The sequence below is a fragment of the Sinohyriopsis cumingii genome, chromosome 7 (assembly GCF_028554795.1).
Source record: "Sinohyriopsis cumingii isolate HCF-2022 chromosome 7, ASM2855479v2, whole genome shotgun sequence".
NCBI lineage: Eukaryota > Metazoa > Mollusca > Bivalvia > Unionida > Unionidae > Sinohyriopsis > Sinohyriopsis cumingii.
In genome coordinates this window covers 111094164-111363960 of record NC_142967.1, presented here as the reverse complement: position 1 = coordinate 111363960, position 269797 = coordinate 111094164, and the positions used below count along the sequence as shown (strand labels likewise).

Below are 269797 nucleotides of genomic sequence, written 5' to 3'. Positions count from 1 at the left end.
AAGAAGAATATATTTGTAAATTATGCTTTAAGAACAGCCTGGTTATATTTTCTATTGACTGTTTCATTAATTAACCCCACCCCCCAAAAAAAGAAAAACAAAAAAAAAAAAACATTCCATTACTGGATTTGTTTTCAGTATACACACTGTACATAAAATGCTCACATTTTGGAGAATTCTTTTAATTCCATGCAATAAATTAAGTTGTTTGCACTTGTTAGGAGCAAAACCCATGAAAAGGAGTATACTTTATTTGATAATTTGTTATTTCTGATGTTCTGACCTTCTCAGAAAGTACCATATTTATTAACCTGAGATGAAATTTTAAATTTGGCCTGTAATCTTATGATGATTATCTGCCAATGTTTCAATATCAGCTGATTTGAAGTTTCATGAGCGCCTCAAGCGTGACACATCTCAACAAATTATCCGTGGAAACTAAAACTAAAATTTACAAAAGAAAGCAAGAAATCGGAATTGATAGGCAGATTGATTCCATATAGAAACATAACATTCTTGACCAGCAAAGTTGTACGCAGCCTATGCAAAGATGCTGAAATGTGTTTATTGGTAAAAAGGTTGTTTACAAATATTCGAGAAAAGATTTAGTAGCATATGTGCCATCTTGTATCATTGTCACATGATCTAGTCTGATGTTTTCATGAATGGCGTGCATATAAGATAATACGCTTTATTATCTTTCAAAGGATATGTCATTGACAACACAATTATTAACTATTATAATGAACGTTAGCTTACAATATTAGCCTGATCTCTGTTTCACTATTACCTTTCAGTCTCACACTCATATCCTTTACAACAGGTGTGTCCAAACTTTTTGCAAAGAGGGCCAGATTTGATAAAGTGAAGATGATCAAGGGCCAATAGTTCCTTCTGAAGTTTTTTTAACCACAAAAGTTATATGCAAATATACACTGTTATAGAACAATGAATAAATAATATAAATAAAAAAAACAATAAAGAAATAAAATAATTTTTATTGTCACAATTATCTTTATTTTTCAAATGGCAATGTAACTAAACATAAGCCACTCAGGCAGACAAGGAACAACTCTAAAAACACAATTCTGCCTTTCATTCATATCTGGAGAGTCAGATAACATTGAACTGTATGTTCTACCTTAAATTTCCATGAGTTAGATAAATATCTTTGCCTCATGGCCATTTTAAACAGGAGTTATAACTAATGCAAAGTGTTCTGTTATCACTAAAGTTGAAAACAAGTGAATTTTGCTTTTGTCTTTTAAAAGATCTTTCAGAAAATAAAAGTTTGTGCCACATATACAGGTACATAATATCAACAGTTTAACCAAATCTTATTTAAGAGTTTAATAAAATAATTATCTTAAGTCCAAGTGCATAAGTGTGCTTTTGGCTTTTCACTGTTACAAGTGAGAGATGTTACCGTTCAAAACACTCAATTTCAGATTGATCAAGAAACCGATATCTTGCTGACACTAATGAGAAGAGTGATACTGAGATCTGGATTTCACTAAAGAGGCCAGGTTTGGTTTGAGGGCAGTGGTTGAGATGGGTAAAATGTCACGTAAGTGGGAGTCACTTAGTCTTGACCTCAATCGGTTCTTGTTTAAGTTCATGACAGAGAATGTCTGCTCACACAAATATGTGGAGCCGAATAAGCTCAGAATATTCTTAGCAAATGTTCGCATTTCTGGAAATCTGCTTTTATCCTGCTGTCCGTAAAAGACAACAAGAGAAAGCTGCTGATGTTTTTTGCACCACTCATCGTCACACTGCAGCTCAATGAGCTCTAGCTGCAGCTGTGGAGGAGCATCATCAGGGTCCACGGAGAAGGGAGAAGAGAAAAGCAACATGTCCTTTTCAATAACAGGAAAATCCTGAAAGCGTTTGTTGTGTTCCACAGAAAGAGATGCGATAGCTGTTGCATAACTCTTCATTTGCACACCGATGTTGTCCTGTGGGAAACTGTCAATTACCTCTTTCAAAGCTGGGAAGTGCGCGGTGCAGGGCTCTGTTTGGGACAAGTGTCTTTGGAAAAGTTGCAGCTTTGTTCCAAAGGCCTTGACGTGAACGTATAACTGGTTCACCACTGCATCTCATCCTTGAAGATTAACATTCAGCCCATTCAGATGCTTCGTTATGTCAACCAAAAAAGACAAATCTGCCAGCCATACAGGATCGGACAATTCTTTCATCAGTTACCCCGCGTCACACAAAAAAATGTCTTATTTCTTCTCTGAGAGAGAAAATTCGCTGCATTGTGGACCCCCGACTTAGCCTCCTCACATCGTTGTGATATATTATGTTTCCGTATTCATCTTGGATGTCAAGCAAGAACTGCTGAAACTGTCGGTGGTGTAGATCTTTAGAGTGAATAGAATTGATTGCCTTTACCACTGGTTTCATAATATGATCAAATTTGAGATGTTTGGCGCAGAGAGCCTGCTGGTGAATTATACAGCGTAGTTTAATAGTGTTACCTCCTTCTTCGCTGACTTTATTGCAAATCAGTGTGGACAATCCACTTCGCTCACCAGCCATGGCAGGCGCACTATCGGTAATGATCCCAGGAACTTTACTCCACGGTAGTTTCATATCATCAACAGCATCACAAACAAAAACGAATAAATTCGTTCCGCTGGTTTGGTCTTTAAGGCTTTGGAGGTCAAGCAGTTCCTCTATTACGTTCATGTTGTCATCAACTCCTCTTAAAAAAGCAAGATCTGTGCAGTATCAGAAGCATCAGTGCTTTCATCGCAGGCTAATGAGAAATAATCAAAAGTCACTCCCCTGTCCCTCAGTTGTCTCTTAATATCTGACGATATGTCCACCACTCTCCGTGCCACAGTGTTACTTGCCAGGCAAACGTTCATAAATTCTTACTTCTTCTCAGTGAAAATGTTCACCACCATTTTCATGACACAGCCTTTGATAAATGTACCTTTAGTAAAGGATTTGCCATGTTTAGCTATTGACATGGCCACTTCGTAGCCTCCTTTGGTGATATTTTCCTTTGACTCACATGCCCGCGTGAAGAATCGCTGTGTGATGCCAGAGCAGCTTGGAGTTGCTTCACATTTTCAGCACTGTTACTCCCTGTTAGCTTGTTTCGTATGTGTTAGCATGTTTAGTCTGGTAGTGTCTCTTTACGTTGAAATCCTTACAAGGCAACCGTCTCGTTACAAATGAGACAAACACAACTGCCTCGATTTTCAGTGAAAAAGTACTGTAATTCCTATCTCTCCTGAAAGCTGCGGCTCTCACTTTCAACTTTCCTCTTTTTCTTTTCAGTCGCCATGGCAGAAATGAGCGGAGAAGGGTTCGTGTGTTAGCGGGCCATAAATAATACATTATATGACCGAAGCTGCGGGCCGTATGAAATCTTAGCATTGGCCGTGATTGGCTCGCGGGCCGGAATTTGGACACCCCTGCTTTACATTGTTCACATATAGATGCATACTTTTAACTTGCACTAGGACATTTAAATCAGCTAAACTATTGTGTTTATAGTGCCAAGGGGGCCCCGAGTGTCCGAGTGGTCTAAAGCGCTCTTCGTTACGGATCACTGCCATCTCACCTCTGTCTGCGGCGGTTCGAGTCAAAGATTCAGCCAATGTGGGCATGTGAGAAAGCTTGCCAGTAGCTTCTCGTGGGTCGGTGGTTCTTTCCGGGGTTTTCCGGGTTCTTCCTCCACCATTAATACTGGCCGCCATGTATAGCCTATCGTGCTGAAAAATGGCGTTAAACCCCACAACAACAACAACAACAATATAGTGCCAAGATTCTCAAGGAGAATTGCTAGCAAGATTACTGACTGATTGTCAAGACATTTATTTTCCCCCATTATATTTGGCCCATTTACATATTAAATTGATAATTGCGGATGTAATTTCATAATGAAACGTGCATAATTAATGGCAAAATAAATATATATGTATGTCATTAAGGATGTCATATCCAACATCTTAATCATAATGTAAATTTTTTATCCTGTCTTCACACTTAAAATAATGGCTGAAAAGTTTTTGTTCATTTCATGTTTGCACAAAAGAGACAATATCTATAGTTTGATCCACACAACACCATGAATGATACCAGTGTCCGTATCTGAGTGAATTATCACATCATTGCCTTTAATTGTAAGTAAAATTGCGTAATTCATTTTGCACATTAACTATTTCAACTACCTAACAACTGACATTTGGTGATCTGTTTACATTAAATTCTTTGATGTTGCCATAAACTGTGATAGAGTCAGTTTGTTTATTAAGGAGTGATCAGCCATAATGAAGTTGTCTCCCTTTGATTTCTTTGCAGTATAAAATATTGACTCCTCAAGAACTTGGGACAAACATGGTGGATTTCATATACGCAGACCAGTCTTTCATAGCATATATTGAATGAATGGTGGTGAGCTGTATGTCAATTTGAATTATATTTACATCATCCATGCATGAAACTAATTCAGTAATTTTAGCTACATCTCAAGACACTTATGTGGAAATTCAATCAGAAACAGATCACAATGCTATGTGAAACAAACTATAGCATCCCATTAGATAACAGGTTATAGGTAATGGCCACTTAAAATTTGCCGAGATTGAGCACAAAATCTAAACTGTTTAAGCTGTTTTATTTCTAAACCTGATAATAGAGATCTCTCAAAAATAAAAATGATTAAAATAACTGGTCTTGAATTTGCTATAGAACAGATACTTTTGGACTTGTATTTTTACTGTTTATCAACTGAACATCAGATATTTATAAAACTTTGCTTTTGGCGTGCATCAGTTTATCTCTTCAAAATATGCTTGAGTTTTCCAAACTTTGTTCAAAATTCAAATATCTAAATATATTTTTGAGAGCCTTTAACCATAAAGAAATGCCACTGTATTTTCTGTAAATATTTGTAAGCAAGGTTGTGCTGTTACCGTTGGAACAGTCACAGTAGCCCTTTAGATTTGTCTCCCTTTTTATTTTTTCTTCATAAATATCAGTTTCCTATTTTGGTTTGTAATACATCCAGGCGGGAAAGTGAACGTGCCTTCACAGTTCTTTTCATTAAATCTGAAGCCCATCAAAGTCATTTTATCCTAATTTGAAGAGAGTTCTCACCTACGAATTAAAATAGTATTTAAACACATTGTGATGTCTTATGTCTTGGGTTATGCTAACTGTAATTCCTCCAGAGGAAAAGTAGTCTTGGTAGAATTGATGTAACCAGTACTTTATTGTTTGTGTGTGTATGTGTTTGTGTGTGTGTTTGTGTGTGTGTGTGTGTGATTCGGATTTTTAATGTAGCTTTAAAAAATTTCAGTCATATTGCTAAGATGTCTGCAGTGTGGCAGTTTATGATGTCTAGCAGAGTTTAATGAAATGTGATCAACTTTAATGATTATAACAAGATACATATATTCTCTAGTAACCTCAATACAATTATTTTTTCTGTATTTTAAATTGGGAATTATTGATAAGATTATGACTTTATTGAATATGACTAGTTTAGTTTATTCAGTATTATGAGTTAAATCTGTGTCAAGATTATGTAGGGTGATTTGCAAGCCATTAATACTAGTCGATAAAATAATACAATGTTAGTAGTGAAGTGGGCCACCCTAGCCTCATGGGAAATTAGCATTACAGAACCCCTTGGGCCACTCTAGCCTCAATGGAAATTTAACATGGGGAAAAATCACGGGCCACTCTAGCCTCAAGGGAAATTTAACATGGGGAAAAAGTCTTGGGCCACTCTAGCCTCAAGGGGAATTTGACATGGGGAAAAAGTCTTGGGCCACTCTAGCCTCAAGGGGAATTTAACATGGAAAAAAAATAATCTTGGGACTGTTGAGCAACAAGGGAAAATGGAACAGGGTCGGGACCCTATTTTAATAGGGTCCCAACCTGATGGGTCTATGGAAATGGAACATACAAAAAGTGAAACAGGGAGGGGGTCTCTATTTTTTTTTTAAAAAAATAAAAAAATAAAATATGGGGTAGGCAATTGAAAGTCTATCTCTTTTCGAGAGATTGGAGTGGCCCTGAAAAGGGCCTTTGGGTTTCATCTTCTTCTAACTCCTGAACTTCTTTATCCATCCCCTTATTTTTTCCATCATTCCTTTCTTCTTATTCTTTTCTGTTTCCGGTATCCAGTCCGGGTGACCCATGGCTCGAAACTTCTGTTGGATTTTCATCCAGTTAGCGTTTAGTTTCTGTAGTTCTTCCTTTTTCTTTCTATTTTCTTCTTCTTTCCTATCTTTTGCCCACCTGTCCTTGATTTTCTGCACTTCTTCATCTATCACCTTTCTCATCTTTTCTTCCCCTTTTTTCAATTGTTCAACACTCCTTTTGACAAAGGGCCACTGTGACTTTTGTTCTATCTCTTCCAAGAATCTTCTTTCTTCTTTTACCTTCTCCATGGCCTCTTTTATTGTCCCCACTCTGATATAAGGGGGATTTATCAGACCTCTCAATCTCTTCACTTCTTCTTCAGTTAATCCCTCTATCATCTCCCTGGCTAATTTTAATTCGTTCACGTAGTGCAGACTTGTTCTTAACCTCCAATCTCTTTCAATCCTTTCAACTCCACATTCCCCATCCACCATCCAAAAATAAGCATGCCTTAAATTGTTAAACAGTTGGGACACTTCCATCTTCGTTTTGTTTATTCCGTGGAATGGGGCGAATAACGAACACTGAGGGTTCTTATAGCTAAAGCGCGTACGTGAAGGAAAACATCCCCCTAAAAAATTTTTTTTTATATTACCTAGATTATCACTTAAAACGCGCGGACGTGAAGGAAAACATCCCCTACTTTTCTCATTTCATATTATCTACTATCCACATGCGTGAAACAGCAATAAACATACCCCAAATCTACTATTCACACACGCAAAGCATTATAATTAAATCCATACTCTACTATCCACACAAACGTATGTGAGCGCTTACAAAACCCCGAAATCTACCATTCACACTAACCTACTTTATCACTTACAAATAAACACATACACTCGCACTAGGAAAAAAGAGTCGATGTTTATATTCACACCACTCTACATACACACATTGGCAAATCGATTACTATTTCTTTTCTAAAGGTTTGGGTAGCCCTGAAAAGGGCTGTTTGTTTTGAACTCCAGGGCACCTGGTTAATGATGGCACCTTCCAGGCCTGGCACCACACACACATCTTCTTCCCCAGTCTCCTTTTACTTTTTTTGTTGGGAGTGCAGAGGCGGGATAAGTGGCTTCAGAATCCCAATCTTCTGTCTCTGGGATTCTGAAATTTCCTCTCTCCTTTTCATCTTCTTCTTTTTTTCTTCTTTCCTCCTCTTTCATCCTTCCATCTTCGACGATGGCCTCCGCGGCCAGTTCATTTAGTATGCGCCTGGCATATTCCAGGTGCATCTGGAGTTCTAGAAGTTTAGCTAGTCTGGTGTTCATTCTGGTGGTGTTGATCAATCAACAAGGGTAGCTAGACTGCCGAGCGATTTTCAATTTATACTAAAAGTGCAGACGTCAAGGAAAACATCCCCCTAAAACAAAATTTATATTACCTAGATCATGACCAAACAACACGCGGACTTAAAAGAAACAATCACTTACTTTTTTATACTACCCATCACTATTCTAAAAAATTTCATTAAACTAATAATATACTATCCACATACGCAAAGCAGTCAAATCGAACCCAAAATCCACTATCCATGCACGTCAAACAGCAAAAAAAAACAAAACATGATCATAATCTACTATCCTCACTAACCTACTTGAGCGCTTACAAACACAAACACATACACTCACACTAGAAAAAAAGAGTCAGTGTTTATATTCACACTACTCTACATACACACACACTGGCAAATCGATTATTTCTTTTCTAGAGATTTGGGTAGCCCTGAAAAGGGCTGTTTTTTTGCTTGCGTGAAGTTGAAGCTAGGGCAATTTTTAGTTTCTAAGAATGCGACGTCCTCTGAGGATAGACTTTCTGACGATAGGTCTGCTTCTTCGGAAAGAGAAGAAAAACTTTTTGGTATCGATACGACAATCGACAAAGCCTCTGTCAGGTTCAGGTTGCTGCTGCTGCTGCTGCTGTTGTTGTTGTTGTTGTTGTTGTTGCTGCTGTCTCTGAAGTCTGTACTTCTATGTCCATTCTTCTTTCTCCCTGTTAATTTCTTCTCTGAAGAGCTCTTCTATCAGGTCTTCAGTGACTTTTGACATTCTCACATTCTCTATCTCTTCAGGCTTCGGTATCAGACTGTGTCTGACCCTAAGTAAATTCACGTAGGCCTCGTTTAGCTTAGCTAGTCTGGAGTACATCTTCATAGGAGGATGAGTTGACAATGAATGGTTAGACTGGAAACTACCCCGGTTCTTAAAGTCAAAGCGCAGACGTGAAGGAAAACATCCCTATACGGTTTTCGAGCCGGAACGTTCAATGAGTGTCATGAGAGAGATAGTAAGAAGTCAAAGAGCATGAATCAAGATCCTTATAGCCAAACAAAAGACAAAGGCATTTTTTTAAAACACAACATTTTTATTCAAAATTACTTAACGCTAACAAACAACTATAACATTTTTAACAATAATCCAACAATATAACATCAAACATTTTTTTCAAATGCCAAACATTTTTTCAACTCACACATTATTTTGGACAGGGCTGACAACGTTATGAATTAAATTGTGATTTCCACCGTTGGAAGTCATTAGGCCATTGATGGACACTACATTTCCTAGCTTGAGACAAAAGACCGGTACAATGGTCACAAAACCATCGATCTACTTGCACATCGTTTCTAGAAGAAGAACGAGGATCAAACTGATTCACTAAATGTTCAAAGGAATAGCCCCGACTGCGATGATGCAGAAAACACACGCAATATTGTCCACACACCAAGGAATCTGTGCCTTGTAATTTCACATTATTGAATCGGGTGGTCTGAGGATTTCTTCTCATAAAGTTAATGATATCGTCTTCCAAAGGAGGCAATCCATAGGAATTGAAATATTCCACACATCCTTCTTGAGGAAAGTAGACGGCTACCCAGTGGGTTCCTGGGAGATGACTGTCGTCCGTGTTGATCACATAAGCTTGATGGTCTTGAGGTTTGCGATGAGGGAGTTCATCTTTAGCACAGACGACAGGATTCCAAGAAGCAGTGTACGAACTGTGGTTTTCAAAAGGTAATAAAGTTCCCAGGTATCCATGTTTTGTGCAGTTTTTATCTTCTTCACAGGTAATAATAAGTCATGAATTCGATCCTGACTTTTTGCTTGAAAATGTCTGACAAATAACCGTTTCTTCGCTTCGTCTCCCCACTCTGATTCAGGAGAGCTTCGATACGATGGATCTCTTGAGCGGTTAATGGTGGACAAGAATGTTCACGCAAGTCTTTATACCACTGGTGCAACACGACTTCGTCCGAGATGAGACTCCAAGCTTCGTCCAGATACTCGTCCAATTTTTCTTCTTGACTCAGCATCAGACATTTATCGTGTTGAATTTGACTGGGATGATCGTTTTGACATCCATAGCAATTTTTCTTGATCAATTCCGTAATTTTTTCGACCAAGTGTTTGGCAAAACAGGAGACTAAATGGGCTTCTTGTTCTGTCCATCTCGACTTCATCATGACAACTAATTCGTCTTTGTCTTGGGATTCTTCCAGGGTCTCCTCACATTTCATCTCCAAAGTTTCTCCACTAAGTAAAGAGGGATAACAGTCTTCCATGGCTTCTAATAGTCTAGAATGACTTCTCTCAAACTGTTGATTTCTATTGTATTATCAAATTTTGCATACAGGATGACGTTCACCGTTGCATCAGGGACTCGGTTTGCAAACTGAATTTCCACTCGAATCCGGCCGGATTTTATAGGGTGGAAATGTCCCTCGTCGCTGCCTTGGTCTGGAGTGAAATCGAAAGCCCACAAAACATAGCCTCCTGCATAATCGTCGTACGTAATACCGTGATTGGTGTTGGTTCCTAACTGTCCGGTGGCTTCGTACAGAGACAAGTACGACCTCAAGTAATTGTTCTTGGCACTAAAGTCAGGTTCAAAAGGTCGGGTACACAAGGTCTTGCCGTCGCGACTGACTTCGATCTTGAAGACGCCAAAGTGTCGAAAGTTGAAAGGATTTTTATCGACAGCTCCGTTGAAGGCCGTATTCTCGACGATACCAAGGATTAAACGTTTGGGTAGCTGTCATTGGAACAGATGATCTTCGATCATGGATCGCTGTCCAGCAGGAATAATGAACGTTTTCACTTCCACACGTCGTATGGGATACTTGGCGGTCGTTCTGCTTAACGTCTGACTGATGTCATTTCCCACTTTAGGTAACACTTCCACGCGTCGCACGTAGAGTCTGGCTTCTTGGATGACAGTTTTGTAATCGTTATTATTGGACAACAAATGGAAAGCGGCACTGCTATGATTCAGTCTCAAGCGGACATCCACTCCGTTCAGCAAATACTTTTCTTGTAACCACATGTCCAAATGTAAACGACCCATCAGTTCTAAACTACGACTTAGTGCAATTTTCTTTCTTCGTTCTATAAATCCCGATAGATTTTGAGCATCCCCATCAATTGTAGTGCTGTCAAACTTTGAACCTAATACGTCAGGCTTCCATACCACACAAGCATCCAGATGAGTGTTCTTGGCTTCTTTTCAGTACGTCAAGAGATTTTCCAGGTACGCTCGGTAAGGGTATCCATGCTGCTGCTGACCAGTTTGTTATTCAAGTACAAGTCCACTCCACTGAACAAGGAATGCATGAAATTGTTGACGGGAGCTACTCTGGACGTGTCAATGAGAGCGTCACCGTCCGCTTCGGTTACTTTGACTTTCAAGTACAGGTAACTGGTATTCAGATCGATGTAATCTTCGGGTTGTCCTTTGATTTCAAACTCGATGGGAGCAGAATCCGTCAAAGAGGAGACGGGATGAAATGCCACCCATTGGGATTCTTGCATCGTCATCATGATGGGTGGCATGGCAAACAGATCTAGTTCCGACTTGGAACAAGCGCAAGACTCTCGGTGCATCATTTTTTGTTCTTTCTCAATAATCGAAAACGTCTAAGTCTCGAACGGTTCTTCTTTTCTTTGCCTTTCTAGTTTTGGACGTGTGAAGTCTGGTGAAAGGGTGTTTTCTTCGTCGTCTCTTTCTGCCTTGTCCTTGCTGAATGCCTGACTCGGTAGCGTGCAGGATATTTATAGGTGTTTCTCATCGGCCCAAAAGGTATTTACCCGTTTGTAGCAAGACATTTTTGCCTGTCCTCAAGAAGGCTTCTTTAGGGTTTTGTTTGTCGATGATGACATTTTGGAGAAATTGTTTACCGTGTGTCGGTGCCGCATCTTTCAAGGCGTACAATCCGCGTGTCACCATCGGTTTCAACACAGGGGCCACCGAACGAAAGCCGATTTAAGCTTATCTCCTAAGCCGTGTCCTCGCTGTCGATCAACGCCTCGGTACACTGGATACATGACTTACGAGTCGTGAGAGAACCGTTTTCGAAAATGGAGTTTCACCGTGACTTTTCCTTTGGTGAATGGAATATTTTGTCCCTGATCTCAATTTATACCAATGTTGACCGTGTCCAAATACGACTTGCTGACAGGCAAATAGTGAGGATGTACAAATTCGCGGTGGACGTGATAAGTGTTTCCACCTTCCTCGTCAGTGGCCGTGGCAGAATCCACTTTGAAAGAAATGACACGCAGTAATGGCACGGAGGTGTGTCCCACCACGTTATACTCCACCACATCGGAGTACACAAACATCAAATTCAGTCCTTGGTTCAGTTCTACTGGGAAACAAAAATACTTGGCAAAAGTTTCGTTGTTGTAAATGACTGCTGATTCGACTTTTTGTTGTTCTACGTTCTTCCTCAGTTCCATGTCCCCGCCCAACATGACAAACAATTCAGGAAAAAATAAGAAAGACATGATTTTACTGTCAGGAAATTTCATCAGGAAGCGACGAGCTGCTTTATGGTACTCCATGGTGATACTTTTTCTAACACTTTCCAAAGCTTTAAGAAACACGACAATAAACCTGGAAGCTATGGTGCTGACCAAATGTTGACCACTAAAATAATAGCCTGCGGGAAGGGTCAAGACATAGCTGGTCCACTTGTGACCTTTGATGCCTATGTTTTTTTTTTTAATGATATTTTTCCCATGGGTATCCAAGTACTGTTGCATTTGTTCGTCATAAACTTCAACCTCAAAAAAAATTTCGACTGGGAAGGACATTGAGGACTTGGGTCGGGTGAATGGTTTCTACCAAAGCCACTTCCCAATGGGCTTCGTGATCTAATTGGATTTCCTGAGGTAATTTGGCCATGTAACAGCACAACGTGTTCTTGGGAAACACCTCCATGGAACTGTCACTGGGTAAGGTTAAGTGAAATTGGTTGTTATTGTTCATAATTCCAGAGTTTTGTGGCTGTCCGAGGGGTTACTGGACGTCAGAGGCGTGTCACCGCCCAAAATGGGGTTGTTGTTATTGGAGTGGTGACTGGCACTGGCACTGGACACAAGGTTCCCGTTGTTCCCGTTTGAGGTGAATTTCAGGGAGGGATTAGGAAGCAGGTAACCGATGCAACTGCTCAATAAAATGGTCCTCAATTGTTTGCCTCCTTGTTGCAAACTCAAATTGGCAGTGGCTGCCCCGATGACACAATACACCACGAAGGTTTGGCAGAAAAAGACGATTTGCGTTTTAGATGCACGTTCTCCACACCACACCCACAAGGGTTGCTTCTGTAAATCTTGCAGAGAAGAACTTGGTGAATGAGTGGTCGACGTAGCTGCGTCTGTGTGAAAGGGCATGATGGTCACTTCTTTTTATAGTCGATGACTTGCGAAGCGTCGATCCAAGAATCAAAACTGGGCGGGTATCCTTTCAAACGTTCTTTGACCTCTTTGACACGTCGTTTGCCCACTTTACGGGTTCTGCGTTCGAGAATGCTTTCGATGTCGTACACGTCGTCTTCTTTTTTGGTAACACGTTGTAACTCGGGCAAATAAAACGTTCCTTTTAGTACTTCTCCGTTCATGTCTTCCAATTTATAGACGGCAGGATCACGACCATGCACTCGTCCAGTGACACGAAACAATTCGGTCGTCCAGTTAGGTAAGTAACCTTTGTCGAAAGTGCGTTTGGTTTTGCCAATGCTTACCCAATCTCCTATGGTTAACACTCCACTTTTCTTGGGGACAGCCCTCGTCGGGGACGTACCAAACAGGCGCTCAAACACTAGCACTTCGTTCTCGGGAGTCACGTCTTGCGGGGCACGTCCAATGCTTCGATGGTAAGATTGGCTGTACGCTTGCACCAGGTGCGGTAAGATGTCGATGTACTTTAGAGTGTGGTGATGCGTAAAATATTTCCACATGCGTTCTTTGAAAGTGCGTTGAAAACGTTCCACGATACTGGCTTTGGTTTCGGGGTTCTCGGTGGTAAAAACATGAATGTCACGTTTCTTTAATTCTTTTTGGAAAGCTTGGTTCAGAAATTCGGTACCTTTGTCCGTTTGCCATCGAAGAGGGTGACGACCGCTTTGTTTCAACACTCGTTGCAGGGCTCGCACTAACTCGCTGCTCGATTTGGAAGTCAAGGGCACGAACCAGGCAAATTTGGAAAAGACGTCGATGACACAAAACAAATATTTGTAGCCGCGATTGTAGCTGGCCAAATGAGAGACATCGGCTAAGTCGGCTTGCCATTGATGATCGATGCCTTCCACTCGGGTACGACTTCTGGAAAACTTGCGTCGAATGGGTTTGTGTAAAGTGTAAGTAGCTTGTTCTTATAACCATCGTTGCACTTGAGGTAAACGGAGACTTTTCAGTCGAGTTTTGGCAGCACGATACAATTTTTGAACTCCTGCGTAACCTGCAGGATGGGAGGGATCGTAATAAATGCTGGCTAACACCTTCTCCATTTTGTGTGTGTGTGTGTGTTAATAAGTCACCCACTCTTCGGTGATGCTACTTTGGGTGGGACGAAAGGGTAGTTTGGAAACGGATTTACGTGTCCGATGGGCTACGGGAGTAGAAGTCGAAGGTAGTGGTGGAGGTGGCAATGGAATGGATTTGGTTTTCTTTTCTTTTTTAACTACTGGTTTCCCTTCTTTCTTTTTCACTTCTGTCGAAGGAGGAGTGGACATCATCTTTTTAACTCAAGCTTTCATTTCTTCTCGTTGGGGCGTGGGGGACGGGGTCAACAAGGGTGCTGCAATCTTACTAGACATGGGAGCTGCTGACGGTGTTTGAAACATTTCTTGTATCTCTTCTTCCTCAGGCCTTCGTGGGGTAGCATCTCTGATGACCCCTGGGGATGGTAGTAGTGGTGGTGGCAGTGGTTATGGTGTGGGGGATGGACTTTTCATCAAGGTCTTAAAATCTTTCAGAGTGAGAAGAGCTGTTTCGTCTAAAGCTTTTTGGTGAAAGAGTTGCAGTCGTTGCAAGAGTTGACCGTACTTTTGCAATTTTTCTGTTTCGGACAAATCTCGGCGATCCATCAAGGACTGTAATTCGTGTTGTAACTGGGACATCTCGCTCAAATTGGGATTGGGAGGTAAATGCGGGGTGCATTGTTCTTGCCAACGATGGTATTCCATCCATCGTTTGTAAGGCACTAAAGCTAGTTTTCGTCCTTCCATGGGATATCAAGGGTCGATTCTGAGATCTTGGGACTCCAGAGGTCCTTTTTATCTTGCTCCCATCAGTCCTCCCAACACGGTTCCCAAGACTCCTTTCAGTAAGGGACCTAGGAAGAGGGCTAAAATTCCTCCACGTTGGACCAACATCTTCTTCTTTTGTCCGATGGGGATTTTCTTTTGATCCATTTGGTGCAGAACGTGACGATGTTTGCCTAAGCATTGTTTCTGGTGTTTGGACAAAGTGATCGTGCCTTTCAACACGTTCAAACAACATTCACACACGGTATCGATGACCTCTTTGGAGGCCGTTTGAATGAGTTTTTTCCGTAGGAGTGAAGAAGCTTTGGACAGGACAGATAACATGTCCCCATGTTTGACTAAACGTGGAGGCAGTCCTTTCCTTTTATTTCCTTGGGGTTTAGAAGAGGAATGTTTTCTGCAGGGGGACATCTTTGCTTGTGGGTTCCGGGACATTCACCAAACAGACACTAACATCGATGACTTAACACACGCCCTTTTATCTTTTTTGGGGTGGGCTATCGCTTTGTCATAAAGGTGACAACGTTTTTTCCAAAATCGCCAAGGAATCCTCCCCTTTGTTGACGCCTCTTTTTCTTGGAACGACTGTATCTTTTCTTAGGGTAACGTCGATGCTCGTATCAACTTCAGGACAGGCATGACACGTCGTTCAGGGGTACGTAACGGACTAAATCGAGCCAGTTCTTGCTTGGACAAATCCAGTAAACTTTGTAACATGCCCGATCTTTCTTGCACTTTGATTTTGGGAGCAGGTACTTTGTGAGCCGCGGCCACTGCCGCTAAACAGGAGGGTCCTGCCACTGGGGAAGTTCTTGGGGTCATCAACGGAGAAGTTCTTGGTGTGATCAACGTCTCCAAATACTTCTCAGTTCTTGGTGTCATCAACGGAGAAGTGACTGAACATGAGGCTACCGGAGACGCGGTCACCGTCGTGGCAGGTCGTGGTTTGCGAGTGTAAGGTTGCGTCCTGGCCGAAGTGCCTCTCTTGCGACTAGTTTTCTTCTGAGGGCTTTTCTTTTTTTAATGGACTTTTTCTGTTTCTTTTTCTGGGGGCTTTTCTTTTTCCGGGGTGGCGTCTGGTAAGAGGAAGGTCCCGCCACTGGAGAAGTTCTTGGAGACACAGGTCTCTTTGGGGACCTGGTCTTTTTTTTTCTTCTTGGAGCTTCATTTGACTTCTTTTTTCTTGGGGAGAACTATGTGAGCATTAGGATCCCATCTTAAGAGAGAGCGAATGATGACCGCAGACCTCAGTTTGGTTACCAACACCGGAGTGTGTTACCCTCGAAGAAGTTATCGATGAATGGACACAAGCACGTCCGGAAACTCCTCTTGATGCTATCCGCGAAGGAGCTCCTGAAATTCTCAAGATTAGACTCAAAAACAGTGAAAGTACAGCGAAAGATCTTGGACGAAGAATAATCGGTAAATTTACTCAGGGTGCAGCATTTGATCATAAAATGCATCACTCGCGGTTGATTATCGATGAAGCTGAATTGGATTTTATAATCGCCGACGCGGTTGCCAGAGACATATTTTGTAATCGGGAGGATGTGTTCTTGTCCGACGGAAAAAAGTTGGGCACAATTGTAAGTTATATCGACGGAGAATCGCCTCAATACACACATTTGAGATCTTCAATGCTGGCATGCTGGCTTATGTTTCTATAAATTTGTTATCGATGGTAAATCGATTTCCAGACACGGCAGTCAGAGTTGCCACGGATTCATTTTATATTGATTAAAATTATTCAGAATCACTGACCGATATAATGAAATTCTGTGGCGGAGATGAATGGAGTTCGTGGAGAATAAAAGTGGAGATGTTACACGAGTATTGTGAATCCGCTGATGTTGCAATAGAGGATAATTATTATAAATCCGAGATGCCAGAAATATCTTCCGCACCGTCTGTATATGATCCAATCACCAGACACAAAACTGTTTATTTGAACGGGCCGGGCGGGTCTGGTAAGACAACTCGAGCGATTGAATTATTTGGAAAATCAGATATGATTGTGCTAACACCTACACACAGGCTTGCCAGGGAGATGAAACAGCGAGGAGTCAATTCTTGTACTTATCACAGTTTTTTCAAATATAGCGGCGGTGTGTGGACGTCAGATCGAATGGGAACAAAATATATCAATGATATAATAATTTGGGATGAGATATGTACGGTGCCGCTGGAAACGTTAAAAACATTTCTTGATTGGCTGTTAACGAAAAATACTGCAGTGATTATGTGCGGCGATCACGGTCAACCACCTCCGTTTGTCGGCGCATCTCCGCATGATTGGCTGAGGAATTTTGTTGATTATTACGAAGAAGTGTCTGATGATTACCGAGCACTTGATGCAACGCTGCAAGAATTTAAAACATTAATCAGGCTACAACCGAATAAAATTCAATGTGAAATCATGCGCAAGATGATTCCTGAAACTTCGATGAGTGACTTTTTACGCGCGTGGAAACCAGACGATTTGATAGTGGCAAGTAGAAAGATAGTCAGAGACACACTTCAACAACAGCTATTTCAATTACAACAAGAAAAGTTTCCAATGCTGCCAACGCCGTTATGTTATAGACCAGCTGATACTCGGTTACAAAATACAGATGTTGATATTCCAGGAAAAACAGAGAAACAGAATTTAGTATTGAATGATATTGTGTTAGTTGACATCGATGCTGTCGAGGATGCACTAAAAATGAATAAATCCCCGTGGACGCTAGGATACGCTATGACCATTCATTGTTCTCAAGGACTGACTATCTCTGATACAACTGTCTGGATCGTTGATGTTCGAATCGAATGGTCGAACTTAGTCTACTTGGCTGTGTCCAGAGTCAGAAGAATATCTCAACTGCGAAGAATTGTCTTAAATGAATCAAACGCTGATAAAATTAATAATGAAAACAACAGCGATGGTGATGTAATAAGAAAAAAACTCGCCGGTTACAAACAAAGTGACAAAAAAAATAATCGCGATTTTGATCTTGATGTTGAATTTATTAACGCGTTGAAACAACAGCAGAATAATCACTGTGCGAGCTGTAATTGTATAATGCTATGGCAGTATTCGAATAAAAATTCAAGACAATTTACCGTAGACAGAAAAGATAACAATCGCGGTCATACACGTGATAATGTCATGTTGACCTGTCTTGAGTGTAATCGACGTCGGGGTGCCAGCGCTAGTTAAGTCATTGAAATCACTTCAGTGATTTTGGCGGCAATTGTGTGTCCTCGGGAATTACCTGAAGTTGTTCACGGGTGAATCCACGTTGAGGAGCAGTTGAATCTAATCTATAGATTGCTGGTCTGCCAGTGGATCTTGTCACGGTGGATATCTTATGTGTGGTAACACTCCAAATGGGATCAGTCGCTCTTCGTTTACTACCTTCAAGTTCACCTGGTTCATATTAATATCTTACAGTAACATTACCCAGTATTTGCTGTTTATCTTTCTTTCGTTGTAGTGGAATATTTTTTTTCGTGATCGCGATGGCAGGTTTCATGTTGGTTGTTCGAGTTATTTCATTATTTAGCGCAGTTATCACACCTGGTAATCTTGCAACCCATTCGCTCGATCTCGTATCTTGAATGAATTCCTTCGCTTATTGATATCCAAATAACCGCTCAGCAAGTGTTCTATTGAATCGCTCAACAATTGCCTGATCACGGTGAATTTCAGTGTATCCTCGTCGTATGGTGACGTTATGTTGTTTCATCAACGATGATACTGCACCTTGAAATTCTTTGCCAGGATCAACTTGTAATAAATTTGGCCATCGTAGGGGTCCTCGCCGATAAATTATTTCAAACGCAGAAGCATCCTCAGATGCTGTTTTAGTTGTTAACGGTTCCGCATCTTTGTATCTACTGGCAACATCAACTATGGTTAACGCGTACTTGTATGTACGTCTTCAGATAGTATCATGTGGCAGAAATAATATATCAGCCTGATGAACCTCATTTGGTACACTAACATCGAAATGCGCAAAGTGAATTTGTTTAGGGCGCGGTAAATAAATTTGCCATATTGCCTGTCTGGATAACCAATTTTTGGCAGTAACTGCTGTAACTTTTTACTGCTTCAGCGAGTTTACTAATTGCTGCGTTACCTCTCCAGTATCCGCTTGGGGAATAATAAATCGACTCCATTGGAAATGCTTGCATTTCTATTAATTACCCAGCGCCTAATACAAGTTTAGATTTCATTGCAGTTTTTATCAACCAGGATGCTAGCCTCTCCTTGAAAGATTTATCAGGGATGGCATTTAACGCGTGAATTAATTTCACATCCGCGAGATGGCGCTGTTGTAAATCCTTGTTTCGGTAAGCTACATCATGAGCATGACACGCCTTATCAATAGCGTTTATCGGATACTCACCTGGTTTTGGTTGATCCTGAGCATCAAGTCTGATATCAAGTCGGGTTCCAGGACCACAGTAATTATATCCTGGAAGATGTTTTTCTCCTGGGTATTTAGCCCACGGAGCCCCTGGCAGCGCTGTTAACTTGGCTGCGATATCACCTCCGTTTTTTTTTTTAATAAATCTAAAAAATTTTATACCGCATCGTTCACACTTGCCTGTAAGCGCTTGTCGATTATTTTTTGTTGTAATTGTTGTTGTATCCGTAGTTGGGGTATGTGCTCGGCATTTCACACAATATAAATTCATATTTATTTTATGATATATCTAATGGAGATCACTGACTTTTCTGCGTCAAAGCGACGAGAGCCAATCAAACATAACTCAGTGCTACCAAATTCTATTCGAATGATTATTATAGGTCCATCTGTGTCGGGTAAGACACAGTTGTTACTTAATTTAATAATGAAGTGGATGAAGTGGGATAAATTATATTTGATAGCCCCGTCTGTGGACGATCAGTGGTGTTATCAGGTGCTAAAATTTTTTAACGAAAATGCAAAATCGATAATGGAAAATCAAAGTGATTTTCACGAAGATGTTATTGATTTTATAACCGATATCAATGAAGCATCGAGTATCGATGATATTGATGGGAGTATTAATAATTTAGTCGTGTACGATGATATCATGCTGGACAAACAATCAAACCCTGCCAGGATATTTTCACGTGGCAGGCATAAAAACACCGATGTGATTTATGTAACTCAACGTTATACACAAATACCAAAAGTGATCAGAGATAACTGTAACATTCTCGCGGTATTTAACGGCGTTGACGCACATACGCTACAAAATATTCATCGAACTTGGTGCAGCGGTGACATGGACATCAATACATTCAGAAATTTCTTTAGTCGTGCTCAGGCAAAACCACACGGATTTGTAACAATAAATTTACATGATCCTCGGACACGGTATCGAGTTGGGTTAGATACAATTTTTAACTAGAAATCCTGAAGGATTAAAAATATTTACATCGCTAGCAGCAGAGAGACTGAGCCCCAAGTGTTTCGTCGACCGTCCCCCCGGTCAAGAAGTATTTTTATAGTGAGTTATCTTTGTCGAAATAACCCTTCTAGCCAGAAAAGAGGATTTAGTCATCATAGTTTTCTGAATAGAAGGATTATTTTTGTGAAATAAGACCTTCTATCAGAAAAGTTTTCGATAGATGGTCCTGGTGGACGAAATAGTTGGTGGGCTCCGTCTCTCTGCTGCTGGCTTTAGTAATTGCAATGATTATCTTAAATAGATAAATCCTCTCGAATTATATCTGGCTTCAGAAACATAAGTGGATTCCCAGAGACTGGCCTGAAACGGGAATGAATTATTTGTTTATCAAATCCTTATTTATACACATTTTTATTTGATTAATAATGTAATGGAATGTGAAGATTTCAAATCGAAACACTTAGTCTAACTGTACATAAGACTAGCAATGGACTCTTCCTACGTCTACGTGTTGTTTACGACTTACAACATTGGACAACACATATGCACACAATATAAATTAAATATAAGTAGTAAATGGGGTGAGATTAGCGTCAATGGGAATTAGCATTACAGAGACCCCTGGGTCAGATTAGCGTCAAGGGAAATTTAACATGGAGAAAAATCGTGGGTCAGATTAGCGTCAAGGGAAATTAACATGGAGAAAAATCGTGGGACGGTTTAGCGTCAAAGGAATTTAAACAGGGTGGGACTTTATAGCGTCAAGGGAAATTGAACATGGGATTTTTTTGTTTTTTTAAATTTTTTTAAAAAAGGGGTAGGCAATGGAAAGGCTATCTCTTTTCGAGAAATATGGCTGGCCCTGAAAAGGGCCTTTGGGTTTATGTTAATATTAATATTAACATAGATGGCATCTGTCACATCTTCTTCTTCTTCTTAAACTGCTTCTAACTGCCGGTCCATACACAAGTACCCTCTTGAGACATCCTTGTCTTTCTATGTAAACTCTCCTCATCCATTGACTAGTATCTGTCCTATCAACAACAGTCCACTTGGACCTGACATACATGAGCATGTCCGTCCTAAACATCATGGAAGACACAAGGGTGGATGACTCAACTGTGGTCCACATCTTGAAGCGACGAGAATAGGTGAATCAATGCAGTGAACTGCGCTTATTTATAGGTACAGGAAGGATTGAAACGGATTGAATTCATTCACCAATCCGAACACGCGTTACAAAATTCAGTCAGCTCGCATCCAATCCGAAGAGAGCGGTCTGTGACGTCACGTGGTCTATATAGATTCGTTAGCGCTTGTGTGCAGTCAATCTATGCGACAGTGATTCAACATGACGGAAACTCGGAAAACGATCCATTGGGGTGCACCAGCAGGGGAGACTGCCCAAGGGAACCCGGACTTACTTTCAGAAGAGGTGAATTGGGATTTTGTGGATTTTCTTACCTCGCAAGAATTTGTTCCGGAACCTTCGTTACCTTCTTCATTACCGCAAGTGGAGAATTTTAGACAGAGACAGAAAGAAGAATTGGAGAAATTTATGCAACGACAAAAGGAAGCGGAACAAGCTTTTCTCCTACAGCAACAGCAACAGCAACAAGAAGAGGTAAGAAAAAAACAACAGCAACAACAGCAAGAAGAAGTAGCAGCAAAGAAACAAGAGGGTGAAAATCAAACGGCTACGGTACTGTTGGACATTTTAGCGGAGTTAAGAAGTCTGAAACAAATGTATCAGACTTCTTTATCACGACCGAAGAGAATACGACCTTCCCGAGCTAAACACGCCAACCCTGTGACTAAGCCTGTCGTACCACCCTTAGTGATTTCAACCCAATCATCAGAAGTAGGCCTTGGCCGTGGCAAAGGCTTAAGGCAGTTAAAGTTGATTGGTTAAACTCACCCCTACACCAAAATAAAAAGGCCCTTTTCAGGGCCACCCACATTTCTCGAAAAGAAATACAATTTCAATTTGCCAATAACTCAAAAATAAACCCCACCCATTTTACCCTTATAGTACGTGTCTGTGTATGAGTGCGTGAGTGTAGCTTCTTATTTTAAAATCAAAACTCAAAGACACTTACCTTATATCATTCATGTATTCTTTTATCCATTTTTTACAATCCAATTCACAGCACAACACTTTAATTAAAAGTTCATTGACTTCTTCTTTCTCCTTGTTTAGTCTCTCTGTTTTTTGAATTTCTTCACCGTTTTTTCCTCATTTTCTTCCCTTCTTCTTTTCTTCTCCTGTTTCTTTGCTTCTTTTAAATAGAATTGTCTTCTTTCTTCCTCTGAAGAATCCCTCTCTTCTTTCGAAGAATCCATCTCTTCTTCCGAAGAATCCCTCTCTTCTTCTGAAGAATCCTTCTTTTCTTCTGACTCCTCTTGTTTCTTTTTTCGGCAATCTGGAGACCAATGTCCTTTTTCTTTACAATAATAACAGGTATCTTGACTTTTGTCTTTTTTAGCCCCTGTTTTTTTTCTTTTTTGACGGTCTGGACACTCTGAAGACCAATGCCCTTTCTTCTGACAGATATAGCAAGTATCTTGACTTTTATCTCGAAAGGAAGGAGAGTAGTCCGTGGGCTGGTCTGAAGAGAATTTTCTAATGACCCCTCGCAAAGCTCTGATGAAACGTTCCATCTGGGTAGTCTCTTCCATCGTTGTGCTCGGTTTGAGAGTGAAATAAATAGTGAAAGGACAAGACACACACCCTTTTATATACGCTGGTTTGTCATGACTATAAATTAGTCTATGGTGTTTAAACTTGAGTCATTTGACGTTTTGCACTGAAGATGAAACGATCCTATTCATTCGAGAAGAAAAAAGAAGAAAGTAAGAGGCAGAAACGTGATCTATCGCCTCGTACCAGAGCTGAAGTCTTGGCACAAATTCATGCCAGTGATTTTGAAGAGGACATGAGTGAACCAGAATCCGAACCCTCTAAACCAAGTTCGCCACTCTTAGTCAACCCTGAAAAATACTATTCCATTCGAGAGACGGAAAAGCGCTCCTCTAGAAAATTTAGAACCACGGCTTACAAATACATGGTGAAGTTTAAAGATTTCAAGGCTGAAGTACCGTTAGAGAAAGCAGAAGGGTTCATCACCGGAGTGTGGGATTCTTTGCTCACCACACTCAAGCGACAATGTCAACCCAAAGAAGACGATCGCTTGAGACTTTCCATACAACACGACTGTTTGAAATCCCCTGTTTGGATCGAGTTTAGCACCCCTGCAGAATTGACCACTTCCAAAGTCATGGACAAAATTCAACACGTACAACAATCCAATGATCAGTTTGACATCACCGATGGAAAAGCCACACTGGACATGACCCACGTCTCTCCTCCTCAAGGGACTGGACGCAAAAAGATGTTACTGGTGGACGACCTTCGCAACACCAAAAAGAGTCTCGTCCGAATTAACAACCCTCAAGACCAGATGTGTTTAGCCCGTGCCATCGTGGTGGGACGAACCTATGCCAACAAGAACGACACGGTAGAATGGAAAAGAACCTGGAAAACTATTCAACAATCCGACCGAGCCAAACAACGAAATGAAGCAGAACTCCTGTTACAACAAGCCGGACTGTCCAAAGACACACCCTGTGGCATTCCTGAGATGCAAAAATTGCAAGATGCCCTAGCTCCACGCTACACCTTGAAAGTGCACCCTCAAGAAATGCGTGGAACTCTGTTGTTTCGAGGCCAAGATTTTAAGGACGGAAAATATATTCATGTCTATCATCACGATGACCATTTCGATACCATTACCAGTATCACTGGATTCCTGGGATACAGTTATTATTGTGAGAAATGTGACTATGGTTATAACAATCGAGAGCAACACAAGCATTGTGGAATGAAATGCCCAGGATGTTTGGCCTCTGCACCCTGTCTCAGCGAAGGACCAGTGCCTTGTTCGACTTGTTTGCGCACGTTTGTCAGTCCTACCTGTTACCAACAACATCTGAAGACGCAAGGTTCACAGCAGAAATGTGCTTGTCAACTCTTGAAATTGTGCCCTACGTGTAGACAAGGCATACGTACCAATAGTACCAAGGCACACGTATGTTCAGGAAAAAAAAAATGTCACATTTGTCACCGCATCGTGGACTTGGAACACCAATGCTACGTGCAAAAATACCAACCCCCACCAGAGAAAGAGGACGGTCACAAGAAGAAAGGCAATTTCATCTTTTTCGATTTCGAATGCATGCAAGAGACCGGCATTCACATTCCTAATTTCTGCGTGGCTCATCGAGCGTGCGAGAAGTGCATTCAAGAACCTATCTTCAGTCATTGCCCTCACTGCAGCAAGATTCCCGGAGGGCGTGAAAAAATCTTTCGGGGACCAAACACGTTAGCCGATTTTACCCAATGGGTCTTAGACCCCATCGACAAGACGTGGAGCCTAGAGGACATCGAACGTTACGGAGATTGTCATCGTCATGCCACGGTGATGGCTCACAATTTCTCCGGATACGATGGACAGTTTCTTCTCAGATACTATACGGAACAAGGCACCGAACGTCCTAAAGTCACTTTGAACGGAGCCAAAATCATTTTCATGCAAGTGGGACAAGTACAGTTTAAAGATTCGATGAGTTACTTGGCCATGCCTTTGAGTCGAATGCCTAAAACGTTTGGAATGACAGCAATGGCTAAAGGGTACTTTCCACACTTTTTCAATACGGAAGCCAATCAACACGCCGTTCTACCCCATTTACCTGAGGCTCACTATTACGACCCCGACAACATGCGTACCGAACAACGAGAAGCTTTCTACGCTTGGTACCAGGCTCATGCCTCTGACCCCTTCGACTTTCAGGAAGAAATGTTAAAGTATTGTCGTTCCGACGTGGACATTTTACGACGTTGCTGTGGAAAATTTCGAGAACTGTTCATGGAACACGGAGGGGTCGATCCTTTGAAAGAAGCTTGCACCATTGCCAAAGCGTGTTCCTTAGTGTACCGCCAACGATTCATGCCTGAAAACACCGTGGCTGTCATCAGTCCTCAAACGACCCACTATGTCAAGCGTCAATACTCGGTCAAAGCCCTACGTTGGTTACATTACTTGTGCGACAAGGAAGACAAATGGATTCAGCATGCCCGCAACGGAGGAGGCGAAAAGACCATCGGAACGTATTCGGTCGATGGCTGGGACTTAGAAAACCCCAAGATCGTGTACGAGTTTAACGGTTGCTTATTTCACGGATGTCCCGTCTGTTACCCTGACAGTGACACTAAAAATCAGTTTTTGCAACGAACCATGGAAGACTTGTACCAGGACACTTGTCAGCGACGCCTAAAGTTAGAACAGCAAGGATACCAAGTGGTGGAAATGTTGGAACACGAGTACGATCACCGTTTGAAAACCGATCCCGAGTTTAAACGCCTCGTGGAAAGTTACCAGTTCATGGACCCGCTGAACCCGAGGGATAGTTTGTACGGAGGAAGGACCAATGCCACCTGTTTGCTGTACCAAGCCGACGAAGAGAAAGGAGAAGAAATCAAATACTTGGACGTGTGTTCGCTGTATCCCTACGTGTGCAAATATTGTCGCTTTCCTGTAGGGCACCCGCAATTGTTCACGGAACACATCGACCTGAAAAACATTCGACAATACGAAGGCTTGATCAAGTGTAAAGTTTTGCCTCCCACGAACCTATACCATCCCGTCTTACCTCACCATTGTCAAGGCAAACTGATGTTTCCCTTGTGCCGTACTTGTGCCGAAACGTGCAACCAGGACCAACCTTGCCATCACAGCCAGGAAGAACGTGCCTTGACGGGAACCTGGGTCAGCGTGGAATTGTTCAAAGCTCTGGACATGGGATACCAACTGTTAGAAGTGTACGAAATTTGCCACTTTCCCAAGACACAACAGTACCACAAGGGTGACCCTACTCAGAAAGGCATTTTCGCCGACTACGTGGATGCCTTTTTGAAACTGAAACAAGAAGCCAGCGGCTATCCTTCCTGGTGTCACACTCCCGAAGACTAAATACAATTCAAAGAGAAATACTATGCACAAGAAGGCATCTCTTTAGACCACATCGAAAAAAACGAAGGCAGGCGATCGTTTGCCAAAGTGATGTTAAATTGCTTGTGGGGTAAAATGGCACAACGACCGTGTTTACCCAAGACGGAATATTTGACAGAACCTTCCCGCTACTTCCAGATGATTTCCGACAAAACCAAATACATGAAACAAGTGGACGTCGTTCGAGAGGATTTGATCTTGGTCAATTACGAAGAAGATCTGGACTTTGTACAAGACGACCCTTTTGGAAATGTCATCATTGCGGCTTACGTGACAGCTCATGCTCGCTTAAAATTGTACGAAGCTTTAGAACTGTTAGAAGAACGCATCCTGTACTTTGACACGGACAGTTGCATTTACATCCATCACCCGAGTCAACAGCACCCTGACATCGAAGGAGACCGTTTAGGAGCCTGGACAGACGAGCATCCCGACGACAAGATTCTAAGTTTCGTCAGTGGTGGTCCCAAAAATTACGGCTACGAATACCGGAACAGACAAGGAGAAGTGCACACGACGTGCAAAGTGAAAAGACTGACTCTGAATCATCGTACCAGTCGAGTGGTCAACTTTGGGGTATTGAAAGAAGCCTTGCAATCGGGAGAGGATGGAAACTTTAAAGTGACCACCTATCAACCGAACAAGATTGTACGTTTACCCACTCATCACATCGTCAGTCGACCCTTGGAAAAAGTCTATCAAATTGTATACCAGAAGCGAGTGCGACTTCCCAATCACTTCACCTTACCGTACGGTCACGTCGGTATTGGTCTGTATATAAAAAGGAACCCTAGGCAAGATCGATAGTTCATTGTTCATTGAAGTAACTTACCATGTCGTTGACGAAGAAGAAACCAGATTGGTTAGGAGTCAAATGTTGGACATCACCGAGACCAGGGTTTTGAGGCTTGGACACAAGAGGTGGCCCAGTATGCACGAGAGTTATTCAAGGAAAAAAGTTACTTTTCAACCTGTGTTAGTGACGGTGCCAGAAGAACCCGTCACCCAGGACAGGACTGTCGTGGACAGGCCTGAAAGACCCTTTCGGGAGGACACTTGTGTGACCTTACCCCCTACTATAGAACTGGTTAGAACTTTACCCAAAACATGTTGTACAGACACTTGTGTTTATTCCACGTTCATGGTTATCATGTGCCTTTTATTCTTGTACTTAAGCCTTTGGCTTTTATGCATTTTTGTCTTTCGTATTCATGTTTGAAACATTCAATAAACGTGTTCTGAAAAAGTATATAAACTCTTGTCTTGTTTGTTTTTCGTGTCACAAGTGACATTTCTCACACCATGGCTACCTCTGCTGTCTCTGCTCCCTCTTCCTCTACTGTCAAAGTCATCGACGAACACTTAGATCGTGCCAGTTGGGAGGCTTTGTATCTTCGCCATCCCTTTAACATGCTCATTGCTGGACCTAGCGGTTCAGGCAAAACCGAATTCGTCAAACGTTTGATCGAACATAAACATCATTTGATCGATCGACCCCTCAACGAATCGTGTGGTGTTACAAAGAGTGGCAATCGGCGTACAGCCTCTTGCGAGAAAGTCAAGGCGATTCCATCGTGTTTGTGGAAGGCATTCCTAAAGAAGACGATGGCATCGTCTCTGACTCCCGTCTAATCCATTTGGTCATTTTCGACGACATGTTAGGAGAAGACGAAGAAGAAATTAAACTGTGGTTCACCCGCAAAGGGCATCACCGTAATGCCAGTGTCGTTTGCATCACCCAAAATTTGTTTCAACAAAGTAAAGCCCATCGCACCCTCAGTCTCAATGCGCATTACGTGGTCTTGTTTAAAAGCCCTCGAGATAAATCGCAAGTGCAAGTCTTAGCCAAACAGTTAGGAACGCCTTGGCTGACTCAGGCGTACGACGATGCCACTCAAACTCCACACGCCTATTTACTCGTCGATTTGAAACCTACGACCCCCGAGGATTTGCGATTTCGTACCCACTTGTTTCACCACTGGTGCCAAGACGGAGGGCCTGTCCTGTACACGTATCCGTCCTCGACTTCATTTCACTCCCCATAAAAAAAATCTATAAAAACCTCAGACCCTTTTTCGTCTGTCTCACTCTCAGTGCGAACATGACGTCCCTTCAGTCGCATCTTCCCGTCAAATTGATTCGTGCCTTGTATGGCATCAGTCGAGAAAAAGATCCACAAACACGAGCTCGTGTCTTAGAAGCTAGTCTCAAAGAAGTCTTACGATGGTTCACGGTGACGGCACGTCAAATACTCCAAGGAATCATTCAGATTCCTCATCAAACCAAACGCTTTTTCGATCGAAACAAAGTCGCTTTGGTCCAACTGGCCGATCCCCGCATCGACACTCAAACCAAAAAGCAAATCATTTTGAAACCTGGAGGGAGTGGTACTCTAGGAGGGGTCATCATTCGCTCACTCTTAAGATGGGATCCTAATGCCCCCAAAGTTATACCCAAGACAAAAGTCCAACGAAGCCCCAAGAAGAAAAAGACCAGGTCACCAAGGAGAACTTCTCCAGTGGCAGGACCCTCCTCTGACCAGACACCACCCCGGAAAAAGAAAAGAAGCACCCAGAAAAAGAAAAGTCCACAGAAAACTAGTCGCAAGAGAGGCACTTCGGCCAGGACGCAACCTTACACTCGCAAACCACGACCTGCCACAGCGGTGACTGCGTCTCCGGCAGCTTCACGTTTGTCCACTTCTCCGTTAATGACACCCAGAACTGAAGAGTACTTGGAGACGTTGATCACACCAAGAACTTCTCCGTTGATGACCCCCAAAAGAACTTCCCCAGTGGCAGGACCTTCCAATTTAGTGGCAGTGGCTGCTGCTCACAAAGTACCTTCTCCCAAAATCAAAGTTCAGGAAAGATCGGGCATGTTACAAAGTTTACTGGATTTGTCCAAACAAGAACTGGCTCGATTTAGTCCGTTACGTACCCCTGCACGACGTGTCATGCCTGTCCTCAAACTAATACGACGTAAAGACAATCAGTGGCGACGCGTTCCAGTATAAAACAGGCCTGTGACCAAGTCGGGTATCAGTGTTTTTTGGTGCTCCTGAAGACTCAAAGATGTCACACTCCAGAAAACCCCAAGGAAAGAAAAGGAAAGGACTGCCACCACGTTTAGCCAAACATGGGGACATGTTATCTGTCCTGTCCAAAGCTTCTCCACCCCTACGAGAAAAACTCATTCAATCGGCCTCCAAAGAGGTCATCGATACCGTGTGCGAATGTTGTTTGAACGTTTTGAAAGGCACGATCCCTTTGTCCAAACACCAGAAAGAATGCTTAGGCAAATATCGTCACGTTCTTCGCCAAATGGTTCAAAAGAAAATTCCCATTCGTCAAAAAAAGAAGATGTTAGTGCAACGTGGAGGTATTTTACCTCTCTTGTTAGGCCCCATACTGAAAGGAGTCTTGGGAACCATGTTGGGAGGACTGGTGGGAGCAAGATAAGAAGGCCTCGGAAGTTCCAAGATCTCAGAATCGACCCCTGACAACCCCATGGAAGGACGAAAACTAGCTTTAGTGCCTTACAAACGATGGATGGAATGCCATCGGTGGCAAGAACAACACACCCCGCATTTACCTCCCAATCCCCATTTGAGCCAGATGTCCCAGTTACAACACGAATTGCAGTCCTTAATGGATCGCCAAGATTTGTCCGAAACAGAAAAATCGCAAAAGTACGGTCAACTTTTGCAACGACTGCAACTCTTTCACCAGAAAGCTTTAGACGAAACAGCTCTACCCACTCTGAAAGATTTTAAGACCTTGATGAAAAGTCCAGCACCATCACCAGTACCAGTACCAGTACCAGTACCACCAGTACCCGTGACCAAGACAGAAAAAGGAGAAGAAGAAGAAGGGTTTCAAACTCCACCAGAAAAAGTACGCAAGTTAACAACACCACCTACCTCCAGAATTGGATGGATTAAAAAGATGATGGCCACCCCTTCTTCCTCACAAGAGAAAAGGAAAGTGAAGACAGAAGTGAAGACAGAAGTGAAACAAGAACCGATATACCCCGCTCAGACATCCTTCTCCTCTTCGACACCTATTGCTGGCCGCACACGCAAAGCATTGCAATCCAAGAAAATACCCCAAGAGAAAAAGAGTAGCATCCTCCAAGAGTGGGTGTCTTATTAACACACCAACCAACACAAAAAAATGGAAAAAGTCTTAGCCAGCATTTACTACGATCCCTCCCATCCTGCAGGTTACGCAGGAGTTCAAAAATTGTATCGTGCTGCCAAAACGCGACTGAAAAGTCTCCGTTTACCTCAAGTGCAACGATGTATACAAGAACAAGCTACCTACACTTTACACAAACCCATTCGACGCAAGTTTGCCAGAAGTCGCACCCGAGTGGAAGGCATCGATCATCAATGGCAAGCCGATTTAGCCGATGTCTCTCATTTGGCCAGCTACAATCGTGGCTACAAATATTTGTTTTGTGTCATCGACGTCTTTTCCAAATTTGCCTGGGTCGTGCCCTTGACTTCCAAATCGAGCAGCGAGTTAGTGCGAGCCCTGCAACGGGTGTTGAAATAAAGCGGTCGTCACCCTCTTCGATGGCAAACGGACAAAGGTACCGAATTTCTGAACCAAGCTTTCCAGAAAGAATTAAAGAAACGTGACATTCATTTTTTTACCACCGACAATCCCGAAACCAAAGCCAGCATCGTGGAACGTTTTCAACGCACTTTGAAAGAATACATGTGGAAATATTTTACGCATCACCACACTCTGAAGTACATCGACATCTTACCGCACCTGGTGCAAGCGTACAACCAATCTTACCATCGAAGCATCGGACGTGCCCCGCAAGACGTGACTCCCGACAACGAAGTGTTGGTGTTTGAGCGTCTGTTTGGTACGTTCCCGACGAGGGCTGTCCCCGAGAAAAGTGGAATGTTTGCCGTAGGAGATTGGGTGCGCATTGGCAAAACCAAACGCACTTTCGACAAAGGTTACTTACCTAACTGGACGACCGAATTGTTTCGCGTCACTGGACGAGTGCATGGCCGTCATCCTGCCGTCTATAAATTGGAAGACATGAACGGAGAAGTGCTCAAAGGAACGTTTTATTTGCCCGAGTTACAACGTGTGACCAAAAAAGAAGACGACGTGTACGACATCGAAAGCATTCTCGAACGCAGAACCCGTAAAGTGGGCAAACGACGTGTCAAAGAAGTCAAAGTACGTTGGAAAGGATATCCGCCCAGTTTTGATTCTTGGATCGACGCTTCGCAAGTCATCGACTATAAAAAGAAGTGACCATCATGCCCTTTCACACAGCAGACGCAGCTACGTCGACCACTCCTCCTTCACCTAGTTCTTCTGTGCAAGATTTACAAAAACAACCCTTGTGGGTGTGGTGTGGAGAACGTGTGCCTAAAACGCAAATCGTCTTTTTCTGCCAAATCTTCGTGGTGTATTGTGTCATCGGGGCAGCCATTGCCAATTTGAGTTTGCAACAAGGAGACAAACAATTGTGGACCATTTTATTGAGCAGTTGCATCGGTTACCTGCTTCCTAATCCCTCCCTGAAATTCTCCTCGAACGGGAACCCCGGGAACCTTGTGTCCAGTGCCAGTGCCAGTCACCACTTCAACCACAATCAGAACCCCATTTTAGACGGAGACACGCCTCTGACGTCCAGTAATATCCACTCGGACAGCCACAGAACTCTGGAATTATGAGTCACCAAAACCAATTTTACTTAACTTTGCCCAGTGACAGTTCCATGGAGGTGTTTCCCAAGAACACGTTGTGCTGTTACACGGCCAAATTACCTCAAGCCATCCAGTTAGATCACGAAGCCCATTGGGAAGTGGCTTTAGTAGAAATGATTCACCCGACCCAAGTCCTCAATGTCCTTCACAATCAAAATTTTTTTTGATGTGGAAGTTCATGACGAGCAAATGCAACAGTGGATGGATAGGAATGTCAAATATGACAAGAAAACCCGTACACAAAAGTACACCACCTATCACTTGTTCATTCCCCCAGACTATTATTTTAGTGGTCAACATTTGGTCAGCACCATAACCTCCAGGTTTAATGTCGTGTTTCTGAAAGCTTTGGAGCATGTCAACAAAAATGTCACCATGGAGTACCACAAAGCAGCTCGTCGCTTCTTGATGAAATTTGAACGAAGTAAAATCGTGTCCATTTTATTTTGTCCTGAATTGTTTGACATGTTGGGCGGAGACATGGACATGAGAAAGGCCATGCTCAAGAAAAACGAATTACCCATCGTTTACGACAACGAGTCTTTTAGCAAGTTATTTCGTGCCCCGGTAGAACTGAACCAAGGACTGAATTTGATGTTCTTGTATTCCGATGTGGTGGAGTACAACGTGGTGGGACACACCTCCGTACCGTTACTGCGTGTCATTCCTTTCAAAGTAGATTCTGCCACGGACGCTGACGAGGAAGGTGGAAACACTTACCACGTCCACCGCGAATTTGTACATCCTCACTATTTGCCTGTCAGTAAGTCGTATTTGGACACGGTCAACATTGCTATAAAAGGAGATCTGGGACAAAATATTTCATTCACCAAAGGAAAAGTCACGGTGAAACTCCATTTTCAAAAACGGATCTCTCACGACTCGTAAGTAAGTCATGTATCCAGTGTACCGAGGGGTTGCTCGACAGCGAGGACACGGCTTAGGAGATATGTTAAAATCGGCCTTTCGTTCGGTGGCCCCGGTGTTGAAACCGATGGTGACACGCGGATTGCACGCCTTGAAAGATGCGGCACTGACGCAAGGCAAAGAATTTCTCCAAAATGTCATCATCGACAAACAAAACCCTAAAGAAGCCTTCATGAGGGCAGGCAAAAATGTCTTGCTGCAAACGGGCAAAGACATTTTAGGCCAACGAGAAACACCTATAAATGCCCTGCACGCTACCGAGTCAGGCATTCAGCAAGGACAAGGCAGAAAGAGACGACGAAGAAAACACCCTTTCACCAGACTTCAAGCGAGAAAGGCCAAGAAAAGAAGAACCGTTCGAGACTTAGACGTTTTCGATCATTGAGAAAAGAGGCAAAAAAAATGATGCACCGAGAATCTTGCGCTTGTTCCAAGACGGAACTGGATCTGTTTGCCATGCCCCCCACCATGATGACGATGCAAGAATCCCAGTGGGTGGAATTTCGCCCCGTCTCCTCACTGACCGATTCTGCTCCCATCGAGTTTGAAATCAAAGGACAGCCCGAAGATTACATCGATCTGAATAGCAGTTACTTGTACCTGAAAGTCAAAATTCTAGATAAGACTGGAGGTGCTATAGACGATGAAGCAGTAGCTCCCGTCAACAATTTCATGCATTCCTTGTTCAGTGGAGTGGACTTGTACTTGAATAACAAACTGGTCAGTAGCAGCATGGATACTTACCCTTATCGTGCCTACCTGGAAAATCTCTTGACGTACGGAATAGATGCCAAGAACACTCATCTCAATGCCTGTGTGGTATGGGAAGCTGACGAACCTACCAAGTTTGAAATATTGGAAACTGATGAAAAGAAAGACAACAATGATGGATTTGTAGAACAAAGAAAGAGAATCACGGGAGCCGACACAAGTTTAGAACTGATGGATCGTTTGCATTTGGACATGTGGTTGCAAGAAAAGTATTTGCTGAATGGGGTGGATGTCCGCCTGAGACTGAATCGTAGCAGTGCCGCTTTCCATTTGATGGCTGATAGTGACGGTTACAAAACTAAAATCCTAGAAGCCAGACTCTACGTACGCCGTGTGGAAGTGTTACCTAAAGTGGGAAACGACATCAGTCAGACGTTGAGCAGAACGACCGCCAAGTATCCCATACGACGCGTGGAAATGAAAACCTTCACCATTCCCAAGGGACAGCGATCCATGATCGAAGATCATCTGTTCCAAGGACAGTTACCCAAACGTTTGATCGTTGGTATCGTCGAGAATACAGCCTTCAACGGAGCTGCCGAAAAAAATCCTTTCTACTTTCAACACTTTGGCGTGTCCAAAATCGAAGTCAGTCGCGATGGCAAGACCTTGTGTACCCGACCTTTCGAACCTGACTTTAAAAAGAAGAATTACTTGAGATCGTACTTGTCCTTGTACGAAGCCACCGGACAGTTAGGAACCAATACCAGTCACGGTATTACGTACGAGGATTATGCAGGAGGCTACGCTTTGTGGGCTTTCGATTTCACTCCAGACCAAGGCAGCGACGAGGGACATTTCCACCCTATAAAATCCGGCCAGATTCGTGTGGAAATTCAGTTTAAAGACCGAGACCCTGATGAAACGGTGAACGTCATCCTGTATGCAGAATTCGATAATACGATAGAAATCAACAGTTTGAGAGAAGTCATCCTAGATTACTAGAAACCATGGAAGACTGTTATCCCTCTTTACCTAGTGGAGAAACTTTTTGTGTTGGATTATTGTTAAAAAATGTTGGAGTTGTTGTTGTTTAGTGTTAAGTGATTTTTGAATAAAAAAAAATGTTGTGTTTTGAAAAAAATGCCTTTGTCTTTTGTTTAGCTATAAGAATGTTGGATTGATGCTCTTTCATTTCTTACTATCCCTCTCATGACACTCACTAAACGTTGCGACTCAAAAACCGTGTGGGGGATGTTTTACTTCACGTCCGCGCTTTGACTTTAAGAACCGGGGTTGTTTCCAGTCTAACCATCCATTGTCGACTCATCCTCCTACGAAGATGTGCTCCAAACTAGCTAAGCTCAACGAAGCCTACGTGAATTTGCATAGGGTCAGACACAGTCTGATACCGAAGCCAGAAGAAATAGAGAATGTGAGAATGTTAAAAATCACTGAAGACCTGATAGAAGAGCTCTTCAGAGAAGAAATGAACAGGGAAAAAGAAGAATGGACAGAGAAGTACAGACTTCAGAGACAGCAGCAACAGCAGCAACAACAACAACAGCAGCAGCAACCTGAAGCTGACAGAGGCTTTGTCGATTGTCGTATCGACACCAAAGAGTTCTTCTTCTCTTTTCGAAGAAGCAGACCTATCGCCAGAAAGTCTATCCTCAGAGGACATCGCATTCTTAGAAACTAAAAGGAATGCCATAGCAAACAAAAAAAACAGCCCTTTTCAGGGCTACCCAAATACTCTAGAAAAGAAATAACGATCGATTTGCCAATGTGTGTAGGTAGAGTAGTGTGAAAATAAACACTAATTCTTTTTAAAAAATGTGAGGGTATGTGTTTGTGAGTTTGTGTGTTTGTAAGTGATCAAGTACGTTGGTGTGGATAGTAGATTAAAATGATGTCTTTATTTGGTGTTTGAGGTGTAGATTTAGGGGTTAGATTGGATTGCTTTGAGTATGTGGATAGTCAATTGAAGTGATTTATAAAAAATTTTAAAATAGTGATGGGTAGAATAAAAAAGTGAGTGAGTGTTTCTTTTAGGTCCGCGCGTTGTTGTTATTTTTTTTTTGGTCATGATCTAGGTAAGATCAATTTTATGTTTTTAGGGGGATGTTTTCCTTCACGTACGCGCTTTCACTATAAATTGAAACTCGTTCGGCAGTCCAACTACCCTTGTTGATTGATCAACACCAAAAATGAACACGAGACTGGAGAAACTGTTGGAACTTCATGTGCATCTGGAATATGCCAGGCGCATATTAAATGAACTGGCCGCGGAAGCCATTGTGGAGGAGGGAAGGATAAGAGAGGAGGAGGAAAGAAGAAACAAAGAAGAGGAGGAGAGAAGATATAAAGAAGAAGAGGAAAGAAGATACAAAGAGGAGGAGAGAAGATACAAAGAAGAGGAGGAGGAGGAAAAGGAGAGAAGAAGAAGAAATTTCAGAATCCCAGAGAGCGAAAATTGGGATTCTGAAGCGACATATCCTGCCTCTGCTCTCTCGCCCCAAAAGGTAAAAAGTAACTGGGGGATAAGATGTGTATGCGGCGCCAGGCCTGGAAGGTGCCACCATTAACCAGGTGTCCATGAAGTTCCAAACAAAAAAACAGCCCTTTTCAGGGCTACCCAATACTCTAGAAAAGAAATAACCATCAATTTGCCAATGTGTAGGTAGAGTAGTGTGAATATAAACACTAACTCTTTTTTAAGATAGTGTGAGGGTATGTGTTTGTGTGTTGGTGCTTGTAAGAGCTAAGGTATGTGAATAGTAGATTATGGGTTTCTTTATTGTTTCTTAGCGTAGGTGAAGAGTATAGTTAGGGTTTTGTAAGCGCTCACGTACGATTGTGTGGATAGTAGATTATGGATTTTGTTTATTGTTTCTTAGCGTATGTGGAGAGTGTAGTTTGGGTTTTGTAAGCGCTCACGTACGATTGTGTGGATAGTAGATTATCGATTTTGTTAATTGTTTCTTAGCGTATGTGGAGAGTATAGTTAGGGTTTTGTAAGCGCTCACGTAAGATTGTGTGGATAGTAGATTATGGACTTTGTTTATTGTTTCTTAGCGTATGTGGAGAGTATAGTTTGGGTCTTATTATATGAAATGAAAAAGTAGGGGGATGTTTTCCTTCACGTCCGCGCTTTTCGTATAAGAACCCACAGTATTCGTCGTTCAAACCACTCTGCAAAGAATAAAAAAAGAAGATGGCTTCTAACCAAATGGACAAAATGGAAAAATTGCTAAACGTCCTCGACAATTTAGGAATGATAGAGCAAATGTTGGTTAACCTAAACGAGGATCACTATTCTTATAGTCCCCATCGAGTGAAGATGGAGATAAACAATTTACGAAAAATGAAGGTAAATCATCAGTGATCTGTTGAAAGAAATAAAGGAGGAGAAGGAGGATGAAGAGGAAAGGATAAGGATGAGAGCATGGAATAAAAAAATTGAAAAAGAAGAAGAAAATGAAAAGAGGAAGAAAGAAGAGGAGGAAGAGAAGAAGAAAGAAGAGCAGGAGAAAAAAAGAAAGAAAAGAAGAGAAAGAGTGTTGGAGATAAAATAAGAACTTGGTGGAGAAAAAGAAGAAACTAGAAGCAGAAGAAGAAGAAGAAAACCCAAAGGCCCTTTTCAGGGTCAGCCATATTTCTCGAAAAGAGATAGCCTTTCCATTGCCTACCCCTTTTTTAAAAAAATTAAAAAAAAAAAAAATCCCATGTTCAATTTCCCTTGACGCTGTAAAGTCCCACCCTGTTTAAATTCCTTTGACGCTAAACCGTCCCACGATTTTTCTCCATGTTAATTTCCCTTGACGCTAATCTGACCCACGATTTTTCTCCATGTTAAATTTCCCTTGACGCTAATCTGACCCAGGGGTCTCTGTAATGCTAATTCCCATTGACGCTAATCTCACCCCATTTACTACTAATATACATACCATCAGATTGTCTCGATTTTATTTATCAGCAATTACTACGTCACGTTTTTGGAGCATCATTTTGAATTTACCGTGTCTGCAACTGAACATTAGAAAGACTAACTGAAAGATATGTAGAACCTAAGCATGTTTCGACTCTATTGCTAGAACTACGTTTTGCTACACGCAAAACAGGGTAACAAATGAGCAATACACAAAGAAAGCAGAAAGAAGAAAAATAGCTTATGTTATCTAACAAATTGAAAAGTAAACAAGCTTCAATAGACGAAAGGGTTTGAAAATGACCAACAATTTTATGTCAGCGCTTTGAATCGGGAAATTGCATGCACGTTTCCATCTTTTCCTCGGCATATTTATATACATACCTTACATATTACCTATATTGGCACTAAGCGATGTATACTGTGACAAGATATTAACTGTACACGTTACTCAACTTTCCTCCGATTTTTTTGATTAATAAATGAGTGCAAAAGCTCGAAATGCAATAAACAGGTTTAAGAGTAAGGTGTTTCTCAGGCTTTAGGTATCCCATGTTTTATATTTTAACGACAAAAGAAAACATCGCCACCTATCATATTGTTCACGTATGTAAGCTATCGAAATTATTAAAACTAATATTCCCTTGTTAAATTGATAGGAGTTACATTTCAAGACAGTTGTAGAAGTAACGTACAAAAACCAAGAAGTTGAACTTCGCAAACGTTAAGTGTACAAGTCCCATAGGATCAAGACCTGTACGGTACATTTATTTGTAAAGAGGAATACACCTACTGCAATCAATTTAATACTTTCTTTGTTTTTGTTTCTGTCTTCGTGTTAAATAAAAGCTATTAATAGGGGTATAAATAGATATCATTTAATAGTAAAATTTCTGAAGGCCGCTCTACCCTCCGTCAACATTTCTATATCACTGTGCGAGTTGGTAAGGCAGCAGACTGTCTAATAGACCAGTAAAAAAAACATAGAAATGGGTAATAAATAATAGTCTTTATGGTAAGTCTCATCTGTCTGTCTGTCTGTCTGTCTCTCTCTCTCTCTCTCTCTCTCTCTCTCTCTCTCTCTCATACACCCGAAAGCAGCGCTTATAGCTTATTTTAGATCCAGGTTCTGGTATCATGTGCACAAAAAAAAAAGCAGACAAATGGAATATTGATATACTTGTACAAATGGAATATTGATATACTTGTACAAATGGAATATTGATAAACTTGTACAAATGGAATATTGATGTACTTGTACAAATGGAATATTGATATAGTTGTACAAATGGAATATTGATATACTTGTACAAATGGAATATTGATAAACTTGTACAAATGGAATATTGATATACTTGTACAAATGGAATATTGATATACTTGTACAAATGGAATATTGATATAATTGTACAAATGGAATATTGATATACTTGTACAAATGGAATATTGATATACTTGTACAAATGGAATATCGATATAATTGTACATATTCTAACAGCATTGATTACATGATACATTTCCAGAGGCACACTAATAAATAAACAAGAACAATATTGTTTTCATTTAATTTCTATCTGATTAAAAAATATTAATGTATTAATACTTCATGAAAATGTCATGACATTTAAGAAGGGATCAACTTTCTTTTTGGTGTGAAAAATTGTATACTGTCACAGCATTATACAATCCTTTTTGGAACAATTCCATTAATAAAGAAATATTAATGATGAAGGAATTAAATAATTGTCTGACACGTCAAGATTTCTATAGCATTTAAAGGCGAGATTCTTTCTATATAAACTGATAATATATTATAGATGCTACGGCAGCAATCAGTCTGCATTTCATTCTAAAAAGCAAATATGTCTTTATAATCAATAGCTATTTACTTGTTCCAACAGGTAAACGTAAACCGAGGCATTGGAATGTGTCATATACTTGCTCTCGATAAAGAGGTGCTTTTTTCAATTTATTACTCATATCGAACACGGGTAAGTTATTTGGAAAATCTTTCTATATTGCTCTAATCGTTTGTCTACACAGTATATATCTTCTAATCTCTGACCGCTCCGGTGGCCTACTGGTTAGAGCGTCCGCCTCGGATGCGGGAGGTCGTGGGTTCGATCCCCGGCCGGGTCATACCAAAGACATATAAAAATGGCACTAACAGCTACCTCGCTAGGCGCTCAGTATTAAGAGGTTAGTGTTAGGACTGGTCGGCCTAGTGTTAGGATAATGTGAATGGGTAGGATATCATCCTACATGTCTGCGGCATGGTGTCCCAGTGCTAGACATTACTATAAACTGCCACACTGCAGACATTGTAGCGATATGACTGAAATTTTTTTAAAGCTACGTTAAAAATCCAAGTCACATACACACACACTCAAATCTCTGACATGTCACTGTGTGGTACGCGTATTGTTGTTATTCAGCTGGTATATATCTGGACAGTTGCCAACTCTTTTATATGCAATGTAAAGAGCAATAAATATTTATCTACGTGACAACCAGGTATCACCCTTTTCTACTTTCCTGTTGTACTACATATTAGCACGATTATAATTGGAAAATTACAAATATAGTCTAGTAAACTTAGTGGGCCTTTAAGCCTTGGTGTACATGACATGCGCAAATAGATCATTCTTCTGCCTATATGTCTGTCAGAGAGAAATTTTAACGGAGCTTACCTGAGGTATGTATATCATAACGATTTTATTTCAGCAAATCAAAGTCAATATATCAACTGTAACGTCTCATGGGTGTATAAAACGTTTACATGTCTCTGTGCTAAATGGAAATATGGTTTGATTATATCTTAATAATATAATTTGTGTTCATGCGGCTAATGCGTCCCTGGCAACGATGACGTAACCATATCTCCATACCATAGTAATAGTATCATCCAAGTGTTCAGAAGTGGTCCCAACAAGAAATAAAAACGTTTCAACATTTCAAGACGGACACATGAGTAGCTGAGCCAAGTGCTAGAGGGGGGTCCAACATTTCAAAAGGACCTTGACTGTCCTCGAAAGGGAAACAAAGCAAAAGTTAGTCTTTTACTCAGATTGTGCATAATACTCAATAAACAATGGTCAAATTCCAAGTCACACGTGATTGTACGAATGTGTTGTTGTTGTTGTTGCTGTTGCAAGGTTTAACGTCATTTTTCAGCACACGATATGCTATATATGGCGGCCAGTATTAATGGTGGAGAAAGAATCCGAGAAAACCCCAGAAAGAACCACCGACCCACGAGAAGCTATTGGTAAGCTTTCTCACATACCCACATTAGCTGAATCCGAGACTCGAACCCACGCAGACAGAAGTGAGTTGGCAGTGATCCGTAACGGAGAGCGCTTTAGACCACTCGGCCACTCGGGGCCCCGTACGAGAGTGTTTGTACTCATGGTGGGGTAGTATGGTCCGGATTCTCTCCCCAGTCCGGCCCTGCCGTCACGCAAGTCTTACTTTTCTTCGAAGGCGGCGCCCTTGTTTTAAACCAGGCCAGAGTCACTCATCCGGTTTGATCTATAATGACAACAATTCTGAAAGTGGTTTATGTCATGAACCAGATCGAAGCCAGGCCGATAGGTGCGGTGGCATAAGTGGAAAGAGCGTTCGCCGTGGTACCTGTCATTGATTGTAACTAGTCTCTCTATCCGTCCATCCGTCCATCCATCCATCTTCTCTCTCTCTCTCTCTCTCTCTCTCACACACACATTTTTATCATAGGTTATTTTAATTTTTGAAAGTACATATTGGCTTACACTTGCGTAATATCGACTCTTAGTTCCTGCTCTGAGTCACATGTCCAAGATTTTAGATTCTCTCTTTATAATTTGCAAATTAATATTTTTAATGTATAATTTTACGAGGACACCATGTACCCACAATAATTGGTAATTGATATCATGTTGAAGCGAATTTTATGAGTACACTTTGTCCTCACAATATTTAACCATTTATAACTATTTCATCGCTTTTTCAATTAATCTTCTCCTTGCAAAATGTTTATGTTAAAATAATGTCCCTTCTTTAAAGACACTTTTATCAAGCAAGTTGTCCTCCAAATGACCTGTATATCGAACGATGTATCCTATTTTACAGATAAAATATTCCCAGAATACAATATTCTTCCAATAATTCCTTGTTTGACATCTCATTCAATGTATAACGTAGCACCTCTTTATCTAATTCATCTATACATATCTCAGATAGTTACAATGATGTAAGCCAATTAAGTTGGTCTTGTCAGAATGTCTCATGAAGAAAATTCTGTCTGAAATTATATATTAACTCAGAATTTAATTACTCACGAAATGCCTGTTTGATCATCCTCAAACGTATCATTTTTGTGTCTCAACTGGACACCAAGGACCGGGACGATCCATTTAACCTTTGATTAATTAAAATGGATCTTGTGTAAGAAATGTTTGAAATATAAGCTGTGAAACTGAATTAAATTGTAAATCCCATGTAAGAGAAAACGTTGTAACAACAAGTATAATAATTAGCTTAACTACTGTGTTGACTCCAATTTTAATGACAACTTTCTAAGGATATCTTGTGTACTTACTAATTAGTAAATTAATACATCAATCAGATTTTGGGATAAGTTAATGTTAAAGTGTTCATCTCATTTATGAAGACAACTTGTACTAATAATAATGTGGATGGGTGTTGTATCTTTAATCCCAACTGAGAGAGCATTTATGAGAATATTTTGTACAAATATTGAGTATTACATTATTAGATAAATCCTGTTTTAAAAGGAACTTTGCATATTACAAATTTTAAGTCATTTTTATCGATACCCTGTCTTTCAAATTGTTTGTACCGTTATTTGAATTTGTATCTCATTTTAATAATAATTTTATAAGGAAACATTGTTCTCGTAATAATGTCCAAATTATAATGTCAATCCGTTTTTGAAATAACATATTCATATTAAAGTGCTGATCTCTTTTAAGAAATAATTTGATTCCGACACACTGTTGCCATAAAACGTTTATGTATGTTGGCTTTACTAATCTACTTGCCTGTTTGAAACAATTATAATTATTTTTATTGTTCAACTTCTTAAGCGTCAACAATAGCATTATATTTAGTGCCACCCCCACCCCACCCCACCCAACCCACACAGATGGCAGAGAGTATGCTTAGATATCATCAGAACGTTTATGGCAGACGGAAATTAAATAATAAATATTACAATAAATGACCCACATAAACAAATTTAGGTTCCTCAATGTCTAGTCTACCGAATGTGCCGAATTTCGCTGCATCTGATACGAGTCAGCAATGTACTTGACACAAATATCTTAGATTGGTATGCCAAAGAAGAAAATGACCTCCATTATGCCCGCTTCGTTGATATACAAAATAAATTTTCCTGTCAGCATAACAATCTAAGATATTCTTTTTTGTCTCTTACATTCTTAATCGTATCAGATATTTGTAAAAGAAATATTATATATTCCGACAGATTATACCCCGCTAAAACTAAATATTCTTTCTGCCAATCACTTTTTGCAACTTTTTTTCTGCATGCGCCTCGATAGCGAATACTTCAAAGTCTTAAAAGGAGACAAGAATAAGTATCTAACTGTAAAGAAATATCAAATTGATTTTAATTTCATTATCTTATTCAATATTGCTTGTAGAAAATCTATGGTCCTTATATCAGTCTAAGCTCTATATACGTTTGGTATGCACGATAGTATGACTAAACAACAGTTCACATACCCTTCTTATTTAAAACTCTTTATAATACAAAAATAATCGTGAGATATGTATGTATGTATGTATGCATGCATGCATGCCTGGATGTATGTATGTATGCTTGCATGTGTGTATGTCTGTCTGTCTGGGTGGATGGGTGGATGGATGGATGGCGTGCTAACAAGCCTCCTACATGGATGTGAGACCTGCACTTCATACAAGAGGCACATCAAGCAATTTGAACACTTCCAAATGACAGCCCTGTGCTTGATCCATAATCCTCTATGTTAGATGGCAAGACAGAGTGACGAACCTAGAAGTGTTGGATAGAGCTGGGTTAACCAGTATTGAAGCGATGGTCACGAGAGCCCAATTCTGGTGGACGGGTCATGTCTTCCGTATGGAGGAGTCTCGAATGCCACGTCAGATTTTGTATGGAGCTCTATCTAGTGGACACAGAAAAATTGGTCGAAATAAGCAAAGATTCAAAGACTCCATCAAGGACAGCCTGGGGTACTGCTCGATATCTGTTACAAACCTCGAGTCCTGCGCCAAGGATAGACATGGCTGGCGTGCAGCTGTTGGTAATGGGTGCAACATCTTCGAGGATTCCCACATAACGAAAGTCGCCGACGCCAGAGAACGCAGGAAGGCCTCAACGCCATGAACCAACCTATGCTTCCACTGTGCACACTGCTCCAGGACATGTGCATCTCGTATCGGACTCATCAGCCACACGAGGACCCATCTGTGAAGAGCAGCGCAGGATTGACTTCTTCGAGCCCGTTGGTCAACCAACATCTATGTATGTATGTATGTATGTATGTATGTATGTATGTATGTATGTATGTATGTATGTATGTATGTATGTGTGTGTATGTATGTGTGTGTGTATGTGTGTGTGTGTATGTATGTATGCATGCATGTATGTGTATTAAAATGTGCTGCTCACTTTTGGGACATTATTACGAGGACACCAATACTTCACAGTAATTTGGGTATCAAGATCTTTATCGAGGTTTATACAAACTTTGTACTTGTGAAATGGTGGTTTCATACGCATGTTACTGATATAGGTCCCGGCCTTCTACCTCCTCCCATGACTTTGACCTCATATCAATGTATATTCATGTCACCCACTGAGTTATAATCCATGAAAGTTACCAGCCGGCGTCCAAAGCAAGAGAATATTAATGCGGGCTAGAAAGCAGTGACCTATATCAAAAACCGATATAATATTAATGTTACTACTAAAAAGGTACACGTCGTTGAGATTGTGACGTGAGGAAAAAAATGCTTGGTTTTGGTATTTATATAGGTCCTTGTTTTTTTAAAAGAAATTACTCGACTTTAAATGCATTTAAACCCCCCACCCCCACCTCCACCCCGGTGCCATGTGTTTGCTCAGATCGTCGAGTATTTTCCATTTCAGCAATCTCAAACTCGGCCATGCTAATTATTGTATCTTTATGATTCATTTCAGTTGTTATTCTTTGCAAAGTAGCTTGTTTTTGACATGGTCTGTATTTAGAACGTGCGCACAACTCTCAAATCTAGCACCATCTTGCCACCTCATCCGTTTGGAAATATCAGTAATACCTCTGCCTAACTGCATTCAGAGTCTTAGCTCTACCAAGATGGTTCTCAATCGTACAGTTATGTAGCTTCTGTACAATGTGTTATTTTATATCGGGGTTTGGTGCTAGTAGCTGGACCAACTGTATATTTTATATAGTGGTCTTGATACGCTAAAATAACATGTCTGGCTGCCTCTACATCATATTTCTGCAGTTCACTGTCTTAGGTATGAAAATATAGGGGACAATGCCCCCTACCCACTCCATGTGTAAAACCATGGAAAGATTTCAAATGATAGGAGCTTTTTAGTGAATAAATACAAATAATTATTTAACAGGTTATGCGAGCTGTTCGCACATTTAATCTTTCATTTGAGACTTTCCATCATATGGTTAATATATCTGTTTTGATGAATTTATGAAAACACTGTTAAAACCTTTTCGAATGCCACATGAAATGTTGGTATGAAGAAATGTTACGAATATTAGCTAACTAATAAATCGTCACCATCAGGAGAAATAGAGACATATAACAAATTTCTTGTTTTCCGTGTCCAAAACATTCATGCACAATAATTCAAGCACAGAAGCCAGAAATATGTTAGTAAAACCTTAACCCCATGTTCATCTGTTTTGAGACTCGGACCTGCCAAACCTACATCATCCCAGGAAGGCAGTCAACATGTTATGTACGTTATGCCAATTGTCAGTAAATTAACAAGTATCAGAAGTCTACAGAGTGGCAACAAGCTTAGCCAATCATATAAATGTTTGCCTCAATGGCATACGTACAGCAGGAACGTCCTCATACTTATCTAATATTTTGATGATATAAAAAACTTTAACAAATTTTATCAATGTCTGCTCAGCATGGTTCTCGGTCATAATTGTACTAATCCGAGACCTTCGTGAATTAAGAATATGCATCAAATCTGATCAAAACGAAGCTTTAATTTATCCCTTGGTCATCCAATCACATGAAAGTTAACATGTGCTAATTTTACAAGCATTTATCAAACTCGTGAAAAATTTTCGTCATGTTAACCAACATTCAATGTTGCATACATAATATGATTCTATGGTCTTAAGATAAGCATTGGAAAATGTGAGAACCAACAAGCTTTGTAAAATTCTGCACATAATATTTTCCCTAGAATACAAAGTGAAATTGATACAAAACACGGAACTTACTGTATAGCGAAATAAATGCAAAATCATCATTGAATTAAAGTAGTTAAGTCCTACTGATTAAAATGTAGAATAACTTTAGTGGAAATCATGATTAAATCCAACGCTGGAAGCGTTGCTATGCCTGTGGTGGCCCGTAAAGTGGTGATATACCTGTACCAATAATATTTGTTTGGATCGAAATCCATGAATATATCCTTATTTTATATTTCACTATAAATTCAGGTCTCTATTTTCTCTATTTCCAAGAATGTTATTTTGATGAGCACGTTATATTTCAAATGAATAAATAATTTTATTAAATAAATTCTAGACCAAATGGAATACTGGATACAACAACTATACGTTTAATGTTGCTGCAATGATTTTTGGACATGTATGGACGTCGAAGGCTTCTTCCATCCAGTTGGGAGCGTATCCGTTTTCGAATGAGAACTTTTTGTCTGCTGATTCTGACGCGATCCCCTACTTTGAATTAGGATCTGAAAAATAAGGCCTCTGCCATCTGTTGATTTGGTCATGGAGAAGGGTTTTGCAAGAGTCATTCGAATAATTCGATACTAGTTATGATTGTAGTGGTCAATGAGGTATGTGAGGAAATCTAATTATCGGTTAGTATTATTGCTTGTGAATCATTTTCACGTGATTTTTGGAGAGAACTGTTAAATCGTTCTACGACAGTGACCAGGAAAGGATTATGGGTGCTGTACAAGGTGATATTATTTTCTTGAAGCCAATCTGAGACAGCTTTGTTATAAAATTAATTTCCATGATCTGCCCAGAGTGTATGAGGCTTTCGTGTACCTGTGTGTTTATCCAGTGCTTCTACAAAGGAAGTTCCTTTTTATTTCTTTTTTGTTGAGAGTAATGACCCAAGCATATTTACTAAAGACAGCAATGACTGTCGTGAGGTCATGAAAACGATTGTTGTACCTGCTATAATTTCTCATATTTACGAGATCTGATTCTGCTGACCATATCTCCTCTACCTCTACGGCGATGACTCTTACGTTGGTTATGCAGTTCCTCTGCAACATAATCTTCTGGATTTTTTTTACACCATTTCTGAGCTTATGTTTAGTGCCAATGATACCTCTGACAATAGATCGGTATACACGTTCTCTGAAATATTTAGGTTTACGTTCTTTTAAGTCCCTCAGCATGACTTGATCACATCCTGCTTTATCCTTGGGATGATCTCTGTAACATATAGCGTGGTGCACAGAGATGGCACAGACACCGTTGTAGGTTTCCTGACCTGTCTGCGGCTGATCGTTTTTATGCAGTTACTGGTCTAAGGGATTCCATGGCCCTGTGTATCTATGTCCTGCCAACATCCATCATCATCAAGTCTTGGAAATTTTCCGATGGCGGCATGAACATCCATGGCTTCTCCGAGAATGTGTCGATGACCACATTCTTTACACTCTTCCACGCAGATTTAGTTTCATGCGAAGATCCTGTCGAGCTCTCAGTGTATGCAATGATGCATTTTGCATACAAAGTCATGACAATAAGCTTTATGGTTGACGATATGTGCTTTTTTAGAACCGCAAACACATATCGATTTGATCTTCTGTCGATGACATTTGTTGACCACCTCGACGTGGTCGACAATATCCGTTTTGGCTTTATACTTAATACACCATGAAAGTTACCAGCCGGCGTCCAAAGCAAGAGAATAATACGAGATCATGATAGTGATATGAGGAGTGATATTATTTTGGAAGCGATAACACCGTCTAGACTGGAGATTGTCCTTTATGACTGCCGTCGAGTCTTTTGAAAAGACCCATCGCAAATTTGCAGACGCCAAGATATATTCGAGATCAAAGCTGCTTAAGACCTTTTTCCCATGCCATTGCCTCTGGCGGTTCTTAGCAACTGGAATCCTTTACCGATACTAAGCAATGCTGGCAGTACTGTTCCAGCGATGCCTGTTTAAAGATGACCGATAAATCCTCCTTGCTTGGACAGCTGCGCCGCAGATAGATTCAGAACGATACCTTTCCAATCTGCCTCATATTTAGCGATACAAGTGGCTTGACGATGGGTCAGTATGATGCTACATGGTTCGATGAGGGCTGAGGCTTTGAGTTGGATGGAGGCAGGTCGTTTATGAGTAGCAGTCACAGCGATACCTTTTTATGCTGTGGCGACAGCGTTACTTTAACTGGAATGTACGATATGGTGTATTATATAAAATGCTATTATGTTTTCATTTCTCGTGGCCTCGATTGGTATTTCCAGTGGAGGAGGTCACGAGAGATCATCTTTGACGTCTGTCGCTGCCCATTACTGCTTTTTTAGTAGCTCTGCTGGTAGCTCATGTCTGCAGCGAGTTCGAAGGGGGCTTGGCTGTTTGAGAATAACGTAGGAGCCATGGTTTTGATGAAGGGAACGATGGTGGTGGCAATGGGGCTTCTGTCTTGTTGTCTAAGTCGATGAGATGTCTTTTTCCTAGGCATGTCTATACAAGAATGTCCATTTTTCCATTGAGGACATCCAGCGTTATGAATCGGTCTGAGGTGACCAGGGCGTAGCAGACATAATCGTCATCTGGATCTCCAGTCGTTAACCTGATTTCGATGTTTGCGGGAAAGTCTTTGAGACGTTCGGTATGTTGGAGATATCGAAGTAGAAGATGGGATACAAGTTAGCAAAGTCTTCAAACGCGATATGTGTGCCCGTATCGACATCTTCGTACTTCTGCATTGCCTTCATCGGCATCTTGTAGGCACCATAGTAATTACTGGTGCCTACAGCAAAGTTGCATTCGAGGTCTCGCTCGGGATACTGTCTGAAGTTGAGAGACCGACTGTGATGCCTGAAGATGTGCTTGTTTCCCATTTGCTTTGTACTCTGATCTGCTTGCTTAAAAGGTGACGAAGACATGCCTGGGAAGCTCGTTACCTGGATTAGTAGTGAATTTCCGCGACGTAGTTCGCTGTGTCGCAGACAACTGCTCCATGTAGATGCGGTGGTATTCGAAGTACAGCTTTTTGGTAAGTCGGGCTAGCTAAAGTCGTTTCTATTTCGAGCATGTGCGTGGTTGCGGGTATGATTTTGGTTATCCACAGCGACAACCACGTCATGGTGAATTATTAATCCGATGTAGAGAGCGGACGCGTCTCTTTTAGCACCAGCGTGTTTTGGTTCCTCTAAAGATGGCATGAATATCTTGACATACACCGGAGATCCTGATAAGAAGAAGAAACGTGCTTTATGGTGAAGCAGGTACATATCTTCGTCGCGAGTCTCTATTTTTCAGTGGGTACTCGTGATCAGATTGGTGATGTTGGTATCCTAATACTCCACGCACTCGTACTAGGCAATGGAGTCATCCACGGGAGTATCATCGTTAAGATCGATATACTCGGTAGTGAATTTCGAATGCATAATGCTATTAATTTGTTTTTACTATTCTTAAGCCATACTCAGACATGAAGGCTCATACCTAAAGCGTACTCTGTAAGGATATGCTGACCTTTCGAACCAGATCCTGTAAATTCTTTCGGATCGTTCGCCGAGGACCCCAGCTGTTTGCTGAAGAGTATGATGCCTCTATGGAGACCGGCATCTCTTCCACGGGAGACCGCACTGCCGCCAGGGGAGTTGTTATGGGCTTGACTTTGCTGGCTAGTTTTTGTCCTTTCGCCATCCCGGTCGCAGAGGCTGCTCCTGTGCCTCACGCTTCGGTTGCATTGAGATCAATTGGGGTGGCTTCGGCGCCAATGCCTGGAAGAGCTGCTTGCATTGAACTAGGCAAGATGGATAATCCACCAACGATTGTACGTCGAAGTACACGTGAAGGTCACGTCGTATCATTATTTAATCTACGAACATTTGTAGGTATTATAGCGACGTACGTGCAGATAATAGATGATTCGTTCGTTGTTGTTACCGACAGCATTGTCGGACTGATTAAAAAGCCACGTGGTGATTTCTGAGATCGCGTTCGTGTTGGTGATGGGATAGTAAATGAAGGGATCGGGACGAAGTTGCATGAGTGAGCCTGGATGAACGGTAGTCAAGGTGGAATAACCACGTTGGGGCTGAGCCTACGGAAGACAAGGATTCCTGAGCGATGGAGTAGTTGATGAGGAGGCTGTTCACATTTGTGATACAAACGAGTAGATCTCCTTCGTACACGCCGTTTTGAGCCAGAGATGTTCACGCTCCGAACCCCATGTGAGATCCGATTGAATGAGCGATGTCAAATCGTACAATATAATTTTAGCGAGAGTGATGCGAGTACGAAGAGTAGAGTAATTGTGTTCGATTTTCATCTTGGCCGAGACGTCTTCTTTAGAGGTGATCAGTAGTGAGACTTCCACGGCAATGTTAGTGATGTTGTATTTGTCAGGAGAGATCGTGGTAGTTTTTTGTTGCTTCCGAATTCAGACGACGCATAATGATCCTCGATTTTAACCACATCGATGAACACTTGCCTATAGAACAGTGTCACGAACTAGTATCGTTTTACCAATATTACCATCAGCGAGTCTACGTCTACAAACATGCGTACCGACGTTACAAGCGCCTCCTGATAATCATTTCCGTTGATCGTGACAACCACGGGAGTTATTTGTACTTAAGCGGTGGCTAATCCGATGATGTTGATTTTGTCCGGAGTTGGACTAGCCGTGCAGACTCTGATCAAACGTCTCGAACCCTGAATGGAGACCAAACAGAATAGTGCCAAACAGGCTATGCTGACCTATCAGAAAATATTCAATAAGATCCTATCGTATCAGCGAGGAGTTCCTTTTAATATGGCGTTACTGATCAGTGAAATGAGAACAGTGAAATATATCATCGTGGACATGGCGGGCAATCGGTGTACGACATGCAGAAAATTCGTAAAGATATATGACCAGAAATATAGAGACTGTCTAGCGACAAGAGGTCTTTGTGAAGGACGTGATCTTGCATCATCCGGAATCGCTCTACGAAGCCATTGCCATGTTCGTACGGAATCACGTGTCAGTAAACATCGAACTGATGCTGACAAAAACAAAAGGATCATCAAGTTAACAGACCTTACTAACGCGAGAGCAAGAATCAGACTTATCCAACGATGGTATCGTACTGATCTACTACGACGATCATCTGATTAGACAGCATTGAATGCTATGTCTGTGTGAACAAATGCTGAAAAGAGTTTTAAATTATCTTAATACAGAACCATGGAGGACGTTCAGATGGCTGAGAGCATATCAGATCACACACGATACCTGACCTATGTCATCGTGGAAAATCGGGGAGACCTCGAAGAGGCTATCACCAATGCAATCCATCTCAGCATCGATAGTGTAGTTCCTTCTTGCTGAAGTAGTAACAAATATGAAATGCATCCCCAACAATTTCGAAAAATACATCGTTTTCGATTGGTCTATTTCGATTCGTCGATTCCTTCCAATTTATGGAGTCGTCGCTAGAAGAGGTCGCTCAAGCCTGTCCTAGGTTTATGCATCTCAAAATAGAATTTGATCGTGCTTCTCTCCTGCAACGAAAATGGGTTTATCCCTACTAATATATCAATGGTCCAGATTCGATAAAACCTCATTACCAGCTCTGGACACCTTCCATTCTCACTTATCACGACCTGTACCTGAAAACAGACGAACTTCAACTATAGGTGTCTTCAAAAATTCCAAACACATGTGTCTAGATCATTTTCAGCTCGATCCACCCTGGTATTTCAAATCACCAGGTTTCTCCTGGGATGCCCTTCTCAAGACGAGTCAAGTGCAACTTGAACTCGTCCAAGATCCAGACATGTTCGTGTTCACTGAGAATTTGATTCAAGGAGGCATCTGCATCACCAGCTAAAATCATGCCATCGCCAATAACAAATACATGTCCAACTACGATCCCACTCAACCATCCGCATACCTTAATACCAATAATCTCTACGACTACGCCATGTCGCATTCCCATCCGTATGTGATTTTCAATGGATCACCTGAGAATAATTCATCCATGAAAGACAAGCAGGATATCAGGATGGCTCAATGAGCTTTTTCGCCGATGCTGATCTGGAGTATTCACCCCATCTCCACAACTCTCATAATGATTATCCCTTCTGCACTAAGCCACGCCTTATCACACACTCGGTGCTTTCTCCCGATAACCTCCAACATAAAATACAATTTGGAATCAGAGATGCCAAGGTCAAAAAGCTCGTACAAAATCTACATCACAAAACACACTACAACACACATTTTCGACTACTAAACAAGCTCTTCAACATGGACTTGTTCTTAAACAAGTTCATCAATCACGTTTAAACATCCTCCATGGATGAAATCGCACTCCGACTTCAATACCCAACAATAAGCTAAAGCCATGGTGGACATGGGTAAAAAATTCTTTAAACTCTTGAAAAACTGCGTCGATGGAAAACATCAGACACAGAAAGAAAATCGAAATCGTCAAAAAAAAACATGACAACGAGATAAGCTCGTAGCCAACGATGCCTTCGTTAGCATGCAAATATTTAAGGAAGAATTTGTCGCTACTGAATCCAGAGAAACACATCGCATGCTCGATAAACCCATCCAAGTCGGTCCAGCCATTCTTGATCTTTCCAAAATGCTCATGCAAGAGTTTCATTTTGATTTCATCAAACAACAATAAGGATATAAATCCAGACTACTCATGACCAATACCGACTCACTCGTCTTTGAAATTCACACGGATGATGTCTAAACTGATCTCTATCAATATCGAGATAGCAATTATCCAGAAACAAGCTCATTTCACTGTAGAGACAATAAAAAGAAACTTGGAAAATTCAAAGATGAAACTGGGAGCATACCCATGACATAATTCATAGGACTGGGATCCAAAGTGTATTGCATCACGCTCGGTGGTGGTACTATCAGGAAAAATGCCAAAGAAGTTTAAAAAGCAGTCATCTGTCAAATTTCCACTATTGATCATTATAAACAGTCATTACAGGGATATCTACAGTGCTACTCCATGAGAATTTTCCCATCACAATGACATCAACTTTCCACCCTACTTATCAACAAAAAGGACTTTGCTCATTCGACCACAAACGATACACCAAAGACGGTTTTTACATAGTCGCCCCCCGATATTATCGCACGGAGTGAGAACAAAAGTAAGCCAGAACAACCCTTTGAGCACATGTGATAAAAATTGAGCCAAAACATTTATAACACAGTAGTTGAGTTCTATGAGGGTTCTCACTCACCTAGACCACGCAGTGGGATCGGTGATCCATAAGCCCAATTCTTCTCTGCTGCTCGCACTTTAATTAGGGTACACATACCATAGATGCGTGAAATGTTCTTCAAACGAACCAAAAAAGGAAATAAAAGCATAAAATCCCATATTTCTGAAAACACTTTCCACCGAAAAATGTCATATTCATAAATTATTTTCATTTCATAATCATATTCGCTCACTTATCATTTATCAGTCTAATATATCAAAGAGTACTGGGGAGAAGAGGATAAACTGAGCACTACGAATATGAAATGAGCTTTGGCATCAGATTACTCTGCAAGGTTGTAATCTGTCTGTGCAAAATTAAAAGTAACTTATTGTATTGTGAATGAAATCCCAAACAGTCGTAGTATTTTATCAGCCTTTCTGTCGTAAAGCAAATAAGCAGTTTTGCTTTACAAAGTAAGGTAACTATCGATATATTTTTCTAATTCTTCTATTTATTTTAAATCACATATTTTTAAATGAACTTTCTGAAATTTGTAATATAAAAAAAAACATTTAGCGTATTTTGCTACATGTTCGTTGTACTGTAGTCTTACATTGTAAATTGCCTCACATTCAATTTATTAAAATAGATTGCACGATTGTCGTGAGAACTTTTCTTTAAACTTAGGACTGTCATCAGCGATGAATATAAAACAACTGTGACTAAAACTATTGTTCATCTCTAATATTTAGAATAATATTTTCTAAAAAATATTCTGGATATTTTTCAATAGAAATGTTTTGATTGCTATTAGTAGACCACAAGTATGTTAGTAGGATTCCATAAAACAGGAACTTTCTTCCAGGCATGCAGTCGTTAAGTTTTCTAAGATACGATTACGTGGTTTTGAAAACGCTGAAAAGGTACTGGAAAAGCATGTATTCAAAAAAGCACGGAAGAAGCTAAGAAAATTGCACATTTTGCAAACGGACAAGAGCTAGAGAGAGATCAGTATTAGATTCAACCAAAATATTATTAGGTTAATACACATTTGGTTGTCCGATTTCGGTCACCAATCGGAACAAAAACGTACTTTACTTAGGTCTTACCAGTCATGAAATGAGTATATGTATTTTTCTGGTGCACTTCGCTAGTAAACTATGTTACGGCCTCTTTATTACCAGAATCGATTTTTAGTTCATTCTTGACAGTATAACGATATCGAGCGAATTGTCGTCTCTACTCGTTTTATCCAATCCAACCTATTAGTTTCTTTTCAGTCATATTTTAAAATGTTTATAAATGCTTTACAATCTGTAAAAATCAAACCCAAACATCTAGGGTCACTCTTCATATTTGGCTAGTTCCCTTTTAATGCTTTTTCTATGCTTGCTTGTCTTTTTAAAGACTTCATCAAATGCAGGTTCATGATAAGAAAACATGTTCTACTAAAGGCTGCGTAATTGAATAAAGATTTCAACAATGATACATATTCATTTATTTGTACAAAAGTATATCCTTCTTTAGTACGTCTAATACTTCTGTGTGTTTTATCACAAAATGTGTATAGCTTTCTATTATGATTCTCAAACATTTTAGTAACAATCATTTTTAACAGTTTTTGCCACTATTTATATTTTCAATTTAGTTAACGATGTTTATAGATCATCAAAATCTCTATATAACTATTTCGGTTTTCTATGTAATTCGTCAAACCTTAATTCTAACAGACTTCTTATTTAGTCCACATACTTTACAATCTTTTATGATTTTCTCACCTTTCATTTTCTTTCTTTAGTCTTACTGAATCAGATTCTTATGAAACTTTTTATTTTTATTTTTTAAATCAGACATAGATGAATGTAGGATGCAATCATGTATCGTCTCATAGTTACACTCAGCTTAACTTTATTCCGTAAGTCATTCTTCTCCTATGGATTTCTTCGAAGTCATTATTCCTTTATGGTTTTAAAAGCCTATTAATGACAGCCGCTGGACATATTTAGACATTAGCACATCATCTTTAAAGCCATTAACACACATTTTAGAGTTTTTGATAGGTTTATTCTTTCTAACGTGATTTTAAAACGTTCTCAACAAACCCTATCAAAGTTGCACACACATCTCGTAAATGCAAAAAACAAAACAACAAAAACAATTGCAGATCGTGTACCTATTTCTTGAACTTCTAAACTAGTATTTGCACCACACATTTCATATCAAACGATTGTCATGCCTATCTCAACGAGTTAGAAATTGTACATGCCGTTTTATTCCATTTTCAATCACATTTGTAATGTTTTATTTCTTTACCTTAACAATTCATTATTTAATTTTTACTTCAACCTAAACAATGATATGTAATGTCTCTACCGATATATATATGAATAAATTCACTGTAAATACATTTATTTAATAATTTCCCTCGTGGCGCCCCTTGTGCTCTGCGATAATTATTGTATTTAATGATGCGTGGTAAATAGTGTCAGTTATGTTGTTCTTTTAGATAGGTATTTATTTTATGATTTTTTTTTTAATCTTTATTCCTAGTCTTTTATCTCACTTTAACATTTCTAATAATTGCTTAATTCATTTATATTCAACTTTATATTTAGTGCATTGTGTTCCGCCATCACTGAGTCTCTTTTACTAATGTCAATATCTTAGACGTGAACCTTCTCTCCTTTTTAACTTTTCCGTGTTGGCTTTTTCAATTTTCTTTAACAGTTGACAAGTTTTTACCAAGTTCAGCTTTATGAATCTTTTATCTCTTGTGAATTTACCTTTTCCGTTGATTTCGGAAACTCACGAGTCTTGAAGGTTTTCTTTCACCATCATTAATTTAAAGAAATTACACGCAGTTAATCATGTTTCAAGTCTTTCTTTTTCAAGTTATCATACATGCTGTTTTATCTGTTCAGCGACTATTTCAACTAATAAATATTGTAAATTATAGTTCAGAAGACTTATTGTAAATGAAGTAGGTTCTAGGTTTGTTTGCTTTCTTAAATAAATGTGTTTACGTTGTCAAGCTTAATGTTGAAGTTGGTCATGCATATGTAAAAGATAAAATCACACTTGCATCTAATTCCGTTTGTTTGTAAATGAGTCTTCTTTCAAAAGTATTCGTAATTAACTGAAATTGGCAGAAACTGACAAAGCTGTCATTTTTAGTATTATTTTATTTAACAATGACTTTAACTAATCTAACCTTTACAAACACTACAGGTTGTCTTCACTAATGTTGATACCGTGTTACCTAAGCCCTTGTCATTAACTTGTTTACCAGACATTTCCATGCATGACTTATCTGCTACACTAATTTGTCATTCCTATTTGCATTCCCCTTATATTACCCCTTCATTAAATATCTTGTTATACTACATTTTCAAGGAAACCTAATTATTTTTCATGTTGCTGTTCTGTTGCTTTTTTCATTTAATTAGTGTACAATATAAAATTCTGGTGGAGATATGGTGGAAAGTCCTGCTTACTGCATTCAAGATTATGGCAAATACGAAGGAGTTATTGCTTAGGGTGGATATTATTTATAAAATGATTTATTTGGAAGCAATTTGAGGACAAGTGTAAGGAACATCTTAATGAACATTTCCATCAAACTGTCAACAAAATTATTTTCTAGTAAAAGAAAGAACCAAGGCCAGAATCAATGACGTAACTAGAATTCAAGCCTGTGCAAACAGGTTTAACCTACATTACATTTGACATATAGGCTCAAATTCCTACCCTCAATTATGCAGAAAGGTCAATCACGCAAAACAAATTAAATCTGTAAAACATAATCAATGACAAAAGCAAACATACAAGACAAATAAAATATACATAACAATATGTATGTATGTATGTATGTATGTTGTATGTATACATAGGATACCATCCTTTGTTCATTCTGGAATGTACACTCGAATTCAATTAATCTGCAACTGTGCACTGATGATAAGAGTTAGGTCAAAAATATTCCTTCCTGTTCAGTACACACCAATGTTGTCACATTCTATTTTTAAAACATTATTTCCTCTCAGTTTGGTGGTGGTAGATTTAGATGTATACATTATATTATATACATTACACATGGTAGAGCTAGATTTATACATTCTTGGTATTTATTTTAAGGTGATTGTTTATTCTTTTGGATATGAAATTTATGGAGTGGTTGTGTGTATTTTTATGACAGTGCTATTAAGTATATCTTTTTTTGTAACTGTGTGACTGTAATGATCATCTATAAACAATATAATACGGAGCTAATATTTTGTCCATGGTTGAAGATTCTATTTTAAAGATATGGAGCGATAAATGATTGACTACAAATTAAATTCAACCTACATACTGAACCTATTGACATGTTTGAGTAATATCTCATTGGTTAGTGAGGTCAAGTGGGTGCTTAGAAGAATTAAATTATTTCCCATTGAATGGCTTGAACATGTGGGTTCTATGGCGATGTGGAATATTTGCAAAATGGCATGTAGTGAGTAGGACAAAATGTGTTTTAGGATTTTATGATGTATATAAACAGGTTGGGCTGGACAACTTTCTTTCATTCTTCTTTCATATATTGTTGTTGTAACATAAGTCTGCAGATATGTTTAATGTTTATAGATACTATTTGAGAGGCAACATTTGTTAGATTATTCACTGGAATAACAAAGTGCTCATTGGACTAAAATTTCATTCTAAGACTACTGTGAATTTGTTCGAAGGAGTTCTGGACAATCTCATTGTGACACATCAGGACATTGGCAGTTTAGTGCATTTAAAGATCTTGAATTCATATAGAACATTCGATTCTTTTGGAAGTGTGTAGACCTTTATAGGATTACATTGGATTTAATTCATAACGCTGTAAGTTCCTCTTAAATTTTCATTTAATAACTTTGATAATTAAATTATTTGTTAGGTTTTACAACACTTGTTGGTTTTTATTCTTTCTGTTACAAAGTGTATGACCATCCTAACAGTGCACAGCGAGTAGTGATGGATTTATTCTGATCCAAGAGTGAACTCTCATGAAAACGCCTGATAAAATTTGACAATAATTTTACAATGAGTTCATCTTACTTATTAGGCGCCTCGGATGTGGGAGGTCGTGGGTTCGATCCCCGGTCGAGTCATACCAAAGACTTACAAAAATGGTACTAACAGCTGCCTCGCTTGGCGCTCAGCATTAAGAGGTTAGTGTTAGGACTGGTCGGCCCGGTGTCAGGATAATGTGACTGGGTGGGACATCATGCTATATGTCTGTGGTATGATGCCCCAGTGCTAGACATCACTATAAACTGCCACACTGCAGTCATCGTAGCGATATGACTGAAATTTTTTTAAAGCTACGTTAAAAATCAAAATCACATCAAATCACATTACTTATTAGGATTTGGACACAGTGGACGCTCATTATATAGAAACAAAGGTAGGAGAAATAATTGAGAGTCCTAGCCCTCCATCTTGTTTTTTTATTGAAGCCCAAATAAAGTGTGTCATGCAAACTTCCAGAGGTTGTTCAACATTTAAGGGGGCAGGGACAAGTTTTTATGTACAAATTTAATGCCACAATCAGTGACCTAGTATAAAAATCTTAAAACATCATATACACAAGTGAGGTCAAAAAGATCCATATTTTTTTATACTTATATTAAAATAAAGCATCAAAATAGTATCCACTTGACCAGAGAAGTCAATAGTAGTTCACAGCAGAAGTTTATGCACCCCAATCCTAAATTTCTATCTCCAATTTTCATGTCTGAAGGTAATTTTTGACACCATGTGATGCTCACAGTACAAACACGAGCCCTTTTCCTAGAAGACAATTATGCAAAACAGTACGTATTAAACATGCTGATGTAATTGAAAATAGTTGTCATCCAAGCTGTTTTTGAGATATTCTATATGCCAAAACCCACGTGCTTAATGCTATGGGAGTCAAGTTCTTCTTCCTAGCCTACTATTGGTATTTCACGACCATCATACCGCAGAGTAGCTATGGAAGGTATACATGCCTGACATCACTTTCAAGAACAACACAAGCCCGCAACACCTAGTTCACAAATATATCCATATCTTTTATTAGTAAACAATAATAGCTGAAAAAGTCACACCATAGCCTTAAGTTAAGAAATTTGCCAGGAGCCAATTTACGAAACTGTACCCTGGCACCTTAAGAATTTGGCTGAAAATGGTTGATGTCAAAAGTTGTGTACATATCACATATTTAGACATTATCTAGTACAATGGCATAAAGGAAAACTTTCTGTGCATAAAACTGAAGATGGTATTATGCTTTTAGAAAAGTGACTACATGTACTTTGCCCCAAACGGCATTTCATTATATATACTGAGTTTTGACTGACTGCATTTCTTGAAAGATTTCAAATTGTTTGCAACCTACAATGCTTTTGGTCTTTGTCTAGTACCATAGCATCAGTACAGAATCAAAATTCCTTTACAATGGTTCATATATGTCAATAAGAGATCTGGAAGTTATAAATTTTAGGAGGGAATAACAGAAATGCTATGTCATTTGTCAGTGACAGAAATGAAAAGTTTCTATAAACTCTTCTAGCAAACTTAAAGAAATCACACACTCAAGTAAATCAGGTGCTTTAGAAGTACTTTTAGACTGATATAAAACAAGCAGTTCCTAACTTTTCATTATCATTCTGGAGATACTTATATCAGCATCAGTGTTGTGTGTGTGTGTGTGTGTGGGGTATTCAGAACACAAAAGTATAACTAATCTGGAGAGATCAAAGTTTAATCAATAACATTAGACCTTGCTGGAGTATTGATATACTGATGCGTGGGACCCTGTTAAACATACAAAGTGACATAATGAATAAATTAATTGAAACATAACCACTGAAACTGACCATACATATACATTACTCAATACAACAGAGAAATTTCTTCTTGGATACCAATTCACTTACAACTGACTTTAATGATTTTTGGAGTTTACAAATTCACAGCAAATAATAAGTTATTGAACAAATATTTACAGTGGAAAATTCAGTTCAAGGTAAAAAGCATTTCACTTGCTTGACTTTTAATAAGCACGTACCATAAAACAACTACTGCAGTAGCTATATCTGTCCATGAAAGTCACTTTCTTGTGTAGTTGATCAGAATGAGTATCTGGATGAGATTCAAGCTATTGTTTCTTTTAGCATGACTATCCGATTAATCCTTATCCTTTACCAAACTGAGACCTGCAAAAAGAAAAGAAATAAGGATAGTGATGTATTTTTAACATTCAGTGAAAACATAATAATTTCATAGGAGAAAATGCATCTGTTTTGTCAAATGCATGAAACTGTCACTTAATTTTAAGTTTTTCCCCCTTTGTTAACTGAACCTAGAAATTTAAAGATATATACATAACATGAAACATTTCCTATTATCACCCAAGTGTGAGATATGAATCTCTTATGTCACCTTCAGAGTGAGGTCATGAAGATAGAAACTATGTTGGTGTGTTACAACTTTCATTTTTCTCACCAAATCATAGCAAGCAATATGCCATATGCAGCATCATTCCACTAGTGACATTCAACATTCACAAAAGTATCTTTATATATGATTCCTCTTAAGTCTTTCTGCTCCTGTGGTGTTAAATTACTTTTAAGAATGCATGTTGACATGCTATGCAATAGTTTGTGTGTGTCTGTATTGAAATGTGAATATTATTCATAAAAACAGGGGTGCAAAACCTTGACAGCTACAGAAAGTGCAAGACAATACATTATTGTTACCATTTTGTTCCTATATTTAGTAAGTTAAGTCCAAAATATGGTACTTTGTCATGATGTAAACAGTTCTCACACTGAGGTACACGAGACATTTACCTCCCTCTCCAAACAGCATTACATACAACACTAAGTGATATATGGAAAAACAAAGGAAATATAATGAAAATAATGCATACAAATTATTTAAATATAGAAAAAGAATCATACAAGTATAATTGATTTGGCTAACTGCACCACAAAAAAGTTATTAAATTTCCTTAAGGGGCAGGGGCCAGTTTTAAAAAGTGAATGATGCAATCAGTGACCTAGTATTAAAAAAATCATAAAAAAATAAAATACACAAGTGAGGTCAAAAAGGTCCATATTTTTAGAAACCTATATTAAAACAAAGCATACAAATATTATCCACTTGACCAGAGAAGTCAATGGCAGTTCATAGCAGAAGAATTTTATGCACCCCAAATCCCAAATTTCTACCAACAATTTTCATGTCCAAAGGTCATTTATGACACCATGTGATGCTCACAGTGCAAACACGAGCCCTTTTCCTAGATGACATTTCTGTAAAACAGTGTGTACTAAACAGGCTGATGAGACTTTAAATAGTTGTCATCCAAGCTGTTTTTGAAACATTCTATTTCGCCCAAACCATGTGTTTACTGCTATGGGAGGCTAGCTCTTCTTCTAGCCGACTATTGGTATTTCACTATCAACACACCGCAGATTAGCTATGGAATGTATACATGCCTGACATCAATTTCAAGAACAACATAAGCCCGAAACACCTAGTTCACAAATATATCAATATCTTTAATTAGTAAAAAAAAATATTATACAAAAGTCACGTCATAGCCTTCAGTATAGAAATTTGCAAAATTTACGAGACTATACCTTGTCACCTAAAATTGGGTGGCACGATTTACCCAAATATACCCAAATACTGTCCAGAGACAAGCAACTGATACATTTACTACTAAACAAATTAAAGTCATTGTCAAGTTAAGTTCTGGGTCAAAAATGAATACTTTAAATGACTAAAGCAATTAGAAATTCGTTGTACGAAACGTTTCATACATCTCCAATTACCATTTGCTCGGAAATTATTGACATAGTCCGGGACGACATATACATGTCCCTAATTTGCATACTTAATACTTAGATATCTATATTATACAATAATGTTAATTTTTATTTGTGGACACACCTTCAATATTTAGATATAATTAGCTATTGGCCTCGAGTGTGCCCCCCCCCCCCCCCCGGCTCTTTTTTCGAAACATTCAAAGACTTATGTGTTCCTGTTCCAACTCTCTGATATTTTTGTGTTGTTTTTTCTTATAAGTTTTCGCTATGTATATGCTCTAATGTTTTATCTGCTATATAGTTTCTGTGTCTGGACTGGCCTTTGTGTGGTCAAATTTTTTCTTTTATTTACTTTATGCTTATTTCTGCTAAAAAAAATATAGACTCTGACCACTACTTTCTATTGCATATCTTGTTAAGAATTTGCTACACATTTGTCTAAATACGATATATATATATATATATATATACACACACACACACAAATCAGTACACAAATGTACGATGCAAGTCCCAGGAGTTTTAGAGTCAACATCGTTGATTTCCAACGAGTATATTGGTTTGGCTTTCTCGCAAGACGATTTTGACAAACAACAACAGGTGACCACTATAACTTTTATATATTTGTTGTAAATCATTTGAACTGTCTTTGTAGCGCCACAATGGTAAATGACGTAACGCGTGTATACTCGGCTACTTGTGGTTGTAACACGCGTGAATCGAATTACAGCAGCACTTCACTACCCTATAGGCATGTTCAATATGGGTTGTAAACAACCACCGGTTTGGATAAATTTGATAGCAACTGATTAAGTTTCTAACCACTTTAAAGCCATCTGTGCCAAACAACATTTGTACAGATGCAAAATAAAAATGTTTGTATTTTTTTAAAATTCATTTTCGCTTGCGAATTTAAATATTTTTATATACAGGCTACGTTCATCTAACCATGCCGTTTTGTGATGGTACCACGTATTTCTAGGCTAAAACTAATGATGTGAAGCGGAGATTTCAAGCTATACAACAGTCTATAATATGTATAGGTATCTTATTGAGTACCTCTTCATTTGTCTGTCCGTGCGCATAACGCCATCTCATAGAACGCTACCGATCTTCATATCCTTGATACATGCGTCTACCCATGCCGTTTTGGGATGATACAACATATCACGATGCTATTCGCGTTTCATGCATATTACTAATGTCTGAAGAAACTCAAAATCTGCATTAAGTCCAGTATTTATCGGCTATTTTAATGCGGTTTTCTTTTCTCTCAAGGCGGCGGCATACAAAAACATAGACAAACTAAAGGAGGCTGTTCAGCATGAGCTAATGTTCAAAGTGAAATTACAAATTCCAGAAGAGCCAACGTCTTATTTGCCAGACGTTGATCGAGTCGCTGCTGAGGTGATGGACAATTACGTCGACCACATAAATGGAATCCCCCTGACGACAAGCGCTGATGGAGACTGCTTCTTCAATGCCGTCTCTATCTTGCTTTGTGGTAACGAAACCATGTCAGTGAAACTAAGGTACCACACGTGTATACAACTTCTTACAAGCGGGGAACAATACATGCTGCATACACAGAGACCTCAAATAAAACTGTTTTCTAGCAGTTACGCACAGTCTTGTCTGGACTCTGCCGTCATCGGAAAATTTTCCAATGCGTGGACAATTATAGCTTTGGCATATGCTGTTAACATGAAAATAAGAGTGACATACCCATATGCAAACGGGACAAATGATATCGCCTACAAAACTCTGAACACCGAATTCAAACCATCTGGAGATTTTGAGAACAGACGGCAGCTAGCAATCCTTTGGTACAAGAGTGGAGATGTATCAACACCAGGACCGGGAAAGTGGTACGCCGTCAATCACTTCTCAACAGTTATTCATGCGGTACATATGATAGCGTATCCATCAACGGATGACAATACTGTTGAATATGGTATTAGCCACAAACGCTGACTTTCATCTTCCAGTTCAGTGGCATCTACAGGGAGTCTACACGCCAAAAGGTGTTACTCTAATGTATCATTAATATCACTGGAAGGTGAAATTTCGTCATCGAACAACTTAGATAATCTTCAAGATTTAACTGATGCGGACAGTGATAATGAAGCAGATATATCTTTTACCAAAGAAAAAGAAGTCCCTTGTCATTGTACCACTGAGTATTGAGCGCCAACAAGTTAAGGAAAATCCAGGAAACAGGTTGTTGGAAAATGGCGAACTATTTAAAACGCTTTTAAGTGAAGATGCGCCAGCAGAAAGAGTACCTTTGACACAAAATCAATGTTCACGTTGTAGTGAGGCATCAACAGAATGAAGGGAAAAACGGAACGACTTTCCCGATGACTGTGGGCCATGAGAATCTGACTCAGACACCACTGCAAACCAGGTATTCGTTGTAACTAAGGAAAACAAATTGAAAAATATTTTCAAGAAAAATGGTCAGTTTTGCCTGAAAAGATCGTGGGAAAAAAATGTAACTTATGTTTCAATTGATCCTCAACCCACATATATATTAACTCTCCATCGCTGCTACACTAAGTTAAAAGACGATGAGAGCTACAGGAAGAGAGTTATTACTCTAACTGAATCACCCAAATGGCTTAGCCATTTAAAAACCCTCGCGGTGATTGAGTATTTAGGTGTAAAGAAATCAAATTCAAATCATCCGCATGGAAACTCAAAAAGTGGCGAATCGTATGCAAGAACTGATCCACGTATCCTCCAAATGGCACACGAAAAAGTGGGGAGGGAGAAGGCGACGGAAGTGGTAAGCAAGATGGCTGATGATGACAGTTTCAAAGCAAGATGGCTGATGATGACAGTTTCATGGCCCCTAAATCAGGTCGCCAACTCCAGGATAAAATCTACAGAGAAAACACAAAGAAAATACCTCTGAGGGTGCCTGGAAACAATATTGCAGACGAGATATTGACAATAATCGGAGAGCTACACGACAACCCTTTCGTCCAGGTTGTTACTATTACGAAAAGCAAACAACCAATTATAAATATGTACACTGACGATCAAATATTAGACTTTAAAAAAAAGACTGTTTGGGGGCGGAAGGCAGTGTGATCGGCATCGACAGAACGTTTAATCTTGGTAAAGTGTTTGTAACAACGTGTTATAAAAAGAGAAGCATCATTAGCAGAAAATCTATGCAATATCCAATTTTTCTTGGACCTCTTTGTCTTCACTGGAATGGTGAGCAGCGTACTTATCACCATTTTTTTCCCCATGTTAGAGAAAAACTAGATTCACAAACTTTGACATTTGGCACAGATGATGAGAAAGCAATACGAAATTCTTTAACAAACAATTTTCCCAAAGCAAATTATCTGCTGTGAACAAAACATCTGAAAGAAAACATTAGGCATTTTCTTCAAAAAACTAGTTCTGATGAAAAAGAGAGAGAGAGATTATAAATATAATCTTCAGTGAAGACATAGACGGATTAGTTTTTAGTAAAGACAACCTCGAGTTTTCAAAGCGAGAAGACAACCTCTCTATCTATTTCGATAAATATCCGAGATTTAAAACCTACTATGAAACACATTTCAAAGGTAAAATTTTAAAACATGTTTACCAACCATTAAAAGCAAATATCATTTCTAAGTTATGGACCAATAACAAAGCAGAGCCCTTAAACAATCGCTTCAAACAAGCCACTGATTGGAAACAGCTAAAGCTCCCAGAACTTGTAGACAGGTTATCTTCCGTTAAAAAACGCAGACCATAGACCTACGTCGAGCTTTGTCTAGTGCTGGCAACTACAGGCTTTTTCTTTTCTTTTGGACAAACAAGCCTGGCACTCAAAGAGTGTAACGGGGAAAGAAAAAAATTTCAAGAGATTTCTTGCTGCTCCGATCGCCACGGTAGCTGAGTCCAGCTATGTCCATTCATCAGATGGAACATACAAGTACAAGCGACCGAAACAAACTGCCAGACGAAAACCGGGACAACGGAAAAGACCAAGAGCTGAACGGGCAACAGATATAAAGCACCGTTAATAAACATTTTGTAACATGCGCATGTACATAATTAATGCATTGTGAAATAAATTATATAAGGTTGTAACCGCTTTTATTGCTAGTTGTATGACAGATACATCTGTATTTAGGAAATAACTGCTATATTAATGTATTTTCGCCACTTCAATAAAAGATAAAACATAACATTATTTTAATTCTAATTTGACTTTACAATTACACCCGTATATGAATGTAGTCACCTTTACAACGTCAAAAGTTACCAAAAAGGTGCAGTACAGTATTGTGCCTTTCACAATACAGTTGCTTATCAGTTGCGACAGAGAACTCGAAAGAACCAAGGTTGATGTCATTAATTCAGCCCATGACTGTCAGTTACCAGATAATTATTTAAATTGTCGGAGCTTGCATATAATAGAACGAAACAAACTGCCGAACGAACTCAGCAGCAGAAAATACAACTTGAATTAATGCGAATAAAGAAATAATTATCAGGCCTATGAAAATAAAGACGGAAGTTGTGACATAGAATAGAAACATCCGAGTAAATTTAGGTATATTTATATATATTTGAGAGCATTTTGATGGTATTGGCATGTTAGTAGTGAATAGGGATACCTTAGCCTCAATGGGAATTAGCATTACAGGACCCCTTGGGATCGTTTAGCCTCAATGGAAATTTAACATGGGGAAAAATCGTGGGATCGTTTAGCCTCAAGGGGAAATTAACATGGGTGGGACTGTATAGCCTCAAGGAGAATTGAATATGGGAAATGGAATAGGGTCGGGACCCTATTTTAATATGGTCCCGACCTGATAGGCCTATGGAAAGGGAACAGGGAAGAGGGGTATAAAACACACACACACACACACAATAAACAAAATAAAAAAATGGGGCTAAGGCAATTGAAAGTGTATCTCTTTTCGAGACCTATGAGTGGCCCTGAAAAGGGCCTTTGGGTTTCTTCTTCTTCTTCTAACTCCTCCACTTCTTCCACCAAGTCCTCACTTTTTTCATTATTCCTTTCTTCTTCCTCTTCTTCTACTCCTCTGTTATCCAGTCAGGATGGCCCATCTCTCTGAATTTCTGTTGGAGCTTCATCCAGTTGTTATTTAATCTTTCAAACTCTAATTTCTTCTTCTTCTTCTCTTCTTCCTTTCTCTCTTTGCTCCATTTTTCTTTTATCTTCAACACTTCTACTTTCATTACCTCTCTAATTAGTTCTTCTGCTTTTATCAACTGGTTACAACCCCACTTTACGTACCACCAGTCAGTCCAATGAAAGCTATTTTCTAGGAAGCTCCTATCTTCTATGATATGATCCAAGGCCTCCTTTAAAGTACCTACTGAGTACTCTCACGTAAGGTGGGTCAATGAATCCTCTGATCCTTTCTACTTCTTCCTCAATCATTCCCCCTATTTGATCTTTTGCTATTCCAAGACTCTTCACATCGTTCAGGCTACCTTCAAATCTTCCTTCCTTATTCAGTCTTTCTACTACATAAGTCCCATCCATGATCCAAAAATAGCTATCTCTCAAATTGTTGAATAATTTTGTCACCTCCATCTTCTTTGTTTATTCCTTAGAAGGATTCGAACATCAAACCTTGTGTGTTCTTATAGTTAAAGCGCGGACGTGAAGGAAAACATCCCCAAAGACATAAAATTTATATTACCTATATCATTACTTAAAACGCGCGGACGTGAAGGAAAACATCCCCTACTTTTATCATTTCATATTATCTACTATCCACATACGTGAAACAGCAATAAACAAACCCCAAATCTACTATTCACACACGCAGAGCATTATTATTAAACCCAATAATGTACCAACCACATTAATGTACTTGAGCGCTTGCAAAACACACACACACAAACACACACACACACACAAGAAAAAATAGTGTTCATATTCACACTACTCTACATACACACATTGGCAAATCGATTACTATTTCTTTTCTAGAGTATTGGGTAGCCCTGAAAAGGGCTGTTTTTTTAACTCCAGTGACACCTGGTTAATGATGGCACCTTCCAGGCCTGGCACCACACACACATCTTCTTCCCCAGTCTCCTTTTACTTTTTTCTTGGGAGTGCAGAGGCGGGATGATTGATACCAACGTGTCCATACAGCAAAGTAAAGTGGTTGGGAAGTCGCACTCGCTTCTGGTACACGATTTAATAGACTTTTTCCAAGGGTCGACGTGGGTAAACGTACAATCTTGTTGGGTTGATAGGTGGCCACTTTAAAGTTTCCATCCTCTCCAGATTGCAAGGCTTCTTTCAATACCCCAAAGTTGACCACTCGACTGGTACGATAATTCAGAGTCAATCCTTTCACTTTACACTTCGTGTGCACTTCTCTTTGTTTGTCCCGGTATTCGTAGCCGTAATTTTTAGGAACACCACTGGCGAAACTTAGAATCTTGTCGTCGGGGTGCTCGTCTGTCCAGGCTCCTAAACGGTCTCCTTCGATGTCAGGGTGTTGTTGACTCGGGTGATCGATGTAAATGCAACTGTCCGTGTCAAAGTACAGGACGCGTTCCCCTAACAGTTCTAAAGCTTCGTACAATTTTAAGCGAGCATGAGCTGTCACGTAAGCCGCAATGATGACATTTCCAAAGGGGTCGTCTTGTACAAAGTCCAGATCTTCTTCGTAATTGACCAAGATCAAATTTTCGCGAACGACGTCCACGTGTTTCATGAATTTAGTTTTGTCGTGAATCATCTGGAAGTAGCGAGAAGGTTCTGTCAAATATTCCGTCTTGGATAAACACGGTCGTTGTGCCATTTTACCCCACAAGCAATTTAACATCACTTTGGCAAACGATCGCCTGCCTTCGTTTTTCTCGATGTGATCTAAAGTGATGCCTTCTTGTGCCCAGTATTTCTCTTTGAATGTCTTTTGGTCTTCGGGAGTGTGACACCAGGACGGATAGCATCTGGCTTCTTGCTTCAGTTTCAAAAAGGCATCCACGTAGTCTGCGAAAATGCCTTTCTGCTTGGGGTCACCCTTGTGGTATTGTTGTGTCTTGGGAAAGTGACAAATTTCGTACACTTCTAACAGTTGTTTTCCCATGTCCAGAGCTTTGAACAATTCTATGCTGACCCACGTCCCCATCAAGGCCCGTTCTTCCTGGGTGTGCTGACAAGGTTAATCTTGGTTGCACGTTTCGGCACAAGTACGACACAAGGGAAACATCAGTTTGCCCTGGCAATGATGAGGTAAGACGGGATGGTATAAGTCCGTGTTAACTTTCCACGAGACGTTTAAACTCGGGATCGGTTTTCAAACGGTGATCGTATTCGTGTTCCCACAGTTCCACCACTTGGTATCCTTCCTGTTCTAACTTTAGACGTCGCTGACAAGTGGTCTGGTACAAGTCTTCCATGGTTCGTTGTAAAAACTGATTTTTAGTGCTGCGGTCAGGGTAACAGACGGGACATCCGTGAAATAAGTGACCGTTAAATTCGTACACGCGCTTGGGGTTTTCTAGGTCCCAGCCATCGACCGAATGCGTTCTGATGGTCTTTTCGCCCCCTCCGTTGCGGGCATGCTGAATCCATTTGTCTTCCTTGTCACACAAGTAATGTAAACAGCGTAGGGCTTTGACCGAGTATTAACGTTTGACATAGTTGGTCGTTTGAGGACTGATGACAGCCACGGTGTTTTCAGGCATGAATCGTTGGCGGTACACTAAGGAACACGCTTTGGCAATGGTGCAAGCTTCTTTCAAAGGATCGACCCCTCCGTGTTCCATGAACAGTTCTCGAAATTTTCCACAGCATCGTCGTAAAATGTCTACGTCGGAACGACAATACTTTAGCATTTCTTCCTGAAAGTCGAAAGGGTCGTAGGCATGGACCTGGTACCAAGCGTAGAAAGCTTCTCGTTGTTCGGTACGCATGTTGTCGGGGTCGTAATAGTGAACCTCAGGTAAATGGGGTAGAACGGCGTGTTGATTGGCTTCCGTATTGAAAAAGTGTGGAAAGTACCCCTTAGCCATTTCTGTCATTCCAAACGTTTTAGGCATTCGACTCAAAGGCATGGCCAAGTAACTCATCGAATCTTTAAACTGCACTTGTCCCACTTGCATGAAAATAATTTTGGCTCCGTTCAAAGTGACTTTAGGACGCTCGGTGCCTTGTTCCGTATATTATCTCAAAAGAAACTGTCCATCGTATCCGGAGAAATTGTGAGCCATCACCGTAGCATGACGATGACAATCTCCGTAACATTCGATGTCCTCTTGGCTCCACGTCTTGTCGATGGGGTCTAAGACCCATTGGGCGAAATCGGCTAGCGTGTTCGGTCCCCGAAAGATTTTTTCACGCCCTCCAGGAATCTTGCTGCAGTGAGGGCAATGACTGAAGATAGGTTCTTGAATGCACCTTTCGCACGCTCGATGAGCCACGCAGAAATTAGGAATGTGAATACCGGTCTCTTTTGCATGCATTCGAAATCGAAAAAGATGAAATTGCCTTTTTATTCTTGTGACCATCCTCTTTCTCTGGTTGGGGTTGGTATTTTTGCACGTATCATTGGTGTTCCAAGTCCACGATGTGATGACAAATGTGACATTTTTTCTTTCCTCGACATACGTGTGCCTTGACAGTATTGGTACGTATGCCTTGTCCACAGGTAGTGCACAATCTCAGGAGTTGACAAGCACATTTCTGCTGTGAACCTTGCGTCTTCAGATGTTGTTGGTAACAGGCAGGGCTGACAAACGTGCGCAGACAAGCAGGACAATGCAGTGGTTCTTGCCCTTCGTTCAGACAGGGTGGACAGGCCAAACATCCTGAACATTTCGATCCGCAATGTTTGTGTTGCTCTCGATTGTTATAGCCATAGTCACATTTCTCACAGTAATAACCGTATCCCAGGAATGCGGTGATACTGGTAATGGTATCGAAATGGTCATCGCGATGATAAAGGTGAATGTATTTTCCATCCTTAAAGTCTTGGCCTCGAAACAACAGAGGTCTGCGCACTTCTTGAGGGTGCACTTTCAAGGTGTAGCGTGGAGCTAGGACATCTTGCAATTTTTGCATCTCAGAAATGCTGCAGGATGTGTCATTGGACAGGCCAGCTTGTCGTGACAAGAGTTCTGATTCGTTTCGTTGTTTGGCTCGGTCCGATTGTCGAATAGTTTTCCAGGCTCTTTTCCATTCTACCGTGTCGTTCTTGTTGACATAAGTTCGTCCCACCACGATGGCTCGGGCTAAACGCATCTGGTCTTGAGGGTTGTTAATTCGGACGAGACTCTTTTTGGTGCTGCGAAGGTCGTCCACCTATAACATCTTTTTGCGTCCTGTCCCTTGAGGAGGAGAGACGTGGGTCATGTCCAGTGTGGCTTTTCCATCGGTGATGTCAAACTGGTCATTGGATTGTTGTACGTGTTGTTGTTGTTGTTGTAGGATTTAACGCCATTTTTCAGCACAAGATAGGCTATACATGGCGGCCAGTATTAATTGTGGAGGAAGAACCCGGAAAACCCCTGGAAAGAACCACCGACCCACGAGAAGCTACTGTTGTACGTGTTGATTCTTGTCCATGACTTTGGAAGCAATGAATTCTGCAGGGACGCTAAACTCGATCCAAACAGGGGATTTCAAACCGTCGTGTTGTATGGAAAGTCTCAAGCGATCGTCTTCTTTGGGTTGACATTGTCGCTTGAGTGTGGTGAGCAAAGAATCCCACACCCTGGTGATGAACCCTTCTGTTTTCTCTAACGGTACTTCGGCCTTGAAATCTTTAAATTTCACCGTGTATTTGTAAGCCGTGGTTCTAAATTTTCTAGAGGAGGGCTTTTCCGTCTCTCGAATGGAATAGTATTTTTCAGGGTTAACTAAGGGTAGTGAACTTTGTTTAGAGGGTTTGGATTCTGGTTCACTATTGTCATCTTCAAAATCACTGGCATGAATTTGTGCCAAGACTTCAGCCCTGGTACGAGGCGATAGATCACGTTTCTGCCTCTTACTTTCTTCTTCTTTCTTCTCAAATGAATTGGATCGTTTGATCTTGAAAGCAAAAAGTCAAATGACCAAAGTTTAAATACAATGGGCTAATTAATAGTCATCGCAGACCGTCGTATAAAAAAGGCTATGTGTTGTCCTTTCACTATTCATTTCACTCTTAAACCGAGCACAACGATGGAAGAGACTAGCCAAATCGAACGTTTCATCAGAGCTTTGCGAGGGGTCATTAGAAAATTTTCTTCATACCAGCCGACGGACTACTCTCCTTCCTTTCGAGGTAAAACTGAAGATACTTGCTATATCTGTCAGAAGAAAGGGCATTGGTCTTCAGAGTGTTCAGACCGTCAAAAAAGAAAAAAAAGGGGTTAGAAAAGACAAAAGTCAAGATACCTGTTATTATTGTGAAGAAAAAGGACATTGGTCTCCAGATTGCCCCAAAAAGAAACAAGAGGAGTCAAAAGAAGAGAGAAGAGAGGGGTTCTTCAGAGGAAGAAGAGAGGGATTCTTCAGACGAAGAAAGAAGACAATTCTATTCACAAGAGGCAAAGAAAAAGAAACTGGAGAAGAAAAGAAGGGAAGACTGTGAGGAGGAAGAAGAGGAAAAGACTGTGTCTGTGAAGAAATTGAAAAAACAGAGTAAATGATGAGACAGAAGAAGTCAATGAACTTTTCAAGAGTGATTTGTTTTGAATTGTGAATTGAATTGTAAATATTGATAAAAGAATAAAATTATAAAAGGTAAGTGTCTTTGGGTTTTTGATTTTAAAATAAGAACCTACACTCACGCACTCATACACAGACACGTATAGGGGTAAAATGTTTTTTTTTTTTTTAGTTATTGGCAATTGAAAGTCTATCTCTTTTCGAGAGACGTGTGTGGCCCTTAAGAGGGCCTTTTTTGGTGTAGGGGTGAGTTTAAGCAATCAACTTTAACTGCCTTAAGCCTTTGCCACGGCCGAGGCCTACTTCTGATGACGATGATTTGGTTGAAATCACTAAGGGTGGTACGGTAGGCTTATTCACAGGGTTGGCGTGTTTAGCTCGGGAAGGTTCTCTTCAGTCGTGATAAAGAAGTCTGATACATTTGTTTCAGACTCCTTAACTCCGCTAAAATGTCCAATAGTATCGTGACGGTTTGACTTTCACCCTCTTGTTTCTTTGCTTCTTCTTCTTGTTTTTTCTTACCTCTTCTTCTTGTTGCTGTTGCTGTAGGAGAAAAGCTTGTTCCGCTTCCTTTTGCCGTTGTATAAATTTCTCCAATTCTTCTTTCTGTCTCTGTCTAAAATTCTCCACGTGCGGTAATGAAGGTGACGAAGGTTCCGGAACAAATTCTTGCGAGGTAAGAAAATCCACAAAATCCCAATTCACCTCTTCTGAAAGTAAGTCCGGGTTCCCTTGGGCGGTCTCCACTGCTGATGCACCCCAATAGATCGTTTTCTGAGTTTCCGTCATGTTCAAAAACTCTCGCATATATTGACTACACACAGGCGCTAGCGAATCTATATAGACCACGTGACGTCACAGACTGCTCTCTTCCGATTGGACGTGGGCTGAATGAATTTTGTAACGCGTGTTTGGATTGGTCAATGAACTCAATCCGTTTCAATCCTTTCTCTACCTATAAATAAACGCAGTTCACTGCATTGATTCACCTGTTCTCGGAGCCTCAAGATGTGGACCGATGTTCAATCTTCAACCCTTGTGTCAACAATGATGTTTCGGACGGACATACCCATGTATGTCCGGTCCAAGTGGACACTTGTCCATAGGACCGACACCACCCTATGGATAAGTAGGATTTACGTGGAGAGGCAAGAATGCCTGAAAAGAGTCCTGATTTACGGTCCTACAGTGAGGCGCAGCCTAAGGAAAAGAAGACCAATGCGGTGCCCTTTATGATAATGGATACATTAACATAAACCTAAAGACCCTTTTCAGGGCCACTCCAATTTCTCGAAAAGAGATTGACTTTCAATTGCCTACCCTTTTTATTTTTTTATTTTATATGTGTGTGTGCGTGTGTGTGTGTGCGTGTTTTATATCCCTCTCCCCTGTTCACTTTCCATAGACCTATCAGGTCGGGACCATAATAAAACAGGGTCCCCACCCTATTCCATTTCCCATATTCAATTCCCCTTGAGGCTATACTGTCCCACCCATGTTAATTTCCCCTTGAGGCTAAACGATCCCACGATTTTTCCCCCATGTTAAATTTCCATTGGGGCTAAACGATCCCAAGGGGTCCTGTACCGCTAATTCCCATAGAGGCTAAAGTACCCCCATTCACTACTCATGTTTTAGTAGCATTTAAACATATATTTTTGGGAGGTCTTCAGAAGTATTTGGTTATATATACATATATTGATCATCAAACAGCAAATTACCAAAAGACAAAATTTGACCACACAATAGCTAATTGTATCTAAATGTCGAAGGTGTAATCCAGAACTTAACTTTTGCAATTAATTTAAAATCTCTTTAGTTGTAATTGTATGACGTGCTTGTTTCTGGACAGTATTTGGGTGTATTTGGGTATAGTTGGGTAAATCGTGCCGCCGCCTAAAATTTCAAATAGCGAAACTTGCAAAGTCAAATTTTGAGTCAAGGATAATTCTCTGATGGCATTGACAATCGACATGAAACTGTTAACTCTTATATTCGTGGTTCAGCAGGCTTATATCACAGGTACTGTATATAGATATGGATAATGGAGAAATCCGTTGTTTTCACGTGACATAGAATAATCTATATCTGCCATTTTGATTTTCTAGCCACGCAAACGGCATATCTCATTTTGTGCGCAAAGTAACACCAGACCAAATGCGTGAAGTTTCTCCTTTTTTCAAGAAAAACATTGGAATTTCAAACATCTTGCTTTTATTCTTTCAAGCCTTATGTAGAAAAGCTGTCATGGCGAGAGTCTTGCGTTATCTTTCCTGACCACAGGGGCTCGTTACAAAGAAAATCAAGGGATGGGGGTTCTAACCCGTAATAATATAACACAAGGGAAGACACCGGTCCGCACCCCTCAGCAGTTCCAACACTGCTATATTATCCTAATTGCGTCTGCTAATTTCGAACTTCGGCCAGTCGTAATCAAGAATAGTTCAATTTTCAAAACAGCTCGACACACTTCGTTCAGTTTGTGACATAATGGAGAAAATGCAATAATTGTTCGCCGATCTTGACGTCTAGACATTAACCCTACTCACAGTGCAATTTTGCATTCGGACAATCTTGGATTTCACCATTGACCGAAAGGTAAGATCCGAACAAACTTACCTTTCGGTCAATGGTGAAAACGCTATTAAAAGTGATGAATTATATCACCAGGACACATGCAAGGAAAATAAACACCGTTATTTTGTGGACCAATTCGCTAAAAAGCAGAATGTGCACAATCCGACATGCGGTAACACTGCTTCTTGGGGACCATCCATAAATGACCTCACGCACCTTGGGGGGAGGGGGTCACACATTTGTGACAATGTGTGACGAGGCCAAGGAATTTGTTTAAAAAATGTGTGACGAGGGAGAGTAGTGGTAAAAAATCGGCCAAAATCGCGTGACGTCATTTATGGATGACCCCTTGGTCAAGTATTCAAACGTCGCTTCCTCTCACAAAAACAAAAATTGGAGTCCCATTTCCTTCGTGCTGACAGAAACAATTCGCACGAAAAGAATCTCTCCAAAACTCGAGATGCTGCATGGGATGACAGTATATTGTGAGATATTTCCTGTTGTTCAAATGGTTGTTGCACAAATGAGTCCGTGCCTTCAGCTTGCTCTTGGGTGGTAGATAGTGGTCACTTGACATCAGAAGCTGAGGAATCCCGAGTCGTGTGAAACGATTAGCCCAATTCAAGGTCAAGTGGGCGTTGCGTAAACTTGGTAATACACAATTCTAACTGTACTGCGTACGATCGTTCTGGTGGTGACTTCAGTCACAAGGATTCAAACAAAGCGAATGAATTTGGGCAAAATAAATACTCAGAAGGTACCGAACGATTTAGGAAAGAAAAAGAACCTGACAAATTCGATGGCAAAAACGTTGAATGGCAAGATTATATTGTACATTTGAGCAAGTTGCTTATTGGAATAATTGGAATAAAAGTAAAAGAGCTCAACAACTTGCAATGAGTTTAAGAGAAGTAGCATAACAGTTACTAGGTGATTTAGACCGAACTAAAATAGGGGACTATGACTTTCTTAAAGCTGGTTTAGAACAAAGATTCAGTCCGATAGAAAGGGAAACTGCTTATAGATGCGAGTTTAGAAACAGACAAAAACCAGAGTCCGCTGCAGACTATGGTTATGCGTTGAGGCGACTAGCCTGTCACGCATTTCCGATGATTCCCGTTTTGGCTAGGGAAGACATATTGATAGATCAATATATATGTGGGCTAGGGAGTCAGGAAATTAGAAAGTATGTTCAATTTGGGCATCCCAAAACTCCAGATGATGCAATGGCCAGTGCCATTGAGTATGAGGCCTTTGAAGGGGCTTGGCCAAATTTACAGAAACCTATAAATAAGGAGATCCCTGTTAGAGCTCTTGGGTCTAAACAGGACCTGCCCCAAAGCAATACCGAGACAGGTAACCAGAAAGTAAAGACAGTAACACGCGTTCGAATATTGATAACCTTACAAGGGTAGTTAAAGCTATCCAAGAATCTGTGGACACTGTGGCGAAACTGTTGACAGAAAATACAAGGACAGATAAATATGGTAATTGGCAATATATAAAAGAAGGATAGGAATACTACCTATCGAGCAGATCGTCAGACTGCCAGAGCCAATCAGATAGAGTGTTACACTTATCATGGATTGGGTCACATGAGTCGAGACTGCCCCATGAAAAAGAACCCGAACAGACCTAATAGTATTTTAGATAATCAGGTGAAGCCGGAACAATCGGCTAAGAATGGTGTAGAGTTAAACTAGAACGGACTGGTCTTGAGGCCAACAGTTTGGCCCACTGTTATAAACACAGTAAGAAGAGTAATAAAGACTCTGAAAGGCCAACTTTAAGAGTAAATGCTATTGCCAAAACCTGTCATTTTGTGTCTGTCCGCATGTGTCAAACGTCTGTGAAATTTTTAGTAGATACTGGGTCCGCTGTAACACTTATTTCTAAACAAGTTTTTAAAAGACTTGTGTCGGGAAAACCTGATTTAAAACAGCTACAGACGCAGGTTTATTCAACATTTATGGGCAAGCTGTCTTCAAATTAAAGATGGGTGGTAGAGCTTTTGAAAGGAACGCAATAGTTGCTGATCTAGACTGATCTAGACGGGTTACCTGGAATAATTGGTTTGGATTTTCTAGAAAAAAAATAATGCCAACTTAAATTTGAAGAATGGCATTCTGAAAATTAGAAAGCTGAAAATCAGAAAGGAAAACAGCTTTTCCTGTGCATGAATAAATGTCACGGACTCGATCGCTATCCCTCCAAAATCAAATATGTTTGTTAAGGGATACATACAGGGAGAATGGGAAATAACCAGAGAGGGCATGGTCGAACCTCTCAAACAATTTTCAGAAGAAACTGGTTTGATTTTGCCAAAGTCTTTAGTAAAAATTGAGAATTCCGAAGTGTTTTATTTCCGTAGTGAATTTTACCTCTGAACCGCTCACACTGAAGAAAGGGGTACCGATAGCTCAAACACATCCTGTGCAATGTTTGCTCTGGGACTGTTTCAAAATTCGAGACACCTTGCAATTCAGATAAACCAGTGCCAAATCATCTTAAACCTTTGGTAGACAGAGTATCTGAAAAGGTTTCATTCGAACAAAAAGAGATCGTTGCAGATACTCATAGCCTAGTACGCCGATGTCTTTGTAGGACCCGATGGTATGTTAGGCAGAACTGATAAAATAAAACATGTAATAGACACTGGTGACAGTAAACCTATAAAATTGCCTTCTCGTAGATTACCATTATCTCAGAAAGAAGTGGAAAAAGATTGAACGCACGCTTGCTGAAGATGTAATATAACCAAGTGATAGCCCTTGGGCTGCACCTATTGTTTGGTAACTAAGAAAGATGGAATGCCTCAATTTTGCGTAGATTACAGGAAATTGAATGCTGTAACTGGTAAAGACGCATATCCGCTTCCTAGAATTGACGATTCCCTTGACGCACTGTCTGGGGCAAAATGGTTTTCCATGTTAAATCTTGCTAGTGGATACTGCCAGGTAACGTTAGACGAAAATGATAGAGAGAAAACAGCATTTGCTAGTTACAAAGGAATATTTCAGTTTAAGGTATTGCCGTTTGGTCTATCTAACTCGCTCTCTTATGCGTTTGGTCCAAGTCATGCTACACGGAATGACTTTGAGCAGTGTTTAGCATATCTAAATGACATTATCATGATTGGTAGTACTTTTGAACCAGCTCTGGAAAATTTGAAATTAGTCTTCGAGTGCTTCCAAGAGGCCAACGTAAAATTTAAACCGTTAAAATGTACTTTGTTTCAAAAGCACATTTCTTATCTTGGACACATTATGTTCGAAGACGGTATAAAATGTGATCCAAAGAAGGAAGAGAGTGTTAAAAATTGGCCAACACCGAAAAATGTGTTGGAAGTAAGCTTCCTTGGTACAGCTTCCTATTATAGGAGGTTTATTAAAAACTTCTCCTCAATAGCATATCCTTTATCTCAGTTGACTCAGAAAAACCAACCCTTTACTTGGTCACAACCCCATCATGAGGCTTCTGATAAGCTGAAAACAATTTTGACAACAGCACCTATTCTGACATATCCCAACAGGGATGGAACATTTATTCTAGACACAGATGCAAGTTCGTATGGTACTGAAGCGGTTTTATCGCAGCTCCAAGATGATAAGAAGAGAATTATAGCTTACGCTAGTAGGACTCTGAATAAACAACAGAGGCACTATTGTATTACCTACAGGGAATTATTAGCTGTAGTTACATTAGTCAAAGAATTCAAACACTATTTGTGGGGAAGAAAATTCATTGTCAGGACAGACCATAGTTCGCTGAAGTGACTTAAAAATTTCAAAGAACCAGAAGGCATGGTCGCGCGATGTTTATCAGTATTAGATGCGTATGACTTTGAAATATAACACCGTAAAGGTTCTTCGCATGGAAATGCAAATAGACAAAGCAGGATCCCGCATAAATGTAAGCGCGACGATTGCCAGGACTGCTTGCGTGTTAGTGCAAAGAAATTGTAAACCGGACTGTTGTTGGAACAGTTTCTCAAACAGTCCGAAGAGACTTCTGTAGAGAATAAGCAAAGCAAAATACTGCACGTGAGGTGTATGGCTCCAGCGGTAAAGCCAAAAGCGAGTCGAATTGGTTAGGCACTTGGGTGTGGAACAACTAAGAGTTTCAACAGAATGACCTTTGTATAGGGTTAGTGTTGCAATTAAAGGAAGAAGGTGCTGAAAAACCTCTTCCCTTTCAATTAGTTTGGTAGAGACAGGAAGCGAAGTCCCTGCTGAGACAGTGGACTAGTTTGGAGGTCCAAGATGGCCTGTTATATAAGCATTGGGAGACCACTCATAGTAAGCAGTCATTGTTGCTATTGGTGGCCCCTCCTGAGATAAGGTGTCACATTTTAAAGAACCTACATGAGTGTAGGACTGAGGGACCCTGTCACATTTTCCTGCCGCGATTACGTAAGTCGAGGAACAAAAGAATGGGTTAGCGCCATGAGTATGTCGACCCTGCACTGTCGTGGCGATTCGTGTTTGTACAAGAGCTGCTTCGTTAGGTGTTAAAACTCACATACAGACGTTAAAAGCTTTGTTCAAGAACAAAGGACCCTCAATGCTGTTGTAAATATCCCTGCATTGACAGATGGCCTGAGGCTCGTCTGTTAATCTGGACCGACTGGGGTAGAATTGATATCCAATCAGAACTGAGAAAGGGTGGGGCCATCAATTCGAACCAGAATTTAACAGTCATTTGGGCTGGGAACGAATTAGTCATTGTGAAGCATCGTGCTGACAAGTTGTAGCAATAACTTTGGGAGCCACTCGTGATTTGGCGGGAAAAACCTTGGTACATTCAAGGACAGAAAGCTTCGTAAAGGTCAGTGAGTTATTTGCTTGATTGTTGCAGATTGTTACGGTATTGTAATTGTAATTATGTGCAGTATGTATATTTACTTACTAGAATTGTTAGTACATAGAATTACCTTTGTATTGTTTAATTTACATGCTTACTTGAGAAATGAGCTATGATTATGTACATTGCTCGCTCGTTAGAATTAATATTGTAATAAGCTGTTTAGTTACTTCGTGGTAAACTAGTGTATTTATTTATGTGATTTTCTAGATTTTGCAACTGTTGAATTAAATTGTAACTTTGGAAATGGTTGCAGTGTGTAAATGTAAATAATATGGATATTTGAATATTTGTGTACACTTGTGGGGGAGTAATGTACAGAAATGCGCCTGTTTTTTGTGATATTGTTGAGAATAATGAGATTAAGAATATATATATATATTGATGTTATGCAATTTAGTGATTTCTGTATGATAATTAGGATACCGCTTTATTGCAACATTGTTTTCTATAAGAACATGTGGGTTTTTTTATGTGCACGAATGCGTGACCAAAGATGTAGATAGCATTGATCTGATGATAGATTGATTGTTGATGTAGTGTGAGGTGAGATGGCTAACACAAATGCTAATGTCCTTGTGTTTTTCGTAGGAAGCTTTTGGGGACAGAACTACCGGGTAGTCAAGTCCCGAGTCTCAGAGAGACAGGATGTAGGCCGAGAACAAGCCTAGTTGCTGGAGGAAGAGAGAGAGAGGAGGAGGAGGAGGAGAAAAGAAGACAAAAGGGGAAGAGGATAGGAAGAATCAGAATACAGAAAATGCCGGAAGGAGGAAAGGAATTGGTGGAGTAACACAGATGAATAGAAACCAAGTACAGGGGAAAGCCATCTCACACTATAATCACGTGATGAAATAGGTTGTCACATGGTCAAGAGGAAGAAGATTGGTTGAGAAATTAATATCGTTTAATTTGTATTAAATTGTTATTCTTTTGGATTTCACCTTTGTGTTCTTAATAATTTAATTGTCAGTATTGCTGACTGGGTCCTTGGAGCTTTACCTCTCTCAATAACTAATTTCACTTCCTACAAAAACAACCCAGGGTGGGAATTCCATAGTAATTCAAATAAATATTGGGAACATTCCACCCCAACGCATAACAATAACAGTAGGTCACATAGAACTTCAAAGACCCCTTGGTAAATACATAAATATATACGCTAATAATCTAAATTTACCATGGCACAATAAAATTGTCCATTTCTTTTTTTGATTTCATCTGCTTGTATTTACCGTGGAATTGCGCACTCGAGTTTGTTCGGATCTTACCTTTCGGTCAATGGTGAAATCCAAGACTGTCATGCTGTGAGTAGGGATGATGTCCATACGTCAAGATCGGCGAACAATTATTGCATTTTCTCCATTATATCACAACCACTCCGGTCGCCTAGTGGTTAGAGTGTCCGCCTCGGATGCGGGAGGCAGAGGCGTAGCTGGGGGGGGGGGGGGGGCAGCGGGGTACATATGTCCCTGGGCGCCAAGGTACAGGGGTGCCAAAATGAGGCTTACAACGTTACATTATAATAAGTAAACAAGGGTAATATTCAAAAATGTGATTAAACGGGAAGGGGGCTGGGGCGCCAATTTTATAGTTCGTCCCAGGGCGCAAAATATCATAGCTACGCCTCTGGCGGGAGGTTGTGGGTTCGATCCCCGGCCGAGTCATATCAGAGAAATAAAAAATGGTACCAACAGCTGCCTCGCTTGGCGTTCAGCATTAAGAGGTTAGTGTTAGGACTGGTTGGCCTGGTGTCAGGATAATGTGACTGGGTGGGACATCATGCTACATGTCCGCGGCATGATGCACCAGTGCTAGACATCACTATAAACTGCCACACTGCAGACATCATAGCGATATGACTGAACAATTGTTAAAGCTACGTTAAAAAAATCAAAATCACATCACATCACATCCATTATATCACAAACTGAAAGAAGTGTGTCGAGCTGTTTTGAAAATTGAACTATTCTTGATTACGACTGGCCGAATTTGGAAATTAGCAGACGCAATTAGGATAAACTAACTGCCGAGGGGTGTGGACCGGTGTCTTCCCTTGTGTTATATTATTACAGGTTAGAACCCCCATCTCTTGATTTTCTTTGTAACGAGCCCCTGTGGCTTCTCGTGGGTCGGTGGTTCTTTCTGGGGTTTTCCCGGGTTCTTCCTCCACCATTAATACTGGCCGCCATGTATGGCCACAGGAGTCTGACGTTTTATCAATAAAGTACGGCGAAATCTCTAACAATATGAAATCACCTTATCGATAATATAAATAAACACAAGGAGTGCAAGCGTGACCACAACCCTTCGCTCGATTCAACTTTTCTCATGAATCTTTTATCGCTTCAGAATCGCAAGAAGACTGAAAAACTACACATATACATTCAAAAGACAGTAATGTACCAACGCATAACTCTTAATTGACCATGTCCTGAATCCAATCCGGCGAATTAACTTTCATTTTTGCCACTTAGGTCAAAATCCCTTTCTATCAAAATCTGCTGGACGGAAGTAGCACATTCTACCACTTTCTAGCCTGCAGTAAATATGCGTTAGGGTCTAATATTTGTACCGAACACGGCACAGAATCTTTCAGTAATGGTGGCGCTCTCCAATTAATTTGAACTTTTGAGAGAGTGACGAAGGTAAGGTGAAGTTGTTTGCGTTTGTAAGATGCATAATGGAGATAATGTTGGCATACCTCTATGTTACTTTTATGTAATGTGGCTAACATTTCTTTGGATACTGTACTTGTGGAAATTGTACATGATCTAAGCACACGGTACAACAAAATGGATGCTCCCCTGTGCTTGACAAATTAACCAGAATTAATCAAAAGTACACTAACTTTAAGCAATTATTAAAATAGGGAAAACGAATTTTGCTGAAGTAGACAATAGCATTTACTGAAAGTGCAGTGAACCAAGTACAAAATATCTGAAAAGTGAAAAAAGTTATCTGCTCTATTTTCTACAATTTACCTCTGAAAGTCCAGAAAGTGAAAATGACCATGAGGAGCTTGCAGTTTTTTTAAACGAGCACATCTTAAGTGAGCCCAAGCTGTATACTCTAGAACCCATAGTGCAACCATCAATCATACGTCAAAATAAAGGGAATTAAAAGTTCTTTTAACAGCACCTAAGATATAAAATACGAAACTGTAGAGCGCCACCTTAAAGAATCAATGAGAATGTGTTGTCAACTTGCAGAAAAATTTGTCTTACTGTGTATTCAATTTCAAATATTTTGATATATTATGCATGGTATTTACTTTCAAGATGACAACTACATAATTAATTTACTTTACCCCTCGGAAGTAGCTTGAATGTAGTTTCATGACGTCAAAACTGTATTCTGATGTCACTAGGAAATGCTGTAATTTGTACATGAAAGAAATATATTCAAAAGTAAAATACATATGAATTATTTGTTTTATTTTTCAATTCCAACATTAAATGATGTATTCTGATCATTTCCCAAGTTGCATACTATACTTTAGTCATGTTTACATTTAAATCAAGAGAGAAAAGTGGGGAAAAGTCCATATAGTTTGAGACAATAGTGCAACAATTTTCCAGCATTGGATTAATAAAATTAAGTCCTTGATGCTATAACTTCATAACCGTAGACAAAAATGTATAATTTTGGTAAATAATTACTTTTTCTTTGTTACTAGGAACCTAATTTAAATCCCTACTAATGCTTTGCATGCCAAAGAATTGAAATGAAAAGTCAGGGGGAATTAACTCCTGGTGAGACCATTCCATGGACAATGAATGTGATTGCTGATTACATACACAATTGATTACAATGAAAATGAAATAAGTTTACTGCATTATATGATCAAACAAATTAAAAACCTCCAAACATGCAGGCTTTTATACATGGGGGGGGGGGTTGCTTCCTAACAATTTCAAGCCCCAGCCTGACAATGATGTCACATCCTGTCTAAGATCCATCACAACCAAGAACAATTGGTAACCATGACGTCACTGATACTACATCAACCTACATTAGCTACTTCCTAAGAAAACATGGCTGCCGGAAGACCTATGAAAAGAGCAAAGCGTCCACAACAGTTCACACAAAAGAGTCAACCATGGAACTATGGTGTACAGATAGCCAAGAATGACCAACCAGGATCTAGGTTGCAATCTGGCTCTGCATCTCCATTAATAAAGCAGCCAAGATTAGATGTTTATGAAGAGTCACTATCATCTTGTGGCCCAAATCAAGTGCCATCCAAGCTTCACCCTGAAAAGGAGAGAAAAAATGAAGAAAACTTCATTGTTGGGTCACATGAGGAGGCAACCGGTGTGGACAACATCAGTGGAAATATAATAATTAACATACAAAAACTTAATATTATATTGGAAAAGTTGCACATAATGCATGATAGAGCTGGAAGTTGCTTGCGATACAGTCCACAGATGTATGCAAGCAAAACTCAAGGACTATGTGTTTTTTTGACCATTAAGTGTACAAACTGTAATCTTCAGGAAGCAGAACAGGCAGCCTTTCCAGAAAAGTGCCCAGGACAGAGAAAGAGAGGCCCAATCACGGGAAATTTAAATGAGATGTTGCCACAAGACCAAAGTTGGAGTGACTGACCTAAGATTTATCATATCATGTCTGAACATTCAGCCTCCTTCTGGCTACTTATACAAGAAACTTAATGAACTGTTTAGTACTATAATAACTGTCAATGAATATGCTTTAGTGGCAAATCAAAAATTTATTCATGAGGTTAATCAGTTTTAACATACAAAGGCATTCGGGTACAGACAGACACTGCATACAGCCACAGACCACAGAGTAGGGGGGAGTCTGCCACACAGTCTGTGGCTATAGTCGTGGAACATTCCACAAGCAGAAAACTTCCCCTCTGTGTGTCCATTGCAAACAAATTATGTGGGAAAAAAACCTGCATACACTTAAACTGCAAAAAAAATCATCGCACAGAAGACTTGATGTCCTCCACAGAAACCAAATTAGCAAAGGAAAATTTAAATAAGCTTGACCTGTTAAACATACTAAAGATTGATTCTTTAACTTGTGATGCAAGCGCTCAGCTTGAAAAGACTGCCCGGGAACATTCGGCTAAGGTTCAGAGACCCATACGACAATTTACATGCTATGTGCACCCTTCAAAAACATGTCAAAAATGTACATTTAATTGGTCCCTTCCCTGGTAAGGACAAACAACTCTTTCAACAAAAAATCGCAACTGCTATCAGGAGAAGAGTACATTTTGAGCTTGTATGCATACAACAACATTTCAGTTCTGAAGAAGCATTTATGGCAAAGGCAAAGGCAGCCGTCCAAAATATTATCCAATGTTTCAGTAATAAGCATGGAAATTGTCGAAAAACATCCTTAGTCTGCCTTGCCCATTTAGCATCCTATTCTTCAAAATTTCTGCCATATGGTAAACACTTAACTCTTTCTTCTGATGATATTGAAAAGCTTGAATCGGTACTAAGACATTTTGTCTCAGATGTCAAGCTAAGTAAAATTTCACGCCTTCTAAACACTAATAAATGTGAAAGCTTGCACAGTAGGATTTTTACATATGCACCTAAGACATCAGTATGGAGCAGAAATTTTGATGCATTGTGTCATTCAGCCCTTCATAGCTCTGTGTATGGTACAGGAAAGTCTACACTCATACTGGCCAAGTCTTGTGGAATTGTTTCTAATAAATCTGATCCAGTATTTCAGCACATGGTAGAACAAGATCAAAGAACAGTAAAAGATAGGGAGAGGAAATTGAGTCGTCAATATAAGTATATACGCTACATAAAACACAAACAAAAATGCAACAGAAAACTTATACAAAATTAAATGTTTGCCAGTTCAGTAAATAATTTTATAACCAATGAACATTCATACACATTAAATCCATTAAATTAACACCATTTAACCAATATTAAATTTACCTGACTATCACAGTACACACCTCCCATAGCCCCTATGGCCTTGGCATTCACCATTGGCTTTACATGATTTTCTAGCCACGTTTACTCTTTTTGGTTCAAGTGATAAATGATCAGGATTTATACGTCTTTGTATGGCATCTATGCGATACCTCCCACTGATATGGTAGTGAGTTTACCATAGTTTCTACATAAAACTTTAGTCGGTGAGCCAAAACAGTCTTTCTTTTCCCACGAAAGGTTACATAAATTATTCCATAACCATGTCGGTCATGTGAGCTTGTCCAAATGTGACACTTGCTGGTGACTTGTGTATGTCGAGCTAAAGCTCTTTTAAATGTAATTAATTCTTGATCTGTTAATTTACTGTGAAATATTTGTGACATATCAAGACCATATGATACTATAGAATTTTTATCTGAAAATAAAAACAATATTAAACACCATGACAATGAATTTTGTTGTGTTTTGTTTTACATCTTTGTGCATATAGTTTTATTTAAAAATTAGAAAAAAGAAAAAATACCCATATTATTACCAGTTCAAAGAATAACTGATATCATCTTCCTTGAGAATGGTGAAACTAATGCAGTATTTAAAAAAAAGGAGGTACACACAGAGGTTTCTAATTACCATTAGTCAATGCCAAATTGTATACAATGCCAAGGGACCTAACTCTTCTCAAGCCTACCTGCAACCTCTTAATTAAAGCATATTTTGGAATGAAAGACACATTTTAAGTTCTAAAATTTAGTGAATATAAACTAAATGAGCCAATATTAATACAAACAGCAATAACTCCATGGGTATACACCCTAATACTATTTATGGTGGCGCTCACCAATTAATTTGAACTTTTGAGAGAGTGACGTAGGTAAGGTGAAGTTGTTTGCATTTGTAAGATTCACAATGGAGATAATGTTGGCATACCTCTATGTTACTTTTATGTAATGTGGCTGACATTTCTTCTTTGGATACTGTGCTTGTGGAAATTGTACATGATCTAAACACACGGTACAACAAAATGGATGCTCCCCTGTGCTTGACAAATTAACCAGAATTAATCAAAAGTACACTAACTTTAGCAATTATTAAAATAGGGAAAACAAATTTTGCTGAAGTAGACAATAGCATTTACTGAAAGTGCAATGAACCAAGTACAAAATATCTGAAAAGTAAAAAAAGTTACCGGCTCTTTTTTCTACAATTTACCTCTGAAGTCCAGGAAGTGAAAATGACCATGCGGAGCTAGCAGTTTTTTTAAACGAGCACATCTTAAGTGAGCCTAAGGTGTATACTCTAGAACTCATAGTACAGCCATCAATCATACATCAAAATAAAGGGAATTAAAAGTTCTTTTCACAGCACCTAAGATATACAAAGTCTTTATTATATAGCCTGTATAACCAGTGAAGAAATCATGGGAAATTCTTTCTCCTTAAAATTCTAACCCTATGCAAAATACGAAACTGTAGAGCGCCACCAATAGGGAAATTTATGACGGTAGGTGACGTCATCAACCGTTATTTCTACTATCAAAACTTTGACTACATATTTCTGTTCTGGAAATTTAAATAAAATTATAAAATGATACAATCTGAAATACAAAGCAAGATAAACATTTTATCTTGTGAAATTAATTTTATCATGTTATTAGGCATATTTACTGCAGGGTAGAAACCGGTAGAATGCACTGCTTCCGTCCAGCTGATTTTGCTAGAAAGGGATTTTGACCAAAGTGGTGAAAATAAAGGTTAATTCACCGGATTGGATTCAGGACATGGTCATTTAAGAGTTATGCGTTGGTACGTTACTGTCTTTTGAATGTATATGTGTAGTTTTTCAGTCTTCTTGTGATTCTGAAGTGATAAAAGACGCATGTGAAAAGTTGAATCGGGCGAAGGGTTGTGGTCATGCTTGTACTCCTTGTGTTTATTTATATTATCGATAAAGGGATTTCATATTGTTAGAGATTTTGCCGTACTTTATTGATAAAACATCAGACTCCTGTGATATAGCCTATCATGTACTGCAAATGGCGTTAAACCATACAACAACAACAACAACATACATTCCTAATTTCCTTCTTAAATTTAGTCTCCATCGACCTAAAACACATCCTTAATTTGTAACTGCTTATTTAACTAATTATTTACTTTAAATAAGCCTTATTTTCATTCGAATTTCATCTTTGCTTCTTGATTTCAGTAAGTAATAATTTCACTTTAATAAAATGAGCCATATTTCTTTCTCTTCTTTCTGTCATTCAACTTTTAGAACTTTCTGTCTTACTCTCTCTCTTTCTCTAGTAACTAAATTATATCACCGAAAACCCTTTTATTAGAAACTAACCTGGGTTAGAATAAATGAAATAAGTGGGGACTATTTCAAGGCTTCACTCTATCCATTCGTCTGCTAACTTCGCTTGGTTGCATCAGCCCCCCCCCCCCATCAAGCAGAGAAAGCCCTATTTAGATTTTGTAAAGAATTGCCCCCGTTACAATCCTAATCGACAATTAAAGCAGATTATTATCTTGAATATACGTGATGACTGAGGGGGGGCACCAGACAGATGCCCCCACCCACCTAACCAAAGATAAAAGTGTTTTATGTGTTTCTGAAGCCCACCAATATGTTGCTTGTTTTCTGCTTTTAATAAAGCATTTGGTACAAAAATTTGACCGAGTATTTACATTCCTAGTGTCTTCTGTAGGTTTGGTCTCTCCAATAGGTTTCTATCACTTTACTCGGAGTTCATCTCCTATTTTTTTTATACCTTGGCTGGAGGTCCCTATATCCCGTGTGTGCTATTGGTGAGTATGCTATATGTTGTTCATGTTATGATTGTATTCGTGTAGGGATTGCCTTCTATATCAAATCTGTACCCAGTTGTTTTACGATCCTTATAACCTGGATCTAATGCGTTTTCTTATAATTTATTTGATTGATTTATTTCAATTTTGAATTTTTGCGAAGTGATGATGCACTAATTTTAGAGAAAAAAGAAAAAACTTATTGTTTTGGTGTATGCTATAATAGTGTGTCACATTTCGCTTTATAGTATTAAGCCAGGGTCAGCTGTGTTCTAGAGAGCTCCGTATACTCTTTATTTTCCCATAGTTCACTCCCTCGAACTTGGCTACCTTTTATTTGATGTTTTATTTCCAAACAATTGCCATATACTTTCCCATTTGGGTTATCCTGTACAGTAGAATAACTGCACAGGTGTTATGTTTGCGAGACAAAGGTTATGTTTTGTTTTCTTTTGTAAGTCCCCATGTCCTCCATGCGGGTGTTATTTCTAGACTCTTCCATTGGCATGTTCACTTCACGTAGCGCCATGTGACTTAGCCCCATGGCTTCCTTGTCTCGTACTTTCCCCACAGGAGGTCCCTGTCCTTTCTCCCTAGGTTTCCACAGAGAAATGATTAAAGATATTAATTTACAAAACAAAAGATTTTATGGGGAAAAAATTCAGGGATCTACTTATTTTGAGGTAGCTGAGGCAATAACCCTTTTGGGTAACTACCACTATTGATAGTTCTCATTGCCCCCGCCTCTCGACCCTTTTTACTATTATTTCCCTATCATTATTACTTGGCCACAGGCCCTCACAGTTGTAACGATGTAATCAGTAATTTTATATATTTTTTTGTTAAAGTTTCCATCTAAATATAAAATGTTTTGGTGTTTGTATTTATCCATTTTATTTATTACAGTTATGACTTTTAGCCTATTAGTTTTGGAGTTTTCGCATTGTGCCATAACATGAAATTTCGAAAATGGTCCTTTTTCACACAGTTGACATTTTGGCGGTACTCTGACCATGTGCAGTCACATTGCTAGCTCTCCTGTCAACCATGCATTGTGCATGTATTTGAAGCAGAGGTTTTGAATTTTCAGGGAGCCTAGTTTATTCCAGTATCCCCATGCTCTTCTTCAGTTTATGTGTATATTTTCTTTTCCTACTATGCTTTTAATGTCTTTTGTCATATCCTCACTTATCCAGTTATAAGTCAGTTTTTCTTCCCTATTCCAGAGCTCTTTTTTGTCTCTATATTTTAATAGTAATTCTTTTATATTCCTTTGATTTCTGGGTATTTCTAATTGTTTGGTTAACTTATTATCTTTATATATGTCCCACCTATTTCTTAATGTGAATCCATAACGGTATATATAGATACCTTCCCATAGAGATTGTGGTTCTGCTCTTAATCTTTTAAACCTATTTAAAATATTTGAGGCTTTAAGTAATACTGGGCTGGGGAGAGACCCCCCCCCCCTTCCTTAGACTTACATAATGTTTCCTTATTAATATAGTGTAATTTAAAATCCCAGACATAGTCTATTATACGTTTATTGTATTTAATACTTTACTAATATCTGTAGATGACTCGTGTTGATATAGGTTTGTTAAGGACTCAGAATGGCGGCACAAGATATGCACTCATTGCATTTTGGGTATTTGCGTACACAATCGTGACATCTGTGAAAACAATCCATAGCGTGACCTCGCCCGCCAAAACAAAAATATCGGGTGATGTGTCTTACGTTGTAGGACTAAAACTTATGATAAAGGGTCAAATTTAAAATTTCATTGCAATTACATAAATATGGTATTTTTGTTAAAGTCATAGCATCAGAAATTACATATTGGCAAATAAAATATAATCCTTTTCATGGCTTTTGCTCATAGTAAGTGCAAACAACTTATTTTAGTGCCTGCAACAAATAAATATAAAAAATTCTCCAAAATGTGAGCATTTTTTGTACAGTGTATATAACGAATACAAATCGGGTAATGTATGTTTTTTTTGTGGGGGAGATTGCCTATTTTTTTTCTCTAATGCTCCTTATGAAAAGTTAAATACAGGTCTGTATATACTTTCCTATTGTTTTTTTTTTTTTTGGTGCTTTATTGCATAGTTGTATTTTGCTGAATTTTTTTATACCATAACAACTTAAGATTATGTTTTTAAACAAGGTTAAATAATGATCACAGCACAGATAAATGAAGATGTCTGTGCAAAGGAAAGGATGCAACAAGTGTGAAATTTGAGCACCCTAAAAAAAATATTAAAGGCAAAAAAAAGAATACAAATATGGGGTGTGGGTCTTATTCTTTTAACAAATAATATCACATCTCATCTATTGTGGATACAAGTAAAAAAATTTATGAATGTTTTTTACTTCAATCTTTATTTTCATATATATGTATCGAGTTTGATACTATCTTTAGTTGGTTTTGCCTACATGGCCTGAATCTGTTAAAAGCATAATATTGCATTGGATCAATAAATAGATGTTTACGTATGTGTTCACAGTTATTAATAATAAGAAGAATTGAGTGGCACTTTTTCGCTTAATTTCTCATTGGCTGATGTTGGTTCAATATTTCTAGAATAATTCTAACTTCCCATTGGCTGGGCTAGGTCACATGAATAGGCCAATTCGATGTAAAATCAGTAGTGTATTTTGTCACGTGGGGTCTACTGTAAAATACAGTCAGAATAGACATAGTGTTTATTAAAACAGAACTGAGCAATAAGTTTCATTCTGATTTTGGAGACATTCACATTTCTTGTTTTCCTGTTGTAAGTCTGCAGTTTTTTGTTTTATGTTGTACTTAGATACTATTCTAGAGGAAAAACATTTGTTTGGGCTTTTCATTTCAAATAGAAAGTGCTCATTATTTGGACTAGAACTGATATAAATTATTCAGAGTAATTCTGGACAATGTCATCTTGAAAACATCATGGTTCTTGGAGGACCAGTACATTTCCGGTTTTGAAATGTTTAAGGCAATTTTCATTCATTCAGGACATTCATTGACCTTTACAAGGACTAGTTTTGATTAGCTTCTTAGTACTACAAGTTCCCCTGACATTTTCATTTATAACTGTGATAATTAAGTTTGAAAGCTTACTGGTTTTGGTTCTGTTACTTTGTCACATTGGTGTCATAGTACCTGTAAAGAGGTCTACACTCTCTGTACAAAAATAGTAAGATGGTGGCACGTTGCTGATGGAAGCACCCCCTTGTTACATTGTTATCATTATATCGGCACACCGAGTGTCTGGTTTTGCGTCAATTCCATAAGTGGGTTTTACAATGGAGAATGTTCATAGAGACTATTTTTATTCAGTTTACAGAGAAATTCATGGAAATCTTGTTATAGCTACTCCTCCTGAATGGATGGTCATATCAAAATGGGGTTGTCACCATTTGGGAATTCAAATAAGAAAGTTAGTTGTTCTGTACGAAATCAGTCTGGGGAAACTCATAAATCCTCTCTGTTGAATCTGGGGACCACTTCATAGCTGGAGTCTGAACACTGTACTGAACAGATGTCTGCATTGAATAAGGGATAATGATAAGTTGCTCTAGGAAAAAATCACTCAGCTGGAAGCTTCATCAGAAAACTTTTCACTGGTGATGGGTTGCAGAGGGCAGTGGTAAGAATCTAACAGCCATAATATGGTTACACAAAACACCAAAATCTACTCAAATCCACAAGCAACTCTGCCAAAAATTCACCAAAGTCCACCACCAAATCCATCCAAATATACATGTTCTTTAGGTATCATGTATGAGATGAAAATATCAGTAGAGTAGATATGTTGCAGGGGTTGGTAAGAGACTCTGTTCTTTTAATTTGTACAAGATAGTTCTTTCTTCATTGTAGCCAAAATAAAAAGATATGAGCTATCATCTTTAGAATGTTTTAAAATATTTTTATTGTTTACAATAAAGAAAATGTAATTAGTTACTTTGATAAAATATTTTGAACTTTTCATAAGTCTGGCCAGTATGGCAGACTATAAAGTAGTCATGTGTATAAAATAACCCTAGTCTTGTATAGATATTTTGAGCAAATCATATTTTCTTCGCTTTAAATTATTTAAATAAATAGTTTAAAGAGCCATTCATGAGTAACATAATATTAAATGTACTTTACTGGTATCTTTGAGTTTGTATCTTGTGAGTAAAATCACTAACTAGTAAACCATCTTATTTCTATTCTTTCTAATCTTTTTTTAAATTTAGCAAATATTAATAAACCTAATTATTCCATGTAAATAATGTGTAATCCATTCCATCTTGATTTCTGAATAGAAATGTTATTCATATTAACACATATATGATATAATAGTTACCATGTGCACAGAGATCACAAAGTTAACCACTATTATCAATATCACATGGAAACCTTCTAGCACCAAAAGCAAGAACAAAGCAATTTAAAAAGAGTTTTCAATACTCTGGTACAGTTATATGGAACAAGCTTCCACTACATGTAAAATCTGCTGAAAATATTACAGTATTTATGAAGAGATGTCATGAGCATGTATGTATTTCTGTTAGATAATGGAATTTAGTATCTTAATACTAAAGATGTTAAAATAAACAGTAATTATTGCTATCTTCATATAATGTGCATTGTTATACTCTTCTTAAGAGGGCCTCAAGGGAGAATAATCCTCGACTAATGAGTCACCATCTATAAATAAAGCATTATTATTATTATTATCGTATTTTGTGTTTTACAATGGTAAATTCAGTAGAGTGAACATAAGACAACAATAGTGCCTTTAAATTATAGTGATATTGATAGTAATTAGAAGGAATAAAAAAAGGTCATTCAGTCCTTTGATATTTTTTGAAATGTAGGCACATAGAATTTGTTATGAAAATGCTACTGTCTTAAAATTTTAAGTTTGAGTTGACTGAACTGCCTTTGGCATAAGACTGTCTAAAAGTTAAGTGATACTGAGACTAGCTGTGATTAAATGTTGTTGTTGTAGGGTTTGACACCACTTTTCAGCACAAGATAGGCTATACATGGCGGCCAGTATTAATGGTGGAGGAAGAACCCGGGAAACCACGGAAAGAATCACTGACCCATGAGAAGTTACTGACAAGCTTTCTCACATACCAACATTGGCCGAATCCAAGACTCGAACCCACACAGACAGGTGAGATGGCAGAGATCTGTAACGGAGAGCACATTAGACTACTCAGGGCCCCATGATTAAAAGTATGTTTCTAATAACTTTGATTATCAGCTATAATGGGGAACACACAAGCACATAAAAGACAATATTGTGAGACACTTGGAGCGAGACTTGACCTCATTTACAGACAGAAAAGGTTATAAATGTTATTTTTAATGAAGATTCGGGATTGTATTTGCCAGTGATGATGTGGAATTTGATACCAAGTGTTTAAACTTAGACCTTTATTTTGCTAATAACAACTATTTCAAAGCTTATAGGGAAAGATATCTTTGTAAAAAACTTAAAATTTACATTTAGTTGCCATTAAGGGAAACTTCAGTAACTAACCTCTGATGAATAAGGATAGTGGATCAGTGAACCATAAACTCCAATCAGCAGCTAATTGGAAACAGTCTAAATTCCCAGAACTAATTGATAACATAGGGAAAATGATGACAAATCAACATCTATACCTATGTTGTGCCCTTTACAGAACAGGTGATTTTAAATTGCACAATGCTACGGTGTCCCACACTGTTGGTGCTTCTGACTGATGCGATGTCAGAGACAGAAAAGGTAAAATAAATGAAAAAGTTCATGACATTTATATATAAAGAACCAAGCAGAAACTTGAAATTTGTTGAAGCTACGAACGTGAAGTGCAGATGTGTACAAACAACAGACAATGTGGGGAAAAGCCTGGTCAGTGAAAATGTATGGGGGCTTAGAGAACAATAACAGTGGTACATAAGTAAATATATTTATCACCAAACTTAGCACTTCTTAAAGTTGGAACTGGATTAAATGTCCCAATTTCTCTCCAGTTAATTTCTTGTTTCATATTCACCTCAAGTTGCCAGTCTCTGTGTTAATTTCGTGATAAATGTATTTATATGTTCATGGGATCTACGAAGACTTACAAAAATGGTACTTACAGCTGCCTCGCTTGGCGCTCAGCATTAAGAGGTTCGGCCCGGTGTCAGGATAATGTGACTGGGTGGGACATCATGCTACATGTCTGCGGCATGATGCCCCAGTGCTAGACATCACTATAAACTGCCACATTGCGGACATCGTAGTGATATGACAGAAAAATTGTTAAAGCTACATTAAAAATCCAAATTACATCACATCACATCACATCGTGGGATCTACGCTACTGTAATTCATAAGGTATAATGTTTATTGTTTATTTCAGTTATTTTTTTCATGTGATTGTACATTTTTTCCTACTTATTTAATTTCCTATTTTTAATCATGAAACTAAATTAAAAACAAGACAAATAACACAGGATCCACTATATTAGTTGACTATGACACAAAGAGAAACGTACTTGTTAAAAATCTTTAAGTTTGAGATTGTTGATATTTATTGCTTATCATCTAGATATGAATCCTTTTTATATAAAAAAAATATTTACTATTATTGCATGTTCGGGGTATGTAACTATATTTGTTGATTTTATTTTATAGATTATTTTTGTTTGTTCAAAAATATACTGTACAATATGTTATTTTATATCAGTATGCTTATACCAACATGAAGTACCCTTACAAGGAGCACATCCATTTACCAACTGGTTACAAATCTGGTTATTCAGAATAAAATGTTATCGTCTTTATTTGGAACTAATCATTGACAAAGTTAGTAGGTAAGGAAACAGACAAAATAATGCCTTTTCACTTCTATTATTTTTACTTTTATAATACATAAACAGTGAAGCTGCTGAAAACCTTGATTTTTAACAAACTTATTAGACATCAAAATAAGCTCTAGTCACACCTACAGTACCAGGTGGAAAGAACTTACTTCAGTATATTGTAGCTAATGAGGCAGCGATTTTGTGTATTTGGTTAATCTAGGTATAATCAATGTTTATGAATTTTTGTCAACTAAATGCCAGCCAAAGAAGATACATTTGTATATTTTGGGTGTAATAGGAGTATATTTGTGCAAACACAATAACATAAATATAACTTTAATACCTATGATGCTTAATATAAACAAGGTACCCTTGGAGGGGGGGTTATTACACAATGGTGGGAAAAAACGAAATTCTAAATATTGAAAACCGTTATGTCAATATGCATAGTTGAAAAAAAGTCAAGAGTTTTGTATATATATAAATTATACACAAGAGCACATCATTAAAAAAGAAAATGATCTGTAAGTTATGCTGTGCGAAGAAAATTTTCTTCCAGTTTGTTTCACAAATCTGTGATGTATTAATAGGTAGTATGCACGTCTTCAACAGCGTGATCTTCCATTCACAGCTGTCTCAGTACAGTGATGAGACCACATACGGTCCTCCCATACAAGAATTCAAAGGTAGCAAACCCTAAACTCACTTGTGGTACTTCCCGATATACGAAAAGCATGGCAGGAATATACCGATCTCAATCTTTGGGATAACCTTCACACAGCTTCTTAAGCGTGTTTTTCAGAGTCCTGTTAAACCGCTCGACCAGTCCGTTACATTGGGGGTGATACATTGTAGTCGTGAGGTGCTTAATCGAGATCAGTCAATTCACCTGTCCCATCAGGTGACTCATGTGTGTCCCTTGATCAGTCAGGATCTTGTCGGGCACTCTGACTATTGACTAAATCCCAAGCAGCGCTTCAGTGACGGTTTCTGAATCAATATTATGCAACGCAACAGCCTCCGGATAGCATATAGCGTAATCTACGACCGTTAAAATATAATGATTTCCTTGCATAGCTGCCAACCTTCCAAGCTCACAATTAGTGAAATTAATGATAAAAGGTCGTGAATTTGGACATGAATTAGTGAACAATACCATGACAGTAACTCCATCCATTCTGACCGTCAATACTACACTATATCAAGATCGCAATATAAAACTAAAACACTACATATCTGCAGAAATATATCTTCGTTTCTATTTATTATGGTATTCATAAACTTCTTGATCTTGTGGTTATTTATCAAGACATGATACTGTGGCAGACTTGAACTTCTTCAACTGCTTGATCTTAAACTAGTTTTCTAAACAGTTCAGACTTCTTTCCTGTTGGTTGATTTTGGTGACTAAAATTGCTGACAAATTTTCTGCAGCTAAAGAGAAAATACTCTTTCGCTGTCACTGTTGCTGTGAGAAATGCACAGGAGCTGCAGTGGGGCCCCGAGTGGTCTAAAGAGCTCTGTCAGGGATCACTGCCATCTCACCTCTGTCTATGTGGGTTCGAGTCTCTGGCTCGGCCAATGTGGATATGTGAGAAAGCTTGCCGATGTTGTAACACACTGTGTGCAAAAATCAATGTTTAATGGCGGAATGCATGGCCAATTTTTTATTTATTCCAAATTAAACTTCTTTTTTTGAGCAATACATTTCCTTTTCCTTGGTGGTGAAGACATTTTCACCTCACTTCTCCTTAGGCACAAAACTTGCTTGAAATGCTCGCATCCTTTTCTGGTGTGGTGACACAAGATCCCCTTCTTGGATACAAACTTCAGTACACCATTCAAAGTTTCTTTCTCTGTTTCTTCTGCAGCATAATTATGCAACTGCATCAGAGTTGCAGCTTCCTCAACTCGGCTGAAGTACATTACTTACCAGTGTTGATGTAACATCCATTGGCGTCGGTTTTGTCTGCCCACTCTTGGACCTATTTCCGTAGCACTAACTGGCATCGGTGTGCAGGTTTCAATTGCGGCAGCACATAACAACGTCCCAGTATGACGTCATGTGATAGCCCATCCAAGCACACAACTTTAATTTTAACAGTAACCTGCAGACATCAAACACATGGCTGCAGTATATTTCCAAGACAGTAGATTATAGCTTATACATGACTTTATAGCTGGGGCTTAGCAAATGTGACAATAGCATAACAGTGAAATATAACTCTGGGCAACGCCCTTGAAGACCTTTCTATCCTTTAAAACAGTCTTTAAGTAATTAAATTTCTGGAAATGGCATGCATGCATCATGCAGCAACTTTCATCACTGAAATATAACTCTATGGGTGATATTAACAATCCCTTTAAACCTTGAATACCTTCCAAATATAATTTTAATGAAACAAAGTTGTTTCTAAGACATCAAGCAACAATTTTTTGTAGACTTTATATCCATGAAACATCAGTACATGGGGCCATAGTACATGTAATGGTCCCAATATATCTTTCCAAAAATAAATACCTTCTTTTAGGTCTAAAGTCTGAAAATGTCCTTAAGACATAACCAAACAGCAAGATGTACCCTTCACTACTGTGAAATATGACCCTACCATCAGAAAAAGTTTCCTCAATGACTTTCATTATTTTATTGTGCAAGATTCTTAAACAAAATGTTAGATTCAGTCTTTTCCAGCAACATACTCAGAATCACACTTGTTACAAACAGAATACAGAAAAAACATTAAAATTGGTTAAATGTCACTAACTTAAAAGATAAATAAATAAATCAATCAATCCAAATTAAAACATTATTTTATTAAATATATTAAATGTTTATAAAAACATCAAGTACAATTTTTAAAAAAAAATTGCCAAATAGATAATCAGATGAAATACATACATAAATCTTTGAAAACAAATATGAAATAATCAGATAACTGAGAATTTACTCAGAATTTATTTTGTAAAGATTCTTTATTCTTACACATAATGTAATTTGAAAGTACACAAGAGATAGATATACACACACACACATATATATATCAAAACACACAGGACCACACACATTCTGATAACAATTTCTTATAAGCCTTCTGATCCAAGTCCAACATTCACAGCCATGCAGAACTTCGAGAAAGAGCACAATTAGAATTCGAAGTAATGTGGGCAATTTCTCAATAAATTTTGCCTATTGGAGCCCAATACTTCAAATTACCCATAAATAACATAGTATGCAAGGGAGGCCACATTTCTTTTCCCTGTGACCTATTATAGAATTGACCCTTTTAATAAATTTAGCACTGATATTTCGCTTAGAGATTCGACTTGTAAGTTCTTCTTCAATTTTGACTGAGTATACCTTTAATACCACCTATATAAAAGACGTGCATAAAGAGGCAAGGGATTATTATATCTTTCAGGATGATAATGGTTTAGGCAAGGTATTCTATACAATATGTTAAGGAAATCCAGGGTTCAGTTTAAGTGTGCCTTAAGGTAAGAAGGAAGAAGCTAGATATAGGGCTGCTTCATATGCTAAGAAGCTGAGCAGTAAGATGTTAACTCATTTTGGATAGATGTTTGGTACGAGTAAAAAGAACCCACTCACCTCTATCAAAGTCCATGAGTAATGTGACAGGCTAGCAAGACATTGCTGCAGTGTTGCAAAGTCGTTACTGTGAAATACATAACTCAATTAAGGTGAAACCCACAAAAGCAGTGTATTGACTGACTTAAGTAAATATACTACATCATGGAGAACTTCTGCTCATGATTAAAAACGCTATTGCTAAGTTAAAAACTGGTTATTCACTGCAAGCTGATTCTCCTCAAGCAGCACACATTAAATATTCTAGCCAACATTTGCATCTATTACGTATGATTTATTTCAGTAGCATGTTGGTGCATTGCTTTGCTCCTTTTGACCACACTAGAGTAACTAAAATACCAATAATCATGTCCGAGACTGAAGATATATCCGTGTAATGATTGGTCTTCAGTATTTAGAATAATATGGCTGACAGTTGTGCATTAAGATTTCTGAGCCCCCAGTCAGCTTAAGTCAACACATATACAAATACAAGACCCATTAAATTAAAAATATTATAAACAAATAAAATTTAAAGAATCTTTATAGTAACACAAGTTCTCAATTTCTACTCAAAACTATTCTGGTTAAAAGTCATAACTGAAATCCTCAGCTATCTTGTCTTAAGCTTGCAGCAAGCTTCCTGCAAGCTTGTCGTAAGTGTAAATTTTGGTTTGTGAGCTCTATACAAATATGCTTCTCCTTTTCACCACTTTTCTTTCTCTTTCTTCCTTCCTTCTCTGATTTCCTTGTCTCCTTTCTCTCTTTCTTCTAACAGGGCACTGCTGCTTCACTTTCACCCAGAAAACTTCTCTCAAATCCAGTTCCTTTATGATTCAATTCAATCCAATTTATTACCTGTACTCAGAGTGACTTTCCTTTGAATCCTTCCACCCACCCAGGTTCCTTGTACCTAGAACATGGTGACCACACTCTAGATGCTAATTCAGTTTCTCTCGACCAAATTCTTTCGTGCACTGCCCAAATTTACTGAAGTCTTCCTACAGATGCTCAAGTTTCCCATATGCAAATTTAGACTCTTGTCTACTTTGTGAGCTCTCTAGTCTACTTTGTCTGATTGGTGTGCACTCATCCTTTGAATGTTTGGCTGACCTGTCAACGTTCTTAACACAGGATGTGTAAGATTCCCTACAATGCCTTGGGCATTAACTAAAGTGAGGAACTGAGGATTCCATCTTTTTGAAGTATTTTTGGTGGTCTAAAATCACAAAACACCAATGATGGGGACTCCTGCTTGTATAGTAGATTAAAATTCAAGATTAGAATTCATTTGGAACATCACTGAAATTCATTCAGAGCACTATACATTTGGACTTGTAATAGAACTCTTAGGATTATTTGGGATTTAATGTACAATGCTGTAAGTTCCTGTTAGATTTTCACTTTGTATTGTAGGGTAATAATTTATTTATTGAATTTTACAATTTGTTGGTTTTGCTTTTTCTATTTCTTAGATTATTCAAAAGATCATACCGTCATAACAATAGAAACCTTCCATTGTATGATGTTTGTTTGCATTTTAAGTGGCACAACATACAACAGTTTTGCTTAAAGTTGCATCAGATAGCAACTATGTCTTTCCGTGTGAGAAATGGTGTGCGGCAAGGTGTTCTATCCCCATTTCTGTGTAATGTGTATATTAATTACTTTAATAGTGATTTGAATAGGTCTTCGATTGGATGCAACATTGGCAGTTTCTTTATGAATAACGTTAAGTTTTGCTGATTATGTCTCTGTACTTTGCCCGTATATTAGTGAATTACAAAAGTTGTTTAGCAAATGCTATTGAATACAGCACAGAAAGTGCTGTATGTGTTTCAAACATCAGAATGTAAAATGGTGTCCATACCTGAAGTTAGGCTATGCAGAGAAATTTTTTGCTGTTTATGAGTGAGTATGTATACCTAGGGCATTTGTTTAGTTTTGTTAGATGATTGTGATATATACAAATGCAAGATAATTCTCTTTTCTCTTTATATTCAAGTAAACATAATATTATGACCTTTTAGAAAATGTTATATGGATTTTCAAGTTTGGTTCATTAAATCATATTGTTCAGATTTGTATTATGCCCCTCTATGGACAAATCTGTCATATTTTACCATGACACTGTTGAATGCCTGTTACAACAGTGCAGTTAGATTTTGATACTGACGTGTATCAGATATTAAGGATTTTGAGTTATTGAAAATTACAGGCACAAACAATGAAGTTTTGATCAATAGAGCATAGAAATTCAAAATACTCTTAATACAAGATAAACTTACATCAGCATTTTTTTTATGGTTTCTTGTTTTTTGGTATTTTGTTATCACAAAAATTTTAAATCCACTTTGGAAAGATAAAATCTACATACACAACTAAGCATCAAAATACTTAATGGAGACTATTTACTCTGAATGACCACTGACCTTTAAGGTTCTTCGGTGTGTAAAAACAAGATTGAGAACAAAGTGTCCATTTTTGTGTATGTTGAAATTGTACTGTTTCATGACTTTTCTCATGATTATATGTTATATATGTATTTTATAAGTAACCTTTGTCAATACTCAAGTTAATGGTTTTGTTGACTAGTGACATTTCTTTTATAAACAGCATAATACATAGATAAAATCTCCCTATTATTATGTATTAAATATTCAGATCATTATTATTGGAGGTAAACATGTTTACTTTTATTGGAGTGAAGGACTTTAGATTTTTACTTGGAAATTCCTGATTTTGTTGACAAGCTACATGAAATGCTTTATAAAGGAAATTGACCTACATCCTGGCTTTATTATTGTGCCTTAGCTTTATATAATAATGTTTTTACTCCAAAATCATTCATTCTGACCTTAACATCCAAAGTGAAACCAACCTTATTGTTGTGTTCAGTTTCTAGCTTGGGTGTTTTTATTTACTTAAATTATTCGTTGGAATTATAAAGTGCTCTTTACTAATTCTTGGAATAAATCATTATTTTGGGAATTCATTTAAGGACATTTTGGATGATATTGTGGTAGAAGACCTTTAACACATCACCACATTCCAGGTCATTGGCACATTAGCACATTAAAGACTACAGGCACATCAGCACATTCAGTATTGGAATTTTTTTGGAACACCAATGGAATTCATGTGGAACTCTAAACATTTGGACTTGTAATAGAACTTTTAGGACTAATAGGGACATAATTCAACATGCTGCAAATTCGTTTTAAATTTTCACTTTTATTTCTGGGGAAATTATTTGTTGAATTTTAGAAACTTGTTTGTTTTCACTCTTTTCTGTTACTTATTATAAGGCCATAGAGTTCATCTATTACATAAAGGATATTTGCTTGAAATGTCAGATATAATTCATTAAGTGAGTGGAAAACTCAGTATTTTAATGTATTGGCTAGCAAAATGTCCAGGTGCTGAAGTAGCAGATTGTTACTGTATCCAGCACAGTGTCTGTGGTTTACTATTTATATTCTACTGTGTTTTGTGATTATTCACACAGAAAATGTAAACAGTTACATAATTCTCATTCCCAATTCGAAGTAAAATAGCTCATTAACAAAATAATAATTCGCTCCTTCCTGGATTTCAAGTGGAGTCGTCATTATCAGGAGGCAGCCATATTTATCACTTGGCCATGTAAACATCTTTGATTAACTTTGAATTTCATGGTTATCTTGTTACTGACATGGCAGTACAATTAATTATTATAATTCACATTGAATTACATGTGTATTGCAATTATTTTACTTAGAAGATCCACAAATTCGCAGCCTAGCAATAAAACAAATCAGTGAGTGATATGAGGATGGTGTATGAATAATTGCCATGGGTAATGATACAAAAATGGCAGCCAGGTCTTAAAATAATTTCCAAATGCAGATGAATCTTTGCTAGCTAAAGTTTCATCAGTCAACATCATTTGGCCATCATTTGGTGGCCGCTAAAACACCAGCAGGTTTGATCACTTTACTGTGGAGTCAATGAGAATGAGAGTGTGATAAACAAATGTTGTTGAAAATCATCATAAAAAAACTGATCATATCGTCTGGACATGCTTTTGGTACCACCAAGTTAGCAACATAAATGTGCAAGTTCTAAAGAACTGGCGCAACTTTCAGTAAGCTTCTCCAAACATCAAAAAGATGCTGTTATATGCCAATGCTTAGGTATTAGTTCAAGTGGTGAAGACTTCAGGCACCCATTACCTGAACCTAATTATTGAAAAACTCTCTGCTATGCACTGAAAACATGTCCATGTATAAATGCAGGAATTAATACTGTAATTGTTACAGTAAGAAAAACTCGGGAACAAAACAATACAAACATCACTATACACATTAATTGCATAAAAGTTTTTACAAGTGGATATAAAGGTTGTATTCATAGCACCGTATATACATTGTTGGGCCCTGGGTGGCCAAGTGGTCTAAAGTGCTTGCCTTTCCCAATCACTGCCATCTCACCTCTGTCTCCATGGGTTTGAGTCTCGGGATTTGGGCAACATGAGTATGTGAGAGTGCTTGCCAGTGGCTTTTCATGAGACATTGGTTCATTATAAGTGGGGTTTTCCTGGGTTCTTCTTCAGCCACCTGTTACACTGGCTGCCATTTAAATAGCCTATCATGGGTGAAAAATGATGTTAAATCCACTACAACAAAGAATATTCCAGCATTAGGCTTGCTGATACTCAGAATTTTAATTAGTATGCAGGGGATGGAAATAGATAGGAACCAAAGGATTTGCAACAATTTGCAGAGAACATTTTATAGGTCTTAGAATCGGACACTACAGCAACTTCTGTGGAACCCTGTAACATAAAATATGGCTCTTGATGGTCTTGTGCTAAGTAACCCACACAGAGGTGAGATGTTGTTGTAGGGTTTAACGCCATTTTTCATTTCGTTTTACTGTTGATACAGACTTATGGTTTTCAGTTTAAGGCAATTACTTGAAAAAAATAAATAGAAGGCTTCGCTGTAATTAATATTCAAATTGCCTTTAGTCCAGTCAATGTACTGTTTTATATTTTCAGTGTGCAGGAATGCTGAAATTTCTCCTGGTCCAAACTCAGCATCACTTGGTTCTTCACTGACCCTCAGATGTCGATACATTGGCAAGGGAAATGAAACAGCTATCTATTGGTATAATGGTTCTAATTCGGATATTCTTACATTAAGACCAAGCACTAATAGACCAGAATGTAAAGTGTTTACCATGGTTAATAGTTCCTTTGATCCAGGTCGGATAACTTACACATGTGACGCAGAGCGTGACATGTACAATTTGACAATTAATCCATTACAGAAGGTCGACAACAATGTAACATGGTCCTGCACATTTCTAGATCCAACACCAGATCCTGTAAAAGCCGAGTTCGTCATACGTATTTCAGGTAAGGAATGAAGAATTTTCAGTTTAAGGAATGAATGTATTCATGTTAATATAGTAACCATCTCAGTATGTTTGATAGACACCTCCAGTTTTATGTTTAAGAAAATAGCATGTTATAATTTCACAGCTTCCATTCTCTGTTCAGCTGCGCGTGTATGTCTGAAGAAACCTAAGCTGCAGATAATTTAATAAATGTTGTGTTCAGTTCTTTTATTGCTGTGTGATAAGGCATTAAGTATATTCATTCTGGAAGATATTCCATCCATTTTGAGGCATACGTGCTGAAAATCCATATAAAATTTTAAGACAGGACATCTGTTTGGTCAAAGTGACATGCTGTCATACCATGCTATCATATTGATTCAGTACTAAATGCTGTTAGTGTAGGTAGGGCATGAATGGTTTACATTGTTTCATTTGGCTAAGAAGGTGTCAGTCTCAGACCTGAGTGCAGAATCAGATTGTTGGATGTGAATTTTTACACACAGATTAAAGCTTAATGTGTTGCTTATCTTCCGTATTTACCATATATGTTGGGACATGATAAAATATTTTTTTTTTCCTGTCCCAGAAATCATGGTGAAACTTTTTCACCTAGGTCATATGTTCCAAGACTTAAGAATTGAAATGAATTTGTATTGTATTTGTGCTCCCCCTACTGCACGTTGCAATAAAATATAATATATAAATAAAACACTTATTTGATAACAAGAAAGAAACTAACCTTGTATGGTTATCATTTATTCCTTTTCTTCAACATGAGCATTAAAGAATAAAATATTCATGAAATCTGTATATTTATTGTAGGCTTTGATATGCAGCGTGTATCGCTTATGTCCGATAAGACGTGCCACATTGTTCATTGACGGGAACATTCAGAAACCAAGTGTGTGTGGTTGTGCTTAGAGGTTTGAATATGTTATCTGGCTAAAAACTGGATCTGACAAAATCACATACAAGAGGGAAATAGTCAGTCGATATCTTGAAGGCAACTGTCATTCATGCATGACACAGTGTTAGGTGCAAAATAATCAAGATTGAATTATATCCAGGTCTACTGTATGATAGTATGTCACAAATAAAAAATTATTATTTGAAAACACATTCACTTGAGTGTAAGTGACAATCTTTTTGCTAGCATGGGTTAAAGTATCATTACTATTTACCTGCATACATCAATGCTCCTTTGTATTAATTGTAGCCACATATGTCAGGCACATAGAAGCCCAGGTGGTGAATAAACACAACTGGCAGCAAGCAGTAAACTCCTTCTTTGAACCTACTGACAGGACATCAGAGATGGGTTATTTTTATTACAAAGCAAGCCAACATCTGAAGCCTACTTCGAAATTTTGGACACTCTGAAGCGTTTTTTTTTCTCTCTTTTTAAAGGATATCGGTACAAAGGTTATTTTATTGCAATGCAAGCTGACTATGGATTCTTTTAAGTGTGCCAATTTGTTATTTTTTATTTTAATATACAAAGATAGCAGAGATATGGAAGCTAACTTTGGTTCCTTTTCACTGGTACTCATGGAAATTTTAAAAATAAATTAAAACAGTGGAACAATTTTTAAAGTGACACAATATAGTGCTTCCTGCACAGACATTGATGACCAAGCGTCGCCCAGAAGACTCAGAGAAAATCAAATTATGTGATGAATTTGTGAAGGCCAGAAGAGAAGTAGATGATTTCGCTGACACTGTGATCATTAACATGGATGAAATTCTATTGTACTTTGATCACATTCCTGGATGGACTGACAATAAGATGTCAAAAGCATGGGAATTAGTAAGACTGGTGTAGATTTGAAAAAGTCTGACTTTATCCATTGCATTTTACGCCACAGGTGATGTGTTACCTATAACAATTTTTCACTGTATGAGAAAGCCCAAAAAAATATGCATGTACCGAAAGAATGGATTGTACATGTACAGGAGAAGGGTTGTGTTGATGAGATGCTACTGCAGTGGAATAAAGAGTTTCATCTCAAAGTACACAGATTTATATTTTGTAAAATAATATTTAAGTTGGACTATATTTATCCGACTTGTAATTTTCGAATGATTACAGATGTGTCCCACAACTTATAACTAAAATAACCCAATGTGTCTCAGAACATATGGTGCACAAAGAATTACTTCTAAAATTAATTTATGGTGTCCCAATAAATATGGCTTCCAGACATATGGTAAATGTGGTATGCTGTTTTGAGAAATTTAAAAATGTTTTAAGTATATGGCAGTGTTACCGTACCAATACAAAAAAAGAAATACAGCAGCTAACTGAGTAACCATGATTAATTTTTGCATACTGATTAGCTTGCACTCAATTCCTATACATGGAAAAGCAACAATTAGTTAGCTGCAAACTGCATTTTACTAGCAGAAATACATTACCCAATGCTGTTGTGTAGTTTTTTTGTGTGCCAAGAAACCATTGTCTATTCATGTGAATACATCCTCCCACACAGTGGAGAACTGCTGGTATGATGCAATCTACTCAGGCATCTGGCTTGGGGCATGTCCAGATCTGTCATCTTTGTCTAGGATGCCATGATGTGTGGACTTAATGCCCCTTTCAGTAACCTCATTATCTGCTCTTTCTCTCCTATCACTTTATTGTATGGAGGTTACACTAGAAGCATATCCAGTTGATATTGCTTAACTGGTCAACATTCACTGATTGTAAAACAAAATGAAAGGAAAGAAATTACAGTTCTCACCATGGGCAAACTTCCCAATTAAATGACTTAAATAAATGCACGATAAAGTAATTAAAAGATAATTCTTAAGAACAATGGATATAATCATATATCAAAGGGTATTTGTATAACTTATGCATATACATGCAATTGAAATTCTTTTTTAAAGATATAGAAGATAATATTTTAACAATACAATAGTGAACACAATTCCTAGGCCAATCAACAACATTAATAACACAAACATATAAAAGCAAAAACCTTATTACAATTAAACTGAAAGATGAAATTAGTATTGTATTTAAGTTAATTATTTATGAACTGTCAATGTAAAAAATTAAAAACAAACAAAAATAACTTTTATTGCTTATTCTATATCCACTGCTTTCCTTTTTTCCGTTGCATTCCATTTTTTCATTGCATATTTTAGTCATACCAATATATAATCCACAGATCACGTTCTACAGTAGCTGGATGGTTTATCAAAGTTATTTTATGAACGGTGAACTGTATACTGTTTTATTTGTGGGCACTTGTCCAATCTTTAGCTTATAATGTTAAGCTGTCAGCCTTTGAAGTTCCCCTACCCTCACCAGACCATCCAAAAATGTCTAAAGGCTTTAAGGAGTTTCTGTATCCCACATAGTATAAGTTTTTGTTTTTCTGTAACAAATCAAAACCAATTTGGAAGAAACGAAGTATTTATTATTGTTTTTCAGGAGTTGCTCTTTGCTATTTGCATTATTTAATTTATGGTGTGTCGTACTCACAAGGTCTCTGAAGCTAGTTCCTTTGTTTTCCATGCCGGTATATTTTTTTATGACATATACTTCCTTCCTCAGACAACAGGTCTTGCAGCTGGTTTCTATATCATGGTCGCTACAGTTTTTTTAATCTTGACTAAGGATCAATCTGATGTATTTTATGTGTTATATGTTGTGCTACATTGTTTTTATCATGTTAATGTTGGGAATGACCATTTTATGTTTTAATTTGTGTTACATTTTTTAAAATCTGCATTGTTTATTTATGTACCAAAAAAAAAAAGAAAAAAAGGTGTACGGTATAATAGTTGTGTTACAGCACTTGCCTTCTCCTCACTGAACAGACGATACAAGTCCAGTATTTGTTCATTATTGGGTTTATTGTGCAATGAGGTTGATAAGTGGAGACTGATACATTTCTCCTGCTTTGTTACATACACCCTTATGATATGGGACAAACGCCAATTCACATTTTCTTGCAAGCACAAGAATCATCAGGTACTTTAATGCAATGCCATGACCACCACCCTTCAGAAGCTCCATTGGACTGAATACCACTAATATGCTGTTCATCCTATGTCGTTTATATAGACAAGTACCAAACTAACCATTCAGAAAGTTGTTTACCACTTGTAATACAATAGAACAACCCAGCATGAACAGTAATCAGGGTAGCTGCATTGCTCAGTGAATAAAACTGAACCAGTAATCCTGGTTCAATGTTACCTAAGTGGCTAAATATATGTAAAATGAGAATAACACAATAATAGCAACTGATGACTTTATTTCACTCATTAATAAACATCAACTACATAAAATAATATATCTACTTCTGCCTAATTAAAACATGAATATATAAAATTATAAAATATATGATCCTGCTACAGCTGTATAGAAATTAAGTGTTTCGATAGTTCTTCTGAATCAGTCTAGTTATTATTTTCTAAATAGTGACGAGACCGGAGTTTTTGTACATTTAAAAGTGTAATATATATATATATATATATAATGTAGAGAGAGAGAGAGATTTTCTTCATTGCGTCGCTGTATATATATGTATTTCCCCAGTCGTTTTCCTTATAGCAATTGTATACTGCGAGAGAGGCTCAAAATCACTCATGCATCAGGATTAGCATAAATACAAAACACTTAGCAAAGAATGATTCTTTAGTGAAGGCAGCAGTTATCTTCTTGTCCATTGGCATAATTACCTACAAGATGTAGTAAATACCTAATACGAGAGGGAGACAACTAGGTTAGTGTTAAGGAATAGCAGCAGCACAACTTGCCTGACATTAAAGGGCACTGAGCGGTTGTGTCTTCCTCTCTCACTCTCTCAAAAGAATTTTGTTATCATCATTGTTTCTGACAACATGTATATTAATAATTTCAAACTCTTGCAAGAAGAGAGACTAAAAAATAAACTGTTACTTCATCTTTCTATTTTTCGTCAGTAAAAGGTTGCAGTGAGAAACAAAAGGACAAAGACCATTAAAATTTCTTTTTAAAATCTAAATAATGTCAGAACACTATAGGGCAGTGGCACAAGAAGGGCCTTTGGGATACTCGCCCATACTGCATCTATTGCTAAATGTACAAAATGCAAAAAGTTGTTGTGCACATTGCAAATTATGGCCTTCTATAACCTGGAATCAAGCTGATCCCAGCCATGCCTATGGGTGATGGAGAAAACAAAATGTTTGCTCCCATTTGTAATTGGAATTTTCAGGTTTTTCTCACAGACTCCCCAAGGTGGAAGTAAAAAAATAAACCAAAAAAACATTCTGTGAGAGGCTTAGGTCTTCAGCTCAGCAGATCACCCAAAGGTCCCAGGGCTTTATGGGTCCAGCTTCGGTGGCATGTGAGGGCCCTCCAGAGGAGGAAGTGAACATTTGAAGACTTGGTTGTTTTCCTGAAAGGGAGATGTTGAACACTCATGTTCAGGGCAGTGTATTGCTCCCTCCCAAGAGGGAGGTGATGTACCACTCACCTTGTGACCCATGTAGGCAACTGATCCCTCCCATTTGGCAGTTGGACCATCACACAAGTGTGTTGCTCCCTTCCATTAAGGAGGTGGCCCACATGATGCAAGCATGCTGCTCCCTTCTGTTAGGTGGAGCAGCACACTGGCCTGATACTTCTGGTAGGGAGGTGGAGCACAGCACAAGCACGTTGCTGCATCTGGAGAACCACACAAATATATTGCTCCCTCCCATTTGGGAGGCAGTGCACTGCACATCTCACATCCAGGGATGCTTGTTACCCTCTTCCACACAGAAGATGGTGAACCGTTCTCAACATTATAAAGGAAGCTTGTTGTGTCCATTGGATGGGAATGATCAGCAGTGCACCTTCCTGAATCAGTTGAGGAATAAGTATTTTCTGATTATCACTCATTGGCCTCATGGTATGGGGATAGGTTACAGACTGTGTACTCCCCTGCCCCCTACCCCCAGCACTGGGCTCAGACTAGAGAAGGGGAATAGATCAATATCCACCCCTTTCCTGTAATCCCAACTAATCCTTATGCGATATGGGGCTTTCCACCTTAGGGGAATTTCTGCATATCTGCTGAGGGGAATTTCTGCATATCTGCTGTGACATTGCATTAGAATCAATACAGGTCTTACTTAACCATAATGTAAAGACCTTCCTTTTCTGCTGTGTCTTTCATGCTACAGTGAAAGCAAGGTGTGCAGATCTCTCATTGACACTGTATTGGCATTGTGAAGATTTCACAACAGATATACAAACAACATGATCTTTGTGCAGAATTGTGTCTCCATGATTTCCAACACTCTAAAGATGTGTTGGTTAATTATTATATGACTTTTGATCATTTCACTATAGTAGAGGTTTGACAAAAATAAATCTGGTTTTAAATTCTTTAATCTGCGTTTCTTCTAACCTTTCGTACATATTTTAGATACTTTGCAATTACCTCAGACTAACAATCTTTGACATACAACTTTATCTTGTGTAGTTAACAAAATCAGTAAAGATTTATAGAGCCTCATTTTTAAAATGTAAGTCAAATTCTAATGTTCTAACTAACAATGGAAGCAACTGAATCTTAGGGATTTGCACAGTTAGCTCTGAGAGGAATCAAATCATTCAGATTTTCAAAAATTACCTATACTTGTAATATTTTTAAAAAATGCTGACAACTGAAACTTTACTAGCCATCAGACTATGATCATCATGAAAACTTCTAGTGCAACAGAAAATTTGATAGCCTTGGGCTAGTGGACTACTGCTGAATAAATTTCTAAGGAGAGCATCTCACTTACCCATATTTCTTGGCATGGGTGAGGATTTTCAGGCCAACTTGAGCTACTTATTAATAGATATTGTGATACGATATAATCATTTAGATAATGATAATAATTTATTAATAATTAGTGTAATTATGATTAGTCCTTTCTCCACCATTATAACATGACTTGCTATAATGTACTTCTGGATATAACAGTAATGATGTAGACACCATAATTCAGACTTTAAAAGTTGTAATTAAAAAAAAATGAAAAATACATTTCAGCATCTATCAGCTGAAAATTTTGCATTGAAATTATTGTACTTGATTTGGACATTTGCTAAAGTCACAGTTTAACTCTCCATATCCACTGTTGTATTCAAGCAGATTGTTGGATGCCACCAGGCTATCCCACGTCTGTAATTATCCCTGTTTGCTAATAAGCATTGTTATTGGTCCATGTCAACTATTATATTTAGTTAAAGTACCACAGACTGTTCAATACGCCTTTAGCATTAAAAACACTGTCAAGCAGATCAGTGACTTACTCTCTGTAAACACAGCTTGCGATTATACAAATGACCAGCTTATTGTTTATCATTGTTTACTGATACCTGAATGGCAACACATCATGGAAAGGATTAGCAGCACCATGTCTTTCATACTTGTCATGGTTTTCTGTAATCTGTTGCAGTGTTGCCCAGAACAGTTAGATGCTCATTTGTATAATACAACTTCAAAAAAGCTCCATTAAAAGAATAAGTGTCATTTTCTTGTGCAGTTATATTTAAAAGGGAGTTCAGTATTGTCAGTATTTATGAATACCATATTTGTTTGGACACCATAAACAGGGTCCGTAAGGGACCTTGAAAAGCCTTGAAAAATGAATTTGCAAATCAAGGCCTTGAAAACACCTTAAAAATTCAAAATATTCTCTGTGGATGTTGAAAAGCCTGGATTTTCTTGAAACCAAAAGGAATCAATAAATAGTTTTATTTTTACTGATTTAAATAAATGAAAATGAAAAAAATGAAAACAAACTATATCTAGCTAAGTTTGTGCCAGAACAGAAATTTCCATAACTGGCCGCTGTGCAGTCGTACATTTTGAATTTCCAATTGTATGAAGCCCGGATGTAGCAGCAGTTTAAATTTGAATTATTTTTACACTTTAAAATGGCTGGCTGCTGATTCCAACTTCGGTGGCTAGACAAAAAAGATTATAAAGTTAGGATTGTGTGATCTTTCTCATAGAGCTTTGCAAAATGCAAATTATTCCAGAAGGATATTGATTTGCGAGCAGTGGAAGATAGGCTTTATGGTCACATGCAGCTGGGAAAAAAATGTGAAGTTCTCATTATGGCGGCTAATATGGCAAAACAGGAAGCCTTCAGCATGAAATTGTTTTTGACAAAATTATGTCTGTGAACATCGAGATTTAAGTTTTAAAATAGCAGCTGTATATAGTTTTAATTATGAAGTTAGATCAATCTGGTTCTGTTTTAGCAGCAGAGGGGGCAAACAGACCGACTTTAGAAGCGTCCAAAACCTGAAATAAGGCTTATTTCGAGCTGAACATTTGCTTAAGAACTTCGTTAATTAGAAAACTCGTGAGATTTGAACCAACTTGAGGTCATCGCCCCTCTGCTGCTATAATTAAATCATTATATTATAATGGTACATCCGGAATCTCATACTGCAAGGATATCTCGAGAACGATTAGAAGCAATAAAAAAATTTCTTTCTGTTAGAGATTCATTCAGAAAAAATCTACAAGCGCAGCAAGAAGCACAAGTTGAGTACGAAGAGGACACTAAAAAATTATTTAAACCCGTCACTACATCTACTGAAAATGCTTCAGCGGCTGTTGAAAAAACTATATTGGGAGATATTGTGGAGGAAGATGAGAAGAGGAAAAAGGGTATTTTTCCAGTATTAGAACAAACTTCGGCACAAACTAAAAAAATAGCAAAAAGAACCAAACAAACAAAAAGGATTTTACGAGATCTTCCAACTGATATAGCTGCAGCTCAACCTCCACCCATTGGTGAAGATATTGGAAAACTTCGTACTGAAGTCGCCGGCATCTGAACCCGAACCAGTAGGAGAAAACGCAGAACTAATTGCAAGATTTAATGAAGGGTTTGTTGAAGATATTAGAAATACTACTAAAACAGAAAAAATTATCGAAATAATGTTATTTGGTATATTTAAGAAATCTAATATTTTAAAACCCAGTCGTAAAAAAATGAGTAATGATGATCTTATTAGATGGATGTATCGCATATATAGAAACAAAAAACAAGCTAGAGGTCCAGAATTCAAAAGTATTTATGAAGAAGTAAAAAGACTTCATAGAGAGAGACTGGAACAAGAACAACTCTCCCAGCACGAACTTCCTCCACCGTAGCAGGAATTTTCATATCAATTTTCTCCACCGGTGCAGGAACCTTCATATCAGCTTCCTGCACCTTTACAACGTAAAATAATTTCTGCGCCAGTGATGACATTTACACCAACAGATTCACCACGTGGATTTCGAAGTTATTCACCTGGCACACCTCAAGATGAACCTAAAACAGGATCTGGTTTATGTCTTGATAATATCCTCAATGATGTGTCGCAGTTAGAAGTTCTCATAGGGGGAAAATGTGCCGGAAATAACTCAACAGAAATTGTTAATGAAATATCTGATAATTGTCGAAGATTATTTCAAGGCGGTATCATGGATATTGGCGTTTACCGAGAACTTATTGATGAGCTCGTTGATGATTAGTCGCCGCGATTAAATAAATGGTAAATAAAATAGGATGATCATACACAATAGTCATCATAAATCCGTATCGGTCAGAGCGGTAAACTCACGATTACCAATCTATAGAGTTATTTACGGAGATGGACTTGGTGATGTTATTCAGGGATTATTTACAAGGCTAGCCCCAAAAGCAGTGCCTATTGCAAACAATTATCGATGAAAGCTATTGATATTGTTCGTGAAAAAGCTCCTGGTGCAATTGTTAATGTTGCTGGTAAGGCGTTCTCGGCGATCAAAGATAGACCAGCATGATTAATAAGATGAAAACGACAACCACCAGTAAAATTGCCAAGTACTGATATTATGCCCGCTGACGTCAGTAAAATAATAAATCAAGCTGCGAATCAAAAACTAGCGGCATTAGCAGATCAAGGACTCAGTGAATCGGGAAATAATATCTCAAGTTTAATATCAGGAAGTGGAATTTCCTGAGGTGGAACTTCCTGAGATGGAATTTTCCGAACGCGGTAATCAACGAGTTGGACGAAAATAATTATAATAAAATGTTCATGCGCGTATCTGACACAGCATTTGACATGGAAGCACCTGTCCTTAAGGATGAATCGGTACGTGATTATCAATTTTATTCCTATGACGCATGAACACCAGATCAACGTGGAAGAATTGAACTACAAGTTCATGACACAAGTAGATATTTTCTACCCGCTGAGGCTTTTATTGAGGTAGAAGGTAAAATTATAAAAACGGATGATATTAATTACGGAGGTGCAGTAAAAGTTGGTTTTGTCAACAACGGGATCATGGCATTATTTAGTAGCGCCACGTATATGATTGATGGAAAAAATATTGAATCGATTGAGAATGATGTCGATGTTGCTACAACAATAGTAGGGTTAGAAAGATGTTCTGATGATTATACAAGATCAGCAGGTCCTACAATGATGTTTGTCAAAGATGATTCTAATAACTCTGAAAGCGATCCGTATAATATAAGACGACCAAGAAACAATGCCAATAATGCTGACGCTGATGTGTGGCCAGTGGTTCATGGTTCTAGTGAAAATTTCAACTTGGGATTTGCAGCGCGTAGAAATATGTTGCTAGGAGACAATAGAAGATTTTCATGTACAATTCCACTATCGCATATTTTTGGATTTTGTAGGAAAGTTAAAAAGGTTATTTTTGGAGCTAGACACACGCTTGTTCTTGTAAGAAAGGGTGATGATAACGATGCTCTGTGGAGACCTGTTGGTGATGCTGGTAAAGTAGTATTATCGAAACTTTCACTGTGGATGCCGGTAATGACTCCAACGATCGCAGAAGAACAAAAGTTGATTTCTTTCATGGACACAGGTGGTAAATCCTTGTTGTCATGGTTAACAACAAGCACAGGTAGTATGCAAACTAATGTTAACGGTCAGTTTACATGGCATATAGCATCACAACAAGGTGTTTCTGCACCACGGTATATTTTTATTGCGTTTCAGACCTGTAATCGATTAGGTAATCAAGTTCACTCTCATATGATATTTGACCAACTAGGTCTTACAAATATTTCCTTACGGATAAACGGACAACAAGAACAAACAGAGAATATAGAACTAAATTATGCACAAAATCATATAGGACGTGCATATCATCGTTTGATGTCATTCATGGGACATGATCAAAATGTAGATACTGGGTTGCAAATATCACAACATGAATTCAGGACGTTGTATCCGATTTATTATTTTTCACTGGAGCATCTTGATCTACCAAAACAATCTGTCGTTGATATACATCTTAAAGCAACATTAGATACAGGTAATGTTAATTACAGAGCAATCGTGGTTATACTCAGCGATAAAGCCATGTTACTTGAAGGTGGTAGTGGCCGAATGAGAGTCGTTGATGCACCAGTGGAAAATCTTTAATCACCATTTGGAGTGTGTCAAGTATTTATCATAAAATGCCATATCATCACGTTAGAGTCAGTCTGACTCCTGGTCAGATTAAAAACCTTCAATCAAATTCAGCAAAAAACTGTGGAATGAAAATATCACTAAAGCGAGATCAGATCACGGGTGGTCAAAATAAACTATCATTATCAGAACGCCAGCTTAAACATTTCAGCAATGCTAAACAATCAAAAACAGGCGTCAAACTCAATCTATCTGTGGGTGCGGTTAAAGACTCAATTAAAACAGGTGATATTTTTCCACTTCTCGCGGCTATTCCAGCATTAATAGCTGCTGCCACTCCAGCCGTAGCAAAAGCAGCCGCGTTAGGTGCTGTTGGAACAGCTGCTGGAATGGCCCTAAAGAAAGCAACTGGAAATGGATACAAAAAAAAGGGACGCGGCTTAAGATTGCCAGGATCTCGTTGGGGGAGAGGTCTAAGGCTTCCACGTTAGACGCTCCAGCATCAAATTTTGATTTACTTGATGCTGCTAAAAAATTAAAAATAAAAAATTTCAGAGGTGTTTTCATGCGAGATCAATTACCAAAACAACCAAACAAACTCGAAACAGGTATTATTAATCTTGACTCGAATTCAGGACCTGGTACTCATTGGGTATCATACGCGGTTGATCCACGTGGAATCGTTTATTTTGATTCATACGGGTTAGCTCCACCTGTTGAATTTATCAAGTACGTCACACCAATTCACGCAAGAACCTCTGGTTCAAGAGTTTGGTATTCAATGCTACCCACACAAACAATGACAGATCCGCCAATATGTGTCCGTGAGGCAATTAATGTACTTAACGCTATATCAAAATCATCCAAACCGCCACATAAAGTCGTGCATGATTATACAAGCAACCGTTTCGTTACGCGTAAAGCGTTTTAAAGAGATCTTATATAATGGTTGATATTTACGGAAGATCTTCTTCACGCATTAAGAAAAAGTCCGATGACATTGATCTGTCGAAGTACGTGACTAAAGATGACCTCGTTGATATTATGAACCTGGCTGGAGTTGACCCAGATGAGGTTGTTATTTTTCAGGATCGACATGGTAAACTAAAAGCGAGCAACATCAGATGGAATGATATAGTTCGACGAGTACTCGGTGCTGTCACGGATAATATTCCTGTGTTTACTGACAGCGGCAGAATTAGGGATTCAAGTATTTCGTTTACAACCATCAGAAATCAAATTACAGCAAGTGTTGCTAATCGCGTGAAAAATACCGGTGACACAATATTAGGTGAACTTAGCATGAATGGGAATAAGATAGTAGTTTTAAGAGATCCAACATCCAACGAAGATGCAGCAACAAAAAAATATGTTGACGTCAACTACAACACCATAGATGGTAAATTATCCATGTTGTGGGCTGAGTATGACGTTCACACAAACGCGTTTACAAATCTCCGCAGAAATTTTAGAAAGATTAATGAAACCGCAGAGGAATTTTTTGGTATTCCGTTTGTCGTTGACATAAAACTTGTTGATATCAAAACAAACATTGACACGATCAAACAAACACAGCAAGACATTGTAACGGGGATTCCTGAGATCATTAATAAAACCAGTTTGATTAAAATTCCAGCCAGAATAACTCCCGGGCATATTACCAACATCGTATACACGGTATCATTGGGATTTGCAACATGGTCGCAGCAAAATAAAACCATTAGATATACCGCAACAGTCACTGGCGTGTACAGGCTGTCTGTGTTTAGTGCTGCAAAATTTGAAATATTTACAACGTATCCATGGCGTCATTCAACTGATAAGTTTTCCGGGGTTGTATCTGTTATATTAAAAAATGGAACCGAGGAAATATTTATTCTGGAAGCAGCTGATAAGAAATTAAACGCAACATCTTTCTGGTGGTGTTTGGAATTTGTAGCTGAAACACCTCAATTATTTACTGCATAAAATTATATAATGAGTACCTCAATCGACGTTGCATCGCAACATTACAGGTACAATCAAGCGTGTGAATGGCAAATGAACTTAAAAGATCGAGTCGAACAATATACAGTAAAAATAAAAAAGTATCAACGACGATTAGTTATCATCGACGCTGTTGTTTATTCGGTATCTGCTGTTGTTGCTGGAACTGGAATAATATTATCCGCGGTAACAATGATGGCACCAGTAGCTGTGACTATTTGTGTTTGTGCAACTACGACAATTGCAGGTGTGCTTAATATCATTGCAAAAAAAATATGTACTTGCACGAATGAAAAATTACCCGACTACAAGATAAAATTGCACATAGCAACTGTCGCATACACAAGGTTATCTTCGTTGTTATCATCGAGTCTCCGTGATAGAATTATATCCGATTTTGAGTTTTCAATGATGATTAAAATATACAACTGCGTTGGTATTAAAGGTACGAGTACTAATAATGACGGAATTACTCCAGCAGATCGTGACGAACACAACCCCGCACAAGACCACGATGATCTCGCTGAGCTCGATTAATCCTGAATTTAACATCAATTTTCCAACTGCAATTCGCGCTAATGAAATTGCACTAGCACAATTACGGGTATATTACAGCTGGCCAAATATCAGATCGAGATCATTTAATGGTACACCAGCAAATAATTCGCTTGTATTTGCTGATAAAAACAAACCCGATGGAACACCTGACTGGGTTGTTGTTGGAATACCAACTGGTAGTTATGAGGTCGAACAAATCAATGATGAATTTCAACGTAGAATAAAATCAATAACCGGAAAAGAAGCAAAAATATCGATTAATGTTCATGAGCCGACGCTGTCCTCGACGATTGAAATAAACTCGTCTGATTATGTCGTTGATATTTATCAATCTTCAATCAGATCTGTACTAGGTTGGCCTGATATTGCGCCAGAATATCATGGACCACCAGAACCAAGATTAAATGAATTTCTCACTGACGATGCCAAATTTATAACAACTCCAGAATACAGAGAAAGCCTTTCCAATGATTATTTTTTGACTGAATATGGCACATCATTAAGATTTTTTTATAATCTATTTAAGTTCGCAACACCGCCGACTCATCTGGTAGTCCAAGATGAATAGTTTGATTTTCTTTCAGGTATAATTACTCCTGAACTTACACACTCATTTGATAAATTAAGAAATTTATTTGCAGGTATTACGCAGTATTATTCTGATGACCTAAAACAACAAATTATCGAAACAACTCAGCATGTAAATCAAATTGTGGACGATATAGAACATATTAATCGAGAAATTCGTGACTCGGTAATTAATGAGAAGTATTACAAACTTTATGGAGAAAGAGAATCGTCGTATTATGTATTTCTTGATTATTTTAAAATAACTGAGCAACAATTACCGACATTTGTAATACCAGCACTTGCAACCGAACAAATAAAGAAAATCTCAATGATATTATCAACAAAAACTTTCCTAAAATAATCGATGCATGGAGAAAAATAGCACCACCTCCAACTGTTCTTGGATATAATAATGATCCACACGGCGGTGGCAGACACGTATCTCCGGGAATCGTTAATATAATGTCGACAATCGTGGTTAATCTAGTTTGTGACGTAATTGAAGGCAGTTATCAAATAGATCTTGGAAAATCAAATCAGGCTCAACAAGGATATATTTTATACACGTTTACACCACAAGTTCCCCCTGGCTATTTGATCATGCAAGTACCAACCAATCCTGTTTATCTACGCACACATAATCAGTATTTGTCATGATAAATTTCAAACTCAGAGACCACCTTAATCGCTTAATTGACCTACGTGGAGAAGAGCTTGTAATAAATCTATATGTGAAATCATAGATCTTTGATTTTAAAGATCCAGTAAATATTATATAATGTACCAGCATGTGAGGGTTTTTATACATGACAAAGAAGTACTTGAAAACGCCATCAGAACAGCGTTTTCACAAAACACAGAGCAATTTAACATTAATTTAGTTATTGATGAACACGGAAACGATGATTTCTTATTAACACAAGAACAGTTAGATGAGCTCCGTCGAGAACATATTGTCGCGATCATTTGTAACAGAGATCAGATTCTAAATTATACACACTCCTGTATTGAATTTGATCAACTTAAAAAAGTAATATTTCAAAATAAATAAATAAAAAATAAATCGGTTCTGTAATTCTGATTGCGTGATTATCTTTGATCTTAATATTTTATTTTATCAGAAATATTTTATTTTATTTTATTTTATCAGAAATATTTAATATTTATTTTATTTTATCAGAAATATTTCAGCATTTTCAGTCAAATTTGTTATTTTTTTCAGCTATTTTAGTCGATTTGTCAAGGAAAATTTGTCAAATTATAGTTTTTCGTCAGGTCAAACCTCGAGTGGTTTTCTAATTGATTTATCAATAAATCGTTAAAATCCTCTTTTTTTTTTGAAAATTACCAGAAAAATTAACAAAAATCGCATGAAAAATCTAATTTTTTGAGCTAATTTTACTGATTTTTAGCAATTTATCGATAAATCAATTAGAAAACTGCTCGAGGTTTGACCTGACGAAAAACTGCAATTTGACAAATTTTCCTTGACAAATCGACTAAAAATGTTGAAATATTTTTTTTTTCTTTCTGAAAATGTGATCATTTTACATAGTTCTAGCCCATCAAAATTTGGTTTGCATGATTCTGAGTACCAACTAGCCCATCAATCTCAGAATAAATAAAATATTTCAGAAAAAAATAAAATATTTCAGAATAAATAAAATATTTCAGAATAAATGTAATCTCAGAATAAATAAAATATTTCAGAATAAATATAATCTCAGAATAAATAAAATACTTCAGAATAAATATAATCTCAGAATAAATAAAATATTTCAGAATAAATAAAATATTTCAGAAAATAATAAAATATTTCAGAATAAATATAATCTCAGAATAAATAAAATATTTCAGAAAAAAAAATATTTCAGAATAAATATAATCTCACAATAAATAAAATATTTCAGAATAAATAAAATATTTCAGAAAAAAAAAAATATTTCAGAATAAATATAATCTCAGAATAAATAAAATATTTCAGAATAAATATAATCTCAGAATAAATATAATCTCAGAATTTATATAATCTCAGAATAATATTTCTGATCAAAGATCTACACGTGGTCAGCGTTGACAGGGACCCCAGTTACCAAAACTTTCATTTTCGTCAGTAACGAGGTTACTTTGGATCGTTTCACCAGAATTATTACTTTGGATCGTTTCACCAGTAACGAGATTACTTGCTAACATAATTTTTCTTAATAGTCTTATGCGAGTACTAATTGTTTTCTTTTCCTCGTACTCGTGGGATAACAGCGATCTAATTTTTTCTACTGCGGCAGAGAGAGAAACGAATTCCTTCACCTGATTATCTTCTACAATAGCTAGCGACTGAAACATCGCCGCCTGAATCCGTTTCATGAACTTGTATTCAGATGATAGTGTGTGTATTCCTTGGTTTTTACGTTCTTGTAAAATGTCAAATTCAGAAACTAGTTTTTCAGGATTTAGTTCATCGGATATATTAATACCATCTTTTTCCAATTTTTTAATAGCAACAATTACATCATTGATATTTTCATAGTTCATTATATATATATATATATATATATATATATATATATATATATATATATATATATATATATATATATATATAAAATATAAAAAAAATATTTCCCCTCGAGTCTTTTAGCAAGTTTAGGAAGGGGGTATACAATGAATGAATGAACCTCTATTCGAGTCTTTTAGCAGGTTCAGTAAGTATGCAATGAATGTGAAGTCTTAATTAAGGACAATACAACGAAGAACTCGTAGCTTGCCATCGCATTCTACCAAGTTCATCAGGCACATGAAATAACACCCTCTACGAGAGCCCCTAACCCGTCAAACAACGGTCTAGAGGCCCAAGAGGGAGGATGGCACAAACATATATTATGAAATGTGAACCTCTGTTCGAGTCTTTTAGCAGGTTCAGTAAATATGCAATGAATGAATGATAATCTTAATTAAGGACGGCACAAACGTATATTATGAATGAACCTCTATTCGAGTCTTTTAGCAGGTTTATTACGTATGCAATGAAATATATATAATGAAATGAAATATATATAATGAAATGAAATATATTTAATGAAATGAGATGAGATGAGATGAAATGAAATGAGGCCATTTTCTACGCTCAACAGAACCATCCATCCCAATAATCAACCCATAGGTAACACAAAACATGTATTAACCACCGGTGATATGTGGTTTGGAGGGTTCTGTTGAGCATAGGGGGCTGGCAGAGCCCCAATTTATTATAAAAATAGCTAATATGCGTAACCACCGAGATTCAATCCTGCTGCCTCGAGCATCACGGCCAGATGCATTACCAATTGAGCTATCAAATTTATCTAACCATATATGTTTTAGAAGTTAATTTATAGCTACGTAAATATTTCTGTATTAAAACAGCAGTTCTGAATAATAATAGTTTCTACATTTAAATAACTATTTATGCATTAAAACAACGGTTTCTGAATATATCTGTATTAAAACAGCGGTTCTGAATAATAATAGTTTCAACATTTAAATAACTATTTCTGCATTAAAACAACGGTTTCTGAATATATCTGTATTAAAACAGCGGTCCTAAATGGAATGAATACATCTTGTTTCACCTACGGATCGATTTGTACTACCACAACGGTTTCTAAGCAGATTGTAAATGCAGCAGGTTATAACTACTTGCAGAACAATAACAAAGGTCAAATTGCCCTGATTTCTCGTAATGTATCCGCTATGTTGTATGATGGGAAATACGTTTATATATTTAAAAACCATAAATATACTTCTACGAGTAATAAATTACGGCGTAAATGGTTAAACTGACTAATTACGACCATAAAAAATCGGAAATCTACGAAGAAAACTATATATTACAAAAGTAATCTCCCTTTTGCATAATTAAAAATTCAGTAGTATACGATCATACAGTACTGGGTCCCTTCAAATAATAAATGGTTTTAAGGTAAAAATGATAGTTTATCTCATTAACAATATTGAAAGGTGATTTTCTGTTTATATTTTTTTGAGAAAGCAGTTTTATATATATTTTCTGCTACTTTTTGTACTGAATTTGAGTGAATATCAAAGTATTTTGCAGCAGAACATATCGAACAAAATATAATTTCTTTGCCAGTTTCTGTGTTTGTTGCCGTGATCACCCTTCTAGAAACTGTCTTACATCTTCCAGTATTACCACATGCAGAGTTCTCGCTTTGTGTGACAACTCGAAGGTTGGATAAACTATTGTTCTGAGGATTCCCGTCAGTATGATCTATCAGAAGATTATCTTTGATCACTCCGAAGAAACACTCATATATGAAACGATGACAGAGATAAGGTTTCTTCCCAACAGTAAACAATAGATAACCATGATTATTAATATAACCAACTGGTTTATTCAACCTGCAATTTCTAATCATGCTATCTATATTTGATTCGTAGTTTGTTATTGTAGGATGTGGGACAAATTTATTTTGCTCCATATATGATAATATTATTTGTTTAAATCATTGTTTGTCTGAAAACTTAGTTAGATAATCCTCCATGGATTTTATAGCATTTTCACTATTATTATTTTTTTTGTCATAATATCTTTTAAGTTCTCTGAACTGTTTACCACTGCACTTTCTACATAATTCTGTTTTTCCTCGCACTCCAGCTCCACATCGAAGACATGGTATTGGTCCTAAGCTTCCACTGTGAACATTTTGCATGTCTTGTCCGCAGAATTCCTTTTTACAGGATTTATTACAATGAGTAAATGAACCAACCATGAGCCATCTGCATTGAGACATTGTATACATAATATTTTAATTTAAATATTTGTTTGAAATATAATATGAATGAATTCAATAGATTATCCTGAATAAAGCCCTTGAGCGTGGATAAATTCGACCTTGACAGAATATCTCCTAACCTACCGATGCAAGATCTAGTTGATCTGAAAAATAAAAGTTTGATTAATAAAATTCACGACGCCAAGAAAGAATTTCACACAGATGGTGCATCTCATGTCTGGTCAACGTTCATGATTATACGCAACAAAAATATCATTAACGCTATGATGAACGACAAACGAGCAGCAATTTCATAAACTATCTTGATAATTGCAAATATCTTTTCAGAATAAAATTTGTCGTGTTGACAGAAACAGATGATTGGATTATCTGTAACAAATATGATCCTGTCCATGTTAATAAAAAAACTGTCATACTAAGTAGAGATTCCAAACCAGGTCTGTTGACAGGTATTGACAAACCATATTATGAACAAGCATATCCTGTGACCACAGTTATTTATGGAATCTATGTGATAAATGAAAAACCTAACGTTGTTAAACTAGCGCCAATGAAATTTTCAAAAATAAATTGTGTGGCTGAACGAGTAACAGAACATTTTACCGTTTCGACTCATGGAAACGGTCTAACGGATAAAAGATGTAAAATAATAAACACGTGGGGAGAAATGGTTAAAGATACCGGTGCGTCTATTAAAGATGTCGCTGAGTTAAGAACAAAATTAAAATTTCCAATAACCGTAGCGACTATAACAGGAGAGATTTTGTATGAATCAAAATATAGATCAAAGGGAGCTTCGATTGAAATTATTGATCATAACACACATTCTTGGACTAATGCAGTAACAATATTTCCACGAGATCGAACTGTTAAATGTTATCTTGGAGATATGTTTGATTTTATTAACGAAATAAGTAAAAATGATCCTGTGTCAGTATGGTTATTTCAGTCTTGCATGGAAGAAAAAAATCAATTTGATCAGTTTGTGAGACCAAATGGCATTATTTATCGAACAAATCCTCTTCACGAGAAAATGAAAAATCTTGCACTGCAATATACTGATGATACTGATGAATTATTGAGCAACTGTTATACTGTTCCGTCAGTTGTGGCTCATTTTGCTAGAATACTAAATACAATCACAGAGATGTTATTTCAGTTGATATGGTCGCGTGTTATTCCGGGAGTTTTCTTGGATACGGAGATTGTTCTGTGTACTTTAAAAGATTCGGTCATCCAATGCACGAAATGACGCGAGTATCGATAAATGGACCATTACTGGATTTTGACCTACCTGGATTTGCTCGTATCGAGTCATTCGAAATGTCTAAAGGACTTCATCCAATTTGTTATGTTTTCAGAAAAAATTTGGACACCAATAGTACTATTACGGTATATGCTTGATTGTGCGATATTAACACGGTTCATTGTAAGTGAAGCAATTATATCATATCGAAAACAAACCGAGGTTTAGTTACCACATTCGGATGAAACCGATTCAAAGGATCTTGGTAGAAAAATAATTGGCAAATTTACACAAGGAGGAGCATATGATCACAGACGACATTGTACAAGATTGATCATGGACGATGCTGAGTTAGATTTTATAATCGCTGATACAACGAACAAGAACACGTTTATAAGTCGAGAAACAGTTTTCTTGTCAAATGGAAATAAATTATTTACAATTGTGAGCTACATGGATGGTGAGTCACCTAAGTATACTCATTTAAGATCATCGATGCTCGCGTATGTTTCAATAAATCTATTATCGATGATAAATAAGGTTTCAACACTCGCTGTCAGAGTTGTTACTGATTCGTTTTATATAAGTAAAAAACATTCAATACTGTTAGAAAGATTAAACATAGGCAATTATGTTTCGTGGGGTTTGTGGAGAATAAAAAAGGAATATATGCTCGATTATTCCGAATCCGCTGATGTTGTGGTTAAAGATATTTACTGTAAAAAATATCAAACGTTGACAACTTCGTTGTTACCATCGGTATACGATCCAATAACTAGACACAAAACGGTTTATCTAAATGGACCTGGCGGTTCTGTTAAAACCACTTGAGCTATCGAACTATTTCAGAATTCAGATATGATTGTGCTAACACCTACACATAGACTAGCGCGAGAGATGAAGCAACGAGGAGTACAATCATGTACTTATTACAGCTTTTTTCAATGGAAGGGTGATACATGGACGTCTTTAAGGATGGGAGAAAAATACATTCCAAGGATTATAATATGGGATGAAATATGCACTGTACCACTAGAAACACTAAAAACATTTCTTGATTGGTTATTAACAAGAAATACTGCCGTGATAATGTGCGGCGATCACGGTCAACCACCACCTGTAGCTGGACATCTCCACATGGATGGCTGAAAAATTTCGTTGACCACTTCGAAGAAGTATCTAATGATCATAGAGCACTTGATGCAGCGTTGAAGGAATTTAATAGATTAATCAGACTACAACCGAATAAAATTCAGTGTGAAGTAATGCGCGAGATAATTTCAGAAACACCCATAAAAGACTTTCTGCACGCATGGAGACCAAACGATTTGATAGTTGCAAGTAGAAAGATAGTTCGTGATACACTTCAGTGGGAGTTGTTTCAGTTACAATGAGAAAAGTTTCCAGCGTTGCCAGTTCCGTTATGTTATCGACCAGCAGATATGCGACGGCAAAATATTGACGTTGATATACCAGGACACTTGACAGAGTCAAGGAAACAGAATCTTGTATTAAATGATATTGTTGCAGTTGATGTTGATGTTGTTGAAGATGCTCTACATGCTGATAAATCCCCATGGACGCTTGGATACGCGATGACGATTCATTCATCTCAGGGATTAACTATTACTGATACAGTTGTTTGGTTCATTGATGATCGTATCGAATGGTCGAATTTGGTTTATCTTGCAGTGTCTCGAGTCAGAAAAATATCTCAATTGAGACGAATCGTCATGGACTCGTCAGTGATTAGTGATGATATTGACAAATGTCAAAGCGATATAATAAGAAAAAAATATCTGGTTACAAATAGTGTGATAAAAAAAACAAACGCGATTTTGATCTTGATGTTGATTTTATTAATGCGCTGAAACAACAACAGAATAATCATTGTGCAAGTTGTAATTGTATAATGTTATGGCGGTATCTGAAAAATGATCCAAGACAATTTACCGTAGATAGAATAAATAACAATCTTGGTCATACATGAGAAAATATCATGTTGACCTGTCTTGAATGCAATAATAATAATAATAATAATGACCTTATTTAAAGAGGGTAACACAATTAGCTAAAAACTAATCTACCTTGAGGCCCTCATACAAAGGAATTTATTTATTTAAGCTGCATCTCTGAAGCCACTGAATATATTCGGTTTGGAAGAAGGAAATAGAGTGGGCATTTCTAATCTCAGCTGGAATACTATTCCAGAGCAGAGTTCCAGAGTATTGGAAACTTTTTTTAAATAACTCCTTATTTGGTTTGGGAATTTTATACTGTTTGGTAGACATGGATCGCAGGTGGGGAGTATTACCAGGTAGCCTATACTGGAATAGTGATTGTAAATATTCAGGAGCACTATTCTGAGATATCCTGTACATTAATTTGGCTTTTCTCAAACAGATTCGGTCTTTAATAGGTAATATTTTTAACCTACCAGCTAAACTTTCCTTGCTTTCTTTCTGGATTGATATTAGCCCAAATGCTCTTTTTTGAAGATGTGCCAGCTTTGCTATGTTTTTATCATTTGAATTACCCCATACTGTACTACAGTAGTCCAAATAGGGTTGTATGTAACTGTTATAAAATAGTTTCCTGTGCCTTTCAGGGAGAAAATGTCTTATCCTACTGAGAAGCCATAAACTTGAATTGACTTTTTTACTGGTATGTTTGATATGTTCAGTCCATGATAGGTTATTATCTACCAGAACACCAAGTAGCCTATCATGACAGACTATTTGCAGATTTGTATCCTTCCATGTCAGACATAGTTCATCACTATCAAGATTTGTCCTTCTTTGCCGTGTTGAGATAAGTAATATTTTAGTTTTACCAGTATTTACCACCATGCCATTACATGTGCACCAGTTTTCCAGTTTGTTTAGTGCATTCTGTAAAGAAATTTCGAGTTCATGCTTTGTGTTTTGGATGTCTGACAATGTTGTGTCATCTGCATAGAGATCTGTAGATGATATTGAGTCTCTTAGTAAAAGTGGTAGGTCATTAATAAATAAAATGAATAGTAGTGGACCTAGAATTGAGCCTTGTGGTACTCCATATCTAATTGTTTCAGGTTCAGACGGAACATTATTTATGTAAACATGTTGTGTTCTCTCATTTAAGTATGAAGTAAACCATCTAATTGTTCTTTCATCACACTGGTAGATTTTCAGTTTCTTCAAAAGGATTTCATGATCCACCATGTCAAAAGCTTTCCTGAAATCTACAAATACAGTTCCTATTATTCTACCTTGGTCAAGTGCTTGAAGCCATTTATCAGTTAGGGAGATCAAGGCAGTCTCACAGGAATGGTTCTGTCTAAAGCCTGATTGATTAGGGTGTAACAGCAAGTGTTTGGTTAAATATGACATGAATGAGTCATGGACATGTTTTTCAATCAATTTTGACAAGTTTGGTAGTATTGAAATTGGTCGGTAGTTATCAGCATCATCCTTAGAACCAGATTTGTGAATAGGAGTTACTTTTGCAGTTTTCCATATTTTGGGGACAGATGAGGTTGCAATACTTAAATTAATTATGAATGTTATGCTATCTACAATAGCAAAGGCAGAAGATTTAATGAGTCGTGGACCAATCTGATCAAATCCTGTAGCTTTCTTGGTATCAAGTTCACTGAGACATTTTTTAACAAAGTTTTTTGACACTGGTGGGATAGAGAAACATACCTCCTTTGAGATTTTACTGCTGCAGAACTTTTTCAGTTCATTAAAGTTGTTTTCTATCACTGGCTCTTTTAACTTTGTGGTAATGTTGATGAAAAAATCATTGAAAACATTTGCAATGTCAGTTTCATCAGTGACTATGGTGTCATTTACCAGAAGTGAGTGAAGTTTATTTGTCTGTTTTTTGTGCGTTCCTCCAGTGAGTTCATTGAAGACTTTCCAAATGGAGTTTGTGTTGCTCTTTTTGTTTTCAAGTAATGATTGATAATAAGTTTTTTTAGCTTTTTTAATCATACTTGTTATTTTATTTCTCCATACTTTATATTGTGCATGGTTTTCCATAGCCTTGAATTTGTCTCGTGTTTTCATAGCATCTAGGATTTCAGTAGTAAGCCAATTAGGTTGAAAATCAGTCTTTACTCGATGTACTTTCAGTGGTGCTTGCTTAGATACTACATCCATAAATAAGTCAGTCCACACCCTCATGGCTTCATCTATGTCATCCAAATTTTGGATCATACTCCATGGAACTTTATATAGGTCATTGAGAAATTGTTCTTCATTAAAAGTTTTGAACGATCTGTAAGTGATCGTTTTATGTGTATTTTTCTTATTTTTCTTGCATTTAACCTTTCATGTCAAAAAAGTAGGATAGTGGTCACTAAGACCAACATTTGGTACATTAACACAAGCCACATTGTCTGGTAGATTAGTATAAATGTGATCAATAAGAGTGCTTGATTTTTCTGTTACCCTTGTAGGTTTATTTACCAGCTGGTCTAGGCCTAATGATTCAATAAATTCCATCCAGTTGTTCCTTATTTGAGTATTGAGAAGGTCCTTATTTATATCTCCGAGTATATATGTTTCTTTCTCCTGTGCTAGAACACTTTCTATTTGTTTCAAAAAGTTATCATTCCAAAATGCTTTGGAGGAAGGTGGTCTATAAATGAAACCAGCTAGGAAAGATTTTGCATTATTTTGAAAAATTTCCACCCAGATACTCTCAATTTCATGTGACTCCAAGTCAAGTCGCCTTTTTACATTTACATCTTCCCTAATGTATACAACAAGACCCCCCCCCGCTGTCTCTCTGTCCCTACGAAATGGTTTATTGTAGCCTTGACAGTGAAATAGATCATCATTGTGGTTAGCATTTAATTTGGTTTCAGTGAGTCCTAAAACATGTATATTATTTTCCATGGAAGACAACATTAACTTAATCTGGTCTATCTTTCCCACTATACCTTGTACATTTAAGTGACCTATGTTAAAACCTTTTGTATTTAGTTTCATATCAATTACATGTATGTCATCATGCAATGGGGTACTCACTGAGATTGTCTCCATACTGCTTTTATCATTCTGACATCCTATTTCTATATTTAAATGTTCATATATATTAGCATCTTCAAAGTCACATACAAACCCTGAAAATCCATTTACATTTGCATCTACAATAGTGTCCATTGAATAGTTAGAGTCAAGAGTCCCACTGGGTACATTTAGTTTTTTTGTAAATGAAGCGTTGGCATTCTCCTCTTTGCCAGCTTCCTAATATGTATACATTGATGGACAAAGTCTTTGTTTGTGTCCATATTTATGGCACCTAAAACACTCGATCTGTTTGCCATGATGGCATACCTGTGTCAAGTGCCCAGTTTCTCCACAGTTAAGACAACACTCTTCATTAAAGTGCTTGAAAATAGGGGCATACATGTTAATATTTCTCAGTAGCTGAGAGGTTCCTTTTCTGCTTAGATGAATTTTGTCTCTGTGGTAGAGACTAAGGTTGACATCCTGATTCTGAATGAAGAAAGATTTGTATTGTGGAATGTACTGTAGGTTGAAATCTTCACATAAGTCAATTATCAGATCATTTATTTCTTTGGCCTTGGTGTCCACACGAGGAGGTAGTCCCGATATCATTAATTTACATGTATTTGGGCTGCAATATCTAGCAGCATACAATAAACTTTCAAAATCTGTTTTGAGTTGATTTAGTGACCTTCCCTCACAGGCATCATTTCCACCTACTAAAATAATAATTTGTTTGTATTTGGTTAGGTCACTGTTCATTATTCTGTCAGTGATGTTGTTGATTTTTGCACCTCTTAAAGTCTGTACATCTGTTTTAAAAAGTCTCCTTGGTATTATACTTTTCAAAATTGAGGAGCCAATTATTAGAGTCCTATCTTTTCTGGCTTGTGATGTCGTGTGTTGGACTCTGGATTGTATTTCAGACACATATCTTGGAGGAAGGGGTGCTGAAATTGGTGTTTCAGTTGTGTGAACTACTGTTGTTGATTCTGACACATTTGTCTGAGTACTGGGAAATGCAGTTGTTGGTGAAGGTAACAGACTTGTTTGAACTGCGGGCCATGGATGTACACTTATTGCTGTTGCAGGTGTGTCACATGACTGAGAGGGGGATACTGTTGTCTGCAATGCAGGATTACTTTGGGCATCAGTTTTTATTTGCATGGTCATTTTACATTTTCTTTTGGCTGGTACTGGGATTGTCTGTGTCTGAGCATCTGATACTGTTGATATTTGGGAGTCTGTCTGAATTGCTATTTCACATGAGGTTACTTGCTCATTAACCCTTCCCTGTGCTGATTTAATAGCATGCAACTGTAGTTTTAATTCTTCGATTTGGGTCTCCAATTTCCTAATTGTTTTTTGATGTACACAATCGTTGTCAGGGTGCCAGCACCAGTGCTATTTAAGTGATTTGGGTGGTAATTGTGTGTTATCAGGAATTATCTGTAATTGTTCACGTACAAATCCAAGTTGAGGAGCAGTTGAATCCAGCCTGTAGATAGCAGGTCTACCTGAGGATCTTGTCACGGTGGATATCTTATGTGTGGTAACACTCCAAATAGGATCAGTCGCCTTCAAGTTCACCGGGCTCGTATAAATACCTTACAGTGTCATTACCTAATAATGGTTGTGCTGAAAGATCACGTTGTTGTGTAGGTATATTCTTTTTTGTAATTGCATTAATAGGTTTCATGTTGGTCGTTCGAGTAATCTTATTATTTAACGCTGCTATCACATTTGGTAATCTTGCCACCCATTCACGAGATCTTTTATCCTGAATAAATTCCTTCGCGTATTGATATCCAAATAACCGCTCAGCAAGTGTTCGATTAAATCGTTCAACAATTGCCTGATCACGATGAATCACAGTATGTCCTCGTCGTATTTTAGTATTATGTTGTTTCATCAACGATGATACTGGACCAAGAAATTCCTTGCCAGGATCAACTTGTAACAGCTGTGGCCATCGTAGACCATTTTGTTGATAAATTCGTTTAAAAGCATCGGCTACCTCAGATGCTGTTTTAGTTGTTAACATTTCTGCATCTTTGTATCTACTTGCAACATCAACAACAGTTAGCGCGTATTTGTACGTTTTTTTACATATAGTATCATGTGGTAAAAACAGAATATCAGCTTGATGAACTTCGTTAGGAACACTGACACTGAAATGTGCAAATCGAATTTGCTTAGGACGTGGTAGATAAATTTGCCATATTGCCTATTTGGATAACCATGCTTTAGCAGTAGAATGTTTAACCGCTGCTGCATCAGCGAGTTTACTAATTGCTGCTTTACCCTTCCAGTATCCATTTGGTGAATAACAAATCGATTTCATTTATATATTACCAGCCCAAACGCTAATTTACCTTTCATCGCGGATCTTACTAACCAATTAGCTAATTTTTCTTTGATATTTTTATTTTTTATAGAATCTAGTGCATGAATTAATTTAACATCTGCAATATACCTATGTTGTAGATCATTGCTTTTATATGCAACATCATGCTCATGACATGCTTTATCAATAGCGTTTATTGGTTCCTCGCCTGGTTTTGGTTGATCCTGATTATCAAGCCTGATATCAAGTCGAGTACCAGGACCGCAATAATTATATCCTGGTAGATGTTTTTCTCTTGGGTATTTAGCCCACGGAGTCCTGGGTAATTTTGTTAATTTTGCTGCAATATCACCTCCACGTTGTTTTTTTTTTTAATGCTGAACTTTCACCGGAAATAAATTTAAATTTTCTTGTACCACACCACGTACACTTACCTGTAACCGCTGATCTGTTATTTTTTGTGGTAATAGTTGTTAGTGTATCCGTATGGGTACGCATCCTGCACTTCACACAATATAAATCCATGGATATTTTATACAGCATGGATATAATTGATTTCTCAGCGACAAGAAAACGAGAACCTGTCAAGCACCATCCTGCGTTACCAAATTCGATTAGAATGATATTAATAGGACCATCTGGAAGTGGAAAGACACAGTTGTTACTCAATCTTATAATGAGATGGTTAAAGTGGGATAAATTGTATTTGGTAGCCCCGTCAGTTGATGATCAGCGATGTTCTAATGTACTTAAGGATTTTAATGAAAACGCGGATAACGATGTTATCGAGTTTATAACCGATATTAATGAAGCACCATCAGTTGATTCCATAGACGGATTTATTAATAATTTAGTTGTATACGACGATGTGATGCTAGATAAACAGTCAAATCCAGCTAGGATTTTTTCTCGAGGTAGACATAAAAATACCGATGTTATTTATGTTACTCAACGATACACACAAATACCAAAGGTGATTAGAGATAACTGTAATATTTTAGTTGTGTTTAATGGAGTTGATACACACATGTTGTGAAATATTCATCAAACCTGGTGCAGCGGTGACATGGATATAATTAAATTCAGAAATTTCTTTTCACGAGCGCAAACTACTCCGCCTGGGTTTATAACAATAAATTTGCACGATCCTAGAACAAGATATCGTATTGGACTTGATAAAATATTTGGATAAATTAATAGCAGCAGAGGGGCGATGACCTCAAGTTGGTTCAAATCTCGCGAGTTTTCTAACTAACCGAAGTTCTTAAGTAAATGTTCTGCTCGAAATAAGCCTTATTTCGGGTTTTGGACGCTTTCAAAGTCGGTCTGTTCGCCCCCTCTGCTGCTGTTTTTGAATTGATTGGAAATAGGATACAATAATTACAATGAATACGATAAATCTAAAAATATAGAATACAGCTAAGCTGAGAGAAATTTTAATATATCTATTATGAAATAGTTTAAAATATTCATATTCTCTTTTTAAATAAGTGATAATATAAAAAACATTGGGGGGGTTGGGGGTGAAGAAGAAAGGCAGGTGCTGAAAAAGACATTGAGACAATGACAGCTGCTGCTGTTGACAATGCACTGAAAGCAGAGACCAATTGGAAAATAAAGTTGTTTGAGGAAAAGTATTAAGCACAAAATCGCAGAACTGCTCTTGAAAAACATCTTGATGACAAGCTACAAGAACTGAATAATTCACAATAAAATATTTTGGACTTTGTAAATAGTATAGTGTTGACAGAGTAAAATTAAAATTGTTCAGTGACTACATTATTCTAATGCCCAAATGTAGGAAGTTTAGTATTAATGGGAAGGATATCAGTGATCATACTCTTGACTTCATGTTTTTTTAAAATAAATAAATTTGCAAGAAATGTTCTTTGTATGAAGTAATAGTAACTACACTGCTCCCTCGATAGTTTGCGCCCGGATAACTTGTAATCCCGCTTATAACGCGGTGTCCGTCTTGGCTCCCGATTTTTTTCCAGAGAAACTGTATTTAAAATATCTTTAAAATATGCTGAACGTGATAAAAATTGGTAAATTAAACCTTGATACATTGCTTGTTTTATCATCGAAAATGGTGATTAATGCCCGTAAAAGTAGAATCCATATTTTGAAATTTGCAAGTTCTAAATAAGAATTAATTTCAGAGATCTCGAAAAACGCTTAATTAAGCGTATTTGGAGGCCATTTTTTGATCTGGGATGCAGAAAAACACTGAGACGGGAGTCCTCCGTACACATGTAATAGGTGCGCGGGAAAATTCAAAGATTTGCCAGACCTGCTTCAGCCACCTGCTTTGTGGGAAAATGTTTTGATCAGTTAGCTGTGCTGATATTTACAATGACAGAATTCAGTGACTGAAAGACTCTTGATGTACATACATGTTGCCATTTTATAAGAGTACATAAAAAAAGAACATGATGCAATAGCTAGGCAGCTAGTTCAAAGGCTTTGATTGGTGGCCGGGTGAGAAAATGTACTGATATTTAGTGATTGACTTCAGAGGCAGAAAGACCCACTTTTAAAATCCTAGCAAGACCTGTGTTTAAAGATATAATATATTATGCAAGTTTTTATGATAAATAAATGTGAGTGTACTGTAAATAAACAGTCTGGTGAAATAGTGATCAATGAAAACTTCTGGTAAATGCTAACAGGTGGCAACAGAGAATGAAGTAAACACCAATTAAATGTCTTCCTGTGTGAAAGCCATGTTCTAATCCTGTAATTCCGTTTCAGTGTAAACATTATAATCGCAACATATTCTGTTCATTGAAAACATGAAAAGAGTCAATCAACTGTCACATTGAAACCCATGAGTACATACTTCTGTGAGAACCTAATTACATGGCGGCTTTGTTTTGATCAATAACTTGGGGAAGTGTTTGTTGCATTATAAAATCGATTACAAGAGACCTGTTTTGTTTTATCACTTTGTATATGTCTTTGTATCAAATCAAGCAGGGTAGGCACAGAGAAAAAATTCAAAGGCATGCAAATTGGAGCATAAGGTCTTGTGGTCACTACCATTATCAAAATTCATTTTATTTGACCAATCGAAAATGGTTCACATTTTGTATGTACTTAGCATCATTAAAGTATATATTATCAATCCGTAATGTGTCTTAATCATTTGTAAATGTGACCACGGAGAGTAAAGGAATCAAGCGAAAAGCATACTCACTGACTGAAAAGCTGTGCATCATAGATAGGGTTCATAATGGTGAAGCGATAGCCAAAGTTTGCAATGAACTAAAAATTGCTGAGTCGACACTTCGAGGTTGGCTTAATGATGAGCAGAAACTTCGGGATTACATACATGTTGTTGATACAGATGATGGGATAAAAAGAAAGCGAGCACGGACTGCACAAGATACCGAATTAGATGATGCTGTGTACACATGGTTCACACAGCACCACGAACAAGGTGTTCCCATTTCTGGAACAATTCTAATGGCTCAAGCAGAGAAAATGGCAAAAATTATGGACAACGAATCACATTTTAGGGTAAGCCAGGGATGGCTTTGGATATTTCAGTGCCGACATGGAATTAAACAGAATTCTTTGTCAGGAGAGATACACTCAGTGAATCAGGAAGCCGCGTGTAATTATCCAAACCAGCTCAAAGAGATAATCATCAGTGAACAATTCACAGAAGATCAAATTTACAACTGTGATGAGGCTGGTCTTTACTACAGAATGATGCCAGACAAAACTCTTGCTTCCAAAGATGACCTGCACAAAAAGGAGGGCTTCAGGCTCAACAAAGAGAGATTAACACTTTTGTTTTGTGTGAACAAAACTGGTACACACAAGATGAAACCGTTTTGTAATTGGCAAATACAAGTCTCCCCGTTGTTTCCATCATATGAACATGGACAGTCTTCCATTTGTATACAGAAACAGTGGAAATGCATGGATGACTGCGATCATATTTACGGAGTGGTTTTTCAGGATGTTTGTACCAGCCATCAGAAACCACCAGCGATCCAGGGGCATAGAGAACAAAGCTATACTTTTATTGGATAATTGCCCAGCTCCTCCCCCCACCCCCGCTGATTCACTCATAACAAGTGATGGAAAGATCCGGGTGGAATACCTCCCAAAAAATACAACATCTATAATTCAGCCACTGGATCAAGGAATTATTAGCACTTTTAAAAAGAATTACCGTCAGCTGTTAATACAGTCAATGTTGGAGAGTGGAGAAAAGTGTTACAACCTTTCTCAAAAGTGTGAATTTAAAAGAGGCTATATTCATGGGTGGTCAGGCTTGGAAAGTAATCACTCCAAAGACCATAGAATGGTGCTGGATTGAGGGTCTTGGAGCTGCCATCGACGTAAAGCAAAACAGTAACAGACAGTGACGTTGATAGTGACTTTGAAGGTTTCAGTGAAACTGATGTGATTAATGCCGAGGCTGTTTTGGAGAAATTTGTAGAGACTCATGGTCCTGAGATGGGCGTTTCTCTTGATGATATGGAGGAGTGGATTTGTGCTGACAATGATTGCCCCACAGCCGAATACATGTCAGATGAAACAATAGTTAATTCAATAACGAACAAATTTGCAGCAGAAGACGATTCTAACTGGAGTACCACAAGTGTTGAAAGTGATGCAGACGCAAATGTTGCACCACCTCCCCCCTCTGCACAAGAAGCAATCAAATCTTTTGATATTGCCATAAGGTGGCTGGAGACCCAAACTGTTGACTATGTAAAACTCATGCAGTTGAGAAATCTGAGGGATTTTGCTCAGCAGCAGAGAAACCAAGGAGTAACACACAAAAAAATTAACTGATTTTTTCAAAAAGTGAATTGATATTTGTCAAGCATGGCACAAATGGCAAGTATTAACTTGTTCTAATTTACATTGTTTTAAATTTGTAGACTCATTAAATTCATGTTAGTACTGATTAACCCTTATTTTTTGTTTTCCCTTTTACTTCTATCGCAATCAAATCTATCAAATCTATCTTTCTATCATTTGACTGAAAACGATTTCTCGAAAAGAGGCGATCTTTTGTATATAAAAAAAATGTCTAATTTGGATCAAACAATAAAACTAGAATGTATCCAATTCAGCATAAAAATTAGTGACGTAGTACACAATGTGTGAAGAGATACACATGTTAGACGAACGGAAACCATGTGGAATAATGTTTTCGATGATCGCCTCAATATACTGTAATTTATCCTGAAATTAATGTTGCTCATGATAAGGTAATAATAATGAAAGTACACCATTATGAAGAGATATTTATTTACAGTTAATCTCAGCACGATTATATAGTGAGTATTCAACACTATAATCTGCCTACCCCCCCCCCCCCAATTTTACCTTTATGTCGTTGATCACTTTATTGGTTTTGGGCTTATTTTATAGGTCTCTCGATAACTCGCGCCTCACTTATAGTGCGGTTGATGTTTCTGGACCCAATGTGCGCGAGTTATCAAGGGAGTGGTGTACTGACTTGTGTTTACATCCAGTTTCATTGATGTAACCTTTAAAATCAATATACGAATGCACCTTGAAAACCATGATTTTTGAATCTTAAAAAACTTTGAAAAAACCTTGATAATTTTTAAAGAAATATGCTACGAACCCTGCATAAATTAACTTTTACAGTTTTTTTGTGCACACATAATTTTTTCTTCAAGTCGTAAGTAATGTGGGGCACCTTTTAAATCATTTGAAAATTACTTTTCAGAAAACACACTCCAACATAAATTTAAATTCTGCACATGTAAGATACATTGTTTTGGTGCATGGATATATTTAACCTTTCTCATGTCGTAAAAACTTATGATTGGAGGCAACAATTATCCTGAAGTGGAAACTGCAAGGACTTAAGTCAGATTTTTTACAAATGTGCACAAGACGTGGTTGAAAATGTATTCTAAGTTGAATTTTTCTGTTCAGAATAGTGAACAAGTCTAATGATAGCTGGAACTAAGTACTGTGAAATAACGACTGTCATTCAAACTGAATGTTAATTCATTTATGATTATTTAATTTTTTTTTTGCTTTAATTTCACTGCTTTGCATTTTTTTGTATATATATATGTGCAAAGAAGCACATAGTTGTGGAGGCAGGGGTTGTGTAATGAGAAAACACATGGACAGTAATCTTCAGTTTAAGACCACTCCGGTGGCCTAGTGGTTAGAGCGTCCGCCTCGGATGTGGGAGGTCGTGGGTTCGATCCCCGGCCAAGTCATACCAAAGACTTACAAAAACGGTACTAACAGCTGCCTTGCTTGGCGCTCAGCATTAAGAGGTTAGTGTTAGGACTGGTCGGCCAGTGTCAGGATAATGTGACTGGGTGGGACATCATGCTACATGTCTGCGGCATGATGCCCCAGTGCTAGACATCACTATAAACTGCCACATTGCAGACATCATAGCGATATGACTGAAAAATTGTTAAAGCTACGTTAAAAATCCAAATCACATCACATCACACATCTTCAGTTTAGTTTAACTCTTTACCTTCTGCAAGTACTTGCTGCTCTGGCTACTAAGACTGATTAGCAGCCTGCCTTCTAGCAGCAGTTTGTAGGCTGAACCCTAGAGCATCATAATAGTTGCCTGAGTGAGAACTTCTTGAGTTATTTACATGCTGTCTACATTTTCTGTATCAATTTTGTCCCATGCAAACTATGTAATTTAATGTAAAATAAAATTTTAAACACTTACCAATGTTTTGTGCCACTCATTTCCACCAACAACTACATATATAATCCACAGGAATCAATGTTTATATTCACATATAATTTTTAAAAAAATATATCTCAATGTTATGTGTTTAAAATGTATATTAGATTACTGTTCTCACCACTATTTTGCAAACCATTGTGTCCACTATTTTATTGCAGATTTGGTAATTTTTTATGATACTGCCTGAAGGACGTAAAAAGGAATATATTTCCCTTGCATTTTCTTCTAAAATAAATGCTGGCCGTGAAACTGCTGTAAAGTCGTCCACATTTACCGGTCTCACGTGTTCCGACCAGATCTGTTTGTCTCGCATTTCAGATAAATCTGAAATGTCAGGTGTCGAAACAGGACTTATACTAATGTCCAATCCGTCATCTTGAATCTGGCTAAAATCAATATCATCACTTTCAAATCCTTCAAAACTTAATCAGAATCGTCGTCGGAATACATGAATGTTGACATTTTGTTTTACTGTCACCATTGATCTCGTTTTCAATAGAATTTCCCGCTTATATGCTGTAAAACTATTAATAGAATACATTCATCATTTTATGTAAGGACTATTTTCATTGGCTAAATATTTTAAAAGAGAACGGATGTTTGTAATTTCATCCAATACAAAGCTTTAATATGAAATGTGTATATACGTATCTGGGGTTTCCTGACCCTTGGACGGAAACGCATGTATGAGCCAGCCAGGACAGAGAGAGTATTATTAGCAGCTTGTATATGTGTCTCTGGGGTTACAAGGCTATTTTTATGGTCGCATACCAGAAGGTAAAGAGTTAAGTTTTGATTTTAAATATTAACTGGCTTTGTAATGTCATCTAGCATCTTATTTTTGGGTCAGGTGATTCTGCCTGTTGGGTATTTAAATATGTGGGCCAGCTGTGGTTGCAATGGTGGTGTGGTATGATGTGATGTGATGAGAAGACATCTTTTGAATGAAGCAGTATGAACCACCTAGCCAGGCCAAGTACATTTTTTGCTGTATTTCGCTGAGCAGGAAAAATCAGGACCATCATATCTCAAAAAGGCTTTTGTCAGTGAAGAGATAGGCACTACAAGGTTCGTTCGAGAAGCATAATGGAATGTTGTTATCATGACCTTGCGAAATACAGATAGAAGCAGAAGAGCTCTCATTATTTTGCTCCTATTTTTCTTTCTGTCGATCTCGAGGAGATGACAATTTTTGACCACAATTCAGTCAACGATGCAAACTATGATCCAGTTGATGATCCTGAGATGATGCAGTCTACAGCCTAGTTGGCAATCCAGTCGATGACTCAGTGCAATTGAGAAGCCAACCCAGTCAATAATCTGGTTGGTGACCAGAAGCAAGGAATATGATGATATCCTGCTCGGGACATAAATCTAGCATTCCACAGCATCAGACCTCAGATAGATAACAGCAGGGTATCACTCCAATATAAAGACCTATTCTAAAGAACCTGTGAAAGCGAGACTGGTAGTGTTACTGTCTACAATATGTTTGACAATATGGATTGAAAGAAATAACCTGAAGCTTGATATTATATTTTTATTTACTTTTTCAAATAGCTTATTCCAATACAGACACGTTTCCATTTATACAAGAGCGCCATTAATACAGTATCAGGTCAAGGCAACTGTATTCTTGCAGTAGGACACTGGGGAATATACCTATGGCCAGTCCATGAGAGTAATCGAGAGTGATATCAAGTTATGTCTTCAGGGGGTGAAAAAGCAGATTTGCTATCATGGCAGTTCACTGCATGATTATTGTGCAGATGTTATGGGAGAATGCATCAAATACCTATAAACACACCTGTATAAAAATATATTAACAATTATGGAAATCACAACTGGTTGGTTGCAAGTATACCTGGACTTGGGTATGAATATTATCTTAAAATGTGCTGCAGTGAAATAGTGTCTTTGAGAAGCATTAAGGAAACAGAAGTAAAGATAAGAAGTAATAAAAACACCTACCTAAATTGGTGAATCTTAACCACCATCCACTGAGCTGCCATTGTTAACTATATTCTGTCTTCTATCACCATTTAAGGCCTCATGGAGTGAATTGTATTTAATATGGCCCATTGTAAGGTGCTAATGTCACTAATAGCTTTGGTTTAGGTTCTAATGCTAAAATATATTATTCTCAAGGCTTATAATCAGAGGCTTGTTGTGTTGTTGTTGTGGGGTTTAACGCCATTTTTCAGCACGATAGGCTGTACATGTGAACTGTACATGTAGAGATGTAAACTATATATGTAATTATACAAGAGACACTTCTGGTATGCATGTAGATATATGAGTGGTACTATCCATGTCATAGCTAACCTCAAAGACTATGAATCTCTTTTTTATCGACTTCAGATGATGATGGGGGAGATGGCAAAAGTTCAAGCCAAACAATACCCATCACTGCCATTGTCGTTCCCATTGCCACTGCCATTGTCATTGTCATTGTCATTGTTCTGGTGAAGAAAAGACTATGGAAATGCAGGACTGGTGGTAAGTTTTAGTTTTACTTATAGATGATTCTGGACATTCAGTTGATGTAACTGTTTCTACTCAATTATATTGTTATGTATGTTTAATTTGCTTTGTTTGTTAGTTATCTTTATTTTAATTTTTTAATTTCATTACATGCTATAGTAATGTAACAGTGTACGTTGCACTTGACCTTGTCCAAAATTGAGTCATTTCTGCTTGACCCAAATTAACTTTTTTTTTAACTCTGTGTAAACAACTAATACATTGTTACATTATTCTCTATGTGAATGGGATTAAAATCAGTATTATTAATATTATTATTATTAGAAGAAGAAGTAAATATGTTTATTTGGGTCTAGGTTTTGGAATTTCCTAAGTGAAATTTATGTAATTCAGGTTATTGTTATTGTTTTGTAAACATTAGGATCATTCTAGAAGATTATTTTCTATTAGGTAATTTATTTCATAGAAAATGCTAATTGTGACCTGAGGCCAATTAGAGGACTATATAATATTGTAACTGAGAGGACTTGTTTATTCATGCTTTAAGATTTAGCACTTTTTAGGTAATATGATATGTTATGACCAGTAGTTTTGGGCTGGAATCAATTTTGTTCAAATTATTCAAGTGATTATATTCTCTGGAAATACAGAAGTGTGTTATTAAAAATTTTGGATAGAGACATTCACTGGAATTTATAGTGTATTCATACCTTGAATTATATTCCTGTTATTCAACAAAAGACTGTTGACACATCAACACTTTATAAGCTATGACAGACACATCGTCACCTTCAGTTTTTGGATTTATTCTGGAGTTCTACCGAATTTTATTCAGGACTTTAAATACTAGGACTTATGTCTATAATTATTTATGGATTATTTTGGATTTAATTTACAACACCATAAGTGCTTTTTTCTCATTTTCACTTTTATATTCTCGGAAAATAAATTATTTGTTGAATTTTGCAAAGCTTGTTGCTTTGCGTTTTATTGTATTTATTTTTTGTTACTTATTTTAAGAGCATAGACTCATAACGGTATCGAATCTACATTTAGGGGAAATGCAAGACATATCAGTCACTTTCCAGCAGCTGTGTCATTCTCATTATCAAGGTTTGTTATGGTTTTGGTTAAAGTTTTCATTTGTGTACATTTTTTTGAATGTCTTATTCAGTTTTACTAGTATGAGACATAAACAGAAACAAATAATTTTCTCATCTTCCCTGTTTCATCTTGCTAGATTGCCTGGCCATAAGGCTAGGTGAGATTATTGTATAGCCTTGGATTCATCCAGCATGACTTATCATTTGTATGTCATGCATCCATTACCACTTTGATTGAAAAGAAGATTTTCTTGAACATGGAATATGGGCTTATATTGTCAAGATTTTGGATGAGTTCAATAATGAATAAGATCTATGCATGCTAATGAGTTCAATAATGAGTATGATCTATGCAATGCTAATGACTAAAATCTATGCATGTTAATGAGTTCAATAATGAGTATGACCGGTGCATGCTAATGAGTTCAATAATGAGTATGATCTATGCATGTTAATGAGTTCAATAATGAGTATGATCCATGCATGCTAATGAGTTCAATAATGAGTATGATCCATGCATGTTAATGAGTTCAATAATGAGTATGATCTATGCATGCTAATGAGTTCAATAATGAGTATGATTCATGCATGCTAATGAGTTCAATAATGAGTAAGATCTATGCATGATAATGAGTTCAATAACTAGTAATAATAATAATAATAATACTTTATTTATAGAGGGTGACTTATTAGTCAAGGCCTATTCTCCCTTAAGGCCCACTTAAGGAGAGTATAACAATGCACATTATATGAAGATAGCAATAATTACTGTTTATTTTAACATGTTTAGTATTAAAATACTAATCTCTTACTAATAGTATGATCTATGCATGCTAATGAGTTCAATAATGAGTATGATGCATGCATGCTAATGAGTTCAATAATGAATATGAACCATGCATGTTAATGAGTTCAGTAATGAGTATGATCTATGCATGACAATGTGTTCAATAATGACTAAGATCTATGCATGCCAATGAATTCATTCTTCATCTGAGTAGCTGAGCATGTTACCAATGCAGAGAATATATTTCTTATCTGGCTTTGATCAGACTTTTAATATAAGCTACATATGCTATCAAGATCTTGAGTAAGATAGGTGTTTTTGATAATATAAGTGATTTTACATCTAACTACTAAGCATGTTACAACTCAGCTAGCCACATCTTTTATTAGGTTTTAGTCAAACCTGGAAAATAAGTTCTTTTGAGTGAGAACTACACATATTAATGAGGTAGTCTTGTATCTGATTTAGGGCTGTTCCAGTAAAACATATATAATATAAAGAAAACAGTGGATGGCACTTCAAAAAAAAACATCTTTAGGCAGTTGTGTTTCAAATTATTTTGATTCTGACAGTGGAAGGCTGGTTAGGAAAATCACTTCTGTTGTGGGTTGTGTTAACGAAATGAAAAGTCGCTGGTGGGGTTGTCAGAAGAAAAAAGAATATATATTGAAAATCATATTTAACCCCTTCCTTGCAGACTCTAACTCACATGAATAAAACATTGGGTCAGAAATGATGCCAGTACATGCGAGTGCATCAGATTTGTATGAATTCACATACTTTTAAAGCAGTGATATGCATTCCACAAATTACGTCAATGTCCCAGATATCAAACATCTGCTTTGTACAGTATGCAGTTCAACTTTAGAAGTGCACTTCACAATGTAATTCATGCTGCCATTAGCAGTCTTGCAGCGCTTAATGCGCAAATGTTAAAATAGCTGGATACTTCCGTTCAACATGAATGGAGAGAATGTTGGCATACCTCTATGCTAAATTAATGTAATGTGGATGATATTTCTTTGGATATTGTACTTTTGGAAATTGTACATGATCTAAGCACACTGCTAACTAAAACGACTGCTACCTTGTGCTAAAAAATTAGCCTGAATTAGTCTAAAAGTACACTATCCATAGCAGCTATTAAAATAGGGAAAATTAATTTTGCCAGACCTGATCATATGAGCTTCTGAAAGGGCAATGAATGAATTACCAAATATATAAAATGTAAAAAGAGTTGTCGGCTCTTTCTTATATTATATTCCTCTGAAGTTCAGAAAGTGAAAATGAACAAGTGGAGCTAGCACTTTTTTGTAAGGTGCACATATGGAGTAAGGCCAAGCTGTCTCTCATCAATCATACGCCAAAAAATAAAGGGAATTAAAGATTCTTTGAATTATACGTAAGATATAGAAGGTCTTTTTTTAAATAGCCAGTATTAACAGTGAGGAAAGCCAGGGAAATTCTTCTTCTTTAAAATTCTAACCCTATGCAAAAGTTGAAACTGTAGAGCGCCACCTAAACTAAATTTGATTGTTTCATTGCGCCCTGAAACAAGCAGTTATGGTAATTTAAACCTTACTTTCATCATGGAAGTTTTACAATTGCTTCTTTCAAATAAGGGCCACACAGGAAACCAAAATGGTTGAATCACAACACGGTTTGTCTTCAGATGTTTTCAGTCGGCAAATACTGGCTGGTGATAGCAATGATGACAATGAATTTCATGTATATCGGTCTGTTGGACATTGGGAAAATGTCACTGGAAATACTAGTGTGTGATTTTGAGCCCAAAATTGATCTAGAGTGCAAGTCCAATGTATGTGTTGGATGCACAGGGGCTCATGTCGTTGCTTACAATTTGCCTGTCATCATGATAGGCTATACATGGCGGCCAGTATTAATGGTAGAGGAAGAACCCGGGAACCCCCCAGAAAGAACCACCGAACCACGAGAAGGTACTGGCAAGCTTTCTTACATACCCACATTAGCCGAATCCGAGACTTGAACCCACGCATACAGAGGTGAGAACCCCTGTATGGAGAGCCAAATCATCAGTGTCATCAGAAGGAAAGGTTTTACATAGACCTAGAATATTGACTCATCTAATTTGCAGTAATATTAACTTTATCTCATTCAGTTTAGGGAGGATGTGTTGAATATTTAGGTTGATTACTTGCAGACCTCTTTTGAGGTGCCCAAAGACATGACAATTTTGATCAGAGGATTGATTTTCAGACAAGGTAGTATGCCATGTATTGTTTTTAGGCTTGACAGATTTCTTTACATTGCCTTGATTATTTACATATACACATGAAGAAGATAACATACAAGATCCATCTATTGTACCATGACCACACATGTAGTGGACATGTGAGAATGTTCAATATGAGACCGATTTACATACCTACAAGACATTGATATATTGGACACTTGAGTAGCCTCATAGGGAGAAATAAGTTGAACAGTATCACATAGTTGTTTACATGTTAACAAGTTGCACTTTGTACACAAATCAGATAGTGCCTGAAATCTGTTTATAGAATTATAATTATTACATTGAAAAGTATACACATTCTAATTCATTTTGTTGCTGGATATGTGTTGCATAGGCCTGTACATCATAGCCTTCTACCTACTGGTATGTGCACAACTTTTGCTTATGTCCTAGTTCATTACAAAGATGGCAACAAATCTGTTTTCCATGCAGACACCACTGTTACATGACCATGCTCTTCACAATACAAGCAGTTTTCCGACTCATGCCTAACCCCTTTTATAAGTCTTATGTACCGGTCTATATTCCTAAGGAGTATGGCAGTACCTGTGTTTGGGGCCCCGAGTGGCCGAGTGGTCTAAAGCGCTCTTCGTTACAGATCACTGCCATCTCACCTCTGTCTGCGGCGGTTCGAGTCTAAGATTCAGCCAATGTGGGCATGTGAGAAAGCTTGCCAGTAGCTTCTCGTGGGTCGGTGGTTCTTTCCGGGGTTTTCCGGGTTCTTCCTCCACCATTAATACTGGCCGCCATGTATAGCCTATCGTGCTGAAAAATGGCGTTAAACCCCACAACAACAACAACAGTACCTGTGTTAGACAAGTGGATTTGGTCTCGCTGGTATAATTGTTTGTTCACTTGATTGTCTTTGAAGAAGGTCCTGTATTGTGTAACAAATAGTATTTGGAAATATTCACACAAAGTACTTAGTGTGTCATTTAGTTGAGTCATATGTATGTACATCCCTTCTTGGCGGTAGACCTGAGATGATTATGTTTCACTCTGTGTTTTTGGACCTGTTGGCATACAACAAGCTTTCATAATCATCCTCAAGGTATGTGAGGAAGCTTGCCAGTAGCTTCTTGTGGGTTGGTGGTTCTTTCCAGGGTTTTCCCGGTTCTTCCTCCATTAATACTGGCCACCATGTGTAGCCTATCATGTGCTGATAAATGGCATTAAACCCTACAATAACAACAACAACTAACAAAGTTCATTGATCAAATAGTTGCTTGCAATTGACAATGGAAAATTGGTTGGAACCGTCTACCTTTACTTTAAGGTCTTTGACCATAATATACTTTAATGGAACCTTGAAAGTACAAATGTTTTCACTTGTCACTATCATGGTTCAGATCATATCCATGTGACAGAAGCCAACAAGTTGTTATAGATCACATTAAATAAGAGCTCACTTTCATCCACAAAGGAGTTACACAGGGATTTATTTTAGGGCCAGTATTATTCATATTGTTTATAAATGGCTTGCTTCCTATGCTCAACATTCAAAAACTGATCTATATACTGATGATACTAAGTCTGATTCTAACTTTATAAATTTGAACAAACAACTGGGTGAATATTTATATCAAGTTGAATAGTATATAACATATCTATCAATCCTCTAAAAGACAAGGCAGTATTGATTGGAACTAACTAAGATTATCAGCAAAAAGAAATCCAAATCTTGAGCTGTATATCTTCAACAATGAAATTGAAAATGTGGATGCGGAAAAGGTTTTGGGAGTCCATGTTGATAAGACTGGTTTAAGCAGGAAGAACACATTTGTTCTGTTACCTCAATATTTTTACTTTTTTTTAGAGGATAAAATGTTACCTACCACTCAGCTATCAGAATCTTTTTTTACAATACAATAATAATAATAAAGACTTTATTTAGAGGAGGTAACCCAATTAGTTACAGAACTTAAATCTACCTTGAGGCCTTCTATCTGTTATGTACAATATATACAGTATATACAACATGATGTGAAGAGTCTGGCTTGACACTAAATAATTAAGTAATTTTAAAATTCAAAGTATCAAGCCTGGAACACATGCACGGGCATCAGTAAAAACATAAACATATATAAAACATAAAATATAATCCTGCATTGAAAAATTCAGCTATGAAAATGATGCAAAATTACAGAAAAGCAGGCAGTATTTTTGTACTAGAACTGTTCAATTTTCTAAAGATTTCATCCATTTAAGACATTGATTGTGAAAAGATGAAATGCTAGGAGCCTGCCTTTTGATTGTGAAAAGATAAAATGCTAGGAGCCTGCCTTAATCACTGGGAATGTTGTTCTATACCAGTGGACCAGTATTTTGAAAACTTTTTTTTAAACAATTCCTTCTTTGGCCTTGGTATAATGTAATTTTTACTTCTTATGGACCTTAAATTTGGAGTACCATCAGCATCTCTTTGGTGAAAGATATTGCTTAGATAGACAGGAATGTCTTTTCTGGATACTTTATACATCAACTTGGCCTTTCTAAGAAATATTCTTTCTTGTATTGTTAAAACCTTTATATTATTCATTGCATCCTGAAAATTGTCTATAAATTGATCTAGAATTAAATGGCAAGCCCTCTTTTGGAGTCTTAAAAGTGTTTGTTATGTTTAAATTAGAGGTAATACCCCAAATTACATTACAGTAGTCCAGGTATGGCTGAATATAACTTTTATTATAAAAGATGACCCTATACTGAAGAGGAATATATGTTTTGATTTGCCTCAATAACCAAAGAAAAGAATTATTCTTTTTAGAAATATGTTTAATAATAATAATAATAATAATAATAATAATAATGAGGACTTTGTAAAGTACCTAATCATTAGAAGCTCTAAGCGCTTTACAACATTAGACAACACCTATAAGATAAAAAACATATAATGATACGATTGCAAACACAAACACCATGAAATTAGAAAAAAAACCATAAAGAAACATGCTGAGAATTGAGAATGTTTAAGATAACATTATTAGGTCTTTTAAGTTTGTTCTTGCAGTCAAAATAAGTGATTTTTTTGAACACTCTTGAATGTGATCACTGTGTCTTTGTGTCTAAGTTCAGTGGGCAATACATTCCACTTTGCTGGGCCCTGGTATGCAAAAGAGCGCTGTCCATATGACTTTGTTTTCGTAGTGGGAATAATGAGTATACAATTATCAGAAGAGGAGCGTAAGTATCTTGCTGGTATGTACACGTGGGTGAAGTCAGATAGGTATGTTGGACTAGAGTCAATCAGTGAAATGTAGCACAGAGAACAGATTGTGTGTTTGATTCAGGATCGAATGGATAGCTAGTATAGGGTACAGAGCAGCAGGGATGGTGTGCTCTGATTGTGGTACTCTAAGTAAGATCCGATCAGCTATGTTTTGGAGTTTTTGGAGTAGATATTGAGATAAACCAGACAAAACTGAGTTACATAGTCCAGTCCTAAAAGTACTAAAGCACACACAGGTGTTTTAGTGGCATCAACTGAAAGATATCTGCGAATGGAGCTGATGCGTCTCAGCTCAAGATATGCAGCTTTGCATATTTTCATGACATGTTTGTGCAATGAGAGTACTGTCCAGAGTAACACATAGGTTTCGTACTGATCGTGTGAATTTAATGTTGGTGTTGCTGATATTTATTGTTTGAGGTAAAGGATGCGAATGAGAAAGTCTTTGTGTTGTGATCAGTATGGCTTCAGTTTTATCATCATTTATCTGCAATGTGAGAGTACTGTCCACAGTAACACCTAGGTTTCATACTGATTGTGTTAATTTAATGTTGGTGTTGCTAATATTTATTGTTTGAGGTAAAGGATGTGAATGAGAAAATCTTTGTGTTGTGATCAGAATGGCCTCAGTTTTATCATCATTCATCTGCAGCTGGTTACATGTCATCCATGATTTTACATCAGAAATGCACCTCTCTACACCTTGGATGGTAGCATTAACTTCAGTTGGGTGGCTAGATTTGTATATTTGGGTGACATCAGCGTACAGTCGGTGAGACACTGGATGATGATCTATGACACTTGAGAGCGGCTGAGTGTATAGAATGAAGAGAACAGGTCCAAGAACAGACCCCTGTGGAACACCACAACATATATCAACTGGGCTGGAGTGTATTCCATTTACATACCCAATTTGTGTCCTGTTGACCAAGTAGGACTTGAACCACATTAAGACTGTATCATGAATGCCAGATACTTGCTGGAGATGGTGAAGTAATATATCATGGTCTAATGTGTCAAATGCTGCAGACAAATCTAGGAGGGTGAGGACTGTAATCTTTCCGCTATCCTGAAAGCAGAGAGAATGTCATTATCTACTTTTAGAAGAGTAGTTTCAGTACTGTGGCAAGGGCGATATGCAGATTGTACATTGCTAAAAAGACTGTTTGAATTTAGATGAGACACAAGGTGGGATAGAACAACGTTTTCTAAGATTTATGATATGAATGGGAAATTATTAACTGGGCTGTAGTTCTTTAAATTGTTATGGTCTAGTGTTGGTTTCTTCAGCAGAGTCTTTACAATGGCAGTTTTGAAAATGATGAGAATTCCCCTGATGAGAGAGAGGTATGAATTACATCAGTTAGTGAGTAGACAAAGTAAGATTGTTATCCACGAATACACCAAGAATTCTATCTTGAGAGGTCATACTGAGGCTGACATTGTCAATTCGGATCTGGAGTTTGTCACTATCTAGCCTTGTTCGTTTTTGTTGTGTTGTAACTATTAGGGCTTTTGTTTTTTAAGTATTTATGATCATACTGTTTTCCTGGCACCATACTTGAGGTCTGTTGAGAGCATCTTGTAAGTTATTTTCAATTACTGTTTTGGTTTTACCAGTCTCATACAGTGTAGTATCATCTGCATAGAGGTCAGTGGAACAAATTGAAGTTCTAATCTTAACAGGTAAATCGTTCATAAATAGAATGAATAACAGAGGTCCAAGGATAGAGCCTTGTGGTACTCCACAATTAATATTTTTACTTTCAGAAAGTTGACCATTTAAAGATATTTTTTGCACTCTGTCAGTTAAATAAGAAGTAAACCAGTTTAGGGAGTTTTCCATTGATTGATAGAATTTTAGTTTTTCAAGCAAAATTTCATGGTTTACAAGATCAAAAGCTTTATGAAAGTCAACCACAATAGTACCTACCATTTCTCCTTGATCTAATATTTTCAGCCATTTATCAATCAAAGTTTAACAGGAGTGATTTTGGCAAAAGCCAGACTGATTATGATGAATAAGATCATAAGTGTTCAAATACCGTAGTTGAGAAAAGAATCATGTACATTTTTTTTAGTAATTTGGAGAGATAAGGAAGGATAGAGAAGGGCCTGTAGTTATTTACATCCTATTTTGTTCCTACTTTATGCAGTGGTATAACCTTGGCAGTTTTCCATGTGTGTGGAAGTTTATTAGACCTAATACTTTCATTATAAATGAAAGCTATCCTCTCTACAATTGCAGGTGTGGCTACCTTTAGTAGCCTTGGTCCAATCATATCAAGTCCTGTAGCTTTACAATCATCCATTTTTTAAATATATTTCAACACAAATTTAGGACTCATTTCAGGAATTTCAAACTTTTGGTATATTTTTAGCACAATATGTTTGATTTCCAGATGATCAGATGAAGTTCTGGGTTCTTTAAGTTTTTCAGCAATTTGAACAAAAAAGTTTAAAATATTTGAGGTGTCAGCTAGATTATCAGTACAAATGCCCTCATGATTGAGGGATAAAATTTCCGTTTTACTTTCACATTTGCTTGCCCCAAACCCTGTAAATACTTTCCAGATAGCTTTTGGGTTATTTTTGTTTTCATCAAGCACTTTTTTATAGTGCGCTTGTTTGGCTTTATATATCATTTTATTAACTTTATTCCTCCAAATTATATATTCAGTTTGATTTCCTACTAATTTTGTTTGGTCTCTTTCTTTATTGCTTCTAAAATTTCTGGGGAGATCCAGCCTGGCTGGTGGTCGTTCTTTATCCTGTGTGTTTTTAAAGGGGCATGTTTGTTCACTATACTGATGAACAGATCTGTCCAAGTATATAAAACATCATCAATATCTTCAAAGATTTGGACTGTATTCCATGGAATCTGTTTCTAGGAATTTAACAGTATCAACAATGCAATCATTCTTTATTTTTTTGGGACTGCTCCGGTGGCCTAGTGGTTAGACCGTCCGCCATGGATGCAGGAGGTCATGGGTTCAATCCCTGGTCGAGTGATACCAAAGACTTACAAAAACGGTACTAACAGCTGCCTCACTTGGCACTCAGCATTAAGAGGTTAGTGTTAGGACTAGTTGGTCTGGTGCCAGGATAATGTGACTGGGTGGGACATCATACTACGTGTCTGCGGCATGATGCCCCAGTGCTAGACATCACTATTAACTGCCACACTGCAGACATCATTGCGATATGACTGAAAAATTGTTAAAAGTTACGTTACAAATCCTAACCACACACACACACACACACACACAAATACACACACCTTTCCAATCATACACTAGCAAAAGACAAGTCACATTTTCTTGTAATTCTTACAGTTTGATGATGGCGTCTGACGAGTCCTAACACTAACCAACCGCTCCGGTGGCCTAGTGGTTAGAGCGTCCGCCTCGGATGCGGGAGGTCGTGGGTTTGATCCCCGACCGAGTCATACCAGAGACTTAAAAAATGGTACTAACAGCTGCCTCGCTTGGCGCTCAGCATTAAGAGGTTAGTGTTAGGACTGGTTGGCCTGGTGTCAGGATAATGTGACTGGGTGGGACATCATCCTACATGTCTGCGCCATGATGCCCCGGTGCTAGACATCACTGTAAACTGCCACATTCCAGACATCGTAGCGATATGACTGAAAAATTGTTAAAGCTACGTTAAAAAAAAAATCCCCAAATCCAAACTTCCTTTTTTGAACTACAGCTGCACAGTTGTGGGAAATAAAACTTAATAGTAATACTGAAACAATTCACAAAATTTACCATTTGATACAGCATCAAGAAATCTAATCTCAGAATTGAAATGGCTGAAATTTGAATGCAAATTAGCCTTCCAAAAGCCTTCCAAAAGGTCATTTTCATGCTCAAAGTAAAGAATGAACTTTGTCCAAAATATTTGCATGGTATTGCTTCATGTTAAGTCAGAAAAGCAGGACCTAAATTGAGATAAATTACAAATGATCATTGCAAATCACTATTTCCAAGAACAAATGCTTTAAAAAATAATTTGCTTACTCTGGTGCTTATCTGTGGAATAAACACCCCAAAGCAATTAAATAAAAAAGAAATCTAAATCTGTTCAAAACAAAATCATATGACTACTATTGAAAAGGCAGTGTACATTGTTAATATTGAAATACATGCAATTTATTATGTTAATGCATGTCTAGTTAAGGATGCTCTACAATCTTTACTTTCCCTGTTGTATTTACAATAGTTTATACATCTTGAGGGTCTCTGGGGAGAATAGAATAATATACTAACTGGGTGACCTTCATCAAATAAAGTTATTATTATTATTATTATTATTATTACATACATACCATTCATGCATACTTGTCATTGTACATGTCAACATCATGGCTCATAGTGGACAGTTTGATTGCCCCCATTTAAAAATCAAAGTAATACAATTTTCCCCCATTTAAAAATAATAGCAATACAGTTGTGCAATACTTGACATCCACTACATGGTGTTGAACTTAGTCAGCTACAGTAGACAGTACAAAATTTTCTTTTTAAGCTGTACACAGTGTTTTTTAAAATTCAAAGACTATCGCATTAAAATGCATTTGTACACATGTCAGTGCCTGAGAATTTCAATGTTGACTCATTGCTCCAGTATTATAGAGTTAAAGTTAATTATGTATGGTGCTGTGGTAATTATCATGGTTTAGAAGAGAAGATACATTTGTATATACATTTCTTAATTCTCTTGATAAATTTAATAATTGTATGTCTGTGATAAAGGAGCAAACCTTTATTTACTGTTAAATTTTGGGTCTGTGATCCCTGTTTAATATGGTACTATATGCAGCTACTCAGGGGCAGTGGTGTTAGGTTATGGTGCTGGCTGAGGCAGTTAAAATAAAGAAATTGTTATAGTGGTGGGATTGTTTGTTTGTAGATCAATGATAGCAACTTTCCTTAAATAGTCAAACATTTGGTTAGTGACCAATTGTTGTAAAATTTTAAACTCTCCATGTAGTTATACAGTGCTTAAAGTAGAGTTAAGTAGTTAAAGTTAATTTGGAATTAATTAGCTCATAAGGATAAAGTTTACAAGTAATTTCCCATTTAATATACATGTAATATTTTGGAAATTCTCAATATACATTACAAGTTGCAAAAGAGTGCATGGAGAGAGTGGATATATGGGTTTAACTGGATTATATAGTTTTGATTGTTTGCACTTTGGTATATGTAGACTTGGGTTAGATAAAGGGTATGTAGCAAACACAGTCAGACCTTAAGTTTAGTTCTAGAAAAGTTCTTCAGGGAATGTTTTCTCTGAAGTCTACTAGGATTGTTTATAAGCTGGGGTGCAACATAGTACAGGGAGTTAGTACTAGGAGCATTAGGGTTTGATTAAAAGTGGAAAAGAAAAACCCTCTCTTTTGCCTAATTGCCCTTAGGACATATACATTAAGAGCTATAAAACCATAACCAACTAGGACCCCAAATTGCCCAGGTCCATATAAACCAAGGACCTGTCCAGCAACTAAGTCTTACATGTAAATACAGTGTATTAACATAAATATAAGACAGAAAAAAATGAGTGCTAACTAAATTCAGATAACAGCATTATTGCTTATTCAATCATATAAATATTTCATAGGGTAAGCTGAATATTTTTTAACGTTCCCAAAACATGTGATCATATCTTTTATTGGTGGATCCTCTTTGACTCCCAATGTTGTAAACAGCTAAAACTTTAAGTCTAAAAGTTTTTAGTTCAAGACAAAAATAACAAACAGATCAAATACAAAATATTTGCCATTCAAACTTGTTCAGTGCAAGATGTGAAAACAACCGATAAAGTCAATTTATATACAATCAGTGGCTCCAAAAGTAACAATTCATTTGGCAAATAATCACGTTTCCCCTAGCCTTGACCATCTGATTTTAGATACTTTGATGTTTTTGTTTTCAAAATATTGAAAATGGGGTGGGAAAGGTAATAGGAAACTCAATTACTAGGCAGATCTCTCAGCCTCAGATGAATATTTACTCTGCAGGATTACCCTGACAACAACAGCAATAGCAAAGTTAAGACAAATATGAAGGACACAAACATTGCTCATGGTTACAAAATAAAGCTGATGTGTCCTCTTGTCATGTCTGTTTTTCTGTATGCTTGTGAAACATGAACACTAGCATCAAATCTACAAAAGAGGATTCAAACCTTCAAAATGAGATGCTACCGAATGATCTTGAGCATCTCATACATTGACTATGTAACCAACAAAGAGGTCCATAACAGGATCCAACAAGCCATCAGACCCTATGAAGACTTCTTGACCACCATAAAAATATGCAAACTGAAGTGGTATGGTCATGTCTCAAGATCATTTGGACGCAGAAACAGTCTTGCAAGACACATTGGAGGCAGAAGAAGAGGCAGACAGAAAAGGAGGTGGGAAGACAACACTAAAGAGTGGACAGGCATGGGGTTTGAAGATTCTCAAAGTGCAGTTGAGAATGAGGAAAGATGGAGAGAATTGGTTGTGAAGTCATCTCTGGTGCCCCTAAGATCTCTTGGGTTATGGAATTGATGATGATGATGTTATTGCTACATATTATTCTTCTCAACAATAAAGTCATATCAATTTTTCACAAGACGACTTGTTATGGTGTCTGCTGGGTTAGAAATAAAAATGGCTCTGATCTGCCCTATATTATGGATGCTACAGCAGCAAACTTGGAAATTGTATTATCATTAAAATCTTGTTACCATCGCTTCTTCCTTGAAAATCTTGTCACTACTCCCCCACAGTGAAGTCCCATTGATATGTGCTTTTTATAAAAAGAACACTTATAATGTGTAGTTAGTTCCAAATTAATATGATGCCGACCTGACCTTCAGTATGGCCATTTTAAAAGTCTTTTTTATTGCAACTGTTCCTCGATTGATCATTATATCAGAATGGGGCTTTAAGCAAAAGACATTTTGAGATGTCTGCTTGATCCTAAATGAAAATGGTACTGATTAGATATCATATATGACCACCATGACAGCCATTTTGAAAATCTTATTATTACAACTTTTCTGGAATGGAGAGTTATTTTGACATGGAGTTTTCTGATTGCTCTAATATGGCTGCCATTTTAGAAACTCTGTTTTTTTGCCAAAACAAAAATATGAAATGGTTTCCAAACTTATAAGTTAAAAAAAAGAAATTGGTTTCAATATGAATTCCTGGATATTCTAAACTTAAAGACATAATAATGTTTCCTACTTTAAATATTTTCAGCATGGTTTGTGTTTTCTAATTTCATGGTGTTTTTTGTAATCTTATCATTATATATGGTTTTTAGGTGTTGTCTAATATTGTAAAGCGCTTAGAGCTTCTAAAGATTAGGCACTATACAAAGTCCTCATTATTATTTTTATTCTTATTCCATTTGGGTAATGGAGCCTCAGTCACTTCAAGGGACTCGTGTTTTATTTTTTATTCTGTCAGCAACTTTGCAGTCCTTTGCTTAGCATGTTCCTACATAACTTAATACTTGTAATGATACCATTATCCTAAATACATGCTCAAGTACGGTTACTATATTGCATTTTCACACCAAATGTACAAGACACTCTTTTCCCCAACAATGAGGATTAATAGCAATGTATTTCATTTATCCAAGACCATGCTAGTAAGAAACTGGAGAAAAGTCGAGTGAAAATATAGATTATTTTCTGATCATGTTTTGATAATATTGATGAAAGTCAGGAAAACACCCAGGAAATTTCTGTCACCACTTGATGAGAAACAGTTACATAATTGAGTAATAAGTGATCTGGTTGTGAGTTCATTTTTTTGAGTTATTACCAGAATATTTGGTGGTTGCAGTATGGATCATTTGGGTGCTTACCGTAAACATATTTGTTTAGATTCGTCTAGTTAGTCCAAAGACAGCTCCATAGTGGCATGTTTTCTTAATAGAAGGTATGAAGACCAGTCTAGAGTCACAATTAGCCACTATGTCCACAAACTTGGTCTGTAAGAGTTTAAGCAATAAATTATACAGCTTATCATCGATAGTTTATGTTCTAAAAATATTGAAAATGTGTTGCGATAAAGCTTATTATTTCAAAAATGGAACATGGCATTAAACATGATTGTCAGTAGTAACCTTGACAACAGCTCTCTGTTATAGTGAATTTTGCAGCGAAATATGGCTAAATATGTAGAAATCTTCAAATTTAACTGGTTGACCAAAATGACTTACTGCACCAGTTGATAACCACATTTTGGTGGACCGTTGAGAGGACAGTATTCCATTCAGCATGGTTGCATATTAAGTTAGTACAATCAAGGCTAAGTCTGGCAGTAGCTTTTGAAAGGGGGTTAATTCTTAGTTATCTCTGACCATTTTTGTTTTTTTTAGACATTTTTATGTTTGGGGTGTGAATCATTCAGAGTCAGTCGCCTTTCAGAAAGTTGCAAACTTAAAAGATGTTACATCAAGTCATACCTGCATGAAATCAATAGAAAAATGATTTATTTTCTAAGAAATTGTGAATATTATAATCTTGACATCTTTGGTCCACTGACTGACAAGACATGTCTGAAATAGACATAATATAATGGCACAAGAAAGACAGTAGACAAATGCACACCAAGTTTGATTTTCCTTTGGAATAACAAGATATTCTGTTTGTATCCTGCTGAAATTTTGGGTCCAAGTCAAATTTATACCTGCCTAATTTAACTATTTTCTTACTTACAGTGGATTGATATCACTGCATTTCAGCAAGTATCAGGTTGGTGGAGGCATATGTGTGTGTATATACGATTTCTTAGTTTAAGACCATAGAGTCATAACAGTTATGACTGGTCTTAAACTAAGAAACAGAAAAAGCAAAACAGACAAGTTTAGTAAAATTTCAAACAAACAAAAAAGTATTTCCCTAGCATAGAGTGTTCCAAATTTCAATCTTGAATGTGCTCACGTACCAAGAGTCATTGATATATTACATTGATGTACTGCAGACTATCTTTGAATGAATTAGTGTTAATCCAGTAAATGAGCATTTTAGTATTTCACAGGACAATTTAAATGAATCCATTCAAATTATGTTTGAACAGATCTAAAAATAACTCTTCAAGCTGATCTTAAGAGAGGACCAAATACTTTTTGTTTACCTCTACCATATATAAAAACCTAAGACACATTGTAATAACCATGATGTGAAACATAAGTTCATTTCCAGAATATTCTGAGGACAAAAGGCCCCCTGTTTTGGGGGCCTAAGTGAGTCGATGCGAGAGGTTGCTGGTTTGAGCCCCAGCCGAGTTACACCAAAGACAAAAAATGTTACTAGCAACTGCCTTGCTTGGTGATCACCATTAAGAGGTTAGTGTTAGTACTAGGCAGCCTGGTGTCAAAATAATGCGTGTGGGAATGATGCCACATGTCTGTGGGCATGATGTCCAAGTGATGTAGACATCACTATAAACTGCCACACTGCAGACATCATAGCAATATGGCTCTAATTGCGAAACCTACATTAAAAATCTTAAATGCACACACACACACACACACACACACACACACACACACTCAAAAGGACAAGTTAACATGTCTACAAATTACTATTATTGTAAAGTACAATCTACAATCATGGTTAAATGTTGTAACTATCAAAATTTGTTTACCGATGATCTTTAGCTTAAACTACAGACTACAATCATGGATAAAAGTTAAGCACACAACACAGATGTATATATAACACTATCCCAATGAAATATGCATTTTAATTGGATAATGAGGATTAAGCTGTTTAACAAATTAAGCAGGATTCTTGTGAATTACCTTTTGTGCTTAATTTGAAGTTAAGATACACAAATTTCTCAAAAACTGCTGAACAGAATTCCACAAAATTTGACAGAAGACATGCTTATTTTACATAAGGTCTCTGAAATTGATACAAAAATGGCCAAAATTAATGAAAATAAATCAACATTTAAACAACTTATGCTCAAAGTGTGCTTTGCAAAATTCTATATTGATTTATGGAAATTATTCCTGAAATAAAGGTATTGTTGATTATATTGAAAGTATTCCAGTTGACCATCAAATATGCTTTTCATTTGATGGTAACCATTAATAAAAAATAGAAAATCCCTCAAATGTGTTTCCACAAAATGTGCAGTAATGTTGTACCAAATTAGTCAGAAAGCATTTAATCATAAATGCCTTTAAGTTTTCTACAAATGTTGACAGTCTGAAATAGAATACCACTGACATTACTAAAATATAAAAACTTTTGAATATTTTTTTAACAAAGGTTCTAGACTTTTTTTGGATTTAATAGAACAGTTGCAGTTTAAATGTTTTGAGTTAATGATATTGATCCATCATCATAAATGAACATGTTTCCAAAGCTAGAAAACTATATAACAATTTCTTCTAAATAAAAGAGCAAACTACTCAACAGAATATTTGACCAAACTGTGTATCAAGCGTTCTGGAATAAAGGACTTTCTGGGTCATACAATGCTAATATGCCATCAAGATAACCATGCACTGTTTATAGAAACAGAGGATGACAATGAAAACAAATCTATTGAGATGTACACCAGCAAAAGAAAAAAGCATTGGTATGAAGATTAACGGTTTCTGAATTGTTTACAAATTATGTTGATCCACAATGATTCATTAAGGCAACCAGTACTGAAGATATGAAACTCTTTAAATGATCTCTTTTTCAAATATTCCAACAGATTTAGTCCAAATTTGAGAGACTTCATCCCAAAATAAAGGCCAATCAATTTTTCACAGATTGATGCAATATTGCCATGTGTTATAGCTTCCATTACTTAGAAAAGTTAATCTTTAAACATCTTTTCAAAAATCACTTAAAATAGTTGACCAAATTGTGACAAAACATATCCTGTTTTGGGGCTTTAATTTGTTCACTGTAATGCTGACTTTACATTTAATATGGCCACACAGAGTAAAAGTAGGAACTTCTTTATATAGCCAGTCTGTAGAAGTTTGAAATAAGGACAGTAATGCCATATGTTTTGCCAACTTTGCATTTGGCTTTTAGATAGCTGTCAGCCAGGTAAATAATCTTGGGTCCAATTTGATATCATGTTCTAATTTTTCCACACTTCTGCTTAGTTACTATTGGTAATTCATTTTGTGATTTGGTCTAAGGCCCATTTGTTATTTGGTTCAATAATTTATGACAGCATACATCATATCTTTATTGTATTCCATTTAATATCTGTTTATTAGTATTGGAATGTGAATATGTACAGAATGTATTTAAGCTATACAAGAAGTGCTCACATAATAATAATGCTGTTTTTAACCTATATGCATAACAATTTATAACATTAAAATCTCTATTTCGGGAATCTATGTCAGCTTGAAACCTGTTGCTTTAGAGTAACAGTTCTACAACAGCATTGTCTTTTGAACCTTCTTTGTCTTAACTTACCTTAGTGAGAGGAACGTAGAGTGTGTGTACCTGTTTGGTTTTCTAAGCTGTCAATGTTATCATATTATATCAATATACAGTACCATGATTTAAAATCTTTACATGGGCATTGACCTTTATTCGCATATACTGGAAATTTGTATGCCATAAATATTTCCCTGTCCCCTGTGGTCAGTAATTAAGTATGAGGCAGAATTCTAAATTGTAATGACTTGTATACATTTTGTTTATTTCTTCAAGGTCAACAAAGTGACAGCAGCAAAACCATCAGATTTACAAAAGTTGATGAAGACAGGCGTGAACAGGCGCAGCATGAATAACAGAACATTATGCTGTCAGTGTCATGAATCCCCCAGTGATAGAGTTTGAGATTCATTTGTCATTTTCCACCTTGCTTTTTTGTGATTGTATAAAACAAAAAATCACAAGTTCAATCTCAGTTACAGAAGATGTACATGTTTGTTATTTTGTTAAACATGGGGACTATGAGAAAATGGAGACCACGTGAAGTAACTGCTGGTGACAAGTGATCAGTGAGCTATCAGATTGTAGCTCTAGAGTTGTATAGACAGGAAAGTCTTAGTGTAGACCATGGAACTCCCTTGGCTGGTCATTTAGGGATCATTAAGACATTACAAGATCTTGAATCACTTTTAATGGCCGCAAATGTAAAGTGATGTTTGTAAATACTGCAGATCTTGTCACACTAATGGTAGAAAACCCCAAGCAAGATACCTAAGGCTTATCTTCAACCTATTCCTGCATTTGACGAACCATGGGAGACTATTCTAATCCCTTACCTAAGACCAAGTCAAAATTTGACGAACCATGGGAGACGGTTCTAATCCCTTACCTAAGACCAAGTCAAAATTTGACGAACCATGGGAGACTGTTCTAGTCCCTTACCTAAGACCAAGTCAAAATTTGACGAACCATGGGAGACTGTTCCAGTCCCTTACCTAAGACCAAGTCAAAATTTGACGAACCATGGGAGACTATTCTAGTCCCTTACCTAAGACCAAGTCAAAAATTAAATTAAGGTATGACAAAGCTGCAGTGGAGAGAACTTTCCAGTGATAGAGCTCTGTTCCTATTGCTTATTCTTCAAAATTAGGTTTTATGTTCCTTAAAAAGTTAGAAAGAAAATGAGTTAAATTAACAATATTAGTACTACTAGGATATGTATACTTTAAAGGAGTACAATGGAGCCCTGCTATAACGCGATAACTGGGGTCCAAAAATATGGATCGCATTAATATCGGGGTTGCATTAATGCAGGGTTTTACATTATTTTACTTCTTTCAGAGAACAACTCATTGGCACATGTACGTGTATTCATGTCTAATGTATATGATGAATAAGGTATAAACACTGTTTACTATCGCGCCGTCGTGGCATGCAGTTCATCTATAATGCATGTACTTCCATTGAAAAATTGCAAACAGATTTACAACATTCAATAAAAACAAATCCCCAGATCACTGAGTATGAATTGAACGTCTAATATACAGCATGAACAGAGTATCAACACCATTTACTTGCAATCTGATATTGTACCGTGGGGGCTTGCAATTAATCCATAATATATGTAATTCATTTGCAAAAATTGCATACATGTTTAAACTATTCAATAAGGTTGTCACACATCATTATGTGTCTGAATTCAGTGGGAAAAAATTAACAGCAAAATTAAGTTAAGAAAGTCGAAGCACGTATATGGTTCATTATTTTCCAGGGTCTATGAACGGTGTCTGTAGAAATTTCATGCTGCTAAAATTTTCAATTTTCTCATATGCATTTCCATGTACATTTACCAATGGCAAATTTCCAATAATTAATGCTTGTATGCCTATTCATTTGAACCATTACAGGAAGAACAATTAACGATCAACACATGGTTTCAGGTGCATATAACGTTTAGTTCAGATTTTGTGAATGTCGAAAGAAACGTGTGAAAACTACTATACTAATCATTGCGCAAAGTGCAGATAACTACTTGCATTTGTGAACTTGCTTTTCCATAACGGTAAAATATTTCTATAAAAAATAGGAAATTGATTTTAAAAAAGGGCAGGGAGGGGGGCATCAGATAACTGTCCCCCCCCACACACACACACACTTATCAAAAATAAAAAGAAAAGGTCTTTTATGTGTTGTTGTTTGCACCAGGTTTATTGGGTATTTTTTTATAAGAATTTTGATCCAAAAAAATTTTAAAAGAAAATGTTGATCAGGTTTTTATGTCCTATTGTTATCTATAGGGTTGTTCATCCGAGTTCGGTTTCTTTCACCTTACTCGAAATGCCTCCACTGAGTTCTTAGTTGACCTTGGCTAGAGGTATCCTACGTCCCGTGTGTGCTATGTGTATATATGCTATATTATGTGTGTGCTATGTAGTTTTCGTGTAGGGACAGCCCATTTCTTTCAATTCATTCCAGTTGTCTTAATATATGTTTATATTTGGATATCACAGATCCACTGGATAATTTTGATAAAATTTTGATATTTAAAATTTTTATTAATATTTTTGAGTTCTGGCAGTGAACGGTGTGCTACAGGTTTGTCATAAAAAAGTAAACCTATTGTTTTACATGCGTGTTGGTATGTGTCGTTCCTCGCATTAGTTAAATTCTAGAATTAAGCTGGTTGCGCTTGATTCGGGGTCCATACTTTCTTTATTTAATTGTATTTATCCTGACTCGAGTTTGGCCACCTCTTTATTATTCAACCTGTTAACCAAAATATCTAAAAGGGTTTAAAGAAATTTCCGTACGAGGGAAAAGAACTGTACAGTAAGGGAGCTGTTTTGTTAGATAGGAAAGGTAGAGAAGATTATTCGTTGCCAACTAGCCTATTCCCCTATTTTTCTGTATGGTCTGCTAGTTTTCTACATGGGGTGTTTTTCCCAGACTATTTCATGGACCTGTTCACTTCGCGTAGTGCCATGTGACATAGCCCCATGACATCATTGCCTCGTACTTTTCCCCCACATAGATTCCATGTTCCATCCATTGGTTTCTTTTCCTTAACCCTAATAAAACTTAAGTACATTTTAATTTAGGTCCGGGTTAAGGGTGGAGTGAGGGCTCCAGCCCGCACACTGGTGGTGGAACACCCCTAATGGGTAGCAAACCCAAGCTCCCCTCTCACCCACCCCTCCCATTCCTTTTCTTTATTTCAGTAATTTTAAAATTTGAGATATTACCAACGGGATTTAAATTGACTCCTTATTTGATCATTTGGATGCTTAAAGAGAGTGAGAACACATGTCTGAGTTGAGGGATGAGGTCGGGGCTCTGGCCCGCACACTGGCAGTAGCACACCCCACATGGGTAGCAAGCCAAAGCTCCCCCTCCCACCCACCGCCTCATGGTGTCTCACACCCCCTCCATACATGTTATACATATATTTATTAAGTCAACTTGTTTATTTGTATTATTTGCCTGCATGCCATCATGATCTCAATTACATGATTAATGACCTTAAAAATTGTGCTTTTGTCAAAATCTTCATCTAGGAAGAGTATGTTATTCCTTCGGTACCGTTCTCTTTTGCAGATCTCTATAATTAAATGTATTATTTGATCTTTCCTTTCATCGCATTGTGTGATTACATGGTTTTAGTAAAATAAGCTCTTTTGCATAAAGGGCAATTTGGTATTGACTTTATCATATGTCTCCTTAATGCAACATCCCCAGTTAGCCATGCATTGTGAAAGTATTTAAAAATTAGGCTTTGTAATTTTAGTGATTTGATTTCGGACCAGTGCCCCAACACTCTTGGGCAATTAACCCCCCAGTTTTCTTGTTCTATTTTATATCTAATATTTTTCGTGATTTCCTCCCTTATCAGTTATATATTCCCTCTTTCTTTTTATTCCACAAATCCTTTTTTCTCTAAATTTAATTTTGAGACCTTTAATATCCCTTAATTTTTCTGGGTACCTCCAGTTTTTTCAATAATTGACTATTTTTGTATATATCTGGTCTGTTCTTTATGCTAAAACCAGACCAGCATATATATATATATATATATATATATATATATATATATATATATATATATATATATATATATATATATATATATATGTATATATATATAGGCATTCCCATGGAGTCTTTGGTTCTAGGTTTATCGTTTTGAATCTGTTCAGTATATTTGCGCATTTTAGTAGTAGTGGGCTTGGTAGTGCAAACCCCCCATCATATTTGATATATACAGATTTGCCTTTATTATATCGTGTGTTGTAAAGCCCCATATAAAGTTTATTATTTCATTGCCTGTTTTATTCAGTACTTTATTTTATGTATCTACTGATTTCATGATGTAGTTCATATTCGATTAGAAGTATGTTTTGGCCACTTCGGCCCACTCCATTATGCATAATGGCATTTGTGCCCAGATGTTTATATTTTCCTTTATTTCCCTCAGCATACTCTTATAGTTTTCTTCACCATCATTTTTCCCCAAAGTAAATTCCTTGTGATTTTACCCTCTTTTTCAGTAGGTGTGGTGAGATTACCGGGTGGTTAACCTACCAGTTGCCTATTTTTAATATTTCTGTTTTATCATTTTTTTATCTTAGATCCAGATGCTTTGCCAAATTTTTCAAATTCTTCTAATAGGTATTTGAAGGATCTGGTATCTCTTTTAAAGTTGGTGCATTCATCTGCATGCTGGAGCATTTTAACTCGTACCGTAAATTGGGGATTTTTATCCCTTCAATTTCGTTCTTGTTTCTTATCCTATGGCTTAAGATTTCAATCGCTATTACATATAATAGCATAGACAATGGGCAGCCTTGCCTCACCTATCTTTGTATGCCAAATTCTTTCATGATAGAGCCATTTACTTGTACTTTTGTGGTTATCATTTTGTACAGGATTTTGGTCCACTAAAACCAAATTCTCTAAAATGTTTGCGTATAGTTGTGTTCTAATCTATAGAAAGCTTTTTCTTGGTCAAAAAGTAGCATAGCACCTTTCTGGCCTGTTTCATTTATGTAATCAATTACAGCTCTTACATTTATAATGTTGTTTTGAATATCTCTTTCCACCACAAGTGATTAGAGCGTCCGCCTCAGATGTGGAAGGTCGTTGGTTCGAGGCCACCCCCCCAAGTGATGCCAAAGACTTACAAAAGTGATACTAACAGCTGCCTCGCTTGGCACTCAGCATTAAGAGGTTAGTGTTAGGACTGGTTGGCCTGGTGTCAGGATAATGTGACTGGGTGGGACATCATGCTACATGTCTGCGCCATGATGCCCCAGTGCTAGACATCACTGTAAACTGCCACATTCCAGACATCGTAGCGATATGACTGAAAAATTGTTAAATCTACGTTAAAAAAAAAATCCCAAAATCCAAACTTCCTTTTTTGAACTACAGCTGCACAGTTGTAGGAAATAAAACTTAATAGTAATACTGAAACAATTCACAAAATTTACCATTTGATACAGCATCAAGAAATCTGGTGTCAGGATGTGACTGAGTGGGACATCATGCTACATGTCTGCGGCATGATGCTCCAGTGCTAGATATAAACTGCCCCATTGTGGACATCGTAGCGTGATGACTGAAAAATTGTTAAAGTTAGGTTAAAAATCTAAATCACATAGCATCACACTTCCACCACAAGTTTGATTTATGGTAATTGTTTTTGTTGTTGTTGTGCAGTATAACGGCATTTTTCAGCACACGATAGGCTATACATGGCGGCCAGTATTAATGGTGGAGGAAGAACCCGGGAAAACCTCGGAAAGAACCACTGACCCATGAGAAGCTGCTGGCAAGCTTTTTCACATACATACATTACTGAATCTGAGACTCGAACCTGCGCAGACAGAGGTGAGATGGCAGTGATCCATAACGGAGAGTGGTTTAGACCACTCCCCCCTCCCCCGATTTATGTTTAAGATTTTCCCTATTCCGTTTTTTACTCGATTCGCTAAGATCCTACTTAAAAGTTTTAATCCAGATTTAGGAGGGAGATGGCTCTCCAAATTTTAAAATTTTCTTTGTCTCCCTTCCCTTTGTACATAATAATACCCTCCCTCATAGTTTTTGTCATTGTATCATTTTTTAAGAAAATATTGTTGTATAGTATTTCTAGGATCAGCGATAACTCACCGTGGAATCTTTGATAGATTTCCGCGGTGAGTCCATCTCCATCTGGTACTTTTCCTTTAGCTAATTGTTTAATTGTTGTATTAATTTCTTCTGTCGAGATGAGATCGACACATATTTCCCTATGTTCTGTTGATATCATCTCGCACTGTACTTCCTCTTGGAAACTATGGTATTGTTATCAGTTTGTTGCGTAGTGTATTGGTCTTTGTAATACTGTACGACATACTCCATAATGTCATTATTTTCGTTAATTCTTTATTGTTATCTTTTATCTTGTCCAGTCCCCAACCCCTTTCTCATTTCCTCCCTTTTGTATAATCGTTCAGCTTTTTATATAATTGTTTGAAATTTTCCAGCTCTAACGCTCCTTCCTTTATTTTTCTCTTCTTCTCTTTATTTTAACCTTTTTTGATCATTTCTGTTGTTTCCTCTGTATTAGTTTGTTCTAATTGTGATTTAATTATCTGTCTTTTACATATTGATTAATTCTTTCCATCTTCTTGAATAGGCAGTTGCGTATTCTTTAATGTCATATTTGAAGTTATCCCATTCTTTAATTATGTTTACATGTTTGAATCTGAACATTTTCTTATATCCCTTTTTGTCATTTCTATGTATTCTCTTTCTTCTACTATTTTATTTTTTAATCTTCCATATCCCTTTTCCCCATTGACTCATATTTGTAATTAATACTTCTTTTATTATTATTTTGTGGTCCGATATTTTAAATTTTATTATTTATTTCTTTCTTCTTTTTCTTTTCTCGTAATTCATGACAAAATAATTATCTAGTGTGCTTGCTTTGTCTCCATATTCATATAGGTATTCCGTTCTTAAAATATTTAGTATTCTATACAAATCTACTAGTTTATTCTTAGATATTAAATTTTCCATCTCCTTTTTAATTTTTATGTCGTTTGGAGTAAACTCCCTTACCCAGTTAAAGTCACCTCCTATAATTAAATTATCCATAGAAAAGTTATTTAAATATTTATCTAAGTTTTCTATAAAATCTCTTCTTTTCTACTCTTTCACAGGAACGTAAATATTTATTAGAAGAGTGTTATCAGTCAATATATGTGTCATCCTTCCTCTGAAATCTATAAGTTTGTCCTTTCTTTCCCAAGTCCAGTTCTTTTTATTTTTAATTATTACTGCTACCCCCCAACATCATCTTGTACAAAGTCATTAGTAATAACTATCGCATTTAGTAGTTCTCTTTCTATCGTACTTTGCATTTCTTTTGTTTATTATGAGTTTCTTGTAAAAAATATTATAACTTTATCATCATTTATCCCATTTGTATTTACGGAACTATAAGGAAGTCTGTACCCTCCATTTTTTTGTATTCCTTCCAACAGGTTGCCGGCTTGCTTTCTAAGCTTATTGTTTTCTTTCCCGTTTTGTTTATAGTTATATTCAAGAGTTATATGTTAAGTACTGAAGCACTGACTTAACTTATATGGTAGTTCATTTGTGGTCTCTGGTCCAAATCCCAACTCAAATTCATAATTCTCAGTTTAACTGATTGATGTTCTTGTTCCATTTCACTGTCCATTCTTCTTTCCATGCCCATTGTTTTGTCCGATCCAGTTTGTTCGATTTTCTTTATTTTCTATTTAACAATCAGGGTTTCTTATTTCTCTGGTATATTTTCAGTAGTGGAGGTTTGGTCCTCTCCCAAATCTGAGTCTTCCTCCCCAAGGGAAGGACTAGAGGTTGATTCTACCTTTTGCTTCTTTTTGATCCTCAGTTTTGTAACTGGTGTTCTGGTTAGGGGTTTCGGATTAATAGGTGTGGAAGTAAGTGGTTTCAGACCTATTAGGTCTATTTGTCCCCCTTTTACTGGAGCTATTTCTCTAACTCCTGAATTGCTTCTTCTCCTGTCTCGTGTTGAAGGAAGATGTAATAAGGATTTTTTCTAATAGATTTCCTTGATTTTCATTTTGAGAATGTTCTGCCCTCCCCGTCCTTTTTTTAGTGGGGAACTTCTCCCATCCCATATTTTGTAATGAGGCATCATCCGTCATTTTATTTTCCTGCATTTGTACATGAATTTCCTGTGTTTTCTGTATGTTTGTCTCTGTATCTTTTGTACCATTGCTAATTGTTTAGGGTGTTTGGGTTGTTTGAGGTTTTTCTTGTCGTATGGCTATTAGGAGATTTCCTATCTGTGTTTGTAGTTCTTCATTTTCTAATGCATTCAAGTTTGTTATTTTCTTCCTGCCTTTGGACCATAAGTTGTTGCTGCAGACTGATTAGTACAGTCTTTTGCCGTATGTTGAGTCTGTTTACATCCAGGGAATAACCTATCCTTCTCACAGCCTCTGTACCAAGTCTTAAGGAGAAAACCTAAGACATAAAAATAGGCTGGGATTCTTTTAGCGTCTTCTCTTAGAATTGTTATGATCCTTACCCCTGACTTTACATTCTTGAAATCCCCAGACCGTAGCCATTTTTGATGACTTCACTTTTGTGTTTGTTCTCTATCTTGTTTATTACTTCGCTTGTGTCTACTTCTAAAGGGAGGCCTGATATAATAAATATGTCACTTTGGCCTCAACCTCTCTTGTTACTGGGGAAGCCACTGAAATCATAACCTTCACCCGTTTGACCTCTAGTTCATTGTCCTTAAGTGGTGGCATGTCATAATCTTTGGGATAAATTATGTATTTATTTACTCCCTCGTTTTGTAGACCATAAATGCACTTGATGTCTACTCCTTTTATGTTCAATGTCATCAGAATTTCTGCCTGCCTTGGACATTGCGTCCCTTCACTGAAGTCCAATAATTGACATCCCCTAGGGTGGTAGGCAACAAGTCTTTAAGCTACCCCGCTCCCCTCAATTTCTGTCCTAAAAAAAATACTTAGCTTAGTTCCACTAGGTTTCGTCGCGTAAGCCATTTCTATTTTCTAGGTGAAAGTATTGAATATATCTAATGCTGTCTACTGATTAGATATGGTTGGTTTCACTGTTTCTAGCTAGTTTAGTACGCTTATTGCCTTACATGCAACCCAAAAAAATGTTTTAAGCAAAACAAAATTCAAATAAGGTATGTTAAGTGACTTTGTTCAAACTACAGAAAATGGAATTTTCATATAATTGTAACACGTAATTGCAACTGATGAAATTGTTGGTCTCACATCACTATTGAAATTAATATAAGACAAAAAAGCAAAAATGTGAAAAAAATAAGGCGGTAATGTGTCAAAAAGTCTGTGCAGGCTGCACAAGGCAAGTAACACAATGCGTGAAAAGGGTTTGACACTAAAATTTGAAAATAGAACATGAAATGAAAGAAAGAAAGTTATTTTTTTTATTGAGAAAACAAAATAATAATTATCTGAAAAGTACTCTCAGAGAGTATGTGTGCAGTGCACAGAACACAGCTCAGGCGGTTAATCCTCTTTGGTTTAGAACGCACCCAAATTGTGTCTACTCTCCTCGACGTATGCATGCCATTATAACTTTTTTCGGTGGGGGGGCACCAGACAGATGCCGCCCCTCCCAGTTTCCGAAAAAAAAAGTATTTTATGTGTATATGTATCCCTCGAACGTGTGTTTTTTTGTTATATTTAAATAAAGAATTTCGATCAAAAATTTCTCTGATTAAATTTTTGATGGGGTATTTATAGTTCCCAAGTGTTTTCTTTAGGTCGTTCATCCGAGCTAGGTTTCCTTCACCTTACTCGAAATCCTTTCCCTAGAATGTGTGGCCTTTGCTAGAGATCTCCTAAGTCCCATGTTTGCTATGTGTGTTTTCCTATATTGTGTGAGTGCTATATATAATTTTCGTGTCGGGACAGCATTATTCTTCAATCACCCCAGTTGTCATACTGACCTATATTATTATTATATATAATATGAGTATAATTTCGAATTTCGACGAGTGAGTGGTGCATTAATTATGATTAGGAAAAGAAAACCTATTGTTTTATATGTGTGATCATGTGTGTCACTCCTCGTAGAATTTGTTCTTAAAATGAGGTGGCTGTACTCGAGTTAGGGTCCATACTTTTTAAAAATTTTGTTGTATATATCCAGACTCGACATTGGCCCGCTCTTAATTTAGGTTATTAGCCAAAGTGTTTCAAATGTTTTGTATTTAACTATACAGTACCTGAGCTGTATATTTGTTCAGAAGAAATATAGACAGATGGGATTGAAAGGGTTTGTAATCCCTCTATTTATGTTATGTTTGGATGTGTATGTTTGTGTTCCATGTGGGATGTTTTCTTAGGCTCTTTCAAGGGCCTGTCCTATTCATGTGGTGCCATGTGACATAGCCCCATGGCATCAATACCTCGTACTTACCCCACATAGTTGCCCTGTCCCATCCCTCTTAAGGGAAAATGGTGAAGTAAGGAAAGTATTACTTAATAGATTTCTCATTAAAGTATATATTATATTATAGTATAGTTTGTTTTTGAAGATATACTTTAGTTTATGTGCTAATATTTAATTTTTGTTTATGACACTTATATTTTCTTTGTTTCTTCCAGGGTAGATGGGAGGGATAGGGGCCCTGGTCAGCATTTGCATACCGCTCCTACTTGGGCGTTATACCAGTGTCTCTTTCCTACCCCCTCCCCGGTTAGGTAGCCCTGGCATTATAATGAATTCGTAAACAAACACCATACCCATGTAAAAGACAGTACAGAACAGTGGTGAAGTGGGATACTGTAGCGACAAAGGGACTTTAATGTTAAAATAGGTGGTTTGTACCCTGGCGACAATGGAAATTGAACATGGGGAGCACAGAGTTTGTACACTGGCGACTAAGGGAATTTAACATGGTGGGATGGGACTATATAGCAACAAGGGAAATTGAACAATGTGGGATGGGACTATTTAGCGACAAGGGAAAATGGAACAGGGTAGAGGGAGAGAACACAGACAATAGACATTTAAAAAAAAAAAAAGAAATTTAGGCATGAAAGGGAATGTCTTTTCGAGGCATTGGAGTGGCCCTTGAAAGGGCCTTTGGTTTCTTCTTCTTCTATTTCCTCCACTTATTCAGCCATCCCCTTATCTTTCCTAAAATTCATTTCTTCTCCTTCTTTTCCGTCTCTGGCATCCAGTCAGGATGACCAATTGCTCTGGATTTCTGTTGGATCTTGATCCAGTCCTTGTTCAGTTGCTCAAAGCTTTCTTTGGTCTTTAGGTTTTCTCTTTCTTTCTTCTGCTTTGTCCACTTTTCTTTTATGATCTTTACTGCTTGGATCAGCACTCGTCTCATCAGTTCCTCGGCTTTTATAAGTTGGTCTAAACCCCATTTCACATAGGACCACTCACTCCATACCACGATATCTTGTAGGAAGCATCTCACTATTGTTACATTATCCAGAGCTTTCTTCAAGCTACCTACTCTCACATAGGGAGGGTCAATGAATCCTCTTATTTTTTTCACTTCTTCTAATATACTGTCAAGGAGATCATAGCTATTTTCACACTCGTCACTTGTCTGGTCACAAAATCCCTTGTAACTGTGTAGTTCCATTCCTTCTCTAGTCTTTCCATCACATACACTCCATATACTATCCAAACATAATTGTGTCTCAAGTTGTTGAATAACTCTGTTACAACCACCATCTTCTTTCTCGTTATTCCGTGGAATGGTTCGAACGATTTGATGTTGTTGAGTTGAATTAAAGTGGTGTGCGCTTGCATTGAGCATGTACTACTGGTTTATGATGCCCCAGGCACCTTTCTGATTACTCCTGGGAGAAGGAATGGTGCCACTTCCTCCAGGCTTTAGTGTGTTCACAGAACACTTATTGATTGGGCCGTCAGGTCGAGGTACTATTTGTGTACATATCGATCGGATTGTAAGGCCTAAGCTGAGTGGGATTGGACCCAGCACACACTGAGTTTTCAGTTGCATTTTGCTGCAACTAGTGGGATTGGACCCGATCAAAGTACTCTTTTTCTGCTAAATTATGATTCGTGCACTGCACGTATGGGTTTTGGTGTCTGTCCATGGAAAGGTTGAAAGTGGTTAGGCTCGGGTGGAAGTGTCTTGCTACAGGCCAGTAGTGCTCTTCCAATCCAGGATATTGGTCTTAATTTCTGTCTTTGAAATTGGTATACTAAACTCTGTGCTGTTTTGTTTTGAGAGTCTATCGAGGTTTGAGGTCAAAGTAAGTTTCTAGGTGACAGCAGTGAAATCAACTTTGGTTTTTGTTTTGCAGCCTTGTGCTGCTGGCCCTGGATGGAGTTGGTGTTTGTCCATCTTTTTGTTTTATTTGGGGTCCTACTTTCCTAGGTTTGATTTTTGATTGCAGCCTTGTGCTGCTGGACCTGATAATCATTGGGTTTTTGACTACCTTATATATGTAATTTTTAGGGTATTATTCTAAATGGTTGTTACTTTGCAGCATTGTGCCGCGGACGTGAAGGAAAACATTCTCTACTTTTGTCATCTCATATTTTATGCTATCCACATACACCAAGCAGCAGAAACATAACCCAAATATACTATCCACACATGCTAAGCAGCAAAACCAATCGCAAATCTACTATCCACACATGTCAAGTAGAAAAAAAACATAACCATAATTTACTATCCCCACATACGTACTTGAGTGCTTACATTTATGATCACACACATAAACACAAACAATCACACCAGGAAAGGGGTGAGTGTTTATATTCACACTACTCCACATTCACACATTGGCAAATTGATTACTATTTCTTTTCTAGAGTTTTGGTTAGCCCTGAAAAGGGCTGTTTTTATGGAACTCCAGAGGTATCTGTTAGTGTTGACACCATCCCGACCTGGCACCGAACATGCATCTCCTACTCCAGTCACCTTCCCAGTTTACTCTTGTGGCTGGGAGTGGAGAGGGAGGATGATTTTCTTCAGCACCCCAATCCGCTGTCTCTGGAATAGTGTTGATCCTTCTATTTCTTCTTCTTTTTTGCGCTTTTGGATGCTGAATTTGCGGTGCCACTATTGGTTGTAGCATCCTTACTGGTATTGGTTGTGGTGCTGGTTGAGGCTGCGGTGCTGGTAGTGGCTGTGGTGCAGCTACTGGTTGGGGAGTTGTCCTCACCATGGGTTTGACCTCATACTTAGGTCTGATCATTGGGCAGGGCCTGATCTCTTTTCGTTACCTCCTCTTCTTCCTTCTTCTTTTCTTTCTCTTCCTCTAGCTTAGCTTGTTCTGCAATGACCTCCATGGCCAGTTCATCCAGGATGCGGCTGGCTTATTCCAGATGCATCTGGAGTTCCATTACTTTTTGAAGTCTGGTGTTCATTCTGTAGTGTTGATTAATCAACAAGGGTAACAGACTGCCGAGCATTTTTCAATTTATACGAAAAGCGCAGACGTGAAGGAAAACATCCCCCTAAGACACAAAACTTATATTACCTAATTCATGACCAAAAAACGCGCTGACCTAAAAGAAACACTTACTTTTTTATACTACTCATCACTATTCTGAAACATTCTGACAAGCCTCTTAAAGAAAATACTTATGCACACACACACTTTCTAATTAAGATAAAGAATTCATTTGCTTATAGACGCACTTCTATTTTTTAAAACTTATTATAGGCAATCGATTGTTATTTCTTTTCTAGAGTATGGGGTAGCCCTGGAAAGGGCTGTTTATTTTTGTGTGAACTTGAAGCTGTGTCAGTCTTTTATGTCTAAGATTGCGGCCTCTTATGACGACAGGCTTTCTCACAGGATAAGGTCTGCTTCTTCGGAAAGAGAAGAAGAACTCTTTGGTGTGATACGACAGTCAACAAAGCCTCTTCAGGTTCAGGTTGTTGCTGATGTTGTTGTTGCTGTTCTCTCTGCCGTTTCTGAAGTCTGTACTTCCCTGTCCATTCTTATTTCTCCCTGTTAATTTCTTCTCTGAAGAGCTGTTCTATCAGGTATTCAGTGAATTTCAACATTCTAACATTCTCTATCGCTTCCGGCTTTGGTATTAGACTTTGTCTGACCCTATGCAAATTCATGTAGGTTTCGTTTAGCTTAGCTAGTCTTGAGCACATCTTCGTAGGAGGATGAATCGACAATGGATGGTTAGACTTACTTACTTACTTGGATTAAAGTGATTTTTGCTCCAATGGAGCATGTATCACTGTTTAATGCACGCACAGCGTGCTATTTAATTACTCCTGGGGGAAGGAATGAGAGCCACATCTTCCAGGCTTTTATGTGTTCATGGAACACTTATTAATTAGGCTGTCAGATCGAGGTACTATTTAGTTCCTAGTGATCTAGATGTATGGCCAAGGTGAGTGGGATTTGACCCAGCACGAACTCATTGCTTAGGTTACATTGCTTTGATTGAGACGAGTGGGATTGGACCCAACGCGCACTAGTGTATATTGCTATGGGGGCGTGCACTGCACACGTGATGTTTTGATGTCCGGTCGTGGTAGAGGAGGAAGAGGCATATGCATTGGGAGGCGGTTCATGACACATTGTTAGCATTTCTAAGTTCCAGAGTATAGTTTCTAAAGGTGTCGTCCTGCATAATTTGGAGGATAACTCTTTGCTGTTTTTGGAGTAGGTTAAAGATAGATACCCAGGTTGACAGCCATGGGTTTTGATGTTGCCACCTTGTGTAGTGGGCCCTGATGGTAATGGGTATTTGAGACCACCTTGATTGGCATTGGTTTTTAGGGTCTTAGTATTCTAATTAGTGTTGTTTTTCGTTGCAGCTTTTGTGCTGCTGGATCTGATGGTCTTAGGGTTTTAGACCACCTTATACGTGTTAATTTGGGGTTATGCTTCTTTAAGCAGAGAGTTTATTATTTTGCAGCCTTGTGCTGTGTGATCTGACAGTCTTTTGAGTTTAGACCACCTTATATATTGATAATTTGCGGTCGTATTGTTCCTGATCTGTTTTAGTGAGGACGATTCTGGTGGTCTGTGTTCAGTACCACCTTATATGATCTGATTTAGGGTCCTGTCGGTAATTCTAGTTATATGTTGATTTATGGCTGTCACCTGGGTTAGAATGTGGTCATAGACGTGTTAATTTTCATGCCAAGAGACTATAAGATGGTTAAAGAGTAAGGTAGGAAGAAGGTATGGATAATACACTTTATTTTTTTATTTTTTATTTTTTTTAAATTCAATTTTACGTCTTGAATTCATTATTTCTTATAATTCCTTGTCTTATTGGTTTGGAGTGAAAAATTGTTTTATAGTTATTTGTATGTTATTATGTAGTCCTGTTTGAATTAATTCCTATTTTCCTATTTTAAGTTTTTGTGGTCTTAATTGGTTTTAATTATTAGGGCTATGAACGGCTGTGTCAGTCTGTGAACCCACGAGACCTAGCCGGCCAATATAATTCCCAAACAGTGATTTTGTATTATTTTTGACTGGTCTTGATTTACTTGCATTTCTTTTAATTATAATTAGATTAGATTCGTCTTAGTTGGTTATTATTCGGGGCTATGAATGGCTGTGTCAGTCTGTGAACCCACGAGACATAGCCGGCTGGCATAATTCCCAAACAGTGATTTTGTAATATTTTGGACTTGTCTTGAGATGCTTTTAAATTTTTTTTTAATTAGATTAGATTCGTGGATAAGACTTATGATGTTTTCGAATGTTTGATTGATATTGGGGTTTGTGTTCATCAAGAATTCTGGGTATGTGACTGGGGATTCAATATTACGTTGTTTAACTTTAAACTTAGTCCTTTCTTTTTCAAGTGTGTGGCAGTTGTTAAACATTGGCTCTAGGTGTTCTGGGACCCTGCAGTGGTAACAGTTAGGGTTATGTGGTTGTGGTTCTATGTACTGTCCGAAGCTGTTAGCCAGCTTGGGTTTGCCTGTGAGTATTCTATTTATGAATTTTTGGTCATTGCCTTTGTTTTGGGTGATTTCCTATTTCTGCAGACTTCTTTAATTTTGTTATTTAGCTTCCTGCCATGGGTGTTTGTGTCCCATAATTCCTGCCATTTATTGTCAATGACAGTTTAGGATATGCTATAGAGTTCGCATATGCTATAATCTAGGTTGATATGAATGGTTTCGTTTAGTTTTTGTTTAGCTGTTATATCTGCCATATTGTTACCTGGTATGTTAATATGGGACGGTATCCACGTAAATTCCACTTGTAAGTTATTATTGTTTACTTTTTTAAACAATAGATTGGTTTGTCTAAGATAATTTTCTCTTGATTTGGTGCTGTTATTATGTATGGAGTTGATGACGCTTAGCGAGTCACTTAGTATTACCGCTTGGGGTATTTTGTTCTCTTTGATCCATTTGAGTGCTTCAGGTATGGTCCAGAATTTAGCTGTGTATATGGAGCAGAGGTTAGGTAGTCTTCGTCCTACTTTAATGTTAAGTCCTGGAATTACCTAAGCTGCTGCTGTTCTGGGTGGTTCTGTTATTTTGGATCCATCAGTGTAAATCTTAATGTAGTTGCAATATTTTAAGTTGATCTCTTCTGTACAGATTGTGTTTAGTTTGAGTTCTTGTTCATTTTTATTTCCATATTGTAATGAGGGTGTTAACTGAAGGGTTGGTATTTATCCATGGTTTTTTGTCATAATGATTTGCAATTTCTGCTTGGAGGTTGTCTTTAGGAAGTTGTTTAACTAGTTGATGGACTAATTTCCCTGCTGGTATGTTTTTTGTTAATTTAGTTCTAAAAGGTATGTTGCATTTATAGCTAGCCAGGTGGGGTGTGTTAGCCTGGCTGCGTATATGAGGGTGAGTTCTTGTCTTCTAAGGTGGAGCGGCAGTTTTCCAGTTAAGATTTGAGGCTCCACCAGCGATGTGGATGGTAGCACTCCAATGCAAATAATTAGGGCCTTCTTTGTAACCTATATAGTTTCTTGAGGTTATTTTGGGGTGCCGAGTTGTAAATTTGGCATCCATAATCTAGTTTAGATCTAATTAATGATTTATGTAATGCTAGTAAGGTTTCTAGATTGGATCCCTAGATGGTTTCTTTAAGGTTTGTAAGGAGATTAAGGTCTTTATTGCACCTTTTGACTACTTCATTTATGATGTATCCCCAGTTTAGGGCTACTTTTACGAATTTAATTTCTTGATTTTGGATGGTAAGTTTTGGAAACTGATTTTGTGATTTTCGTTTGGCGGTGAACAGTACTGCTATGGTTTTTTCATGGGATAATTTGAATCCCCATTTATCAGCCCATTTCCCTATTTTGTTTAAACTTGTTTGAATGTCGCTGATTACTTTGTGGTTGGAGGGGTTTCCTGCTCTCCATGGTCCACTGTCATCAGCAAATTGTGAGAGTTCAATTAGTTTTGATGTTAAGTTGGTGTCCAAGTCATTAATCATCATGTTGAAAAGGGTTGGGCTGAGTATGCTCTCTTGTTTTCAAGTGTGTGTGGACCAGAGTAGGTGTCGCTGTTATTTTACGGTCGGCGAGAAAGTTTTCAATGAATTTAAACATTCGACCTGTGATGGCATAGAGGTTGAGTTTTGCTAATAAGCCTTTTGTCCATACATAGCCTAATGCCTTTTCGAGGTCAATAAATACTGCAATTAAATTCCTATCAGCTTTGCGTTTAGAGTTGAATGCTAATTTGATTGTGGTTCCCAATCGTATTAGTTGATCCGTGGTGGATCTTTTGTTTCTAAATCTGCATTGATTATCGAGATTAAATTATTGCTCTCTAGGTGGTGTTTGAGTCGGTTGGTGACTATGATTTCCATGATCTTACAAATTGGGTATTGGAATTACTATTGCGTGCTTCCATTTATCAGGTAATTTGCCTGAGGTCCATATTTGGTTTAGTAATTTAATAATTGTTTGTTTAATGTTATTTGGGATATTTTTGTTTATTGTATATCCTATTTGATCTTCCCCTGGGCTAGTTTCATTTTTGGTTATCAATGCTAGGTCCCATTCATAAGTTGTAATATCTTTATTTAGGTTCGAGACTATTGGGACCGAGGTCTTTAAAGAGATTATTATGTGTTCTTTCTACTTTGTCCCTATGTAATTGAAATGCTGGGGTGTGGTTGGTGCTGCTACTCATTTCTGAGAAGTGCTGAGCTAGTCGATCAGCTTTTTCTTTATTAGTAATGGCTCCCGCTATTTTTGGGGTGGTGTTAGTTGTCTTCCCTCTAATTGTTCTAATCTTATCCCAGACTTGTTTAGTACTAGTTGTGATATTGATGCTTGTGCAGTAATTATGCCATGTTGTTTCCTTAGCCTGTTTAATTAGGTTTCTAAGGGTTTTCTCCCTTTGTTTATATGTAGTGAAATCAACAGAATCTTTAATGCGTTTGAATTTATTGAGGTTTTTTTTCTTATCAGTGATGGCTTGTTTGCATTTTTCATTCCACCATGGGACTGATTGTTTATTTGGGTTACCACTAGTTTTGGGTATGTTAGTGGTGGCTGCCTTTTTATGGTGTCAATCAGGTTTTCGTAGTAGTTATTAGTATTATCATTTTCTAGGTTTTTGGTGTCTACTTTGCTTAGTATTTGATTGAATGTGGTCCAATCTGCTTTTGAATATATCCATCTAGGGGTTCTTTTTAGCGAGTTAAACGGGACCGTCATCTGCAGGGTGACTATTACTGGGAAGTGGTCACTGCCCAAGGGGTCAGTTTGATTCACCCTCCAGTCGACCACCTGGATTATTGATGGCGAGCAAATGGTGAAGTCAGTGGCGGACATAAGATCGTTGACTGGGCTGAGGCATGTTTTTGTGGTGTCATTTAAAATGGTAAGGTTAGATTCAGTAGTCCATTCTTCAATCAATTTGCCTCTTTTCTCCATCACCACCCCCCCACTCGTTATGGGCATTGAAATCTCCACAGATGACGATCTGGTCTACTCATCTGTGGTCATTTATTTGTTTATAAGTAGCTAAGTTAGCTGTGCCTGATTTCCCCCCTCGGTCATAAATGTTAAATATTTGTATTTAACCCTTGCCTATATGAATTATGAGGGACTGAATTTCGAATCCTTCATTGCTACCTGGGGTTGATGTTATGGTTATTGTTGTTGCATTCGGATTGTTATCTGGAGTTTAGGTATTTGTTTAGTTCTGCTTGTTATTTTGGTTTCTTGTATATATATATATAATATCTGGTTTATGTACTATATTTTGTAGTTTAGCTTTAAATTCATTGATATTACTTGATAGCCCTCCAGCATTCCATTGCCATATTGTGATATTTTTATTTGTGTTATTCATACTGTTAGTGGTCTTTTCTACTGGTTAATAGGCTAGTCTATGTGTTATCAGTCATTATTTATAATTAATTGTAGTTTTTCCTCTATTTGTTTAATTTTGTGTTCAGCTATGATTTGTGTTTCTGCATGACAGCCTTGATATCCCTAATTAGCTTTCCTATTTCTGTTGCATGTGCTGTCTGGTTTTAACTGTTGGTGCTTTCTATCCACTGGGTGTGTGTGGTTTTGCTGGTTTTATATTTCTTTTTGACTGGGGTTTTGGTTGAGTTCTGAGCTTTCAGTGGGATTTGTTTTGGGTTGTTTTCATAAGCATTGTTCGGTGGTTTGTTTTGTAATATTGCTTTTTTGGCTGTTTGGTATTGTAAATTCTTGGTATTCATGACATGAATAATTTGGAATTTTCTTTTTGCATGTGGACATTCCAATGATTGGGGTGTGTGTTGGCCCTTACAGTTAGTGCATTTGGGTGTTTGTCTCTTGCATTGCCCCCTATGGTTCCCACCACATTGCTGACAGCTTGTCTGAAATTTACATTTGGAGGCAAACGTGACCCCAAAGCTGACAGTTGCTACACAGCCTTGCTTTATTTATAAACGACTCGATGTGTAGTCATATCCCTGATGGACCTATTCTCACTGGTGATTTAAGTGGTAGTTGTGATTCAAGAACTACCGAGTTTGTTTCCTGCCCTTTGTAATTTCTTAATCTAAAGGCCCTGTTAATGGGTTTTCCACCTTCTTTAAGTTGTGTAGTTATCTTTCATTGTTTAGTTTTTGAATCTTGCCTTTAAGCTTCAGTATTACTTTAAAGAAGGATCTGTGTGTGTGTATATTAGGTTTTATGGGTTGGGTTGGAGTTTCCTTATTGTTTTGTTTGGGATTATTTGATTCGGTATTTGCTACCTGTGAATATTTCTTTGTTTTGTGGTGTTTTTCAGTATTTACTGGTAGTTATTGATTGTTTCAATTTCTAAACATTTTGCCATTTGGCTTTGGGTGCTACAGGTTTTGTAGCTTGGATGAAATGCTTTTTATATATAATGTTAGCTCTTCAGGGTGGTATTTATTTGTTTTTCTAATGTCTGGTGTGTGTGCAATCTTAGTTTTATCCTTTAGGGGGTTGGTAGTTGGTTTTTGATTTATCTTAATTTGGGGTGTGGTGGCTGTTATGCTTTCAGGGTTGGTATCACTTTTTTGAGATGTTTGATTGGTAGGGGTGTTTGACTTTTCCTGTCCAGGTTTGATTTTTGTTTTTTCTTGGCGTTTAAGGAGCCTTTTCCTTTACCTTTCTCGCCCCATTTATTGTTTGTTATTTTAGGGATGGGGTGGGGTTTATTGTTTGCCTATCTTGGCTGTCCCTTTCGGTTTGGCTGTATATTAAATCTTCCTCTGTTAATGGTTTGGATGGCCCCGGGGTTTGACTATTGTGATAAACCTTAGTGCATTCAGGATCCAGTAATAATAGGTCTTGATAATTTGAGCCCCTAGGCGTTATTTGAGCTACTCCAATTGTTTACCTGTTGATTTTCGGCCTGCGCTTTGTGTGTAGGGTTCTCCCTACGTGGTATTCTCGCCCTTGCTAGCCTTGGTTCAATAATAACCAATATAGGCTTATTCTTAGGCGATAGTGCCAGCACCATGTAATTGGGGGTGGGTGTCTCTTTCAGAGATTGTGTTTGCATCTGATTTCCTATATCAGCAGCAATGGTGGTATCTAACACATCTTCCCCTACTGTGGTATCAAAAAGAGCAAATGTTATTGGTGATTCAGGGTTTAATTTTTCTGCTTGTTCCCTAATGAGTTGAAAATCTGGAGTGGAGAATGTGAATGGCAATTCAGCTGTCCGGATTTCTTTGTAGTTGGAGTTTGGCGATATATTTAATTTTCCTGTGTTGGTCGGGGTGGTGGTTATGTTGCAATTTAAGGTGTTGAATCTTGTCACTGCTTTACATAATTTGCTATCTTTGTGATTCCTAACGTTTCTTTCCATGATGGATTTCTTATTTGTCAATTGTGATGTCATTTTGCTAGCTTGGGATGGTTAAATCAAGGTGGTTAAAGTTTTGTTAGTGTAGAGTTAAAGTAATGCTGTTTATTTTCCTTGTGACAGAAAATCTTGCAAGATTACATTTGCTCGTAATTCGCGAGGATTCTGTCCAGGCGTTTAGTAATATGGATCATATTGTCTGTTTACGGAAAGGAGCTAACAGCAAGGATTCTTATTTGTTAGAATAGTAAGAAAAGTATAATTTGAAGTGTTTATTTACTTTAATTGAAAATCGCACAGCGGTTTTTTGATACTGAACGTGTGCGGATTCAATCCAGGTTAGTCTAGTATGAGCGGTATGACTAAAATGCGATGATGTTGTTGAGTATATATGATTTTGTTTGCTTTTAGAGCGCTAGGGAAGGTATAAAGTCCATGACAGAATCTGTTGAAAGAGAACATCTCTTTATAAAGAAAACTGATTTAGACACCACAGTCCATACAAACTTTGAAGCTATCAGACAGGATCAAGGCTCAAATATCATCGTGGCGGCTTACCATATGTCTTCAAAAACTGCTTTGTACAGTACTGGTGACGGAGACTGCCTGTTCAACTCCTTTTCCACCTACCTCGTCGGCAACGAATCAAAAAATATAGAACTCTGTTACAGATGTAGCATCGAAGTTGTCCTAAACAAAGACAAAATTTAGAAACATCCCATGTATTCAGGCTTTTTACTGTGCTTGCCTGACTTTCATGATGAATGTCTGGAATGTCCAGATCTTGGAAAGCCTGTATGTTTTTTTGTATGACGGCCTTGTCAAATTTGTTAAATTTGAAAGTAGAATCCGTGTACCCTGCAATGAATGGGTCGAAGGATTATAGCTTTGTCAAACTGAACTGTGTATTTACACCAATGTTCTGTGATCCAGAGAAACCAACCATAACCATCATGCGGACAAACACAAATACAGCAAAGAACGGATTCATCAAGAAAAGAAAAGCACTGTGGATTCCCAACCACTTTGTACCCCTGGTATCACTGACTCAAGCATCCGAGCATGTACAGGTAACATCGGAATATATTGTGATCAATGCCTCACCCAGATCCCCCAAAACGGCGGAAAAGACTCAAAATGAAAGTATCAGTGAAAATCAGTTTGAAACTACAACATGGTTGGAGGAGCCTGCTAAGGAAGTCATTCAAATTCCACCATCCCAATCAACTTCATAAATAAAAGACAATCAGAGGAATATGCCCTCACAGCAAATGTATGATTATGAATTAAACAACGATTGCACGTACGTTCCAAATTTATCTACAATACAGGAAGAGTCATCTCCCAAACAAACAGGAAGAAAATCACTAGATGCTCATGTTCCTGACATAAACATGGAACAAATACTCAGCTCACAAACATACATCAGTGCAATTGATTCTGAAAAAGACGATGAATTATACATTGATGAGTTTGTGCCAGGTCCTTTAAAGAAGTTCATGTATCTCAAATCTGTCATGGACGTGATGAAAGATCCAAAGGTTGTTCTACAAGAGATCCAATCTTGAAGAAAAGACGGCATGTATTTTATTATCACTAACGTCGTTAACATCATGAAACGTCCTTCGGGGAAAAGGTCTGAGTTCTGGGACGACTGTGGTGCATGTGCCAAGTGTGCATCACCATCCACAATATTTTTTGAAAGAAATGGCACTCTCTTGATAATTGTTAAATGGCAAGATGTGTACTGCGTCAAGAGAAACGTCAACAAAAAGCGTATCTACGAGCCATTACAACCACAACCATTAGCAGACGAGATCATACACATTCACAGAATTTACCAATCCCTAAAGAACTCTCCGTCAGGGCCTGATCAGTTCAAGCGGCGGATAACGTGGTTCCAGAAAGCTGATAATCTCCTATCTGATATTGCAACCAACATCGCCCTTGCCGAATACTTTGGAAACATGTCATGCATCCATGAAACATCCGTCACAAAACGTCATTTAGATTAGTACCAAGCCTTCTGTTAGTGAAAGATTAAGAAAGGAACTAGAGCACAAAGGGGTGAAGGAAGTAGAAAGAATGGTACATTCTGAAAGAAATGACGATTACCAGCAACCAAGAGGCGAGAAACAACTCCGAAATATTAAACATTCAATAACAAGAACAAAACACAGCCCATCCAAATCAGGGAACATCGCCGACCATATTGTTTGCGTAGAAGAAATGACCAAAACAAGCAAATTTGTCCAACACCCAATCGTGACTCTTTACAGCGAACAACAGCTCACAGACATTAAGAGGTTCTGCTGTATTGAAGGCGGTAGCGTTCTTGGAATGGACAAGACCTATAACATTGGTGATTTTCACGTGACTCCGACAGTTTTCAAAGACTTATCCATTAAAAAGAGATCTGCAGATCACCATCCGATTGTGTTCAGCCCAACTTTCATCCATACCAACTCCAGCACCAAGGCATATTCTGCATTCCTCCATGACGTCGCTGACAACTTGACAGACAACCAGCTCCAGTTACTGACTATCAGCACAGATAAGGAATTGGCAATCAAAACCGCTATAAAGTGCTATTTGCCTGGTAGCACACACGTTCTTTGTACTCGTTATCTAAAGCAAAGCGCAAACAGACAAATGGAAGATATAATTAGGTTTCCATTAAAAGATCGCCTGGAAGTTCTTGATTTAGTGTTTGGCTCAAATGGTCTTGTACAAAAAACAGACGTTGACACCCACCAAAAAAGACTAAACCGATTACGTTCCGTCATCGATGACAAAGAATTGCATGCCTGCAAAAGAAAGTTCCGCACCTACTTTGATACAAGATTGTATCCAATGCTTAAAGAACACGTCATAGATCCGGTCAAGAATGGAAAAATTACATGGACATGGACAAACAACAACTGCGAGAGTGCAAATCACATCCTAAAATCGGCCACAAAATGGATGCTAGCTGAATTACCAAAGTTTGTCAAGCTGCTTTATCAATTAGTGATCAGTGAGCAGGAACAGAGATGTCGTTCCCTGAAAAACATGGGTAATTATCGCCTCAGTGAAAGATATTTACACCACCTTGTCGACATTGATCACTGGACCAGAATGACAGAAGAACAACGGGATAAAAGGAAAAAAATTCTCACTGACTGTGGTAAAGACCATCCAAATACGATCTACTCAAAAGACAGCAGAAGAACTGTAACCAGAACTCCATCTGCAGGTCGAAAACCGAACCAAATTCAAAGAAAGCGGGCAGTAAGGTCTAGAACACCATCAACTAAGCCAAGTGCGAAACGCAAACTGTAATGTGCAGTCTATCATAAAGCAGTTTCGAAATATATATTTGCACTGATGCAAATGAAGATAACGAAAATCGTTGCTATTATTTACTTGTTTTAATTAAAAAAATGTCGAGAAAATAACTTTGTTGTAACTCTGAGCGACGGAAATTTGGATTTTGGTTACGATATTAACCTTTCGATGCAGTTGTGGAAATAACATTTCTTCTGAAACATTATCAAATAAAGGAAATCATTTGTAAACAGTTAATGTAATTTTAGATATAGTATAGCTTTTGGGACCAAAGAAGCTTAAATAATAAACTGAAAGCAAATTTTCTCGTCCGATCTTACAATCATTTTTTTTATTTGTTTTTCATAGTTTTGTAATTTTTCGTTTTTGTGACTTTTATCAACTTTTTGTAACTTTTATCACTTTCGTAACTTTTCGCACTTTTCTCAGCTTTTCTTAACTTTTCATAACTTTTTGCACTTTTCGTAACTTTTCGCATTTTAGTCATACATGTTATTTCTACTATCAAAACTTTGACTACATTTTTCTGGTCTGGAAATTTAAATAAAGTTATAAAATGATACAGTCTGAAATACAAAGCAAGATAAACATCTTATCTTGTGAAATTACTTTCATCATGTTATTCAGCATATTTACTGCAGGGTAGAAACAGGTCGAATGTGCTACTTCCACTAGCCGATTTTGCTAGAAAGGGATTTTGACCATAGTGGTGAAAATAAAGGTTAATTCGCCAGATTGGATTCAGGACATGGTTATTTAAGAGATATGCGTTGGTACGTTACTGTCTTTTGAATGTATTGTGTAGTTTTTCAGTTTTCTTGCGATTCTGAAGCGATAAAAGACGCGTGAGAAAAAGTCGAATCGAGCGAAGGGTTGTGGTCACGCTTGCACTCCTTGTGTTTATTTATATTACCGATAAGGGGATTTAATATTGTCAGAGATTTCGCCGTACTTTGTTGATAAAACGTCAGACTCCTGTGAGTATGTTGATAGTGAAATACCAATAGTCGGCTAAAAGAAGAGCTAGCCTCCCCTAGCAGTAAACACATGGGTTTGGGCGAAGTAGAATGTTTCAAAAACAGCTTGGATGACAACTGTTTAAAGTTTCATCAGCCTGTTTAGTACACACTGTTTTGCATAATTGTCATCTAGGAAAAGGGCTCATGTGTGCACTGTGAGCATCACATGGTGTCATAAATGACCTTCGGACATGAGAATTGGAGGTAGAAATTTGGGTAGTACTAATATTAGTTCCTCTACTTGTACCTCGTGGACAACCACAACAAATCAAGTTGAGGCTACGACATCGTAGCTAGGATTTGGTGCATACAATTCTTCTGTTTTGAACTACCATTGACTTCTCTGGTCAAGTGGATAATATTTGTATGCTTTGTTTTAATATAGGTTTCTAAAAAAATGGACCTGCTTGACCTCACTTGTGTATTTTTTTTTTATGAATTTTTTTAATACTAGGTCACTGATTGCATCATTCATTTTGTACATAATAACTGGCCCCTGCCCCTTAAGGAAATTTAATAACTTTTTTGTGGTGCAGTCATCCAAATCAATTATACTTTTATGATTCTTTGTGTATATTTAAATAATTTGTATACATTAGTTTCATTATATTTCCTTCCTTTCTCCATATATCATTAGTGTTGTATGTAATGCTCTTTGGAGAGGCAGGTAACTGTTTTGTACCTCAGTGTGAGAACTGTTTACATCAGGACAAAGTAGCTTATTTTGGACTTAACTTATTAAATATGGGAACAAAATGGTAACTATAATGTATTGTCTTGCTCTTTATGTAGCTTGCACCCCTGTTTTTATGAATAATATTCACATTTCAATACAGACACACATAAACTATTTCATATCATGTCAACATGCATTCTTAAAAGTAATTTAACTCCACAGGAGCAGATAGACTTAAGAGGAATCAAATATAAACATACTTTTGTGAATGTTGAATGTCACTAGTGGAACGGCGCTGCGTATTGCATATTGCTTGCTATGATTTGGTGAGAAGAATGAAAGTTGTAACACACCGACATAGTTTCTATCTCCATGACCCCACTCTGAAGGTGACATAAGAGATTCATATCTCACACTTAGGTAATAATAGGAAATGTTTCATGTTATGTATATATCTTGCAATTTCTAGGTTCAGTTACCAAAGGGGGAAAAACTTAAGTGGCAGCTTCTGCATTTGACAATACCCATGCAGTTTCTCCTCTGAAATTCTTATGTTTTCACTGAATGTTAAAAATATATCATTATCCTTGTTTCTTTTCTTTTTGCAGGTTCAGTTTGCATCGCAATGGATAAGGATTAATCGGTTAGTCAGGCTAAAACAGTAGCTTGAATCTCATCCAGATAGTCATTCTGATCAAGTATACAATAAAGTGACTTTCATGGACAGATATAGCTACCGCAGAAGTTGTTTTATGGTACGTGCTTATTAAAATCCAAGCAAGGGAAATGTTTTTTTACCTTTGAACTGAATTTACCATTGTAAATATTTGTTCTATAACCTATCTTATTATTTGGTGTGATTTTGTAAACTCCAGAAATCGTTAAAGTCAATTGTAAGTGAATTGGTATCTGAGAAGAAATTTCTCTGTTAAATTGTACTGAGCAATGTATATGTATGGTCAGTTTCAGTGGTTATGTATCAATTAATTTATGTATTATGTCACTTTGTAAGTTTAACAGGGTCCCACGCATCAGTATATCAATACTCCAGCAAAGTCTAATGTTATTGATTAAACTTTGATCTCTCCAGATTAGTTACACTTTTGTGTTCTGTGTACCCCCTCACACACACAACACTGATGCTGATATAAGCATCTCCAGAATGATAATGAAAAGTTAGGAACTGCTTATTTTATATCAGTCTAAAAGTACTTATAAAGCACCTGATTTACTTAAGTGTGTGATTTCTTTAAGCTTGCTAGAAGAGTTTATAGAAACTTTTCACTTCTGTCACTGACAACTAACATAGCATTTATGTCATTACCTCCTAAAATTTATAACTTCCAGATCTCTTATTGACATATATGAACCATTGTAAAGGAATTTTGATTCTGTACTGATGCTATGGTACTAGACAAAGACCAAAAGCATTGTAGGTTGCAAACAATTTGAAATCTTTCAAGAAATGCAGTCAGTCAAAACTGAGAGTAAATAATGAAGTGCTTTTTGGGGCAAAGTACATGAAGTCCCTCTTCTTAAAGCATAATACCATCTTCAGTTTTATGCACAAAAAGTTTTCCTTTATACCATTGTACTAGATAATGTCTAAATATGTGATATATACACAACTTTTGACATAAACCATTTTTAGCCAAATTCTTAAGGAAAATTGATAATTTTTTGATGGTGCAGTCAACCACATCTATTATACTTTTTTGTTTCTTTGTGTTTATTTAAATAATTTGTATGCATTAACTTTATTATATCTCCTTCCTTTTTCCATATATCACTTAGTGTTGTATGTAATGCTCTTTGGAGAGGGAGGTAACTGTGCTTTGTACCTCTATGTTAGAACTGTTTACATCATGACAAAGTAGCATATTTTGGACTTAACTTAATAAATATGGGAACAAAATGGTAACCGTAATGTATTGTCTTGTATTTTCTGTAGCTGTCAATTACCCCCCCCACAAAAAAAGAACTCACACTGACACAACACTGATGCTGCTATTAGCATCTCCAGAATGATAATGAAAAGTTAGGAACCACTTCTTTTATATCAGTCTAAGAGTACTTCTAAAGCACATGATTTACTTAAATGTGTGATTTCTTTAAGTTTGCTAGACGAGTTTATAGAAACTTTTCACTTCTGTCACTGACACCTAACATAGCATTTCTGTCATTCCCTCCTAAAATGTATAACTTCCAGATCTCTTCTTGACATTCATGAAACATTGTAAAGGAATTTTGATTTTGTACTGATGCTATGGTGGTAAACAAAGACCAAAAGCATTGTAGGTTGCAAACAATTTGAAATCTTTCAAGAAATGCAGTCAGTCTTAATTCACAATGTAAATAATGCAGTGCTTTTTGCCACAAAGAGGTAACTTTTTCAAAAGCATAATACCATTTATAGTTTTGTGCACAAAAAGTTTTCCTTTATACCATTGTACTAGATCATGTCTAAATATGTGATATATACACAACTTTTGACATAAACCATTTTCAGCCAAATTATTAAGGTGGCAGGGTACAGTTTTGAAAATTGGATCCTGGCAAATCTCTTAACTTAAGGCTATGGTGTGACTTTTTCAGCTATTATTGTTTACTAATTAAAGATATGGATATATTTGTGAACTAGGTGTTGCGGGCTTATGTTGTTCTTGAAAGTGATGTCAGGCATGTATACCTTCCATAGCTACTCTGCGGTATGATGGTAGTGAAATACCAATAGTAGGCTAGGAAGAAGAACTAGAACCCCATAGCATTAAGCACCTGGGTTTTGGCAAGTAGAATATCTCAAAAACAGCTTGGATGACAACTATTTTCAATTGCATCATCATGTTTAATATGTACTGTTTTGCATATTTGTCATCTAGGAAAAGGGCTCATGTGTGTACTGTGAGCATCACATGGTGTCAAACATTACCTTCAGACACGATAATTGGAGATATAAATTTAGGATTGTGGTGCATAAACTTCTGCTGTGAACTGCCATTGACTTCTCTGGTCAAGTGGATACTATTTTGATGCTTTGTTTTAATATAAGTATCTAAAAATATGTATCGTTTTGACCTCACTTGTGTATATCATAGTTTAAGATTTTTATACTAGGTCATTGATTGTGGCATTAAAAATTTGTACATAAAATCTGGCCCTTGCCCCCTTAAATGTTGAACAACCTCCGGAAGTTCGCATGACACACTTTATTCGGGCTTGACTAAAAAAAACAAGATGGAGGACTAGGAATTATTTCTCCTACCTTTGTTGCTATATAATGAGCGTCCACTGTGTCCAGATCCTAATAAGTAAGATGAAGTCATTGTAAAATTATTGTCAAATTTTATCAGGCGTTTTCATGAGAGTTCACTCTCGGATCAGAATAAATCTATCATTACTCACTGTGCACTGTTAGGATGGTCATACACTCTGTAACAGAAAGAATAAAAACCAACAAGTGTTGTAAAACTTGACAAATAATTTAATTATCAAAGTTATAAAATGAAAATTTAAGAGGATCTTACAGCGTTATGAATTAAATCCAACGTAATCATATAAAGGTCTACACACTTTCAAAAGAATTGAATGTTCTTTGTGAATTCAAGATCTTTAAATGCAATAGACTGCCAACGTCCTGATGTATCACAATGACATTGTCCATAACTCCTCCAAACAAATTTACAGTAGTTTCTGAATGAAATTTTAGTCCGATGAGCACTTTGTTATTCCAGTAAATAATCTAACAAATGTTGCCTCTCAGATAGTTTCTAAACACATCATTAAACATATATGCAGACTTATGTTACAACGACAATATATGAAAGAAGAATAAAAGAAAGTTGTCCAGCCCAACCTGTTTATATACATCATAAAATCCTAAAACACATTTTGTCCTGCTCACTACAAGCCAATTTGCAAATACTCCACATCGACGTATAACGCACATGTTCAAGCCATTCAATGGGAAATAATTTAATTCTTCTAAGCACCCACTTGACCTCACTAACCAATGAGATATTACTCAGACTTGTCAATAGGTTCAATATGTAGGTTGAATTTAATTTGTAATCAATCATTTATTGCTCAATATCTTTAAAATAGAATCTTCATCCATGGACAAAATATTAGCTCCGTATTATATTGTTTATAGATGATCGTTACAAGTCATACAGTTACAAAAAAGATATGCTTAATAGCACTGTCGTAAAAATACACACAACCACACCATAAATTTCATATCCAAAAGAATAAACAATCACCTTAAAATAAATACCAAGAATGTATAAATCTAGCTCATCCATGTTTAATGTTTATAATATAATGTATACATCTAAATCTACCACCACCAAACTGAGAGAGGAATTAATGTTATAAAAATAGATTGTGACTACATTGGTGTGTACTGAACAGGAAAGAATATTTTTGACCTAAATCTTTTCATCAATGCACAGTTGCAGATAAATTGAAGTCGAATGTACATTCCAGAATGAACAAAGGATGGTATCATATATATACATACATACATACATACATACATACATACATACATACATACTGTTATGTATATTTTATTTGTCTTGTATGTTTGCTTTTGTCAATGATTATGTTTTGCAGATTTAATTTGTTTTGCGTGATTGACCTTTCTCCATAATTGAGGGTAGGAATTTGAGCCTATGTGCCAAATGTCATGTAGGTTAAACAGGTTTGAATTCATTACATGATTGATTCTGGCCTTGGTTCTTTATTTTACTAGAAAATAATTTTGTTGACAGTTTGATGGAAATTTCCATCAAGATGTTCCTTATACTGGTCCTCAAATTGCGTCCAGGGTTTTATATTAGGATTTCTTATATCAGAATTATTCATTCTATAGCTCTAGATCGCTGTTAATGGAATCAATTTTAGTTTCGTTCAGTTTAATTTGATGGGATTTGCTTTTCTAAGTTATTCACTAGAATTACAAAGCACTCAATAATACTTTCAGGAATAGATTCCTTTTTTGGATTATTGTATATTCATTTGGAGACATTTTGGATTATATCTTGGTGATACATCAGGATTTATTAGCACATCAATACTATTCCAGAATATTTCTACACTATTGGAATTCATTAGGAATACTCTGTTGTTTGGGATTGAACTTTTATTATTATTTGGGATTTAATTCACAATACTGCATGTTCTTTCTAATTTTTCACTTTGTATTCTCTGGAAATAAATTAGTTGTTGAAGTTTACAAACCTGCAGGTTACTCTCTTTTCTATTACATAGCTTAAGAATATAGAGTCATAACAATACATACATACATGCATGCATGCACGCACACACACACACACATACATACATAAATGCATAGTGATGTGAGGCAATAAAGAAATAAACAGTTAAGAACATTATACTATACTCATAAGTTAGTACATGTGTGGTCTCTATAGTGACATACTGGAAATGCAATATAAAAAGTGTTAATATGTTTGTTATGTATGTACCTGTGAATGGAGCAAATATGGATGTAACATTAATGCCTCCATGCTGGAAAATTGATAGGAACTGTAACAAGATAACCGGGTTTGATTTCGGATTTATAACATAATACTTTTGATGGGGATACAAATACAATGCTTAATGATGAATGAGTTGTGAGTTGAATAAGAAAAGAATTGTGATTGATACATGCGTGTATACACTTTGTATAAGATCCAAATATTGGATAAATTAGCATGATCAGCACAAACCTAATAATGCAACAAATGAAAATACAAATAAATGAATGACCTTGCACAGTACAAGGACAAGGATGAATGATTTACTAATTTCACATGACAAAATATCGATAAGTTTTACTCAGAAAGTAAAAATGAATTCACTAAAATAAGGTATTTTACTCAGAAAGTATAATGATGAAAACAAATGGACAGACAGCAAAATATCTTTACAGTTCCAAAACACTGGGTATTACAAAACCCAAAATTAGCCCACAGCTAAAAAAAAGATTACATGTATGGAGTTACACACACCGTCACCAGTACATTTTGCAACCATTCACACTGTTCGTTCAAGCAGTAAGTACTCCTGGTAGTCACCGACCAGCATTCAATTCTTTGGTAAATCAAGCAATCAGCACCCACCAATTGGTCAGCAATGCCCGATCACCTGCTACTCGACCAGCAACACTGTTCACTCAGCTCTACAGCTGCTATGGTCAACTTTTATGGTCAGCTCTACAGCTAGTCCCACATTGACTCCGATCAACTCTACAGCTGCGACTCCGATCAACTGAAAGTGCATCTAACATTGTGTACTATGCATGACACGGACCTATACGATAAAACGTACTTCATATATGATAAGTTATACAGATTACATTATCGGCACAATAATTACAAAACAATCAACAGCTTCAAAAGTGAACCTATCCATTCCCAATAAAAATCCTACAGAAATAAAACGTTTCTTAAAAATGCAACTTTATATTGCTAACATAAATCTCTGCTAAGTCACAAACAAGAATAGAAAATATTTGCATTATACTACAGAAACCAAAGCTCTATAGAAAGTATACAAAACTAAACGTGGTAGTACAATAGTTATAACTTATACACAAGAAATTAATAAATAACTCAAATACCTATACAGCTGAAGATGTGCAAGTCCTTAAGTGTACCGCTCACTGCCAAGACGTTCCATAATGTGAAGATTTAGTTTTACAGTGAGGCATTTATACACAGACGATGCCACCACGCATCGTCTGTGTGCTGAAAGCATTAGGATTTTCTCATCCAAAGCACTTCATACATAAGGCATAGAATGAACAGAACTCACTGTTTCAAAATATTGTACAATATACATAAATCAGCTTCGGGTATCGTTATGTGCAAAAACCGAAACCTTAGTATATGTATTTAATGAATAAATGGGGGAAATACTCAGAGTAGAGCTTGATCCCTTTATGCTGCTGGTTTTCTTACCTAATAAACTTATATTATATCGGAGCATTCTCGATCTTGTCTGTCACACCAGATCTTGTTAATGCTACAAATTAGAAAGATACATTTTGACAATGATACACAAAGCTAGTATAGATACAACAAATTTAAAACAAGAGATAAAAAGTCCTCAAAAAATATTTTCACAATTAAAAAACTAAACAAAAATGACAAAATGATTTAAACGAAAAAGGGCCAATTTATCCAAAAATATTCTTAAGAAATCAATATTTTTCAGAAATACAAATTTAAAGAAGAAACAAACAGAACATAGAATTTCACAAAAATATACACACAAAAAAGATAAAAAAGATTCATATAATGCAAAAAAAAGAAAACGAATCAAATATGAAGCATAAAAACACAAGTAGACTAATCTTATAAGAATGAATGCAAAATATAGTTAAGAACATAAAAGAATTTTTAAAAGAAAATTGGAACAAATTAGTTTAAAATTTTAACAAAAGTTGGAAAAATAAACTGTGACTATTTAAAATCATATAACATTTGTAACCTAAAATGACTCTTATTGAAAAGAAAATTTCACTTGTAAGACACTAAAGAAATTAAAGCCTTATACTACTAGTGCAAAGAATTATTAAATTAAGAAAAAATAACAATTAATAAGGTTAAAACATTTTTAAGTATTTGTGGAGTACATTTATGTACAAATTTTAAATAAACATAGGTGGTATACGAAACAAATAATTGCAAAAGTTAAACTCAAATTTAATGCATTGTCAGCAAAAAATGAAAACATAATTAAACTAGTAGAAAGCGTGCAATGTTGTAAACAAAGATATGTGAATGTAAAAAAGGTTTTCATATTATTTGAAAATTTAAACTAATGCCCTACAAACCAAACGGAGCAAATGTACTGAGGAAATAATAAAAAATTTCAAGCAGTAGCAGTAACACATATAAAAATTTGTAACTGCAGAACCTTTAGAACCATTTGAACAGTCCCTAATGCTCCATCTCTGCGTCTGTGTATTGGTATGAATACGTAGCTCGTTAACACTTATTTGTTATTAATTTGACAATTGTTACCATTTCATGCTCATTGTCGATACCAGTTTTACTGTCGTGGTTCCGTTTGTTGTTTGTAGTAGACAAGTTTCTTGATAACTGAATGAAACTCATTTTACTCGTGAGACTGCAGAAATCAGTTAAAAAAAATGTAAACTGTTTTTGAAGATTGCAAACTTCCGTGTTAGTTTCTCAGCGTAATATTTTGAACAATACATTTTCCAATTTGCTTGTTGTAACCGTGACATTCTCTATAATTGTTTTAAAATGTATTTTGTTATGCTGAATCCAATATATGCACTTTATTTCCTGTGTGGTATCAAGATGTCAGTTTGTGATTATCAATTTTTGTATTTAAATACAAATCGTATGTGTTAGTGTATTCATCTGAGTGTTCCTTTTTTGTTTGTCTAGCGAGCTGGACTTTCATGCACCTCAGACCCTTTAACTTACTCAACTTTGATCCGTTATTTTTGGGTCATGATCCCATAATCGAGTGGTTTAGATCTCGTGCTTGAGGGCTAGACAATGAAAGCAGTTACTCGCCGCGCCTGTTTGGTTCCTGCTTGGAGCGAATTGTAGCACTCCGACTATTCTGTTTATATTTGTGGCGTTCTAAATAAATGTTCTACAACTAATCATGTATTTATGAGCATATATTGATTAACAGATTGAAACTATAGCAGACTTTGGTTTTATAAATAATACGAGAAACCTCGTTGCATAATGATGCTTATATAATGTTTTCGTTTGCATTATGCCATGATTAGTATGACTGCAATGACTAGTAGGCAAAACAATAGTAATTACATATACAAAACAAACATAAACACGATTGATGCTGCGATCATCATTGTGTTTTAAACTATATACTACGCGAGATGTTGGTTCTACAAGAAGAATCATTTATATACTCACCCATTGCATCTACTAACATTTTGTATGTTTGGATGTTGCATAGACACATTATCATTTCCATATTGAACGTTTGTTTCCGCTTCATCAGAAAGGTTAGTGTTTCGTAACCTTACCTTTCTTTATTGGTTTTGAAACAACTTTTCCTTGTATCCTCCTAGAAATGTCATGTTCAGGGTATAATTCGGAATTGTCAAGAAAACAACAATTACACCAGTGCCACAATTAGTACAAATTTTGTAAAGGGCAGCCAGTGTACAGCGACGTGCGAATGTACTGTTTCGTAACACCTCAACGGAATTCCCTAGGCAAACAGGTTTATAAATAATGTATGTATCTGAAATCGGAAATTGAAGTGTATATATATACTATATCTGATCTGCCTTTAGGATCACAAATTGCTGGAATAATAATAATACTAATAATAATAATATCACAAATTACAACTCATTGAAGAATTTGTATAAGGTCAAAGATCTGCGTGAAGGAGGATTACCGCGAAACAGGCAGCCACACTACCAGTAATTTAGACATTTGAGAGCCGGTGTTACTCGATCGTTATTATAATCAGAAAGAAAAAGAAGGTCAACAAACCCCCCGAGATCTCACACGGCGAAACGAAACTACTGCACTGCCATGTCCCCTTCACCCTGGCTAAAACCTTCTGGAGAGCTATATATGAAAACAACCAAGCGGTGCAGAGGAGAAAACAAAAATGAGCTTAGATATGCTGATACAAATCAGAGAAAGATGTATCAGAGAAAGCAATTATGCCAAACATGGCTTCGACACGATTCGTCGCCACTAGCTGCAGAAATCATTAATACCAACCCAATCTAAGCATAAAAACTGCAAGATTGTATGGTCAATAGTAATGCTCCGAGATGGATGATAAATGGATTGATGTCCTGATGGTGATAGACAAAACAAAAGTCCGACTGTGAATACATATTGGATAATAGCCAATTTAATGATGACATGGAAGTTACTTAGTGAAATAATGATTACCTAGAAAATAAAAGACTGACTCCCACAGGGGCAAAATATGGTGCGTCGATCAAATTCGAAAGTGACTAAGAACCAGTTTTAAATTGATAACAGGGTGAACCTAAACGTGCTAAAAAAACTCAAAAGTACAACTTACTGGCGTGGATTGACTTCATACCCAACTCGTGAGTTTTGGAGCGTTTGTGACTGATCGGTAAAGGCCGAAAGATGATGCACAGGATTATCATTAACGGTACTTTATTGCAATGAACACAATCTGCATTTCGTGACAATAAAATGAGTCTATTCAGGTTCAAAAGAGATCGGGCATGTTACAGAGTTTACTGGATTTGTCCAAGCAAGAACAGGCTCGATTTAATCCGCTACGTAGCCCTGCACGACATGTCATGCCTGTTCTCAAGTTGATACGACGTAAAGACAATCAGTGGCGACGCATTCCAGTATGAAAAGGTCTGTGACAGAGTAGGGGTATCAGTGTTTTGGTGCTCCTGAAGACTCAAAGATGTCACCATCCAAATAACATCCCTCTTCTAAACCCCAGTGAAATAAAAGGAAAGGACTGCCTCCTCGTTTAGTCAAACACGGGGACATGTTGACTGTCTTCTCCAAAGCTTCTCAACCCCTACGAAAAATAATCTCATTCAATCAGCCTCCAAATAGGTCATCAATACCGTGTGTGAATGTTGTTTGAACGTTTTGAGAAGCACGATTCCTTTGTCCAAACGCCAGAAACAATGCTTAGGCATAAATCGTCACGTTCTTCGCCAAATGGTTCAAAAGAAAATCCCCTCTCGTCAAAAGAAGAAGATGTTGGTCCAACGTGGAGGAATTTTGCCCCTATTTTTAGGACCTTTGCTGAAAGAAGTCTTGGGAACATATTGGGAGGTCTCTTGGGAGCAAGATAAAAAGAACCTCTGAAGTCTCAAGATCTCTACCTATCCTTTGACATCCAATGGAAAGACGAAAACTAGCTTTAGTGCCATAGAAACGATGGATGGAATGCCATCGTTGGCAAGGACAGCGGACCCCGCATTTACCTCCCAATCCCAATTTGACCGAGATGTCTCAGTTACAACACGAATTGCAAACCTTGGTGGATCGCCAAGGTTTGTCCGAAACAGAAAAATCGCAAAAGTACGGTCAACTCTTGCAACTACTGCAACACTTTCACCAGAAAGCTTCAGACGAAACAGCTCTACCTACTCTGAAAGATTTTAAGACCTTGATGAAAAGTCCATGCTCTCACACAACCACCACTACCATTACCATCCCCAGTGGTTACCAGAGACGCTAACGCACGAAGGCCTCACAGATTTTGAGACTTTGACGAAAAGTCCAGCACCTTCACCACCTGCCACCACCACTACCAGTGACCAAGACAGAAAAAGGAGACGAAGAAGAAGAAGGGTTTCAAACTCCACCAGAGAAAGTACGCAAGTGAACAACACCACCTACCTCCAGAATTGGATGGATTAAAAAGATGATGACCACCCCTTCTTCATCAGAAGAGAAAAAGAAAGTGAAGACAGAAGTGAAACAAGAACCGATATCCCCCGCTCAGACATCCTCCTCTTCGACACCTATCTCTGGTCGCACATGCAAAGCATTACAAACCAAGAAAATACCCCACAAGAAAAAGAGTACCATCTTCAGAGTGTGGGTGTCTTATTAACAAACAAATTGGAAAAGGCGTTAGCCAGCATTTACTACGTTCCATTATATCCTGCAGGTTACGGAGGAGTTCAAAAATTGTATCGTGCTGCCAAAACTCGAATGAAGTCTCAGTTTACCTCAAGTGATACGATGATTACAAGAACAAGCTACCTACACTTTACACAAACCCATTCGACGCAAGTTTTCCAGAAGTCGCTGCCAAGTGGAAGGCATCATCAATGGCAAGCCGATTTAGCCGATGTCTCTCATTTGGCCAGCTACAAAATTGGCTACAAATATTTGTTTTGTGTCAACGACGTCCTTTCCAAATTTGCCTGGGTCGTGCCATTGACTTCCAAATCGAGCAACGAGTTAGTGAGAGGCCTGCAACACGTGTTGAAACAAAGTGGTCGTCACCCTCGTTGATGCCAAACGGACGGCACCGAATTTCAGAACCAAGCTTTCCAAAAAGAATTTAAGAAACTTGACAGTCATTTTTCTACCACCGAGAATCCTGAAACCAAAGCTAGCATGGTGGAACGTTTTCAACGCACTTTGAAGAACGCATGTGGAAATATTTTACGCATCAGCACACTCTGAAGTACATCGAAATCTTACCACACCTGGTGCAAGCGTACAACCAATCTTACCATCAAAGCATTGGACGTGCCCCGCAAGAGGTGACTCCCGACAACGAAGTGCTGGTATCTGATCGCCTCTTTCGTACGTCCCCAACATGGGCTGTCCCCAAGAAATGTGGAGTGTTGACCGTAGGAGATTGGGTGCGCATTGGCAAAACCAAACGCACTTTCGACAAAACTTACTTACCTAACTGGACAATCGAATTATTTCGAGTCACTGAACGAGTGCAAGGCCGTCACCCTGTGGTCTATAAATTGGAAGACATGAATGGATAAGTGTTAAAAGGAACGCATTCCTTAGCCGAGTTACAACGTGTCAACAAAAACAGAAGACGACGTGTACGACATCGAAATCATTCTCGAACGCAGAACCCGTAAAATAGGCAAACAACGTGTCAAAGAAGTCAAAGTACGTTGGAAAGGATATCAACCCAGTTTTGTTTCTTTTTATCGACTCTTCGTATATCATCAACAATAAAAAGAAGTGACCATCATGCCCTTTCACACAGACTCAGCTTCTGTGACCACTCCTTCACCCAGTTTTTCTCTGCAAGATTTACAGAAACATCCTTGTGGGTGTTGTGTGGAGAAAGTGTGCCTAAAACGCAAATCGTCTTTTTCTGCCAAATCTGTGTGGTCTATTGTGTAATTGGTGCAGCCATTGCCAATTTGAGTTTGCAACAAGAAGACAAACAATTGAGGACCATTTTATTGAGCAGATGCATGGGTTACCTGCTTCCTAATCCCTTTGTGTCCAGTGCCAGTGTCAGTAACCACTCCAACAACAACAACCCCATTTTGGGCATAGACACACCTCTGACTTCCAGTAACCCCTCGGGCAGCCACATAACTCTGGCATTATGAGTCGCACTAACCAATTTTACTTAACCTTGCCTAGTGACAGTTCCATGGAGGTGTTTCCCAACAACACTTTGTGCTGTTACACGGCCCTAGGACCTCAGCCTATCCAACTAGATCAAGAAGCCCATTGGGAAGTGGCTTTGGTACAAATGATTCACCCATCCCATGTCCTCAATGTCCTTCCCAATCAAAATTTGTTTACGGTGGAAGTTCATGACGAGCAAATGCAAAAGTACTTGGATACCCATGTAAAATATGATACAAAAACTCCTAGCACAAAAAATCAAAAGTCGACCACCTATCACTTGTTCGTTCCCCCAGGCTATTATTTTGGTGGACAACATTTGGTAAGCACCATTGCTTCCAGGTTTAATGTCGTGTTTCTTAAAGCATTGGAGAGTGTCAGAAAAAGTGTCACCCTGCAGTACCATAAAGTAGATCGTCGCTTTCTGATCAAATCTCCTGAGAGGAACAAAGTGTTGTCCATTTTATTTTGTCCTGAATTGTTTGACATGGTGGGCGGGGACATGGAGATGAGGAAGAAAGTCGAACAAAATGTCTAATTACCAGTCATTTCCGACAACGATTCTTTTGCCAAGATTTTTCGTGCCCCGGTAGAATTAAACCAGTGACTGAATTTGATCTTTGTGTACTCCGATGTGGTGGAGTACAATGTGGTGGGACACACCTCCGTACCGTTACTGCGTGTCATTCCTTTCAAAGTGGATTCTGCCACGAACGCTGATGAGGAAGGTGGAAACACTTATCACGTTCACCGCGAATTTGTACATCCTTATTATTTGCCTGTCTGTAAGTCTTATTTGGACACTGTCAATATCGCTATAAAAGGAGATCTTGGACAAAATAGTCCAGTCACCAAAGGGAAAATCACGGTGAAACTCCATTTTCGAAAACGGTTCTCTAATGGCTCATAAGTCATGTATCAAGTGTACTGAGGCGTTGCTCGACATCAAGGATAGGGTTTAAGAGATATGTTAAAATCAACCTTTCGTTCGGTGGCTCCGGTGTTGAAACCGATGGTGACACGAGGGTTGCACGCCTTGAAAGATACGGCATTGACACACGGTAAAGAATTTCTCCACAATGTCATCATCGACAAACAAAACCCTAAAGAAGCCTTCTTGAGAGCAGGCGCAAAATGTCTTGTTCAAATGGGCAAAGACCTTTTAGGCCGACGAGAAACACATATAAATGCCCTGCAGGCAAAAAGTCATACATTCCTACTTCCCTGACGCCACAGCAAGGACAAGGTAGAAAGAGACGACGAAGAAAACACCATTTTACCAGACTTCACACTTCTAAAGCTAGAAAGACAAAGAAAAGAAGAACTGTTGGAGACTTAGACATTTTTGATTATTAAAATATTGAGAAACAGAAAAATGATGCACCGAGAGTCTTGCGCCTGTTCCAAGCCGGAACTGGATCGGTTTGCCATGCCAACCACCATGATGACGATGCAAGAATGGATGGAATTTGATCCCGTCACCTCTTTGACGGATTCCGCTCCCATCGAGTTTGAAATCAAAGGACAGCCCGAGGATTACATAGATCTGGAGAGCAGTTACTTGTATTTCAAAGTGAAAGTTCAAGATAAGACTGGAGGTGCTATAGACGGTGACGAGAAAGTAGCTCCCGTCAACAATTTCATGCATTCCTTCTTCAGTGGAGTGGACTTGTACTTGAATAACAAACTAGTCAGTAGCAGCATGAATACTTACCCTTATCGTGCCTACCTGGAAAATCTCTTGACGTACGGAATAGACGCCAAGAATACTCATCTCAATGTCTGTGTGGTATGGAAACCTGACGATGCGGGTGAGTTTGACGAAACAGAAATTGATTTAAAAAAACATACAATGAGGGATTTGTAGAACGAAGAGACAGATTCAAAGAGGGAAAGAGTTAGAACTGATGGATCGTTTGCATTTGGACATGTGGTTGCAAGAAAATTATTTGCTGAACGGGGTGAGTGTTTGCTTGAGACTGATTCGTAGCAGTACCACTTTCCATTTATTGGCTGATAGTACCGATTACAAAACCATCATCCAAGACGCCAGACTCTACGTACGACGCGTGGAAGTGTTACCTAAAGTGCGAAACGACATCAGTCACACTTTGAACAGAACGACCGCCAAGTATCTAATACGACGTGTGGAAGTGAAAACATTCACCATTCCCACTGGACAGCGATCCATGATGAATTCATCTGTTCCAAGACAGTTATCCAAACGTTTAATCATTGGTATGGTTGAGAAATACACCCTTCAGTGGAGTCCACAATCAAAATCCTTTCCACTTTCAAAACTTGGCGTGTCCAAGATTGAAGTCAGTCGCGATGGCAAGACCTTTTGTACCCGACCTTTCGAGCCTGACTTTGACAAGAAGAATTACTTGAAGTCGTACTTGTCCCTGTACGAAGCCACGGGACAATTAGGAATCAACACCAGTCATGGCATTACATACGAGGATTATGCAGGAGGCTATGCTTTGTGGGCTTTTGATTTCACTCCAGATCAAGGAAGCGACAAGGGACATATCCACCCTTAATATCCGGTCAGATTCGTGTGGAAATTAAGTTTGCTTCAAATCTAACAGATACGGTGAACGTCATCCTGTAATCAGATTTTGATAATACGATAGAAATCAAAACTTTGAGAGAAGTCATTCTATACTGTTAGAATCCAGGGAAGACTGTTGTCCCTTTTTACCTAGTGGAGAAACTTTGGAATTGAATGTGAGGAGTCTGTGGAAGGAGACGATAAAGTCGAAGAAGTCATCATGATGAAGTCCTGATGGCTAGAACAAGAAGCCCATTTAGTCTCCTGTTTAGCTACAGTGCTGGGAGATAAAATTAAGGAACTGATCAAGAAAGATTGCTATGGATGTCTAAACGATCATCTCAGTCAAATTCAGCACGAGAAATGTCTGATGCTGAGTCAAGAAGAAAAATTGGACGAGTATCTGGAAAAAGCTTGGAGTCTCATCGAGATAGAATTCCTATTTGATCAGTAGTATAAAGGCTTGCGTAAATATTCTTCTCCTCCATTAACGCCTCTGGAGATCCGTCGCATCAAAACTCTCGTGAACCAGGGTCCGAAGTCGGACCTCGTACCCCTTTACTTGACAGACATTTTCCAAGAGAAAATCAGGATCGAATTGATCACTTATTTTCACCTGTGAAGAAAAAAAAGAATACAAACATGGATACCTGGGAACATTATTATCTTTTGAACCACAGTTCATATACTGCTTCTTGGAATCATGTGCTAAAGATGAACTCCCTCATTGCAAACCTCAAGACCATCAAGCTTATGTGATCATCGCGGACGAGTCATCTTCCAGGAACCCAATGGGTAGCCGTCTACTTTCCTCATGAAGAATGTGTAGAGTATTTTGATAGGTATGGATTGCCTCCTTTGGAAGACGATATCATTGACTTTATGAGAAGAAATGCTAAGACCACAAGTTTCAATAATATGAAATTACAAGGCACAGATTCCTTGGTGTGTGGGCAATATTGTGTGTATTTTCTGCATCATCGCAGTCTGTGATATTCTTTAGAACATATAATGACTTATTTTGATCGTCCTTTTTCTAGAAACGATGAGAAAGTACATCGATGGTTTTGTTACCATTATCCTTATCTTTTGTCTTTAGCTAGGAAAGGGCCCAATGACTTCCAACAGTGGAAATCACAATTTCATTCACAACGTTTTCAGCCCTGTCCAAAATAGTGTCAGTTATTTGAGAAAAAAATGTTTGTTATTTGTAAAAATGTACGAAGACCACTGAGGGGAGAAGACCTAATTTGACACCGGACCAATACGCTATACCTATCTCGGCACGCACTCCGCCCTGATAGATGGTTTGTTCTTCGACTTTTAGATTGCAAATCCTTTGAGCGCCAAATTCACACAGCTTATATATCCAGCCAGCAGCAGAGGGGGCGAATCGGACATTTGGCCCAATCGTCATTTGGATTAATTAATACCTTCTGCACTCAGCGGATCCAGCGTCGTCAGCGCCTGGTAAAAAAAAACGACGACGTCCACGGGGGGGATTCTCTGGAACGTCATTTAGTTTAATATACTTTCTGCATTTTCGATCCAGCGTCGTCAGCGTCCGGTAAAAAAGCGCGACGACCGCGTTGATGTCATCGTCCCCTCTGCTGCTAAGGAGTTACAATGAAAATTTTTATGATCTTACAAACAGAGTGATCACTAACTCCTCCTCTTGTAGATCAATCAGGTTATTTGACTGATCGGTAAGTCTGAAATTAATTCTCGTTAAAAACCGATTATGGCATCGCATATAGACCGGATTAATCGGACTCTCAATAATTAAAAATCCCGGAGGGGCTGTTGGTGAAAATGAATAAAGGATATACCCCTGTTCAGCCTGATTTGATTGCTTGGTATTCACCTGATAACTCCCTTCGATAACATCACACACTAGATTACCGATGTAATATTTACGTTGTATGGAGCAATATGCCTACCACCATCTCCGTTATCGTGTCTGAGGATAGTTGATGGGCCGAGAAAATCATTAAGAGATTTTCTTAGTTCTGGCGCGTTGTATTTTGGAAACTTGAAATTGGGTAAATCGGCTTCTGTGATGTTATACTCGGTTAGGAATTTTTGTTTATTATCATCGCTGGTAGCAAATATTGTTTTAACGATTCGTTCATTGATATATTCCATGTCTGATATAAGTTGATTTAACACCTCAACGTGTTTTCGTGTTTTTGTTTTCCGTAGCTGTTCTAGTTGTGATTGGTAATTACGATTAATCTCGGTAAAAGCACCAGTGACATCATTTAAATTTACTGTGACCGTGGATGACGATTCAGGAGTTTCCTTATACGGAAAATACCATTGCATGGTATTCCTGTCTTGAAATATAAACCTACTGGGTAATAACGTGTTTTTTATAATAGACAAATCATCTCGATACCCGGGGCTAATCTCATGATACGATTGCGCATTCGTGTGTAAGTCTGCGGTGATTCCATGAGGTGGATTCTCAGGCCATCCTAGTATGGCTCTTATTGAACTGTTATAAATATCAACCATATACCCCGGTGTGCTTATTTCAATCGTCGACGATAACGTCGGTTCATGAACCGTAATAGGTATTTTTGATTCCTTTGTGGTAATCGATTTTATCCTGCGTTGAAATTCTTTATTGATTTGTTCTATTTGGTATGACCCAGTTGGTATTGAAACAGTTTTCCAGTCTGGGGTCCCATCGGGTTTATTTGTCCATGCAAAAACCAGCGAGTTGTTAGGTTGTTGTCCGTTAAATGCATCCGCTCGGATATTAGGCCAACTGTGATATACTCGCAATTTTGCCAGGGATATTTCCTTCACTGGAACCGATGATGGGAAGTTCACACTGAATTCTGGCTTCGTTGATGTTATCGATATCATACTTGTTTGTACCGGAGTGGTGTTCTCCGCGATCCGTTGAAGTAATTGAAGCCCTTCGGGGTTCCGCGACATTATTGTTATCAGGTATATTGTTTTCAATTTCTAATTTTGACACTGCGGAGTTATACAATTGCGTCATCGTGGAGAATTCAACGTCGGATATATGCGAGTCATCAATCGCGTTTGAGATCAGCTCGGATAATTTCGAGTACGCGTTAAATACTATTTGATGTTTTATTGTATAATCGCGGAGTTTTTCTGAGAACACGATGATAGTTTTTTAGTAATCGCGGTTGCAACCCCGGCAACTGTTGTCGCCGCGGAAATCGCAATTGGAATTGCAATCGGAGCAATCATTGTAACCGACGATAGTATAATGCCGGCTCCGGCCATCACACCGGACACCAAATACACGGTGACGTCAATCGCGGTTACCCTTCGATGGTATTTTTTTATTTTTCTATCGTATTGTTCCAAGCGTGTTTTTAGATCCGCGGCGTATACCCGCACAGTATTGTATCGGTAGTGCGACGGAGAATCCATTATCAAATATGTCATTGTTAAATTAATCAAAACCTGGTTCGAGCTCCTCTTTTGTAAGATGCGATACAAATTCTAAACACCATGCGACCTTTGCTCTAACTATGGCATCTTTAACCGCCCTGAACGTAATAGTGTGTGTGTGATATTTATAGCCAAATATTAATATCGCGGGGGGTGGGGTGTGGTAAACTCTCTCCCCACTCCTAGTATATTAAATTGTTCCCTAGCAGCCCACGATAGTCTGTAGATACCTGCGACCCCATTGGAATTCACGGTAATATTAATATTAGCGCTTCTTATCCAATCTAGAACACCCTTGTCAACAACATAGACGATATCCTTAATATGTTCGGGAAGTCTATGTGTAAATTTTAAGTATGAGAGCTGTCGGTTGATGTCAGAAAACGTTTTAATTTCAGCGAGGGTTGTGTTTCCAAAGAATTTATCAACGACGTCGCTGGGGTTTTTTTGTTTACCCATGAATGTTTTAATCTCGAAGAGGGTCGGTTTAGATATACCCGGGGGGGATCCAAACAACTCCGTGTTAAGCTCATTGACCCTAGCGCGCTTTTGATAACGAATATGCTCATTGACCTCAAGGCTCTGTTGGCCGTGTATATACAGGATGATGTCAAGAAGTCTCTCGGCCACATCGTTGGCGTTATTGATAGTCTCGAAAAATTTATCAACGACGTCGCTAGGGGTTTTTTGTTTACCCATGAATGCTTTAATCCCAGCGAGGGTCGTATCAACCACAAGTGAGGCCCCAAAAAACTTAACAACGGCGTCATTACTGGGTTTTTGGTTGTCGATAGCCGCTTTAATCTCGGCGAGGGTCATAACAGCAGAAGATGGGGTTCCAAAGAATTTATTCATGATGCCGGTGAGTGTGTTACTATTTTTTCGTAACGTATTAAACTGGGTTATATGAGTATTGTACTCGGTTCGCAAATCCTCCGCCGCGTCGATTGCCGATTTTATTGTTTCAATATTCGGTTTTGTCACCGGCGTAGCCCCAAAAAAATTTGTGGTGGTGAGTTGCATACCTGTGACAGATTTTTCCACCTCGGCGAATTTATTCACCTGCGCGTCAAGTTCGGTCACCGATCTATCTAACCTTATAAGACCGTTTTGGATTAATGTTACCCTATCCGTTATCGTCGATAGATGTTCACCCGGTTTGAGTCGTCCGTCGCTGGTATACAACGCGATAGTGTTCTCGGCGGTATCACACTGTCGTGTTAAAACATCGTCGAGTGACACATTACTGGATTTCAATTTACCCTGGCGGTCTTGAAATACAACTATTTCGCCCGGGTCAACACTGGTTAGATTTAACGTATCAGCGATTTCATCCTCGATTAGTTTTTTTATGTCATCGGTGGCGGACGTTGTGGGTTCTTTTAGCGCCGAAATAGATCGTCCCCAGATATCAATCATTGTTATCTAATGTAATTGTCTCTAAATTTCCCACTAGTGTATTCGTTTACAACCACATGAGGTGGTTTCCACGATGATGAAATCGCCGCGAGTACGTTTAATACCTCACGGCCACATATCGGTGGGTCACTTAATTGTTGTGTTGGCAGCGTGGAATAAAAAATCCGGGTTGAACACGCCCGGATATACCGCATGAACTCGTTCGGCGGGGCTAACCCGTATGAATCAAAATAGACGACCGCACGCGGATCAATTGCTAATGCAACCCAATGAGTTCCTGCTCCGGAGGATTTATCGAGGTTAATTATACCGGTTTCAATATTCCTTGGTTTTGTCGGTAATTGATCCCTCATAAAAACACCTCTGAAGTTTTTTATCGCTAACGCGTCGGCGGCATTTATTAAATCAAAATTGGATAACGGAACCATAGACTCTTGCGTTAATAAACGGTTCCCGGTAGTCTTAGACCCTTTCCCGAATACCATGAATACGGGGTTCCCGGTAGTCTTAGACCCTTTCCGGCCACGGATCGTCCTCGTTTCTTTTTTTTATAGCCTCTCCCGGTTGCCTTCTTCAATGCCATTCCCGCCGCGGTACCAACGGCTCCTAACGCTGCCGCCTTAGCCACCGCTGGGGCCGCCGCCGCAATCAACGCAGGAATCGCAGCTAACAACGGAAATATCCCACCGGTCTTTTCCATGTGTTTAATCGCCGCGGCTGAAAAATCTATTTGAACACCCTTTTTATTCCTCATTGCATCATTGAAATGTTTTATTTGACGCGCCGTCAACGATATCTTATGATTACCACCTGCCATCTGCGACGGCTTCAGCGTTATTGTGGCCCCGCATTGTTTAGCGGACTTTGATCGTAATTTCTTGACTTGACCATCAGTCAGCGTAACACCGACAACACTATACGACATTTTTATTGTAAACGCGTTTGTGTTTTTAATTACATATTTTCCACTGGTGCATCAACGATTCTCATTCGTCCACCAACACCTTCCAACAGCATTGATTTATCGCTGAGAATGACAGCAACCGCTCTATAATTAACACCACCCGGGGCTATACGAGCTCTGAAGTGTATATCAACGACGGATTGTCTTGTTAAATCAAGATGTTCCAACGAAAAATAATAAATCGGATACAGGTTTTTAAAATCAAGTTGTGATATTTGCAAACCAGTGTCGACGTTTTGATCACGACCCATATATGACAGCAATCGATGATACACACGTGCGACATGGTTAGTTTCGTAATTAACCTGTATATCCTCAGATGGTTCCTGTTGTCCGTTTATTCTCAGCGAAACCTCCCTGACTCCTAATCGATCAAATATCATATGGCTGCGTTCTTGATTACCCAATCGATCCCTATCCTGTAGCGCTATAAATATATGACGTGGGGCTGAAACACCTTGTTTTGATGCCAAGTGCCATGTAAATGTGTCAGCGACATTATCCTCTTTAGCATCAGTCGTTGTTGTTAGCCAACTCAACAACGATTTCCCCCCCCCCCCCCGTTCCATAAATGATAACAATCGTGCTTCCGTGGTAACTGATGGAGTCAACACCGGCATCCACAATGCTATTTTAGTTAAAACGACTTTACCGTTAGCGACGCCATCAGCACGCCATATTGCATTGTTATCATCGCCCCTTCGCGTTAATGCGATTGTGTGTTTGGCTCCATAGATAACTTTTCTGACATTTCTACAGAATCCGAATATGTGATGGAGTGGAATCGCGCATGAAAACTGTCGGCGTTGTCCTTGCAATGTTGCTACTCGTGTTGCAAATCCTAGATTAAAATTATCGTTAACACTTTTTTTAATAGTAAAATCAGCGCCTGGTCTTGCCCTGCGGTCTGGATTAGCCGCCTCAGCCTGTGGGTCAATTGCGGTATCTCTTCCCGTCAGCACGTTAATGTACTGAAGGTGGTCAGCGTTATTAGTGGTATCCTTAGCGAACATCATAGACGGACCGGCCGATCTTGTATAATCATCGGAATATCTTGCTAACCCAATTATCGTTGTTGCAACATCAACCTCGCGTTCTATTGATTCAATTTCTCGCCCGTCAATGAGATATCTAGCACTCTCAAATAACGCCATGATACCGTTGTTGACGAAACCAACTCGGATAGTCTGGTTGTTGTCATATGGTGTATTAGCGGCAACATTTGTTACGAGTTCTCCCTCGATTTCGATAAACGCTTCACACGGCAAAAAGTATTTACTGGTATCTTGGACTTGAAGTTCAATTCGCGATCGTAGGTCGGCTTGTGGTGGTTGATAGGAATAACATTGATAATCACGGACAGAATCATCCCTGCGCACTGGGGCATCCATATCAAACGCGGGATCAGCGGTTCGCGCAAACATTTTATTATTATCATGTGAGTGTTTTCAATTGCAAACTAATCTACGATTTTCAACGTCGTTTCCGTTTTGGTTTAAGACCACTCCCCGCTATCGCGTTCATGATCGCGTTGGTTGTTGCATCAGTGGACGACGACGGGGTCGTTGCCATCAATGGCGAAGCCATCGACGGAGTCATCGGAGTCGCCAGCGACGGGGTCATCGGAGTCGCCAGCGACGGGGTCATTGACTCGGTCATTGACGCTAGTTTTTTTTTCACCGCGTTATTTATTACCCTGCTGACATTTGCAGGCATCACTGTTGTAGAACGCAGCGGCGTTTGTTTTTTTCTTCTCACCAACGACATTAGTTTGTCCTTTGCTGCAGAAAACGCTTTTCCGGCAACATCTCCAATAGCGCTGATTCCCTTATCGCGAATAACATCAATGGCTTTCATAGATAATTGTTTAGCTAACGGCGCCACTTTTGGGGCCATTCTTGTAAATAACCCCGCAATGGTATCACCGAGACCGTCTCCGTACCACGCGCGGTATACAGGCAATCGTGAGTTTACCACGTAGACGCTGACTGGTTTATCATGGTTGTAGTGTATGATCATCTTTATTATAAAAACACCAGTGTTTTCCAATTAGTGATTGATTGATCAACCGTCCACGAGTTCGTCTATGAGCGTTCGATATACATTAATGTCCATGATACCGCCTGCAAATAAACGCCTGCAAATATCAGCGGCCTCATTGATTATTTCCGGAGAGTTATTTCCGGCTCGTTTTCCTCCGATTAGTACTTCCAGCCGTGATATATCACTGAGAACATTACCAGGACAAGTAACACTAGCGTTTGAAAACCCGTAGGATTTTTTACCAACAGAATATCCTTTTCCTTTTTTTGGTTTCCTACTTTTAACATTCTCGTGGAATATTACTTAATTATTATCACGCGGTGGTAGTACATTTTTATATTTACTTGCTAAATACACTATTCTTGTCCAATCCTTTAACGTCTTTATATTTTCCCAGTGACCGCTTTTGATATATTTCTCTCGTGAATCCTTAGCAAAATTTGTAGCAGTAAAATTAATCAATTCTTCATCGCTGTCGAAGGCTCTAATTTGATCTATTGCGGGCTTTGTAAGTATATTACGGGGTATATTCCCCACCCTTATCTCTTCTTGTTCTTGTATTTCTTCCGGTATTTCTTGTATTTCTTCCGGTATTTCTTGTATTTCTTCCGGTATTTCTTCTTCTGATGCTCTTGCAGTAGCACCTAGTTCTTCTTCATCAGCCATTGTAACATAAGGTTCTTGTGGGTCCGTTATAGCGAGTGGTGGTGGTTTCCTCCCCCTTTGGTGTGTTGTAGCGACTGCTATTTCCGCAGGAAGTGTTTCCAGAGACTTTTTTGTTTGTTCGGTCTGAGCTGCTATCTTTTCAAGCGCACCGAGGATGGGCACAGTTGCGCTTTTTACCGGGGCAAAAAGTTGTTCACTTCCAACAGCAAAATCAGTTTGTAGTTGTTGCCGCGTTTGAAGTTGTTTTCGTACCCTGTCTCGTAACGGTATGAACTTTTTAAGCGCTGCTAGCCGCTCTCTGGCTAGCCGAGTAGTAAGTGATTCACCTACCATTATTATAAACAATTTTCCGCCGAGTCTTCAATTTTCAATCCTGTGGCAGGAATATACCCGAACACCTGTCGCGTCAGATCACGCAATCGTCTTACTATTTCAGGCCGTGGACTATTGTAATTAAAACGTTACCACGCGACCTATCGGGGAGAAAAAAATGTATACAACGTCAATGTGCCACTTCCGCACGCTACGTGAACAGGTATGCCATTAAATTTCACTAGGCAACTGGGGCTCCACGGAGTTTTCGTCTATAATCTTCCTAATGTTTTTAATCTTAACAGAAATCTCCCGCCGTCGTTCATAAAGCCGCCCGAGGTTTTTCGTATTGTTTCAACGGCAGTGAATAACCCAATGAATGCATTTACGTCATTGCGCTACAGGTTCTCATTAATCGTATGTTGTAATCGTTTTACAAGAGCGTACTCGCGGCCAGGGTAAAACGCCCCCGTTTCGATTGTTCGTTAATAATTTCATAATCGGATAATATTCTTTCGCTGTTGAGACTATCAGATAATTCAATTCCTTGATTTTTCAATTTTGAAATCTCGGTTAATATATTATTGATGTCTTCGATATTCATATTCTTATAAACATCTTATTTTTAATATAAAAAAAAAATTATTTTTACAAAATGAACTCTGCGCATCACTCCCGAGGTGTGTTATTCATTTACTTAAAAAACTTTAAACAACATTGAATACTTCGATGAAACTGTAAATATAATTCGTTTTCTTTGAAACAGACAATTAATTGTAACGTTCACACTGTCATGGTGACTTCGTCATGGTGACTTCGTCACTCGCTGATATAATTGGAGGATTTATTTATATATGAAAATCGAATTCTGTGTCCGGTCTTTTTTGAGATCGCTGTTTGATATACTTGTTCTGCTACTTTTCGTACTGAGGCGCTACAAATGTCGAAATATTTTCCTGCCTCATTCATTGACTGAAATATTTTTTCCTCGTGCGTTGATGTATCAAACGATTTGACACCCCTTGCTTGCTTTGAGCACTTACCAGTTTGGCCTTTTTTACTATTTTCACTCTGAGAGATAGCTTGCAGATTACACAGTCTGTTATTTTGATAATTAGAATCAATGTGATCAATAACGAGACTATCTTTGATCAATCCGTGGAAACATTCATAGATGATTCTGTGACAGAGATATTTCCCCCCCCCCCAGCAGTAAACATCAAATACCCGAGATTATTTTTCCATCCAACTGGTTTCTTCAGTCTGCGGTTTCTAATAACACCATCAAGAGATGCTTCATAATTAACGAGCACAGGATGCGGCTGAAATTCTTGATTCATTTGTATAATAATACTATTTGTTTAATTCATTATTTGGTTTAATTATAAACCTTTCAATGTAGTCCTGAGGGGTTTTTATAATCCTGTCGTTGTTGGGGTCAACAGTGGAGTTTTTAATTCGTTTATCGTAATAACGTTTTAACTCTCTGTATCGTTTTCCACCGCAACTGATACACAACTGCGATTTTCCTCTTACACCAACGTGGCAAACCAAGCACGGGAGGGGGCCAAGGGACCCGTTGCGAACGCTTTGTCAATGATACCCACAGAATTCACCTCTGCATGATTTATTGCACGGGGCTCTCGACCCAATCATCAACCATTTACAGTGATTCATTATACTATATTCTTTCATTTAAATACTTGTTTTAATTATATGGAGGAGGAGTTCGAGAGATTATCAGCAATTAAGCGTTACAAGAATGTTAGGTTTAATCTCGATAGAACCCTCAAGGACGCACCAAAAGCGTTAATAAACGATAGAACCCTGTTAAATAAAATCCGTGATTGTATCAATGAATTCAAGCGTGATGGTGCATCTCATAGTTGGTCAACATTTCGAATTGATGGCGTTGTTGATGCTACCATGAACGACAAACGCGCAGTAACGATAATATCACAAATGGGCAGTAAAAAGTATTTTTTCAGAGTAAAATTCATTGTCCGGGTGGAATCAGGTAATTGGATCATACGTGATAAATTTGAACCAGTTCTCAGCGACAAGAAAACAGTCATTGTTAGCCACGATTCCAAGCCGGGGCTGTTAACTGGAATTGACAAAACATACTATGAACGAGCATATCCTGAAACAGCAGTTGTTTATGGGATATACCCGTTAAATAAGAAACCTGATATTGTAAAACTGAAACCAATGAAACAGTCAACGGGGATAAATTGTGTATCAGAACGAATAATAGAGCATTTTACAAATGCATGTCGAGGAAATAAACTAACTGATCTACGGCGCAGCAAAATAAACCAGTGGGAACTAACCGTAAAAGAGCGGGGGGCTACTGTCAGCGACATAGCGAGATTAGAAACATCGTTGAGATTTCCAATAACCGTTACAACGATAACCGGGGAAGTATTATACGAATCAAAGTATAAATCAAAGGGGGCCCCAATCAAAATTATTGATCATAACGAACACGCATGGACGTCCGAAGTCACAATATTTCCACGGGATAGAACAGTAAAGTATATACCTGAAGAATTCCTGGGAGAACAATTCTCCAAGGATGGGTTTCTCGCGGAGAGGAAACTATTTGATGCTATTGCCTACTTGTGTAAAAACGACCCTGTGTCAGTGTGGTTACTTCGCAGCGCTGAAAACGATACGGATACCTTTGATCAGTTTGTACGACCAAATGGCGAATTATATCGCACTGAAGCGTTTCACAGCAAGATGAAAAAACTAGCCATGGAATTTGGAGAGCATGATGAACAATTATTAACAAACTGTTTTACAATTCCATCGGTTGCAGCTCATTTTGCAGCAAGGAAAAATACGTGGAGACCAACACGCAAGGAATTTCTACCGGATGTACAATCCAGTTGTCTGGAATACTATCACGGTGGATTATGGAACACTAGATACAACCGCGACGCTATGATTTCGGTTGATATGGTTGCTTGTTATCCAGCGAGTTTTCTCGGGTATGGATCCGCCGCTGAATATTTCAAACGATTTGGACACCCCATACATGAAATGACTCGTGTTGCTATTAATGGACCACTGCCTGATTTTGATTTAACCGGATTCGCTCGCATAGTATCATTTGAATTCGCGGCAGGACTCCATCCGTGTTGTTATGTTTGGATTGGTAGACACATGACTGAAAAAACGTGGTTGCCAATAGCGCTGCTACGGTATATGATTGATTGTAAAATGCTAGTTTCGTTGATTGTCAGTGACGCGATTATATCATACCGGGCGCAGACTGAAGTCTGGTTACCAGAACCGGAGCGTCTAGATAGCATAATTGACGAATCCAGAAAACAGATTGATGCCGACGAGGAATATATCATCGAATGGTCCAGGAAGATATTCAACCAACGAAACATAGAGGCAAAAGATCCCGGTAGAAGAATAATTGGTAAGTTCACACAAGGTGGAAAAAACTGCGACTACAAACAATATTGCTCACGGCTGATTATAGATGACGCAGAATATGATTTCGTAATCAAGGACGCAGTGGCGAAAAATAGATACGTGAACTGTAAAACAGCTTTCTTGTCCAATGGAACAAAGTTGGGTACAGTTGTTACTTACAGCGATGGAGACAGCCCAGCATATCCACATTTGAGGGCGTCTATGCTGGGTTACGCCGCTATCAATTTATTCTCGATGATAAATAGATTTCCTGACACCGCGGTTAGAGTAGCCGTTGATTCATTTTACATAGACGTGAAGTATAAGGAAAACATAGCCGAGTTTACTAATCCGAATGAGGGTTGGGGCACGTGGAGAATTAAAAAGGAAATACGACGCGATTATTCCCCGTCAGCAGATGTTACAATTGAAAACAATTACTTACGCGGTGATAAATTGTCAGAGTGGTCTAATGCACCACCGATATCCGACCCAATTTGTAGATACAAGACGGTTTATTTAAACGGCTGTGGCGGGTCAGGAAAGACGACTCGGGCAATTGAATTATTTCGAACGCGGGCAAGTATGATTGTGCTTACACCAACCCATAGACTAGCGCGAGAGATAAAACAACGAAATGTTGACGCCGTTACTTATCACAGCTTTTTTCGATACAGCGGCGGTGCGTGGACTCCTGATCGAATGGGTGAAAAATTTATTCCTGAGGTTATCATTTGGGATGAGATATGTACTGTTTCGTTAGATGTTTTACAAACATTTCTTGATTGGTTGCTGCGCGCGAATACAGCGGTGATAATGTGCGGGGATCATGGCCAACCACCACCATTTGTCGGCGAGGGTCCACATGATTGGTTAAAGGGTTTTGTGGACTATTATGAAGAAACCGATACTGATTACCGAGCACTTGATGAACAACTGCGCGAGGTTAAAAAATTAATCAGATTACAGCCGGATAGAATTCAATGTGAAATAATCCGTGAGGTGATTCCGGAAACGCCGTTAAATGAATTCTGGGAAACATGGAGACCAAACGATTTAATAATAGCAAGTAGAAAGATAGTCAGAGACACACTTCAGCAAAAGTTGTTTACGTTGCATAAGGAAAAGTTTCCAACGCGCCCAGTACCGTTATGTTATAGACCCGCGGATACACGGCGGCAGAACATTGAAGTTGAAATTCCAGGACGGACAGAAAAACAAATTCTCGTGCTGAATGATATCGTGTTCGTTGATATCAGCGTCGTCGAAAACGCGCTGCGTGCTGATAAATCCCCGTGGACGCTAGGATACGCAACGACAATACATTCCTCGCAGGGATTAACCATCACGGATACAACTGTTTGGATGGTTGATAATCGCATCGAATGTTCGAATCTAGTCTATCTTGCGGTGTCCAGAGTACGGAGGATGAATCAGCTTCGAAGAATTGTTATTGACGAAGCCAGTGACGACGACATCATCGATGCAAGCGTCATTAATAGAAAACTCTCTGGTTATAAACAACAGGATAAAAAAAACAGCGGCGTTTTGATATTGATGCCGAATTAATAATCTCGCTACGACAACAACAGAATAATCACTGCGCGAGTTGTAATTGTGTAATGAGTTGGCGTTATTCGGATAAAGACGCTCGCCAATTTACCGTGGACAGGATCGATAACAGTCTCGGTCATGTCAAAAACAATGTGAGGTTGACCTGTCTTGAGTGCAATAGACGCAACGGCGCTAGTTAAGACAACGCGGGGGTAATTGAGTATCGTCAGGTATCACTTGTAGTTGCTCGCGTGTAAACCCCCGCTGCGGGGCAGTTGAATCCAGTCTATAGATTGGAGGTCTACCAGTTGATCGTGTTATAGTAGATATGTTATGTGTGGTAACACTCCAGATAGGATCAGTAGCTCTTTTTTTACCGCCTTCAAGCTCTCCTGGTTCATATAGGTATCTAACAGTGACATCGCCGAGAATCGGCTTGGAAACGCTATCTATTTTTGATCTTCCGGGTGTATACTTTTTTTTAATCGCGTCGCCGGGCTTCATGTTGATTGCTCGGGTAATCTCGTTATTTAACGCTGCAATTACGCCTGGCAACCTTTTGTCCCATTCACGAGATCGTTTTTCTTGGATGAATTCTTTTGCGTATTGATATCCAAATAACCGTTCAGCAAGAGTCCGATTGAATCGTTCAACAATTGCCTGATCACGATGTAGCGCAGTATGACCTCGTCGTACCGCGACGCTATGATGTTTCAGCGTTGATAGAACAGCGCCGCGAAATTCACTACCAGGATCAACTTGTAATAGATTTGGCCAGCGCAGAGGACCTCTTCGATAAATTCTTTCAAACGCACCGGCTACTTCAGTTGCTGACTTTGTTTTCAACGGCTCCGCTTGTTTGTATCGACTCGCAACATCAACTACAGTTAGCGCGTATTTGTAACCGTTGTCATGCGGCAGAAATAGTATATCAGCCTGATGAACTTCATTAGGTACGCTGACATCAAAGCGCGAAAAGTTGATTTGTTTAAGCGGTGGTAGATAAATTTGCCATATAGCCTGTTTGGATAACCAATTAGCCGCAGTGGCCCTCGTTACTTTTGCAGCGCTTGCGAGTTTATCAATTGCAGCCTTCCCTTTCCAGTATCCTCTCGGAGAATAATAGATGGATTCCATGTTGTTATTAATTACCAGCGCCCATCATTAATTTACCTTTCATAGCCGATTTTACCAACCATGAAGCCAATTTTTCTTTAAATGATTTATCAGGAATGGTATTTAACGCGTGAATTAATTTTACATCCGCGATATGACGCTGTTGCAGATCGCTACTTTTATAAGCAACATCATGAGCATGACACGCCTTATCGATAGCGTGTATTGGATACTCACCGGGTTTGGGCTGATTTTGATCATCGAGTCTGATATCTAATCGTGTTCCGGGGCCACAGTAGTTATATCCTGGGAGGTGCTTTTCTCCTGGATACTTTGCCCACGGTGTTCCGGGGAGTTTTGATAACTTGGCTGCAATATCACCTCCTCGCTCTTTTTTAAAACATCCCCGGGTCTAATAGAAATAAATCTAAATTTCTTTATACCGCATTGTACACACTTACCAGTAAGTGCTGATCTATTATTTTTTGTTGTAACGGTTGTCATATCATTTGTGCCAGTACACACTCTACACTTCACACAATATAGATCCATAATTTATGTATAGAGATATGAATATAATTGATTTTTCGGCGACTAAAACAAGAGAACCAGTTAAGTATGTTGCAGCGTTACCAAACTCGATCCGGATGATTATCATCGGACCATCTGGATCCGGCAAGACGCAATTACTACTTAATTTAATAATGAGATGGATGAAGTGGGATAAGTTGTATTTAATCGCCCCTAGCGTGGATGATCAACGATGCTACGAGGTGTTGAAAGATTTTAACGAGAATGCATCAGCGATCACTGAAAAAAATGTTATTGAGTTTATTACAGATATCAATGATGCACCAGGTATTGATGACACTGATGGCGACGTTAACAATCTAGTCGTGTACGATGATGTTATGTTAGACAGTAAAAAAACCCGGCTAGAATATTTTCCAGAGGCAGGCATAAAAACACTGACGTGATATATGTCACTCAACGATACACTCAGATTCCAAAAGTAATCAGAGATAACTGTAATACTCTTGCTGTGTTCAACGGCGTTGATACACACACGCTACGAAATATTTGGCAGACATGGTGCGGCGGTGACATGGACTTTAATGTTTTTCGAAACTTTTTTAGTCATGCTCAGTCGACCCCACATGGATTTGTAACGATAAATTTACATGATCCTCGGACACGATATCGTATCGAACTTGACCAAATATTCGGTTAAATTGTAAATAACTCCTTAGCAGCAGAGGGGGCGATGACATCAACGCGGTCGTCGCGCTTTTTTACCGGACGCTGACGACGCTGGATCGAAAATGCAGAAAGTATATTAAACTAAATGACGTTCCAGACAATCCCCCCCGTGGACGTCGTCGTTTTTTTTTTACCAGGCGCTGACGACGCTGGATCCGCTGAGTGCAGAAGGTATTAATTAATCCAAATGACGATTGGGCCAAATGTCCGATTCGCCCCCTCTGCTGCTCAGCCACAGACGGAAAAAGACCATTAAATCGGACCTTACCTGACCGACTAGCAGCCATTAGCCGCCATCTTGACCAGAGCAGACAAAGGAAATCCAGCCAAGCAGCCCGCCACGCAGCCATTTTGGATCATACCACCTCGTATAATAACTAAGTACTTTAGTACAAGGTAGGAAAATTACTAAGCCTGCGGGCAATTAAAACTCCGTGTTGTTTACATTTCACAATACTATATTTAACCTTACTTATACTACATTCCGTATCTACTCAATTTGCCGCCTATTCTCTTAAACAGTCTCTAGGAACCATGTTAGAACCGACTGGATTGAATCCACACATGATAAAAGCACCAAATATCATTGTGTGATTTTCAATCATAGAGAATAAATACGACAAACTACATAACTAACCACTACCGTTTTCTCATAATAACAACTCTAGCTGTTAGCACTGTTCTCGAAAGCAGGCTGGTCCGAATCCTCAAAAGTTACAAGCACAAGCTAACCGCTGTGAGATTTTCCGATACACGGAACGTAACAGAATCTCCTCTCTCCTTATTTCTTATTAACCACAACCGCTATTAACAACAATAACTAACCTAAACCTTATTCAAAACCAGAGTAGAAATGTCTCAATCAATCACAAACAAACTTAACCTTAACACAAGAAAACTATTTCAGAGAAACAATAGGCTTGAAAAGGAAATGAAATCACATAAACTCCCCTCCCCTATGACACCAAACCCGCAAATAATCATGGGGAAATGGATATCAGCTCAAACTCCAAGCACCTTGAACTTTGCGAGAAGAAACTTCTCATCCACTCATGGAAGAAATGATTTAAAAACACCGCATCTAACCACCCCTGAGAAAAATGAACTAATTCAAATATCAGCAGCCGACTTAAGTATCAACTCAACTGTACGTTTCAAAAACTTACTAGATCCATTGGCAAACAAGGAGCTGGACGATACAATACCTATAGAAACACCAATATCGCCACTCCAAAAATAAGACCAGCCACCCACCCCCAAATGCATGGCCATTGCACAATCCCCGAAAAGAAAAACCTATTTGCATGATAATAGGAAACCCACTGAAAATAGGGCCCGACTCACGTAACAAAGGAAAAACTACACCCAAAATGACGCCCAAGGGGACGATAGTAGTGAATGGGGTGAGATTAGCGACAATGGGAATTAGCATTAAAAACACCCCCTGGGTAAGATTAGCGACAATGGAAATTTAACATTAACCACCCTGGGTAAGATTAGCGACAATGGAAATTTAACATGGGCAAAAAACCCTGGGTAAGATTAGCGACAATGGAATCTAACATTGGAGAAAGGAAAAAAAGGAAATATCCATTTTAGCGACAAAGGCATTCGAACAATGGAAAAAAAATATCGATTCTAGGGACAAAGGCAATTGAACATGGGGAATAGAGTTTAGGTCTGTCTAGGGACAAGGGGAATTGAACATGGGAATAGAGTTTGGGTTTGTCTAGGGACAAAGGAGAATTGAACATGTTAGAAAATAAAACTACTTTAGGGACAAGGGGAATTGAACATGGGAATAGGGACTGTATAGCGTCAAAGGAATTTAAACAGGGTGGGACTGTATAGCGTCAAGGGAAATTGAACATGGGATTTTTTTTTTAAAAAAAATTAAAAAAGGGGTAGGCAATTGAAAGTCATTCTCTTTTCGAGAAATGTGGGTAGCCCTGAAAAGGGACTTTGGGTTTCTTCTGCTTTCTTTTGCTTCTAATTTCTTCTTTTTCTCCACCAACTTCTTATTTTCTCTCCTACACTCTTTCTCTTCTTTTTTTTTCTCCTCCTCTTCTTTCTTCTCCTCCTCTTCTTTCATCCTCATCTCATTTTCTTCTTCTTTTTCAATTTTTTCATTCCATTCTCTTATTCTTATCCTTTCCTCTTCATCCTCCTTCTCCTCCTTTATTTCTTTCATGACACCACTTATTATGTCCTTTATTTTTCTTAAGTTATTAATCTCCATCTTTACTCGATGGGGACTATAAGAATAGTGGTCTTCATTGAGTCTCACTAACATCTGCTCCATCATTCCTAAATTGTCCAGGAATTCTTGTAATTTTTGCATTTTGTCAAGGTGGTTCGAAGCCATCCTCTTTGTGGAATGGTTTGAACGACGAATACTGTGGGTTCTTATACGAAAAGCGCGGACGTGAAGGAAAACATCCCCTAAAAACATAAAATTGATCTTACCTAGATCATGACCAAACAACGCGCGGACGTGAAGGAAAACATCCCCCTACTTTTCTCATTTCATATGATATACTATCCACATAAGTGAAGCAACAATAAACAAATCCCAAATCTACTATTTACACACGCAAATCATTAAAACAAAATCCATAATCTACTATCCACACAATCGTACGTGAGCGGTTACAAAACCCAAACTATACTCTCCACATACGCTAAGAAACAATAAACAAAATCCATAATCTACTATCCACACAATCGTACGTGAGCGGTTACAAAAGCCAAACTGTACTCTCCACATACGCTAAGAAACAATAAACAAACCCATAATCTACTATCCACACCAACGTACGTGAGATGTTACAAACACAAACACACAAACACATACACTCGCACTATTAAAAAAAGAGATAGTGTTTATATTCACACTACTCTACCTACACACATTGGCAAATTGATGGTTATTTCTTTTCTAGAGTATTGGGTAGCCCTGAAAAGGGCTGTTTTTTGGAACTTCATGGGCACCTGGTTAATGATGGCACCTTCCAGGCCTGGCGCCACATACACATCTTGTTCTCCAGTTGCTTTTTACTTTTTGAGGGGAGAGAGCAGAGGGAGGATAAATAGCTTCAAAATCACAATTTTCCGTCTCTGGGATTCTGAAATTTCTTCTCTCCTTTTCCTCCTCTTCTTTGTTTCTTCTCTTCTCCTCCTCTTCTTTGTATCTTCTCTCCGCCTCTTCTTTGTATCTTCTCTCCGCCTCTTCTTTGTATCTTCTCTCCTCCTCTTCTTTGTTTCTTCTCTCCTCCTCTTTCATCCTTCCCTCTTCCACAATGGCTTCCGCGGCCAGTTCGTTCAACAGGCGCCTGGCATAATCCAGATGCACATGAAGTTCCAACAGTTTCGCTAGGCTGGTGTTCATTCTGGTGTTGATCAATCAACAAGGGTAGCTGGACTGCCGAACGAGTTTCAATTTATACTAAAAGTGCGGACGTGAAGGAAAACATCCCCCTAAAAACATAAAATTGATCTTACCTAGATCATGACCAAACAACGCGCGGACCTAAAAGAAACACTCACTCACTTTTTTATACTACCCATTCCTATTTTAAAAACTATTTTCATTAATCACTTCAATATACTATTCACATACGCAAAGCAATCCAATCAAACCCCCCAAATCTACTCTCCCCACACCTCAAACAGCCAAAAAAAACATGATCTTAATCTACTATCCACACCAACGTACGTGAGATGTTACAAACACAAACACACAAACACATACACTCGCACTATTAAAAAAAGAGTTAGTGTTTATATTCACACTACTCTACCTACACACATTGGCAAATTGATGGTTATTTCTTTTCTAGAGTATTGGGTAGCCCTGAAAAGGCTGTTTTTTTGTTTTTTTGTTTGCTATGGCAATATTTTAGTTTCTAAGAATGCGATGTCCTCTGAGGATAGACTTTCTGGCGATAGGTCTGCTTCTTCGGAAAGAGAAGAACTCTTTGGTGTCCTTACGACAATCGACAAAGCCTCTGTCAGGTTCAGGTTGCTGCTGCTGCTGTTGCTGTTGTTGTTGCTGTTGCTGCTGCTGTCTCTGAAGTCTGTACTTCTCTGTCCATTCTTCTTTCTCCTTGTTCACTTCTTCTCTGAGGAGCTCCTCTATCAGGTCTTCAGTAACTTTTAACATTCTCACATTCTCTATCTCTTCTGGCTTCGGTATCAGACTGTGTATGACCCTATGCAAATTCACGTAGGCTTCGTTTAGCTTAGCTAGTTTGGAGCACATCTTCGTAGGAGGATGAGTCGACAATGGATGGTTAGACTGGAAACAACGCGGTTCTTAAAGTCAAAGCGCGGACGTGAAGGAAAACATCCCTCTACGGTTTTCGAGCCGCATCGTTCAATGAGTGTCATGAGAGGGATAGAAAGAAGTCAAAGAGCATAAATCAACATTCTTTTAGCCAAACAAACCACAAAGGCATTTTTTCAAAACACAACATTTTTTTATTCAAAATCACTTAACATTAACCAACAACTCTAACATTTTTTAACAATAATCCAACAATATAACATCAAACATTTTTTTTTTCAAATGACAAACATTTTTTTCAATTTACACTCTACTTTAAACAGGGTTGGTAAAGTTGTGAATGAAATTGTGATTTCCACTGTTGCAAGTCATTGAGTCATGGATGGACACTACGTTTCCTAGCTGAAGACAACAAAATAAGCATACTAGTCACAAAATCAACGACTTACTTTCTCATCGTTTCTAGAAAAATCACGATTAAAATAAGTCACTAAATGTTCTTTTGCTGATAATAAGTGATCAATTCCGATCTCGATTTTCTCTTTGAATTTGTCAAAGAGGGCTTTGATGTAATGGATGTCTCGAGTCGTTAATGGAGGACAGAAATGTTCACGCAAATCTTTATACCACCAACGTAACACGTCTTTTTTAAACAGACTCCAAGCTTCGTCCAGATTATCGTTGAATTTTTCTTCTTGACTGATGTTTTGACATTCATAGTAATCATGCTTCATCCATATCGTAATTGTGTCTGCCAGGTATGTAGCACAGTAGGAGACCAATTGCTGTTCTTGTTCTGGACATCTCGACTTGATCACGATGTCCTTTTCGTCTTTGTGTTGGGATTCTCCTTCCACGGTCTCCTCACATTCCATCTTCAAAGCTTCTCCACTAGGTAAAGAGAGATAACAGTCTTCCATGGCTTCTAATAATCTAGAATGACTTCTCTCAAACGGTTGATTTCTATCGTATTATCGAATTCTGCATACAGGATGACGTTCACTGTCTTGTCCAGTGGTTCTGCAAACTGAAGTTCCACACGAATCTGGCCGGATTTTATAGGGTGGAAATGTCCCTCGTCGCTGCCCTGGTCTGGAGTGAAATCGAAAGCCCACAAAGCATAGCCTCCTGCGTAATCTTCGTACGTAATGCCGTGACTGGTGTTGGTTCCTAACTGTCCGGTGGCTTCGTACAAGGACAAGTACGATCTCAAGTAATTCATTTTATTGGGAGAAAAGTTAGGTTCGAAAGGTCGGGTACACAAGGTCTTGCCATCGCGACTGACTTCGATTTTCTTCACGTTGAAGTGTTGAAAGTTGAAAGGATTTTGATGGAAGGCTCCGTTGAAGGCTGAATTCAGGACCATACCAAGGATTAAACGCTTGGGTAACTGTCCTTGAAACAGATGATCTTCGATCATGGAATGATGGCTAGCGGGAATGGTGAACGTTTTCACTTCCACGCGTCGTATGGTATACTTGGCGGTCGTTCTGCTCAACGTTTGACTGATGTCATTTCCCACTTTGGGTAACACTTCCACGCGTCGTACGTAGAGTTTGACGTCCTCGATTTGGCTTTTAGGATTGCCAGCAGCAGTATCAGCCAACAAATGGAAAGCGGTACTGCTGCGATTTAGTCTCAAGCGAACATTTACCCCGTTCAGCAAATATTTCTCTTGCAACCACATGTCCAAATGCAAACGATCCATCAGTTCTAAACTCTTCTTATTTAAGATTTTGCTTTGTTTTTCCTCAAAGCCGTCATTGTCTTTATCTATTTCGTCAAACTTACCCGCTTCGTCAGGTTCCCATAGCACACAAGCATTGAGATGAGTATTCTTGGCATCTATTCCGTACGTCAAGAGATTTTCCAGGTAGGCACGGTAAGGGTAAGTATCCATGCTGCTGCTGACCAGTTTGTTATTCAAGTACAAGTCCACTGAGCTGAACAAGGAATGCATGAAATTGTTGACGGGAGCTATATTCTCAGTGTCTTCTACTGCACCATCATCCTTATCTAGAACTTTGATTTTCAAGTACAAGTAACTGCTATTCAGATCGATGTAATCTTCGGGCTGTCCCTTGATTTCAAACTCGATGGGTGCGGAATCGGTCAGTGAGGAGACGGGATGAAATTCCACCCATTGGGATTCTTGCATGGTCATCATGGTGGGCGGCATGGCAAACAGATCCAGTTCCGACTTGGAACAGGCGCATGACTCTCGGTGCATCATTTTTTTTGTTGCTGTGTCTCAATAATCGAAAACGTCTAAGTCTCGAAAGGTTCTTCTTTTCTTGGCCTTTCTAGTTTTAGAAGTGTGAAGTCTGGTGAAAGGGTGTTTTCTTGGTCGGCTCTTTCTGCCTTTTCCTTGCTGAATGCCTGACTCGATAGCGTGCAGGACATTTATAGGTGTGTCTCGTCGGCCCAAAAGGTCTTTACCCGTTTGCAGCAAGACATTTTTGCCTGCCCTCATGAAAGCTTCTTTAGGGTTTTGTTTGTCGATGATGACCTTTTGGAGAAATTCTTTGCCTTGCATCAGTGCCGCATCTTTCAAGGCGTGCAATCCGCGTGTCACCATCGGTTTCAACACCGGAGCCACCGAACGAAAGGCGGATTTTAACATATTTCCTAAACCGTGTCCTCGCTGTCAAGCAACCCCTCGGTACACTGGATACATGACTTACGAGTCGTGAGAGAACCGTTTTCGAAAATGGAGTTTCACCGTGACTTTTCCTTTGGTGAATGTAATATTTTGTACCAAATCTCCTTTTATAGCAATGTTGACCGTGTGCAAATACGACTTGCTGACCTGCAAATAGTGAGGTTAGACAAATTCGCGGTGGACGTGATAAGTGTTTCCACCTTCCTCGTCAGTGGCCGTGGCAGAATTTACTTTGAAAGGAATGACACGTAGTAACGGCACGGAGGTGTGTCCCACCACGTTGTACTCCACCACATCGGAGTACACGAAGATCAAATTCAGTCCCTGGTTTAGTTCTACCGGGAAACGAAAATACCTCGCAAAATGCCCGTTGTTGTCAATGTTTGCTATGTGAATCTTTTTGGTCTGCTTATCCGTGACCATATTGAGGTCTCCACCCAAAATGTCATACAATTCTGGGCAAAATTTAATACGTATTCTTTTTTCCTCACTTTCAAATCTGATGAGTAGACGGTGAGACAGTTTGTGGTACTCAATGGTGACACGTTTTTTTAGTCCTGTCAGAACTTTGTCAAATGCTGCATAGAATTTGTCAGCGATGGCCTCCACCAGATGTTGACCGCTAAAATAATGGCCTGAGTTAATTTTAAAGTGATAAATGTAAAAAGGAGGAGAAGTGTCACTGTTGATTATTGGGGTCTGGGGAAGTGATTTATGTTGAGAAGTGGTCGTCATGGTTTGCTGCACTGTTGGGTCCAGAATTTCGACGTCAAAAGTGTTTTGAGTTTCAGTGATGTTTTTGATTTGTGTTGGGTGAATCATTTCTACCAAAGCCACTTCCCCATGGGCTTCGTGATCTAAGGGGATGGCTTGAGGTAATTTGGCCGTGTAACAGCACAAGGTGTTGTGGGGAAACACCTCCATGGAACTGTCACTGGGTAAGGTTAAGTAAAATTGGTTTTGGTGACTCATAATTCCAGAGTTCTGTGGCTGTCCAAGGGGTAACTGGACGTCAGAGGAGTGTCTCCGCTCAAAATGGGGTTCTGGTTGTGGTTGGAGTGGTGACTGGCACTGGCACTGGCACTGGACACAAGGTTCCCGTGGTTCCCGTTGGAAGAGAATTTCAGGGAGGGATTGGGAAGCAGGTAACCGATGCAACTGCTCAATAAAATGGTCCACAATTGTTTGTCTCCTTGTTGCAAACTCAAATTGGCAATGGCTGCCCCGATGACACAATACACCACGAAGATTTGGCGGAAAAAGACGATTTGCGTTTTAGGCACACGTTCTCCGCACCACACCCACAAGGGTTGTTTTTGTAAATCTTGCAGAGAAGAACTAGGTGAAGGAGTGGTCGACGTAGCTACGTCTGTGTGAAAGGGCATGATGGTCACTTCTTTTTATAGTCGATGACTTGCGAAGCGTCGATCCAAGAATCGAAACTGGGTGGATATCCTTTCCAACGTACTTTGACTTCTTTGACACTTCGTTTGCCCACTTTACGGGTTCTGCGTTCGAGAATGCTTTCGATGTCGTACACGTCGTCTTCTTTTTTGGTGACAGTTGTAACTCGGGCAAATAAAACGTTCCTTTGAGCACTTCTCCGTTCATGTCTTCCAATTTATAGACGGCAGGATGACGGCCATGCACTCGTCCAGTGACACGAAACAATTCGGTCGTCCAGTTAGGTATTTAACCTTTGTCGAAAGTGCGTTTGGTTTTGCCAATGCGCACCCAATCTCCTACGAACAACTCTCCAATTTTCTTGGGGACAGCCCTCGTCGGGGACGTACCAAACAGGCGCTCAAACACCAACACTTTGTTGTCGGGAGTCACTTCTTGCGGGGCACGTCCGATGCTTCGATGGTAAGTTTGGTTGTACGCTTGCACCAGGTGCGGTAAGATGTCGATGTACTTCAGAGTGTGGTGATGCGTAAAATATTTCCACATGCGTTCTTTCAAAGTGCGTTGAAAACGTTCCACGATGCTGGCTTTGGTTTCGAGATTCTCGGTGGTAAAAGAAATGAATGTCACGTTTCTTTAATTCTTTTTGGAAAGCTTGGTTCAGAAATTCGGTGCCTTTGTCCGTTTGCCATCGAAGAGGGTGACGGCCACTTTGTTTCAACACTCGTTGCAGGGCTCGCACTAACTCGCTGCTCGATTTGGAAGTCAAGGGCACGACCCAGGCAAATTTGGAAAAGACGTCGATGACACAAAACAAATATTTGTAGCCACGATTGTAGCTGGCCAAATGAGAGACATCGGCTAAATCGGCTTGCCATTGATGATCGATGCCTTCCACTCGGGTGCGACTTCTGGCAAACTTGCGTCGAATGGGTTTGTGTAAAGTGTAGGTAGCTTGTTCTTGTAACCATCGTTGCACTTGAGGTAAACGGAGGCTTTTCAATCGAGTTTTGGCAGCACGATACAATTTTTGAACTCCTGCGTAACCTGCAGGATGAGAGGGATCGTAGTAAATGCTGGCTAAGACTTTTTCCATTTTTTTTCCTTTTTTTGAGTTTGTGTGTTAATAAGACACCCACTCTTGGAGGATGCTACTCTTTTTATCTTGGGGTACTTTCTTGGATTGCAATGCTTTGCGTGTGCGACCGGCAATAGGTGTTGAAGAGGAGGATGTCTGAGCGGGGGATATCGATTCTTGTTTCACTTCTGTCTTCACTTTCTTTTTCTCTTGCGATGAAGAAGGGTTGGCCATCATCTTTTTAATCCATCCAATTCTGGAGGTAGGTGGTGTTGTTAACTTGCGCACTTTTCTGGTGGAGTTTGAAATCCTTCTTCTTCTTCTTCTTCTTCTTCTTCTTCTTCTCCTTTTTCTGTCTTGGTCACTGGTAGTGGTGGTACTGGTACTGGTACTGGTGATGGTGCTGAAGTTTTCATCAAGGTCTTAAAATCTTTCAGAGTGGGTAGAGCTGTTTCGTCTAAAGCTTTCTGGTGAAAGAGTTGCAGTCGTTGCAAGAGTTGACCGTACTTTTGAGATTTTTCTGTTTCGGACAAATCTTGGCGATCCATCAAGGACTGCAATTCGTGTTGTAACTGGGACATCTCGCTCAAATGGGGGTTGGGAGGTAAATGCGGGGTGCGTTGTTCTTGCCAACGATGGTATTCCATCCATCGTTTGTAAGGCACTAAAGCTAGTTTTCGTCCTTCCATGGGGTTGTCAAGGGTCGATTCTGAGATCTTGGGACTTCCGAGTGCCTTTTTATCTTGGTCCCACCAGTCCTCCCAACATGGTTCCCAAGACTCCTTTCAGTAGGGGACCTAACAAGAGGGGTAAAATGCTTACACGTTGGGCCAACATCTTCTTCTTTTGACGAATGGGAATTTTCTTTTGAACCATTTGGCGAAGAACGTGACGATGTTTACCTAAGCATTGTTTCTGGTGTTTGGACAAAGGGATCGTGCCTTTCAAGACGTTCAAACAGCATTCGCACACGGTATCGATGACCTCTTTGGAGGCCGATTGAATGAATTTTTTTCGTAGGGGTGGAGAAGCTTTGGACAGGACAGATAACATGTGCCCATGTTTAACTAAACGAGGAGGCAGACCTTTTCTTTTCTTTCCTTGGGGCTGTTTAGAAGAGGGATGCTTTCTGGAGGCTGACATCTTTGAGTCTTCAGCACCAAAAACACTGATACCCCTACTTGGTCACAGACCTTTTTTATACTGGAACGCGTCGCCACTGATTGTCTTTACGTCGTATCAGTTTGAGGACAGGAATGACACGTCGTGCAGGGGTACGTAACGGACTAAATCGAGCCAGTTCTTGCTTGGACAAATCCAGTAAACTTTGTAACATGCCCGATCTTTCTTTGACTTTGATTTTGGGAGAAGGTACTTTGTGAGCAGCAGCCACTGCCACTAAATTGGAGGGTCCTGCCACTGGGGAAGTTCTTTTTGGGGTCATCAACGGAGATGTTCTTAGTGTGATCAACGTCTCCAAGTACTCTTCAGTTCTTGGTGTCATCCACGGAGAAGTGGATGAACGTGAGGCTGCCGGAGACGCAGTCACCGCCGCCGTGGCAGGTGGTGGTTTGCGAGTGTAAAGTTGCGTCCTGGCCGAAGTGCCTCTTGCGACTAGTTTTCTTCTGTGGACTTTTCTTTTTCTGGGGGCTTCTTTTCTTTTTCCGGGGTGGCGTCTGGTAAGAGGAGGGTCCCGCCACTGGAGAAGTTCTCCTTGGGGACCTGGTCTTTTTCTTTGTCTTGGAGGTTCGTTTGACTTTTTTCTTGGGGAGAAGTTTGGGGGCGTTAGGATCCCATCTTAAGAGAGAGCGAATGATGACCCCTCCTAGAGTACCGCTCCCTCCAGGTTTCAAAATGATTTGTTTCTTGGTTTGAGTGTCGATGCGGGGATCGGCCAGTTGGATCAAAGCGACTTTATTTCGGTCAAAAAAGCGTTTGGTTTTATGAGGAATCTGAATGATCCCTTGGAGAAATTGACGTGCCGTCACCGTGAACCATCGTAAGACTTCTTTGAGACTAGCTTCTAAGAGGACACCCATGACACGTCGTGCAGGGGTACGTAACGGACTAAATCGAGCCAGTTCTTGCTTGGACAAATCCAGTAAACTTTGTAACATGCCCGATCTTTCTTTGACTTTGATTTTGGGAGAAGGTACTTTGTGAGCAGCAGCCACTGCCACTAAATTGGAGGGTCCTGCCACTGGGGAAGTTCTTTTTGGGGTCATCAACGGAGATGTTCTTAGTGTGATCAACGTCTCCAAGTACTCTTCAGTTCTTGGTGTCATCCACGGAGAAGTGGATGAACGTGAGGCTGCCGGAGACGCAGTCACCGCCGCCGTGGCAGGTGGTGGTTTGCGAGTGTAAAGTTGCGTCCTGGCCAAAGTGCCTCTTGCGACTAGTTTTCTTCTGTGGACTTTTCTTTTTCTGGGGGCTTCTTTTCTTTTTCCGGGGTGGTGTCTGGTAAGAGGAGGGTCCCGCCACTGGAGAAGTTCTCCTTGGGGACCTGGTCTTTTTCTTCGTCTTGGAGCTTCGTTTGACTTTTTTCTTGGGGAGAAGTTTGGGGGCGTTAGGATCCCATCTTAAAAGAGACCGAATGATGACCCCTCCTAGAGTACCGCTCCCTCCAGGTTTTAAAATGATTTGTTTCTTGGTTTGAGTGTCGATGCGGGGATCGTCCAGTTGGATCAAAGCGACTTTGTTTCGATCAAAAAAGCGTTTGGTTTTATGAGGAATCTGAATGATCCCTTGGAGAAATTGACGTGCCGTCACCGTGAACCATCGTAAGACTTCTTTGAGACTAGCTTCTAAGACACGAGCTCGTGTTTGTGGATTTTTTCTCGACTGATGCCATACAAGGTACGAATCAATTTGACGGGAAGATGCGACTGAAGAGACGTCATGTTCAAAATGTGTGTGAGACAGACGAAAAGGGTCTGAGGTTTTTATAGATCTTTTTGTGGAGTGAAATTAGGTCGAGGACGGAGACGTGTACAGGACAGGCCCTCCGTCTTGGCACCAATGGTGAAACAAGTGGGTACGAAATCGCAAACCCTCGGGGGTCGTAGGTTTCAAATCGACGAGTAAATAGGAGTGTGGAGTTTGAGTGGCATCGTCGTACGCCTGAGTCAGCCAAGGCGTTCCTAACTGTTTGGCTAAGACTTGCACTTGCGATTTATCTCAAGGGCTTTTAAACAAGACCACGTAATGCGCATTGAGACTGATGGTGCGATGGGCTTTACTTTGTTGAAACAAATTTTGGGTGATGTAAACGACACTGGCATTACGATGATGCCCTTTGCGCGTGAACCACAGTTTAATTTCTTCTTCGTCTTCTCCTAACATGTCGTCAAAAATGACCAAATGGGTTTGACGGGAGTCAGAGACGATGCCGTCGTCTTCTTTAGGAATGCCTTCCACAAACACGATGGAATCGACTTCACTTTCTCGCAAGAGGCTGTTCGCCGATTGCCACTCTTTGTAACACCACACGATCCGCTGAGGGGGTCGATCGATCAAATGATGTTTATGTTCGATCAAACGTTTGACGAATTCGGTTTTGCCAGAACCGCTAGGTCCAGCAATGTGCATGTTAAAGGGATGGCGAAGATACAAAGCCTCCCAACTGGCACGATCTAAGTGTTCGTCGATGCCTTTGCCAGTAGAGGAAGAGGGAGCAGAGACAGCAGAGATAGCCATAGTGTCTGGAATGTCACTTGTGACACGAAAACAAACAAGACGAGAGTTTATATACTTCTTTTCAGAACACGTTTATTGAATGTTTCAAACATGAATACGAAAAACAAAAAAAATACATAAAAGCCAAAGGCTTAAGTACAAGGAGAAAAGGCACATGATAACCATTAACGTGGAATAAACACAAGTGTCTGTACAACATGTTTTGGGTAATGTTCTGACCAGTTCTATAGGGGGTATGGTCACACAAGTGTCCTCCCGAAAGGTCTTTCAGGCCTGTCCACGACAGGCCTGTCCTGAGTGACGGGTTCTTCTGGCACCGTCACTAACACAGGTTGAAAAGTAGCAAGGATCACAATCGCATTCCACTTCAGAAGCCCCACACTTGAATTGTGCCTATCTAAACTTGTTTTGTGCTTCTTAGAAAGTATTCATCTTGTTCGCTCGGTCTTGGTAGTCACAATGAACTATCGATCTTGACCATAGCCCCTTTTTTTATACTAGTCGCAATGCAGTCTCCAGCTTATACATCTTTCCTTTTTTATGTTTTTTATGTCTTGTTTTGGAAGGTACCGTCTCTAAGGTACCGTCAACATTGTACCGTAATGTCATGGGTGGAAAGGCCATAGAAAGGTAAGGGCATTGCGGAGACCATCGAGTATGTTCCAGAATAGCTGAATCTTTGTAGATACATAGATCCATTCGTAACTTCAGGCCACAAGCGAAACACTGTACTTCGTATCCCAATCCTGGCTCAGGTCCCAAGTAGACAAATCCTGTTCTAGCTAAAACATGCGAAGAAGGTAATCCTTCCCTATGCGTAGGCCATTTCTGAAACGTGTCCAATCGACGGGCACAATCACAATAGTCAGGTAAGAAGACTGGAAAATGGTAGGGTTTGAACTTGGAGTTCTCATCGGGTTTCTCACTCGATTCTTGCTGTGGCGAAGTCATCCTTCTGGTGGGTGGCTATCCTCTTACAACCAAAGTTTTATACCAACGTGTCCATACGGCAATGTAAAATGGTTGGGTAGTCGCACTCGCTTCTGGTACACGATTTGATAAACTTTTTCCAAGGGCCGACTGACGATGTGGTGAGTGGGTAAACGTACAATCTTGTTCGGTTGATAGGTGGTCACTTTAAAGTTTGCATCCTCTCCCAATTGCAAGGCTTCTTTCAATACCCCAAAGTTCACCACACGACTGGTATGATAATTCAGAGTCAGTCCTTTCACTTTACTCGTCGTGTGCACTTCTCCTTGTGGGTCCGGGTATTCGTAGCCGTAATTTTTGGGACCGCCACTGACGAAACTTAGAATCTTGTCGTCGGGATGTTCGTCTGTCCAGGCTCCTAAACGGTCTCCTTCGATGTCAGGGTGCTGTTGACTCGGGTGACGGATGTAAATGCAACTGTCCGTGTCAAAGTACAGGACAAATTCCCCTGACAGTTCTAAAGCTTCGTACAATTTTAAGCGAGTATGAGCTGTCACGTAAGCCGCAATGATGACATTTCCAAAGGGGTCGTCTTGTACAAAGTCCAGATCTTCTTCGTAATTGACCAAGATCAAATCCTCGCGAACGACGTCCACGTGTTTCATGTATTTGGTTTTGTCGTGAATCATCTGGAAGTAGCGGGAAGGTTCTGTCAAATATTCCGTCTTGGGTAAACACGGTCGTTGTGCCATTTTACCCCAAAAGCAATTTAACATCACTTTGGCAAACGATCGCCTGCCTTCGTTTTTCTCGATGTGGTCTAAAGAGATGCCTTCTTGTTCATAGTATGTCTCTTTGAATGTCTTTTCGTCTTCGGAAGTGTGACACCAGGAAGGATAGCCGCTGGCTTCTTGCTTCAGTTTCAAAAAGGCATCCACGTAGTCGGCGAAAATGCCTTTCTGACTGGGGTCACCCTTGTGGTGACAAGGTGACAAATTTCGTACACTTCTAACAGTTGGTATCCCATGTCCAGAGCTTTGAACAATTCTACGCTGACCCAGGTTCCCGTCAAGGCTCGTTCTTCCTGGGTGTGCTGACAAGGCTGATCTTGGTTGCACGTTTCGGCACAAGTACGACACAAAGGAAACATCAGTTTGCCTTGATAATGGTGAGGTAACACAGGATGGTACAAGTCCGTGGGAGGCAAAACTTTACACTTGATCAGACCGTCGTATTGTCGAATGTTTTCAGGTCGATGTGTTCCGTCAACAATTGTGGGTGCCCTACAGGAAAGCGACAATATTTGCACACGTAGGGATACAGCGAACACACGTCCAAGTATTTGATTTCTTCTCCTTTCTCTTCGTCGGCTTGGTACAGCAAACAGGTGGCATTGGTCCTTCCTCCGTACAAACTATCCCTCGGGTTCAGCGGGTCCATCAGCTTGTGACTTTCCACGGCACGTTTAAACTCGGGATCGGTTTTCATACGGTGATCGTACTCGTGTTCCCACATTTCCACCACTTGGTATCCTTGCTGTTCTAACTTTAGGCGTCGCTGACAAGTGTCCTGGTACAAGTCTTCCATGGTTCTTTGCAAAAACTGATTTTTAGTGCTACGATCAGGGTAACAGACGGGACATCCGTGAAACAAGCAACCGTTAAACTCGTACACGATCTTGGGGTTTTCTAAGTCCCAGCCATCGACCGAATACGTTCCGATGGTCTTTTCGCCTCCTCCGTTGCGGGCATGCTGAATCCATTTGTCTTCCTTGTCGCACAAGTAATGTAACCAACGTAGGGCTTTGACCGAGTATTGACGCTTGACATAGTGGGTCGTTTGAGGACTGATGACAGCCACGGTGTTTTCAGGCATGAATCATTGTCGATACACTAAGGAACACGCTTTGGCAATGGTGCAAGCTTCTTTCAAAGGATCGACCCCTCCGTGTTCCATGAACAGTTCTCGAAATTTTCCACAGCAACGCCGTAAAATGTCCACGTCGGAACGACAATACTTTAGCATTTCTTCCTGAAAGTTTAAAGGGTCGGAGGCGTGAGTCTGGTACCAAGCGTAGAAAGCTTCTCGTTGTTCGGTACGCATGTTGTCGGGGTCGTAATAGTGAGCCTCAGGCAAATGGGGTAGAACGGCGTGTTGATTGGCTTCCGTATTGAAAAAGTGTGGAAAGTACCCTTTAGCCATTTCTGTCATTCCAAACGTTTTAGGCATTCGACTCAAAGGCATGGCCAAATAGCTCATCGAATCTTTAAACTGTACTTGTCCCACTTGCATGAAAATGATTTTGGCTCCGTTCAAAGTGACTTTAGGACGTTCGGTGCCTTGTTCCGTATAGTATCTGAGAAGAAACTGTCCATCGTATCCGGAGAAATTGTGAGCCATCACTGTGGCATGACGATGACAATCTCCGTAACGTTCGATGTCCTCTTGGCTCCACGTCTTGTCGATGTGATTTAAGACCCATTGGGCAAAATCGGCTAACGTGTTCGGTCCTCGAAAGATTTTTTCACGCCCTCCAGGAATCTTGCTGCAGTGAGGGCAATGACTGAAGATAGGTTCTTGAATGCACTTCTCGCACGCTCGATGAGCCACGCAGAAATTAGGAATGTGAATGCCAGTCTCTTGCATGCATTCGAAATCGAAAAAGATGAAATTGCCTTTCTTCTTGTGACCGTCCTCTTTCTCTGGTGGGGGTTGGTATTTTTGCACGTAGCATTCGTTTTTCAAGTCCACGATGTGATGACAAATGTGACATTTTGTTTTACCTGAACATACGTGTGTCTTGGTACTGTTGGTACGTAGGCCTTGTCGACACGTAGGGCACAATCTCAGCAGTTGACAAGCACATTTCTGCTGTGAACCTTGCGTCTTCAGATGTTGTTGGTAACAGGCAGGGCTGACAAACGTACGCAGACAAGCAGGACAATGTACTCTTTCTTGTCCTTCGCTCAGACAGGGTGGAGTGGCCAAACATCCTGGGCATTTCCATCCGCAATGTTTGTGTTGCTCTCGATTGTTATAGCCATAGTCACATTTCTCACAGTAATAACTGTATCCCAGGAATCCAGTGATAGTGGTAATGGTATCGAAATGGTCATCATGATAATAGACATGAATGTATTCTCCGTCCTTAAAGTCTTTCCCTCGAAACAACAGAGGTCCGCGCATTTCTTGAGGGTGCACTTTCAAGGCGTAGAGTGGAGCTAGGACATCTTGCAATTTCTGCATCTCAGGAATGCCACAGGGTGTGTCTTTGGACAGTCCGGCTTGTTGTAACAGGAGTTCTGCTTCGTTTCGTTGTTTGGCTCGGTCGGACCGTTGAATAGTTTTCCAGGTTCTTTTCCATTCTACCGTGTCGTTCTTGTTGGCATAGGTTCGTCCCACAACGATGGCTCGGGCTAAACACATCTGGTCTTGAGAATTGTGAATTTGGACGAGACTCTTTTTGGTGTTGCGAAGGTCGTTCACCAATAACACCTTATTGCGTTGTCCGGTCCCTTGAGGAGGAGAGACGTGGGTCATTTTCAGTGTGGCTTTACCATCGGTGATGTCAAACTGGTCATTTGATTGTTGTACGTGTTGAATCTTGTCCATGACTTTGGAAGGGGTTAGTTATGCGGGTCTGCTAAACTCGATCCAAACAGGGGATTTCAAGCTGTCGTGATCTATGGATAGTGTCAAGCGATCGCCTTCTTTGGGTTGACATTGTCGCTTGAGTGCGGTGAGCAAAGAATCCCACATCTCGGTAATAAACCCTTCTGCTTTCTCCAATGGTACGTCGGATTTGAAATCTTTAAACTTCACTGTATAGGTGTAAGCCGTGGTTCTAAATTTTCTAGAGGAGCGCTTTTCCATCTCTCGAATGGAATAGTACTTTTCAGGGTTGACTAAGGGTGGTGAACTTTGTTTAGAGGGTTCGGATTCTGGTTCACTCATGTCCTCTTCAAAATCACTGGCATGAATTTGTGCCAAGACTTCAGCTCTGGTACGAGGCGATAGATCACGTTTCTGCCTCTTACTTTCTTCTTCTTTCTTCTCGAATGAATAGGATCGTTTCATCTTGAGTGCAAAACGTCAAATGACTCAAGTTTAAACATCATAGACTAATTTATAGTCATGGCAAACCAGCGTATATAAAAGGGTGTGTGTCTTGTCCTTTCACTATTCATTTCACTCTCAAACCGAGCACAACGATGGAAGAGACTACCCAGATGGAACGTTTCATCAGAGCTTTGCGAGGGGTCATTAGAAAATTCTCTTCAGACCAGCCGACGGACTACTCTCCTTCCTTTCGAGATAAAAGTCAAGATACTTGCTATATCTGTCAGAAGAAAGGGCATTGGTCTTCAGAGTGTCCAGACCGTCAAAAAAGAACAAAAACAGGGGCTAGAAAAGACAAAAGTCAAGATACCTGTTATTATTTGTCAAGAAAAAGGACATTGGTCTCCAGATTGCCCAAAAAACAAACAAGAGAAGTCGGAAGAAAAGAGGGATTCCTCTAAAGAAGAGAGAGATTCTTCAGAGGAAGAAAGCAGCCAGGTGAAGAAAAAGAAACAGGAGAAGAAAAGAAGAAGGGAAGAAAGTGAGGAGGAAGAGGAGGAAAAGACTGTGACGGTGAAGAAATTGAAAAAAAAGAGAGAGTAAAAAAGAAACAGAAGAAGTGAATGTAATTTATAAAGTGTTCTGTTGTGAATTGTGAATTGGATTGTAACTATGGAGAAAATAATACATTAATTATATAAGGTAAGTGTCTTTGAGTTTTGATTTTAAAATAAGAAGCTACACTCACGCACTCATACACAGACATGTACTATAAGGGTAAAATGTTTTTTTTTTTGTTGATTTTTGAGTTATTGGCAAATTGAAAGGCTATCTCTTTTCGAGAGAAGTGGGTGGCCCTGAAAAGGGCCTTTTTTGGTGAAGGGGTGAGTTTAAGCAATCAACTTTAACTGCCTTAAGCCTTTGCCACGGCCGAGGCCTACTTCTGATGATGATGATTGGGTTGGAATCACTAAGGGTGGTACGATGGGCTTAGTCACAGGGTTGGCGTGTTTAGCTCGGGAAGGTCGTATTCTCTTCGGTCGTGATAAAGAAGTCTGATATATTTGTTTCAGACTTCTTAACTGCGCTAAAATGTCCAACAGTACCGTGGCCGTTTGATTTTCACCCTCTTGTTTCTTTGCTGATACTTCTTCTTGTTGTTGTTTTTTTTCTTACCTCTTCTTGTTGCTGTTGCTGTTGCTGTAGGAGAAAAGCTTGTTCCGCTTCCTTTTGTCGTTGCATAAATTTCTCCAATTCTTCTTTCTGTCTCTGTCTAAATTCTCCACTTGCGGTAATGAAGAAGGTAACGAAGGTTCCGGAACAAATTCTTGCGAGGTAAGAAAATCCACAAAATCCCAATGTACCTCTTCTGAAAGTAAGTCCGGGTTCCCTTGGGCGGTCTCCACTGCTGGTGCACCCCAATGGATCGTTTTCTGAGTTTCTGTCATGTTGAATCACTGTCGCATAGATTGACAGCACACAGGCGCTAGCGAATCTATATAGACCACATGACGTCACAGACTGCTCTCTTCGGATTGGATGCGGACTGACTGAATTTTGTAACGCGTGTTCGGATTGGTGAATGAACTCAATCCGTTTCAATCCTTCCTCTACCTATAAGTAAGCGCAGTTCACTGCATTGATTCACCTGTTCTCGTCGCCTCACGATGTGGACCACAGTTGAATCATCCACCCTTGTGTCTTCAATGATGTTTAGGACGGACATGCTCATGTATGTCCGGTCCAAGTGGACTGTTTTTGATAAGACAGATACTAGTCTATGGATGAGAAGAGTTTACATAGAAAGACAAGGATGCCTCAAGAGGGTACTTGTGTATGGACCTGCAGTTAGAAGGAGTTTAAGAAGAAGAAGATGTGACAGATGCCGTCTATGTTAATATTAATATTAACATAAACCCAAAGGTCCTTTTCAGGGCCACCCACATTTCTCGAAAAGAGATAGCCTTTCGATTGCCTACCCCTTTTTTAATTTTTAAAAAAAAAAATCCCATGTTCAATTCCCCTTGTCCCTAAAGTAGTTTTTTTTTCTAACATGTTCAATTCCCCTTTGTCCCTAGACAAACCCAAACTCTATTCCCATGTTCAATTCCCCTTGTCCCTAGACAGACCCAAACTCTATTCCCCATGTTCAATTGCCTTTGTCCCTAGAATCGATATTTTTTTTCCATTGTTCGAATGCCTTTGTCGCTAAAATGGATATTTCCTTTTATTTCCTTTCTCCAATGTTAAATTCCATTGTCGCTAATCTTACCCAGGGTTTTTTGCCCATGTTAAATTTCCATTGTCGCTAATCTTACCCAGGGTGGTTAATGTTAAATTTCCATTGTCGCTAATCTTACCCAGGGGGTGTTTTAATGCTAATTCCCATTGTCGCTAATCTCACCCCATTTCACTACTGACGATAACTCCACTCCCACCCATTCATATCAGTAACAACAAACCGAAATATCATAACAATCAAATCCTCTAGACCATCACAACCCTTAACTGAAGAACAATTAATCAGCAGCCAAAACAAAACACAAGCTAACCCAACCACCCCAATTACTAAATGAAAACCTAACTTGTGGGATGGCAAGGTTAAAGGGAAGGAACCCACGTTTGCCAACAACAAACCTATCCCCCAAAATAATTCAAACTCACCCACCCCCAAAGAACCAGGCAAATTTTCATACCACCCCAGAGAACACACACTTTATATCCGTAGCAACTCCAATAAATTGATAAACTAAACTGTTAACAGTCTCACACGGGCCCTCAGGGTTCATCAAGGGCAATTCAAAATATTTAGGCCAAACACAAGATACATAATAGTACAATGCAGCACTCGCAGTCAAATGGCCAAGTTCTCAGAAACTGAAATTATTAACAACATTAGGGTTAAAGTCGAAAAACACAAACAAATAGGGACAAAGAACATAATAACCTAAACACACAATAGCAACCAGACCCTCATAGCAATAAACAATAACGCACGAACAAATGACTTAGCTACACACACCCGCACGAACAAACCCACATTTAAAGCAGTTCTAAAACGCACAGGACAAAATAAAGGAATAAACAATGAAACCCTCACTGCCAAACCCAAAGACCGTGGTACCCCCATAAATAGGGCGTATAAGCTCAAAAAACATTTAGGACAGGAAACCATCACAGCGATACTAGAATCAAACTCCCCACTCTCAACCATGATAAGACTAGGTCACTCTGGGGCATGCCACCGCCTTGTGACCTACATAAACAAACCCAGGTTCTGCAGCAACTGCCAACACTGGGGACATTTCTCTAACATATGTGGATATACCCAACTATGCTACAGATGCGGGGAAAACCACAAAGGTGTATATCGTAGAACCACACCCAAATGTACCAACTGCAGGGGCCCTCACCTACCTAAATCCCCCGAATGCCCCAACACTATCAAGGAATACCAAACCATGGATATCATGAACAACAAGCAAATCCCGTATCATGCGGCGAAAAAAATAACCCCCATTATTAAAAATCACCGCCATATCATGACCCCAAACAAACCAGCAACCACAGCCCAAACACCCAACTAACCAAGGTCAGACAAGGTCAAACAAGATTAAATAAACAAGATACATTCTTTATCAAATTCCACAAAAACTCACAATTCCACCCCGAGTAATCAGATAACATTAACACCAAAAACAAATCACTGTCAAACCCGACAATAGAAAAGTTACTCACAGAGATCAAAGCCGAACTTATCAACAACCACCGTTCCATCGTGGATGAAATAACACAGATAATAAGCAAAATCGAATCAAATTTAAAGTTAAAATCATAACCTTCAACACAAAACGATCAATAAAGGACCACCCCAATAATCGATTATACAACAAACCGCAACATTATAATATGGCAATGAATGCTAGAGAGCTAATAAGTAATATGAGTGAACTAAAAGCCAAATTACAAAACTTGGAGCCCAAACCAGATATTATATGCATTCAAGAAACAAACATAACAAGTAGAACCAAACAAATACCCAAACTCCCAGGATAAGCCCCAGGTCACTTCAAACATCGAACCACGGGACAAGGAGGTGGGGTTTTAACCATCTATATAGCAGATAACATCCCGAATGTAACAACAATAACCATAACACCAACCCCAGGTAGCGCCGAAGTATTCGAAATTCAGTCCCTCATAATTCATACAGGCAAGGGTCAAATACAAATATTCAACACTGATGACCCAGGGGGAAAATCAGGTACAGCCAACATAATTACTTACAAACAAATAGATGATCACAAACGAGTAGATCAGATCGTCACCTGTGGAGATTTCAATGCCCATAACGAGCTGGCGGGGGGGGGGGGGGGGGGCGCTGTGACGGACAAAAGATGCAAATCGATTGAAGAATGGACCACAGAATCTAACTTAACCATTTTAAATGACGGCACAAAAACACGCCTCAACCCAGGAAACGTTCGCCATCGACCTCACCATTTGCATGCCATCAATAACCCAGGAGGTTGACTGGAGAGTGGATCAAACCGATCCCCTTGGGCAGAGACCACTGTCGAGTAATAGTCACTCTGCAGAGTACGGTCCAATACAACTCGCTAAAAAGAACCCCAAGATGGATTTATTCAAAAGCTGATTGGACCACATTTAATGAAACACTAAGCAAAGTAGACACCAAAAACCTAGAAAGTGATAATATTAATAACTATTACGAAAACCTGATTAATACCATACTAAAGGCAACCACCACCAACATACCCAAAACTAGTGGTAACCCAAATAAACAAGGAGTCCCATGGTGGAATGATGAATGCAAACAAGCCATCACTCATAAGAAAAAAAGCCCTCAATAAATTAAAACGCACTAAAAACTCTACTGATTTCACTATATATAAACAAAATGAGAAAAAACTTAAAAACACAATTAAACAGGCAAAGGAATCAACTTGGCAAAATTCATGCACGAATATCAATATCACAACTAGTACTAAACAAGTCTGGGATAAGATTATATCAATTAGAGTGAAGAAAACTAAAACCCCCCAAAAATAGCTGGAACCATTACTAATAAAGAAAGAGCTGACCGATCTGCTCAGCATTTCTCAGATATGAGTAGCAACACCAACCGCACCCCAGCATTTCAATTACATAGGGACAAAATAGAAATAACCCATAGTAATCTCTTTAAAGACCTCGGTCCCAAAGTCTCGAACCTAAATAAAGATATTACAACTTACGAATGGGACCTAGCAATGAAAACCAAAAACGAAAATAGCCCAGGGGAAGATCAATTAGGATACACAATATACAAAAATATCCCAAATACCATTAAACAAACAACTATTAAATTAATAAACCAAATATGGACCTCAGGCAAACTACCGGATAAATGGAAGCACGCAATAGTAATTCCAATACCCAAGCAAGGAAAAGACACTAACGATATTAGCTCCTACAGACCCATTTCCCTATCAAACAACATTTGTAAAATCATGGAAACCATGGTCACCAACAGTAGTAAATGGGGCCACCCTAGGGACAATGGGAATTACCATTAAAAACACCCCTGGGCCACTCTAGGGACAATGGAAACTTAACATGGGGAAAATTGCTGGGCCACTCTAGGGACAAGGGGAATTGAACATGGGGAATAGAGCTTGGGCTTGTCTAGGGACAAGGGGAATTGAACATGGGGAATAGAGTTTGGGCTTGTCTAGGGACAAGGGGAATTAACATGGGGAATAAATTGTGGGGCTTGTATAGGGACAATGGGAATAAATCGTGGGCCTGTATAGGGACAAGGGTAATTTAACATGGGATTTTTTTTTTTAAAATTTTAAAAAAGGGTAGGCAATGGAAAGTCAATCTCTTTTCGAGACCTATGGGTGGCCCTGAAAAGGGCCTTTGGTTTCATCATCATATTCTTCTTTTATTTCCTCCACTTCTGTAGCCATCTTCTAACTTTTGCCATTATTCCTGTCTTCTTCTTTATTTCTGATTCAGGTATCCAGTCAGGATGACCTATCGCTCGGAATTTCTCCTGTATTCGTATCCAGTTATTGTTGAGTTTCTCAAAGCTTTCTTTTCTCTTTCTATTTTCTTCTTCTTTTCTTTCCTTAGTCCACCTTTCTTTGATGTTCTTTACCTCTTCCGTCATCACTTTCCTCATTACTTCCCCCGTTTTTGTCAGCTGGTCCAACCCCCATTTTACGTATCGCCACTCCATCCAATTCAATATCTTTTCTAAGAAGCATCTGACATCGATGACATTTTCAAGTGCTTCCTTTAAACTTCCCACTCTTACATAAGGCGGGTCAATCAATCCTCTCAGTCTCTTTTCCTCTTTTTCCATCATTCCTGTTACTATCTTCTTTGCTTCCTTCAAATTATTAAAACAGTCAAGACACTTTTCTAATTTGAATTCTTTCTCTATCTTTTCCATGACAAACGTAACATCTACTATCCAATAATAAATGCCCTTCAAATGATTCAGTAACGCTGTTGCTACCACCATTTTCTTAGTCTTTATTCCGTGGAATGGGTTCTAATGGCTAACACTGTTAGCCTTATAGTTAAAGCGCGGACGTGATGGAAAACATTCCCCTAAAACAAAATTGATATTACCTAGATTATCACTTCAAACTCGCGGACGTGAAGGAAAACATCCCCTACTTTTCTCATTTCATATGATCTACTATCCACGGACGTGAACCAGCAATAAACGAACCGAAAATCTACTATTTACACACGCAAATCATTAAAAAGAAATCCACAATCTACTATCCACACAATCGTACGTGATCGGTTACAAAACCCAAACTATACTCTCCACATACGCTAAGAAACAATAAACAAACCCATAATCTACTATTCACACAATCGTACGTTAGCGGTTACAAACACAAACACAAACACACAAACACATACACTCACACTATGAAAAAAGAGTCAGTGTTTACATTCACACTACTCTACCTACACACATTGGCAAATCGATTGTTATTTCTTTTCTAGAGTATTGGGTCGCCCTGAAAAGGGCTGTTGGTTTTTAACTCCAGATGCACCTATCTAATGCTGACACCTTCCTGGCCTGGCGCCACACACACATCTTCTTCCCCAGTCTCTTTTCACTCTTTTTTGGGGGAGAGCAGAGGCGGGATATGTGGCTTCAGAATCCCAATTTTCTGTCTCTGGGATTCTGAAATTTCTTCTCTCCTTTTCCTCCTCTTCTTTTTTTCTTCTTTCCTCCTCCTCTCTCATCCTTCCCTCTTCGACAATGGCCTCCGCGGCCAGTCCATTCAACAGGCGCCTGGCATATTACAGGTGCATCGGGAGTTCTAGAAGCTTTACAATTCTGGTATTCATTCTCTTCATCAATCAACAAGGGTAGCTAGACTGCCCAGCGAGTTTCAATTTATACTGAAAGCGCGGACGTGAAGGAAAACATCCCCCTAAAACATAAAATTGATCTTACCTAGATCATGACCAAAACAACGCGCGGACCTAAAAGAAACACTCACTTTTTTATACTACCGATTACTATTCTAAAAAAATTTCATTAATCACTTCAATATACTATCTACATACGCAAAGCAATCCAATCAAACCCCCAAATCTACTCTCCCCAAACCTCAAACAGCCAGAATCATGATCTTAATCTACTATCCACACCAACGTACTTGAGCACTTACAAACACACAATCCTATACACAAACACATACCCTCTCACTATAAAAAAGAGTCAGTGTTTATATTCACACTACTCTACCTACTCACATTGGCAAATCGATTGTTATTTCTTTTCTAGAGTATTGGGGTAGCCCTGAAAAGGGCTGTTTTTTTTATTTATTTTTTTGTTTGCTATGGCAATCTTTTAGTTTCTAAGAATGCGACGTCCTCTGAGGATAGACTTTCTGACGATAGTTCCGCTTCTTCGTAAAGAGAAGAAGAACTCTTTGGTGTCGATACGACAATCGACAAAGCCTCTCTCAGGTTCAGGTTCTGCTGCTGCTGCTGCTGCTGCTGTTGTTGTTGTTGCTGTTGCTGCTGTCTCTGTAGTCTGTACTTCTCTGTCCATTCTTCTTTCTCCCTGTTCACTTCTTCTCTGAAGAGCTCTTCTATCAGGTCTTCAGTGACTTTTAGCACTCTCACATTCTCTATCTCTTCTGGCTTCGGTATCAGACTGTGTCTGACCCTATGCAAATTTACGTAGGCTTCGTTTAGCTTAGCTAGTTTGGAGCATATTTTCGTAGAAGGATGAGTCGACAATGGATGGTTAGACTGGAAACTACCCCGGTTCTTAAAGTCAAAGCGCGGACGTGAAGGAAAACATCCCTCCACGGTTTTCGAGCCGGAACGTTCAATGAGTGTCATGAGAGGGATAGTAAGAATAGCCAAACAAACGACAAAGGCATTTTTTTCAAAACACAACATTTTTTATTCAAAATCACTTAACACTAACCAACAACTCTAACATTTTTTAACAATAATCCAACCATATGACATCAAACTTTTTTTCAAATGACAAACATTTTTTTTTTTCAATTCATACTCTACTTTAAACAGGGCTGACAACGTTGTGAATGAAATTGTGATTTCCACTGTTGGAAGTCATTAGGCCATTGATCGACACAACGTTTCCTAGCTTGAGACAAAAGATAAGCATAATGGTCACAAAACCATCGATCTACTTTCACATCGTTTCTAGAAGAAGAACGAGGATCAAAATGAGTCACTAAATGTTCTAAGGAATAGTCCAGGCTGCGATGATGCAGAAAATACACACAGTACTGTCAACATACCAAGGAATCTGTGCCTTGTAATTTCACATTATTGAATCGGATAGTCTGAGCATTTCTTCTCATAAAGTCGATGATATCGTCTTCCAAAGGGGGCAATCCGTACGAATCAAAATATTCCACACATCCTTCTCGAGGAAAGTAGACGGCTACCCAGTGGGTTCCTGGGAGATGACTGTCGTCCGTGTTGATCACATAAGCTTGATGGTCTTGAGGTTTGCGATGAGTGAGTTCATCTTTAGCACAGACGACAGGATTCCAAGAAGCCGTATACGAACTGTGGTTCAAAAGGTAATAAAGTTCCCAGGTATCCATGTTTTGTTTTTTTTCTTCTTCACAGGTAATGATAAGTCATCAATTCGATCCTGACTTTTTGCTTGAAAATGTCTGACAAATAAACGTTTCTTCGTTTCGTCTCCTCACTCTGATTCAGGTAAGCTTCGATACGATGGATCTCTTGAGTGGTTAATGGTGGACAAGAATATTCTCGCAAGTCTTTATACCACTGATGCCACACGACTTCGTCCGAGATGAGACTCCAAGCTTCGTCCAGATACTCGTCCAATTTTTCTTCTTGACTCAACATCAGGCATTTATCGTGTTGAATTTGACTGGGATGATCGTTTTGACATCCATAACAATTTTTCTTGATCAATTCCGTCATTTTTTCGACCAAGTGTTTGGCAAAACAGGAGACTAAATGGGCTTCTTGTTCTGGCCATCTTGACTTCATCATGATCACTTCTTCGTCTTTATCTTGGGATTCTTCTTCTTCCACGAACTCCTTACATTCCATCTCCAAAGTTTCTCCACTAGGTAAAGAGAGATAACAGTCTTCCATGGCTTCTAATAGTCTAGAATGACTTCTCTCAAACTGTTGATTTCTATGGTATTGTCGAATTCGGCATACAGGAGGACGTTCACCGTCTCTGTTAGATTTGTAGTAAACTGAATTTTCACACGAATCTGGCCTGATTTTATAAGGTGGAAATGTCCCTCGTCGCTGCCTTGGTCTGGAGTGAAATCGAAAGCCCACAAAGCGTAGCCTCCTGCGTAATTCTCGTACGTAATGCCGTGACTGGTGTTGGTTCCTAACTGACCAGTGGCTTCGTACAGGGACAAGTACGACCTCAAGTAATTCCTCTTGTCAAACTTAGGTTCGAAAGGTCGGGTACACAAGGTCTTGACTTCGCGACTGACTTCGATCTTGGACACGTCAAAGTGTTTAAAGTGGAAAGGATTTTTAGCCAAAGCTCCGTTGAAGGCTGCATTCTCGACGATACCAAGGATCAAACGTTTGGGTAACTGTCCTTGGAACAGATGATCTTCGATCATGGATCGCAGCCCCGTAGGAATGGTGAAGGTTTTCACTTCCACGCGTCGTATGGGATACTTGGTGGTCGTTCTGCTCAACGTCTGACTGATGTCGTTACCCACATTAGGTAACACTTCCACGCGTCGTACATAGAGTCTGGCTTCCTCGCTGACAGTTTTGCAAGCATTAGTACCTATCAAATGGAAAGCGGCACTAGATTCAGTCTCAGGCGGAGATTCACTCCGTTCAGCAAATACTTTTCTTCTAACCACATGTCCAAATGCAAACGATCCATCAGTTCTAAACTATCTCCACTTTTGATTCTGTCTCTTCGTTCTTCAAAATCCGCATTGTGTTCTTTGGTTGTATTAATTTCGAATTCTTCAAACTGGCCTGCATCGTCAGCTTCCCATACCACACAGGCATTGAGATAAGTATTCTTGGCGTCTATTGCGTACGTCAAGAGATTTTCCAGGTACGCTCGATAAGGGTAAGTATCCATGCTGTTACTGACTAGTTTGTTATTCAAGTACAAGTCCACTCCACTGAACAAGGAATGCATGAAATTGTTGACGGGATCTATTACCTCATCACCATCTAGGGGCGTATTATCCTCATCGACAACTTTGACTTTCAGGTACAAGTAACTGCTATTCAGATTGATGTAATCTTCGGGCTGTCCTTTGATTTCAAACTCGATGGGAGCTGAGGCTGTCAAAGAGGAGACGGGGTGTAATTCCACCCACTGGGATTCTTGCATGGTCATCATGGTGGGGGGCATGGCAAACAGATCCAGTTCCGACTTGGAACAAGCGCAAGATTCTCGGTGCATCATTTTGTTCTTTCTCAATAATCGAAAACGTCTAAGTCTCGAACGGTTCTTCTTTTCTTTGTCTTTCTAGCTTTAGACGTGTGAAGTCTGGTGAAAGGGTGTTTTCTTCGTCGTCTCTTTCTGCCTTGTCCTTGCTGAATGCCTGACTCGGTAGTGTGCAGGGCATTTATAGGTGTTTCTCGTCGGCCCAAAAGGTCTTTGCCCGTTTGCAGCAAGACATTTTTGCCTGCCCTCATGAAGGCTTCTTTAGGATTTTGTTTGTCGATGATGACATTTTGGAGAAATTCTTTGCCTTGCGTCAGTGCCGCATCTTTCAAGGCGTGCAATCCGCGTGTCACCATCGGTTTCAAGACTGGGGCCACCGAACGAAAGGCCGATTTCAGCATATCTCCTAAACCGTGTCCTCGCTGTCGAGCAACCCCTCGGTACACTGGATACATGACTTACGAGTCGTGAGAGAACCATTTTCGAAAATGGAGTTTCACCGTGACTTTTCCTTTGGTGAATGAAATATTTTGTCCGAGATCTCCTTTTATAGCAATGTTGACCGTGTCCAAATAAGACTTACTGACAGGCAAATAGTGAGGATGGACAAATTCGCGGTGAACGTGGTAAGTGTTTCCACCTTCCTCGTCAGCGTTCGTGGCAGAATCCACTTTGAAAGGAATGACACGCAGTAACGGTACGGAGGTGTGTCCCACCACATTGTACTCCACCACATCGGAGTACACAAACATCAAATTCAGTCCTTGGTTCAGTTCTACCGGGACACGAAATAACTTGCTAAAAGACTCGTTGTCGTAAACGATTGGTAATTCGTTTTTCTTCATCAATCCCATTCTCATCTCCATGTCTCCGCCCAACATGTCAAACAATTCAGGACAAAATAAAATGGACAGGATTTTACTCCCGTCAAATTTCATGAAGAAGCGACGAGCCGCTTTGTGGTATTCCATGGTGACACTTTTTTTGACACTTTCCAAAGCTTTCAGAAACACGACATTAAGCCTGGAGGCTATGGTGCTGACCAAATGTTGACCACTAAAATAATAGCCTGGGGGAATGAACAAGTGATAGGTGGTGTACTTTTGATTTTTTGTGCCAGGGGTTTTCTTGTCATAATTGCCATGGGTATCCAAGTACTGTTGCATTTGCTCGTCATAAACTTCCACATCAAAAACGTTTTGATTGGGAAGGACATTGAGGACTTGGGTCGGGTGAATGATTTCTACTAAAGCCACTTCCCAATGGGCTTCGTGATCTAATGGGATGGCCTGAGGTAATTTGGCCGTGTAACAGCACAACGTGTTCTTGGGAAACACCTCCATGGAACTGTCACTGGGTAAGGTTAAGTAAAATTGGTTTTGGTGACTCATAATTCCAGAGTTCTGTGGCTGTCCGAGGGGTTACTGGACGTCAGAGGCGTGTCTCCGCCTAAAATGGGGTTCTGGTTGTGGTTGTTGTTGGAGTGGTGACTGGCACTGGCACTGGACACAAGGTTCCCGTTCGAGGAGAATTTCTATGAGGGATTGGGAAGCAGGTAACCGATGCAACTGCTCAATAAAATGGTCCACAATTGTTTGTCTCCTTGTTGCAAACTCAAATTGGCAATGGCTGCCCCGATGACACAATACACCACGAAGATTTGGCAGAAAAAGAAGATTTGCGTTTTAGGCACACGTTCTCCGCACCACACCCACAAAGGTTGTTTTTGTAAATCTTGCACAGAAGAACTAGGTGAAGGAGTGGTCGACGTAGCTGCGTCTGTGTGAAAGGGCATGATGGTCACTTCTTTTTATAGTCGATGACTTGCGAAGCGTCGATCCAAGAATCGAAACTGGGTGGATATCCTTTCCAACGTACTTTGACTTCTTGGACACGTCGTTTGCCCAATTTACGGGTTGTGCGTTCGAAAATGCTTTCGATGTCGTACACGTCGTCTTCTTTTTTGGTGACACGTTGTAACTCGGGTAAGTAAAACGTTCCTTTGAGCACTTCTCCGTTCATGTCTTCCAATTTATAGACGGTAGGATGACGGCCATGCACTCGTCCAGTGACACGAAACAATTCGTTCGTCCAGTTAGGTAAGTAACCTTTGTCGAAAGTGCGTTTGGTTTTGCCAATGCGCACCCAATCTCCTACGGCCAACACTCCGCTTTTCTTGGGGACAGCCCTCGTCAGGACGTACCAAACAGGCGCTCAAACACCAACACTTCGTTGTCGGGAGTCACTTCTTGCGGGGCACGTCCGATGCTTCGATGGTAAGATTGGTTGTACGCTTGCACCAGGTGCGGTAAGATGTCGATGTACTTCAGAGTGTGGTGATGCGTAAAATATTTCAACATGCGTTCTTTCAAAGTGCGTTGAAAACGTTCCACGATGCTGGCTTTGGTTTCGGGATTCTCGGTGGTAAAAAAATGAATGTCACGTTTCTTTAATTCTTTTTGGAAAGCTTGGTTCAGAAATTCGGTACCTTTGTCCGCTTGCCATCGAAGAGGGTGACGAACGCTTTGTTTCAACACTCGTTGCAGGGCTCGCACTAACTATCTGCTCGATTTGGAAGTCAAGGGCACGACCCAGGCAAATTTGGAAAAGACGTCAATGACACAAAACAAATATTTGTAGCCACGATTGTAGCTGGCCAAATGAGAGACATCGGCTAAATCAGCTTGCCATTGATGATCGATGCCTTCCACTCGGGTGCGACTTCTGGCAAACTTGCGTCGAATGGGTTTGTGTAAAGTGTAGGTAGCTTGTTCTTGTAACCATCTTTGCACTTGAGGTAAACGGAGACTTTTCAGTCGGATTTTGGCAGCACGATACAATTTTTGAACTCCTGCGTAACCTGTAGGATGCGAGGGATCGTAGTAAATGCTGGCTAAGACTTTTTCCATTTTTTTTTCTTGTTTTTGTGTTTGTGTGTTAATAAGACACCCACTCTTGGAGGATGCTACTCTTTTTATCTTGGGGTACTTTCTTGGATTGCAATGCTTTGCGTGTGCGACCGGCAATAGGTGTCGAAGAGGAGGATGTCTGAGCGGGGGATATCGGTTCTTGTTTCACTTCTGTCTTCACTTCTGTCTTCACTTTCTTTTTCTCTTGTGATAAATAAGGGTTGGCCATCATCTTTTTAATCCATCCAATTCTGGAGGTAGGTGATGTTGTTAACTTGCGTACTTTTCCTGGTGGAGTTTGAAACCCTTCCTCTTCTTCTTCTCCTTTTTCTGTCTTGGTCACTGGTAGTGGTGGTACTGGTACTGGTGATGGTGCTGGACTTTTCATCAAGGTCTTAAAATCTTTCAGAGTGGGTAGAGCTGTTTCGTCTAAAGCTTTCTGGTGAAAGAGTTGCAGTCGTTGCAAGAGTTGACCGTACTTTTGAGATTTTTCTGTTTCGGACAAATCTTGGCGATCCATCAAGGACTGCAATTCGTGTTGTAACTGGGACATCTCGCTCAAATGGGGATTGGGAGGTAAATGCGGGGTGCGTTGTTCTTGCCAACGATGGTATTCAATCCATCGTTTGTAAGGCACTAAAGCTAGTTTTCGTCCTTCCATGGGGTTGTCAGGGGTCGATTCTGAGATCTTGGGACTTCCGAGGGCCTTTTTATCTTGCTACCACCAGTCCTCCCAACATGGTTCCCAAGACTCCTTTCAGTAAGGGACCTAACAAGAGGGGTAAAATGCATCCACGTTGGACCAACATCTTCTTCTTTTGACGAATGGGAATTTTCTTTTGAACCATTTGGCGAAGAACGTCACGATGTTTGCCTAAGCATTGTTTCTGGTGTTTGGACAAAGGGATCGTGCCTTTCAAGACGTTCAAACAGCATTCGCACACGGTATCGATGACCTCTTTGGAGGCTGACTGAATGAGTTCTTTTCGTAGGGGTGGAGAAGCTTTGGACAGGACAGATAACATGTGCCCATGTTTGACTAAACGTGGAGGCAGTTCTTTTCTTTTCTTTCCTTGGGGCTGTTTAGAAGAGGGATGTTTTCTGGAGGGTGACATCTTCAGGAGCACCAAAACACTGATACTCCGACTTGGTCACAGACCTTTTTTATACTGGAACGCGTCGCCACTGATTGTCTTTACGTCGTATCAATTTGAAGACAGGCATGACACGTCGTGCAGGGGTACGCAACGGACTAAATCGAGTCAGTTCTTGCTTGGACAAATCCAGTAAACTTTGTAACATGCCAGATCTTTCTTGAACTTTGATTTTGGGACAAGGTACTTTGTGGGCAGCAGCCACTGTCACTAAATTGGAGGGTCCTGCCACTGGGGAAGTTCTTTTTGGGGTCTTCAACGGAGAAGTTCTTGGTGTGATCAACGTCTCCAAGTACTCTTCAGTTCTTGGTGTCATCAACGGAGAAGTGGATGAACTTGAGGATGCCGGAGACACGGTCACCGCCGTGGCAGGTCGTGGTTTGCGAATGTAAAGTTGCGTCCTGACCGAAGTGCCTCTCTTGCGACTAGTTTTCTTCTGTGGACTTTTCTTTTTCTGGGGGCTTCTTTTCTTTTTCCGGGGTGGTGTCTGGTAAGAGGAGGGTCCCGTCACTGGAGAAGTTCTCCTTGGGGACCTGGTCTTTTTCTTCTTGTTGAAGCTTCGTTTGACTTTTTTCTTGGGGAGAAGTTTGGGGGCGTTAGGATCCTATCTTAAGAGAGAACGAATGATGACCCCTCCTAGAGTACTGCTCCCTCCAGGTTTCAAAATGATTTGTTTTTTGGTTTGAGTGTCGATGCGGGGATCGGCCAGTTGGGTCAAAGCGACTTTGTTTCGATGATAAAGCGTTTGGTTTGATGAAGAATCTGAATGATTCCTTGGAGTAATTGACGTGCCGTCACCGTGAACCATCGTAAGACTTCTTTGAGACTAGCTTCTAAGAAAAGAGCTCGTATTTGTGAATTTTTTTTCTCGACTGATGCCATACAAGGCACGAATCAATTTGACGGGAAGACGCGACTGAAGGGACGTCATGTTCAAAATGTGTGTGAGACAGACGGAAAGGGTCTGAGGTTTTTATAGATTTTTTTGTGGAGTGAAATTAAGTCGAGGACGGAGACGTGTACAGGACAGGCCCTCCGTCTTGGCACCAGTGGTGAAACAAGTGGGTGCGAAATCGCAAATCATCGGGGGTCGTAGGTTTCAAATCGACGAGTAAATAGGCGTGTGGCGTTTGAGTGGCATCGTCGTACGCCTGAGTCAGCCAAGGCGTTCCTAACTGTTTGGCTAAGACTTGCACTTGCGATTTATCTCGAGGGCTTTTAAACAAGACCACATAATGCGCATTGAGACTGATGGTGCGATGGGCTTTACTTTGTTGAAACAAATTTTGGGTGATGTAAACGACACTGGCATTACGGTGATGCTCTTTGCGTGTGAACCACAGTTTAATTTCTTCTTCGTCTTCTCCTAACATGTCGTCGAAAATGACCAAATGGGTTTGACGGGAGTCAGAGACGATGCCGTCGTCTTCTTTAGGAATGCCTTCCACAAACACGATGGAATCGCTTTGACTTTCTCGCAAGAGGCTGTACGCCGATTGCCACTCTTTGTAACACCACACGATCCGCTGAGGTGGCCGGTCGATCAAATGATGTTTATGTTCAATCAAGCGTTTGACGAATTCGGTTTTGCCTGAACCGCTAGGTCCAGCAATGAGCATGTTAAAGGGATGGCGAAGATACAAAGCCTCCCAACTGGCACGATCTAAGTGTTCGTCGATGACTTTGACAGTAGAGGAAGAGGGAGCAGAGACAGCAGAGGTAGCCATAGTGTGAGGAATGTCACTTGTGACACAAAAACAAACAAGACGAGAGTTTATATACTTTTTTCAGAACACGTTTATTGAATGTTTTAAACATGAATACGAAAGACAAAAATATATAAAAGCCAAAGGCTTAAGTACAAGGATAAAAGGCACATGATAACCATTAACGTGGAATAAAAACAAGTGTCTGTACAACATGTTTTGGGTAAAGTTCTGACCAGTTGTATAGGGGGTAAGGTCACACAAGTGTCCTCCCGAAAGGGTCTTTCAGGCCTGTCCACGACAATCCTGTCCTGGGTGACGGGTTCTTCTGGTACTGTCACTAACACAGGTTCAAAAAGTCGCAAGGCTCACAATCGCATTCCACTTCAGAAGCGCCACACTTGAATTGTGCCTTTCTAAACTTGTTTTGTGTTTCAGCAGCAGAGAGGGCGATCAGACCACTTAAGGGAGTGGTCACCCTTGTGTTTGGACAAAAAAAAAATAATGACCCTTCATAGAGGTCAATACCACGTCTACGATTATTGTTTGTCCCAAACAGAATTGTAGACGCCCCCTCTCTGCTGCTATTCATGTTGTAAAAGAAATTTTAAGATTGATGAATATTTTTCTTTTCATCTGAATCATGGGAATCTTCGGAATCTTCGGAATCTTCATCTGAATCATGGAAATTTGTTCTATGTTTCATGTAATATTCAAGTTCTGATGGTGGTTTTTCTATTTTTGGATTTATGTTCTTTCTGTGTCTATAATATATCATCAAACTTCTGTATCGATCTCCACCGCAATTTTTGCAAATCTGATATAATCCTCTAACGCCGTTATTACAACCAACACAACTTCGTGGACCAGCATGAGGATTTTTTTATATAAGATAATTATGTTTCTTGCAATATTCTCCAAGACATTTTTTATCACGGTTCCTTGACGCAGCCACACACAGTTGAATGATATCTTTTTAATTAAGTTTACACCTCTTCTGCTGATATCAATTAAAAGAATGTTATATTAAAAAATAATTGTACATTCGGAATCTCATACTGCAAGAATAGCACGAGAACGATTAGAAGCAATTAAACAATTTCTTCCTGTCAGAGACTCATTTAGAAAAAATCTACAAGCGCAGCAAGACGCTCAAGTTGAGTACGAAGAAGAAACTAAAAAACTGTTTAAGCCCGTCACTGCAGTCATTAAAGAAGATCTTCTTCCGGTATCAAAACAAACTGCAGCGCAGACTGAAAAAATAGCAAGAAGAACTAAACAAGCAAAGAAGATTTTACGAGATCTTCCAACTGACATAGCTGCAGCTCAACCTCCACCTGTTGGTGAGGAAATACTTGAAGAAATTGGAAAACTTCGTACTGATCTCGCCGACGTTCAAAAAGAACATGTATCTAAACCCAAACCAGCAGGAGAAAACTTAGAATTAATTGCAAGATTTAACGAAAGGAGTTGTTGATGTTATTAGAAATACTGAAAGAGAAAAATTACCTGATATGATATTAAATAATATATTTGATAAATCTAGTATTTTAAAACCCCGTCATGAAAAAACAAATGATGATAATTTCATTAAATGGATATATCGCGTATATTACAACAAAAAACAAGCTAGAGGTCTAGAATACGAAAGTCTTGATAGAGAAGTAAAGAGACTTTATAGAGAGAGACTGGAACAACTAAAACAAGAACAACCCTCCCGGAAGAAACTTCCTTCACCTTTACGTAAAATTCCTACACCGGAAATAACATTTTTTACACCGATAGATACACCACCTAGATTTCGAAGAAGTGACACCTGGTTCACCCCGGGTCACCACTGCAGTACTTACTCCGGTAATGCAACCACCAGTATTTAAAACACCTCAAGATGAACCTAAAACAGGATCTGGTTTATGTCCTGATAATATCATCAATGACGTGTCACGGTTAGAAGTTCTCATAGGAGGAAAACGTGCCGGAAATAATTCACCAGAAATAATTAATGAAGCAGCTGATATTTGCCAGCGATTATTTCGCGGCGGCATTATGGATATCGGCGTTTACCGAGAACTTATCGATGAACTTGTTGATGACTAGTTGTTAGATAAATGGTAAATAAAAATAAGATGATCATACATAATAATCATCGCAAACCTGTACAGGTCAGAGCGGTGAACTCACGATTACCAATCTTTAGAGCTACTTACGGAGATCGACTTGGTGATGTTATTCAGGGATTATTTACAAGGATAGCTCCCAAAGTAGCACCCGTTGCAAAACAATTATCGATGAAGGCCATTGATATTGTTCGTTATAAAGCTCCTGGTGCAATTGTCAATGTTGCTGGTAAGGCGTTCTCGGCGATCAAAGAAAGACTATCACGATTACTGCGACGAAAACAACAACCACCAGTAAAATTACCAAGTACTGAGGTGATGCCTGCAGATGTCAGCAAAATAATAAATCAAGGTGCAAATCAAAAACTAGCGGAATTATCTGAAGAAGCAGATAAAAATATAACAGCGAATTTAAAGCAGGAAGCGGTCTTCGTCGACGATGATCACCATTTGAAAAATGGTAATTATAATAAAAATGTTCAAGCGCAAATCAGACCCAGCATTTGATATGGAGGCAACTGTCCTTAAGTATGAATCTGTACGTGATTATCAATTTTATTCCTATGACGCAATACAACCAAATCAGCGGGGGAGAATCGAATTACAGGTTCATGATACAAGTAGATATTTCTTGCCCGCTGAAGCGTTTATTGAAGTAGAAGGTATACTTGTAACGAATGTTGTAGCTAATACGCCATATGGTGCCAATTTGCGTGTTGGTTATGTCAACAACGGAATTATGGCACTGTTTGATAGCGCCACATACATGATTGATGGAAAAAATATTGAATCAATTCAGAAGGATGTTGATGTTGCTACAATAATAATTGGTCTAGCGAGATATTCTGACGACTTTACAAGATCAGCCGGTACAACAGTGATGTTTGCCAAGGATATTACTGACAACGCTGATCATGTTCAGTATATTAAGTTACAGACCCCACAGGGTACTGCATCTGATCCACAGCCAGTTGATTTTGAACACGCAGACAGACCGGGTGCTGATTTTGATATTATAAAAATATTAGTGCGACTTACAACCTAGGATTTGCAACACGCCGAGCAGCGTTGTTGGGAAATAATAGAAATTTCTCATGTGCAATTCCATTATCTCACATCTTTAGATTTTGCAGAAATGTTAGAAAGGTCATCTTTGGAGTTAAGCACACAGTTGTACTCGTAAGAAAGGGTAATGATAATGATGCAATCTGGCGAGGTGATGGTGTTGCTGAGGGTAAAGTAAATATATCAAAACTCTCATTGTGGATGCCAGTAATGACACCATCTATTACTGAAGAACAAAAATTACTATCTTTCATGGATCAAGGCGGTAAATCATTGCTATCATGGTTAACAGTAACCACAGATGCTGTTCAAAGTTCTGTTAATAGTTTATTTACATGGCACATAGCATCACAACAGGGCGTTTCTGCGCCACGACATATTTTTATTGCGCTGCAAGATAATGCTCGGACGAATAATCAAGAACGTTCACATATGATATTTGATAACCTTGGAGTTAATGAAGTTTCCTTGCGGATAAATGGACATCAAGAACCGGCTGAGGATATATTGTTAAATTTTGAACAAAATCATGTAGCGCGTGCATATCATCGTTTGATGTCATTTATGGGACGTGATCAAAATATAGATACCGGTTTGGAAATATCACAACTAGATTTTACAGGTCTATATCCGATTTATTATTTTTCGCTGGAGCATCTTGATTTATCCAAACAATCTGTCGTTGATATACACTTTCGAGCTCGTGTTACTAACCCTCCTCCTGTTATAGCTGGTCCACCTCTTATTCGAGGCACCTACAGAGCAATCGCGGTCATACTTAGCGATAAAGCCATGTTACTTGAAGGTGGTAGTGGTCGAATGAGAGTCGTTGATGCACCAGTGGAAAATCTTTAATTATTCGGAAAAATATTATTTATATATAAAATGTCGTATAGTCATGTTAATGTTACTCTGACTCCTGGTCAGGTAAAAAAGCTTGAATCAAAAACCGCCAACAAATGCGGAACTAAAATATCACTAAAACGAGATCAGATTAGTGGTGGTCCAAACAAATTATCGTTGACAAATAATCAGATTAAACATTTCAATAAAGCCCTGGAATCAAAAACTGGAGTTCAATTTTATCTTTCTCCGAGCGCCATCAAAGACATGGTTAAAATAGGTGGTATATTTCCACTTCTTGTGGCTATTGCAGCGTTAATAGCTGCTGCTGCTCCAGCCGTAGCAAAAGCAGCCGCGTTAGGTGCTGTTGCAACAGCTGCTGAAATGGCTCTAAAGAAAGCAACAGGAAATGGATACAAAAAAAGGGACGCGGTCTAAGATTACCGGGATCTCGTTGGGGGAGAGTCCTAAGGCTTCCACGTTAGACGTTCCAGCATCAAATTTTGATTTACTTGATGCTGCTAAAAAATTAAAAATAAAAGCCTTTAGAGGTGTTTTTATGCGAGATCAATTACCGAAACAACCAAACAAACTCGAAACAGGTATTATTAATCTAGACTCGAATTCAGGACCCGGTACTCATTGGGTATCATACGCGGTTGATCCACGTGGAATCGTTTATTTTGATTCGTACGGGTTAGCTCCACCCGTTGAATTTATCAAGTATGTTGCACCACTTCATAAAAAAGTTTGGTATTCAACGCTACCCACACAAACAATGACAGATCCGCCAATATGCGGCCGTGAAGTAATTAATGTACTCGACGCTATATCAAAATCATCCAAACCACCACATAAAGTTGTGCATGATTATACAAGTAACCGATTCGTTGCGCGTAAAGCGTTTTAAACAACAGGTCTTATTATAATGGTTGATATTTACGGAAGATCTTCTACTAGTAAGAAAATAAAATCCGACGTTGATCTGTCGAAGTATGTGACTAAAGATGACCTCGCTGATATCATGAATCTGGCTGGAGTTGACCCAGATGAGGTTGTTATTTTTCAAGATCGATATGGTAAACTAAAAACCAGCAATATCAAATGGAATGATATAGTTCGACGAGTACTTGGTGCAGTTACGGATAATATTCCCGTGTTTACTGACGGTGGTAGAATCAGAGATTCAAGTATATCGTTTACAACAATTAGAAATGAAATTGCAAAAAGCGTTGCTAATTGTATGAAAAGCACCGGCGACACAATGACGGGTGAACTCAGCATGAACGGAAATAAAATAGTAGTTTTAAGAGATCCAACATCTGACGAAGACGCAGCAACAAAAAAATACGTCGACAACGTGGATGGAAAACTATCCACGCTGCGGGCCGAGTATGATGTTCACGTGGGCGCTTTTGCAAGATTTCGCAGAAATTTTCAAAAAACCGACGAATCCATAAATAAATTCTTTGGCACTCCGCACACCATTAATATAAAACTTGTTGATATCAAAAGTAACCTAGACACGATCAAACAAACACAACAAAACATCGTAGCGGGAATTCCTGAGATTGTCAATAAAACCAGTCTGATTAAAATTTCAGCTGGAATAACTCCCGGGCATATCACAAACATCGTATACACGGTATCATCGGGTTTTGCAACATGGTCACAGCAAAATAATACTATCAAATATACCGCAACAGTCACTGGCGTGTACAGGCTGTCTGTGTTCAGTGCTGCAAAATTTGAAATATTTACAACGTTTCCATGGCGTCATTCCACCGACAGGTTTTCCGGGGTTGTATCTATTATATTAAATAGCGGAAACGAGGAAATATTTATTCTAGAAGCAGCTGATAAGAAATTAACCGCAACATCTTACTGGTGGTGTTTGGAATTTGTAGCTGAAACACCTCAATTGGTTACTGCATAAAAATATATATGGACGGTGCACAATACAGGTACAATCAAGCGCGTGAATGGCAGGCGGCGCTAAAAGATCGAATCGGACAATATACAGTAAAAGTACAAAAATATCGACGACGATTAGTTATCGTTGATGTGATTGTTTATTCAGTATCCGCTGTTGTTGCTGGAACCGGTGTCATATTATCAGCGGTGACAATGATGGCACCAGAAGCTGTAACTATTTGTATTTCAGCAGCAACAACTATTGCAGGTGTGCTTAATATCATCCCAAAAAGAATATGTACTTGCACGAACGAAAAATTATCCGATTACAAAATAAAATTACACACAGCGACGGTAGCATACTCGAAATTATCCTCGTTGTTATCAGCAAGTCTCAGTGATGGAATTATATCTGATTTCGAGTTTTCAATGATGACTAGAATATACGATGAAGGTATCGGTATTAAAGATACAAGTATTAATAATGACAGAATTACTCCAGCAGATCGTGACCAACACAACTCCGCCAAAGATAACGATGATCTCGGTAAGTTCGTCTAATCCTGAATTTAGTGTTAATTTTCCTACTGCAATTCCAGTAAAAGAAATAGCACTAGCGCAATTACGGGTATATTTCAGCTGGCCAAATATCAGATCAAAATCATTTCATGGTACACCAGCAAATAATTCGCTTGTATTTGCTAGTAAAAATAAACCCGATGGAACACCTGACTGGGTTGTTGTTGGAATACCAACTGGCAGTTACGAGATCGAACAAATCAATGATGAATTTGCGCGTAGAATACAATCAATAGCGGGAAAAGAAGCAAAAATATCAATTAATGTTCATGAACCGACCCTGTCCTCGACGGTTGAAATACATTCTCCCGATTATGCCGTTGATATTTATCAATCCACGATAAGATCCGTACTAGGTTGGCCGGATGTCCCCCCCGGTGTATCATGGACCACTAGAACCGAAAAAATCTGATTATGTCACAGATATACAATCATATCATGAAATTAATCCATCATACAAACAACATCTACTTAACATAAAAAGCAACGTTGTTGGGTTATAGTTTTTTATTTCTTGATAAGGACCGCATACGGTGGAGTTTTATTTATGAACAAAAACCTGGAGTAAGAACCGAATCTTATGTTATTCACCTGATTTAACTAAAAACATATTTTGAGATCATTAATCGAGCACATAAGATACAGCTAGAAAAACTACAACTAGCTCTTCAAGAGTATCAACTTAATTTGTCATCAGGCAAAGTTTTCCTGGATGAAATTATCAAACAAAAAGAAATATTAAATCAGCTTGTATCCGACATGGAATATTTTCACCAGCAAGTAATTGATGCAACAATAATTTATACCGACGGCGACAATAAAGATAAAGAAAGATTTTTAACCGCATACAATATAAAACAAGCTGACCTGGTGAATTTTAAATTTCCAGGATATAATGTAGACAAACTAAAAAAATCTGTCAGTGATGTCATTGATGAGAACTTTCCTAAAATACATGATGCATGGAGAAAAATAGCACCACCTCCAACTGTTCTTAGATATGATAATGATCCACATGGCGGCGGAAGACAAGTATCTCCGGGAATCGTTAATATAACGTCGACGGTCGCGGTTAATCTAGTTTGTGACGTAATCGATGGCAGCTATCAAATAGATCTCGGAAGATCAAATCAAGCTCAACATGGATACATCCTATACACATTTACACCACAAGTTCCCCCCGGAAGTTTAATCGTGCAAGTACCAACTAATCCTGTGTATCTACGGTGTCACAATAATATGTTAACACGAATAAATTTTAAACTCACAGACCACCTTAATCGCTTAATTGACATACGTGGAGAAGAACTTGTGATAAATCTCTATGTGAAATCTTAATACCAGCACGTGAGGGTTTTTATACACTAAACACGGACACGAGGATTTCTTTACAGTTAGAAGAACATTTGTAACAGAGATCAGACTCAAATTCGATCAACTTAAAAAAAAAAAAAAAATATTTTTTTATTACTGGCACAAATTAATCAGATTGTGTGTTTGGTACAAATTAATCAACCTTGCAAAAAAAATTATACAGAAATATGTTTTTATTTTTTTTTCTGAAAATTTGATCATTTTACACTACACGTGGTCAGCGTTGACAGGGACCCCAGTTACCAAAACTTTCATTTTCATTATTACTTTGCATCGTTTCACCAGTAACGGGGTTACTTTGGATCGTTTCATGATCTGACATAATTTTTCTTTATTGTCTTATACGAGTATTAATCGTTTTCTTTGCCTCGTACTCGTGGGATAACAGCGATCTAATTCTTTCTACGGCGGCAGAGAGAGGAACGAACTCCTTCACCTGATCATCTTCTACGGTAGCTAGTGACTGAAACATTGCCGCCTGAATCCGTTTCATGAGCTTGTATTCAGATGATAGTGTGTGTGTTCCTTGGTTTTTACGTTCTTGTAAAATCTCAAAATCAGAAACTATTTTTTCAGGATTTAGTTCATCGGATATATTAATTCCATCTTTTTTCAATTTTTTAATAGCAACAATTACATCATTGATATTTTCATGGTTCATTATGTAATATATAAATCTTTAAAATAAAAAAAATTATCCCTATAGAACCCCTATCGAGTCTTTAGCGAGTTCGTCGGGATGTTTCGAATGAAGAGCCCCTATCGAGTGTATTAGCGAGCTCAGATTATGCATTGGACGGCACAAACATATAACTTAATTAAGGAAATGTGTATATACAATGAAATGAATATATACAAGGACAGTACAAACATATACGCTCAGCAAAAATCCCACCCACAATAATTGATCCAGTGGGTGATACGAAAATATGTATCAACTACCAGTCAATTTGTGGTTGAATTTTGCTGAGCGGGGGGTTTTGCGGTTCCCCCATTATTATAAATAATCGCAATTATGCGCACCACCGACAAATTGTCAGCCATGGGGATTCGATCCTGGACCGCGAGCGTCACAGTCCAATACCATACTGATTGAGCTATCGAATCTTGTTACGAACATATGTTTCGGAAGTTAATATATAGCTAAGGAACCAATACAATTCTGAATTCAAGAAATACGTTTTCACCATACAAGTTAGATTTATAAAAGCTGGATTATTTACTATACCACGCCATCTAACTGTTAGATGTTTTCATCCTTCCTATAATATAACTGTTAGATGTTTTCATCCTTCCTGTAATATAACTGTTAGATGTTTTCATCCCTCCTATAATATAACTGTTAGATGTTTTCATCCTTCCTATAATATAACTGTTAGATGTTTTCATCCTTCCTATGACTATACGAGATTTTCAATCCTCTCTATGTCTGTTCTATGGAGAAATATATATTAGGAGATTTCCCACTCGTAAATCTGTATCGTGGTCAAGGGAGTATTTAGTTGTTAATATTACTCGATAAAAAAAAGTAACCACACATACGCACACAAATACGCACACACATACGTGTACAAATATATTTTGCTCTAAACAAGGAAAATGCAATTGATTTTTAATTCCAAACACTATATACATGTATTTCTGTAATCCAGTAAATACATGCAGGATCCCTGTGCTGTTAACCCGCCACGATCGATACATACTAGACGCTGGATTCTACATTCAGTAAGCTGGCATATAAATGTCGGTTTTCTGTAATGTATATGCTATGTTCTTCTAAATGTTTCACGAATAGAACAGAAAAATACACGAACTGCATATTTTTGTAAGTTAGAAACCGTAGATAATTATGACCATAAAATTACCTCCCTTTCACGAGTCAAAAATAAGTAGTGTATGGGGAAGAATCTGTGACATAAATTAAAAAAAATAATTCGAGGTGGTAATGATAGTTAACAATACTGAAAGGTGATTTTCTGTTTATATTTTTTGGAGAAAGCGGTTTTATATATATTTTCTGCCACTCTTTGTACTGAATGTGGGTGAATATCAAAATATTTAGCAGCAGAAGATATTGAACGAAATATAATTACTTCGCCAGTTTCTGTGTTTGTGGAATTTACCGCCCTTCTAGAAACTGTCTTACATCTTCCAGTATTACCACGTATATTATTCTCACTCCGTGATATAGCTTGAAGGTTGTGAAGGGAGTTGTTCTGAGGATTCCCATCAATATGATCAATAACAAGACCGTCTTTGATCAAACCCTTGTGACACTCATACGTGAATCGATGACAATGATATCTTTTCTTCCCAACTGTAAATCTAAGATATGCAGTATTAGAAACAGTACCAACTGGTCTCTTCAACTTACAGTGTCTAATGATACCATTAATATCTGATTCGTAATTCTTAATGACAGGATATGGGACAAATTTATTTTGCTCCATTATAATAATATTATTTGTTTAAATTATTGTTTGTCTGAAATCTCGATATATAATCCTCCACGGATTTTATAGCGTTTTCACCATTATTATTTTTTTGGTCATAATATCTTTTAAGTTCTCTGAACCGTTTTCCACCGCACTTTCCACATAATCCTATTTTTCCTCGCACTCCAATACCACACCGCAGACATGGTATTGGTCCTAGACTTCCTCGTCGTATGTTTTGTAAGTGCATCCAGCAAAATTCCTTTCTGCAGGATTTGTTGCATCGATTTACTGAGCCGATCATCAACCATGTGCATTGAGACATTGTATATATATAATTTTTATTTCAAATATTTGTTTTAATTATATGAATGAGTTTGAGAGATTATCCCAAACTAGGCCTGTTAAATATAAATTCAACCTCGACAGATTATCTCCAGACTTGCCAGTGCGAGATTTGGTTGATCCGAAAAATAAAAGTTTGATCTCGAAAATTCACGACGCTAAGAAGGAATTTTACACGGATGGTGCATCTCATACATGGTCAACGTTCAAGATTATACGCAACACTGACAAAGTCAGTGTCGACTCCGTCAAGGAAGCTATCACGGACGCCACAATGAACGACAAGCGAGCGGCAACTATCATTAACTACATCGCTGAATACGAGGGCAATCAAAAATATTTCTTCAGAGTAAAATTTATTATATTAACAGAAACAGGTAGTTGGATTATCCGTGACAAATATGATCCTGTCCTTGGCAATAATAAAACTGTCATATTAAGTAAAAATTCCAGACCGGGTCTACTGACGGGTATTGACAAACCGTATTATGAGCGAGCGTATCCTGTAACAGCGGTTATTTATGGAACCTATGAGATAAATAAAAAACCCAACGTTGATAAACTAGCGCCGATGAAATTTTCAAGGTTAAATTGTGTAGCCGAACGAGTAATAGAACACTTTACAAATGCGATGCGTGGAAATGGATTAACTGATTTAAGGCGTGAAAAAATAAACTCGTGGGCTGATTCAGTTAAGGATACTGGTGCTACAATAAAAGATGTTGATGAACTAGGAAAACTATTAAAATTTCCAATAACCGTAGCGACAATAACGGGAGAGGTACTGTACGAATCGAAATATAAATCAAAAGGAGCTCCAATAAATATTATTGATCATAACGCGCATGCATGGACTAGCGCAGTAACAATATTTCCACGTGATCGAACTGTTAGATTTTACCCCCCAGATATGAGTATGTTTGATTTTATTAACGAAATAAGTAAAACCGATCCTGTATCGGTATGGTTATTTAAAAGTAATGAGGAAGGTGAATTTGATCAGTTTGTCAGACCAAATGGTGAAATATATCGAACAGAATCCCTCCATGACGAGATGAAAAATCTCGCGGAGAATTTTTTAGAGTGCAAGCACGCGGAAAATACTGACAAATTACTAACTAATTGTTTTGCCGTTCCATCTGTTGCGGCTCATCTTGCTAGAGAAAAAAAATCATGGAAACCAACACGATTTGATTTACTCGAGGACGTACGCGCAAGTTGCGTCGAATACGGACATGGCGGATTATGGAATACCAAATATAATTACAATGATGTTATTTCGGTTGATATGGTTGCATGTTATCCAGGAAGTTTTCTAGGATACGGAGATTGTTCTGTGTACTTCAAAAGATTTGGTCACCCTACAAACGAGATGACGCGAGTGACAATTAATGGACCATTACCTGATTTTGATCTGACTGGATTCGCCTGTATTGAATCATTCGAGTTTAACGAAAATCTTCACAAGATTTGTTATGTTTGGTTTGGTAGACATTTTTGTGAAAAACGTTGGGCACCTATAGTTTTATTACGATATATGCTAGATTGTGCGATACTGACATCGTTGGTGGTCAGTCAAGCGATTATATCATATCATGCACAGACGAAAGTTTGGTTGCCCATGTCAGATTCTGAAGTTATTAGCGAGTTTAAGGATGTTTCCGAAGATGATATTCCTAAAATACTCAAAACCGCAAAAGATCTCGGTAGAAAAATTATAGGTAAATTTACTCAAGGTGGAGCATATGATCATAGAAGACATCACGCACGATTAATTCTAGATGATGCCGAGTACGATTTTATAATCGCTGATACAACAGCGAGAAATATATTTGTAAATCGAGAAAGTGTTTATTTATCCGACGGAACAAAATTGGGTACGATCGTTAGTTACATAAATGACGTCTCCCCACAGTATACTCATCTAAGATCTTCCATGTTAGCTTATGTTTCCATAAATTTATTATCGATGATCAATAGATTTCCTGAGACCGCAGTCAGAGTCGCAACAGATTCGTTTTATATTGCAAGTAAATATTTAGAATCTGTTATGAAATTTACAAGTAATGATGAACGATGGGGTTCGTGGAGAATAAAAAAAGAATTATTACACAATTATACAGAATCAGCAGATGTTCCAATGAGAGATTTTTATCGTAAGGGTAATAAAATATCAGAAATGTCGAAAGCGCCATAGTTGAGTGATCCAATGAATAGATATAAGATAGTATATCTCAATGGACCTGGTGGATGCGGCAAAACGACTCGAGCAATTAATGTTTTTAGAAATTCAGATATGATCGTGCTGACACCCACACATACACTTGCAGACGAGATGAAACAGCGGCAAGTACAATCGTGCACGTATCATAATTTCTTTCGGTGGCGCGGGGATACATGGACTCCTGAACGAATGGGAGAAAAATATATACCTAGAATAATTATTTGGGACGAGATATGTACGGTGTCATTAGATACATTAAAAATGTTTCTTGATTGGTTGTTGACAAAAAATACCGCTATAATAATGTGTGGCGATCATGGTCAACCGCCGCCTTTTGTTGGACCATCTCCACATGATTGGTTAAAAAATTTCGTTGATTTTTACGAAGAAATAGATGATGATCATAGAGCTCTCGATGCAAATTTAAAGGAGTTGAAAAAATTAATCAGATTACAATCAAACAAAATTCAGTGTGAAATAATACGTGGAGTGATCTCAGAGACCTCAATGAGTGATTTTTTAAATTTATGGAGACCCACCGATTTGATCGTAGCAGGTAGAAAAATAGTCAGAGACGATTTACAACAACAGTTATTTCAGCTGCATAAAGAAAAATATCCAGAATTACTCATACCGTTGTGTTATAAACAATCAGATACACGAAAACAGAATATTAATGTTGATATTCCAGGACAGACTGAAAAACAGAATCTCGTATTAAATGATATTGTCGCCGTTGATATCAGTGTGGTCGAAGATGCATTACGCGCTGACAAATCTCCATGGGTGTTGGGATACGCCATGACGATCCACTCGTCTCAGGGATTAACTATTTCTGATACACGAGTCTGGATTGTAGACGATCGCATCGAGTGGTCAAATTTAGTTTATTTAGCGGTATCGAGGGTCAGAAAAATATCTCTATTACGTAGAATTATAATTCCTGAAATCGTTGATAAATTTAACACCATCGATGATGATATAATAAGAAAAAAATTAATCGGATACAAACAATCTGATAAAAAAACGTGACTTTGATCTAGATGTTGAATTTATTATTGAGTTAAAACAGCAGCAGAATAATCATTGCACAAGTTGCAATTGCTTAATGCTGTGGAGGTATTCGAGTAATGATTCAAGACAATTTACCGTAGATAGAAAAGATAATAGTCGCGGTCATACACGAGAAAATACCATGTTGACCTGTCTCGAGTGTAATCGACGCAGAGGCGCCAGCGCCTTGGGTGCTAGTTAAGTGATCGAAATCACTGAAGTGATTTTGGCGGTAGTTGTGTATCCTCGGGGATTATTTGTAGTTGTTCACGTACAAATTCACGTTGAGGAGCAGCCGAATCTAATCTGTAGATTGCAGGTCTACCTGAGGATCTTGTCACGGTGGATATTTTGTGTGTGGTAACACTCCAAATAGGATCAGTCGCTCTCGCTTTACCACCTTCAAGTTCACCAGGCTCATATAAATATCTAACTGTAACATCACCCAATATTTTATGTTTTTCAACATCTTTTCGATGTGTTGGTATATTTTTTTTTGTAATTGCATTAATGGGTTTTATGTTGGTTGTTCGTGTGATCTCATTATTTAATGCAGCTATCACGCTTGGTAATCTTGCAACCCATTCACGAGATCTTTTATCCTGAATAAATTCCCTCGCGTATTGATATCCAAATAACCGCTCAGCGAGTGTTCGATTAAATCGCTCAACAATTGCCTGATCACGATGAATTGCAGTATGACCTCGTCGTATTTTGGTATTATGTTGTTTCATCAATTATGATACTGGACCAAGACATTCCTTACCAGGATCAACCTGTAGTAGCTGTTACCATCGCACCATGTGGTCCGAGTCCTCGTTGATAAATTCGTTCAAACGCATCGGCTACTTCAGATGATGTTTTCGCTGATAGCTTCTCTGCTTCTTTATATCTACTTGCAACATCAACTACGGTTAACGCGTATTTGTATGTTTTTCTACGCACAGTATCATGCGGTAAAAACAGAATATCAGCTTGATGAACTTCATTAGGAACACTGACATCGAAATACGCGTACTGAATTTGTTTCGGTGGTGGTAGATAAATTTGCCATATTGCTTGTTTGGATAACCACGTTTTAGCAGTAGAATGTTTAACCGCTGCTGCATCAGCAAGTTTACCAATTGCTGCTTTGCCTCTCCAGTATCCTCTTGGTGAATAATAAATCGATTCCATTATTAATTACCAGCCCCAAGCGCTAATTTACCTTTCATCGCGGATCTTACTAACCAATTAGCTTATAGATTCTCTAATATTTTTATTTTTTATGGAATTTAATGCATGAATTAATTTCACATCTGCAATATGTCTATCTTGTAGACTTTGACTTTTATAAGCTACATCATGAGCGTGACAAGCTCGATCAATAGCGTTTATTGGTTCCTCGCCTGGTTTTGGTTGATCTTCATTATCGAGCCTGATATCAAGTCTGGTACCAGGACCGCAATAATTATATCCCGGTAGATGTTTTTCTCCGCTGTATTTAGCCCATGGAGCACCTGGAAACTTTGACATCAAATTAGCAATATCACCACCGCGCTTATTAGGTAAAAACGAAAATTTCTTTCTACCGCATACAGAACATTTTCCACCATACGCTATTTTTTTATTTTTTGTTGTAACCGTAGCTAAATCAGTAGTTGGAGTTTTAACTCTACAGCGTAAGCAATATAAATTCGTGACATAATATATATATATGGATATAATTGATTTCTCAGCGACAAGAAAACGAGAGCCAGTTAAACACCACCCTGCGTTACCAAATTCCATCAGAATGATTATCATAGGACCATCTGGATCGGGTAAGACGCAGTTATTACTTAATCTGATAATGAGATGGTTGAAATGGGATAAATTGTATTTAGTAGCACCATCCGCTGATGATCAACGATGTTATGATGTACTTAAAGATTTCAATGAAAACGCGCGATTACTGGATGAGGGTAATGATGTTATAGAGTTTATAACCGATATTGATGAAGCACCATCCGTAGATGTTTTAGACGGATTTATTAATAATTTAGTTGTATACGACGATGTGATGCTAGATAAACAATCAAATCCAGCCAGAATATTTTCCCGAGGTAGACATAAAAATACAGACGTGATCTATGTTACTCAACGATACACACAAATTCCGAAAGTGATCAGAGACAATTGCAATATTTTAGTTGTGTTTAAT

General features: G+C 38.5%; 2 protein-coding genes across 5 annotated transcripts; one reads left to right on the top strand and one right to left on the bottom strand.

The window, feature by feature from the left end:
- Nucleotides 1-1478: 1478 nt before the first annotated feature.
- On the bottom strand, nt 1479-1940 carry LOC149795931 (general transcription factor II-I repeat domain-containing protein 2B-like). The gene has a single exon (XM_089963892.1). The coding sequence runs from the start codon at nt 1938-1940 to the stop codon at nt 1479-1481; it is 462 nt and encodes a 153-aa protein (XP_089820018.1).
- Nucleotides 1941-38815: 36875 nt separating this feature from the next.
- On the top strand, nt 38816-188877 carry LOC149795930 (uncharacterized). 4 transcript variants are annotated; one of them, XM_089965853.1, is made up of 6 exons: nt 38816-40179; nt 104315-104674; nt 141672-141809; nt 142851-142907; nt 160886-160979; nt 187565-188877. In XM_089965853.1, the coding sequence occupies exons 2-5, from the start codon at nt 104497-104499 to the stop codon at nt 160963-160965; spliced, it is 453 nt and encodes a 150-aa protein (XP_089821979.1). In that variant the 5' UTR covers nt 38816-40179; nt 104315-104496; the 3' UTR covers nt 160966-160979; nt 187565-188877. The 4 variants fall into 4 exon arrangements, with proteins under 4 accessions (XP_089821979.1, XP_089821980.1, XP_089821981.1 ...); XM_089965854.1 differs by lacking the exon at nt 142851-142907 and having other exon boundaries at nt 39932-40179; XM_089965852.1 differs by lacking the exons at nt 38816-40179; nt 187565-188877 and adding an exon at nt 82640-82756 and having other exon boundaries at nt 160886-161381.
- Nucleotides 188878-269797: the final 80920 nt, after the last annotated feature.

Excerpts from the sequence above, each read along its gene's own strand:
- LOC149795931 (XM_089963892.1), bottom strand. The coding sequence starts at position 1,940 with ATGAAGAGTTATGCAACAGCTATCGCATCTCTTTCTGTGGAACACAAC.
- LOC149795930 (XM_089965853.1), top strand. The coding sequence starts at position 104,497 with ATGGTTAATAGTTCCTTTGATCCAGGTCGGATAACTTACACATGTGAC. Across the intron at positions 104,675-141,671 it reads GTTCGTCATACGTATTTCAG|ATGATGATGGGGGAGATGGC; the intron begins GTAAGGAATGAA and ends TATCGACTTCAG. Across the intron at positions 142,908-160,885 it reads GTGTCATTCTCATTATCAAG|GTCAACAAAGTGACAGCAGC; the intron begins GTTTGTTATGGT and ends TATTTCTTCAAG.